At 41.2% G+C, this 266,947-nt stretch overlaps 2 protein-coding genes across 2 annotated transcripts; one reads left to right on the top strand and one right to left on the bottom strand.

Annotated features, from left to right (window-relative positions):
* Window positions 1-18,608: 18,608 nt before the first annotated feature.
* LOC120553763 (deoxyhypusine synthase-like) lies at window positions 18,609-37,408 on the top strand. The gene is made up of 10 exons (XM_039792459.1): window positions 18,609-18,680; window positions 30,041-30,232; window positions 30,599-30,754; window positions 30,961-31,082; window positions 31,679-31,764; window positions 32,512-32,564; window positions 32,654-32,759; window positions 32,829-32,932; window positions 35,975-36,100; window positions 37,124-37,408. The coding sequence occupies exons 1-10, from the start codon at window positions 18,609-18,611 to the stop codon at window positions 37,217-37,219; spliced, it is 1,113 nt and encodes a 370-aa protein (XP_039648393.1). The 3' UTR covers window positions 37,220-37,408.
* A 16,636-nt stretch (window positions 37,409-54,044) lies between these two features.
* Window positions 54,045-242,095, bottom strand: tmtc1 (transmembrane O-mannosyltransferase targeting cadherins 1). Its single transcript, XM_039791008.1, has 19 exons — window positions 241,641-242,095; window positions 202,809-202,986; window positions 184,806-184,879; window positions 179,360-179,536; window positions 133,991-134,072; window positions 132,242-132,345; window positions 124,728-124,917; window positions 105,125-105,246; window positions 96,746-96,913; window positions 93,853-93,966; window positions 91,860-92,003; window positions 81,209-81,317; window positions 80,778-80,880; window positions 79,620-79,755; window positions 76,266-76,410; window positions 75,838-75,975; window positions 72,225-72,347; window positions 59,712-59,789; window positions 54,045-56,488 (listed from the first exon to the last, which is right to left on the bottom strand). The coding sequence occupies exons 1-19, from the start codon at window positions 241,934-241,936 to the stop codon at window positions 56,363-56,365; spliced, it is 2,607 nt and encodes an 868-aa protein (XP_039646942.1). The 5' UTR covers window positions 241,937-242,095; the 3' UTR covers window positions 54,045-56,362.
* Between the last annotated feature and the right edge of the window lie 24,852 nt (window positions 242,096-266,947).

Consider the following 266,947-nt stretch of genomic DNA (forward strand, 5'->3'; position numbering starts at 1 on the left):
ATAGTGAAAGACATATCAAACCATTTTCCACCCTCAGTAAGAATGTACAAACATTCTCAGGTAAAACCATCCATGTTTCAACCCTGGTACATTTGCCAATGCACCAGATGTTATTATCAATGAGGAGTCCAGGGAGGTGGACATTTTGGAGGTAGGCTGCACCTTTGATTCCAGCATGGAGGAGACTTTGTATACCAACCAGTCCTAAACACCATCTTAGAGCTAGGCTATAGGTGAAGACTACTCATTTTCATATTTGGTAGCCTAGGACACACACACACACACACACACACACACACACACACACAGGTTGGTAGTAAGAGGGCTGCAACAACTTGGGATGGCCAAAAAAAGCACTAAACAGCTTGTAGAGTACTGTGCCATATCTGCTATTATTGGCAGCCGCCACATATGGCGGAGACGTTGCTACTTATACCCTTAACAACTTAGTATTGTGCTTATTAAGTGATATTGTGTAGACCTGCTCCATGCCACTGGTCCATGAGTTTGCATCTGTACTATCTGTGTCCCTGTACCATTTTAGTTAAAATGTGTAAGCGTGTGTGTGTGTGTGTGTGTGTGTGTGTGTGTGTGTGTGTGTGTGTGTGTGTGTGTGTGTGTGTGTGTGTGTGTTAGTTTGGGATGCTGCCTTGTTTTTAAAACCTTTTCCAGTGGTTCCAGTGGCAGGGTTCATATCTTAATGTGCATATGATAAGTTATTAACTTCTGGAGCTCCTATTTTTCCAAGATGGATTATTTTTCAATGTAATATTTTCCTCCTTTTCCTTTAACTTTCATGAAGTCATTATAGTCATGTATCAAGTTTTCTGATGTTTGTTTCAAAATCTTGCTTTATTTCATAGCCAGCGGTTATGAAGATTGTTAAAATATCAGACCCTCACATTCTCCAGGTTGTCTGTTTGACAAAAAAGCATTTCTCTGAGGCTATCGGTCTTTACTTTCTAAAGCTTTTGTAATATATTCAATTGTTCCTGACTTATTCTTTATGTAATGGTTTGTCATGTAGGTAATCATTGCATAATATGTGTTCCTTTAATTGTAAAGTGCACTGAGACCATGTTTAATCAATCAAAATTTGATTGATTGAACATATTGGCATGTCCATGTTTGCATTCCATGCATCCATTCTGAGTTCTAATTATTTCTCATTATTTCATTAATATCATCAATATAAAAACATGACATTTATGAATCTAGATTGAAAACCCACCTCTACTCCTTATACTACAGCCAACCATAACACACCCTCCTTTCTGCACCCTGCACAAACAGACTTTTTTACTTATTCTCTTATTTATTATTACTGCTTTAATGCTGTTCAATTGTTTTGTTGCTGTCTGTTATTTCTGTGTTCCTTGAATTGTAAAGGGCAGTTTAATGGTGATTTTACACTTAACATTCTATGTGATTGATTGATTAAACCTAAACTTCATTAAGTCATTTGAAAGTCGTTCTTTATCTCTCAAATCCAACTTGGAAAACATTACAGCCTATTCTCTTTGCAACGGTGACCTGGCCAAGAATAAAGCTTAAACGTGCAAGACAACATACATTCAATACAGTACAAAATACAATAGGCTACATAAAATACAGGTTAAGTAGGCATTACAAAGCCGGCGCAAAGTGAGGTATAAGTAAGTCGATGGATATGCGAAAGTGATAACACAATATACATGAATAGACAGTCCATATAAATGTTGGAATGTAGTAAAGAGTCAATATACAGTTAGTGCAAATAGCGGTCTAGTCAGTGAGGTAGATCAGTAGATGTGCAAAAATGTTATGACAACAATCAATTCCAAGTATTTCTTTTGGCTTGAAATTTTACATTTGCGTTTGCATGAATTGGGGTAGACGCTCTATATTCATGCTCCATCTTGAAATACGTTAGCCGGTAAGGGACATACAGGACATACTGCTCCGTCTTTCGCGTTTTCTCTGTCACATGATAAACTCATAGGTGTTGCTAATGCTGCTAATGGGTATTGTAGCTTCCTGGCCCCGGCAAGTTTGAAGAAGGAAATATGGAGGACCACAAGTATTCAAAATCCAAATTTCAGGAACAGGAACTTTTTCTTCTTCGCCCAGAAAAAGAAAAAGGATATTGAAAAGAGCAAGAGACCGGCGTCATCAGAAAAAAAGCATGAAGGCTACCGTAGCTATAATATGTACTTTGAACTGCGTGGCACGAGAGAGATGATGGCGATATACGATCTCAACACTAGATGGGAGAAATTCCTACACATTGGACCTTTAAGTGTCCAAACATCCCATCCCTGAGCCTCTCTCTTCTCTACAGAGCGCTTACTAATGTAATGGACGCATCGTAGCAACGTTAGCCTGCTGCTGTTATTAGCATAGTTGATAACATAGTGATACTGAGGTATATGGCCATCTTATTGTATATGCATATTCTATATGATTTGTATTTAAGCTTTGGGTAACAAAGAAACCCAGATGAACTTTAGCCTACTTTCAGAAGACACATCTGGAAAAAGTCTCTTAGACAGAGCCAGTTGGCATGAAGCCATTGGTCAAGTTATCGATCCCACCCCAATTCATGGAATATACACATGTGGCACACACACAAAGAACTTTAGAGTGACTTTTGAGAATCTGGGTAGCTGTCGCTCTCTGAGCTCTGCAGGGCTTGTAAATTGATGCTGATTTCTTCGATGTAAATAAACCTTTATAATCAAGAAACAGTGTTGGCAGATTCCTCTCTACACAGCAACGCACCATCGATACTAATTAAACAACATATCTGGCGACGAGAATGGGACGTGTTGCGGGCCGGTCTCAACGTTTCATCACGGGCACGGTCGACCTGATTTCCGCTCCATTGGCTGATAAGGTGAGCGTTTTCTCACAACTCTGGAGCGCTGGTCAGTGCATCTGTGTCTCTGTGTGTGTGCGTTGAGGAGGGGCTGCACCGTTTCGAACCCATGTGTGTTCTATGCTGTTCAGTGGCGGATCTAGACAATTTTACATGGGGGGGCAAAGGGGTAGCAAGAGATCTTGGTAGGGTGGCAGGGGAAGACGGTACATGGAAACCCTCATACATAAACTGATATGCCCTACTACGCCCCGCAACGCCCTGCTATGCCCTAAACTGCTACGCCCTAAACTGCTACAACTATTATTTCTATACATAGTTCCATTATCTTTTTTGTTACTATAATTACCATTATTATGAATCATAATTCTCTATATCTGTATCCATCTGTATGTAACCAGCGACCACCAAGACCCTGGATATGTCTGATGTTTCTGTTGCACCAAATGCTTGCTCTTGGGAGAATTGTTGGGTCATTGTAAGTTAAAGAGTGTGGTCTAGACTTACTCTATCTGTAAAGTGTCTTGAGAAGAGTGAACTGTTGTTGTATATGTAAATATTTACATATCTAACCCTATAACATATACAACAGAATGGAAATAGCCAAAAACTGAAAACACATCATGTCACAGGACATGTTATGTTACTGTACTGCAATTTATATGTAAGGAGAATATAAACCAACCATATGGTCCAGGGGTTACTGCAGCCTCCTCTTCCTCTCTGTCATCTTCATCCTCCTGATCACTCTCTGCCTCTGTCCCTCTCTCTGAACCTGCAGCCTCCTCTTCATCCCTCACAGTCAATTCTTCCTTTCCCTCTTCTCTTTCACTCATTTCTGCATCTCCTTCTGTGGTCTTCTCCTGCTCTGACCTGCCTGGTCTCTCCAGTTTACTGTCTTCTCCTTCTTCATTTCCCTCCTCCTCTTCCTCCTGTGCACTACTCAGGATTTTCTTGGCTGGCAATATCCCCACTTTTAGGCTTCAGCTAATATCTCCAGCTACTCTGGCCTGCAAAAGTCAAGATGTGAAAAGCTCTTGTTATTCTTGTATTACATTACACTGTATGGCCCTGTAGCTAATAAGTAGCCCCAAAAACATAACATCAGACGAGATTTATTACATGCACACATCAGTTATGTTTAGACTAGCCTTCTTAATCCCGTTGTATTTGTTGTTTTCCCAGTTTGACAGTAAAGGATGTTGCCTGGTTTAATTTGTGCACGCGGATTGCCGTGATATGTGAGAGGAAGTGGATTTTATAGTAGCCTACTCCTTAACTAATCATATACAAATGATCGGTCTCAGCGACCACTGTGTAGTGTGTTGTGCCACGCCACCGAAACGGCGACCCTCTGTAAACGTTATGAATTCAAACATGCCAGTTTGTAATATTCTGTATTATGCTCTTCTTGTCTTTACTGAAATCAAACTAATCAAACAGCAGAATGCGCTTACAACCACGAGGGAGCAATTTGACTTTTGGCTAACAGCGCGCTGTTGTTGATACTGACTCGCCTTTAGCAGACATTATAATTATTACAAATTTAACTTTAGATGAAACGTGTGTTTTAACTTCACCTGGGAAACAGACTTCACTTTGAGAGGCTCGGGGAGGGGGCAGCTCAGTCGCTCCAGTCTTTGCCGGGATGGCGGGGCCCCACCGCCAGCAGACTTCGCTGTGTGCGAGCCTGAATGTGCGAACGCGCTCTGCACGTTTGATGCAGGGACGTAGCTAAGTATTTGAGGGGCAGGGGGCTAAAATTACATCTACAATTATTATTTATTATGAATTAATATAAATTAATTGTTTGTTTCAATGTTTTAAGAAGCCTGTGCACATAGTGGCAGTTTGTTTTTACAAGCAAAGTTTTTTAAATGCCAAAGTTAGGGGGGCAGCTGGGGGGGCAAGGCCCTACAGTGGGGGGGGGCAGCTGCCCCCCCTTGCCCCCCTGTAGATCCGCCCCTGATGCTGTTTGCTGTGTGGTTGGGACTCTGTTTTAAATTTGGTAGGGACTAAGAGGTTCGGTTTTAAATTTGGTAGGGACTAAGAGAAGATAATACGAGATTCAGCTTTAAATTTGGTAGGGAATAAGAGAAGATAATAAGGGACATTTTAAATTTGGTAGGGACTAAGAGAAAATAAAAAAGGACACAAGAGAAAATAAAGGGGATGCAGGAAAGTTAGTGTAGGGATTTTTGAAGAATAAGGTAATGGGGATGATAACGCCGTTAAATTGATAATAAAGTCCTCGACGAGATCCTCTCGAGGCGATGTTAGGTGGGCCACAAAACCTGGATGATTACTAGGTTTCTAAGGTTCAGGTCAGCTCTGGGAGCTGGGGGTGTGGGTCAGACTCCAGTGTAGATTGCCAATCATTTCATGGGTTGATGAATTTATGTCCGAAGTAATCTCGCATTGGAGTCTATACCTCAAAGGTAGGGAATACAAAAAAAAAAAAGGAGGGAAACGGCGGAAATCTAGTGTAGCCAGGGATTTTATGGATAGGCCAAAATGCATTTTTTGTTGATTGGGTGTGTATGAGAGAGTGTGAGTGTGTGTATGTGAACAGCGGTACCTCTGCGGTATGTGATAAACTGTGTGTGCGTGGCTTAACAGGAGTTTTAGTTACGATATTCTGGTTATTACGGTTAAAACTATGAGTGTCTTTTGAGAACGTTTCCAAAGTTTGTTAAAGAGTTATGAGTCTTTTTTTGAGAGAACGTTTTTGAAAATCTGTTAAAACTATGAGTCCCCTTTCGAGGGAACGTTTTTGAATGTGTTAAAATATATGAGCCTTCTGGAAGGACGTTATGATCTTATAGACAAGATATGTTTTTAGTTAAAAAAAAAAAAGTATAGGTTGGCAGGTAAAATAAGTGAAGAAGAAAAAGAGAAAATAGACTATAGTCGAATTAAGAAGTTTCAAAGTAGGATTTGTGTTGTATGTTTTGTGTTGTTTGTGTTGGTTTGTGCATTTTGTGTTCCTGAGTTGGGAGTGCAATTTTAGAGAACTTGTCACTCTGAAGTTGCACTGGCAACTGAAACTGCGCATGTCTAGAATTTAAGGAATGTTAGGGTCCACAGACGTTTAAGCCACTCCCTGCCTGCACCGGGTGCTGCAGCCTGTGCTGCAAAGATGAGAAAGGGGGAGACTTTCAGACTTGAGGTGCAGTATTCTGTTTGTTAAAGTAGCAGTTGTTTGACTACGAAACTATTTGATTGAGATCCATTGAATCTATAAATGAGTTATGTTGACAGATATAAAGAAAGAAAAATAGAAAAATGTCATAAAACATCTAGAGAAATGGCATAATAATTTAAAATGTCCTTCTAATTAGGAAATCTTAACTATGCTTGCTTCTGAAGCATGAAAATAAAAATTGGGAGAAAGATTTGAGGATAAAAGTAGGCATGAACAAGGCTCAGGCCTGAAGAGAAAAAAAAGGGGGAAGGAAAGAAAAAGATTAACAGCTGGCATAGGTGATTTGCATCTGGAACCCAACACCAGTGATTGATCACCCTGGAATAAGAAAATTCCAGCCTCTATACCTCTATTGGAAGTAAGAGATGAGAGGACTGATTGATGGTTTCCAGGATTGTCACCTCTGCCATTCCAAAATGTTGGATCACTTGTTTTGAGTGGCGAGACATCTAAAATGATTTTACTTTGAATAAAATAATTCAAAATTTGATAATTTTATAAGGTTTTTGATTTTGATAAAGTTAACATTCCCTACTGTCACATGTGGTCATGTCATTGTGTCAAGGAAATGAGTGACATTTGTGAAGATGGTAAACTTGATTTGAATTGATTTCTGTGAAATTAATTCAATCCTAATGAAACATTAGAGTGTATTAGAAGTTCATATACTTTGTATATTAAAGGGGTAACAATTGTTACCAAAGATAGTCAGGAAAGGTGAGAGAAAATGGTAAGCGTATGTTGCAGAAAGGGAAAACAGAAAGGAAAAAGAAAGTTTTATGAGACAATGGGAAGAAAATAAGGTATGACTTTAAGGGAAAGTTAAGGGTACAAGAATGTACTAAGTTGGTTAAAGACAGAAAGAGAGTGTTGTGAAAGTGACAGAAAGACAAAGAAAGAGATGAATATACTTTTGAATTAGGAAAATGGGGTCCATATTAATATTGTTGGTATAGAGATAACTGCAGTATTTGGGCTACAATCTACAGGAGGGTAAACGTTTAGATGAGAATGGTAAAAAATTGTTATATAACAAGCACCAAAACCTAGGAAAAAGAGACAAATTAGGTAATTTTCAGGAATGACTAATGGTAATTTCCAAGACGAATTGCTTTTAGATATTATTGTGATCCGACATATCACAAATTAAAAAAAGATTTAGGATTTGTGTAGATGAAACATATGTTTATGAAATATGATGTTTTATTATTGTTGGACTGCCCAACAAATACGCCTACAAGTTTGGTTGAAATGATTAGCTGCTTAAATATTTAGTTGATTGATAGAACTACTGTGATCATTTCCAGTTTTAAAAATTTGGGGACTTTTTTGTGTTGTTACTTTTAGTACTTGAAGTACATATTTTATAATACTTCTCCTACTTAGGCAATATTTTTATAGCAACATTTTGAATCAATGGTGTCATAGGTTAGAATTAGAAAGAGAATCAAGAAAACTAAAATACACGTATGATTAAAGTAGAAGTAATGCCTCTTGGAGGAGTTGTGTTTTGTGTTTATTCAGTGTGCCTCGATGGATGTCAGAGCAGACCTATCTCACTCCCCCAACGAGCTACAGAACCGGTGACGGACAATACCAGACCCTGAACTACATGACCTCAATCCAACAGACACAGTATTCAGCGTTCAACTTTGTCCCCATCCCCCACACACTTGCATCGGAAACACATCTGGAGTTGGAGCAGCAGAGAAGGAGGGGTGACAGATTTGCAACTGCCCATGATTGAGTGGTTGAAGCGGACACCCAGATGGTTTTCAGGGCATGATCAGAGACTGACATTAAAGAAGCAATGTCATACATGTCCACAAAGTACTTTGTTGAACATTCACAGATGAACTGAAGTTTGAGGAGTTCATCCCAACTTCACCTGGACTCAGAAAATGTATGATGCTGAAATTGATAAAGATCTTTACAGATCAGTGCTGACAATAGAACAAAGTGAGGCAGTGATCACTCAGGAGGGTGATTATTGCATCAGAGATGAAGATGAACGAACAATAGAGAGAAGACAAGCAGAAACGACCATAAAGATGAATCCAAACTCCAAGAGTAAGAAGAAAACGACACGTCTGGAAACTAAGGGAAAAGTGAGGTTCAGAAAGATGGGATTTGAAGAGGATGATGAGGATGATCAGAGTGATTCAGAAGAGATCATGGGTAAATATGATCCTGTGATTAGAAGGAGGCTGGCCAGAGCGGAGAAAAGAGGTGATGAAAAATGGAGGAAACGAAAAGATACAAGAGATCACAGCTGAAAGTAAATATGAAGACAGTGATGAAGATTTGGAGAGTAAAGGAGCTATGGGATTTCATCCTGCAGCGTCTAGCATAGAAGAGATTGAAAGAGACATGGAGCGATTGGAAGAGCAATATGAGAAGCTGAAGATACAGAGAGACAAATTGCTGAAAAAAGGATCCCAAAAAGTGGAGAGAAAGTCAAGAAAAGGGAAGACAAGTAAGAAGATGCTTCCAGTGATAATTCGAGGACAGAATATGTCAGATATTCTTGATAAGTTACCTGTTCTTCAAAATGGAGCACATCCTTGGATCCTAAAGTTGGAAGAAATTACGGTGGGAACACAGTATGCCATGGGAGACATTAAGAGATTTTTGGCTAATCTCATTGGGATTCCAGCAATGGAAGAAATTCTTCAGAAAGCTAGACTTAATCGATATGTGGGAACTGCTGTACATGATCATGAGCTGTTGGCCGCAAGTAGAGGTCGACTGTGGAGAGCACTGAAAGATATGTTTCCAACAAATGTGCATCCGGACAATATTCTAATTGAGCCACTGAAACAAGAAGAAAAACCAAGAGCTTATGTGTCGAGAGCTTATCAGGTGTGGAGAAATATTACCGGAAATGATCCAGATGTGAGTCAGATGGAGCAGTCAATTTTGCGAGCCAAACTACAGAAGGGGCTGCCCGCACCAGTGAGGAGCAAACTGGAAGAGGTGGTTGGACTTGGAAGCATGGCAAAAAATGTCTATGCAGATCATGTAGCTCACCAAGTAGAGCTATATAGGAAAAAGGAACATGAGCAGAAAGAACAAGACCGAGAAACTCCCAGAAAATTCAATCAAATGCAGCTGGTGGAAGATAAGAAGGACAAGAAGCAGGCACTGGTTATGTCTTCACCAAATCAACAGTCACCATTAGTGATTCCAGTTATTATATACCCACAGCTAGCTTCTGGACAAATGCAGAACTGGAGAGGAAGAGGAAGAGGACGAGCTGGAAGATATGATCCATATTTTATATCTTCACAAGCGTGTTTCAATTGTGGACAGGATGGCCACTTTTCCCGTGATTGCAATATACCAGGATGGAATCCTAGAGGAAATTACAGAAGAGGATTCAGGGGCCAGTTAAGGCCAACTGGAGGACTGGTGAACCCTCATAGGAGTCTGGAGCCAGGATTCTAGAGGTGCCCAGAAGATCTGAAAGGAGGTGACATCAGGGCCGTAAAGAGATCCAACAATTGAGGACAAGGACAGTCACAAGTTGGTACAGATCCCCACAGATGAGCGTGGACATCAGCAGACTGACCAGAGAAGGAGAGGAGAGAACCGGATTTGCTCTGGCGCATCGACGCATCAACGCATAACGACGAATAGAAAGTAGGTAATGCACCGACAAGCACACATTTTGAAAATACATATACTCTAAATAAGTAATTATTTCTACTTTTAAAATAGAGCTACTCTTATGTGAACACATCTATATGAAGGGTTAAGATATGCCTCTAAATTAAGCAACTTGGTATGAAAATCTTACATTTTGTCAGTACCTGGTGATATACATTCTATTAAATTTGAAATGACCTGTGACAGCTTCTAACAAGATTAGTGACAAACATGTTATTTCAGTTGGTGTGTCAGGAAATGTTAAAAGAACATTTCATAGTTTTATTTTTGTGCTCCAATGACATAAGCAACTTTTGAATATACTTCTATTATTTGAGTGCTGCTCAGATAATTTATTGGGAAGTGATCTCGTGTATACATTTGAATTGGATTAATGTAAAGTTGTTAAAAACAGCAGATTGAGAGTGCTGTTCTTAAAATTTTGTTAAAAATAAGCTTAGAACAATTGTGTGACTATTAGTAAAAACAGCCTGACAACATCAGTAAACTATTCTTGGATGTAGTTTGTAAATGCACCTTTATCTTTAAACACAAAAAAGGGCAAGGTGTATCACGAGTGTCATTAGGACCATATGGAATACATGGAAATAGTAATAGTAATAATGTGAGACAAGATAAGACAACTTCCACTCACAGATATATCTTAGTCAAATGAAAAGTTTTTGCATTGGTTAATTTGTTGTTTATAGTGTACCAGTAATCTGTTCATATCATTCTCTCTAAGTACAGATTCACGAACGGAAATCAGTTATTACAGTCCAAAGATGGATCAACATTTTTTGTCATGTATATGGAGGTTTAGAAATCTGATTTGAATTTCACTATTCTGCATAAGTTGCAGTGGTGTTACTGAAGCCTGTAGGATTCTAGCCTGTAGGGTTAGAAGGTAAAATAACTTACAAAGACTCCAGAGTGAAGCTCTGCAATTCATTGAATTTTGATAGAGATTACAATTTTGGCTTATTAATTACAGAAACAATGTTAAGGGAGATGAACGATTGTTCTGCACATTACATTTGCGAGTATGAGGAGTTTAGGATAAGTTTCACAGTTTAAGATTTTACACTGATGTGTTGAGATGTTAGTTTAAGAATCAGTCTAAATTTCAATGATGGTTTGCATTGAGCAATGAGAATTCAGTATTGACTAATATATGCATGGTTATAATTTTATGATGTGGCAAGGTGTCTATGTTATTTTTCGGCCTCAGTCCAGTTTATACAGGAATGTCAAGTAGATGAGGTTGAAAGACGGGTTGTTTAACATAAGGAGATTTATTACACCCACTATCTGTTAAATAAACAGTGAAGAGAGAGTTGTGTGTGATACATTGTAGAAAGTGCGTAATTACATACTACAAAATGATTGGCTCTTAAAATAAATTTGGTCTTCTCTATCTAATTGGCTACATCCATACGTGTTAATAAAAAAATGGGGAGGTTTATGATTTGGTCAATTTGTTTGATTTAATTTGTTGAAGGTGTGATTGATACATTAGGATAAGAGTTATCTTTAAAATGACATAACTTTTGTTGCTGACTATCAATGGTCAGCAAAGAGGGAATTGGACATTTCATTTAAAATAAGGGTTTGGTTTAATTTTTAGTCTATGGTTTATGTTTTTACTGTGTGCTTTTTGCATTTAGGGATTTAGGAAGCATATGGGTTAGCTTGTGTTGCAAAAAGAGGAACGCACTTGCTACAATTCAATCTGATTCTAGTTCTGAAAGTAGAGTAAAGAGAGACAATACACACTTTTGTAGTCTTGAATCCTATCATTTGAGGATAAATCTAACATTATTGATGGAAAGTTTTCCATTTTTATCTGATTCTGCCATCATTTTCACATTTCTTTGAATATTGTTTAGTGTTTTTTATTTATCAAAGGGGGGAAATGGAATGTGATTCATATGTGATTCATATCATTCATATTATTTTTTATTCATTCATAGTAATTTTGATATTTTATTTGATGTTTTCTTTTACTATGTTGTTTTGCAAGGATACTGGTTTGTGTTTTCTTTTCTTCCAGCGCATATGGGGTAGATACTTGAATATGGACAATAAAATGGACTGGAGAACTCTGAACAAGGATACAGTGATGAAAGTTCAGATTCCATCAACACTACACTGAAAGTTCGACACTGCGAAGGAGCTGCAGTGGATACATTCTTATGTTTTCTCTGACATATATACATATACAGTGCCTTGCGAAAGTATTCGGCCCCCTTGAACGTTTCGACCTTTTGCCACATTTCAGGCCTCAAACATAAAGATATAAAACTGTAATTTTTTGTGAAGAATCAACAACAAGTCGGTCCCAATTATGAAGTGGAACGAAATTCATTGGCTATTTCAAACTTTTTTAACAAATAAAAAACTGGAACGTGGGTGCAAAATTATTCAGCCCCTTTACTTTCAGTGCAGCAAACTCTCTCCAGAAGTTCAGTGAGGATCTCTGAATGATCCAATGTTGACCTAAATGACTAATGATGATAAATAGAATCCAGCTGTGTGTAATCAAGTCTCCGTATAAATGCACCTGCTCTGTGATAGTCTCAGAGGTCCGTGTAAAGCGCAGAGAGCATCATGAAGAACAAGGAACACACCAGGCAGGTCCGAGATACTGTTGTGGAGAAGTTTAAAGCCGGATTTGGATACAAAAAGATTTCCCAAGCTTTAAACATCCCAAGGAGCACTGTGCAAGCGATAATATTGAAATGGAAGGAGTATCAGACCACTACAAATCTACGAAGACCCGGCCGTCCCTCTAAACTTTCAGCTCATACAATGAGAAGACTGATCAGAGATGCAGCCAAGAGGCCCATGATCACTCTGGATGAACTGCAGAGATCTACAGCTGAGGTGGGAGACTCTGTCCATAGGACAACAATCAGTCGTATACTGCACAAATCTGGCCTTCATGGAAGAGTGGCAAGAAGAAAGCCATTTCTTAAAGATATCCATAAAAAGTGTTGTTTAAAGTTTGCCAAAAGCCACCTGGGAGACACACCAAACATGTGGAAGAAGGTGCTGTGGTCAGATGAAACCAAAATCAAACTTTTTGGCAACAATGCAAAACGTTATGTTTGGCGTAAAAGCCACACAGCTCATCACCCTGAACACACCATCCCCACTGTCAAACATGGTGGTGGCAGCATCATGGTTTGGGCCTGCTTTTCTTCAGCAGGGACAGGGAAGATGGTTAAAATTGATGGGAAGATGGATGGAGCCAAATACAGGACCATTCTGGAAGAAAACCTGATGGAGTCTGCAAAAGACCTGAGACTGGGACGGAGATTTGTCTTCCAACAAGACAATGATCCAAAACATAAAGCAAAATCTACAATGGAATGGTTCACAAATAAACATATCCAGGTGTTAGAATGGCCAAGTCAAAGTCCAGACCTGAATCCAATCGGAATCTGTGGAAAGAACTGAAAACTGCTGTTCACAAACGCTCTCCATCCAACCTCACTGAGCTCGAGCTGTTTTGCAAGGAGGAATGGGCAAAATGTCAGTCTCTCGATGTGCAAAACTGATAGAGACATACCCCAAGCGACTTACAGCTGTAATCCGCAGCAAAAGGTGGCGCTACAAAGTATTAACTTAAGGGGCTGAATAATTTTGCACGCCCAATATTTCAGTTTTTTATTTGTTTAAAAGGTTTGAAATATCCAATAAATTTCGTTCCACTTCATGATTGTGTCCCACTTGTTGTTGATTCTTCACAAAAAATTACAGTTTTATATCTTTATGTTTGAGGCCTGAAATGTGGCAAAAGGTCGAAAAGTTCAAGGGGGCCGAATACTTTCGCAAGGCACTGTATTTGCATGACTATTATTTACTTTTTGTCATATTCTTTTGTATTAAACAGTTCAAAGAATAATGTTTTGTTGTGGGATACACATGGAGACCTCAGATGTTTTTTATGTTTTTCTTGATGCTTAGGGACAGCGGGGTCTAGGTAAGGCGAGGTCCTTTTACAGATCCGATGATTTGATCAGTCTGAATTTGGACATTGTTTTGATTTTATTTTGATTTCTGAGGCTGCCATATGTATTTGAGTACACCAAGATATTACATGAATTGATAAAAAGATTTCTAATTGATCTGGAGTGCTGAGGGGGTCGCCTGGGGCAGAGGGGCCGTGAGAGAATTTTCCTGTCTAGATTGATTGATGGATATTTGGAAAGAAGCTGCCAGACAGGTTTTTCGCTCTTACACTCCATAAAATGTTTGTTTACACTTCCTAGAAATTGTTCACACTGTATGGAAACTTGTGTTATTGCTAAGGTTATACTACAAGAAACATGATGTAATGGAGAGTGTTATTTTGTACCAATCTTACTCTTTTTGTTTCAAGACTTAATTAGTCTCGAAGGGGGGAAATATGAGGTATATGGCCATCTTATTGTATCTGCATATTCTATATGATTTGTATTTAAGCTTTGGGTAACAAAGAAACCCAGATGAACTTTAGCCTACTTTCAGAAGACACATCTGGAAAAAGCATTATCAATGGACTCTTAGACAGAGCCAGTTGGCATGAAGCCATTGGTCAAGTTATCGATCCCACCCCAATTCATGGAATATACACATGTGGCACACACACAAAGAACTTTAGAGTGACTTTTGAGAATCTGGGTAGCTGTCGCTCTCCAAGCTGTGCAGGGCTTGTACATGATGCTGATTTCTTTGATGTAAATAAACCTTTATAATCAAGAAACAGTGTCGGCAGATTCCTCTCTACACAGCAACGCACCATCGATACCATATAAACAACAATACGTTAATACAAGGCAAAGCTGCGCGATGTGATGTAAACGTTACAAGCTGAAGCTGCACTTTATTCAAAGCTCAAGTGGACATGTTGTTACTATTCACAGGACTTATATCATTACCTCCATAACTTCAAAAACTCACATGAAGTGCCAAAGATTCTCTTTAACTTCTAAACCGTCTCTGGCAGTGCTCCGTGTGTGACAATAGAAACAAAGTCACGTGACTGAGGCCAGAGGGCATCACTGACGTTATGGTGGCAAAATAAATTAACAGAAAATTGGATGATATGGAATTTAATTTGATTTAACTTGACTAATGATGGGCTTATCGTATTATTGCCGCCACAACAAGAAAAGAAAAGAAATGTTTATTTAGGCTCTTTCTCCAGAGGGGCAGCTGAGCCAATCAGGACAAACGGTCTGTCCTTGATAGTTTGGCTTTCCTAGGTAGTTAGGCTACAAGTACTGCATTTGCAATTGGCCAACATTTGTGGTCCAGAAAGTGCATATGTTGTTGTGGAGGAAAATTAGAACATGAACGGTTTATTGTGCGGAGACATCAGTTATAACATCTTCAAACTAATGTATCACTAGCTTATAATTTCAGCAAAATAAACAAGAACAATATCAATATTCCTGCAATTTCGACTTTCTCCCAGGCTTCATCGGGCTCATTGAGGTTTATATCCATCATACCTACATTTGAACCCATTTGTTATGCCCTCTAGCATGCGTGGGCATGAACTGTGGTTCTTTTGTGTTTTAGTCATCTCAAACACTTTTGAAAAGTAAAGATGAAAACATGATTTATAAAGTTAGAATAGAATATAGGCATATCCAGAACGAATTGACTTATGTAATCACTGATATTCTCACTTATATTATCTGAATTAGGGAGCTGATTCGTCAGGTGAGGTCAAAATAAGGGAGGAAAATAGTTCATAGGTCAAAAGGGAAAATCTCCATTAAAACAGGAAAGTGGACTTGATGACATGGTGCATTTCTTAATTTTAATAATAATAATAATAATAATAATAATAATAATAATAATACATTTTATTTGTAAAGCACTTTTCATAAAATAATCTCAAAGTGCTACAGAAACCACATTAAAACGCATTAAAAACAGAAAAAAAAAAATACAAGTGATAAAATACGTAAAATTCGCATAAAAAACAGCTAAAAGAGCAGTTCAGTGCAAAAAAAAAAATCTGCAAAGCCTAAGGACAACTTAAGAACGCCTGCCTGAACAAAACAGTTTTAAGCTCCTTTTAAAAGTGTCCACAGACTGGGGTTTTCTCAGATGTTCACGGAGGGAATTCCAGATGCGAGGGGCAGTGATGGAGAAGGCTCGATCTCCCATGGTGCGGAGTCTTGAGCGGGGCTGATAGAGGTTTTATGCTTTGGGACCGGAGGTTACGGATAGATGAGTGAGGGATAATGAGGTCTTTGAGGTATTGCGGGGCGTTGTTCTAGATGCAATGATGGGTGATAAGGGCAATCTTGTATTGAATTATTGAGGTTATGGGGAGCCGATGAAGGTTCTGAAGAATGGGAGTGATGTGGTCATATTTGCGAGTTTTCAACAGAGTTCGGGCAGCACAGTTCTGAATGAATTGAAGTTTCTGAAGGTTTTTATTTGGTATACCGATAAGCAGGCTGTTACAGTAATCAAGCCTGGAGGAGATTAATGCGTGGACGAGTTTTTCTGCGTCAGAAAAACTTAGGAAGGGGCGGAGTTTAGAAATGTTTTTGATATGAAAAAAGCCGGTTTTATACAGATGTTTGATGTGGTTTGCAAAGGTCAGTTGTGGGTCCAGCTTCACACCGAGGTTGATGACAGTAGTTGAGAGGGGGATGTCTTGACCGGAGAAAGAGATAGCGGTTATGAGTGATGACTGGACCTGATGAGGGGTGCCGATTTGTATGGTTTCAGTTTTAGAAGTGTTCAACTGGAGGAAATTATGACTCATCCAAGCCCTAATCTCTTCCAGGCAGTTAGAGAGGACAAAAGGTGATGGTGAAGAGGGAGCATCTGATGATGAGGGAGCCGATGATGCTGAAGGGACCGGGGTGAAGCATGAATCGGTTCGCAGGTATAACTGAGTGTCATCAGCATAACAATGAAAAGAAATGCCGTGTCGGCTAATGACACGACCCAGTGGCAACATGTATAGAATAAAAAGCAGGGGTCCCAGGATAGATCCTTGGGGGACACCACAAGTGACAGGGGCTGTTCGGGACCTAGCAGATCCCAAGCTGACATACTCTGTCCTGTCAGTGAGGTATGAGGTGAACCAGTCCAGTGCGGAGTGACGAAGACCAATGTCAGTGTGGAGGCGGCTTAGGAGGATATGGTGGTCGACGGTATCAAAGGCTGCTGAAATGTCGAGTAGGATGAGCACAGAGGGGGATCCAGAATCTGCAGAAATGAGAAGGTCATTGATAACCCTCAACAGTGCTGTCTCTGAACTATAGGCAGGACGAAAACCATATTGGAATGTTTCAAACAATGAATAACGTTGTAGATGTTCCTGTAGCTGTGCAGCAACAGCTTTTTCAAGCACCTTGGACAGGAATGGAAGATGTGAGATGGGCTGATAGTTGGAGAGGCATTCTGGGTCAAGGTTGGGTTTCTTCAGGAGAGGTTTGATTACGGCAGTTTTGAGTGGGGGTGGAACAAGACCAGAGTTTAACGACTGGTTTGTAATTTGTGTAATGAGAGGACTAATGGCCGACTGGTTTGATTTGATGAGTGCTGTAGGGAAAGGGTCCAGGGGAGAGGTGGAAGGCTTCATCTTTTTGATGAAACCCTCGACTTCGATCTGTGTGACTGTAGTGAAAGTGCTGAAAAAAGGAGGTTGTGAGCAGACAGATGGTAGAGACGGATCTGGGGAACCAGAAAGCTGAGACCGTATGGAGTTGATCTTATCTTTGAAAAAATAGAAGAAAACTGTTGCATTGTTCTGTTGTGGGTTCGGAGTGGGTTTGATTTTTGGGATTTAGGAGTTGATTTATGGTGGAAAAAAGCTGTTTGGAATTTCCAGGACTGTTATTGATAATGTTGGAGTAGTAGATGGACCGAGCTTGTCTTAGAGCCGCTGCATAGGCCTTCTGGTGATGTTTGTAGGCCAGCTTGTGTACCACCAGGCCTGATGATTTGACACGCCTCTCAATGGCATGGCCACCAGCCTTCATCTTGTGCAGTTCATCCGTGAACCAGGGACGAGAGAACGAGAGAACGAGAGAAAGACACGGTTCTTGTTTTGAGGGGGGCATGTGTATCCAGGAGGCAGTGAAGAGAAAGATTGTAGTGTTCAACTGATTCATTGACTGATGTATGGTTGACTGAGGCCAGCAGTTTGATATCAGAGTACAAAATGGCAGGGTTAATGTTTTTTATATTGCGAAAATGGATATCACGTTTTGGCTTAGGGAGGGGGGACGGGCAGGAGACGTCCATGGAGATGATGCTGTGATCGGAAACGCTCAGGTCATATACCAACAGATTTTTGATGGAAGGAGACTCAGAAATAACCAGATCTATAGTGCGCCCCCTGGTGTGAGTAGGAGCATCAACATGCTGTATGAGGTTGAGACAGTCCAATACATTTAGAAATTCAGCTGCCAACGGGGAGGAGGAATTTTCAATGTGAATGTTCATGTCGCCAAGTATAATATTATTGGAGGATAAAGAGCAGAAAGAGGTGAAGAGGTCATGAATCTCTGCGATAAAGGATGGATGAGGTTTGGGCGGCCGATAGATCAATACGGCGTTTATCTTGGAGGGGGGTTTTGATTTAAAAGCCAGATATTCAAAAGAGGACACATCATGTAGAGACAGAGGAGAAAGCTTGAGAGCGTCGCGGTAAATTACCGCCAGGCCACCACCTCGACCAGTGCAGCGCGCCCTGTGCAGGTAACTATATCCAGGGGGACAGGCTTCATTTAATGATGAAAAAACCTCAGGTTTGTGCCAGGTCTCAGTGAGGCACATCAGGTCAATATCTTTCTCAAGAATATGATCATGTATCAGACTAGATTTATTTGACAGGAACTGGACGTTAAAAAGTTCAGTTTTAATGTAAGATTTATGGTCAGTAGACCTCTGGATGGGGCGGAGCAGGCTGAGATCCACTCCACGCCTTCCATCTCCAGCTCTCAAGTGAGCTTTAAGTCGGGCAATCATACCGGCACGTTTCCCACGTCTTCTAGAACGCTTTCTCAGGGGTGGTGGGCACGATAGCCATCGTCGGTGTTCAGATCCGTAGGATCCATTTGATCCGTTTGAGCGAGACTTTTGGTCGCGGTCCCTCCGAGTATAGACTGTAGGCATATGGCGCAGGCGATCGGGGATATCCGCCAGCACCGGTGTTAGTTGGTTGAACAGTGGGCGATCAGATGGCAGCAGGGTCTCTGACCAAACCCTGAGGTCGAGGAGGGTTTGGCGATCATATGCCAGCAGAGCGGATACATATCGGAAGGCAAAAAAATAGTAAAAGCAAAACAGACTCAACAGCAAAGGAGTGAGGCCAACGGCTTGCCAAGACGGGCTCCATCTTAGCCCTGTCATAATGACATTATTACCAGTGAAATATTTCAGTATGCATAGAACACTACGGTAGGAGCAGAGCGCAGTCAAAGCCCATATCCCACAATGCAATGTGGTCATTCATATCAGAGAATCGGACAGCGATCAGACAGCTCTTTAATGCCAGTATTGCTTCAGTGGACCTATAAAAGAGTGATTTTGTCACCAGCAACCAAGTTGCTCAGTTTTTCCAGTAATTTATGTGCACCATGGTAATGTGTCCCCTACGCGCCGGGATTCAGGAAGGGACGTAAGAAAAATACATCATAGGCCTATATTGATGTATTTGTCACATGTTGTAGGTGAGGATTTATACAATAAAATAACAATGAAAAAATACTGTTTCCTGTTAAGCACTTTGATTTACAAGTTTCTGACATGTGCTAGTGTATATAAAAAAAACTTGCAGTCTAGTGTTTAGAATATGACAAATTTGCACTTTGTATATTTTTGTGCTTTTGTGAAAAACAAAAACTAAACTATCCTACTAAACTAGGAGCATTTTTTTTTTCTCATACATCATTATTTAAAGAAACCCAATGCTCGTGTTTCTAAAAGTTAATAGCTTCAGACACAAGGGAAAAATACATGAGCATATTTATTTGTGAAACTTTGTTTAATTTAACATCACACTGCATTATTAGTGTGTTTAAATAAATTACTTTTTTGAAATACCAATTTGGGATAACATTATATACAGAAGATGATCCTCACATCAATCACCGTGCATAGCTTGTAGCCAACTGTCAGGCTGGGCACACAGGGGACTCAGACACGCAGTAACAGTCAAACTAAATGTATTTATTGTACACACTGGTGCAAACAAAACAGGCGACAGTCTCCAAAAACAGTGGCAGGCATTAAACAAAAAATGTATCTGGCAACGGTATCCAAAAAACGCTACACTTCAGACGGGTCAAAAAACAGGCAGAAGATCAGAAACACTTAGAAGCTCACTGAAATAAGGATGGAACGCTAAACTCAAGGGTATAACTGGCAGAGAACAAAGAGCAAGGGAGTGAATCTATACACATGAGGGGGGAGCAGGGGCGTAGCACAAGATCCTGGGCCCTATGCATAGGCAGTCCTGATGGGCCCCCATGTTTCTCAAACCCCCCCCACCAAAAAAAAAGAAAATCAATCAGATCTTATCATCTTTCTCTATGAAGGATACATTTGATATTAACTTCTTATCCTAATTGTAACCTAATATAATAAAACACACTAAGATGTTAGTGTTACTTAACACCTTTCAGTCAAAATGGCTAAACATGTTTGCTTTAATTTTGATATAAGCTCACCTTGTGTGACAGTGACAGTTTCTGAAACTCTGTAATGTTGACATATGTACCAATGAGCTACCAAGCTACATATGACACTGATTAGCCTATTATTGCTAATTATAGACATTATAGCCTATTAATTATAAATTAGACATGTTTCAAATTAGGCTATTATAATGGTGTGTTGTGCACAAACAGCATTGTTAGTGTAGTTTATTTATTTAGCCTTTACCTCAGATTACATGTATAACCAAATTATCATTTGAAAGTGTATGTTCTGCTCTTTCAATGGGTTGTCTCAGTCCATTTTTAGCACCAACAGTCGCAGAGATATTCAAGCAGTTTAGCACCATGGATTTCATTTTCTAGTTGGTGCTCACCTTTCTTTGAAAAGAAGTCAGTTACCAATTGTTTCCCCTCCTTTCATCCTCCTCCTGTCTTTCCTTTCTTTTTGATAGCCTAATTTGGCTTTCTTTGAGAAAGACATTTCTACAGCAGAAGTTTGCGCTCCACCAGACGTTCAACTGATCTAACGTAAACAAAATGCATGCAGATGGACTAAACCATTTGGTGCATTAGCAAGGGGTGGGTGAGACCTTAGATAGTCTTTTTTGTATACAAAATGTAGTTAGTCAATCAACCAAGTTATTCAGCCAATACACTAACTTTACATTTTCTCTGACATGCATTATAAAATTTTATTAGGAAATGAAAATATCCAGGTAAAATATAATATATTACAGACTTTTCAAGGGCCCTCTCTCCCCTTGGGCCCTGGTAATAAGTCTTGGTTTTACCCCCAGTCCGACGCCCCTGGGGGGAGGAAGACAATTAGACACAGGTGGAGGACGTTAGGGCTGGGACGGTGATCACACAAGGCTGGAAAAACCGGAAGGAAAGTGACCTGTGACACAAACACACAGTGAGTATTAGGATAAAACAGGAAGTGAGCAAAGTAAGTGAAAGAAAACTGAAAACATGACCTATGATCATCCTAAACTTTGTACTGAGACTACATTTTCATAAGAAGTGACTCGTTTTAGGAAGCATTTTCTAAGTAATTAGAAGGACAAGTAGATTGTTGGGAAGGTTTTTGTTTTTATTTATTTAATTTTATTTAACCAGGTAGGCCGTTGAGAGCAGGTTCTCATTTGCAACGGCGACCTGGCCAAGAAAAGCAGTTTCACATTCAACATAGTACAAGAAAACAAAATACAATAGGCTACAAAGGTACAGATTAAGTAGGCAGTTCGAAGTCGGCACAAAGTGAGGTGTAAGGAAGTTGATGGATATGCGAAAGTGGTATGGTGATTGAAAATCTATAACACTGCTGAGATGTAGATTGTTCACAGGGTAAGATGTATAGCTTTGTATGTGTATATGTGTACATTAACAACATGTGTTTTGGTGTCATTTTGCATATTTTGTTGAAATAGAGACCTTTGCCATGCCAACAATCTCATTCAACCATTACAAAAACTGAGGAAATGGTCATGACATGGGTCAGAGCAGTGTTGCCACAGTTACTTTGAAAAAGTAACTTAGTTACTTTACAGATTACTTGATTATAAAAGTAATTTAGTTACTTTACAGATTACTTGATTTTAAAAGTAACGAAGTTAGATTACAAGTTACTTTATTAGTTACATTCAGCAACTGCCGACAACACCCCCACAGCCTCAACATAAAAATGACAACCGGTTTACTGTGAGGCAGCTCGGCGTTGCCAGTAGTAGGATCTGGTTTATTATGGCACGAAAGAGAGCGAGTCAACCGTGTTTAAGGGCAGCATTTCCTCTACAACATAGGCCTACTGCCCGACCAACTTCTTCAACTCTCCCCCACTTACTGGTTTTGCACCGAAGTCCAGCTTTTGTTGTTTGGGTGGTGGGGGGCCTCCTTCTCTCTGCTTCGCACCACCTGCTGGGACTTGCTCTGTAAGTTTGACTGCAGTGCTGCGACTCCAAATGTTTCTTCAAATTTGACGTAGTGTTTTTGTAGCTAGCCACCAGCACAGAGTGTACAACGGACCTAAATATTGCCGTCTTTAGCTGACACAAACTCAATATAGTGACTGTATTTCCAGCTAGAAAGCGTGCATCTCTCTCCTCCCTCCATTGATGTTTACGTTTGTGTCGCTGCGTGGTACACGTGACCTGTCCTCATGCTGAAAACGTGACCTGTCCTCATGCTGAAAATGTGACTTGAAGCATACGTGACTTCACTCCCCGAGACGCAAGAAAAAAGCAAAAATATATATTTTTACTAAGGAAAATGACAAAAATAGTAACGTACAGTGACTTGGATAAGTAACTTTAATCTGATTACTGGTTTGGAAATAGTAACGCGTTAGATTACTCGTTACTGAAAAAAGTGGTCAGATTAGAGCATAGCGTAGCATCACTAGGTCAGAGGGTATCAGAGGTCAGAAATGATGAACCATTCAATCACTTCTGCTCCTATATCTGCCTTGGTGTTCATTTGGACAACACCTTTGGCTGGAAGGCCGCGTTGAAAGTGTGTCTTATCATTTACAGCAGAGATTATACTATACGCATACTCAGGGTGAATCAAAGGGTTTGTGTCATACCAGGCTGCATTACAGAGCATGTTCAGGGAGGGGATTTCCGAAAGGAATATGACGATATTTTAAAACGTTTCACTTAAAGCTTGCTTGTCAGGTACATATTGTCATAAAGGTTATGGAGAGGAATGGAAACCAGTCTCTACAGGCAAGCAGAGAGAATATGGTCTGCTCTATCTTTATTCTCCATGCTATATGAGCTATTACCCTCTGGCAGAAGATGGGTACCCCAATGTAAACTCAACCTTTCTCTGTGTTTGTGAAAGATGTGCAATATATGTAAATTGTGGTGGTGAAAGGGCTTCAGTATGTTGCTTTGTTTATATGCTGTTTTTTGTTCTAACTACTATGTCAGCTGTATGTTTTTTTTTAGATCTAGCAAACAATGAAATGTTTAATTAAAGAACAGTTACAGGCTAACTAACTGTTGTTTTAGATAGCTAACAATAGTAATCGTATAAATCGTTAAAAAAATGTTCGATACGGTCCCGATACCAATACTGTGACAAAGAAATAACAACATTACACATTATGGCACAAATCTTTTTATTTATTTTTCAGCTCCTACCACGTGAGCCCGTCACTGTGCGTAACAGAGTTTTTCCTGCGTGTCTCTACGACGTGTAATGTTAGACAGCCAATCACAAACAATATTAGATCTTTGTAGAAGCATGTTGCATGCTTATTGGGTCACTGACTCTGATGAGATTTACTCCTAAGGTCTTGAAATTGGGTCTTGAATTGCGCAGCATTTTCCGATACTCTATACACTATATATTCCGATACTATAGAGGCAATTTGGTCGGTACCTAAAAAATATTGGATTCGGTACCCAGCCCTAGCTAGCAAACAATGAACTGTTTAATTAAAGAACAGCTACAGGCTAACTAACTGTTGTTTAGATAGTTAGCAAACAATAAACTTTTTAATTAAAGAACAGCTACAGGCTAACTAACTGTTGTTTAGATAGTTAGCAAACACTTCACTGTTTTGTTAAGGAATAGCTGCAGGCTAATTTACTAGTTTTTCAGCTAACTAGCAAACAATTGAATGTTTTACAGGCTAAAGCTGTAATCTCAAAGATTTTCATTCAAATAAAAGTCTGTTATGTCACTAGCCTATCTCTTCAATATGATTAAGCCTATGTTGAATGTACATTATTGCAATATGAACCTGGCATGAAATGGCGCAGCGTTGTGTATAGTGTGTGCTGTGCTGTGTGTGTTTGTATATATATATATATATATGTATATATATAACGCCATATTTGTATTTTTGTCTGTATTACCCTTTCACATTTGTTGTTGCTGTTTAAATCACACACTGAATATCATCCATGTAGCATACTCACAGTGTGTCTCTGATGTATTTTGGTAAGGCAAGCTGAAGCAAGCTTCGATTATTATATAGAAAAACAGACATCACTCTGCAGCAATGAGTTGTAACTTTCATTTCGGGATTGTGGCGGCAAAACAGTCCTGTTCTTTCAGTGTTGCTTCGCCTTTCATATTAGTAATCTGTTGATCTGAAATCAATTTTTTAATGTGATTACAGTGTCATCCTGTTGTTAATATTGTGATATACTAGTGACTGTGCAGACCATGCCTCACAGACACCCACAACCTCATCCTCTCATCTACTATCCACATACATTAGTATGCATAATCCCAATAAATTCTCCTTTCTTTTTGTGTTTCTGTTATTGTTCTTGGTTGTTTCAAATTATTTTAGCTGTTTGATCATGATCACTATGCCTGATTTGTATTTTCTTTTTATTCAAAATGATGACAAATGACAAAATGATCTTTAAATGTTATTCACTCCCGGGTGCCCAGATAGCTCAGTTGGTAGAGCAGGCGCCCATATATAGAGGTTTACTCCTCGACGCAGCGGGCCCGGGTTTGACTCCGCTGCATGTCATTCCCCCCTCTCTCCTCTTTCATTTATTTGGCTGTCCTGTCAAAAGGCTTAAAAATGCCCAAAAAAGAAAAACAAGTGGTATTCACTCCCATCACCCATTAAGGAAATGTAGCCCTTAAGGCAAGCAGGCACACTTGCTAGGGAAGACAGCATTACACTACATAAACATCACAACACCTACATGAGTATAATACAATCCAGCCAGAACCAAGTACATTATGATTACAAAACATTAACATTGAGCAATAAAATGGGATACAAAAAGCGATACCATTATAACAGTTTTTTCACCCCACCTGTGCATTACCTTAATTAATAATGTTCACAATGGCTGCATTTCATCCATGCACCTGTGCCCAGAGGGCTATTGCACAAAACCAGGATAAGGGATTAAGCCGGGATAATCCAGTTATCTTGGATGAATTAAACCTTGACTTGGTTGCACAAAAGCAGAGGCACCTAATTTACCATAGAGATGTATTCTGTACAGCTAGCCTGCTCCTGACCAGGCTAACAGCCAGGATTTATTAATCCTGGAGCCTTTTCTGTTCACTTAGCAGTGGGTTTACCTTATTATTGGCCTGCGTTAAAATACAGGTGCATGTTGCTGTTCAGTAAAGCACCATTATTATAAAAAAAAAGGGGGAGTTCTCTGCGCTTCTGCAGACCACAACAATCCGGTGCAACCAAGGCAGGACACAACAGAATAAATAGCAAAAAATTGCCGGTGCAACACGGATGTCTTCTACTTGATGATTTTATTTCTTAAGGTGCATAACAGTACTGTTATGCACCTTAAGAAATAAAATCATCAAGTAGAAGACATCCGTGTTGCACCGGCAATTTTTTGCTATTTATCACCATTATTATTAGTTGTGACAATTATTTTTTATAATTATTCATGTGACAGTTATTGTTACTGTTATATTGCTGTATGAAAACTGGTCGTTAGAAGTTTGGTGAAAATATTACGCCAGTTGTTGAGATTCTATTTCAATTCAATTTTATTTATAGTATAAATTCATAACAAGAGTTATCTCAAGACAATTTACAGATAGAGTAGGTCTAGACCACAAAGTCCCAACAATTCCAGTAAATCCCCCAAGAGCAAGCATTTAGTGTCAAGGAAAAACTTCCTTTTAGGGAGAAACCTCGGACAGACCCAGGCTCTTGGTAGGATGCAGCAGGGCGCGCAGCAGGACCACGGCGACAGGCTGCAACCATGATTTAGGGGCCACCCTAATCCAAGGAAACATGCTGGGCGAAAAGAATACATATGGACTCCGGGGAATAAGCTCCCCAGAGCTACGTTAGTAAGCATTTCCGGAACATGGAAACACACAGATGGAAAGAGAGAGGAGAGAGAAGCTCATTGTGTCAAAGGAAGTCCCCCGGCAGTCTAAAACTATAACAGCATAATTAAGAGAGACAGGGTAAGGAGAGGAGCCTGGTCGGGATAGAACTCTCTCCAACCAGATCGGGCTGTACTGGCCTGTCTCCCTCTACTTTTATTATATCATTGATTATATGGTAGATGAGTCTAACGACTATGAAGAGAAGCAGAGAAGAGAAGGGGTGCCGTATCTAAAGCTATACACCCTCCCCCGCCTGTCTAGACGAACGCTGCAACTCCTCCCCCTAACTATAAGCTTTATCGAAGAGGAGAGTTTTAAGTTTACTGTTAAATGTGGTGACGGTGTCTGCCCCCCGGACCCAGACTGGAAGCTGGTTTCACAGGAGAGGAGCCTGATAGCTAAAGGCTCTGGCTCTCATTCTACTTTTAGAGACTCTAGGAATCACAAGCAGCTCTGCATTCTGGGAGTGCAGTGCTCTAGTGGGACAATAAGGTACTAAGAGCTCTTCTAGATACGATGGTGCTAGACCATTTAGAGCTTTGTAGGTCAGGAGAAGGATTTTAAATTCAATCCTGTGTTTTACAGGAAGCCAATGCAGAGAAGCTAACACAGGAGAAATATGATCTCTTTTCTTAGTTATTGTCAGAACACGCGCTGCATCATTCTGGATCAGTTGGAGAGTCTTAAGGGTTTTATTTGAGCATCCTGATAGTAAGGAATTACAATAGTCCAGCCTGGAAGTAACAAATGCATGGACTAGTTTTTCAGCATCGTTTTGAGATAGGATGTTCCTAATTTTGGTAATGTTACGAAGGTGAAAAAAGGCTGTTCTTGAGGTTTGTTTTAAGTGGGCATTAAAGGATATATCCTGATCAAAAATAACTAGTAGTGCTGGAGGTCAGGGCAATACCAGCCAGAGTAACTATATCTTTGGATAATGAGTTTCGGAGGTGTTTAGGGCCCAGCACAGTCACTTCAGTTTTGTTTGAGTTTAACATCAGAAAATTGTAGGTCATCCATGCTTTTATATCTTTGATGCATGCTTGGAGTTTAGTTAACTGACTGGTTTCGTCTGGCTTAATTGATAGGTATAATTGGGTGTCATCCGCATGAAAACAATGAAAGTTAAATGAATGTTTCCTAATAATATTGCCTAGGGGAAGAATATACAAGGTGAATAGAATTGGTCGCCATGGCTAACTTTAGCGTACCTGGAGGATTTATCGTTAACATTAACAAATTAATATCGATCAGATAAATAGGACTTAAACCAGTTTAGGGCGATTACTTTAATGCCAACTAAGTGTTCCAGTCTCTGTAACAGGATGGTATGGTCAATAGTGTCAAATGCAGCACTAAGATCTAGTAAGACAAGTACGGAGACAAGTCCTTTGTCTGAAGCCGGCGTTAGTAATTTTCACCAGTGCCGTCTCTGTACTATGATGCATTCTAAATCCTGACTGAAAGTCCTCAAATAAGCTATTGCTATGTAGAAAATCATATAACTATGATTGGCGACTACCTTCTCAAGGATTTTGGAGAGGAAGGGGAGATTAGATATAGGTCTGTAGTTGGCTAAGACCTCAGGATCGAGGGTGGTTTTTTTCAGAAGTGGTTTTATTACAGCTACTTTAAATTACTGCGGTACATAACCTGTTAATGAAGACATATTGATCATATCTAGTAATAAAGTGTTAAACCACGGGTAGCGCTTCTTTAAGTAGCCTCGTTGGGATGGGGAATAGAGACCTTTAACAGTAGTTGTTGAAGGTTAGGGTAAAAGCAGTCTAAGTATATGTCAGGTCTTGCCGTTCTTTCTAGCAGTGCTGCGTTTAAAGGTGAACCGTTAGAAGTTGAGGGCAAAAGGTGATGAATTTTATCTCTAATTGTTATAATTTTATCATTAAAGAAGCTCATGAAGTTGTCACTACTCAGAGCTATAGGAATGGATGGCTCAGTATAGCTGTGACAATCTGTCAGCCTGGCTACAGTGCTGAAAAGAAACCTTGGGTTGTTCTTATTTTCTTCTATTAATGATGAGTAATAGTCTGATCTGGCTTTTCTGAGGGCCTTCCTATAGGTTTTCAAACTGTCTTGCCAATCTAAACAAGATTCTTCCAGTTTGGTGGAATGCCATTTACTTTCAAGTTTTCGCGAGATTTGTTTTAATTTGCGAGTTTGGGAGTTATACCAAGGTGCTAGTTTCCTTTGCTTCGTCGTCTTCTTTTTGAGGGGAGCAACAGAGTCTAAAGTCGTCCTTAGCGAGGACGTAGCACTGTCTACAAAATTATCAATTTGGGATGGACTAAAGTTAAATAAAGGTCCTCTGTTATATTAACGCATGACATTGAGTTAAATGCTGTTGGAATATCTTCTTTAAATTTTGCTATAGCACTGTCAGATAGGCATCTAGTGTAGAAGCTTTTATCAAATTTCGTATAGTCGGGTAGTAAAAATTCGAAAGTTATTAAGAAATGGTCTGATAATAAAGGATTCTGCGGAAATACTGTTAAATCTTCAATTTCAATACCATATGCCAGCAACAGGTCGAGGGTGTGGTTAAAACAGTGAGTGGCCTTATGCACACTGACTGAAACCAATTGAATCTAGTAGTGAGTTGAAAGCAATACTAAGGCTGTCGTTGTCAACGTCCACATGGATATAAAATATTTTTTTCATATACAGGTGAGTACAAATATATACAGATCTACAGATGAATATGATACAGATGAATAGGTCACAGTAGGAGGTGACACAGTGATAAATAAACAGACGTGTTACCAATTTGTAGACTTAGCCTATAGCAGCTGTGGAGTGCCTATAGCTGCTTAGCAGGATCAACAGGTCTTCACTTATAAATACTTTGGTTAGGATGTACTGACTGAGTAACATGCAAAGGACGGGACAACATCTGTAAGAGACCATCTGTCAGCAAACTGGACAGGTAACGTTACAACCTGCATGATTTGTATGTGATAGTGTAGTAAGTAGTTGTATTTATTACCACGTGGATTATTCTTTAAATGTATCTATATATAGCCTACTTTTGGCATATTTTCTATTTATTTTGTACTATATTGAGATATTGTAGTAAAGGATCTTCATGACAGCAATATTTGATGTTTGATGATCTGATTTTATTTTGAGGAAAAAGGAAAGTCAAAGTAGTGTAAATTAAAAATAAAAGTGAGGTTGTTTTCGCAGCAACTTTCTGGAGTCTATGTTGGTTGCCTGGCAACAACTGAGAACCAAGAAGTAGTCCTGCACATAACCATGAGTTATATAGAGAATTGCCATTTTTACACTTTGGGTTATTGTATGGATTAATCAAACAAAATGTAACATGTGAATTATGTTGCTTAAGATGCTGGTATGCAGATTTTGTAACCTTAGTTTGGCCAAATCAGGCTGTTTACCAGTTTCCAATGGCTTTGCTGAGTTAAAGAGGCAGCTAACTGTAGTTGAAATAGGACTGCTCTGGCATGCAGGGCCGTAGCACAAAGTTCTGGTCCCTGTACACACAGTAAGCCTTCTCTGTGTGCCCTACCCTGCATCCACAGCTATTCATTCTAGTACAGTATCTTTGTGGACCCTCCCATCTGGCTAAGCCTATGTATTCTCTAAATTGCATATATGTCTCTTTGCCTCATTCATGTGCTGTGCTGTACTGTAGGCTGCTTAATTTTCCTTAATGGATAATAGCTAATTTTTATTATCCATTGCCTACTGTAGATATTTTATACACACACTTCCAGGACTAATTAACGACAATGTATCTTTTTGTTCTTTCAGAAAATATGGCACACCATAACCACCCAATATGGGGATCTCAGGAAAACCGCCCTGATACCAGAGGATACACCAAAGGTCCAGGGCTACGACTTTAACCAGGGAGTGGACTACCGCGCCCTGATGAAGGCTTACCTTACCACAGGCTTGCAGGCCACTAAAGTTGGATTGGCTATCCAGAAGATCAACGCAATGGTGAGATAGGTGCTACGAAGGGACAACTTCAGTGAATGTTTCTTTTGTCTTCGTTAACTTTTATTTTTTAACTTTGATGCTATAAGAAGACATTGCCCTTCTTTATACCATGGTCTGGGTGAATACTCAATTCTGATTTACTGCTCATCATGCCAACTATATATCTGTATATCCGTGTCTCTGTGTTCCAAACAGCAGCGTCAGTTGGCCGCCCACCAAGAGCCTGGTTTTGTCTAAGGTTTCTGCCTGTTAGGCCCAGTTCAGCGCCAAGATTTGTGACGAGATGAAAGTTGCAAATCCTTGCAACACGCTGGTCTTCGTGTTGCAAGGATTTTTAATCCACTGTCTTTTCAATCCCCTGCACAGATCGAGAGGTGTCAGCAACTGGTGGAGGGAGGTGTTGATGAAGACCCATCAACCTGCCCCTGCCTGATGAGCTGCACCATCTTCCTCGGTTACACCTCAAACCTCATCAGCAGCGGACTCAGGGAGACTATCCGCTACCTCGCAGAACACAAAATGGTACAATCCTCCTCGACTACGAAGCATTAGCACCAGGTTTTCATAGTTTTCTAGATATTAAAATCAATCTCTTTGATATAGCCTATACAGTATTTTTACTATTTTATACACTACATGATTAATTCATTAGTTAAGAAAATGAATCAATAATGAAACTAATCGTTAGCTGCTGCCCCTGATACATATCTTGTATTCTTTCTCTGTAGGTGGATGTCTTAGTGACCACAGCTGGAGGTATAGAGGAGGATCTGATGAAGTGTTTCAGCCCAGCTTACATTGGAGACTTTACTATGTCTGGCAAGGATCTGTACGAAAAAGGCCATAACAGGTCAGAGAACATGTCAGATTAACAGGATATGACACCTTGAAAATGTGGCTGTAAACAGAACAGAGAAGACTTTCAAAGAAAGAAGTGAACTATCTAAATTCCTTTTCAGCCTTAGAACTGGAAAACCAAATATTAAAGGCACGGTTGGTGAAAAGCTTTGAAAGTAGCATCTCCTCGGGAGTAGTAGTAGACTTGCAGTACCTAACGACGATGATGTGCAATGAGCTCACCAGAGGGGTAGATTACTCGCAGCGAGAAGGAGACATGTCATTGGTTCTTTCCAAGTGGACAGCACAGGATTCCAGCAGCTACAGATGACAGATCTTTTTCGCTCCTTTTTTAGAGCCCATAAGTTATTTCCTGTTGCCGGGTTGTAAAGACCTTTCCAAATAATATATAAAAAAATGTATATTGGAAAAAGTTGCCAACACTGCTTTTGATTAAAAAGTGGATGGACAGAAAAATTAACAAACTTTTTTTGATCACAGTTTCTCAATTGCAGCTATTTGCTGTGATATTTAACTGAATAGTTGTTTTTGGACTCGTAGCATAATTTAGAGGAACATTCAATTCAGTGTCTGTCATTTTGGCTGCAGGGCTGGAAACACTCTCTATGTCAAGTTTCACAAATGGATGCCTCCGATCTTGAAGCAGATGCTGCTGGAGCAGAACACTCAGGTGTGTGGAGTCTATATTTAACATTTTATATGTTAACATATTTTTTTCCTACAATGTTCTAAAGTGCAGGGAGAATTGCTGCAAGTTAAGGTTGGGCGATAAAGACCATATATATATATATATATATATATATATATATATATATTGTAAAAATTATGTAAAAACGTCAATCGTATATTTTTCTATATCACTATGTTTCTATATTGTTATTGCAGTGTTGATAAACAGCTGAACTGCATTATTGCAATATTTAGGTCCTTACTACTTTATGTCATGATCCTTGCACATTACAAGTATGTTCATTTTGCACTAAAGTTCTTAATAAAATGATGAAAAAAAAACACTCAGTACTTTTCATTTGTAAAGTATTTAATTCAGACAGTAGTATACAAAATAGGCTTTACCATGTGGTTATTTTATATGGACTTTTTCAAATTAAATTACCAGAAAACATGCTATACCGTGATATAAATCGTTACCTACATATGAAATGATCTATATCGGGATAGAAGATTTTGGCCATATCGCCCAGCTCAGATATCTTTTTGATACCTAAATTTTTCCTAAAATAATTTAAACTTATCAAATCCCTCTTGCATTAGACTCTACAAGGCAGAGTCCTAAATTCTAACCATTATTGAACATTTTGAAAGAGGAATTTCTATCACTGTTCTACTATCAAAGTTAAGATTCTCACTCTAGCCCTGACATTAAGCTTACTGATTTTGTTTTTTACGTCAACTTCTGTTAGGGCTGGACAAGGAGATCAACAACCCTGAATCAGTTTACTACTGGGCCTACAAGGTGAGGTCTGGTATGCTAATGATCTGGGAACAACTGCAACTGTTGAGTGATTATGCAGTTACTGAGCAGTGATCTGATGTCTGTTTCAGAATAACATGCCGGTGTTCTGCCCTGCCCTGACAGACGGCGCTATAGGAGACGAGCTCTTTGTCTTCTCAGCTGAAAACCCGGGCTTAAAACTGGACATAGTTGAAGGTAAAAGAGTCTTCATCTCTGCTTACTTAATTTGTCTCTGTGGGTCTTACACAATGCATTTGATTCCAGATATTTCCAAGTTGAACAGCCTCCCAATTGCTGCCAACAGCACAGGGATGATCATCCTGGGAGGAGGTGTAGCCAAACACCAAGTATGTAATGCCAATTTCTGGGTAAGTATTCTGCATTTTTGACTTTGATGTGTTTTGTACTTGTGGATACTTTCTTTCAAAGGGGTGTGAGGAAATGCAGTTAATTTAAAGTCTTTCAGAGTAGTACACTGTTGTTTTGTGGGGTTGGTGGAGAGGCAGGGTAGCATTTTGGCATTAAGTATTTTGGCAGCCCATCCAGATCAACATATCGTCATACAACGGTTTGTTTTCATATCTTACGAAAAGTTATGCACACTTTTTCGGGCATTATCCATTCCTATAAATGTCCAGCAATATCAGCATTCAGTGCTAATGCGTAATCCCCTGCAGAACCTGTTTAGGCAACAAACTACCCTTTTAGGTTAAGGAAAAGTGCATCAGTTAAAGTGATGGTTCGGAGTAATTCACCCTAGGGTCCTTTGCACCATGACCTCGAGCCAAACACCCCCCCAGAAGCTTTTTTCACCTGGGTCTAACATTGGGCGAGTTAGCGTAGAGTAGCGTTAGCCGCTGAATAGCTTAGCGCGGGCTAATGGACCGACACGTCGTTCGTTCTTAAATGACCCCACTAATAATGCCCGAAATGATACCAAAGGTCTACACTAGATATATATAGGTTATGCACTCATAAAACGATGGATTGGAAAGTTTTAAGTACACCAGAAGTTTATGTAAATAACACTTGCCTGCTGGCTTCTGCTCTCTGCTGTTGTTGTTGCTGCTGTGAGACGAGTGCTTAGGGACATCTACAAATTACAACACCGAAAAGAGATGCAACAAAAATATTTTTTAATTTAACTTATTTTTTAAAGTAAGTGCTGTAATATAACTAGCAGGAGACAAGTAATAATTGAGGTAAGTTTGGAGACATTACCTTATTTAATCATTAAATTAATACATATTTTTGTTGTATCTCTTTTCGGTGTAGTAATTTATAGACGGCCCTAAGCACTCGTCTAACTGCAGGTAGCAGCAGCAGCAGCAACAGAGAGCAGAAGAGAGCAGGCAAGTGTTCATAAACTTCTGGTGTACTTTCAAACTTTCCAATCCATCGTTTTATGAGAGCATAACCTATATATACTAGTGTAGACCTTTGGTATCATTTCGGGCATTATTAGTGGGGTCATTTAAGAGATACAAACGTGGGTCCATTAGCCCCGCACTAAGCTACTCAGCGGCTAACGCTACTCTACGCTAACTCGCCCAGTGTTAGACCCAGGTGAAAAAAGCTTCTGGGGGGGTGTTTGGCTCGAGGTCATGGTGCAAAGGACCCTAGGGTAAATTACTCCGAACCATCACTTTAAGTGTGTAAGTTACCCAACTAAAGTTAGTTAAAATAGGTCAACGGACAGGGGTATCCTGCGTGGGTTTTCTCCGGGTTCTCCGGTTTCCCCCACCACTAAAAATATGTTCCCCTCCCTCCCCCTCCCTAACTAGCTGATGTGTGGTGAGCGTTCTGGCGTCTGGCGTCGTAAGGCGTTGTATGGCTGCCGTGCATCACCCATCACAGGTCGGTGCTACACATTAGTTGTGTTAGAGAGCAGTCCCCACCCCCCCTCCCCCCAAAAGCGCTTTGAGTGTCTATGATAAAGCGCTATATAAATGTAATAAATAATAAATATCCTGGGTAAAAGTCCTGTGTTTGTTTGACCCATCTTGAGTGGTAAAAACAAATGGTTACATTTTCCACCAAATCTGTATAACAAATGGCATCAACCCTGAAATTGCTGCAACAACTTATGATACATAATAGAGCATTGAAACCCATCATATAACTGTAATCATAATATTTTAAAGGTCCAATATGTAATATATTTACTGTAATAAATCCAAAAATGAGCCCAATGCATCATCAGATATTAAGAAAACATGCTAAATTGAAATACTATCTTTTCTGAAAACAATGCTATTGCCAAAATGTTCTCCTTTTGAAATTTCTGTTTTGTGATGGAATTTCTGTTTGTGTTTTGGCCTGTGCAACAATAACACATGTACTCATGTACTCACATTGAATTATACAGCTAGAGTACCCGAGTTGGTTAATTGCAAAAATAATTGAGACACAGCCAGTAAAGTGATCCCGACTGGTCCTGGCTAACGCCGCCATGCTAACCCTGCTAACCCTGCTAACCCTACCAGAGGACCATAGCCTGGTTGACACCAGACCCTTCTCAGTTGTAACTGAGAGGGAGTCTGGGAAAGGTTCATTGACAGTTCATTTCCAAAGGGGCACCGCTCAAATGCCTCTGGGTGCATTGGATAGAGTCCAACCAATCAGACCAACGATCCGGGTGACGCTGTGCTTTGGTAGCCGTCATGTTGAATGTAAACAAAAAAGTGCTCGCCGTTGCTGCGCTATTGTCGTCAACGGTTGTGATTGGTGTAAAGCCCGCCTCAGCGGTTGTGATTGGTGCCTTGATTTTGGGGACATTGGAAATGGGTTTGAACGGGTTCTTAGATGGGGCTCTCTCTTCAACAAAGGGTTGAAAACACACTGAATTGCCATTCCTTTAACCTTTTTCTTTGAACAGAGAGCGCCATCTAGTGAGCTCAGAAAATAAAGAAAATGGTTCATGAAGCTTCATTTGACCATCACTACCAGTCTCAACCTGGCAACCTCCGTGAACTTTGAGTCTGGGGAGGAGGGGGCGGGGGAGACGACTCTCTCCAATATTTTGAATTTGTACTGCAGTAACTATTTTAAACACTAGCTGACATTATTACATATTGCACCTTTAAGCTCTTGCACTCAACTTTCAACTTACTAAAACACGTTTATTACAGACTGCATCTCAAACTAATCTTCATGTTCCCAGCTTCCAGATGCCCCTAGACAAGTAATGATAGTATTACTGTAAGTTTCCCCAGGGTTGTGGTTAGGTCGTGACAATCTTTCAAAATGCTGTGAGGAAATGCAGTTGAAAGTGCACTATAAGCCAGTCAGTCTGCCTTCTACAGTGCCGCCACATTGTGAAATGTGAAATGAATGTGAAATTGTTACATTGTATTTGCATTGGTGCATTAGTAGCAGACTTAAACATACAAGGCTTTGTCTCCTTCCAGAGGAATGGAGCCGACTACGCAGTGTATGTGAACACGGCTCAGGAGTTTGATGGTTCTGACTCAGGGGGCAGTCCTGATGAGGCCATGTCCTGCGGAAAGATCAAAGTAGATGCTAAACCTGTGAAGGTATTTGATATTAAGTATTACATACTAATGTCAAAGTTATGTTCCAATTATTAATGTTAGAGAAACAGATATACACTTTTCTGGATTTGTTAAATAATCGTTGGCCCAATAGATCCTTTATCCTGGATAAACACAAATCAGTCCTTCCAGGAATTCGCAATGTCGCTATCGCAACAATTGACGCAAATTCAACCAATCCCCGTGAATTTGGTGCGACGCGTAATTCTAACCAATCACCGCAACTTTACCGCAAATTTGATCAATAACTGGACTTTCCTGCGACTTCAACCTATCACAGCAGTCCCACTTGCCATACTTAGAGTGAGAACTAGTTGACGTAACACACGTACGTCGCCAAATTAATTTCCTTGTTTCTGATATGAAGACGAGACGTGTGTGACTCAAACATCTCACATTTACCAACAAAACGTACAGCGAAAGACCGTACAAAACATTTCAGACAGTCCTGCCAACCTGTATACATTTTAACATATGTACGCTGTGAAGAAAAGTTGCTGAAAGCTGCTGCTGTTTCAATCCTGTCGGCGTTCTGCAGCGGGCGGGGCTGCTGCTTGGTAGGCCGGCAGGCACAAACGCAGATGAGATGTACAGGATGACCTAAAGTGAGGAGTGCAATGATTAGTTAAAGTCCAATAAGTACTTTATCAAACTGTATGAATGTGACACAGAGTAGTTTTATTCTCCCCAAAATACGAAATAAGAGTTACACCAAAAACAAATTTGCAACTTCATTGCAATAAAAAAACAAAAGACATCGCAACTTTTATCGCAATAGTTTGTTTGGGCCGCAACAATCTCAAAAAAAGGCTGCGAAATCCTGGAGGGACTGACAAATGCAATAGTGTATTATATTTCATTTTTAAATAATCACAATCTCTGTGTAGAGCAAAAGCAGAGATGATGTATTCCAAAGCTAATTTATTCTGTCATCACAATTTAAAAAAACATGGCTCATCTTGAAACTTTGCTTTAATACACAGCTTCTCATTTCTGTCTTTCCAGGTGTGTGCAGATGCTTCCATCGTTTTCCCCCTATTGGTGGCAGAGACCTTTGCAGTCCATGCTAATAAGAAGACAGCTGGCAAGGAAAACAAATAAACAAATTATCGGTCTGGAATACAAAGCTTCAGATGGAATCAGTCATATTCCACATTGTAAACCTTGAAAATTTATAAAAATAAATAATAATTTGAAATTCTGCTTTGTTTCCACCAGCAAAACAAATGATAATACCAGTAATACTGAGGGTCAAAGGATATAGGGTACTGTAAAACCCTTTATGACAAATTTGTGATTCTGGGCTGTATAAATAAAATTGACTCAATAATTTTGTACCAAAACTTTTTTTTCCATTGTATTTTTTACAATAAGTTCCCATTGCAAGTTGAAGTCACAATTGAATCGAAGCAAAGAATAAACAGTAAGTAGGCCAAGTAGGTAGGTAAGAAACTAGGACATTTTGCAAGAAATTTTGACAGTATGCCGACTACTTGGTTCACATCTCAATAACATTGGCTTAAGTGTGTGAGAGAGAAAATACAATGGTTGAGTAAAAGCCATTGTCACCACAGTAATATAGTTAATATAAGTAGTGCCACCTTAAATGTGTTTTTTATGTTTGTGGTGTCAAATATATTCGACACAGAACAGGTTATAAAAAGGGAACTGTCTGCGTCCTACCAGACACTTCTTTTCGTTTTTTCTATTGGTGCCAGTCGGCAGTTGGTATACACAGAGCCAAGAGTTTAAAGGTCAAATATATAATACTGACAGCTAGCGTTTAAAATAGTTACAGCAGTCCAAATTCAAAATACTGGAGAGAGTCGTCTCCCCCGGCCCCTCCTCCCCAGTCTCAAGGCTGAGACCGCAGCATCAATGTTTCTAGATGCTAGTCTCACATAGCCAGACATTACTCCACAGCACAGCGGAGTAGCTGATGTTAGATGCTGGCTATGTGGACAGTCATATTAGCCTGTGCTCATGCGGAGCTCTGTATCCGACTGACAACCACCCTATCTCGTCTTAAAATTATTGCAACAACCGCTAAAAACACCACTACCTCGCCATCCTCTCTACCTGACTGACAGTATGGGCTTAAAATTATGGAGACAGACGTTAAAAATACCACTACCCCACTATTCTCTCTACCTGACTGGAAGACACACTTTTTCGGCTTAAAATTATGACAACATCCGCTAAAAACACCACTACCTCACCGTCTTCTCTACCCAACAGCCTTGGCTTAAAATTACTCACTGTTTGTCGGCTTCGGCCACTGAACAGGCTACATGTTGTAAACAGCCATGGCCCGCTTGCCTGGTCCTCCAGTAACATTAGCAGTTATGGCGTGTTAGCATGGCGGCGTTAGCCAGGAACAGTCAGGTAACTTGACTGGCTGTGTCTCAATTATTTTGCGAGTAACTACTGTAATTGAGTTATATAACTTAATTTGAGTATACAAATGTTTAAATGACATAAAATTCCCGTCCCAAGTAGCCTTGATAAATAAGCCTAAAGTTTAATGCTTACACGTTCAGGAGGAAATTAGCTAACTCTGCATCCTTTTGGGCTCTAAGCTGTCTCCATCTTTCCAATACATGTACAATACTGTTGATCCTGTTGGTTTGTTTGCTGCTTCCATGGCTGTAGCGCGCTGGGTTTGCGTTTTATATCTGGCATCCCGGCCCGGCCGTCAAAATAGGCAGTTGATAACAACACACAGGCAAAAATACAAAGGAGAATATACTGGCTTTAGCATTGTTGTCAGAAAACATAGTATTTCAGCTTAGTATGCTTCCTTAATATCTGATGACATATTGTGGTAATTTTTGGATTTAATACGGTAAATATATGAAATATTGCACCTTTAAGTCCGGTGGATCACTTTACACGTCTGCGACAGGCACAAATCTCCCTACATTTTGACCTAAAATGATGTATGAAGAGTGAAAATTATGGGGGAGAGAGCAATTTTCTTTGAAAAATTACAGCACCTCTTGTCATCAGTTTAAACTTTTAATCATTTTTCTACGTTAAAGTATGGCGGATCGGTATGGGTTTTGGATAATTTTTTAGCAAATTTAATGAAAAACGCTAGGCAAATCTCTTTTGAAGTCATAGCACACCATTCCCAATCATTCTGCACGTTTTGATGTATTTTTTTGCACGTGTTGGCAACGCTGTGTGATTAGTAGCGGGGAAAAAATGTGGTGGAAGATAAAATAATTTTCAATTCAATTTTATTTATAGTATCAAATCATAACATAAGTTATCTCGAGACACTTTACAGATAGAGTAGGTCTAGACCACACTCTATAATTTACAAAGCTCCAACAATTCCAACAATTCCAGTAATTCCCTCAAGAGCAAGCAGTGCGACAGTGGCGAGGAAAAACTCCCTCTTGGGAAGAAACCTCGGACAGACCCAGGCTCTTGGTAGGCGCGTCTGACGAGCGCGGTTGGGGTGTGATGAACAGTGGCGATAGTAGTCACATTAATAATGGAACAGTGACTGGATGTAGCGGGAAGCTGCAGGGTTCAGCAGGACGCAGCATGACATTGCAGGGCATCGCTGAGCTCAGCAGGGAGTGCAGCAGGACCACGGCGACAGCTGCAACCAGGATCTTGGTGCCAACGTTCTCCAAGGAAATACGCTGGGGGAAAAAAGCATAAGGACTCCGGGGAGTAAACTCCCCAGAAGCTAGGATTAACAAGTAACAAGCATTTCTGGGACGGGCTGCACACAAATAGTAATAGTAATAGCAATAGTAACAGTAATAGAAAGGGAGAGGAGAGAGCAGCTCAGTGTGTCAAAGGAAGGAAGTCCCCGGCAGTCTAGAACTATAACAGCGTAACTATAACAGGTAACAAGAGAGACAGGTCATAAGGAGAGGTAGCTTTTTCGGGCTTAGAACTCTCCCCGGCCGGATCTCTGGCTGGGCTGCCTCCCCCTTACTTTGTTATGTATTATTAATCTAACAATTATGAAGAGAAGCAGTTGGGCCAGTTAGGTGAACACTGCAACTCCTCACTCCCTAACTATAAGCTTTATCAAATAGGAGAGTTTTAAGTTCATTCTTGAATGAGGTGACAGTTTCTGCCCCCCAACCCAGATCGGGAGCTGGTTCCATAGGAGAGGAGCCTGATAACTGAAGGCTCTAGCTCCCATTCTACTTTTAGAGACTCGAAGGTACCACCAGTAACTCTGCATTCTGGGGGGAGTGCGTGCTCTAGTGGGACAATAGGGTATTAGGAGCTCTTCTAGATATGATGGTGCTAGACCATTTAGAGCTTTGTAGGTCAAGAGAAGGACTTTAAACTCAATCCTGGATTCAACAGGAAGCGCAATGCAGAGAAGCTAATACAGGAGAAATATGATCTCTTTTCTTAGTTCTTGTGAGCACACGCTGCAGCATTCTGGATCAGCTGGAGAGTCTTAAGAGACTTATTTGAGCAACCTGACAGTAGGGAATTACAATAGTCCAGCCTGGAAGTAACAAATGCATGGACTAGTTTTTCAGCGTCGTTTTGAGACAGGATATTCCTAATTTTGGCAATATTACGATGAAAAAAGGCTGTTCTTGAGGTTTGTTTTAGATTGGCATTAAAGGATATATCATGATCAAAGATAACTCCTAAATTTCTAACAGTGGTGCTGGAGGCCAGGGCAACACCATCCAGAGTAGCTATATCTCTAGATAATGAAGTTCGGAGGTGTTTAGGGCCCAGCACAATAATATCCGTTTTGTTAGGGTTTAACATCAGAAAATTATAGGTCATCCAGGATTTTATATCCTTAATGCACGCTTGAAATTTAGCTAGCTGACTGGTTTCCTCTGGTTTGATTGACAAGTATAATTGGGTGTCATCCGCCATAACAGTGAAAGTTAAGTGAGTGTTTTCTAATAATATTGCCTAGAGGAAGCATATTTAAGGAGAATAGAATTGGTCCAAGCACTGAGCCTTGAGGAACCCCATGGCTAACTTTAGCGTACTTGGAGGATTTATCATTAACATTCACAAATTGAGATCGATCAGAGAAATAGGACCTAAACCAACTCAGAGCAATTCCTTTAATGCCAACCAAGTGTTCCAATCTCTGTAACAGGATTGAATGGTCAATTGTGTCAAATGCAGCACTAAGATCTAGTAAAACAAGAATGGAGACGAGACCTTTGTCTGCAGCAGTTAAAAGGTCGTTAGTAATTTTCACCAGTGCCGTCTCTGTGCTATGATTCTTTCTAAATTCTGATTGAAAGTCATCAAATAAACTATTGCTATGTAGAAAATCACATAACTGATTAGCAACCACCTTCTCAAGGATCTTGGATAGAAAGGGAAGGTTAGATATAGGTCTATAGTTTGCTAAGACCTCAGGATCCAGGGTGGGTTTTTTCAGAAGAGGTTTTATCACAGCTACTTTAAATGACTGTGGTACATAACCTGTTAATAGAGACATATTGATCATATCTAGTAATGAGGTGTTAACCACGGGTAATGCTTCTTTGAGTAGTCTCGTTGGGATGGGGTCCAAGAGACAGGTAGATGGCTTAGCTGAGGATATCTTTAACATTAATTGTTGAAGGTCTATAGGATAAAAGCAGTCTAAGTATATGTCGAGACTAGTCTTTATTTCCTACACTCTGCGTTTAAAGGTGAACCGTTAGAAGTTGAGTGTAAAAGGTGATTAATTTTATCTCTAATTGTTGTAATTTTATCATTGAAGAAGCTCATGAAGTCATCACTACTCAGAGCTAGAGGAATAGATGGCTCAGTAGAGCTGTGGCTATCTGTCAGCCTGGCGACAGTGCTGAAAAAGAAACCTTGGGTTGTTCTTGTTTTCTTCTATTAGTGATGAGTAATAGTCTGATCTGGCCTTTCTTAGGGCCTTCCTATAGGTTTTGAGACTTTCTTGCCAATCCAAACCCGAGATTCTTCCACCTTGGTGGGAGCACGCCTTACATCTCGAGGGTTTGAGATTTGTTTTAATTTGCGAGTTTGGGAGTTATACCAAGGTGCTAGTTTCCTTTGCTTCATCATCTTCTTTTTCAGGGGAGCGACGGAGTCTAAGGTCGTCCGTAGGCATGTCGTAACACCGTCTACAAATGCATCAATTTGAGAGGGACTGAGGTTAACATACAGGTCCTCTGTTATATATGTAATTGTATTATTATTATTATTAATAATAAGTACGATGGACTGATGTGACAGTTGGGGGCGGCGGTAGGATTCTTTATTTTTATTTGGTTTTTAATTCATATGTGTATGTATGTAGGTGTGTATGTATATGTTTATGTGTATGTATGTATGCCTATGTATATATATGTGTGTATATATATATGTATGTATGTGTATATATATATATATAGATATGTGTGTGTGTGTGTATGTATGTATGTGTATATTTTTTTCCTTTTTAATTTATTCATTTTTATTTTTTTATTTAATTTTAATTTTTTTCTCTTTTTTATTTTATTTTTAATTTTTATATATTCTTTCTGCTATTTTTTTATTTAATGTTATTTATTTATATATATTTTTTTATTTTCATTTTTTTTCTTCCTCTTCTCAGCTTTAACTTTTTGGGGTAAGGACAGTCGTGCGCTATCTGAAGTCATTTTGGTTTGGATGGTGGTTTATTTCCTTCCTGTTCTGATATTTCTGTGAACACAGAGAGCACTTGTATGTTGGTTATGTTCTATTTTGATAAAAATTAATACAATCTATTTAAAAATAATAATAATAATAATAATAAGTACGATGAATAATAGTCATTGTACCGATTGCTGCTATTGCAGCACATTGGCACACTGAATAAATACAATGGAATATAATAAAGGTAGATTTTTGAAAACATTTCTCTTCATGTAACTTCATAAATCCTTGAAGGAAAAAAGCAAATGGATATTCTTTAAGAAAAACAGCACAATAAGTGAATATAAAAATTCCATTAAAATCATAACATTTACAAGACGTCTTACAATTAAAATCCAAAATGACATCCTTAACCAAAATGCTTAAATGGTGTTTATAGATTTTATTTACTGGAAAAAAAAACATTCAAATATAAAACATTTTAGACATGTACTCAATATAATTAGAAAAAAGAGAGAATGATCTGCCTTCATCTGAACAAGAGATGAAAGAAAGATGTTATAACATTATTAGAAAAGAAGAACAAGGATAGGAAGTTTCTTATTAATTCACATACAGGCATATATTGATAGCTACCACAGTTATGTCCAGAGTTTAGTTAGTTAAATAGGAGCATTTATTGTTCCAGAGATTCATGTTGAAGTAGGGAAAATGATTAGTGATGAATTATCAGTTCACACAGGAGAAATGCTTGCAATATTGTTGGCAGTACAGTACAGTGAATAGAGGAAGATCGTTAAGAGCAATCATTTTTTCAGACTCCAATCCATGTAGTGGCAAGTGTAAACCAAACCACGGCAGTATTGTAAAGTGCTGTCTAGGAAATCAGCTGTGTCTTTATCTATATGACTGAGAAAAAATCTGTTCCTGTGTGTGTGTGTGTGTGTGTGTGTGTGTGTGTGTGTGTGTGTGTGTGTGTGTGTGTGTGTGTGTGTGTGTGTGTTGTGTAAGGTTTGTTTAAAGCACAATAAGCAATCCATGTTGTTTAGTTGAAAACAGTCTAAGGGGAATGTTAAATTCCCTACTGTCAGGTTGCTCAAATTAGTCCCTTAAGACTCTCCAGCTGATCCAGAATGCTGCAGCGCATGCTCCGACAAGAACTAAGAAAAGAGATCATATTTATCCTGTATTAGCTTCTCTGCATTGGCTTCCTGTAAAATCCAGGATTGAATTTAAAATCCTTCTCCTGACCTACAAGGCTCTAAATGGTCAAGCACCATCCTATCCAGAAGAGCTCTTAGTACCTTATTGTCCCACTAGAACACTGTGCTCCGAGAATGCAGAGTTACTTGTGGAACCTAGAGTCTCTAAAAGTAGAATGGGAGCCAGAGCCTTCAGCTATCAGGCTCCTCTCCTCTGGAACCAGCTCCCAATCTGGGTTAGGGGGGCAGAAACTGTCACCGCATTTAAGAATGAACTTAAAACTCTCCTCTTTGATAAAGCTTATAGTTAGGGTGTGAGGAGTTGCAGCATCCGCCTAGCCCAGCCCACATGCTTCTCGTCATAGTCATCAGATTAATAATGTAACAAAAGTAGAGGGAGGCAGGCCAGTACAGCCCGATCCGGCAGGGGAGAGTTCTAAGCCCGACCAGGCTCCTCTCCTTAAACTGCCTGTCTCTCTTAGTTACGCTGTTATAGTTCTAGACTGCCGGGGGACTTCCTTCCTTTGACACACTGAGCTGCTCTCTCCTCTCCCTTTCTATTACCATTTGTGTGCATTCCGTCCCAGAAATGCTTGCTACTAACCTAGCACTGGGAAGTTTACTCCCCGGAGTCCTTATGTTTTTTCCCCCAGCGTATTTCCTTGGAGTACGTTGGCACCGAGATCTTGGTTGCAGCTGTCGCCGTGGTCCTGCTGCACTCCCTGCTAAGCTCAGCAGTGCCCTGCGATGTCCTGCTGAACCCTGCTACATCCTGCTACGTCCATCCATGCTCTGCTGTGCCGCGCTACATCCTGTAACGCCCTGCAGCGTTCCATTATTAATGTGACCATTATTGCCACTGTTCATCACCCCCCCAACCGGCACCGTCAGACACCGCCTACCAAGAGTCTGGGTCTGCCGAGGTTTCTTCCTAATAGGGAGTTTTTCCTCGCCACTGTCGCACTGCTTGCTCTTGGGGGAATTATTAGAATTGTTGGGGCTTTGTAAATTATAGCGTGTGGTCTAGACCTACTCTATCTGTAAAGTGTCTCAAGATAACTCTTGTTATGATTTGATACTATAAATAAAATTGAATTGAATTGAATTAAATTATAGTGTGGTTAAAACTCACTATTTACATTATTTTCAGTACTTGATTTACAGCTGATATGTGAAAAGACCCTAGATGCAAACATCAAGTCAAGTTTAAGTTTGTTCACGTTCCTGTTTGTAAAACTGCAGCATATTGAACAGCAAATGTTCACAGTAAAGACAAACGTTTTTGGTTGTCATTCAAAGCCACTCCACTACAGTGTTTGGGGTGTGTGTATGTGTGTGTGTGTGTGTGTGTGTGTGTGTGTGTGTGTGTGTGTGTGTGTGTGTGTGTGTGTGTGTGTGTGTGTGTGTGTGTGTGTGTGTGTGTGTGTGTGTGTGTGTGTGTGTGTGTGTATATGCTGCACTTCTGCTAAAACCTGCACACAAATAGAATACATTCACTCCCAGTCTGTTTGTTTACCATGTGACTTTGCTTCAGTGGTGTGTCTTCCGTCTCCATGACCACTAGAGCTGTCTAAACTGTACACAGGAAGCATGTGCGTGATTGTGTGCTTGAGGTCAGTTTCCTGTCCATTTCAAGAGATCTGCCTGTGTGTCAGTGTTTCCCACAGGTTGAGAATTTACTTGTGGTGGTGGGTTGCGCAGGATGTGATGAATGGGTTCAGTAATAAACTAGTCAAACAAAGGTTTATTTATTTAAAAGAAATGACTACATAAGATAATTAAGAAAAATAAATAACTATGATACAGATTTTTGATGTGCTTTAAAATGGTTGGTTTATCTGCCCATTGCTCATACTATATTTGTTGCACATTCTGCATTCAATCCATTCTTTCTTTTTTGGGGGGCATGTCCAGGCCCCCGTTGACAGGACAGCTGAAGAAATGAAAGGGGAGAGAGAGGGGGAATGACATGCAGCAAAGGGCCACTGGTCGGAGTCAAACCCGGGCCTGCTGTGTCGAGGAGTAAACCTCCACGTATGGGCGTCTGCTCTACCAACTGAGCCATCCAGGTGCCCAAGCCTTTGTTCTTTTCTTGTTAAACAGCTATTTTGTTTGTTTCTATATTTATTGTTTATTTCATATTAAAGGGATGGTTTAGAGTAATTTCACCCTAGGGTCTTTTGCTCCCTGACCTCGAGCCAAACACCCCCCCAGAAGCTTTTTTCCACTACAAAGCCCCTTTTTTCTAACATTGGTTGACTTAGCGCTATCAGCCGAATGGCTAAGTGCAGGCGCTAATGGAACCAAAGGTGTATCTCGTAAATTACCCCACTAATAATACCCAGAATGATACCAAACTTCTACACTAGTACAAATAGGTTCTGTACTCATAAAACAAGACATTGGAAAGTTTATAAAAAAAGAAGAAAAAAAAAAGAAAAAGTTTGTAAGTACACCAGGAGTTTATTTAAATAACACTTGCCAGATGGCTTCTGCTCTCTGCTGCTACCGCTACCGCGGCCGGTGAACTTCGGTAAAGATGTGAACTTCCGGGATCAATTACTCTACAGCGAAATGTTATTAAATCACAAACCACGCATCTTTCCTACCGTAGTAAGGTTAACAACGAGCTACAAACAAATTTTCATCAAAACGAGCCGTCCTCCAACCTGGAGAAATAACATTATTGGTCTCTATGAGCAGCCGGCGGTGAGACGGCAGTAAGACGAGTGCTTAGGGACCGTCTACAAACTACAACACAGACACAAAAATATTTATTAATTTAATGATTAAATAAGGTAGTGTCTCCAAACTTACCTCAATTATAACTTGTCTCCTGCTAGTTGTACTACAGCACTTACTTTTAAAAAAGAAGTTTGGAGACACTACTCATAACTACATACATAAGGTAACTTTCTTTTAAAACCAAATATCATATATTTAGTCTTAGAGGCAGATATTTGGAAGCCCCAAGTGTTCCCCCATTCCTCTACAAAAACTAACACTTTTTAAAACAAACTCTACATTACGGCCTCTTTCCAGATGGCTCTGTCATCTGCAAACAAAGACAGACCAGATCCTCTTTCTAATGTACCAAAGATATCATTTATCATTACATTAAATAAAACTGGACTTATAACACTACCCTGTGGGTTTCCATTCTCTATTTCTGCAGTCTTCGAGCTGACACTACCAACCATTGTATTGTTCTTTTCGTTAAAAAATCATTAATCCAATTAAACATTCGTCCCCTAACTCCCAAGTCAAACATTTTGATCATTAATTCCTCCTTCCACAACGAATCATATGCCTTAAAGAAAAACTTCACCGATTAGCATTAAGCTTTGTATCAGTAGAAACCTGGTAGTATTTTTGAATGACCATGCTTCCCTCCCTCATGTCCCCCTGAGAGGGGAGATCTCTGTATTGTGGGTCTGGAAAAAAGCCTCAGATGACGCAAAATGACGATTTTTGCGTCATCTGAGGTTTTTTTACCCAGAGGCAAAAGACTACAGCCTGTACTAGGACCCACTTCCGCATAGCCCAAAGGGGGTTGGACTGTCGGCTTTTTCCGGAGATTGCCGAGGAAAAAACGAGTGTCAGCCATCTTGAATCCTCGCTTAGCTTCTCAGTAGGAGCAGAAACAGTTCATCCCGACAAAAATTTTAGAACAACAATTATGTGCATTCAAACTACCACACACGTGTACCACCAGGATACATTGGAACACATCGGAGAATATGCAGGGCACTTTATTACAGACGCAATACTCCACACACTACGCCAGCTTTGCCTGCACGGAGACCAGCGGTGGTGCTCGATTCCTGTGGCCGGTAAAGTGACCTTATCAGCGGGGAGCGTTGAACGAGTGTGCCGGTGGAAAGCTAACGCTAGCCGGCCATCTGTTCACCAATCTTGCTTGCAAGTGTTCGCTCATTAAACAAACTGGACTACATCCAACTTCAACGAAACTCCCAACGTGAGTTCAGAGACTGCTGTGCTGTGTTTTTGTTGCTGTGGAAATATGGCTGTGGACAGTCCAGCCTGCTGCTCTGTCACCGGGTAAGACTACTAGTGGAGGTGGGCTGTGTTACCCCGGACTGCCTGTTGCAGAAATGGGGTGATTTGTATCCAACTAACTGCTAACTGCTGGTGGAGTTTGTGACTGTAAAATGCAGACAATTCTAGCTACATCGCCCGCCACGCTGGTACGGTTATGTTTATACTCGATGTTTATACCACAGCCCACCAAGAGCTAATGCTAGTAGCTATGTGTTAGCCTTCTTTTATTACATGGCTTGGTTGAATTCTAATGTAGAATGCGGTCTGTTATTTCTTGATAACAGACTGTTGCTAAGGATAACACACCGTTGCCATGCATAGCACAGCATTACCATGGACACAGTTCTTTTCACTCTGGCGCTATCAATCAATCCGCTGAAAGAAGTCCGGATAATGTATCAGCTGTGGCCAAAAAAAAGCATGTTTTAAATGTGTAACACCACTTGAGCCACGGTGAAACGTTTTTTCGTGTATATGGTTGAAATGACAATAAAACACACTTGTTGAGTTGATCGTCTCACTGTCTTTCTGTAAAGGGTAGGCGTGGCTTGGTAGTGGCTTCATACAGCAGCAAAGCAAGTGCATTCTGGGATTTGGTGTCTTTCATCCATATGAGCCAAAAACACATTTTCTGGCTTATCTCGGCCTAGAAGGCACCAATTTCAATTTTCTTTTCACATTTCTACTACATTAGTGACCCAATTTAAAGATATATTCAGCTTTCCAGCGGTGAAATTTCCCTTTAATATCCAAGAATACATACACTACTGTTTCCTTATTTCTAAATGCCCTTTTAATATCCTGATCCAAAACTGCCACTGACTCCACAGTGGACCTTCCATCCCTAAAGCCATTGTGGACATCAACAAAGAGTCCTCTGGTTTCTAAAAAATAAACTGTTGGTTACAATCCGCTCCATAATTTTACAGAGCACAGTTGTGAGCGCTATAGGGCTTTAAGATAGGGAGCACAACTGTATGTTTCCATTCCTTTGTTTAAAGTGATGCTGGAAATGACTCCGTCATTTCCAGGTTTGGATCCAGGTTTTTATCTCGTAAGTTACCCCACTAATAATGCCCGAAATGATACCAAACTTCTACACTAATACAAATAAAAAAATTGGAAAGTTTGTAAGTACACCAGGAGTTTATTTTAAATAACCCTTGCCTGCTGGCTTCTGCTCTCTGCTGCTACCGGCAGTAAGACGAGTGCTTAGGAACGTCTACAAATTACAACACCGAAAAGAGAGACAACAAAAATATTTATTAATTTAATGATTAAATAAGGTAATGTCTCCAAACTTACCTCAATTACAACTTGTCTCCTGCTAGTTGTACTACAGCACTTTTAAAAAATAAGTTAAATTAATAAATATTTTTGTGAAAGAAAACCAGCAGAGAACCTCAACTGATCACCACTTTCTCAGCATGTCAGTAACAGGAAGTTAGGTATTGTGATCATTAATCAGGAAGTAAAATGACCATGCCTCTGAGAGCTGGGCTGAATCTCATCCCCTTTATTTGATAGCTCCTTGACTCCTCGGTCCTCGGCTGAACCAGATGTTGTTCTGCCCTTCCTCGGTGAAGGCCGCCTCAAAGCTCTTATTTCGTCCCCGAGGACCAAGCATCGAGAGGGATCATCGAGGAGCTATAGGCGAAGACACACGAGAGCAGCCTTCCCGGAAACCGTGCAGCTGAAAGGGTTGCTAACTATTGATGGTCAAATGAAGCTTCATGAACCACTGTCTTTACATTCAGAGCTCACTAGATGGCGCTCTCTGTTCAACAAAGGGTTGAAAACCCACTGAATTGCCATTCCTTTAACCTTTTTCTTTGAACAGAGAGCGCCATCTAGTGAGCTCTGAATGTAAAGACAGCTTCATTTGACCATCACTATTGCTAACTCCGTCCATACAGCTGACGAATTCATGTGGCGCTTTAGAGGAAAGGACGTCTCATCCCTCTAAAACACATTTGAATGAATGAATGAATTTATTGGTCGTAACCAAAGGGTAGGGTCAGAAGCTTCAGCTTATATAAGGCCCCCCTCAATTGGTCGTTGCCTCTCTCCTCCCATGATTTCCTCGCGTCTCTCCCGGGCCTCGTCGGTGGGAGGGACTAAGACGCGAGGAAGGGAGGCAAGTGGAGGAGACAAGGATGCAACCTCTGCTGTTTTATTGAATCAGAGTTAACATCTGCATACATGTCATGCCTTTGGTATAGCATATTGATTGTTTTATTTTTATCTACAATTGCAGAGCATTATATTTGGGAAAATGCTGCATTTTGTGACCTTTGATGCTCGAAATGTATCAAGTTATTATTGTTTATAATTACACTGTTTCTAGGCCATTGGAAGTTCATAAAAGAAGTGTTACAATGAATAAATGAACAGATAATTCATTAAAAGGTAAAATATGTCATATTACTTTTGAAGTTAAATCTACAATAAATAGGGTAACAGTAAAAAGGAAAACAACAGGATTGAATTCATGTAAAAGATTGAGTTAATAATTACACAGTGTATACAGTATCTGTACATGTTTAAAGCAAGCATAGTATTGATTATGCTTTTTGTATGTTTCAGTTTTATGCTTTCCTTAAAATAAACCTGTGGACAAGGGATCAACTGTCTTCAGAGTCATGATGTTAGGAACGCGTTTATCGGGCTGTCAAGTTATATCCAGCACATATACTGAGGGCAGCACAGTAGGTCCCTACACATGTAAACGGCTCAGTCGGAATATTGTCTTTTTTGGAAGATGGGCAAAAAACTGAATATAATGTGCATGTTAACGTAGTCAATGTCAATCTGAATCTCTTAAATTAATCTCCACGTCTGCTGTCTGGCCTGGGCTAAGTCAGCATCACACAAACACGCCCTCATGTGTCATATCAGCATTGACCCTGTCCGTCAGCTAACCACGCCTACTTCTCTAAAGACCCTAAACTGATATCATATCACCACAGTTACTTATGGTGCGTTCTTTTTGTCCACCGAAGTCGTTTTACGAGTTGTTTTCCGGAGTTACGACCCGGAAGTTGCAAAAAGAACGCCCCCGAGGTCGTATTTACGACTCGTCAAGTCGTTTGAACTCAGAGGACCCCGAGGTCACTTTCAAAGATGGCTACGTCGTGCATCACACGTAGTAAACATTGTGGTTTTCTACAGTTTTAAGCACTTTTGTCTTTGTTGTAACCAAATGAAGAAGTCGTACACATAGCACTGTATACTGCTACCTATAGGCATGTCGCTACAGTCTTATTAGGAGTTAAATACCGCCTGATTAGTTATTTTGTAGCTTGTGCAGCTGAGACGCTCGGTTGCTATATGACAACAACGGCTTTAAGCCGAGCCTTGAGCAGAAAGCAGAGCAGTAGCCTAACGTTAACGTTAATCAAAACGTAATTTTCATGCATCAAACTGTGAAATATAGTTGTGTAATATGTCAATAACTGGGTGAATAGAATCCTAAATGTTACTAAAAATGTTACAAAAATCCATCTTTTCTCCAACTCGTAGTATTATGTGACAAAAAGAACGCAACAACCCACGGTAACTCGTTTTCCGACATGGATGTGACGTCACACTCGAGCTACTAGTTGCGATTACAAGACAAAAAGAACGCACTATTACATCTTATAAAGCTCTAGAAATGTAATATGGGTCAGTTGGTTGGTTGGTTCACCACTTTGGTCCAGAAATTAAAACAATAAGATTTGGTACCTCCAAGAGGGAGGATTGTAATCACTTTGGCAATTCCTTTGGGATAGCAGTAACTCAGTCCATAGGGACTTGGGTTGGGAACCAGAGGGTCGCTGGTTCAAGTCCCAGTATGGACCAAAGTACAGAGTGTGGATTGGTAGCTGGAGAGATGCCAGTTCACCTCCAGGGCACTGCCAGGTTCTCTTGAGCAAGGCACCGTACCCCCCCAACCGCTCAGGGCACTGGTCCAGCACTGGCAGCCCACTCACTGACATCTCTCCATTTGTGCATGAATAGGTCCTGAGCATGTCTGTGTGTATTTCAGACCTGTGTGTAGTGATTTCTAAAAAACAGAGTGTAAATTGTAATTTCCCCACTGGGGATCAATAAACAGTATAAATTAACTTTACATTTAGCCTCAAAATCAGGTACAAATCCTTATAGTTTATGGCCACATATCTGCTAAACATTACTATCAGCTTCAGCTTTGTGTTTAGTGTTACTTTTAAAATGTTAGCATTCAAAGTAAGATGGTGAACATTTTTCCATGTTCATCAGCATGTTTACATTGGCATTGTGAGCAGGTAAGGAAGGGATCAGCAACCTATTCTATAACGTGTGTCAATTTACAAAGACGAAGATGACCGGGGAGCCAGTGGTATTTGTTAAAGCTGGGGTATTTTTGCCTAACACTGGCAGTGTTAGGCAAAAATTCAAGTCAAGTGGACTCTGGCACCTCCTCCTGGCTCTGTTTTCAGGCTTTAGAAAATCTAGCCTGTGAAAGGAGACTTTGGCCAATCACAGGCCATTTCAGAGAGTGGAGGAGAACATTCCTATTGGCTGTTCTCCAAATGGCGATGTGCATGGTGAAAGTTCTGCTAATTGTGGGCAAAGGCTCAGGGCTGCAGCTAAATGCTAAACTATTAGATAATATACTTTATTGTCTTCCATCTATATACAGTACATTGAGGAAAGTAATTTTGTAAAAATCTAGTCCTAGAGTGGGCATTTGCTGTAAAAACATTTGGGAGAGCTGGTCTGCTGGGGTTAGCCTTTAGCCTAACACGAATATCGGAATATGTTAATGTGACACTGAGTTTTAGTGTGTTTATTTGTTCTATGTATATGATCTAGATCATTATCTAGAGACATCTACATTTTCTAAACATTATAAAATATGCCAATGAATGCATGTTATTTATCGCCTATAATTTAAAACAAAACAGAAATAGAAAGAATGTAGAGTTGTCTGAAAACTGTGTGTAAAATGCAAATTGAGATCTACAAATTGAAGAATTGTTCAACCAAATAATATTGAGACAAATCTACCTCCATACTAATGTAACCTGGAGCCTCGCACCTGCAGCAGAGAAGAGAAGCGGGCTACAGAGGCTAAGAGGTAAGCTCACTTATTTCCAACTCCACACCTCCAGATTTTTTTACTTTTCAAACTTGTAGTCGGCTCCAACTGACTCAAGTGAAATGTAGGAAAACCTGCTACACATGGAACAATGTTGAGTCCAGTGGAGTGTTTTTGCTAGACATTTGCAATTTTTTTCTGTCCAAGGACATTGTTTTCTTTGATTTTGTCTGTTCTGTTTGGTTGCAGGTGGAACAGGGGTGCAGCTCTGCATACCTAATTGTTGTAAATGGCCCCTGCTCTGAGTACCTGAGTTTGAAAGTCCCTGCTTCACCCTGCAGTACTCTCTCAGCCAGCAGTCTCTCAACACCACTTTGCACTTTTTCTTTTCTTATAGAATTGTTTATCCATCTTCATTCCTTCCTCCTGTTTTTTTCCCTTGAGCCAGGGTCATAACAGTAATATTAATAGTAATTACAGGTGTCAGGATTTTTATTTTAAATAGAAAATTGATTGAAATAAGCTATTGAAGCAGGATAAGAAGCAACAGATACAGTGAAGCTTATCAGCTGTTAGCATGCAGCTAAAGACACAGCGTAACGTTAGCTTACTGGTAGCCTACAGCTGCTCTTTCCAGACATCATGGCCACTGCAGGTTTCGGAAATGACGGAGAAACAACAGAACTGGAAAATCCTTCTGCTTCCCTTAAGTCACCGATGTGGCAACATTTTGCCTTCCCGTGAGTGAGTTATGGAAATAAACAACGAAGAAAAAGCATGTGGGCTTTGACAGGAATTCATGGATCTCGGTAAACTTATGGTGCTTTCAATTGCACTTCGTTAATTTGAAAAACTCAAACTGTTAGGTAAAGTACCCTTCTGCCATCTATTGACTCTTATCGTGGCGTTGCCGTCACTGCTGACAAAAAAGGTTTCAATCGAATTGAATTGTGGATTTGGAGAATCGAGACACTCCTAATAGTAATAACTCCAAACAACATTTAATAAAACATATACTTTTATTCTTCTTGGTGCAAGTAAGCCATTGCACTAGTCACGTCATTTTCATTCCATTGTCATTCCACAACAAAATTCATTCACAATAAACATCACTGTCAACAAAACCACAACAAGCAACCAAACAGCCATCTTCAGAGGTTATGGTATTCATGAAGCCACAAGCTCAACTCCTCACACAGGAGTAGACACACTAGCTTATTATACTTGCAGAAGGCTCGCAACATCAGGTCTTAAGGGCTTTTCACAGGGGGAGCGGCTCTTTGCCTGCGTAGTCACGTGGATCCTCGGGGTCTCACTGCGCTCCTCATAGTACATGTCTATATACGCGTTGTTTTCAAGGATGGGATCGCCCCGCTTCCCGGCAACGCACGCTAGTGAGCTCGCCACCAGTTTCTCTTCACTGACCAATGACGAGCAAAGAAAACAGTCCACACCCTCCTACAATCGCGATGGCCGCAGCTGATCGGACGTCACGTGGGGCTGGCTGCTCCCGAATTTCCAAACCGACCATAATGTTGACTCATTTGGAATACAATCTCGTATTTTATGAAAATAGTTCATCGAAACGTGTTTCTGAAAACATTTCAAGCGAGAAACAAGCCGTGCAGTTGCTGAATCTGTCCTCATTTCAGATCGATTTTGAACGGTCAGTTTAAAAGATTTTGGTCAGCTTTTGAGAGGAGTAGAGCCGAGCCGGCCGCTCAACATTTGCATAAAGTTGGCTGGATTCAACTTTGAAAATGAGGAGCGGGCGACTCGACGCCCTGCTTATCCAAAGTCTCCGCGACGCTACCAGAATGTATTGCACGGCTTCTCCCATAGACATGAATGGGAAGTGGGGAAATGACGCCGACAATGGACACACATCTTCAGGTGAACATACAGGCGAACAACGCTCTGCGAGTAAACGCCCGCGGTGATCAATGTGTGACCATGGGGATTCTGTGCACTAGTGTATCCCTGTAGTACAACTGAATGAGATTAGCTGACTGTGTTATCATATATCCCTAATCACAGGTTGTATTATAACAAATAGTGGCAATCCTAGTCTTTTCTAACCACGGATTGTTATTGTAGGTAGCTAAAGTTAGCTAAATTAGCATATAGTCATAATAATGAATGTTACCTGATAAATCCAATCTTGTGCCGAAGCTCTGACAAGCAAAACGCCCGCTGTCTATGTCCTGATAATTTTTAGTTTAGTTTTATATTTTAGTGAACTCACTAGGGGAAAAGTTCAACAAAGTTCAACTTGCAGCGGACGAGCACGAACGCAACATTTTCAAGGGATTCCTGCCCGCACGCATCTCATTTCAAATGAATTACGAGGCGTGACAATTGCTCCCCGTGTGAAAAGGCCTTCACACTGTAGCCAGTTCTAGAAATGGTGGTCAGATGAACATAATATAGTTTTATATCTGAAGAGAAAGCACATGTTATGAATCTCATTACATTTCTCATATAATCTTTACAGATGTTTGCATTTGTAAGACTCTATACGCTGATATACTTCAAAAGAGAGTGGAGTTAATCTTGTGTCAAGCTATTCCCTTGTTTTGTAACAATCATTTCAATTCAATGGTCCACTTACTAGCTTTTCAGAGCTTTCAACCATATCTCTTCGAATGAATGGAGCCGTCTACTGACTCTTGGTCGATGACACGGTTTCTGTGTGTGTGACCGGGTGTCACCTGACTACATCTGAGCAAACTCCACTCACTGCAGAAGTCTTTGAGATGCGGTTGAAAGTTCGGAAAGCTACAAAGTGTACCGTTGAGCTGAGATAATTTTGTCACACACACTGTTTCCATGCTCATTCCCTTCATAATAATAAGTTTCCACACACTTTCACTGCACAAATGGAAATACATGAAAAGTTCTCACAGAGGACTGAATTACAATCTATGATTAAGTGCCATATAGATAATGTCTTCACATGAACCAAAAAAAGAAATCAATCAAACACAAATGTCTGAAGCACATGTGAATGTAAAGCCAATGCAGACAGGGTAACACATGGAGCTCCCAGTGGTCTTCAACCAGCCATTCTCCTCTCCTTACCTCAGGAAAGGCTTCTGGACTGTGGCTTGACTGGTCTCTTTGACTCCAGCACACTTGGTCCACCTGTGTTCACCCTCCTCCTCTGCTCTCAATCAGGCCGGTCATCCTGGTAACCAGGTCAAGTCGGTTTTATCCAGCAGCCTGGTGGCTGGTGTTTGGACTACAGAGAGATAGGGCTGTGCCCTGCTCCCCTGATCTGTGCCCAGGATGGTACAGTGTCTGGGGAACCGTGGTGGTCTATGCTCCCCCTGTCAGTCTCCTCTCCAGCCGGTCCAGCTTGGCCAGATTCTCCTTCAGAAGTTTGGAGCTGGGGCTCAGAAGCAGGGCTCGCTGGTAGTACATCCTGGCTGCTGCATAGTCTCCCTACACACACACACACACACACACACACACACACACACACACATTACAAACAATATACGTGTGCACATAACATATCGTTTTTGTATTATTCCGAAAAAATATAGATATTCCGACTAAGCTGTTTACAAGGCTAATGAAAGAGAATATTCCACTAAGTGGCGGACTTATTGGACCGTGCGAACACAACGTCCCTCTTTCATTCCTTCAACCAGCTTCTTGAAAAGGTCGCCGTAGCGATGTGTGCGCATAATCCAAAAACCTGTTATTCAAGTCTTTGATAATGTTTAAAAGTAGCTGAGTTTCTCCTTTTCGGGTCTGCAGCCTTGCAAACTGTTGGCTGGTTGGTTTGTGTACAGCAACCATGGCAACGCACAGATCGGACCATACTCTGGCATGCAAATATATGCTTTGGGAAAAATATGATCTATAAAACTCTTGAAGAGGCGCATGAAGACCTGGTAAAACATGATTTTTGACTAATAACAATATGGACGACAGTCAGTGAAATGATTTGATCTACTATTGAAACTTCTAGAATCTTTTACTGCGATAATTATGAACTATTTCTGTTGTATCCCTATTTATTCAAATACCAGCAAGAATACGGGGTAAATATTGGAAATATAATCAATGCAAGGTCTGGCAAGGCTAGAGTTACATGGAATATAGTCTATATCCTTGACGTTCCACTTCCGGGATTGCTCCGGTGGTTTAAAGAAATGGCAATAAACCAGAGCACGTTTTTCTCCCATCCCAGAATGCTGTGTGGACTAGCCAGACCCTCCTCCGCTCCGCAGCGTGTGGATGGTCTGGCAAAGCGAGACTACACGGATTATGGACAAGGGACGGGAAATGAGTCCTTATATTAAGTGTTGTTTATCCACTTATGGTGTATTTGTCAGTGTTATTTTTATGTTGTGTCATGGTAATGTCAGAGGAACAGAGTACATTGTTTAAAATGAGCAAAAGAATCACTTGTAAAATGAGTTATGTGAAAAATGGGACTGCCTATTGAGACTATATCATGAAATGTCAATAAAATATCACACAAAGTTAAACGTTTTAAAATACTTTCACATTTGTAATGTTCGGCATGTGGTATTGCTATAATACAAAAATCCCATTTAATGAAGATGAATCCTTCAAATGAAAACAGAGGGTTTTTTTCTGGCTACGGTAATAGTGCCTCAAGAGATTTTGATTGCAAAAACTACCCAATTAAACTGCTAAAAGTAATTTCTCACAAAGAAGGGAGATAAAAGAATTGCAGCAGCTCAGCCCAGTGTTGACCGGTCCTAAGGGTCATAATTCATATTCTAGGATTAACTATTTATTATTGGCTACACAGATGGTGGGAAATGTGATACATTCTAAAATCCACAATATAGTTCTATCAACCCATTCCCCTATCTCTGAAGTAAATCAAACCAAACAATTGACACTAAATAACTCACTCCTGTGAGATGAAAAATGTCACTTTAAATATGGAGTCAGTATTATCAATTCCTATGGTATAGAAAACATCTAAGGCCACATGTAGGGGATGGATAATTAGTTAGCTAACAGCTAAAAGAAGGAGAAGAATTGGACAAAAAAACTTGGTAAAAGAAGATCTTAACAAGCTGGAAAAGAGATGTGAGAGAACCAGTTAATCACATATTAAGGGACTCTGTTACCTTGCAGAGCACAATTGCAAGGAACAATTCATCAAGAAACCACATTTGCATTGTTTATACTTAAAAGAAAAAAAAATTGGCAATGAGGTTAAAACAAATAGAATCCAGATATGTAATATTCCACTATTAATCCAAATATGACAATATTCAGAATTTGATACAGGTCATGTAAACAGGGACGCTGTGTTTGAAAAAAAATTTGTCTTTGAAAATTTTGTATTTTTGCACGGCTACATGTAAACGGGAATATTAGTGGACCATTCATTTTCATTAGCCATGTAAAAAGCGGAATATTATGTGCATGTTGAAAATTTCTTTATTTGGAGTAACCCCTGGAGGTGCATGGAAACATAGTCATGTAATGGACCAACTATACAAGATCGAAAACAATTTTTTTTTTAAATGTTTTAAAACTTACTTACATAAGAAATGACATGAATCATAGAGTCATTTTAATTTTAATGAACCTCACAACTTTTTTTGTGGTAAATGCTTAGATGGGGACAAAAATAAACTGGAGGAATATATATTACAGATACAGAGGTAAAAACCGTAAAGACACGGTAGGACATCTGGAGAACATGGATCGGAGTATGGAGTTCTATAATGTGTTTTCAGGATGTTTTAACTCCTTTTCTTACAATGTATATATATATATATATATATATATATATATATATATATTGTTCTTTGCAATTGTGCTCTGCAAAGTAACACAGAGTCCCTTAATATGTGATTATCTGGTTCTCTCTCTCTCTCTCTCTCTCTCTCTCTCTCTCTATATATATATATATATATATATATATATATATATATATATATATATATATGTGTGTATCAAGCAATGCCTGTCAGCATTCAAACAGCTGTAACCTCAACAATACCAAAGCCTGGCAAAGATTATATGCACATGAGTCATTTTAGGCCTCTCAGTCTGCTTAATAATAGTCTCGCATTTCCAGACCTTCCTCCACAGCGCTTTGGAGGAGGGTCTGGCTAGTCTACACAGCATTCCAGGATGGAAGAAAAATGTGCTCTGGTTTATTGGCATTTCTTTAAAACAATCAGTATCGTCTTGGGCAGTGCTAAGCGCTGGACAGAACCACGGTGCCTCTGCTAAATAGTCTCAGGAAGGAACTTGTTTTGGTGGAACATGTGTACGTTCAAAAGTAGTTTTAGTCGTGCAACAGAAAACTCCGATTGGACAGATAGTCTAGCTAGCTGTCTGGATTTACCCTGCAGAGATCTGAGGAGCAGTTGACCATAGTCCTCACAAATCCACCGGAGGTTAGAACACCAACACAAAGGAAGAGGAAGGGGACGGACATCCGGACGAAATGAGGGACATTCGGCGGAATTTCCGGCAGCACCGGAACAATCCCGGAAGTGGAATGGATTGCAATGATATCCTAAGAAAGTATATTTATATATTTTATTCTATAACCTCTGACGTAGCACACATACCAACGTGTCCTTGTATTGTGTGTTTTCTTCTTTGTAATTCAAATGTAAATAAAAAAGAAAAGAAGTGAACTGACGTTTGCTACCTTAATGTGCTGAATCCCTCCCATGTTCATCCAGGCCTGGGACTGGTCAGGTTTGAGTTCGACAGCCAGCTTGTAGCTCTAGCGGGGAGAGAACAAAAAGAGACTGGTCAGTGTCATATTGGATCACATCCTTCCACTCAAGGAACAGCAGCAGGTTGGAAGTGTCTGAAGATAGATCTAGGCCCAGTTCAGGAGTGAAATTCAAATCTCTCACATGTGGTCGGATTCGAAATGAGAAGGTAAGATGAGAGCAAGGTTATTATAGTTTGGCATTTTTCATAAGTTTTTATTTCGTTTTCAACTTTTGTTTTCAAATTCAGTTTAGTTTGAATTAGTTTTTAAAGCGGGTTTGCTAGTTTAGTTCATTTTTTTGAAAAAGCTTAGTTTTAGTTTAGTTTTTATTAGTTTTAGTGTTAGTTTTAGTCTTTTTTTGTCATATGGGTTATTTGTCAGAGGCAAAATTCAAAAAGGTCAGAAAAAGTATTAAAAACTCAACAAAAACATCATACAATTTTAGAAATATGTATTGACAATGTATTCAAGACCAGTACATATAATGTACATTAGAACTGGGCAATATATTGATATTATATCAATATCGTGATATGAGACTAGATATTGTCTTAGATTTTGGATATCGTAATATGACATAAGTCTTGTCTTTTCCTGGTTTTAAAGGCTACATTACAGTAATGTATGTAGTAATGTTATTTTCTGAACTTACCAGACTGTTGTAGCTGTTCTATTATTTGCCTTTACCCACTTAGTCACTATATCCACATTACTGATGATTATTTATCAAAAATCTCATTGTGTAAATATTTTGTGAAAGCACCAATAGTCAACACTACAATATCGTATTATTGATGTATTTGGTCAAAAATATCGTGATATTTGATTTTCTCCTTATCGCCCAGCCCTAATTTATGACATATGGTCATAAATATGTAAACAGTCTACACAAGACGCCGCCGTAAGTACAAAATGTGTAAGTGTGCCAGGAAAAAACTTATAGCATATAGCAATAGACTAAAGAGCAGCTATCTCACGGCGAGAGTAGGGCTGAACGATGAATCATTTTCAAATTGATATCGAGATTTAAAAGAATGTGATTAGCTAATCGTGAAGACCACGATTAATCAAACAAAATGTAGTTGAATGTTTGGTGTAACATTTGGTTTAACATTTTTTATTCCTCTTTTTATTAATATATTTACTCTTCAAATCCTGTGACCTCACTGCAGCACAAATATTCTAATAGCCCAGGTTTTCCTGAAAAAAATGATGTTCATAGATTGACTATGGACAACAGGGTTGTTTTTTAGAAAATAAAACCAGACAGACCAGAGGTTGTGAAATTTGATTGGTCCAGAGTATCACTTGGCTGCCTGTACCTACTTTCCCAGCCCTTGTCACATGACCAATTAATGTTCCCATGGTGACTATCCAAAATTCTGATACCATGGAATTATATATTTCTTTAAGTTGCAGACTGAGCCTATAGAAAATGCGTATTGAATTCAGATATACAATGTGTTTAAATAAAAACAAGTGAAACTAATAATTAATGTGAGCAGAATTACATTATGTTCTATCCTATCCAATATTTCCTGTATTTCAAAGCCGATTTTCTATGCTTTATTCTGATAAAAATGACCACCCCCACCACCCGGAGCTTTTGCACAATGTCACAGCAGATGATTTTGGTAAAGTAATGAGCATGCAATGATAGAGAAATAATCTGCATTATTGTCAATGCTTGTAACAGTAACTCCCACCCCTGAATCAACAGAGAGTATAGTATTAATTTACATATTAATCACATTATTGACTTAATTATTATTCATGTTATTAGCTACAGCTGTGTTTACATGGCTGTAACACAGTGAGACCACAATGGAAAAGATGAGAGCTTTTTACAATTTCATACTATAGGGAGCTGAACTTGGAGTGCACTGGAATGATTCTGGCACAGCAGGAAAGCACAGGTGTAATTAATATGATTATTGATAGCTGCATACCATTGAGATATGCCATTCCAAAGCATACCAGTACTGTGCATGATGGCTCATTGGTACAGCTTACTGTGTACAATGCATCTCTCCTTGTTTTTATACAAGGTTAATGTTTAAATGTGCCGTGTCCCTGTATAAATAAAATGACATTACATAACTGATGGAACCATGGTCTCATTAATGAGAATTCCTGCTATGACAAGTCAAAATGTCGATTAAGACATTAGAAAAATTGTAAGACTTCCTGGAAAGTTCACTGTGGTGTGAAAAATGGTGCAGCATGCTATGTCAAGGTGAAATCCATTCGTTCAAAAAGCTACGAAAAGTTAAGCACTGTAATTCGTAAGCATTCCACATTTTTTTTGCTGTATGCACCACAGTGACAGCCGATGTATTAGAACGCGGCTGACAGCTGGTTAAAACACAGGACTTCAAGCCAGGGAGCGGAGTTCGCTTACTAGGGGAAACTGGACTTTCACCCAGGAAATGCATGTTCCTTATCATACGGACCCGTTCATGAGAATGCGTTGGAAATCCAATACATTCATGGTGAAAGCCCAGCAGAGCAGTGATAACACACCAAGGATTACAGTGTGCATCATTAACCTTTATTTTCAACCATTGCTTTTAGTGTTCTCTGGAAATGATTCTGAGACAGAGGAAACACACCACTGAGAAACACACCGCTGAATTCATTCACAGTAGTGCGGTGCGGTTACAAACATGCTTGTTTGGAATTGGGAAGAGGAATTGGGAATTGGAATTTGGATTACTTGGCCTCCTGTATTGCTGATTGTATCTTTCTCCAGAACCATTGTAGGCCTACTGCGAAAATAACTCACGGGGAGACCCCAAAGCACTAAATATGCAACTAACTGTATACTACTGCCTTACTGTGTTCAGAGGGAAACATTGTACTACTACATTTACCTGACAGAGAGCGTTGCAGATTAAGATTCTACTCACAAAATATCACAAATGAAATATGATGCAATATTATTTATTAAACTATCCAGCACGCTGAGAATGCCTCTCATTTTGCTTTACCTAAACATTTGCAGCAGAACTTGTACTCTGCGGTCACAGGTGGTTTTACTATACAGCTAGTGAATGTGTGTTTTTTTTGTAATATGTTTTTTATAAAACTCCACCCACATGTTGCAGCGTGGTTCAATCAGGCGCTGTTCGTATGCGGCTCGTGTAGAGATAAAAACTGCCCGAGAAATGTGCACAACCACTGATAACAATACAACTGGAGAGCACAACAGGAACATGCAGCCAGCGAAGAGCCATGAAGCGTAGATTTGTGCCCTATCAGGCGCCTGGCTGCGTGTGCGTCCCTCTGTCTGTCCTCCAGTCTGTCTCTGTGTACCTGATGATCCCATGTCTCACTCTAGACACAGCTGAGAAGTCAAGTGTTTTATTTTGAAATTTGTTTTATTTTGTAAAGTATCTGGCGGTGCTGTGGCCTTCCTGTAAGTGATTATCTACCTGACTTGACACATTCCCCCGCGGCTTGCGGAGATGCTGAAATGATTGCTACAGCGTGTGCCGCCGGCAACAAAACAACGTGCTGCAGAGGCCAAGAGCCTGGGCGTTCAGCTTACATGTGTTTGTGTTCCCTATTTCATCATGTGCATCAGTTTTAGACGGGTGATCAGTTTTGGGCATGACACTAGTAGCCGGTGAACCGCCGTCAATTAGTCTTGTAGCGATATAGCAACTCTTCGCCCCAGCTGCTGTAGCCTACTGCGCATGTGTGGGGACACAGAGATTTCCCGATTTATATTGAAATATGTTCCTCCTTAATGTCAAGGGGTCAACAGAGTAGGGGTGGGGCTGTGTCAACAAATTATTATAAACACGCATGTTGGTCTATAGCAGGGCTGCCCAATTTGGGGCCCGCGGCCAACTTTGGCCTGCACACAGTTTTTTTTGGCCCGCGCTCTGGTCAGAATTTCATTCTGTCTCAACGTTCTATTAACTCAAAGACTGGCTGCAGTTCACTATCTGGCTACAGTTTAACATTGGTTTAGATTGGGCAATAGAGGGGCGAAAACCAAAAGCGGACTAAACAAGCGTACCGAGACCTGCTTGAAGAAGTGGTCTCGGTACGCTTTCAATCCAACTCTGGAGCGGTTCGTTTGTGGTGAGAACGTGATGCGTACTCGAACCGCACCAACTACTATACACACTCCTCCAGTCTGAGCTAGTGTCTCCTGTAGTCAGGTGTGTTTAGCAGTCTGAGCTGATGTCTCCTGTAGTCAGGTGTGTTTAGCAGTCTGAGCTGATGTCTCCTGTAGTCAGGTGTGTTTAGCAGTCTGAGCTGATGTCTCCTGTAGTCAGGTGTGTTTAGCAGTCTGAGCTGATGTCTCCTGTAGTCAGGTGTGTTTAGCAGTCTGAGCTGATGTCTCCTGTAGTCTGCGATGAAGCAGAGCAGCAAACTGTAGCAGCTTGCAGTGTATCTATCACAGAAATAGACAGCGGTCAAGCTGCCGTCCGTCACTCGTATCTCCGTGGTAACACCAGCCGCCGCTAAAGTTGGAGACAGCCGCCGGCGGAGCAGAGCGAAGTCTCGGTGAGCAGAGCAGATGTAGTAATGTCTCTCGTGAAACAATGTCTGATCATTTTAATGAAATGTGCTGGTTTGACCATGGAGATGCAAGAAATATGCATTAGTCCAGAACACAGGACCTTCTTTTTGTTTACTTTCTTGCTCCCACCCCCAGCCACATCCGACCAATAAGAGGAGTTGACGTTCCTGTGGGATTTGTAATGGTGCATTTTGGTACACTTGGATTTTTCCAGGTGTGAAACCAAACCAAACCAAACCGACCGAGGGCAAATCGCTCCGAGTTTACTATCTCCAACTGATTAGGACCAAAGCTAACGAACTACAGGTGTGAAAACTCTCACTTCGATGACATTCTCACTCTGTCAGTAAGTTGGCTGGAACCTGATATTGAGGGACTTTTGAAAAGCAAAGACAGGCTTCATGTCTCCCACTGATATTCCAACTGATAAACAGTTGTAATGTATGTCGAGGGGCATGTTCTGCCCTGAATTGTTGTAATGATTAATCAAATCTATTTGTATTAATAAATAGTGTTTATTTATTACTTATGAATATGTATTGTGTTATTCCTTAATATGTGTTCAACTTTATGATTTATGATATGCAAATATGCAAAACATTTCAATTTAAAGGCCCACAACTTGAACGTTTAGTTTTGGCCCGCGGCCCTCCAGCCTGATTCATTTTTGGCCCTTGAAGGGGAAGAATTTGGGCACCCCTGGTCTATAGGTTAATTTGCATAGAAATTCACACTCCGCTAATGACTTCGCTAGCTAGCAGTCTTAGGTAAAAGGTGCTGAATTTTAGAGGAGCGGCTTGTCTAAAATGAGCTGGTCCACCTTGAAGGTTAGTCTACTGTGAGCCTGTGCCTGAGTTGTTGCTCGCTTCGGGTATACCCCCTTCACTTCAATCAGATGGCAAGCAAGACACAGAAAACTTGAGGAGTTGTAGCATTTACACCGACTAAAAACGCTAACACTACACAGCTATAGCGTGTACACACACACACACACACACACACACACACACACACACACACACACGCTCGCTCTCTTTCGCTTTCTCTCGCTAATGTTACAAGTTGTTTCTTAAAAGAGTTCGTTACTTCTGAAAAATAAAATAAAAATGTGCCAAAAAATGATACTAAAAATTCTGACTGCCAGACAGATTTCACAAAGAAAAGCTAACGTTACATGCCAACTGCATGTGTTGTCATTTTGTTTTTTCATAGAAATTAACTGGTTAGATATTGGGTGTCATACTTTTGAAAGCAAAATAAACCCAGTTTAAAGGGCAACTATCATTTAGCATTTCAGGATTATATTTGTATTTTGTGTTTGTACTAGAACATGTTTAGCTACAATAGTTAGCAGTTGACACTAATATAATATAGCAGCCCTTTCTACAGTCAAAAATCCCAGATAAAGGCTTTTAATAATGTTTCAAGAGTAATGTGACCCATAATTGGGGAGAATGTAACAACACTGGCAGCCTAGATTACATTTTACTGCTGTTAGCATGTAGCATGTGACTGTGGTCCTGGAGACACCTAGTGTAGCAGAGAAACAGGTTTTGAGTACTTTGCCAGGTGTTAATATTTCTGTACAGTTGACATCAAAATGAAGGCTGAGTTTTAAGATGGACAAGCAAGAAGCAGAAGTAGGGGGGTAGGAAATAGGAAAGGGCCCATTGGCCCCTCCCAATTAACACCCCCCGTGTGATCCCATCACAAGTTGGTCTCAGTTTTCTTTGATTTCTGCTTTCTTGTGGATTTTCGTTCTTTCATCACACCTCTTTAAATCGAGTCTGAATGCTGAAATTCTATTTTCAAGGCCATAATATGACTAAGAAGCAACATAAAATGTTTATCAAAATAAAGCAATGCATACATTTTGCAGTAAATAAAACCCTCACTATTTGCGCCTCCTTTATTTATGCTTCTTGTCTGCAGGGATTAGGGCAGGGCTGGGAATGTTTGAATAAGAAGCCAGACTTTCTGCTCTGACACACTTGAGACAAAAACCAGACAGACAAGACCTAAAATAAGCAGTTTAAAACTGCACTTCAAACAGTTTCTCAGGCTGCTCGCCTTGTGTTTCTTTTGCTCCTTCAGAGACTGTGATAATGCCAGAGAACACATCACACCATTATCTGTCTCAACTAATGAAGCAGTTTCCCCTGCACAAACCCTGCTCTCTTTAAAGCTGCAGTGACCTGAGGTGGCCTCCTTGGCTCTCGCTATCTTGTTTCCACTACATCAGTGTTTGCTCAGTCGCCTCTCTTTGGTTTGTTTGCTTTCTCTCCTCTCAATCAAAACTTCCTGTGCAGACAGTTGCCTTCACATAACTTCCTTCACAGATTTAGAAAAGTTATTCAGAGTGTACAATCAGATCTGTTTGAATGGTAACTCACTAAGTGAAAGTAAAGGACGACAGGCTGAGGCATTCCTGCCTAATGGTCGCGGTAATGATCTGGATCTGCTATATGGTTGCTACCTTGTTAGACCTGTGTTAGCAGCCATTTTTTTTCTTTTCATTCTTCTCAGTCAATTTATATTTTCAGTTTCATTTACACACTTCAAAATGCACTCTAAAGTTTCTATAAATATTTATAAGTTACTTTTTGAAATTCACCTAACCACTCTCTCCATCGACATGAATTAGATCCACCGCAGAGCACTTAACCCTTGTGTTGTCTTCCTGTCAACCTTGAAAAAAAACTTTTTGAAGCATTTTTTTCACAGTTTGTTTTTGCTTTTTCCAACGTTTTAAATTGTTAAATTTTTCTTCTACACATTTTCAGTGCTTATTTCTACATCCCATATTTTCTGATATAAAACAAAAATTGAAAATGGGTCAATTTGACCCAAAGTCAACACAAGCGTTAAAAAAAACAATGTAGCATTTACAAGGCTATGTTTAAAAGCTATAGTGCGTATTTTTTGTCGCCTACATGAGGAATTCTACGTAATAACAACAATTCTGTCTTGCATCTACATGATACAAGCTTTCCGTGATCATGCTTCACCCCCAGTCTTAATTAGCTTTGTAGCAACTCATTTGGCAATGGCTTGAATGTAACGGATGTTCAATAATATAAAAAAGTTACGCACTAAAGCTTTAAACGGAGTCTTGCGCAGTGCTCACTCCACATAAAACGCTACATTACTTCACTTCCAGCAAACTTCACGGAGACTACCACACTACTATAGTGTAAAAAAAATAAAAAGATTATTAAGATCAGATTAATAAATTGCCAATATATACCATAAATTCATATATATTTCACAACTTTCAGACTGAGGAAGAATAATATTATTTTAAGTTTAATTTAATATAGCACCTTATACAGAAGCAGAAGTGCTAATAAGAGATATTGTTAATAATAAGAGTAAAATTGTTAAAAAAAAGAAGAAAAAAAACAGTAAAAATAACACACAATTAAGAAGAAAAAGAAAACCAGTAAAATAAAAACAGTAAAACAAAACTTAAATAAATAGGCGAGTCTTCAGCTGCTTTTAAAAGCATCAACAGAGACCACAGCATGTATGACAATAGGAAGAGCGTTCCACAGAGTCGGAGCCACCTATAGTTTTGAGTCGAGCGTTAGGGACAACTAGTAAGCCCTGGTTTAGAAAGACTCATAATAAATGGACTGCAATGGATGTCTTCCTTTGTGCACTGACATGTTACTTAATCAAATAATCAGTGAATGATTACTTAACCTTACTTTATTTCCTGAGCTTAAAGGGTAACTACCGTTTTTTTCAACATGGACCCTATTTTCCTGTTTTTGTGTCTAAGTGACTGATGGGAACAACAATCTTTGACATTGGTCCACTATAAAGGGAGATCGCTGCAGTCGGCAGAGTGGAAACAAGTTCCAATGTAAGTTAATAGGGCAATTGTCCAGCTTGTATTTACGTTCACAAAAGTGCTTGTTTTGCCACTGACAGACTCAGATTAATATTCTAAGTGTCTGATAACATTATGGAAAGGATTTCTAAGGAGGGCGACCTTTCTGTTAAAGAGTAAGATCCTTTTGGGCGCCTTGGTAGCTCACCTGGTAGAGTAGTTGCCAATATATAGAGGTTTACTCTTCGATGCTGCATGTCATTTCCCCTCTCTCTCCCCTTTCATGTCTCAATATGTCCTATAAAAATAAAGACCAGAAATGCCCAAAAATAATCTTAAAAAAAAGAGTAAGATCCTTTTTTTTAAACATAAAAAATCCACGAAATTGCATTCTCTAAACCCACCAGACTCCATGTAAAAATTAGTCATTTTAGCATCGTAAAATACACTTCATTCAAAGTCGACAGAAACAAAATAAAACTATGAAAAGCTGTTTTGGGTCGTCTTTCCACCATCACAACTGTAGTTTTGGTTGAAATAAACACATAGTTTACCGATGGCTCTATACACACACAAGTATTACTTTTTTAAATGGAGTCTGGTGGGTTTAAAGATATAGCTACTCTGGATGGTATTGCCTGGCCTCCAGCACTACTGTCAGAAATCTAGAAGTTATTTTTGATCAGGATATATCCTTTAACGCCCACTTAAAACAAACCTCAAGAACAGCCTTTTTTCACCTTCGTAACATTACCAAAATTAGGCACATCCTGTCTCAAAACGATGCTGAAAAACTAGTCCATGCATTCGTTACTTCCAGGCTGGACTATTGTAATTCCCTACTGTCAGGTTGCTCAAATAAGTCCCTTAAGACTCTCCAGCTGATCCAGAAAGCTGCAGCGCTTCTTCTGACAAGAACTAAGAAAAGAGATCATATTTCTCCTGTATTAGCTTCTCTAGATCTGCATTGGTTTCCTGTAAAATCCAGGATTGCTACCAGGCTCCACTCCAGTGGAACCTGGTCCCAGTCTGAGTTTGGGAGGCAGACACTGGCCCTCATTTATGAAACATGCGTACGACCTAAAACAGGCGTAGGACGGGCGTACACCGATTCCTATGCAAAGCTCGGCATTTATTAATTTGAATGTGAGCGTAGGCTGCGATCAAATCTCACGTCTGGTCTGAACTCGTGTACGCAAGTTTTGGAGTCAGTGTGGACTTGCGGTGCAGCATATACTCAGTTTAACAGGAGAAGGAAAAGTCATCAGTTGATCACTTATCAGCAATGGCACATCTGGCTCTTTTAGAAGACCTCTATGTACCGGTACAACAGTGCACACGTACGTGCAAGGGCCACGGTGGAGCGCTCCATCGCATTGATTAAGGCCAGATGGCTCTGTCTTGCATCAGCGGGGGGGGGGACCCTACTATACAGAAAAAGTCTGCAACATTGTTTTAGCGTGTGGGGTTCTGCACAACATCTCGCAGGAAAACAGGGACACGCACTCTCCCTCAGCTGTTGCCTGGTTCTGACTCATGAAAAAAACATGAGTAAAATAAAAGACACTGCATAAACTCCGCTACCGTGTGTTTATTTAAATATAGGTAGGCCTACACCATGTAGGCCTAAGAGATTGCAATATAAGCCTGTATTACTATTAGGACTATAGCATATATGTCAAGGGTGTATAAATTAAATAAACGTCAGCTGGAGTCCGATTTACTGCGGCAACACTGTTGACCGCATCAGTGATCTCTTTCCATTCCGCATTCTTTCTCCAGCCTTTAATACCAGTTTTCAGGCTGACAAATAGTACACACGTTAGTGCAAATGAACCTGAGATATCAGGATTTCAATCTCCACCTCTGAAAAGTTCCGCTTCTCAGCCGGATTACGTCTCGCCATGTCGTAAATTGTAGGGGCGAGGCCTCAAAACCGAGAATATATTGGGGCGTGATATTTAAATTACGATCGTTTCCAGCCGCTGCATTTATCCATGTACGACCATTCTTACGCTCTGATTGGTGTGATACGAACGTTTCATGAATCACACGTGAAGCCTGTCGTAAGATGATTTCTGCGCTCATATCTGCGCTGGTTTCTACGTTAGGTTGATAAATGAGGGCCACTGTCACCACATTTAAGAGTAAACTTAAAACTCTTTGATAAAGCTTATAGTTAGGGAGTGAAGAGTTGCAACGTTCGCCTAGACCTGCGGGGGAGGGTGTATAGGTTTGCATTTAACCAGCTCTTAGTTATGCTGTTATAGTTTTAGACTGCCAGGGGATTTCCTTTTACACACTGAGCTCCTCTCTCTTTCCACCTGTGTGCATCCATGTCCCAGCAATGCTTGTTACTAACTTAGCTCAGGGGAGCCTATTACCCAGAGTCCTTATGTTTTTTTGCCCAGCAGTTTTCCTTGGATTAGGCTGGCACCTAAATCATGGTTGCAGCTGTCGCTGTGGTCCTGCTCCGCGCCCTGCTACGCTCTGCAGTGCCCTGCTACGTCCTGCTACGTCCTGCTACGCCCGGCTACGTCCTGCTATGCCCGGCTACGTCCTGCTATGCCATGCTATACCCTGCTACGTCCTGCTATGCCCTGCAGTGCCCTGCTATGCCCTGCTACGTCCTGCTACGTCCTGCTATGCCCTGCAGTGCTCTGCTACGTCCTGCTATGCCCTGCTAAGTCCTGTTACACGCTGTAATGTTCTGCAGTGCCCTGCTATGCCATGAACTACTATAACTACTATTTCTAGTCATAGTTCCATTATCTTATTGTGACTATTATTGCCACTGTTCATCACACCCCCAACCGGCACCGTCAGACACCGCCTACCAAGAGCCTGGATCTGTCCCAGGTTTCTCCCTAAAAGGAAGTTTTCCTCACCACCCGACGTTTCTCCCTAAAAGGGAGTTTCTCCTCGACACTAAATGCTTGCTCTTGGGGGAAATACTGGAATTGTTGGGTCTTTGTAAATTATTTAGTGTGGTCTAGACCTACTCTATCTGTTAAGGGTCTTGAGATAACTCTTGTTATGATTTGATACTATAAATAAAATTGAATTGAATTGAAATTTCACACTAGGTACTTCAGAGCTGTTTCTGGTTAAACAGAAAGGTCTTAAAGAGGTTTTAAAGGTCTATCTCTGAAGGGATCCTTTCCATAATGTTGTCAGACACTGTTTTGCCGCTGTAGACTGCAGCCATCTTGGTTAATACTGGACGAATGTCAAAGATTGTTGTTCCCATCAGTCACTTAGACACAAAAACATAGGGAAATAGGGACAAGGTTGAAAAAAACGGTAGTTACCCTTCAAAGGGCAGTTCTGTTGTTACAATTAATGGATTTGCAAGGATGCAATTAGTAGACTGTAATGTTCCTCAAATTATTCCTCAATTTTCAACATTGTTTTTCACCATTTGAAGTTTGACTGGTGCTCTCGTCATCTCGTTGTAGCGCATCACAAGCTGTTTATCTCCATGAACCAACTCCTGATAATTGCATTCAGAAGTGGATATAAACTTAAAAAAAATGCTACATTAGGATGGAGACCTGGCTGCACACGCGCGCGAGCACGCAGATGCGCGCGTGCACGCGTACACACACACACAATATACTGTATAGATGATGCATATAAATATATCTTAATGTTGTTATTGTATTGTTAATGGTCATGTTATTGTTTATTGTGTTCTGTCCGAATATTTGGACAAATGATGCACCGCCTGCGGGCTAGTTCAGGCAGTCAACTCGAGCTGCACTGCTGCACACACACGTGACATACTTCACCCCCCGTATCTCATGTAAACATATCTGCAGGGAGTGATGAGGTCGGTGTCTGGGGTTCTACCATTATTATAAACATTTCAAACGTGAGTTGTCTGACTGAAATTGTATTTTGATGCTGTGACAAAATTGCAATTGAAACTTGTATGCCAATAAAGCCCCTTGAATTGAATTGAGAGAGAAAGAAGAAGAAGAAGAAGAAGAAGAAGAAGAAGAAGAAGAAGAAGAAGAAGAAGAAGAAGAAGAAGAAGAAGAAGAAGAAGAAGAAGAGAGAGCAGTACCTCGAAGGCTCGGTCCAGCTGGTTCATCTCTCTGAGCTGGTTTCCTTTGGAGAAGTACAGCTCTGCTCTCACTGTCAGATCACTGGGACTCTGCTGCAGGGCCCTGTCCAGAGCATCGAGTGCCTGGCACCGACACACACAGTCAAATACAAACAAACACACGCATAAATTAACATACCCACAAAAAAATTCCCCCTCTCTTAGAGTTGAGCGTATTGCCGTTTGAGCGTACTTCCTGGTGCGATTGTCGAGAGTCGCTGCAGGTGATGAGCAGTAATCACAGCAGGCCCTACAAAAAGCTAATTTGAACCATTAAGGCCTCTGAAGGAGACAGGGATGGAGGGAAGACAAGTAGAAGCAGATGACGCAGAGAAGAGGAAGTCTAAACTGATTTACAGCAGAGCTAGCCAGACAGAAAGGGGAGGAGATGAAGAGTATGATAATTTTTTTCCTGTCTCTCCGAGAGAGCGCAGCATCAGCTTTATCACCGCCTCTCACTGACAGTGAGAAGAGAGAGAGAATTAAAGGATTTGATTTGTGCTTTTTATTTGGTGGGACTCTGGCAGACTCCATGTTTCGATTGTACTCTTGGCTGCAGGTACTCTCCCGAGGGAGAACATTTCAAACATGACACATTGTGTACACTGATGTACAAATGGTGTCTGTTTCCAGGTGAATACAAGTTCAAGTACTATTGAACTATTATAAAGGAGAAGATTGAACAGAGCAAGTGAGTTGCAGGAATAGTTTTGGAAAGTTTGATTATATTGCCATGAGTGATACCGATATCTCATATCTGAGTGCAACACATTGTAATGAACGGGTTCAAATGATATTGTACGGAAACCTATGCATTACAATTCGTAGATATTCTACCAAATTTGAGGGTCGGCTGGTCATGTGACGACTGGTAACATGACAGTTAAGTGTAGTAGTCTTTACAGCAGGGGCGTTTCTAGGACTTGAGGAGACCTGGGCTTAGCCCAGACCCATTGAAACAAACTGAATGTAATGCACACAAAGCAGATAAAAAAAAAACAGTGTTTGGCTTGCCGGGCTTGTTAATAGCCAGTGTATGTTAATTTTAGATGCCCAGTTTGTAGATGTTAGTTAGAAGGCACGAACATATGGTCCTGCCCCAGAAAATTTTGAGCATTAAACACTTAATTTCCTGCATTCTGGTGAAGTTTTCTGCACCTATTTTTCCCTTTTTCTGCATCAATTTATGCTGGAAATATCTTTATTTATGTAAAGGGAAACATAGGCGCGACTCAAAATATAAAATCATAATGGAAAATAATGCAGGAAGGCTCTCAGGCATAATATTTCTTTTCAAATATTTTTTTGTCCTGTAGATCAATTTTGCAGCGCAGCGCAAAGCCCGATGCCAGTGTCTTTGCTAGTCTAAGACTGACGCAGTTGTCAATTTCTCGTCCAGCGCCCACGTTGTTTAAATAGCAAATGCACCTGACCCATCTGGTGTAACAGGGAGATGTGTTCAGGTGCATTCTGGGCGTGTTGCTATCTTGAGGCAGCGGAAAGTGATCACGTCAATGACCAACAAAAACCTGGTCTAAAGTCAATAACGCAGCATTTCATTGTTATTTTAACAGCGCATTAGTAAAATGCTCCTAGGCTCGTGCACAGTGTGCGCACACTATGCTTGTTACACACACACAGGGACGCGCAGCAGCACACACACATGCAAAAGATTAAAAATAAAAAATATAACAATGTGAAATAGTATTATGATATGATCTGCTCGGCGCTTCCACTTCATACACAAGCAGCTCAGTGTCTTCTCCTGAAAAGCTCTCCTTCCTGCTTAGAAAATCCTCCATCATAATAGCAATGCTCCAAGATCCAAACGCGCCTGGCTTTTAAAGGGAAAGGGAGATGATCTCTGATTGGTTGATTGCATGTTACGCCCAAAACACACCTCTGATTAATGAAGACACTAAGTACAACCCTTTAGAACCAGGCGCCCGGTGCACAGACCCTTTTTTCCTGCCGTCAAACTAGCAAAAGTGAATTCGTACACGCTCTAGACGCACCTGCGCCAGGCGCTTCACGCCGTGTGCTTAGATCGTTAAAATAAGGCCCTTAATGTTATCTCTGCTGAGTCAACACACGTATATGCAAAATCTACTCCTCTCTCCTCGTTTGTGTCTTTTGTAAGTGGTAAGGTAAGCGGCTGAACATGGCTTCACATCGGAGGTGGAAAACTGAAACTACGGCACAAATACACAGAGCCCAAAAGCGACACATCTGCCGCAGCATGTCCACAGCAGAGCGCGTCCATTATGATTACCTGAAGCTGCATTATTTTAACAGAGAGAGCGGACACAAAGCGACACACAGGTCTGCTTCAGAGCTCTGTGTCTTTAAGACCTGAAACCTAGACTGTAAACGTCACGTCATACGAACTTCAAACAAATAATATTGCGCACCTAAACTTTGTGTTGCCTACATTTAAAATTACATTCTGGGATACCATCAAAACTTTGGGGGCTGAAGCCCTGCTAAAATGACCTGGCGACGCCGATGCTCTACAGTTAAATTTACGTACAGTGTTGGATACATGTCTCGCAGCCAATTTGAACGATTTTTGTTCACATGAGAGACCAGTGAATGGGAAAATAGGGTTCAGGTTCAAAAAACCCGACATGACCCTTTAACATAAGAAACACATGATCACTTTGTAAAATATAATGTACTGTTATAGATACATCAATCCAGATGTTTATAAAGTACCTCAAACAGTACAATAAACAGTTACACTGACAGGGCCATTTTTATAATTACAGTACTACAGTATTACTTTTGAATACTTGCTTGTAAGTATTTTTTAAGTATTGTATTTCTACATGCACCTGAATGCTTCTTCCACCCACTGGTCACAGTAATGACATTACACTTCTTGTGATCAGATCCGAGTGAATACACACATATACTGTACACACACGGCTCTGTGTTGCATTGCATCTTATTGTTCTTGTTATATCTTGGACTCTCATTTGTACACTTATATACTGTATTAATATCAGTTTTAGTTGAACCTAAAATGTTGCATTTTTGAGTGCAATTTCTTTACTTTCTTTCCAGTTGTAAGTAGCTCCTCCCTTTCTGCGATTAAAGGATTATGGGACAAATGTGACAATAATGTCCACCAATACCACACTGGCAATGGTATTAGTATGTGTGTTTGCATTTCATCGTACTGTAGACTTCTAGTGTGAACACTCTGCATACTTAAAAACACAGAATTCATATTAACTGTGAGACAGTGAAAGTGTCAGACAGGCAAGCCCAAGTGCTGATGGTGGTGATAGAACAGATTGGGAGGAAAAGTGGCTGCTGGTCTGATGTGCAGCACAGGTGATTAGTTTCCACGGTAACTGTTGGAGCGGAAAGCATCTCCTGCTGAGAGTTTATCATCCCCAACAGTGTGTTATCTTACCTCTGAGCACCAGACAGAGGCCAAGGCCATGAGACACAGACATGCACACACACACACACACACACACACACACACACACACACACACACACACACACACACACACACACACACACACACACACACACACACACACACACACACACAGACACACCTCTGTGTAGTTGCCATGCTTGCTGTAGATGGCAGACAGGAGGCGGTAACATTCGATACAGCTGCCTTCTCTGGATATGATGTCCAGGGTCATCGTCTCTGCCTCTTTGGTACGACCGGCCATGGCTAACACCTGAGCCTGAGACAGAAATAGCATGTGTGAATTTGTGTGTGTGTGTGTGTGTGTGTGTGTGTGTACGTGTGTGTGAGTGGTGTATGGTGTGTGTTTTTTCAGGTTTTGGCATGTTCAAGGCCAGACAGATGTTGTTTTGGTGAATATCCAGAAAGTGGCAGCTTTCCCAAACCACACACATACACACACAGATGTCCTGGCATTCCATGATTCAATGAGTGTGTGTGTGTGTGTGTGTGTGTGTGTGTGTGTGTGTGTGTGCGTGCATGCACATGTGTGTGTGTGTGTGTGTTCACCAGAGCCAGCCAGATGTCGGTGCTGTCTGGCTGCAGGGCAGCAGCCTCTTTGTACACCTGCAGGGCCTCCTCGTACCGGCCCGTGTTGTAGTACAGAGCTCCGAGCGGAGTCAGGATGTCCACCTTCCTCGTCACCTGCAGCGCCCTGCAGGAAAAAGGCAAAGGTCACACAGGATGGCTTTCAACAACTGTTCTCTTTAAAACAAGTGTTTTAGCTGCCACATACAGTGATAAAACATCAAAATGTGTATGATATGATTAGTAGACTATATTTCCCATAAACCCTGTTCTTGTTGCACCTTGCTGTGAGCAGTCCAGTGGCCTTCTGACCTCCTGACCTGTTGGCTCACAGTGGAAAATGTACTGTACTTAATATTTAAAAAATGTGGACAGATCATAGACTAAGAAAAATGGACGTAGCACCAGTGACGTCACCCATTGGTTTGTGGACTACTGTTTTAAAGACTTGAGTTTGGCAATTTGGCAGTCGCCATCTTGGTTTTTTTAAACCTAATGTAACGATTTTTGACGAGAGGGTTGAGTTGGGTAGGATGATGCGGCCAAGCAAGTGTTGTTATGGTTTCGATGCTGTGCTAAGCTAAAGGCTAAAGAGGGAATGGTGCAGTTTTTCAACCCTTCTGAAGTGAGTCATCCAGCGGAGTTTTACCGGACGATAAACACAGACCTCTGGGTACTGGAGACATTAATGAAGTTACCAGCTAACGCTAGTGCTAGCTAGCTTTGTTGGTAGAATGCTGAACAAGAAATTTGTTGTCGACCAAAATGTTCCAATGAACTTTCATGAAGTGAAAACACACAGGCCCTCATTTATGAAACGTGCGTACGACCTAAAACAGGTGTAGGACGGGCGTACGCCGATTCCTACGCAAAGCTCGGCATTTATCAATTTGAATGTGAGCGTAGGCTGCGAAAAAATCTCACGTCTGGTCTGAACTCGTGTACGCAAGTTTTGGAGTAAGTGTGAACTTGCGGTGCAGCATATAATCAGTTTAACAGGAGAAGTCATCAGTTGATCACGTATCAGCAATGGCAGATCTGGCTCTTTTAGAAGACCTCTATGCGCCAGTACAACAATGCACACGTACGCCCACGTGCGACGGTGGAGCGCTCCATCGGATTGTTTAAGGGCAGATGGCTTGAACACGGCAGAAAAAGTCTGCAACATTGTTATAGCCTGTGGGGTTCTGCACAACATCACGCATCGATATTTAAATTACGATCGTTTCCAGCCGCTGCATTTATCAATGTACAACCATTCTTACGCTCTGATTGGTGTGATACGAACGTTTCATGAATCACACGTGAAGCCTGTCGTAAGATGATTTCTGTGCTCTTTGACCAAAGTTCATCTTCCAGAAGGAATTATATCTTATTTTCAAAATTCTACAGAGACAGATCAGTGGCACCAGTAAATTATAAGGGCTCCTGAGTTGCCTGTTCTACCCAGCTAGGGTGAAAGTGCATTTTTCAAGCAGGCATGAAAAATCCAATACATCTCAATGGTTAATTTCACACTTAAAATGAGAAAACTTTATTTGGTGACAAAGTGACCGCTGCAGAATATAAATTAAAACAGTTATGAGCCTGGCTCACAACAGAACATAAGTACAGACAAGAGACTGTGTCCAAAAGCACTACACATTACTATCTAGTACACTATATTCACCCTTCGCCGTTTTATTTCAGTATCAGAGTTCAGAGCAATTTTCGGTGCCGTTAAACATTCCAACAAGGCAACACAACATGGCCACTGGACACTGCTTTCTGCTAATTATTCCACATTGCAAAGCATTACATTTTATAGATGTGAACATTACTGTGCACATGCCACTGATGACGCATCACTGCAAAGGAAACTACTGAGTGTGTATTTTGTAGGTGGTAGTAAATACATGAATGAGGGAGTCTAGTCTCTGTTTGTGGTCATTATACCTATATACCTATATATACTATTTTCTTGTCAGGAGTTAAATGAAAAGATCAATTTCAATGACATCTCTGTGCGTTCAGTACAGAAGTAAGTTATAGACAAATGGAAACAGTATTTGAAAAGCAATAAAAAAGAGCGAGTTATTAGTAGGGCTGGGTACTGAATTCAATACTTTTTAGGCACAGAACGAATTGCCTCTAAAGTATTGCGTAGCGAAAAATGCCTCGTCATTCAATACCCAATTTCAAGGAGCAAATCTCATCAGCGTCAGCGAGCTAATCAGCATGCAGAATGCTTCTACCAAGATCTAATAATGGCCCAATCCCAAAGTCCGGACTCACAGACTCACAGACTTTGATGCGCGTTCTTGCAAAATTCGTAAGGGCTTAGGGTTGTCCCAATGTGGAATTTCAAAGGGCGTGAGGGTTTGAGTACACACTTACTGAGCCCTTTCCGTGAGTCTGCATCGATGCAGGCTTCACCAAAGGGAATTACCCACAGTTCAAAGCGTTGTGACGTTTACAAAGGTAAACAACAGCACGACACACGACCACGGAACAGACCAACCTGGTGTCCAGCTTGTAAAACAAGAGCTTGAAATAATGTGGAATCAGGCAGCCGTCTCCTGGGCCTTGGCCGTGTGGAAAGCAACAACTTAAAATGAAAATTCCCAAACCGGCAAGTGTCAGCAACATCTTTGTTATTAAACGTCGCCAAGGTAACATGTGATCTCGTGAAGTGCTGTCCCAATCCCATTAATACCTATCTGAGCCCATGTGGCCTCACACACTCACTCACTTAGCACCTGAGATCAATTAAGTCTGTGAGTCTTTAGTCCTTAGTCCTCAGGGCTCACTTTGGGATTGGGCCAGTGTCTGTGATTGGCTGTCTAACGTTACACGTCGTAGAGACACGCAGGAAAAACTTTACATTACACAGAGACGGCTCACGTAGTAGCAAAAAAATTAAAAAGTGTGCTGTAATGTAATTTCTTTTTGTCAATTTTATAAAATTGGTATCGCAAAAAGGTATCTGTTAAGAACCGGTGTCAAAGTCACAGTATTGGTATCGGTACCGATATTGAATATTTTTGAAAGATACCCAGCCTTAGTTATAATATGCTATATTCTGATTGACTAATTTCATTCATTGACGTAATGGATTTTTTTCTGTCGATCATTTCTCCTTCGACGTTGAATGTTGTGAATTAGCCATCTACCCATTTTTTTGAATTTGGTTTGGATTAAATAAAAACTTGTAATAACTGTTCTTCTGGGAGGTCAAAGGTCACGGTCAACTACACAGCAGTATAAAGTATAGTAGCCTTGCAGCTGATAAATATTTGTGCTCCAGGCCTCAGTGAGTAGAAATACGATGCTGCTGAAATATCATATTTTACTCACCTTTTGTACCAAGACTCAGCTTTTGTATTCTCATTGGATGATCGGAGCAGGCGGCCCAGGTTCACCATGGCAACATAGTGGGCTGGTTTGAGTCTAACAGCCTGCTGGTAGTGAGCGGCTGCCAGCTCCCCCTCTCCTGGGGAACACGAGAGCAAGGAGGAAGGAAAGGAAGTGGGAGGATGGAGGAAAGAAATGAAGGATTAACAGTATAAGGCAGGAATTAAGAAGAAATAAGGAAAGAAATAAGAAACATGCAGTCGGGAAAGAGAAGGATAGAGTAAGGGCAAGAAAAAACAAAGGATGTGAGCGAAGTGAGACAGGAGAAAGATAAAAGGAATATCTATCAAATGTACTGTATGTGACCAGATTTTTACAAATCTGGTCACATACAGTGACCAGATTTTGAAAACCTGCTCCTGTTCATTTATATTCTACAGAGTTGTAAAACATTCAAAATATTCAGTGTTTATGATGATAACAATAACACAACCATTCATACGCGGCATTTGGTAAAAATGTCCCATTATAATAAGTTCTGGTAAAGTGCTTCTCATACTGTACCTACATCTGTATTGCACTGATAAAAATAACACAAAACAAACTTTATTCTTAGGCTATGTTCACACTTGGCGTCTTTTTTGAAGCTGCCAACATCTGTTTTACATTCTAATCCTGTATGGAGTAAACCGTGTTTTCACACGCCACTGCCGACTTTTTTTTTCTGCAGCTATATAGGCATCTTAAAAGTAAACTGGCAAAATTGTACAACACTTGTTTTAAATTGTACAGGTGCCAACAAGTGACCACTGAAAGTGACACAGTTCTTTTTATCATGACAAGAACTTACAGACTGTTTACACTGATGGGTAAGATCTCCGCAGCAAGACATAATTCTCACGCTGCACGTCAAGTTTTATAATTGGCTAAAAGGAACTGAAATCTATGGCTGAAATCTATGGCTAAGCTTAGGTTGTTAATGGGCCAAATCAAAATTCATCAGGATAAACCCTCATCTGTCAAAACCTGCAAAGCCCTTTAAAAAGCCAGTTTAAACTTAACATGTAGGCAGTGGTTCAATCCTTTTGCTAAGGTAAACCGTATGTCTATCTGTGTTTACCCAGCAGCCCCAGGGCCAGCGAGCCACTAGGTTCAACTCACCCGTATCCACCAGAAACACTCCATAGTTATTATGCAGGTCGGAGCTGTCCGGACAGTTCTCTATACCTTTCAGATACACTTCATTGGCTTCAGCAAAGCGTTTCTGTGGGAGAATGCAGATGAAATGAATACAGGATTAAAACAGGAATAAACTAGACCAAGGTTACAGGAAGCTGGAGTCTGTACAACTTAACAGGCTTCTCTAATGCTGCTTTATTGCTGCATACAGAGAGATTAATTATCTACAGCTAAAGCTAATTTGATTCAGGAGTTATTAAGTAGTGATGAGTTACAACACTCCCCCGGGCAGCAAAGTCAAGTCAGGTACATACTGTATGTGCGTGAGTGTGAGAGAGAGAGAGAGAGAGAGAGAGAGAGAAGAGAGAGAGAGAGAGAGAGAGGGTCCCCTTTGTGTTTTCTGGATGTTTCACCTGCTCAGCATAGAAGGATGCCAGACTGGAGTAGGCATCAGCAAAATGTGGGCCGAAGTGTATGGAGTCCTTCAGCAGAGTCTCAGCCTCTTTGTCCTTCCCCTGAGACCTGGAACACAGCATCATCATCAGCAATGTTATCATCAATCTCATCATCATCATTATCATCATTATCATCATCATCCAGCGTTCCATCTAGGATTTTTTTCAGTAGGGTGGGAGGACATAGGGTTAACAAAAGGTGTGTCTTTATACACAACGTTCCATTTCCGGGATTGCTCAGGTGCTGCCGAAAATGCCGCCGAATGTCCCTCATTTAGGTCAGATGTCCGGTACTTTACCTTGTAAATCCAGACAGCTAGCTAGACTATCTGTCCAATCTGAGTTTTCTGTGTCACGACTAAAATAATTAGGGTATTTTACAGCGGCACCGTTGCTCTGTACGGCACTCAGTGATGCCCAAGACGATTGTGATTGGTTTAAAGAAATGCCAATAGACCAGCATGCTTGTACCAAGATCTAATATTGCTGCTGATTGGCTGTCTATTCAATTCAATTAAATGTTATTGTCATTGACACAATGTGCAGGCACATATGTCTGTCAACGCTACACGTCGTAGAGGCATACAAGAAAGCTCTATGTTATGCACAGTGACGGACTCACATAGTAGGAGCTGAAAAATAAATAAAACGATTTGTGCCTTAATGTGTAATGTTGTAATTTATTTTTGTTTTATAAAATTGGAATAGAAAAAACTATGATTTAGGAACCGGTATGGAGAGACGGTATTGGCAGCCTAGGGCTGTGCAATTAATTGAATTTCAATTTCAATTTCGATTTTGGCTCCCAACGATCACCAAAATAGTATAATCGAGAAAAAAAGATTATTTTGCCATGTTCTGTTTTGCAAGAACACTGTTATTTTGTCTTGTGTTCTGAATGACACGCGCACGCGCCCCTCCGCCCCTCCCGAAGCCAGTCAGGGAGGCAAGTCGTGCGCATATCATCCGCTGGAATTTAAAAAACTCAGCGCGAGTAAAGATGGCAGCAGCGTTTGGTGAGCAAAAAAATGCAAAACCAACTCTGTTGTCTGGGAACAGCTAACGTTAGCTAACCCTGCGGTCCCTCTGCCTTTAGCTGCCATGCAAAGTAAGGAATGCCCTGCCTCTCTGCCAGACAAGCAAACTCTCTGTTGCTGCCGTTACACAGGTTAGACCTGGCTTAGTCTATATCGACCAAGATTCATTTAGGGGATTGCTCCGTTGCCGGATGTCGCTCATTTCCTGCCGGATGTCCGTCCCCTTCCTCTTCCTTTGTGTTGGGGTTCTAACCTCCGGTGGATTTGTGAGGACTATGGTTAACTGCTCCTCAGATCTCTGCAGGGTAAATCCAGACAGCTAGCTAGACTATCTGTCCAATCGGAGTTTTCTGTTGCACGACTAAAACTACTTTTGAACGTACACATGTTCCACCAAAACAAGTTCCTTCCTGAGACTATTTATGATTTATTTGTGTCCCAGAGACAAGCACACACACAGTGCGCGGGAACATATTTTGATCAGGGGGGGCTGCCATGTGACCAGCTTATAGGGCCATGGTGACCTGACGTCCCTGTTATTGGTGGCCTGCGTTAATAACACATAACATTGCTATTTTGAGTAAAGCGTCAGAAAAAACCTGGGTAACAGAGTTGACGTCTCTATCGCGTCATGCTCTTTTTTTATGTGATCGCCCCACAGACAAACATATGTGAGATCACTTCACTGTCCCATTTAATTGTAGGAATTCTGCTTTGTGCTGCTCTGCAGGGTTTGGTAAAACTGTAGGCCTACTAGAGCAGCTTTTATAAACATCTTTGTCTTTCCATTTTCTTTAGTACTGTATTCAATATTAGGGCTACATATGGTTTTACATTAGTCACTTTTTCATAAAATGTAAGTTGGCCTAACGTACTGAGGTTTAATAATTTAATCCAAAAATAATAGTTAGGCTAGTACCCAATTTTACCAGTATGTCTGCACATCAGTTTATTGCAGCACAACCACAGTTACAATGGTCAAATTACATTAAACTGGAATTGTCTCCCTGTTTTCTTTAATAGTCAAGAACATCGGATAGGCCTATTTTAATGATCTTGGTTGCTAAACTCAAATTGCCCCCGGGTTTCATTTGAGAAATGGTCACCTTATTATATAACGTTAGGCTACTATAACGTTACGTGCATGAGCTTAAACCCTCTGAGACCGAGCCTGTCATATACGATAACAAAATGTACAGTTTATTGATGATTTAATAACTTCGGTAAACGCTGGCTCCTTGCCGTCTCCTTCCTCTGAAAGCTAACAGCTGTGGCTTTCCGATGCTGTCCATGTCCCCGGGGAGATTGTAGCCCGTACAAAATATTTTCTATCCAGTCTGGAACTTCTGCTTCTTTTCGGGGACTTAGGTACAATAAATCCAGACTCTTAGATCAAGTATTGATAGTCTTGTTGTCCATATTTTATCCATTATTGATCATCCATTAACGTTTACTGTCGTTAGCTGTGTTGCTAAACAAAAACAAAAACCTCCACAGCTGTATAAAGAGCTTGTCAGATTACAGCGGCGGTGCCAGGAGTCGGGGTAATTGAGGCTACGGTTCAACATATCTGTTTGTGTCCTCATTGACACACCATAACTCCAAGGTTCTGCATCATTAGTCTTCATTCATTTCATTTATTATACAGGAAAATTTAAAAGCAACAATTAAGGTACAAGATAAATGGGCCTGACTCAGCAGGTTCCTTTTCTGCAGCAACATAGAACATTGAACATAATTTTGGGACATGGGAACAAAAACATTTACACAGGACATTATCATGGACTAGACAGATACGATAAAACATTAAATACGGACAAACAAAACTAGAACAATACATGAACAATCAATGTGTGCAAGTGTGACTATCAAGAAGAAACAGTTTGTATGACTTTTTAGAATATGTGATGGATGATAGTGTTCGAATATGATGGGGAATTTCATTCCAAATTTTGGTGTAAGTATAAAAAAAGGATTTCTGACCATAGTTGTTTTTGTATGGGGAAACTGAATGAGTGCCTGTGAGACTGACCTAGTGAGGCGTACTGGTCTCATATTGTGTGTCGGGAGAAGAGCAGTAAGTGCTGGTGAAGAGCTATTTTGAATCTGAAAATAAAATGCAATAGCATGGCTGTTTATGTAGTTCCAATGAATTATTAGTGCAATGAATTATGGTCATTAAAGTTTAATAATGGTTTGTTATTTGAAATCTATGTGGGTGACAAGCTCCAGTTTAATCACAGACCTGAAAGCTATCCACAATAAAAACATACTTTGTTGTGTTTCAACCCCAGGATTAATATTATTCGGGAGACACTGGCATTTACAGGTTTTCTCTTTTATTCCCATGCATTGATACCAACTGTGTTCTAAGACTGCGAATGCGGTGATGCAGTGATCACAACTTAAAAGGCATTCATGTAACTTGTAATGAATTCTAGGGAGTGGAAGAGCTGAGACAAAGTCCTAAACGAGTGATTACATGGCATTCCCCAAATTTAAAGAGACACCCAAGAAGGAGAGAGTATGAAATGTAGCTCTGTAACTTCAATGTAAGAGTTTCTTTAAGTGTTATACTGGAAAATGTAAGGGTCCATCATATTGTACTGCAGCAGTTCAGAAGAGCTTATTATTATTATTAAGCCAATGCAAGAATAATAATGGTCTATCTTCCAACATATTCGCCATTCCTCATACTTCCTGTGGTGAATAGGTAGAGGTCTGCAAGTTGAATCGATTCAGGTCAGGCCATTCTCATTTAACTTCTCTCTTTTTTTGCACGTATACGCCTCTGCCCTGCAGTCTGGAAATGAGACTCCCAAGTGTCTCCACATCAAGGGATGCTGTGCAAATTTATGCACAAGGCACAGCAGCCTGACTTCATTGATTATTAAAATCTCCGGACGTGCCTAGAATAAATTGACCTCTTAGCATTGGCGATTTTAGAGCCTTTATAGGGGGGCTCAAGCCATTTCTGACAGTAGTGCTGGAGGCCAGGGCAATGCCATCCAGAGTAGCTATATCTTTAAACCCACCAGACTCCATTTAATAAAGCAATACTTTTAGCGTGTATAGAGCTAACATATTTTCACATGTAAATCAGTAAACTATGTGTTTATTTCAACCAAAACTAGGGTTGAGATGGTTGGAAAAGTGGAAAGACGACCCAAAACAGCTTTTCATAGTTTTATTTTGTTTCTGTCGAAATTACTGTTTATTTACATGGAGTCTGGTGGTTTTAGCGAACGTGATTTCGCGGATGTTTTTATGTTTAAAAAAGGATCTTGCTCTTTAACAGAAAGCTTGACATCCTTAGAAATCCTTTCCATAATGTTGTCAGACATTTAGAATATTAATCTGAGGGGTGCGGACTTTTTCCTCCACAGACGCACGTCGGTAAAATAGGGAATATATTTGCGCTCCCTGGGGCAGTTCAGCGAAAAGAGGAGGCGTGTTCCGGCACAAAAGTTCCCTGAAGCTATTTTGCAGTTTCAGAAAACAATTCCGCCACTGACCAGGAAAAACCTGGTCTAAAGTCAGTGGCGCTAGTCTAAAGTCAGTTGTGCGTTATTCAGATGCTATTTTAGGGCCGCATGCTTGGCCATAATGTAGCGTGAAAAAGAAAAATATTACTGAAAATGCGCTTTAGGTCTTTGGATAGATCAGGAGGAACTTTACAATACAGTCCTCAAAAAGTCCCAGCATTCTTTGTGGCTTGTTGTTTCACACAACATTTCCATGAATCATGGATGTGTTAATGACATAAATGAGGAAATATTAGAGGAATTAAGGAGATGTAATGTTGTACTACGGTGGGATTAGACACTCGATGCGCTCCTGGTGGAGCGGATGGACGGAGATGGAGTGGGGGGAGGAGGAAGGGGCACAACAGGTGCAGGTGGTGCGTTTGGAGGCCCACGCTCCATGGCTGCAGCAATCCTCTCCAGACTTGAGGAGATGCGCCCGAGAGGCCGCAGCAACATCGCCACCCGGCCAAGACGGGCATTTATTACTTTGCCGCGTCCCGGACAGCTCCCGCTGGCGTGCGCCAGGCAAATCCGCCGTCATAATAGCAATCCGCCATGGAACAAGCGCCTGCTCTTAAAGGGAATGTGAGATGACGCTCTGATTGGTTATTTCCACGTTATGCCCAAACCACACCTAGCTACTCCAGACAAAAAAAAAGTAAATTAAGATTTCGGTCGACCTGTCAAATAAAATGATATCCCCCCCGCTGAATCTCTTAATACTGGACCAATGTCAAAGATTGTTGTTCCCATCAGTCACTTAGACACAAAAACATAGTAAAATAGAGTCCAGGTTAAAAAAAAACGATAGTTACCCTTTAAAGTTATTGGTATTGATTCAGGTCGGGCTGAACATTTGCAGACAAGAGGCCCGTTACAGAAAGCAGGTTTAGTGAAAACTCTGAGTTTGTTAACCCTGAGAGGGAAACTCTGGGTTTTCCGTTTCAGAAAGAGAGGTAACTTAACCTCAGAGTCAGTTACTATGGTAACTTCACCTCAGAGTCAGTTACTATGGTAACTGAACCTGTGAACCTAACCTGGTCGTGAGCAGGCTTTCTTCAAGAAACCTCGAGTTTCTCCCTCTGAGAGGGAGGAGACTGAGAGAAACTGAGAAAAAAAAACGAGAGTTTCTCTCAGTCAGTCTGTATCAGTTTGTTATCTGCATGAATAAAAAAAAACATATTGGTTTATGTTAGGCATACTATAAATATGTCATGTCCTTTTGTCGACGATCCCGTTGATGAAAAAGCTGTATTAATTCACAGAGAGTTTACGTCGGGAGATGATATTGAGTCCCGACTATAGATGTATTTTCATTTCCACATAACCAATTTGAGAGGTATTTTTTATCACAGTCCATTAGATATGTAGATACCTTATCCGTCCTCATATCACTAACATCAGCCATCGCGGACAGGCTTTAACATCCCAGCAGATTCTTTGTGTCGCATTACATTTTTTGCAAACGGCAGTTTTCTTTATAACAGTGTAGCGGATCATACTGTAATAGTAAAGCCACTGTATGCAGAGCCGTCAGAAAAGTGTGACTCGCTCTGAAACGTTTTTTTAAACGTTTTTGTAGTGTTCCCTGGACACAAACCAGTGAGAGCCATTAAAAAGAAATAAATGATTATACATTATAGTTCTGTTAATGATCATGGTGCTGCAGCCTCAGAATGGGATTAGTAGCCTGTAGTTTACTTTTTAGCCCGCAGGATTGCACCTAAATGAAATTATAGGTGTAATACAATTCCAGTTTTCACCAGTAATATTATATGTTAAAGAAATTGATACACTGTTAATGCGTACGCATTGACTCAAGCAGCAATTTTCTCCCACACCAATTCTCTCTCTTTTGCAGCAGCAGCCGCTGTCTTGCTTTTTTTTAACGAAATGCATGTTCAAACGGTTCAAACTCGCTGTATGTGCGCATAAGTATTTCCGCCGACCCGTTTGTTTGTGGTTGTTACCATGGTGAATCGTAGAATCATGGCTCCATTCATACTGCCTTTTTATAGTGGTTGTGCACGCGCGTAACCCTGAGTGAACCTATTCCGAGTTGATTGAACCAACTCAAATCAGCTGTTCTGGAACCGAAAACTAAGAGTTTCCCATCTCAGGGTAAATCAACTCAGACATCAGGATTAGACTCAGAGTTTGTTAAACCTCCTACCTGGAACGGACCCCAAAGCCGAGCAGGGGCTGTGTCTCTGTGTAAACACATAGCCAGCTTAACGCTGTGAAAACAGCGCTGAAATTGTCCTTGTTATAGATAAAGAACGGCAAACGACAAATGATTCAAAGACTGTCGGTAGACGATGAACACTAAAATAACCCTAACCGGGAGAAGTTGACTGCAATGACGCCGATGGTGGAGAAGACAACAACTCCCATGATCCCATGCTACCTCACACGTCATCAAACCGTCCATCCATCCATCTTCTTCCACTTATCCGGTGTCGGGTCGCGGGGGGAGCAGCTCCAGCAGGGGACCCCAAACTTCCCTTTCCCGAGCCACATTAACCAGCTCTGACTGGGGGATCCCGAGGCGTTCCCAGGCCAGGTTGGAGATATAATCCCTCCACCTAGTCCTGGGTCTTCCCCGAGGCCTCCTCCCAGCTGGACGTGCCTGGAACACCTCCCTAGGGAGGCGCCCAGGGGGCATCCTTACCAGATGCCCGAACCACCTCAACTGGCTCCTTTCGATGCAAAGGAGCAGCGGCTCTACTCCGAGCCCCTCATGGATGACTGAGCTTCTCACCCTATCTCTAAGGGAGAAGCCAGCCACTCTCCTGAGGAAACCCATTTCGGCCACTTTTACCCTGGATCTCGTTCTTTCGGTCATGACCCAGCCTTCATGACCATAGGTGAGGGTAGGAACGAAAGCTGACCGGTAGATCGAGAGCTTTGCCTTCTGGCTTAGCTCTCTTTTCGTCACAACGGTGCAATAGACTGAATGTAATACCGCACCCGCTGCGCCGATTCTCCAACCAATCTCCCGCTCCATTGTCCCCTCACTCGCGAACAAAACCACAAGGTACTTGAACTCCTTCACTTGGGGTAAGGACTCATTCCCTACCTGGAGAAGGCATTCGATCGGTTTCCTGCTGAGAACCATGTCCACAGATTTAGAGGTGCTGATCCTCATCCCAGCCGCTTCACACTCGGCTGCGAACCGATCCAGTGAGTGCTGAAGGTCACAGGCCGATGATGCCATCAGGACCACATCATCTGCAAAGAGCAGCGATGAGATCCCCAGCCCACCGAACTGCAACCCCTCCCCACCCCGACTACGCCTTGATATCCTGTCCATAAATATTACAAACAGGATTGGTGACAAAACGCAGCCCTGGCGGAGGCCAACCCTCACCTGAAACGAGTCCGACTTACTGCTGAGAACCTGGACACAGCTCTCACTTTGGTCGTACAGAGATTGGATGGCCCTGAGAAGAGACCCCCTCACCCCATACTCCCACAGCACCTCCCACAGTATCTCCCGGGGGACCCGGTCATATGCCTTCTCTAGATCCACAAAACACATGTAGACTGGTTGGGCATACTCCCAGGCTCCCTCCAGGATCCTTGCGAGAGTAAAGAGCTGGTCCGTTGTTCCACGACCAGGACGGAATCCGCATTGTTCCTCTTCAACCCGAGGTTCGAATATCTGGCGAACCCTCCTTTCCAGCACCTTGGAGTAGACTTTACCAGGGAGGCTGAGAAGTGTGATACCCCTGTAATTGGCACACACCCTCTGGTCCCCCTTTTTAAAAAGGGGAACCACCACCCCAGTCTGCCACTCCTTTGGCACTGTCCCAGACTTCCACGCAATGTTGAAGAGACGTGTCAACCAGGACAGCCCCTCCACACCCAGAGCCTTGAGCATTTCTGGACGGATCTCATCAATCCCAGGGGCTTTGCCACTGTGGAGTTGTTTTACTACATCAGTGACTTCTGCCTGGGAAATTGACAACGATCCCCCATCATCCTCCAGCTCTGCCTCTAACATAGAGGGCATATTAGTCAGATTCAGGACTTCCTCAAAGTGCTCCTTCCACCGCCCTATTACCTCCTCAGTTGAGGTCAACAGTGTCCCCTCCTTACTGTACACAGCTTGGATGGTTCCCCGCTTCCCCCTCCTGAGGTGGCGAACAGTTTTCCAGAAGCACTTTGGTGCCGACTGAAAGTCCTTCTCCATGTCTTCTCCAAACTTCTCCCACACCCGCTGCTTTGCCTCTTTCACGGCAGAGGCTGCAGCCCTTCGGGCCCTTCGGTACCCTGCAACTGCCTCCGGAGTCCTCTGGGATAACATATCCCGGAAGGACTCCTTCAGTCTTATGGCTTCCCTGACCACCGGTGTCCACCATGGTGTTCGTGGGTTACCGCCCCTTGAGGCACCTAAAACCCTAAGACCACAGCTCCTCGCCGCAGCTTCAGCAATGGAAACTTTGAACATTGTCCACTTGGGTTCAATACCCCCAGCCTCCACAGGGATGCACGAAAAGCTCCGCCGGAGGTGTGAGTTGAAAGTCTGTCGTACAGGGGCCTCCTCCAGACGTTCCCAATTTACCCGCACTACCTGTTTGGGCTTACCAAGTCTGTCCAGAGTCTTCCCCCACCCCCTGACCCAACTCACCACCAGATGGTGATCGGTGGACAGCTCTTCATAGTCCCATTAGATGAAGCATTTGTGTTCTGTGATCAAAAGCGGTTGCTGAATTTTGAGTATTTCACAAAGCGTTTTAGTGCTAAAATCACAAACAATCCTAAAATAATGGCTGCTGGCAATCTACCTCGTAATCGCCTCAACATTTTAGCAACCTCTAATGATACTGAGCTTTGAAAAAGGTATTGCAAGGCTTTTGCAGTTATCCAGACTCCAAATAGTACTTTATTAATGTCCTTCCTTTCATGCACAAGTTGGGCAAGAAGAAAAAGCTGTGCTTGCATCCAGTTTGGCTTTGCTTGCGTTTGAATCTCTCACTATCAGCCACAGTTCTTGTACTGTGATAATTATGAGGCTTTTTACATGGATCCCGTCGGTCCAAAAAGTGCCTCGGAACACTGAAGCGACTTGAGCGTACCTTCTGCGTGTACGCGAGATGTAATACGTCTCCATAACAGCTAATCTGTATTGTCGCCCAAAAAAATCAAAACCGGAAATGTCACGGGTCTGGCTTCTCCCGAATTTCAAAGGCGATCATAATGGCGGCTCGTTCGGAATACGATCTTTTATTTTATGAAAATAGTTCACCGAAACGTGTTTCTGAAAACATTTTAAGCGAGAAATAGGCCATGCAGTTGCTGAATCTGTCTGTTTTTTTGATCGACAAAGGTCACTTTGAAAGATTTTCGTCAGATTTTGAGAGATGTTTGTCACGCTCATCAAGTGTTTTAACATAAGTGCACTGATAGTCAAGGGCTAGCACTCCACCAATCAGATTGGTCATTGAGTCTGACTGCCCACTGGCCGATTCAACAAGTCAAATCGGCCCAAATTAAAGCCGACGGCTCCTCCGACTGATGACGGCACGGAACACACCGAACAGACTCGGGTCACCGACCTCGGCAGCCTTAAGAGGCTGACAATTAGTTGCACATAGTGTATACTTGACTAGTCAGAAGTCTATATTATTTTCTGTTTCATGTTAAATCAGTGACACTGAATGTAGTCAGCCTACATTTTATTTTAAAATCTTTATTTTGATACGGCAACATACCTCTAACCCTATTTCTATCACATATTGACTGACGGACCCAAAACAGCCCAAGACCCTGGACAGCACAATCACATGGTTCACGAAACATCACATCATCCATAGCAGCGGGGTCAACCCCGCCCTTTCTATTAGCTTAAAAACAATCTTTCAATCCTCAGTCAAAGTTGGTCTCAACAGCTTAGTGAATGGGATTTAAGAGGACACTCTTAGCTAGGAACTTTTGTTAAGAAGTCCTCCTGTTGGTAAGATTAATTGTTTTGTGAATAAAGGCCTTGTTCTCCAATAGCCTTTTAGTTAGTGTGTCAGAGAGTGTGTGTGTGTGTCTTACTTAAGGAGGTTTCCCAGATTAAACAGAGCTCGGTTATGCTGAGGGTTGGTGTCCAGTGCCTTCCTGTAGTAGCGCTCAGCCTCCTCTGGGTTGCGGGTCAGAGTGCCAAGATTGTTCATGGCGCTGGCATGGCGGGGGTATAACCTGAGAGGAGGGGAGGAAAGAAAAGACAGCAGAGGGGAGGGGGGGAAAAGAGGAGGAGACAGGACAGCAGAGGAAAGAGTCAAATGTAATCTATTGAGAACATTTTGGCCACTTTGGAAAACAACTTTGCCATATTATCATCTTTTCAGTTGATGTGGTGAACTTGTTGGCATACGGTAGATAAGCTACACATCCAGCAGGTATGGGGCAACATTAGCATTCATTAGGAGTCATGTTTGTGTCCAATATTCTCTCTTTTTAGTTTTTGGTCTCTACCTTTTGGTCTCTTTAGCTGCTATATGCTCCATTATGTTCATCAGCTTGTTTCTAAAGGCGCCAATATACTTGCTTTTAGCTTACGTAAAATGGTTGCCATGCGTATGCTGCGTTCCTTTGGAGTGTAGGTTGTGCACGTCTTCAGAAATGAATGCTACGTGTCTGCAAGATTCAATTCAGCACGTGAACGTGGGGGCAGTATATCATGCTGAACTGTGTTTGTTGTGGTGTGGAGTCAGCGGGCTGATCTGACGTCATCGATATCTATCATTGGCATAACAAGAGAAACATACTCGCCATTGTCACGACGTGCTCGGTTTAAAGGCCTAACATACCATCTACGATGGCACCGCTGACGCTTTTTCTGCCCTTTCAAAACTTCCTCAAGTTTCGCCACATTTGTTTTTGTTTGTTTACGTTGTGCAAACTCAGAAGTTGTCAAGGAATGTCTTCCGGTTTCGGCCAGGGATGATGTGGCCCTGATCTGGCCCCTAGTTGATATACGTTTAATCCTCCAGGTACAAACAAAGTACGCAGGCAAGTATGTGAACAATGCCGTTTGCGTCGCCACCGCTTGTCCACACGTACGCAATGTTAAAAAGCAAGTATATCGGTGCCTTTACTGTGTCTGTCTGCTGTTTGCTGCTGAGCAGGGATGGAACAGTGGCTTTATACAGCTGTTATTCTCTAAAAAACAGCAGCCTGCTGTAGCCAAAGATGATGCAATAAGAGCGCTGAAAGTGAACCAAAACAGTAAAGTTGTGGAGTAAGAGTGAACTAATCATACTACTAATCATGAAACGTGCGCTGACAGCCACATCTTTTCTTACCCACCCTAGTATGTTGATGAATCGTGTTTTTGTTTTTAAATTGGATTTTACTGACTTTTATCAATGTGCATAAAAGCTTGCCATGTGCCACCTGCCTTTCAGTATATTGATAGTGCGCTGCACCACTGAGCGAGCGCACGTCACAAAGCCACCCATCTCCATCAGCACCTAGATCCAAGCGCATACCCATCGAACTGTGTTGCAGCACGGAAGAGTCGAACAGGTGTGTGTGTGTGTGTGTGTGTGTGTGTGTGTGTGTGTGTGTGTGTGTGCGTATGTGTGTGTGTGTGTGTGTGTGTGTGTGCGTGCGTGTGTGTGGTCGTAGTTGTCAAAGTTTCTTGTCATTTAGGCTTCCACCTAATCATCTTGTATAAACTTTTAAAATGATTAAATGATTAAATAATTGTAGGAGAATATGATGCCCACGTACTGTGTGACTGACCCCCATTTTCTTTTGTTCCGCCCCCCGCCATGCGCCATACCACACCGGGAGCGTCTCAGTAGCGGAGCGTCTTGCTGCCCGACTCCCAGATATTGTCTCTACACCTACTTTACAGAACAATCAGGTAATTCACACGGTTCTGGGAAGCGCCGTGGTGCAGCTGGTGTATTATCAAGCATTGACTTGAATGGCAGCGATTGCTCGTGGCGGTCACGGCGCCTCCGGAACGCAGCACAAACGCGCTCGGTGGAAAATAGGAGTTAGAATGTGTTGGATCAGTACTGTGAGTTCAGAGTCAGACCTGAGGGCAGTGGTGTAGTGGTGAATGGCCTCCTGGTGCCGGCCGCTGTCTTTCAGGAAGTTGGCGTAGTTGTAGTGGACTTTGGCATTGTGTGGAAGAGTCTGGATACCAGAGCTGAAACAAAGAGGAAGAGGAGGGAGAAGGAGGAGGAGGCATGAAGTCAGTCCGTAGAAAGAAATGAGGTCGGAGCAACATCACTGTGAGAACCAACAAAGTAAATGGTCCTCCTGTGATTTAAATTCCTTTCCAGAATGACGTCCTTGTATATCAAAGTGGATCTTCTACTTTTTTATTTTCTTTCATCAGCTAAATGTGAAATGTGTCTTTTGTGTGTAAATTGAGTCAAAAATAATGTTTAATAATGTTTTTCCAGTGTTTTTAACCGTGTGTACCTCCTTATGAACACACATTAACAATAAATAGGGGCACCCCATACTGTATACTCAGTAAGGCTCAGTGGCCCATGTTTGAGTCCAACCCGTGGTCCTTTGCCATATGTCCCCCCTGCGGCACTGTAGTTTATATTTTTTATTTTTCAAATGAGCTTACAGCTTGGCATGGACAGGGAACAGGGCATCGTATGATCATATCCAGAGTGATCATATCTATATGCTACCTACTCTTTGTCTGGGATGAGCCGAGGTATCATAGACGAGCAAGTCATTTTAGCTTGCATACAGTATAAAGCACCATACCAGGTTGCTAGTGCCATGGACTGTAACATATCAAAGTGATAACCTGTAGAACAAATTGATGTTGTTGTACGCAGCATGGATCTGAATTCTGAATTCAGGAATAGTTGTTGTGATGATGATGATGATGATGATGATGATGATGATGATGATGATGATGATGGGGATTGCATGCTTTCAAGTTTTGGTCAGAATAACTGATGTAGATTGAATGGATGCATATTGTTGTGAACTGAGAGCAGTCAGCTCATGGTGTGATATAGCGTTCATCTGTGCGACACATATTTTTGCTTTTTCAATCTTGACGAAATTTGTAGTGCAGAACTTGCAGAAGTTGTGTTGTGTGTAGATATGTTATAAATTAGGGAATTAAATCAAAATATTAGCAAAAGGCATAGCCACACATTTTCCCAGTGAACTTCAACACGTAGCCTATGGTAGGCCAGACCTATTTTCCTTTCGTAGCTCCTCTCTCTGAGTCTGACAGTGTCAACATGGTACAACATGGATACATGAAGCAGAACATAGTGGGTCATATGTCTAATGCTTTTTGAAAACTTAAGGCTTTCTTCTTCATAAAAAGTGTCGGACATCATCACATTTTTGTATACATTTTTATTCATTTACATTAGTAAGCTACAGGACAGCGTCTTTCAAAACATGACCTGCGCTAAAGAGAAAAAAAAATGAATGCGTCATTGTAGCCATCAGATTTCAAACCAAACTGATGCCCATGCACAAACACACACACACACACACACACACACACACACACACACACACACACACACACAACACACACACACACACACACACACATACATTTGTGTTGCTGCATGTATCAATTACAAATCAACACAGAATGACCTCAGTCTGGAGACAGTTATTATCACAAACAAAAACAAACATTACTGGCAGCTTCCCAGCATTTTACACAGAGCATGTTTGATATAATATTCCACATATAATAATTTGCACTGTACCAGTGCAGGGGTTAGGCTATGCCAGTATAGGGAGCGCCTTTATTGGATGATTTCAAAGCGGATTTATGGACGTTTATTCACAATGGACATCCAAAATGTTTAATGTGTGGGTCTTTTTTGTTGTTCTTGTGCACGTGCACATTCATGCACCAGCGATGCAATACACATTACTGCCAATGGTGTCAAACTATTTCACTGGACAACAGGTGGCGGTAATTAGTGATGTCCAAATGAAGCTTCATGAACCATTAGTTGTATTTGTTGATCCCACTAGATGGCACTCTTGGTTTAAAAGTAAAAGGCTCAAGGAATGCACTTCAGGGGGCTTCCAACCCTTTGTTGAACAGAGAGTACCATCTAGTGGGCTCAGAAAATGAAGAAAATGGTTCATGAAGCTTCATTAGGCCTTCAATAGCAGTAATACTTCAAGAAACAGCAATGCACTAAAAAAAAAAAAAAAGAAAAAGGGAGAAGAAGAAGAAGACTGCAAGCTAGTGAACATGGACGTAATCAATGGTGGATTTAAGGGCAATTTTAAGGAACGTTAACTGCCTCCATAAACTGCATGTCCCTGTTGCTGCTAATGTTGACTGTGTTGAGGAGCGGCCAAATCAATGGGCCAAATTACAATAACTAACTTCCTGTTGTTCTAAACACTGGCATTCTCCTGTTCCTCTCACCTCACACAATATCTCTGCCTCACATTTCTTACTTTTCTACAACCCTTTCAACTCTCCCATGCCCCACAGTGGAGGGGTGCCTCACAGGGGTAACTGAGTGATTTGGAAATTTACCCCTAATGTCTCTTTTCTGTACAGCACAATCTTACAGGGTACAAAAAGTCTGTAGTCATTAAAATTGGCCAAAAGGCCCAGCAGTATTTGCCTCTGTTTGAAGTCATTATTATTAATATTTCTCATTTGAAAGTTAAAGGGCTCAGTAAAATGTTTTATTCTGATCCTGAGCCTGAACTGAATGTCTGCTGAGCGCAAATCTCAGTGAATAGTTCTCATTAGAGTACAGGGACATGCTGTACAATTATACACTGGGGACAGTTAAAAGCACTTCTTGTGTGCTGATTTGCCAGATTTTATAGGGAAATTTGCTGGACTGTGTTGGTGTGAGGGCCAAAACATATGTTATAGATGTTCTCACACACACACACACAAACACACACACACACACACACACACACACACAAACACAAACACTTTTTACCGGAAGAGGGCCTCCCTGGAGAGCCAGACGTGGTTCTGCTGGACGGTCTTCCAGGAGAAGAGCAGGAGCAGCAGCAGCATGGACACACTGAGGACTGTTGTGCCCCAACGGCCCACCACCGAATACAGCCGACCCATGCCATGAGCCACCAGGATACAGTAACCCATACTAGAAAAGGAAAGGGGAGGAGGATACATATAGAAAAAAATAAATAAATAAATAAAGAAATGGTTATGTTCTTAGGTCAAAAACAAGTGTGTAAAGGATCAATATCACCAGGCTATAGGCTACATCATGGCAGTTACTGGATTATGAACCTCTGGAGTCTTCAGGTCAAGGGAGTCAACATAATGTAGCAGGTACAAATAGTTGCTGGCCCTTTAAGAGTTGAGCTGAGGTGAACGCGCAGGAGGGGGGTGCTCGAGCAGAGTCAATAGCTATGTTTCCATCGACCCGTTTTTATCCAAATTAAGTGATCTCGAATGAAAAATGCCTTATGGAAACAGTAAAATCCGACTGAATTTCATGAATATCGACTCAAATGAAATACGTTCAGTCTCATCGGATTTTCTCTTGATCGATATACGGCTTATGCGATAAACGCTGATGGAAACGTTATTTGCCGAATAAATAATGAATTGCGATTAAGTTTTAGGTCATTTTATGGTTGCAACCTGCAATAAAACGAAGAAGAAGAAGTTTCAGTTCATTTCCGCCCAGTATTTCCGCTCTGTTTGCAAAACAAAAACAGATGTAAGTGGACAAACGAGGAGACAAGATACTTTTTTAATTAAATTTACCAGAAAAATATAACAGCTATTTTAGATAGCAAAAATCTAAGAAACTCCATCATTTATCAAGAGCTCGCGAAGGAAATGACCAACAGTTACGACAGGGACATTAAACGCTTAACTTGAAAAAGCTTAAAGTGATGGTTCGGAGTAATTTACCCTAGGGTCCTTTGCACCATGACCTCGAGCCAAACACCCCCCCAGAAGCTTTTTTCACCTGGGTCTAACATTGGGCGAGTTAGCGTAGAGTAGCGTTAGCCGCTGAATAGCTTAGCGCGGGCCTAATGGACCCACGTTTTATCTCGTAAATGACCCCACTAATAATGCCGGAGAATTATACCAAGTGCTACATTAGCAATATAAGTAGCACTCATAACGATGGATTGGAAAGTTGTGTAAGTACACCAGAAGTTTATGTAAATAACACTTGCCTGCTGGCTTCTGCTCTCTGCTGTTGTTGCGCGTTGCGCGGAGACGAGTGCTTAGGGACCGTCTACAAATTACAACACCGAAAAGTGATGCAACAAAAATATTTTTTAATTTAACTTATTTTTTAAAGTAAGTGCTGTAATATAACTAGCAGGAGACAAGTAATAATTGAGGTAAGTTTGGAGACATTACCTTATTTAATCATTAAATTAATACATATTTTTGTTGTATCTCTTTTCGGTGTAGTAATTTGTAGACAGCCCTAAGCACTCGTCTAACTGCAGGTAGCAGCAGCAGCAGCAACAGAGAGCTGAAGAGAGCAGGCAAGTGTTCATAAACTTCTGGTGTACTTACAACTTTCCAATCCATCGTTTTATGAGAGCATAACCTATATATACTAGTGTAGACCTTTGGTATCATTTCGGGCATTATTAGTAGGGTCATTTACGAGATACAAACGTGGGTCCATTAGCCCCTGCGCTAAGCTATTCAGCGGCTAACGCTACTCTACGCTAACTCGCCCAATGTTCGACCCAGGTGAAAAAAGCTTCTGGGGAGGTGTTTGGCTCGAGGTCATGGTGCAAAGGACCCTAGGGTGAATTACTCCGAACCATCACTTTAACGTGGTTTAATGTATCTAAACAACGATGATCATCACCAGATTTATCATGGTTATATCTTGTCATGAACACTTAAGCCTGTCAAAAAAACTAAATCGAAATCCAACGATTATAGAAGTTATCTCACGTTAATATTTTCTTCATCAGTGGCCGTATTAATATGGCGAGGAAAAAGCTTAACGTGGTTTAATGTACCTAAACAACGATCAATCATCACCAAATTTGTCTCTCATATTACCCATCACAACCACGGAAAACTGTCAAATAATCTAACCCAAAGTCCAATTATTATGGACGTTATCTGACATAAAGCGTTTATGCTTCAGGGCAGTGGAGCAGCTGGGGGTTGACTCTCCACGGTTCTCATTGGCTTTATAAGTCCTAATGTGAAAAAGCTTAACATGGTTTAATGTACCTAAACAACGATCAATCATCACCATATATTGCTCATCATAACCACTTAAAACGGTCAAATCTAACCCAATGTCCAAATATTATGGATGTTATCTGACACTATAATGAAGAAAACATTAACATGAGATAACTTATAATCGTTGGATTTCGATTTAGTTTTTTGACAGGCTTAAGTGTTCATGACAAGATATGACCATGATAAATCTGGTGATGATTGATCGTTGTTTAGATACATTAAACCACATTAAGCTTTTTCACGTTAAGCGTTTTAGAATGTCCCTTACGACAAGCCGTGGGACGTCCTGCGGAGTAAATGGAAGGCGCTCAAACAGCGATACACGGCTCAAAAAAAGAGAGTTGTCTCGCAGCGGTGCCGGAGGGAAAATATAAGGCAAGTTCCACCTTTTTGATGAGCTGGATCATATCCTCAGCCAAAGGTCCATCGGAGCTTAGGCTATAGCTTGGCTTATAATATTAACAACTACTTTTGTCTAGCAAAACTTTGTTCGCAAAAGTTCGCTTGAATCTTGTGCGATTCAGTTAAAAAATGAATGGAAACACCATAAAATGTCTCAAATCAATTCGATATACCAATTTAATCGCAAAAGAGCATGTGACGTCATTACGCACAGGTTTTTATTCGCTTTAAAGCTGTTGGATGGAAACACACTTTCACCAGCTTTATTCGCATGAGTTTTTTTACCGAACTTCAGATAATTCGATTGACAAGTGGATGGAAACTTAGCTAATGTGTGTGTGACGGACGAGCGGCTAGGGCGGAAGAGTAATGGTGTGGAGCTACACTGCGGCGCCTAAAGTCGTACTTAAAAAAGTCGTACTTAAAAAGTCACAGAGTGGTTATATAACGTGTCCTAAAGTCCGTAAAGCGGCTACGTTTTGGTTTCCCGTTTCCTTCGACCGTGTGAGCGACGAAACCAAGCTTCAGTGAACAAAAGTGAGTGTTAGCTTTAGCTTCTAACGATGTAAATGTAAATGGACTGTTTTTATATAGCGCTTTTCTAGTCTTAACGACTACTCAAAGCGCTTTAACATAGTACAGGAACCATTCACCATTCACACACATTCATACACTGTGGCCGAGGCTGCCGTACAAGGTGCCACCTGCTCATCAGGTAAACATTCACACACATTTACACTCCGATGGCGCAGCATCGGGGGCAACTCAGGGTTCAGTGTCTTGCCCAAGGACACTTCGGCATGGAACTGCAGGGCCAGGGATCGAGCCACCAACCTTCCGATTGGCAGGCGACCTCTCTACCACTTAGCCACAGCCGCCCCGATGTGCAGACACAGACTAGCTACACGGAGGAAGACGGCTGGAAGAGCATTCAAGTGTGAGTCTAGTGCTGGCGTTCATATCGTTTAGGTTGCTAGAAGTGCTAAAGTTAGCCTTACAAGAGTTTTGTTTAGTAAGAACTAGTTTGAACTTCGTGGAGATCGAGGAGTGCCGGGCTGGAACGTTACCACCACCCCTTCCCCGCTCCGTGTGTGAACTGCGTGGGAAGACGCAATTTCGAGTTTGTAGCTGTGGGCCATCCTGCATGCAGAGGGAAACGGCAGCTTTTCCTCCGCTGGTGCGACTACTTCCTTAGGAAGTTTACCCTGCCAGCCATCAGACAACCTTCAGGTGCGATCTCTGCTGTTCGTGGGTAATATCTGCACCACACTTTGCTATACACACTGACAACACAAGATACTGTGCGCAGTCGGCGAAGAACTGTGAACTGGACTAACTGACGCTGCGCTTGTGCACTCACAAATACACCACGCCAGCGCCTAGTGAACTGAACTGAACTGAACTGGACTGTACAATGTCGCTGGTACTAACACTGGAGCATATACACAACATATACACACGCCCTCATATTGCTGAAGATTAAGAAAAAAAGACAGAAACTGTCAGCTCATTCATACTGACAACACCCACACTGGAAAGGAACGTTTTTTTGTGTTTAACCACTGTTGAATTTAACAATGACAATGTTTCATGTTATATGCCTGTCCTGAGGTAATCATATTTTTGAGGAGAGTTTTGGCCTGTGTAAAAGGTTAACTTTGTGGTCTTAAGTAGTCTGAACATAGTCACTGAACACAACAGCATGCTTGTTTCGTATGATGTATGTTATCTTTACATGAAAAGTGTTGTGTTCATTAATGGTTGTTAACCGTGAACCCATACAGTAAACAAAGGTGTTTATTTCTAAGGGAATACGAGGTATTTTATTTCATGTTTCATCACCCTATATTCATATATATATATATATATATATATAGGGGTCTGCGTATCGATGGAGCCGTATCTGATTCATATTGGTGAATCTTTACACCCCTAAATAAAAGGTATATTTGTTTTTAAAATGAAAACAGTTGTACAGTGTTTAAAATAGTTGACTCCCGTCCTGGTCTTAGCATCGGGGGATTTATTTTTTAAATCACTCAAGAAGATAGAGAGAACCCGTGTGTGATGGTGAGTATGAAATTAGCAGCTAACAGGGCTACAATGCTAGCGGAGCTAACAGCTAACAGAGCTAATAGAGCTTACAGTTAACAAAGCTAACAGAGCTAACAGAACTAAAAGCTAACAGAGCGAACAGCTAACAGAGCTAAAATAGCTTACAGATAACGGAGCTAATAGAGCTAACAGCTAACTGAGCGAAACACAGTAGGACAGAGTTTCTGTTCAAAGGAACATGAAGCGTTAAACAGTGAACTGCAGTTTAATGTGACAACACAACAAGGTTACAGTAAATAAATGTAACAAAGTACTTCAGCTGAGTACAGTTTGGAGGTAAAAGTACTTTAAGTTTGGAGGTACAGACATTTTACATCAGTGTTTACATTTTACCTCTGGTTTGGATTGGATTGGTTCTTGCGGAGAGTAATTGTAAAGATTTACTAAATGTATGTTTGACGTAACAACATTTACTATCTAACTGGGACGTTTTGGGACCAATTGGTGGGATTGCTATGGACGAACAAAACGCTACAGAGGGCGATACACTGGTAAGAGCAAATTACATTTAAACCATGTATCCAGCTAATTTAAATAGCCCAAACTAAACTAAACAGTTAATTTAATATTGTATGTGGCGTTTTCTTTTGCGGGGTGCAAATGTTCCACAAAACAGCAACAGTTTTAAAGGACTCACGTGCACTGACATGCACTAACATGCACACATGGCCGACCTGGCTATCTAAACGAAAAGAACAGACAACTCAGATTACGACACACAGAGGGAGTGCAACTTCACTCTCTGCTCAGGATGCCGATACTCCACTATATCTGTACAAAGCAAATATTTGTTGCTATTTGTTGCTATATTGATGTTCTGAATGTCGTATATAGCACCTTTAACCCCTAGGCCACCATGGCCCCATTTTTACAGTATTTTGTTATAATCAACTGGAGATAGAAATGCAAGGCAGATTCTGGGCGATGTGGAGAAAATTAGAAATCACAATATTCTTGACCAAATACATCAATATCGATAATGCGACAATATTGCAGGGTTGACAATTGGTGCTTTCACAAAATATTGTTTACAATGAGATTTAGATAAATAATCATCAAAAATGTGGTGAAAGTGAAATTATAGAGAAAAAAAAAGAAATTCCCAGCTATATGCTGACTATGTTTACATGCATGTCAAAACAAATCTGCAATTCTTTAAATGATATTCCCTTAAAATGTTTCACAACGGATTTTCTGAGAAAACTGAGTAAGTGTCCGCTTGTTATTAGCAATTTAGACAACGTAATTGTATATCACAATATCTCAATATATGATTTCATCACGACATGATTCCATTTAAAGACAATAAATGATCATATTGAATTATTGCCCAGCCCTATGTAGTGCTTAATTTTTTCATGAAATTGAAGTGCATTAATGGAGCTTTAGTCAGGAAGCAGCAGAAGCGTCTGCTGACAGTTACACTGCAATTAGCCATGCAGCAGGTGAAGTGAGCACTGAGGGAGATCCAGTCAGAGGGTTTCTGAGCTTATGTGCTTCCAGCTAAAGCCTCCTGCTCGGAAAGAGGATTCACTGTAAGTGTGAATGTGTATGTGTGGACCCCATGGGCCCTCTAAGTCTAATCATGGTAACCGACGGCCCCTAAGGATCTCATGATTCATAGGGAACATTTACACACTTAATGCAGCACAAAACCTAAAGGATAAACTGCATATGGAATCCAAAATCGAGAGAGAAAAAACAGAGCTCTGACAGACTGCAATTTAGTCTGGAGTAGAAGACTTGCGGGGCAATGAAGATGGAAAGAAACAGATGCAGAGAATGAGATAAAGATGGAGGGATAAGGGGAAGAGGAGAGGTCGGGAGATGGGAAGAAAACCAAAGTCTAAAAGCAAGGAATTATGGACAGATTAACTGACAGAGAAAAAGAGGACAGAGTGACTGAGAGCAGAAAAGGAGAGACTCTCCAATGACAGTGGAGAGGCTCTTGACTTGAGAGTGAAGTGCAGTGCAGATGTTAGATGTTTTATTACACAAAGTGAATGAAACCTATTATCAAAATAGTCATACATTCTGTCATAGTGTTACTTAAAGATGGAATTATAGTGGAAATTAATTCACTGGGGACCCCACTTTAAAAACCACTAATCTTGACCACTTAATTTCGAGTGCAAACTGAAAGTGAGCATATCTTGAATGTCAGTAATCAATCCGTTATTGCACAGGAAAACTATGAGCACTGCTACAGTAAGTGCACTAGGTTCAAATTGAAGCAGGACGTGGGTTGTCAACTATGATGGATGTTCACAACAGACAGTTTGTAAAATAATTTGACTATTTGCCTTTGTTTTCTCTCCCAAAGACATTTGGCAAATGTGGAGGTTGGTTTACTGATGTCCGATCATCTGACTCTTCTTCATCTTCTATTTCATAGTACGCACAAAAACCGCCCGCCCGCTGAAGCGGTTTACTGCGCCAGAAATCAGCTGTTCTTATAATATTCCATGTGTATGAGAGTGTGCTCCTAGCGTACTTTTATCATAACACAATGACCAGATCATGAAAATATTTTACTGAAGCGTAATGTAAGAGAGAGAGAGAGAGAGAGAGAGAGAGAGAGAGAGAGAGAGAGAGAGGTGGATGCGCTCAGAGCAGACAGCCTGTACAGAGATATGACTAACCTGATTTCTCTGTGTGCCAGGTAAACATCATATCCCCAATATGATCAAAAACAGGCTAAGCCTCATAACCGCAATATTCAGGTCCATGTTAACACACATGATTCAAACAACATTCTAGCTACATCCGTGGGTTTAGTGACAGTCAGCGTCCAGCGACCAGTTTATCTACAGATCGAGTCATAAATATGAACATTGTGATTTATAGCGGATGGCTTGTGAAATTATGTAGAATTAATGAGAAAAATATTATTGTGAACAGAGCAGAGAGCAGAACAGAGCTGCTGTCGGTTGCTGCTCCTGTGCGCATTTACGCAGTGTTAGCATTAGGGCCCTATCTTGCACTCAGCGCAATTGCCTTTGTACACCGACGCATGTATCATTCCTATTTTGCACCCGACGCACAGCGCACTTTTCCCTCCACAGACGCACGTCGGTAAATCAGGGAATGTATTTGCTCTCCTGGGGGCGGTTCAGCGAAAAGAGGAGGCGTGTTCAGGTGCAAACGTTCCCTGGTGCTATTTTGCAGTTTCAGAAAACAATTCCGCCACTGACCAGGTAAAAAACTGGTCTAAAGTCAGTGGCGCTAGTCTAAAGTCAGTAGCGCGTTATTCAGATGCTATTTTAGGGGCGCACGCTTGGCCATAATGTAGCGTGTGCATAACGCGCATACACTTCTCTCATCTACACGGACGCAGCATTTCCCATTTTTGCAAACCATACATAATTACAAGGAAAAATATTACTAAAAATGCGCTTCAGGTGTTTGGATAGGTCAGGAGGCACTTTTCACGTTTCAGATTTGTTGAAACTTTCATTACCAAATTAAGACCATGTTTTTCGCAAGAAATTACATTTACTCACTCTCTATAGAGCGGGAGTACAAATCATACAAAATAAACATTAATGCAGGTAGGCCCCACACACACACACACACACACACAATGACTCACCTTGGCATGTAGAGAACCCTCTCGGCCACGACAAACCCCACCCTGAAGAAGAGGTTACTGGCTGGAATGAAGGGAAACACCAGAAACAACAATCCCACCAACACCTCCCTGCTCCTCGGGCTCTGCAGAGAGAGAGAGAGAGAGAGAGAGAGAGAACAAACATTACATTTTCAAATAAACCAAGTCGAAAAGCTCCAAGTGTAACCGCTTAAACAGCATGGCTGAAAAGCACATCCATTGTGAATGGTAATATCTGCTATTCCCACTCTGCCAGCACACACGCACGCACGCACGCACGCACGCACGCACACACGTTCAAACATCTGTGACCAATCTGTCTAATATATTAATAATCATCTGTGCAGCAGAGAAGCAATTAAGGCGATCAATTTACAGTTAATTCCTTTTTCTATTGAGCCCATATCTCAGGCCATTCATTTTTCATAAAGCCCACAGCCTCTGCCTTTTCTCCCTCCATGTTAACCTACTATGGCTGTTTATTTGAACAAACAGGCCTCTAATAGGCTGAGTCGGCAGCCCCATGCTGGGTTCAGTGGAGTGGCTCATTATCAGTAATGAGAGCAAGAGAAGTGTGAAGTATTGCTCCAATCAGAGGCTTGTTCTGCTGTGGGAGGGCTCCTCGTTAGCTACTGAGACCATCCCTGACTGGAGGGGACCTACAGTGATATTACAGACGCACAATAAACAAACACTAAGCTACTGACTCAGGGGCAGCGCGGCAACGAAAGGCGTGTATCATGTGTTGTTGTCGTTACTTAGAATTCCTCATGGGGGCGACAGAAACCACGTACTATAGCTTTAACAGAACTAAGTAAATGTGTTGCCTAAACCTAACCAAGTAGTTTTTGTGCCAGAACCTGACGAAACTACAAATACAATAACCCTTAGAGAGACATTTGTGTCTCTTTTAGGGGGAGATAGCACTTCAGTATACAGTAACAGCATATGCCACATAGAATATGGTACATCATCTGAAAGCTGGAGATTTTAGATGCAATTTTGCACTGTGTGTCACGTTTTTACTAGTTATACATCTCTAATAAACATTGTTTATGTTTTGTTTAGGAACATATTTAAATGTTAAGTGTATAAGGGCATAAAACATTATGACGATAGTATATGATGGAAAACATCATTCTCAATCATGTCTCATAACTTGTTGCAGCAATTTGTTACATAGATTTGGTTCTAAATGTAAGCATTCTTGACCACTCAAGAATTGATAAAAAATGGTCAGAAATCCCTCCAAAATACCACATTAAGACATCAAGGAACACAATCCATGCTGTGATTTGGTATCAAAATGTTTTGACATTTGGAGATTTCTTTAAGAATTGCATTTTTCAGCGATTCAGCACTTCGTTCTGAGAACTGCTCAGAAGGTGCACTAGGTCTCTAGTTTATGGTTGTGAAGTTTTATGAGGATGTGATTCTCCTAGCGGTCACAATAGGTCGTTTTATACAGTGACGTCAAGTTTCAAAAAATGGTCTCACTGAAATGAGATGGCTAATACGGGGAATAACATCATCACACATGAATAACATTGGCCTCATTGAATTCACAAGAGTCAGACCCAATGTATCCAATTCCAAGACTGTTTAGGGACCCCAGAATGCAAAAAAATATTCCAGTACACCATTTTAGAATAGGCGAAAATAACACATTTGTACTGCATGAGAAAAACTGCATGGTTTTAGCCCCAAACTGCATGGGATTAGCATAAAGTGGGTCTAAAGGGGACTACTGTAAGTAAGTAAATACAATTAATCATGGAGTGCTTATCACAGATAAAAATACCAGTGCTTCACATAAATCATACAACATGATAATACACAGTTTAAATTACAAAGTAATAAATAATAAATAATAAAAAAAAGGTGCAGACAGGTCAACCAAACGGCTGTTTAAAAAGGTAGGTCTTTATCTGATTTTGAGTCCACAGTAACAGCAGACCGTGAGGGTGGAGCCTGACCGTGAAATCTGTCTAATGTCTGTTTAAGAGTGAGAATTTTAAACTGAATCCTATGTGGAACAGGGAGCCAGGGAAGAGACTTAGGAACATGGGTAATGTGAGATCGTCTAGCATTCTGGATTAACTGAAGGCGATCAAGAGCAGACATACTAAGCGCATTACAGTAGTCAATGTGAGAGGAGATAAATGCATGTATAAGCATCTCAAATTTAGCAGTTGAAATGACAGATCTCAGAAACAGATATCTTGAGTTGAGAGGTCAAGGGAGCCCTTTAATAATGACCAATAAATGCCAGTGTTTCCCTAGTCCCCAAACTTTAGTCTAACTTGGGATCATTATTTAGCCCACACTCTGACAAGCTAGCATGTCATGGTTGGATTGTTTATTTTCATATGATACTTACTCTAGCTTTAAGACAGAACCTGCTGAGATCAAAAATATTTTGCACTGCCCCCAGGCTACACTCGCAGAAGCCCAGGAAGAAGATGTGATTGAGGAAGAAAGAGACATATAGGTAGATTAAAAAGACAAGATGATGAATTTTAAGATGAAAGGGGGAGCTGGGGGGTCCACAATTTAAAAATAATCTATCCTGTACAAGCTGACGTGACCAAATGTGCCAAACTCAGCAACTTGTTGACTATTTAAACAAGCGGCAAAGGTTGATGACGATGGGGCAGGTATGCTAGCTATGGCTATCGGGCAGGTATGCTAGCTATGGCTACAGTGCCAAAATGTCAGGCGTGTAAAAATATAATGTATAACGTTGCTTTCAAATGTATACATTTTCGAGACATTGTCAAAGGGACGTTAGATTTATTTTTATTTATTTATGTAAGAGGACAATGCACATTAATCAGCACTATGCTTGCTCTTGGGGGAATTAGTAGAATTGTTGGGACTTTATAAATTATAGAGTGTGGTCTAGACCTACTCTATCTGTAAAGTGTCTCGAGATAACTCTTGTTATGATTTGATACTATATATAAAATTCAATTGAATTGAATTAATCAGTATTTCTGCCAGTTGGCTAATTTTAAACTGTAATCCTTGTAACCTAGAATGCATGTCTTTACGGTGGGAGGAAACCACAATTGTACACAATTTGGTAGGCACTTGTAAGATCTGGAGACAGATGAAAAAGCCTCTTTTTGCCATGCCCTAAACCTAACAGGAGTTGCTTTTGAATTTAGTGTGCTATGTTATTGCATTACTTGCCATTTACAAGCCCTTTTGTTGCCATATCGAGCCCAACAACTTTCATGTTTTGGGATGAAACAGGAAGTTGTTGTAATTGTCCAATTTGCCCCACATTTTTACATGCTCAATAAGAGTCCAGGCCTGAGGACATCCTTGTGCCAATGCAGAGTCCTAGTCATAGTGCCACCCACTGGAAATATGTACAATAAGTTATATTTAAGTCATTCATGCTGTATCCAAATAAATATCAAAATTGGAAAGGAATCGTGTTATCTGCATCCAGCTTAATGGGCAGTGCTCCAAGTGTAAGGAGGCTGTGCGTCAGTCCCAGGAGAGGACTACAGTCTACAAAATCCTCATTTCAAACAGGTCCACAGAGCTGTCCCATTTCAAAGGCTCATTCAACCATGGCAGAAAAATGCTGTCTGTTTTGCTCAAATTTGGGGATGACACAACCAGTGTATCCTAACTATGCCATCATTTGTTTAGTTTTAGTTTAGGGGGAGAACTTGCAATGATAGTATTGGGAGTCTTCTGTAGATCTTCTAATTTGGAAAGGAGACACTTTTTCAGCCTACTGGCCTTCTGTGCTCACTGAATGGCTCTATTCATTATGAGTTCTAATTTCACACAGACAAAACTTTAACTCACTAAGCTCACAGACATTTAGGAATTATATCTAAACTGTGTTTAGGCAATGGAAATTCCTTACTTTTGGTGCCATCTGGTGGAAATATCAAAAAGAAGAAGAAAAATGACTTAATGCCTCAGTATTGTTCCATTTCCTCTCCTGCCTTATCCCCTGTTTGTCTGTGTGTGTGTGTGTGTGTGTGTGTGTGTGTGTGTGTGTGTGTGTGTGTGTGTGTGTGTGTGTGTGTGTGTGTGTGTGTGTGTGTGTGTGTGTGTGTGAGAGTGTGTGTGTCCCACACACCATCTCAGAGCTAGGCTATAGGTGCCGACTATTTGTTTTCATATTTGGCAGCTTAGGACACACACAGGGTGGTCGTAAGAGCACTTAGTCAGCTTGGGATGCCCAAAAAGAGAGCTGAACGGCTAGCAAAGTACTGTGCTGCTATCAAAGGCAGCCGCCATATATGGCGAAGACGCCATTACTTATACCCATGAGAACAAAGGGATATGCTTAATATTATGAAGACCTGCTGTATGCCAATGGCCCATGATTTTGTATATGTATTTAACTGCACCTATAATATTTATGTCCCTGAAACTTATTCCCTTCAAGTGGACTTAAATAATAAGTTAAATGTGTGTGTGTGTGTGTGTGTGTGTGTGTGTGTGTGTGTGTGTGTGTGTGTGTGTGTGTGTGGGTGTGTGCGTGCGTGTGCATACGTGTGTGTCATTTCTGTCCTGCCTCTCACTCTCCTGGCTCCTGGATTCCTGTTCACCTTTGAACCGGCGATCAGTCAGCCCATCACCTCTCCCAGTCTGCTCACCTGGCTCTCATCAGATCCTGAGCCTCGGCTCTTCACACATCCGGTGCCAGATCGTTGCTTCAGTCACCGCGGTAGACTAGAGACATGCTTCAGCCCTCTCTGGTTAATAATCTCTTCTTTGTACTTTATTCCCGGAGTGTACTGACTATCTTTTCCTTATGCTGAGGAGCATCCATCGTCTGCCTGCCAGTGTTGGGCAGTAATGCATTACTTATTAGTAATATATTACTGTAATATTATTACTTTCCACAGTAACGAGTAGTGTAAGGGATTACTATTCCCAAACCAGTAATTACTAGCCAGAAAGGTTTATCGCGAGATTAACATTCTTTTTGGCCCAGCAAACTAGTTTTTTTTCACATGCTGTTGCAACAACTAGTAACATTAGAAAAACTACACCACCACCCCCTCATCAAAGCCAGGCATCAAAAGCACAAAGCAAGCCAATCCACTTTTCCATGTTGATTAGAGCATTTAAATGAGAATAAATAATGGGACAAATTGGAATTAGTTGCGAGTTAACTATGACATTAATGCCATCAATCGCGATTAAATATTTTAATCGTTGGACAGCACTACTTTTAAGAGCTGGAAGTATTGTCATTATATAAAGGCTTTGATACGAGTGGGAACATCGCTGATATCCAGCATTTCACTGTGAGCAGAGCAGAGCAGCATCCCTCTCCTCTCACAGCATGCGCACACAGGCACAGCGAGTTACTATGGTGATGGGAATCTGCATTACCCAGGTCCTTTTCATAATGTAAGCCTCGACAAAAAACTTAATGGGCCTATGTAAATGTTCGATAGTCTTGGTAACACAGTAACAGCCAGAATGCAGAATGTTTGCAGTTCTGCAGTTTGATGATTGTTGACTTCTCCTGTAAGTTAATTAAGATAAGAAAAACATATATAATGTGGTGATTGCAGTGGGGATGCAATCACCACATTATATATGTTTTTCCTTGCAAATGGCACTCTGTAGCGTCGACCTGATGGCAATAACTAACTAACTATATAAACTGCTCATTAAAGGTCCTATGACATTCTGCTTTTTGGATGCTTTTATATAGACCTTAGTGGTCCCCTAATACTGTATCTGAAGTCCCTTTTATATAGACCTTAGTGGTCCCCTAATACTGTATCTGAAGTCCCTTTTATATAGACCTTAGTGGTCCCCTAATACTGTATCTGAAGTCCCTTTTATATAGACCTTAGTGGTCCCCTAATACTGTATCTGAAGTCTCTTTTATATAGGCCTTAGTGGTCCCCTAATACTGTATCTGAAGTCCCTTTTATATAGACCTTAGTGGTCCCCTAATACTGTATCTGAAGTCTCTTTTATATAGACCTTAGTGGTCCCCTAATACTGTATCTGAAGTCTCTTTTATATAGACCTTAGTGGTCCCCTAATACTGTATCTGAAGTCTCTTATATAGACCTTAGTGGTCCCCTAATACTGTATCTGAAGTCTCTTTCCCGAAATTCAGCCTTGGTGCAGAATTACAGCCGCTAGAGCCAGTCACAGCTTTAAATGCTATTGAGGAGGAAAGGGGGGGGGGGACAAGGTGGAGGATGGGGGTGTGGCCTTGACCAACTTTGCTCATTTGAAAGCCATGATGTCTCTCTCTCATGGGTGGGCCAAATTCTCTGGGCGGGCAAAGCAGAGAAAGGGGAGGTAACCTTTCCCCTTATGACCTCATAAGAAGAAGATTCCTGATTGGTCCATCTGAGCTTTCATTTTCTCAAAGGCAGAGCAGGATACCCAGGGCTCGGTTTACACCTATCACCATTTCTAGCCACTGGGGGACCATAGGCAGGCTGGGGGAACTCATATTAATGTTAAAAAACCTCATAAAGTGAAATGTTCATGCCATGGGACCTTTAAATTAATGAAGTATACATTATTATGAATAAAATAACCAGACAGGAATGTCTGTATATAATATGAAAATCTAATACTAACTGTCATACACAATGATTTACAAGATAGCCTACAATGGTCTTCTACACACACAGGCCCTCATTTATGAAACGTGCGTACGACCTAAAACAGGCGTACGACGGGCGTACGCCAATTCCTACACAAAGCTCGGCATTTATCAATTTGGACGTGAGCGTAGGCTGCGATCAAATCTCACGTCTGGTCTGAACTTATGTACGCAAGTTTTCGATTCAGTGCGAAGGCCCTATTGAAACTGAAGGAATTATTTTCTGCAAAGTATTTGCCTTTTTGAGGGGCTTAATATATTCAAAAACTCACCAAATTTGGCGGTCGCATCAAGTCTGGTGAAAAATTTTGTATTTTAAGGGTTTTGCGATTAGGCGCACAAAAGTGGCTCGCTAGCGCCCCCTAGAAAGTTAGAGAAATTGAGCCCCTGCAGTGCGTTTAACGTAGACTCATGAAACTTGGTACACATATGTAACATGTCAAGATGTACAAAACACTTCATTAGAGCCAAACCCTAAACCCAACAGGAAGTCCGCCATTTTGATTTCAAAGTTCGAAATTAGTGCGATTTTGGCCATTTCCACATGTCATACTTTAACGAACTCCTCCTAGAGATTTCATCCGATCAACTTCAAACTCGGTCTGTGCCATCTTAAGACGTTAAAGATGAAAAGTTGTTAAAAGAAAAAAATTTCGTCATAGGGCGTGGCCGTGGCGGGGCGGCCATTTTGTGCATTTCGCCGCCGAAACAGGAAGTGGGTGTAACTCGAGTGTACGTTGTCCAACTGGCTCGAAACTTTTCAGGATTCATAAGAGTCCGACCCTGAGGACAAATAAAGGCCGATATTTACTTAAAGTCATAGCGCCACCTAGTGGCAACAGGAAGTAGGCCTAATAGTCAAGGTGCTATACTTTAACGAACTCCTCCTACAGATTTCATCTGATAGACTTCAAACTTGGTCTGTACCATCCCAACACCTTAAAGATGAAAAGTTATTAAAAGAAAAACTTTTCGTCAGACGGTGTGGGCGTGGCGTGGCGGCCATTTTGAGTGTTTAGCAATGAACAAAGAAGTTGTTGTAACTTGAGTGTACGTTGTCGTATCTGCCCGAAATTTCTCACGATTGTCAAGGGTCCAGGCCTGAGGACACCTACAGGCCAAAATTTACATAGCGTCATAGCGCGGGGGGCGCTATGACCAAAAGTCAATTTTGGCAACAGGAAATGCGCCTTATATGACAAACATCATCCGATTTACATGAAACTTGAATGTGTGGTCTACATGTGATACTGAGCGCGCCTATAATATGACATTAATGTTAACTCGCCACAATAACAACCCCTTGGGGGTTTTTTCCCCCCCACCCAAAATTTTTTTTTTTTTGGTTTTTTTTTTTTTTTTTTTTTTTTTTTTTTTTTTTTTTTTGTTCTCTTTTTTTGTTCCCTTAAGCCCCCTTTCTTAAAATTTTAACCATTTAAGATAGACCCTTGTGTGAGGTATCAATGAACTCAGCAGAGACTTCCTTCTTCATTGGTGATGGTTTGGCCCGCCCCCTATGTTGAAGCCACGCCCCCTTTTAATAAATGCTGACCCATCTAAGGTAGAGTCTTGTGTGAGGTATCATTGAGTTCAGCAGAGACTTCCTTCTTCATTGGTGATGGTTTGACCCGCCCACTATGCATTAGCCACGCCCCTTTTCACAGCTAATGAACCGTATGACGTAGAGTCTTGTGTGAGGTATCGTTGAACTTCCCTTTTCATTGGTGACAATTTGCGGCGTCTGAGTGCTGAGCAAATGTACGGTCGCAAGGAGCGGAGTCCACCGGTAACCCCGACGCGCGCCGAGGCGCGAGGGCCTGTCCATCGCTGCTCGCAGCTTTAATTTCGGCTTGTTTTTCCAGCCCCTCTGCTGTCAGGAGACAGGGTCGAGGTGGTGGTCCAGCACGGGGGGTGGAGGACACGCGCTCTCCCTCAGCTGTTGCCTCGTTCTGACTCATGAAAAAAAACAGGAGTGAAATAAAAGACACTGCATAAACTCCGCTACCGTGTGTTTATTTAATTATAGGTACACCTACATGTAGGCCTAATAGATTGCAATAGAAGCCTGTATATTACTATTAGGACTATAGAAAAATGTGTCAAGGATGTATAAATTAAATAGGCTAAACTTCAGCTGGAGTCCGATTTACTACGGCAACACTGTTGACCGCATCAGTGAACTCCTTCCATTCCGCATTCTTTCTCCAGCCTTTAATACCAGTTTTCAGGCTGACAAATAGTACACACGTTAGTGCAAATGAACCTGAGATATCATGGTTTCAATCTCCACCTCTGAAAAGTTCCGCTTCTCAGCCGGATTACGTCTCGCCATGTCGTAAATTGTAGGGGCGAGGCCTCAAAACCGAGAATATATTGGGTGATATTTAAATGACGATCGTTTCCAGCCGCCGCATTTATCAATGTACGACCATTCTTACGCTCTGATTGGTGTGATACGAACTTTTCATGAATCCCACGTGAAGCCTGTCGTAAGATGATTTCTGCACTCATATCTGCGCTGGTTTCTACGTTAGGTTGATAAATGAGGGCCAGTAACTTTTAAGTGCAAAAGTTGTTTAGGAAAGAGCTTAAACACAGTTGGCTGTCATTATATTCCAATCAATAAAATAATACTACAGGGATAATTTGTTTGTACCAAAAGACAAATCGAGAGGACCCAATAAACCATCCATGAAAATAAGACACTGAAACTAAAACTGAATTAAGACCTGCCACCCACACTGGAGAGGCCAAAGACAACCACAGCACAACCACAGATGCCTGCATCACACACACAAACCCCCCCCCCCCCAAAAAAAAAAACCAACACACACACACAACATCATCACACACACACACACAGGCCCAGAAAACTGGAGCATGCTGTAGCCATACAATCCTTGACAACTTTGTGGACGTTACTGCCAAATTCATCCAGTGCACTTTTCCATTGCCAGTTTTCAAACATAATTCTATGTGTGCATATTATGGCTGGAGCGATATACTTTTGTCCCGATTTGATTCTTTCTAGGGCTGTCCCAAACGATTATTTTTTAAACGATTAATCTAGCGATTATTTTTTCGATTAGTCGACTAATCTAACGATTCATTTTTCTATTAATCTTACTTAATTTTTCAATGAGCAATTATTTTCCCATTGCTCAATTATTAACAATTTACACAAAACAAATTTCAATAAGGTTCAAATCTCTATTTATTAAAATAGTTAAACACTGCACTGTTCAAGTTAAATTTAATTTTTAGCGCAACCTGAAGCCAGATGTAGGCTATCAATCCAACCACAAAATAAAGTCACTTTCAGGAGGAATACAAAAATAAAAACTTAAAGTAAACAGAGCAACTGGAAAAAGAGATGGCTGGATTTGTTGGTCAAATAATGAATAAGCTCTTGTTTAACATCCAAGCTCTTCTCGCTTTTAATCTTACAGTAAAAACGTGCAATTTAAACCCGACAATTATTTTATACGTGGACCGTTATAACTGACGTTATACAGATATCTGAAATAATCTGGCCTGGTTGCTCCAGATGGGGGAGACAGGATTTTAGCCCAGTTTACCTCCCACTCCAGTCAGTGCAGGACATCTACCCAGAGCTACGGGAGAAGCTGGAGACGCATAGCTTTCTCCCCACCCAATTAGGCTAATAAAGTAATGATTAAAAAAACACAAATGCTTGATCATGGGCCCAGTCCGGCCCGGCCCGAGGATAGTGGCGGGACATATCGGCCCGACCTGGCCAGTGGGCCAAGTTCAGGCTCGGGCAGAGAATGTAAACTCTACTTGGGAGGGAAAGGGAGCAGAGCAAAAAGGTGAGCAGAACTTAGGGTGTTCTCCTGACTCAGGGATCATTTTACAAAGTCTACAGACGTTGTTGTTGTTGGCATTAAGAGGAAAATACTCCCACACTTTAGAAGACCGTGGGCGAGCCTTTTTCTCAACGTGTTGTTGAACTCGCGAGGAATCCATACTTGTGCTGTTGCTGGAGGCATCCATGTTATTTTTAGATTTCTACGAGTGACACGTCGACGCAAATTATTTGTGTCGACACATTTACGTAATTGATTACGTCGACTACGAATGGGAACATTTCCATGTTATATTTTCAGTAAATAATGTGGCCTAATTTGACCCTTTTTTTCTACGATTTCTCATTTGGACTCAGTCTTGACTTGGACTCAAACTTTTTTGGACTCGTTCTTGACTTGGACTTAAACCTCTTTGGAGTTGACTCGGTCTCGACTAGTCCTGGTCTTGGACTTGTCTTGGGCTCGACAGAGGTGGACTACAGCCCTGTCTCATTCACACACACACACACACACACACACACACACACACACACACACACACACACACACACACACACACACACACACACACACACACACACACACATATGCAACATTAACAATATCAGCAGTGCTGACAGCCCTGACAGAAACACAACTAACATTTAAACACAAACCATCACAAACTCTTCTCCCTTCATACAGCTCTCATACAGTCATAAAAGACTAAACATCTTTCTATAGGCTGCTAAAACCCCAGGAGCCGAGGAGCATTATTAAAACAATTCATTAAAATAACATTATAAGCCTTCTTTGAGCGGTCTGCTTTTGATGGTAGGGGAGTGAACATTCTGGTCTCACGATTCAATTTGATTATCCTGTCAATGATTCAAATCAATTCAATATCACGACGCATCTCGTTGCCTCACCTCCTCAATATTATTATATATATTGCTACACATGGTTGTCATCAACTAATTCAAGCAGTCAGATATATATGAACTCCCATTTTTATTGTATGTGCTCTTATAAAAAGACCCTGAACACAGCAAGCAACAGACAAAAGGCAGAAACAAAAAAAGCAGCGACCGGAAAATCAACAAGCAACATCAGTAGGCAATAATCAATTATGGTCTGTTACTGCATCGATGCAGAATCATCCAGGTCAGCATCGCGAGGCATCGATGCAATGATTAATTTTAACGCCCCTATTTGACGATACATTGTGATTAAAACTGTGATACACTTGCAAAGGTGCACATGCAGCACTCCCTTACCAATAAGACGGATTGGCCTAAAAGTGGGCAAAACAATTAAAGGTCAGATTCTACCGCCTACGCTGTGAGTCCAACTGGCTCCACCATTCCAGCTGTCATTAATAATTACCCTGCCTGACCTGATGCAGTGTTGCACATCATTCTTGTACTTACCACATAAGCACTGTGGTCCTGGAAATGGCACAATCCTAGCTTTAGTCCACACTGTTTTACTATGCATGGTCCAATTTTAGCTGTTGAAAACATGTCTGTCTCTTCCAAAAGACTTAACATTTTATGTACTGCAGAAAACAGGAGTCTCAGGAGTTTGAGTGGCTGAATCCAAGTAGCAATGCTATACTGTAAAACTATAACATTACAAGTAAAGGGGTCCTGCATTCAACATTTCCCTTAAGTAAAAATACATAAAGTATTATCAACAGAATGTACTTTAAGTATTGAAAGTAAAATAACTCATTATGTAGAATGTTCCCTGTCCGTGTCATATATCATTGGTGCACTGTATTAATATGTGAGTGCTACTTTAATGTTGTGGTTGGTCGAGGTGGAACTTTTGGAATTTAATACTTATTTCACTATTAAATCTATAATGATGAATCATACTATATAAACTGATCACATTTTTTGTATGTCAAATCTTAGTCTATATCCTCGACGTTCCAACTTCCGGGATTGCTCCGGTGCCGCAGGAAACTATGGTTAACTGCTCCTCAGATCTCTGCAGGGTAAATCCAGACAGCTAGCTAGACTATCTGTCCAATCAGAGTTTTCTCTCGCACGAATAAAACTACTTTTGAACGTACACATGTTCCACCAAAACAAGTTCCTTCCTGAGACTATTTAGCTTTGCAGAGTTTAGGGCCGCCCATGACGATTGTGATTGGTTTAAAGAAATGGCAATAAACCAGAGCATGTTTTTCTCCTATCCAGGAATGCTGTGAGGACTAGCCAGACCTTCCTCCGCAGCGCTGTGGAGGAAGGTCTGACAAAGCGAGACTAGTAAAATCTTAATCTGGAATGTAACTAGTAACAAAGCTGTTAAATAGATGTAGTGGAGTAAAAAGTACAATACTTCCCTCTGAAATACTAGTGTGGATAATTTTGAAAATGCTAAATGCTGTTTCCCCAAACTTTCTTGTTACTAAAATGTAATATCAAAAATGTGACACTGATCTTACAACTCTGACAAAATGTGGTGGTTCATTTTTTGTGGGTGACATGTTTTAGTCATTTCCAACTGCCGAGCAAAGACAGAAGAAAACTGTAAAGTCAACAGTTCATGGCAGTGTGCCACTGCAGAATTATATTAAGGAAACACAATGGATATTTGGCATTATTTTTTTATATTAAAATGTTTTTTTTTTCAGGCCTGGCAGTGGTTCCCATTGGCCTGGCAGCCCACCAGTCCTGTACTATTATAGGGGAAACACTGCTTCTCAGAGTGCAAGGCTCACAAGTTTGACATGAGTCGTGACTTTTTCAGTGCAGAGAACAAGTTACCAAATATGAATACAGATTTCTAGAATAAACCGCCTGAGGAGAAAGTAGCAGCAACACCTGGCAGCATTTAGTGTAACTAAATGATTTCTTTCTGCCAAGAAAACAAATCTGCAGCACAGTTCAATAAAGACTCCTTGAACCAACTGTCATCTGAAATATAAGACAGACATAAGCAGAGAGGCATTGTGGGGAAAAAGAAATAAGAAAAGCGGCTAAGGGAGGACAGAAGGTAATATAAAAAGCTGGAGCTGATTAAGAGAGAGAAAACATTCCCTTGGAAAATACACACTGTACATTATATATACACAAACACACACTTTCAAGCTCTGTCTCCACAGTAACAGGAGGTGTGGGAGATGAGCCTGGCTTTAACATGTAAAGTAATAGGAAGGAAGGATGAGTATATAATCTGTGTGTTTGTTTCCCATACACCAAAACCTTGGTGACTAGATGAAAACATAGTATATGTGTGAGTGTGTGTTTGAAGTGTGTGCACAGCCCAGTGGAATATTTAGCTTTTTTTAGTAGTCTCGCATTCCACACAGCATTCCAGGATGGGAGAAAAATGTGCTCTGGTTTATTGGCATTTCTTTAAACGGAGTGTCTATTTGCACCCCCGGTACGAATAGCCTCGGCCACACAGCTGAGCTATTCACACCCTGTGAAGTAACAACAAAAAAACGTTGCTCGCGTGCACCGAAATCATGGCGGACGGTCATCTTCCATGACCGCAAAAACTGGCAAAGTTTTGTCTTTAAAGTTTATAACAATTGAATTTCTAGCGGAAAATGGATACTACAGTTGCGCTTTCTGTCTTCAGTGAAAGCATACAACCGTTAGTTTGTTAGCTAGTACCTATTTTTTGTACAGTACCGTTACCTAGCAACCGAGACTTGAAGAAACCAAGTGGTAAACAGTTATACAACATTCTGTAAGAACTGCTAGGTGAGTGGTTAGTATTCTTACCTTTGGTATGGGAGTTTGGCGTTCGATTCCCCTGTGAGGTGATTTTATTTTTTCAATTTTGGATTGGATAATTTGCATGCAATTGCGCAAGTCAGGGCCCGCGAACGCGAACATGTTTTTTGCAGGGTGGTAGGGGAAGACTCATGAATATGCCTGCTCTGGTTGGGTTGGTTAGGTTTAGGCAACAGGTTATGGTTAGGGTTAGAATGTCAGGGTGATAATATTCCAAAAAGGTGTAATACATGAGTAGTATGGATAACTGTGTGTAACTATATGCCAAGGTACTGTAAATGCACAGGGGTGCAAATAGCATACATTGATATTTGTACCAGACGGGGTATTAATAGAACACATTGCTGTGTGCACCGGCAGGGTACGAATAGCATTCATTTCTAATTTCACCAGGGTACGAATAGCACTTCTAATCGCACCAGGGTACAAATAGCATACACTGCTAATTGTACCAGGGGTGCAAATAGCCTCACCCTTCTTTAAACCAATCACAATCGTCTTGGACGGAGCTAAGCGCCGGACAGAACCACGGTGCCTCTGCTAAATAGTCTCAGGAAGGAACTTGTTTTGGTGGAACATGTGGACGTTCAAAAGTAGTTTTAGTCGTGCAACAGAAAACTCAGATTGGACAGATAGTCTAGTTAGCTGTCTGGATTTACCCTGCAGAGATCTGAGGAGCAGTTAACCATAGTCCTCACAAATCCACCAGAGGTTAGAACGCCAACACAAAGGAAGAGGAAGGGGACGGACATCCGGCGGCACGGAACAATCCCGTAAATGAAACTTCGTATTGTAGACTTTTCAGTAACCGGTGAATTCATTGTACCCTCAAAAAACATCCAAGATGGTGGTGTGTGCAGATGCGGCGGCCAGTCCTCAAACTTGGTTACAGTTTGTTTGTTCTTTGTTATTTTTTTCACCTTTATAACCGAAGCAAAATCCATTGATGTCAGTTGGTCAGTTAACAGGTAGCTCTTAAAGCTTTAGTGCGTAACTTTTTGATATCAATGAACGTCCGTTACATTCAAGCCATCGCCAAATGAGTTGCTACAAAGCTAATTAAGACTATCAGCTCCACACAACTCTCTCTGGATTTCTCAGTATGACTATGTTCAGAAGATTGTGGCGTCCGGTGACTTTCCCGCGCAGAAACTCAAGTTAAGATAATGACCTCTTCTGAAGAGTCCATCATGTTTTTGGCTACAAGCAACTGTGTGGAGGAGGGGAGGGGATGGTGCGCGATCACGGAAGGCTTCTATCATGTGGACGCACCGACAGAATTGTCATTACTTAGAATTCCTCATGGGGGAGACAGAAACTACGCACTATAGTTTTGATTGAATCACTGTCAGGGACCAAATAATTGGTTTTGTTGAAATTTCAGACTGATGGTTGTGCCAGACAAAAGGTTAGAAATATCTAATTTCATGGCAATTTGTCCAGTAGCTGAGGGGATATCTTACCCTGGACTTAAAGGGTAAGTTCATTATTTGTTTACCTGGATCCTATTTCCCCATGCATTTGTGTCTAAGTGACTAATGGTCCAGTATAGGGATGTAAACAGTTAATCGACTATCGATTAATAGTCGATAAGAATTTACTCAATTAAATTAAATAAATTGCAATCTAAGACCGTTTTCCACAGGACGTAGGCCTAATTGAACGTGACACGAGATTCTCGCGGGCGGCGAGAGACCCGACAAAGCATGAGGCGGTCAAAACGGAGTGGAGTGTGTCAACCAGGCTGTGGAGTCATGGGGACTCACTGGGCGTGTAATAGCCTGTGTGCACGACAACGCTTGTACTGTCACCTTCCTCAGGGATGATTTAAGTTGTGTTCAGTTCTATATTTGAAGTTTTCAGGGCTGGTAATCTTTAGGGCTAGACCCGAATATTCGAATATTCATTCGGGGGGTTGGTATTCGATCGAATATTCGTTTTTTTTTTTTTATTACTTTATTTTGGTTTATTTATTTTCTGCATTTAGCTCTCGTTCACACTCCAGTCCAGTTGGTGGCGGTAATGCACATTTAAGTTGGTTTGCCAACCGCCAATTAACTGCAAAGAATAAGAAGAAGAAGATACTGTCGGTACACGATGACGCCCACTTCGAGCATCTATGGTGTGTTCTTTTTGTCTTGTAATCGCGACTAGTAGCTCGAGTGTGACGTCACATCCATGTCGAAAAACGAATAACCGTGGGTTGTTGCGTTCTTTTTGTCACATAATACTACGAGTTGGAGAAAAGATGGATTTTTGTAAAATTTTTAGTAACATTTAGGATTCTATTCACCCAGTTATTGACATATTAACATACACACATATATTTCACAGTTTGATACATGAAAATTACGTTTTGATTAACGTTAACGTTAGGCTACTGCTCTGCTTTCTGCTCAAGACTAGGCTTAAAGCCATTGTTGTCATATAGCAACCGAGCGTCTCTAGCCAATTTCAGCTGCACAAGCTACAAAATAACTAATCAGGCGGTATTTAACTCCTAATAAGACTGTAGCGACATGCCTATAGGTAGCAGTATACAGCGCTATGTTTACCACTTCTTCATTTGGTTACAACAATGACAATAGTGCTTAAAATTGTAGAAAACCACAATGTTTACTACGTGTGATGCACGACGTAGCCATCTTTGAAAGTGAACTCGGGGTCCTCTGAGTTCAGACTACTTGACGAGTCGTATATACGACCTCAGTGGCGTTCTTTTTGCAACTTCCGGTTCGTAACTCCGGAAAACGACTAGTAGATCGACTTCGGTGGACAAAAAGAACGCACCATTAGCAAGCTGGGCAGAGAAGCTAGCGGCGATAACAAGTGCGGAAATGGAAAACTGTTTTGTTTTTCCGTTGTGATTCAGTCAGAAACTTCAACATTGTGAGGCGAAGAGATCGTTTTGGAATATAAAGCTTGGATATTACATTTCCTTGGACTCTTGGGGATTTATGAAAATCAAGTTTTGGTCAAAATACCACTTTGTTGCTGAAAGGACAACGAAAACAGGTATGCATGCACTCTCGGCTGCGCAGATTACGGCTGAATTGTTTTATTTTCTGTTACTTTGTAACAGTTGTGTACATGGCTGTATATTTTGAAGATTTAATGCTTTAAAGTTATAAAAATGCTCATGTGTGGAAGTTTTATCGTTGATGGGACGGTGATCCGAGGTTAAAAGTTTATTAATTCTGAACGCGTCTGGCCTGTCTATCTATATTGCACCAAATACGACACTGCACTCCCTTGTGAAGTTGTTTGGATGAAAGGTTCTCAAAATCAAAATGCAAACAAACAGACAGACACATAGAGATTCCTGCCTTTATTAGACATAATAATATGTTCAGCCCCCTCTCTCCGAAGCTTCGAATATTCGATGCTCATTACTACCGAAGCTTCGAAGCTCAAAATTTTTTATTCGGACTAGCCCTAGTAATCTTACTGTTACCTTTCTCAGACCAAGGGGGATTATAAGTGTTGCTGCTAATGTTTCCAGATAGTTTACCAGATTATTATATGTAGGCTTAATATAGTGTAGGCTAAGCCTACCCATATTGTTTAGATTTCTATTTAAAATGTATTTTATGTTGCTTAATGTTTCACATGCAACAGGTGAGCCAGTGCACAATTATTTTTTATGTATTTTAATTTTCTGTGCATAATTTATTTTGTTAAACTACATAAATGCCATTATCTGTACCGTATCCCAACTGGTACAATAAAACATCAACTGAGCAATATAACATGCATTTTTATTCAGTATATAAGCAATATTTTGCTTTTTATGTTAAAGACACTATTGATACCGTGAGAAATTTACATTCTCAGAAAAAAAGCCGCTTATCAGTTAATCGTTAATCGATCGATAAAGTCAATCAACTAATGATTAATGAATTAATCGATAATTTGCATCTCTAGTCCAGTATTAAGCAAGGACCAACCGCAGCGAACCGGGCTGCAATGTAACTCTATGGGGCAATTGTGCATCCTCAGTTTTTGTCCCACTATAAGTGATTGTTTTTGGCACTGATGCTCAGATTGTTACTAAAAGTGTCTTTTTTTGATCTAACAAGGGGACTTCTTGTCTGAAGACAGCGGTTTGGAGTGTGGAACATGAGTCAGCTGAACAGCGCTCCGGGAGTTTTTGGTTTGGAAGTACAGAAATGAGGTAGGGTTACATTGCAGCCCTGTTCACGGTGGCCAGTTACTGCGATCTCGCTCAATACTGGACCAATTTCAAAGATTTTTTTTTAGTCACTTAGACACAAATGCATGGGAAAATAGGGTCCAGGTTAAAACAAAACAAAATTAGCCTTTAAGTGTGCAAGGATGATAATTAAAGAATCTAGCCCATTTCAAATAAAATTAGAAGCTATTTCCAAAGTCATTCATACCTATTCTATTCACTATACTGCCTAATTGTAGGGTATTTGCAATGAAAGTATAGTTGCTGATGACATTTAATGGAAAGTGCTCAATTTCAGAAGCTTTTAACTGCCACTGTACCTTTCATGTAACCATAATGTTTCTACTAGAACCTTCTTAAAGTGCCCATATTATGAAAAAATCACTTTTTCTGGGATTTGGGGTGTTCTTTTGTGTCTCTGGTGCTTCCACACACATACAAACTTTGAAAAAAATCCATCCATGCTGTTTTGAGTGAGATACGGTTTCTGAATGTGTCCTGCTTTCAGTCTCCTAGTGAGCTGTTCAAAATCGGCCTCGGACTGTGACGTCACAGTCCGAAATGAGCTGGCTAACCACAACCGTTAGCTCGTTAGCATGCTAACGCTAATGCTAACGCTAGCATGCTACGTCGTTCTCAATAGCAAAGCACTGCTACAACACACACAAGTTCACCATAATCTACAAAAGAACTACTTACATGTGCGCCCTCATTTAGAAGTCTCCCAGCTAATCCTGCCTTGTAACTGACCAAAGTTGGAGAAACAGCCTTTCTTTTACTGTCTCTAGAGTTAGCTAGCTGACATGCTCTACATCTAAGCTACTGAGCATGTGCGAGTGCAATCAAAGATAGTACAGAAGAAGAAGATGAAAAGAGGTCTCACTCTGTAGCTAAAACAGAAACCAGGTGAAAAGAGGATCTGCAGCAGTGAGAGAGAGCTGTGCAGTACAACAAAAATATGGTGTTTTTTTAAAATTAAACCATGTAAACCTATTCTGGTACAATCTTAAAATACAGTTATGAACCTGAAAATGAGCATAATATGGGCGCTTTAACTGCAGGCTTTTTCCAGTTCTTATATATCTTCCCACTCTTCAAATGATGTAGTTGCATGATGGAATGAGGACCGACAAGCGTCAGGAGGCAACAGAGTTCATGGGAAATTCAGCCTTTGGCACTTTTCAGCTACTTATCCCTTTCTTGCTCTTACCTGCAGTGAGAAGACGCAGCGCAGACAGAGAAGCAGCATCACCACGGCCAGCAGCGCGGTGGCCAGGTGGCGCAGGTCACCCAGCGACTCCACCAGGGGAATGCTGCCCACCTGCCAGTCGTAACACAGCACGATGGGGGCCAGCAGCAGCCAGGCATTGAAAGACAGCAGGTAGGAGTAGGTCAAAATCCTGAAGAGAGGGGGTGGGGAGAGACGGAGGGTGTGGGGAAGATGGGAAAGAAGAAGAAATAAAAAGAGAAAAATTAGAATCACACAGCAATGCTATCAAACCTAATGACCCTAACCCAATCATAAGCAGTGGTTAAAGTGGGCCGGAATGATCTTGAACGGCATTCCAGCACCTTCGATTAACGTGTAAATTAATCTAATTGGCAGTTTCATACATCAGTGGTTCCTGTTTGTTTAAAATAATGCCAAATATCCATTCCAGTGTGTCCGCTGAGAGAGAGTCTGTGGTGAGTTCACATGTCTGTAATAAAAGCAGGACAGTCGCAGACTATCTGGTAAAGTCAGCTGAACAGGTGAAGATCACGTTGTCGGTAGCCCACCAGTTACAAACAGGCTTGGTAGTGAGCGTAAAATAAACTGTAGCGACATGCTAACGTGCTGCAGAGCTGGTGTTTTTTAGCCAACCCGTTCTCATTCCGAACTCGTAAAATAAGTACGTTTGGTCATTGGCCTTCATCGTCTGATGCGACAAAAAAGGCACCCTTCGGCGTATTTGTGTAACGTACTGGGGAGAGCCGCAGTTGGATGAGATTTAGCGAGTATGTAAGGGGAAATTGCTGCGTAACACCAGACTTTCGCTTCCCGCGTGTGGCGTTTTTGTTTCCCCGTCTCCGGCGTGCGTTTCCCGGCGTGTGAGGCGTCCTCCCCCGCTTGGCAATAGTGGCGACCAAGCACGTTTACATGAGACGCTAAAGGAGACTTTTAACGTCAATAAGAACGAGAAAGGCTCCTAACCGAACGTCCTTATTTTACGAGTTGGGTGTGAGAATGTGTTGTTTTAGCTGAGCTAGACAGAATATTCGGTTAAAACTGATCGGTGATGCTGTTCTGCCCTCATTGTTCTCCGTGAAGCTAGCTGGAGGTGAATGTAGCCGCGGTATGTTTAATGTGGACTGACTGCGTCGGACTCCGTTTGGTAACTTAGGAGGTAATTGTGCCTTGTGTGCTCTTATTCATTTGTCATTCAGTTAACACACCAGTCATAATTTTGTTTTAATGAAAACTCAACTCCTGGCTGTTTTGGAAGAAGGAAATAACGAGAGTAACAGGTGAACTATAGCTGTAAAAGTGAGTTTTCTTTAAGCTTTAAGTGCTGTGTAGTGGATAGAAACTGTGTCAAGGCACTCAGTGTACTGAATGATAAAAGTGTTGCTGTTGTGTTGCAGCTGGATTTACTTCTGATGTGTTTGCTTTGCTGTGGTTGTCTTTTTCTTCTCCCTTTCTCTACTTTTCTCTCAGTGGGTTCATGTCCTGTATGGCTGTCTGGAGTATTGATGTGTCCACAGTGTGGCAGCTATCTGCTTCAGTGGAAACAGCCGGGGTAGGGGTCGGACAGAGCGGGACTTGTTCTGAGGAAGGAGGAGGGATTAGGATAGTGCAGAAAGAGATAGAGCATGGGCAATGTGGAGTGCTTCAGAATGCCCAACGGCAGAATTTTCTTGTGAGTCTTGTGACTGATCACATTTATGCTAGCCCCGAGCACACACTACACTAACCCCACAGAAGAAGCACAGAGTGCCAGAGACTACTAGCATTATTAAACTTTAAACTTATGTTCAGGCACTCACAGTTCTTGGTTAAGGCTAGGGATAGATCCTGGTCTGGTTAAATACAGAAACCCTCTTCCACACCAAAGATTCTCTCCATCTCTCATTCTCATCCATTTTGAGTCTAAGAGAGAACAAAACAATGAAGTGTAGGTGTGGCACGAGTCACATCCCTGAAACCCATGGCTGGCGATGCCTGAGCACAAAATTCCCTCGAAGAAAATAAATAAAAAAAGACTTAACCGAAGTGCTTTTGGTGCCTAAACCTAACCCCAGACTAGGGGGGCAAGATATATCGACTCAATATCGTTATTGCAATATCACGTTGCGCAATATTATATCTAGGGGTGCAAGATATATCGACTCAATATCGTTATCGCAATATATTAAAAGTGTCGCAATATGTATGCAATATTTAGTTTATTTTGTGGAGCGCTGCGTCCCATCCGTTGGCTGTGTGGCTTAGTTGTGTTTTATTTAGAGCCCTCTTGAAACGCTGTAATGATCATGTTTCATTGGCCAGTTACCGTGCCACTTGTAGCCTATATGTTAGTGCACGTCAGCGCAAGGGGCCACTACATGACAAACCCTATGGAGCGTACTGCACTCTGTATGCCCCCCACCCCCCCATCCGTCCTGATTATAAATGTAGAGCTTCATTCACTCAAAGATTTTCATAACATTGCCAAAATTAGGAATATCCTGTCTCAAAACGATGCTGAAAAACTAGTCCATGCATTCGTTACTTCCAGGCTGGACTATTGTAATTGCCTACTGTCAGGATGCTCAAATAAGTCTCTTAAGACTCTCCAGCTGATCCAGAATGCTGCAGCGCGTGTTCTCACGAGAATTAAGAAAAGAGATCATATTTCTCCTGTATTAGCTTCTCTGCATTGGCTTCCTGTAAAATCCAGGATTGAATTTAAAATCCTTCTCCTGACCTACAAAGCTCTAAATGGTCTAGCACCATCATATCTAGAAGAGCTCCTAATACCCTATTGTCCCACTAGAACACTGCGCTCCCAGAATGCAGAGTTACTTGTGGTACCTAGAGTCTCTAAAAGTAGAATGGGAGCCAGAGCCTTCAGCTATCAGGCTCCTCTCCTCTGGAACCAGCTCCTAATCGTGGTTCGGGGGGCAGAAACTGTCACCACATTTAAGAATGAACTTAAAACTCTCCTATTTGATAAAGCTTATAGTTAGGGAGTGAGGAGTTGCAGCGTCCGCCTAACCAGGCCCACATGCTTCTCTTCATAGTCGTGAGATTAATAATATAACAAAAGTAGAGGGAGGCAGGCCAGCACAGCCCGATCCGGCAGGGGGAGTTTCAAGCCCGAACAGGCTACCTCTCCTTATGACCTGTCTCTCTTAGTTACGCTGTTATAGTTCTAGACTGCCGGGGGACTTCCTTCCTTTGACACACTGAGCTGCACTCTCCTCTCCCTTTCTATTACCATTTGTGTGCATCCCGTTCCAGAAATGCTTGTTATTAATCCTAGCTTCTGGGGAGTTTACTCCCCGGAGTCCTTATGTTTTTTCACCCAGCATATTTCCTTGGAGAACGTTGGCACCAAGATCCTGGTTGCAGCTGTCGCCGTGGTCCTGCTGCACTCCCTGCTAAGCTCAGCGGTGCCCTGCAATGTCATGCTGCGTCCTGCTGAACCCTGCTGCTTCCTGCTACGTCCATCCATGCTCTGCTGGGCCACGCTACATCCTGTAACGCCCTGCAGCGCCCTGATATGACATGAACTACTACGACTACCATTTAAAGTCACTGTTCCATTATTAATTTGACTATTATCGCCACTGTTCATCATATCCCCAACCGGCCCATCAGACACCGCCTACCAAGAGCCTGGGTCTGCCGAGGTTTCTTCCCAAGAGGGAGTTTTTCCTCGCCACTGTCGCACTGCTTGCTCCACTGTAATTGTTGGGGCTTTGTAAATTATAGTGTGGTCTAGACCTACTTTATCTGTAAAGTGTCTCAAGATAACTCGTGTTATGATTTGATACTATAAATAAAATTGAATTGAATTGAAAGAAAACGTTGCTTTTGACCATAATCCAACCAGTTTTTCATCACAATGTAAATGGAAAAACAATTAAGTACCAGGGGCGGGTCTAGATGGGGGGCCCGGGGTGGTTTAGAAGTAGAAACATATTCAACTCACTGTAGAGCACTTGTTGCTGTAAGAAATAAAGTGTGTATCGCACTATATTTCTGTTCTGTTTCCTGTCATCTGAAAACTGTGTACCGCAAGGTTTCTCTGTTGAAGTTTGAGCTTTATTTTTATACGCTTCTGTGAAAAAAAATGACAATGATGACTATCCGAATGTTTACCTTAAGAGCGCATAAAAAATGGTTATTGTATTTGCATACACAATTTGTTGAACATGAAAAGTGATAAAAAGTTAAATTAATAATGAATGTGTTTTATTTAGCAAAATTAAATTGCGTTGTTCTATCCTATCCAATATTTCCTATATTTCTAAGCACATTTTCTGTTTCTGTTACTCTTAAGTACCCTATAAACATCATTTCAGGAGACACGGCTGCAAATGAGGGCATAGAAGAAGGTGTACTAATATTAGACAGGCTTGACCATCTTGTTTTAATTTTTACAGAGTCATTCTTTCATCTGCCTTTATTATTCCTCTCCCACAACTGACTTCCAGCAAATCAGAGCAACCACTTGAAGTCGATTCTCCCCTCTGACTCCAGTAAAATGAGGTAACAACACAAAAGACGCTGAACTAAAGTCCTCATCGATTCTGACAGAGCTCGTGTTGGACTGCATTCTAAATAGTCCGACCGCAGGTTAGGTATTGATTTCCTCCAGGACGATCTAAGGGAAGAGTCTGAAGCTCAACGTAGCTGTGCAGCCACCTGCTGACGGGCCGTGGTGCGTGTGTGTGTTTGTGTGTGTGTGACACAGGCTGAATCCCCTCTGAACATGACAATTAAAACATGTCAGGAAGACGAAAGGAGCTAGTGCTGCTCCTCCCTCTTCCCAAGCCCTCTGCTGTCGCCCTTTGTTCCCCCGAGTGCTGTTCAGATTGGCTATTAGAGAGATTGACGGCTAGGGAGAGACATGGGAGACAAAGTCTGAAATAAACACAGAACCGAGTCAATGGGCATACAAAGACTTGAAGAGGACTTTCAGAGGTTGTCTTGAGTACACACACACACACACACACACACACACAGACACACACACCAAGGTAGTGCTGACAGGCCGTTTAGCATGCAGCAGAATGTTCTCCACCTGCCGTCATCTGATGGGTCTGGGCCATAAATTCAATTCCCTTTTCCAGACTTTGCAAGCCCCTCTAACCACAAATTATCACACACACACACACACACACACACACACACACACACACACACACACACACACACACACACACACACACACACACACACACACACACAGGCGCCCGCATACACACTCTCCTATTGACAGAAGCTCGCAGACAGGACAAGAAACAGAAATTAGAAGGATAAAAGTGGTTAGGGGTTGGGGTGCAGAAAGAGAAAACGAGTCATTTGTCAGGTGGCCCTTGTGCGTTCTGCTCTCCTGAGGTAAAAGCAACGCACTCAGCTGTTCTTTACCTGCTCACAAACACACACACACACACACACACACACACACACACACACACACACACGCTTGCATATACAACAAAGCAATGTCAATGAGTAAAATGGCTCGGAGGAAAAATTCAGCGATCTCAAAGTTCTGTAGTGTTCTGTTTCATTTTGTCAGCTTCTCTTGGATTTTGTCTTATTTCTCATCCTAATGTCAAAAGTTGAGGTGAGTTTTAGTCATATTTAGTCAAATTCAGTCAGTCGGGGGGGGGGCAGAGGATTTAATCAGAATACAGCATAGAAAATCTACAACATAATGTAATTTTGCTAAATAAAACATCTCATTCATTATTAATTTCCCTCATCTTATACAATACACATTTTCTATGGGCTGATTTAGGTTTTTGCCTTGGTGTGTCTGATGAATCATTAAAACACTGGGATCGTCTTTATAGCTCTGGAATCAAACTGAACAACAACTTTCAGTATTTGCTATTTGTTGCCAAACAAGTTATTGCTGTCTTCTCTTTATTTAATTGAAAACCAACTTCGGCATCCATCTGGCGACTTGTTCGAAGTACTGGCTCAGTGGGGATCCTACTCATTTGGTTAGAGCATAGACGAAGCATATACATGTCTACATTTCTACCTGCATGCTGTCAATGTTGAATGGCCACGAGTAGGGCATGATGGATGGAACGAGGACACACTGACAGACAGACAGTCACACATATAGGTGATAAAGGAATACTGGAGGCTCAGCCAGACATCAGGGAGCAGAAATAATGACAGAAGAAAATGAAGGTGAGCAGGAAGGACAGAGCGAGGGATATGAGAATCCGCTATAAATTTCCCAGGTGGCCGAGGGAGAGGAGAGCTATTTTTCACCGCTGCTGTTCTAATCGCTCACCGACGACGTCAAACACTGACACTGCTGAGAGGACCATCAGACCTCACTACAGTCTGCTGGCACCTGCAATCCCTAATGCTAACTTACTAGGATCTCCTTAGTCTCGCATTGCCAGACCTTCCTCCACAGCGCTGCGGAGGAATGTCTGGCAAGTCCACACAGCATTCTGGGATGGGAGAAAAACGTGCTCTGGTTTATTATTTTAAACCAATCACCACTGTCTTGGACGGAGCCACGGTTCCTCTGCAAAATAGTCTCAGGAAGGAACTTGATTTGGTGGAACATGTGTACGCTCAAATTAGTTTTAGATTGGACAGATAGTCTAGCTAGCTGTCTAGATTTACCCTGCAGAGATCTGAGGAGCAGTTAACCATAGTCTTCACAAATCCACCGGAGGTTAGAACGCCAACACAGAGGAACCCGGCCGAAAAGAGGGACATCTGGCGGAATTTCCAGCGGCACCGGAACAATCCCAGAAGTGTCTCATGGATATTGATTAGGATCTCATTAATAACTCCCACCTAACTCCATTTTCTGTCAACAATTTAACAGTTCACACATGAGTGCAAGATTAGTTGGTCAGTGATGTCTGTTGTGTCTAAAGCCGGGTTTAGCGTGTCACGAAAGTGGCTCTCTTTTCACCTGGCTAGATTGCTGAGGTAAAGTATGCTGCAGGACTAACCTGGTCCGGAGCAGTTGTTGTTTCAAGTTTTGTCTTGATATCGGCTAAAAAGCTCCTTTCACTTATCAAATCCTTTGTAAACAGGTCACTCTATAGTCAACAATCAATCTATGAGCGACATAGATTCTCAGCTGAGGGAATAGATTATGGATGCAAACTTGTTGAGCCGTAACGTTACATTAGTTATGGTACTGAACGCAGCCGTGCAGTTGCAGTTGCGCTTACTGTATCTATCACGTTGTGTTTTTTTTTGACACGGGAATCTAGTTGTGCAGATATTCTGGCGGAGGCATCGCCCATTAATACCTGACAATGGACAGCTGGTCCTTTTCATCTGTTGCTTTGTGTCTGTTTGTGTGTGTGTGTGTGTGTGTGGGGGTGTGTCTGTGTGCGTGTATGTGTGGGTGTGAATGTGTGTGTGTGTGTGTGTGTGTGTGTGTGTGTGTGTGTGTGTGTGTGTGTGTGTGTGTGTGTGTGTGTGTGTGTGTGTGTGCGTGTGTGCGTGCATGTGTGTGTATGTGTGTGTGTGACACTGACCTGGTAAGCAGGTGTGGTGAGAAGGAGGCAGGGTTGTCCTGTTCAGAGAAGAGAGGCATGGACCCTCCCATCAGCCACAGCCTGACCGACATGATGATCACCACCTGGAGGAAGGGGGGGGAAACAGTCACAATCCACCAACAGCTACCTGTTTATGGAACATTTATAGTGGACAATTCCAATACACACTTCAAAATGTAAGGCCAGTATTGAAGGAAGTAATACTGTACATCAGGAGAACAGGGCAGGACAAAACTCCTTTGTAAAAATTAGCAAACGTTTTCCAAAAGAGTCATTTTCAGCTGTATTAACAATAATGCAACTCCCAAAAATGATGAATACATTTACTGTGATATAGGCCCTTTGCAAGTTGAATTTCATTGCATATTGAAATGAAACCAATGGCTCCCTGGAAGACAGGAAAACGATATACCATTATGTATCAGTCTTAAAGGTATAATATGCATTGTTATCCTAAATAAAACAATGGCTAGACTAATACAAAAGTAAACCCTCTTAATCATCACTTTCGATCCACTAGAAGTGTTTGGTGGTGTCTGTGTCTGTAGAGACCCTGCCCTCTGTCTGGACTTTCTCTTTTCTTCATATTTTTATGAGTGTTGGACGTCAGCAAAGAGCCTTTGGGCTCCATGTGTGCAGGCACGTGCACACATAGACAACAAACGGGGCTTGCCTTTTTCTGGGGAGCATTTTTTTTGTTAAGTGCTCATATTATGCTTTTTGGCTTTTCCCCTTTCCTTTATTGTGTTATATATCTTTTTGTGACACTTTATAGGTTTAAGTGAAAAAGCCCAAAGTCCCCCCCAAAGGGACTTCCCATCTCCAACAGAAAACACTGTTCACAGACTGCTCCAAACAGCTCTATTGTAGTCCAGCCTTTACTTCAGAGACAAATGTGGTCACTTTGGAACACACGTTATAATGCTCACCTAGCTGCTAGCATGGGTGAAAAGAGGAGCTGCAGCAATGTGCAGTACAACAAATATCGAGATATATTTATATATATATATATATATATATATATATATATATATATATTCCTGTTTGCTCACAACTTTCCTGTCAAACAAATTTATTTATTGAATAGAAAATCTAAATATCCAGTCGGGGGATTAGACTTTGTTGAGTCCCGATTAAAATAAATCGGTAAGGAAGTCAGAGTTGTGTCAGTATAGTTAACGTTTAAAAAAACTAACTTTTTTAGCCCCTGCCCCCCCAAAATGTCTGTGCACGTCCCTGCATGTGTGTGTGTGTAACCCCCTAGCCAATAACGGCTTTCTCCTTCCCAACCGCCGCTTTGCCCTCCGGCATCTCATACTGACGCACAAGTGGACCTCACACAGACACACAAACTGCAGAGGTTTGTGTGTGTGTTTATCTGTCATTTAGAACGCAACCGCCGTGAAAGGAAATAATCAGAAAATAGCATGTTTTTTCGCTGATTCCTGCTTTGTTCGGCACTTGCTTTCTTTATTAAATCTCTAGCTCGCTCACCCACTGCTGCGTTCTCTCTCTCTCTCTCTCTCTCTCTCTCCAACTTTAGGGGCCAACTTTAAACACTGTGTGTTTACAAGCAGTAGGCGATACTTCCTACATATTACACCTTTAAAATTTGTGTTTTACTTTGGAAAATGGCCATTAGTAATATTAAGTATTTACAATTAGTAGGCAATTGACTAAAGCATGCAGAACCACCAGTATGGCACTAAAATCTAAATAAATACTCACATAGCCAGAGACGAGGCAGGCTCGCTTGATGAAGGGGCTGCAGATGTGTTGGAGGTCCCTGAATCTGGAGCCAGACAGGTGACTGAGGGACAGAGACATACAGCAGTTCAGTCTCACCTCATACAGCCTTAAGTCTTACTGGGGTTTTTGGCTGTTAAAGTGGTCATCTCCTTCACTGTGACTGTGAATTCTATCTTAACTGGTGCATACCAGACCCCTTACAGCGTGTTCCCAGAGCCTGTCTTACATTAAGGAGATAGTTAGATTTGAATTAATTTGACTTTTTTCCAAGTAACACAAAGTGAGATGAACAGAAAGGACATTGTGAATTGTAAAAACAAAATCAACATCATCAAAAAAGTCAATCAACCCCTCAGTAAAGAACAACGCCGACTTACGCATTGATAAACAAATAGCACTACACCTTGTAGAAGACAACGTAGTTCTGTCCAATTGCGTTTTCTGTCAGAGCCTCCCAGGATTGGAACAACTTGCCAAGAAACTGTGACAACGGTGAGCTAGTTATCATAGTCTCTGGACATAATATTCACACCTAACCAGGCCCAATATTGTTGTCATGCCTCTGTGTGTCATAAGAGCTCTTCTATATGTAGTGTAGGCTCTGTTAATAATATATTTTTATATTTTTATTACTTTTAACTATTACCTGCCCAGGGACTACAGATGGAATATCGCCTTTCTGGCTAACTCAGGCATATTTTCAATGTTATTATTATGCACTGTCCCTGTGAAATAAAGTTCAATTTAAAAAAAATAAAAAACACTGTTGTACTTGGTGACAAATTCTTTCATCACGATGAACAAACACACACACACTGTAGTGTACTCACAAATACTCACTAGGACACCAAATAAGGATTAATCCGCCGCTAAAAATAGTCCCCAAGAAGTAAAGATTCCCTCCTGTTTGTGCAACATTTGTTACTGTTTTGTTTGACAACCCGACCCTTTTAAAGTACCTGGCTACACACCAACTCATCTGTACTCACAAGTCTGTCTTCTCCATCAAAACTCTCTCATGTTGACAAATCAGGCGCTACACTTTACTTCCATATTAAGGACATTTTGCGACCTCTCAGTAGTTTTTTTCATTAAAAAGTTTCCAATTTAACAACATGTATGTATGTGTCTGCATTCCTGCAATGTTTGTAACAAAGTCACCACACACTTGTATTGATCCAGCCATTCAGCAAGCAGCCCCCAGACCACACAGTCCTATAGATTTAACTGCAGAAAAAAGGCAGCAGGAGAATAAGATGAGAGGGAGGGGATCATACAGATACTAAGTAGTGAAAGGAAAGCACGGAGAATCCATTCAACACCACGCCACTTTGAGATGCTTCCCTTGTGCAGAGCTTTCAAAGCATTCTAGAGACGGTGAGAGAAGAGATCTCACAGGAATTCTACACACAGTCTGTCTGTCTCACACTCTGTCTCGCCTGTTTCATCTCTGCCTCTGTCTCCCTTTGCTCTCAACTCCCTTTACTCTATATTTGTCTTTGCTCTGTCTGTTCTGCTGAGATTTGCGGAGCCAAGAGACAGAATGAGAAAGAGTCAGACTCTGCAGACGCTGCATTCGCAAGACGTACCGTGAAAGAGTTTGGTCCAAAAACAAAAAGAATGCCAGGCTGTTTTCCCTGCTGAACACCATTGAACTTGTTTCTACAGAGGTGTGGTGCACTTGTTACTTTTAATGGGCTTAAAACTCACATGCTCTCAATAAAAATCTCTGAAGCTAAAAATGTTAACAATGTGCACTTTGGAGAGAATCCAGGTCAAAGCAATGCTACCTTAATTACTTGGTGTATTCAACCCATAGCAGTCATGAGGCAGAACATATAAATAGTATGAATATAAATATCAGGACATTAAAGAGTAAAAGAAGGACGCATGAGTTTTGAGATGATTGAGACATGGCATCTGAAACTCAGGATCAGGAATAAATCCCTTCTATTTTGTATTTTCATTGTTATTAGAATCAGAATATGGTTTATTGCCAAGTAGGTTTACACTTACAAGAAATTTGCCTTGGTGTTTGGTGCATACAATAAACATACAGGCAAAGTAAAAAAAAATATAATTTTATAATAGAAAAATTACACAATAAATGAAAAAGACACTATAAAAATCCTATATCAAATATGTACAATATAACTGTTTTAGAATGTAGGATTGATTAGGTGATGTGCAAAGGTTCACAGTAAAGAGATATGTGCAGTTTAAGATGTACGTTATTGTAATGCAAATGGTCGGCCACCCTGTCTGAGACAAACCAGGGTTTGTCGTTGTTGTAGTCTATATCGACGACGTTTCATTTACAGGATTGTTCAGGATGTCCCCATCTTCCTCTGTCTCTGTGTTGGCGTTCTAACCTCAAAATCCACAAATCTATTATTACATTTATGCTGAATTGTCTATTTGACGTTATTGAATAGGGGTTGACGTTAGATGGTGATGGCATGTGGCTATGAGTCCCTCATCAGGGTCAGGACTCGGGAAATCAACTTCCCAGTCTCCTGCCGACTCTGCTAACCTCCTGCTAACCCTGCTAGCCTCGGCTAGCTAGCCAGCTGGGCGATCAAGTTTTCAAATGTAAACATCAGAGTAAACATCCCCGAAAAGGTGGAGAAGATGAGCGTAGATAGCAAGACTATCTACGTGGCCATCTCATGACTATAGTCTTTGGCTTACTTCGCTAGCCTGGCTGGTCAAAGTAAACAAAGAGCAAAAGGCGAAGATGGCTATCAGCTACGACCTATGGCTACGAGCCCGACTATGGGCCTGATTTACTAACACTAGCGCAGTTTGCGCTGCGTCTGTTTATGCGAGTTCGGTAATAGCGCACGCTATGCTTCCACATTTTGCGTAGTATTTATCAACCCTGACACCCATCAGGCAATCAGCGTCTTTCTCCGCCCACTAGACCGTAGATTGCGCTGTAGCAAAGCAGTACTGGTGCTATGATACGGCTGAGTGCAGACTGCGATATTCCCACTGCTGATGCTATGACTCTTTGAAATGATCCTGATGCCGATATTTGTAATTTAGCGAGGAGTTTAACAACTGCTGGAATGGGATGTGAACGCTGAGTGGGAGATTCAATTTCATCTTTGATTTCTTCCAGTAACTCTAATATTGCTATGTTATATTATTATTATTATTATTATTATTATTATATTATGGCTGCTTGATCTGTAACGCTAAATGATGTTGTGTTCACTGCCAAAGTGTGATTCTTGTGTTAAAGATATTTTCAGCCTCGCCTATGTCTTCGTCTTGCTCAAATTACTGTTGCCATTTCACCAGCGGCATAAAGGTCTACGAGGAAACTCGACTGCGGCTGGTTTAGACCTGCTTTAAAGAGGCGGAGAATTTCCCCCGCAGAATAGAGGCGCTCTTACTGACAGTCTTTGTAAATACCACGGAATATATAATTAGGTGCACTTCGCGCTTATCCTCCCACCTTTTTGGGTGGAACTCCCACTTTCCCCACGACCCTCCCACGAACGCATATTGAAAGCGCAGCTCGTCTCTTCTCGCTCATGTGGCGACAATCTGCCATTTTACCCGAGTGCGCCCTGTTTGTAAATAGCCCGCATCGGTTACGTCCGTCTTTGCGATCAATTAGCGCCTGGAAACAGGCGCAAACGGCTTGATAAATCTAGCCCTATGTGTCAAGCAAGACCATCTCTGCGTCCATCTCCATCTCTGCATCAGAGGGGGGCACCGAGGCAATCGCGGAGGAATTAAACACCGACTGTGACTTCCTGGTATCCTGTGTGCAGGCGTCGGACAGTGAGCTGGTGGCCTTCGTGCCTGCGACGGTTCCCAGTGGGATGCCGGGAGCTGTGGTGTCCTTTCCCCGAGACTTGGCTGGATCATGGTGTGCACGCACCATTCAACCGGGGGACTCTTTTTCTGTGTGCCAAGATGAAGGCCACATTCTGCTTTATGATGAATCATGCACAAGTTGAAGAAATTGATGGGATTACATTTCACTGGAATTCTACCTCGTACAATTGTGTGTGACAAATAAAAATGGATTGATTGACTTACGAATCAGGACTCCATAGTTTAACAATGGCAAATCGAAAATGTAACCTAATCGTGACCTTAAAATGGAAAGTCAAATTGAATCATGGATTTAGAGGATTGTGACAACCCTAATAGGGTTAAGCTGTTTCACAACACAATATGGTGTTGAGCTGTCGATATAGACTAGGCCTTTGGTGGTTCCCACCCCTCCATAATACATATGCACTATAGCAATGACTCCCACACTTTTTAAAACCATGGCAAGGATTTTTGTTCCATGGCATCTACATGCACGTGCAACCTATTAACTGAAGATGACACTGGACATCCTTTATAAAAATTTGAATGAACTGAGATCTAACATGTATGAACATTAAATATATAGACCTATCATACATTTACAGCATTCTGAACAGATGACCCTTTTAAATGACAGTTACAAAGCTGCTCTAACAGGTACAGTATATTGCTTAATAAGGTGTTGAAAAACCATGTGCAGCCTGACAAAGGTTGTAACATGAAGGCATCTTTTCTGGTTGGCTAAATAAAAAATAATCAACCTCCCTGAGGCTGAGGGCTGTCTCCACGGCTGGAAATGCAAAGCAACACTTGCACAGCAATGCTGAGAAGATTGGTTTCACGCTGGAAAGTGAAGGAATGAGATGACAACCCCCCCCCCCCCCAGATAGAGAGAGAGAGAGAGAGAGATTTTATTCTATTCTTTTTTTTTTAATAATAACAATTTTGTTTCAACATACCCTTTGAGGGACATGCACATAATTTGTTAATTATCTGCAATGATATCATAATTATCCTGTTTACTGGTATTATTATACCAGATGTATTTACTCCTTGTTGTTTATATGTATGTTTGTTCCTATGCTTTGGCAACACATGGCAATAAAGCAAACTGAAATTGAAAATTTTTAAAAAGAATTGAGAGAAAGAGAGATAGAGAGAGAGATAGAGAGAGGGGGGGGGTGATGGTGAGAAAGAGGGGGAGAGAGCTGGGTGAGGGTGAAAGAGAGAGGAACAGACAGATGTTGTTAGTGTCTTCCGACCCGGGCCTCAACTTTTCCCATAGGATCATGGGAAAGACGATTCGCTGTATCAGCATGACAGGATGCTAATTTACCATGACAACTGTTACCGTGGCAACAGTGAAGGATGAATGGAGGGGAGGAGGTGTGTGTTTGTGGGGAGGTGTTGTGGGAGGTAGGAAGGGAGACAGAATAGAGTGTGGCTGAATGTTTGGAAGAAAGGTCGGGGTCAGCTCCTTCACACACATGAAAAGGAGACGGCAAAGGACTCGTGGATTAACTCCATTAATTCTGGCTGCTCAGCTTCTCCCTTTCTAAACTGTAGCTCGGTTCAAGCCCTCGATACTCGACTCACAGCTGAAAATCTTTATAATTCCTCCTCCTCCTCCTCTTCTTCCTCACTATGTACCACAGTTATTTAAACTTACCCAGCCACCGAAAAATGACAGGGCCACCGCACAACACTCCAGGCTAAGACTGAGTCACTGAATGCGTGCAGTGGAAGCTCTGTAGAAGCCTCTCTCCACACACAGCGAAGGCTGCATGCTATCAGCAGTTGTACATCATGATAATGATGAGATAAACAATGGAAACATTTCCAAATGGCAATTTAATAAATGTAAATTAATACACTTCTGATAAACATGGACAGTTATGGGTGTTCCCTAACATTTAATAACCTCTATAATGTTTTATAATTTCGTTTTAAGAATAGCAATTCTCAGAATATGTGTCAGAGCTTTATGCAGGACAGACATCAATAAAACCTATTTGTCCTCCCTTTAATTTTCATCAGATAGCAGTCCTGACTCTCCATTGGCAATTTCTCACTCACTGTCACACCATCTTACCTAACAAATTCATAAATATACATACACTGTACACACACAAATGCATAGAAACATTTCTTGAGTGCTCTGCTTGTTTGGTTTCACATTTGCATCAGGATTCAATATATCTGCTATGTGTGTGTGCTTTTTCTTTCTATCTCTCATCTCTCTCTCTCTGTCTGTCACTGTGTGATGTTATGCCATGCAATGTCTTATGATGTGTCATGTAGTGTGAAGGGCTGCTCTGGGGCAGTCACAGAGCTGAAATGCTTCACAGCTCTCTGACACTGACAGAACCGACACTCTGCCTGCATGCTATCTGTGTGTGTGTGTGTGTGTGTGTGTGTGTGTGTGTGTGTGTGTGTGTGTGTGTGTGTGTGTGTGTGTGTGTGTGTGTGTGTGTGTGCGCGTGCGTGTGTGCGTGTGTGTAAGGCTCAAGGTGCCCTTTTTTGTCATTTAACTGAACTAAAGTGTGAAAAGCCTCAGCTCATCTTATGTGCGCCCACCTTCCTACACCCACCACATAATGCTCCATCTAAAAGTGGACACTTCAGTCCTGGAAGTGCTTTCACTCTGCTAGCAAAACTATCACCAAGATTGCAGTTTCAGCATTTAATGTCATAGTAAACTAAATCAATTAATTTTAAAAGTCAAAGGCAGAGTGGAGGCCAGTGCAATTGTATGACTCACAGGAAATCCACTGACACAACGGTAAGCTAGTAAGAGTTTAATTAAAGGTGCAGTAGGTAAGCCTTCTAAAACTAACTTTCTGTCATATTAGCTGAAACTGACCCTATGTTCCAGTAGAACTACATGAAGCAGGTCCTTTAAAAACAAATCTGGCACCACCTACAGACTGTAGTGTGATTTGCAAAAATCCACCGCTCCCTGTTCAGATGCACCAATCAGGGCCAGGGGGGGGGTGTCTAACTGCGTGTCAATCACTGCTCATGCACACGCATTCATTCTCCCTTGTGGGGGGAGGGGCTTAGGAGACAGTTTTGGGCTTTAGGGGAAAGGGGGGAGGGACTGAGAAGTTGTCGATGTTCAATTTTTTGGCTAAGTCCTGGATCTTCACAATCCTACCTACAGCACCTTTAAAGGATTTTTTTAAGACTGTCGATCATTGTGGAATGTTTAAAAAATATGTCTTCCATTCAAGGCAGGAGAACTCTTGTGGTGCTTGCAGATATTAACTATCCTCTCTCGGAAGCAAAGACAGGTGAGCTGTTATGTTGTTGTACCCCTGCAACACGTTGTAGGCAGCAGGTCTGGATTGATAGTTGAGCATATAAAGCATCTGACATCGGCACTATAGACCACTATGTGGTTTGCATCATGTCTCCTACCAACAGTCAGCATTGAGTTACTTTAACCATATAGACAATATTCTCTTAACCAAGTTGTTGTAGTGGCCTAAATGTAGCCGCAACATAAGAATGTGTAATGTGTAGGGGTGTGTCACAATTCTCCAAATCCACGATTTGATTCAATTTAAAAAGAAATGTCAGCACTGTTGGCAATTCCAATAGCAGCCAATAGAGGGCAGGGGGCTACTTTACAACAACAGTTTGAGTTTCTCAGAGTTTATGAGAGGTACCTGAAAGCACCATGAAGTCCTGTCAGGGCCCATGCTTTAACTTTGTCCAGGGGTGTAGTGCTATTTATTTAAATACTGGCTCATCTCAAAGGTTTGGGTTTTCTGTGAGCTTCTTCTGCAAATAAATCATTTTTTATTATAAAAACAAGCATCTATTTGTTTCTGATGCTGTTTAGAGTTGTAAGCAGTGTAAAACTAAAAGGCATGAAACAAATGCTGAAAAATCAATTCTAGCATTTATATCCTCTTCTGGATAAGTCCAGTGACTGCTGTGAAAGGGCAGCTGACAACATGGAAAAGTCTGTGTGACAGCTTGGAGAGACAGCTGACGAAGAAGGAACAGACCCTAATGGGGCTGTCATGGGCTAGCTACCCATGGCAGCAGTCCCCAATGCTAGTTCAGTTAGTGGGAGACACCCGCTAAATGCTACAAAAGGTCGACAAAGGAAAATACCCCTAGAGCCTGCGAGAGCGGGGGCACAAGATGGCTCACTGATTGATAGCTGATTGGGTAGCATGGAAACGACATGGATAAGGGTAGCAAAGCACATGAGAAATCGTTATCAGCGGAATGTGTACATGTGGGTTGGAGAAAATAACATCAGCAAATGGGTTGAGGATCCACCAAGGGAGGAGGTTTTAATCCAGGCTGAAAATGTTGTGCTGTTGCTATGGCTTGAAATGCTTTTATAAAACCTCCTCAATCCCCCTCCCCCTCCAGTTGACCATATTTTGCGCCATGATCAGGGTTGTATGCATTAGAGCGTACACACAGCATCCAAAGAAATCACACTCATCTGCCTGCCAGATTAGGTCCAATCTGCATTGCATAAAACCCAGGAGAGGATTACTCTCAGGCATCGTTACAGGGTCACAACCTCAGAGCTTTCCCCGAGAAAAGGCTCCAACACTGCTCATCATTTTCCCAGGGAGAGCTTTGCTCTGTGCATGTGTGTGTGTTTTTCACTGTAAAATACAGCCTGAAGTGCCCAAAGAACCTGTTCATTAATCAAAGAGACACAGCAGAGATGTTCTCTCACACAGAACACACACACACACACACTCTCTCTCTCTCACCCTATCTCTCCTGTGAGATCTCAGGAGCCGTTCCTCAGAGTTAGAAAGAGCACTGTCTTCATATTGAAGCCATCCATCTTCACTATAACGTCTGATTTTATTGAGGGTCTTTATGGAGAAACATGTTTCTTTTCTGTTTGCAATCTCCTCAGTCCAGAACAGGAGAGGCAGTCCAGCTGCAGGGAGTGTTTTGTACCGACAGGGAGACTCATAGACATCACACGCGCTCATACAAATACTCACAGAAAGTAAAAAATATCATCTATATTCAAAACTGTGCAACAGCTGATTGAGTTAAATTAACTCTAAAATGTTAAAAGACCATAAAAATAAATGACCACGGAGAAGATAGATGTTGAATTTCATAGGCCTCCATGAGATAGGGATAATGCTGCTGGGCCAGTAGGAAGTTATTTCTCTTCCTAAGGACAGGGACACACTGACCGCGAAGCGTCACAAAGCGCCACAAAGCGCTGGGAAGCGTAGATGTGGGCCGGATTGGGCGTCTGGCTGAAGAGCATTTCTCTGTGCCGGTGACAAAGCGATCCTGCTCCTCTCCACTCTATAGAACTGATTTTTTTCATCATGGGTAAGTATATAATCTCATGAAATTGTAATGTAATCTGTTCATGAAAACTACAGATGCATTTTTACACACGTGGCTGGCTACAGTAATGGCTGCAGTCTGTCTGATCACTTGTCTCGCTCTAGGCACAGCTGAGAAGTCAAAATCATCCTAAACCTGGGTATTTTATTTGAAATTTGTTTTATTTTGTCCAGTATCCAGCTGCACTGTGGCCTTCCTGTATGTGATTACCTCCCTGCCATGACACATTCACTCACGGAAGAAAGAGAGGAGACGCCGAAATGATCGCTGCAGCGCGCTAGCCGGCGCAGCCACTCCGCTCCTGATCACAGTCAGTATGAACTGACAGATTGCAAAACATGGGCGCCGAAATGAAAATGGCTCCGCTTCACCGCACTTTTGCGGCCAGTGTCTATTAAAGAAAGACAATGCCTACTATGTATGCCCCATTTTCACATTTCTAGCTATCACTATTTTTGAGTACCAAATCTGTTATTACAGGTGGAGTCAAAGAATGCCACAATGCAAAGTGGAGCCATCGTACATGACTTTCCTAAAAGAGGACACCTCATTGTGCATTATTGTTAATGTTGCTAATGTAGTGATTTGTACAGTCCCATTGCCCCCTGCCCTGACTTTCTAGGGAAACAGGTAAAGCCACCCAAAATATCTCATTTTGTAAGATCTCCAACTTGTCCAACTCCAAATGTTTCTGTTACATGTTTCTGCTATGAGATACTGCTACTGCAGATCACTCAAGATCCATGGTGTACTAAAAAGGTATCGCTGAGCATGGAAGTAGATGTACAAAGGAAACTAAGTGTTTTTCAGTGTCATCACTTAATGAGTAATGTGAACAATTTGCCAAAACTTGGCGTGTTCCTTTCAGATGAATAGTTTCTTTGATAGAGAGTGGGAGAGCAGAGAGTGTGAGTGGGTGAGAGAAGTATTATAACTTCAGTGGAGCTTCCACACCGCACACTTTTGAGTGAGTGGGCTGCTTTGAGGTTTTTCTGAGCACCAGCCAAATGTGGTTCAGTGTGTGTCTGTACTCAGAAACACATAAGCAGACTGGAGAAGACACTTACAGCACGAGGACCCAGTATCAAATAATTTGATTCTTAACATTGCTTTGAAGTGTGGACAGTTTGGCCTGTCTACCCTCCTTTACATCCTAGTAACTACAATCATGTATACTTTACTGTCAACCAGTTTACAACACATACCATAAGTTTTTGGATTGATTTTCCAACTTACCAGATGGCAAGATAGTTTCAGTTTTGGTTCACTATGAGGATGAACAAGCGAAGACTGGAACATCAGTACTGATGCCGATCCAGGTATATTGTAATGGTTAGCCGGTATCGGCTAAAATCAAGCCGATCAAATCCTTTCTATACTGCACTTTGCTGTTTTGTCCACCTCGGCCAGCTAGTGTTGCAGTGGTGCTCTCCTGTACAACAGCCTACAGTGCAAGCACAATTAGAGTGTGTGAATAAAAAAAAAATTGGGGGCACACTGGTGTGACTGACTGAAATCTGACGTCCAGTATGGCAAAACACGCAGATTCACTAAAATGAAGCAATGACGTTAACTCTCTCTTTGTCGGCAGTGACGTCACTTTCACAGATTAAAATGACAAACATGGCTGACATAGCATCTGTTTCTAATGACCATGATTTTTGTGAGTGACTTAATGGCAGGCCAAAATGACACTTGTCTGTCTGAGTAAAATGCTCTCTGCAGGCTGCGTCCTGTATTCAGCTAAATATCCTTTCTGAGGGAAGAAACTCTACTGATTCTTATGTTCCAACACAGACGCCAAGTATCGATCTTTTATGATATATGTTTGTCTGCTTGACAATCCCATTTTGCAGCAACAAAATTGAAGTGAGATGAACAGACAGAGAAATGTATCTTTTTAGATAAAACAGATGTTGACAAAATTTTCCTTTGGGACATCATTTTGAAAAATTTGAAGTTGGAAAAAAGGTAATACATTGCAATATATCGCAGAATATTGCAATATGATTAAAATCGCAATAATATTGTATCGTGACATAAGTATCGTGATGATATAGTATCGTGAGGCTTTTGGTGATTCCCACCCCTAGTTTGACTATTCTGGCATTGCCAGACCTATCGCCACTGCACTGTGGAGTAAGTCTGGCAGATGCATTCTGGGATAGGAGAAAAAAACACTCTGGGTTGTTTGCATTTCTTTAAACCAATCACAATCGTCTTGGGCGGTGCTAAGCTCCTGATGTAGCGGCGGTGGCTCTGATAAATAGTCTCAGGAAGGAACTTGGTGCAACATTTGCACCCCGCAAAAGAAAACACCACATACTGTTCACACAATACAGAAACGTGAGCTATTAAATTTACCTCATTGGCTCTTAGCAGTGTATCTCTGTGTGTACTTCGTCCACAGCAATCCCACCAATCAGTCCCAAAACCTCCCAGTTAGAGAGGAAATAACCTAAACATATTCTTTGTAAATCTTTACTATCATTCACCTAAAGAAACAAGCGGGACTGCCTTGTTGCACGATCCAAATTTTCTTTAAAAATTGCGTGTAGCTTACTAGCTTGAAGCTTGTTGTTGTTTCCCGAAGCGGAGGGGTTTTGAGAACGCCAACACACAGAGAGCGGATGGTGAGGGACATCCGGCGCATGACAGGCAATTATCCTGGAAATGTACTTCCGTTGATCCAGGCTAGTGTGAGAGGGACAGACTTAATGAGAGACTAAAAAGACAAGTGTTTTGGGTAGCATTAGGCTGAGTAATGCATAGCCATTACAGCACAGAAAATGTATGAGAAGAGAATAAAGACATTACTTAGGGAATGCTGGGAAAAGATCAAGAGATGGATGTGGTCGGAGAAGGATTCTAATGAAAGCAGAGACAGAGAGAGGAGAAGGAGATGGAGGGGCTCTCTAAGTCTCTGTTCTCTTCAGAATCAGCTTTACTGTCGTAGTTATTATAGTAGGTGTTCACGTACAAGCACTTTGCCTTGGTGTTTTGGTACATAACAAACAGAAATAAAAATACAAGCAAGAAAACTTGAAAAAATACTATAGGAAAATGTAAAATCTATCCGTTTTAAAATGAAAGAGCTGTACAGTTTTGTGCAGGAATGTGCAATATTCCAGAGATAACCGTCCACAAGATGTGTGCAAGTGTGACACATAGAGACAGATGTGAGGATGTTAATGTGTAGTGTCTCTTTACACCTTTACAAACACCTCTAACATCTCCCTGATGTCCTCATTATTGCCCGTCTGCTCCAGAGCCAACAGGAAATCTCCTCACATTTCAGGGAAACGTAAAGTTAGGTGTCACGCATGTCAGAGAGGTGAAGAGGGAAGGAAAGGAATGAGGCAAATAAAGTGGAAGGAATGCAGGGGGGAGAGACTGCTGCACTTTGCATGTTGGAGAGAGAAAACATGGCAGAGAGACAGAAAGAAAGATGGGAAGTTAAGCAAAAAAAACTACAAAGTGGAGAGACTTTATCAGGTCAAAAAGGCCTTTGTTCCTGCTGTTCCTTCCTCCTCCAGAATCAAGTTTCATTATTTTCACCTGTTCCCAATCCCAATCCCTGCTGTCATCTCAAGTGTTATTCAATAACTCTGAAAACTCAAGTGCACTCAAAAGCTCAGATCAACTTTCAGAGATCGACCTTTCCAGAGGGTTAGTCAATGCAGACTCGATGTCTGCAGCTTGCCCAGAATTAGGGATGCAACTATTATAGATTATAGATAGATAGATAGTCTGAAAAATAATCACGGTTTCACGATTATTATGCAATAATTAATTCCAATGCTAATGTATGAAATTACATGAACACTAGATTTTAATGTGTGATGTATTGTTGCCTTTTGAAACAGAAATAACACAGTAACAGTTTTTTTGTTTTAAAATTGATTTTAAAAATGATTATATGATCAATCATCAACCTTTTCATTTAAATTCATTTAAATTCATTCTCATCGAGACTAGAGGTGAATCAGTCACACCACAAACAAAAGCCACGTTGGCAACAACAGTTGTCCTTCTTAAGAAAAAGTTGGCCCTTTTTGGGCCCTGCTAGCTGGTGTTTCAGAAACACCAGCTAGCAGGGTCCAACTTTTAGAAACTTTCTAAAAGTTGGAGGAGCTGCTAGACAAGAGGCACCTGTCACAGGGAGATGCACAGCATGTTGCCAAGGAATAAATGCGATGAAGAGATCTCTTTGCAGCCTTATGTCCCACAGGGGATGAAGAGGAGTTAGTAAGTAACGTTAAGTGGTAATGTCAGTGACATGTTTGAGCTGAACGTACGAACGTTAACGCTATTGTCAGCTTGCTCACTGTAAATGCAAATGTCCGTTTCTGACTTATTAGCTTTTAACTGTAATGGTACCGTTAACATTAAACAGGCTAACGGTAGCTAACTGGTAACGTTAACAAGCTAACACACACTTTAAGGTCCCATGGCATGAAAATTTCACTTTATGAGGTTTTTTTAACATTAATATGAGTTCCTCCAGCCTGGTTAACCGCTGCATCCCTACCCAGAATACATTGTTATTGTTCGTCATTAATTGCACCATGAGACCAGGGCCATCCTCTCATGATGAGATCAGTCCAGAGACAAAGTGTGGGGTACTTCAATGCCACCTAACAGGTAGCAGGAAAGTGTTTGTTTACCATCTGCCTAAACATAAACCATTGAGCCCCGTCTGACTGCTGCCTTTCCACCATGAAAGCCTTCCTGCCAAGATCTGGCTATGATTAAGGTGGTGCTACAGTGAAACAGCAAAGATTCCATGAGAGGAATCCTTCTGACTGGCTATTTGGCTTCAGTGAATTAGTGCACGAGAAGTGAACTGAGAACAACTGAAGCTAAAAGGGCACACACAGAAGGTTCTTCTGATTTTTCATCTTCATCTTCACCTGATCTGATCAATCCAATACAAGATAGGGCTGTCAAAACTGGCCTAAAATAACGTTACAGTGTACCTTCTAAAAAAACACATAGGTTCAAACTATTGGAATATCTATTTTAGCACATTATGTCCATAAAAGGGGCAAACATACAACAATATACATAACTACTTGTATAGGTATATTCTTTTCAACATAAACATGTCTTTTAAAAGATCTACATAGCTACACATAAATAAACTAATGTCTATACCGTAGAACTTAATTTAAAGACCGTAGACCTCTCTTCCTCTCCTTTTTTTTTCTTTTTTTTTTTTTTTTTTTTTTTCTCTCTCTCTCTCTCTCTCTCTCTCTCTCTCTCTCTGCACAGTGGTTGGTGCTGGACTGAGAACTTAGCCCCCTAGCAAGCAAGCAAGCTAGCTACCTAGCCAGTAGTTAATAATGGCTTATTCTTCTGTCAGGAGTACATAGAGTACAAAAAAAATGTCAATGTCATCATGCTTACTAAAAGCTTTGATTACTGAAGGGTTTGGCTCCACGACATTATACAATAACTTTATATGAAGGAGAATCCATGAAACAGTTACAGAATCTAAACTATTTTTATTGTGCAAACTGCAAAGTAGGAAAATAAACGTAATTAAATAAATACACATACCAACAACTTTAACAATGCTTCCTTTTCAAAACAAAATAGTTGTAAGATAGTTGTAAAAACACTACCTTGGCCCCAGGTAACGTTAGGTTGTTGTAGAAAAGTGGGCGACTGAACGTTGCTCCACTTTTCCGTTGCTTCGGTGTTGTTTGAATCATTAGCATGACCAAGTAACGTTAACACGACCGCGTAACATTAACACGACCGAGTAACATTAGCACGACCGAGTAACATTAGCACGACCGAGTAACATTAACACGACCGAGTATCGTTAGCACGACCGAGTATAGTTAGCACGACCGAGTATCGTTAACACGACCGAGTAACGTTAGCACGACCGAGTAACGTTAGCATTGACCGAGTAACGTTAGCACGACCGAGTAACGTTAACACGACCAAAAATTAGCGCGACCGCCAACAACAGTGGCTAAATTATATCAGATTTTTTTAAATCAAAAAACTTTGGAACTAATTAAGTAAATGTTAAAGAATATGTTCTAAAGAAGGCCTTTATAATTAAGAATCTGAGGTAGAGAGGAATCAAGCTGTAGCAGCAGAGCAGTATTTCAGTGAGTATGTACAGTAAGTGCAGCCAGAGTGAGACAGTCTGAGTAAAGAGTCTATCTGACAGGGAGAAGTACGTAGATGAATCCTCAATAGCAACAGTATGTACACTCTGCCTCCCCTGTCGCTAATTAGCCACGTCTGGGAGGAACATGCAGCAGATGCTCCACTAAGATGAGAATACAAATACCGTCCTGATGATCACACACTCAGCACACAGTATTACACAAATACACAAATATTCACACACACAAACACCAAACATTAATACACACAGTAGGTAACTGCAGACAGCACTGCGTAGGGAATTTAGGGAGCACAGGTTCAGTTATTAGCAATTATCAAAAGGTATAGATAGATATATTGATAACTTTCTCAAATTGAACAAATAGTAAACGGAGCACCACCCTGGACTCAGAGACCAACAACGGAACTGTGAATAGTGTCAAAAGGGGTGTTTGCTGAAAAATGCAAATATTAATTGGTTTAATTAATCTCTTATTTAAAAAGTGAAGAACGAGATATTGATAAAACCATACCTGCAAATTCAGAAGGGCTGAAAAAGGTGACACATCCCCAATATATAATATTGTGTTTTCCCCAATAAAAGGGAAAACACAACATTTTCCTGGTGCTAAAACAATATTTATATATATATATATATATATATATATATTTAAAAAAAGAGCACCTTGTTCAATTGTATTTGTCTGTTCTGTATGGTCAAAAATATAAAAAAGGAGCCCAAAACGACAGTCGGCTACATTAAAGAACAGCTTGTGTATTGCTAAGGCCACAGGGTCAAAATTAAATGATTTATTAAAAATGTAATAATAACTTATAACAATAACTTATTTCACCAGTAAATTCCTGTTAAAAGACAAAAACAAGCACTGGATGGGAAAAGGATATTTTACAACAACTGTGAATGCAGCACGAGGCTGGCGAGGCGAATTTCAAGTGAACGCAACATCTGTGCAAAACGGCGATTTTCCCCGAAAAGTGACTAGTTTGCAGGGGTCCGATTCACATGAATACAGTAATGATAACTGTAATGACAACTATAATTCAGTCAGACAACTCACGTTTGAAATGTGTATTATGACAGCAGAACATTGTGTTTGGCGGCCAGACTCCGACCTCATCACTCCCCGCAGTTTGGGTTTAATGAGATATTGGGGAGTGATGATAAAGTAGCTTCCCCCGGGCCGGAGCCTGCAGGTGGATGCTGGGGTGGTGGTGTGGCTAACAGCGGGCAGCGATACAGGTGCAGGGCAGCAGCAGCATTGACAAAGCAGCGATGGAGAAATTGTGCAGCTTAAATAGACCTTTTTCACGGCAGACATGTTGACATGTCATAGTAGGAAAAGCACAGGTGTATTCAAACCCATTAATGATGGCTGCATTCCACTTAGGAGAGGTCCTGGTATTAAACCATTACTGATGGCTGCATTCCACTTAGGAGAGGTCCTGGTATTAAACCATTACTGATGGCTGCATTCCACTTAGGAGAGGCCCTGGTATTAAACCATTAATGATGGCTGCATTCCACTTAGGAGAGGCCCTGGTATTAAACCATTACTGATGGCTGCATTCCACTTAGCTAGAGGTCCTGGTATTAAACCATTAATGATGGCTGCATTCCACTTAGAGAGACCCTGGTATTAAACCATTACTGATGGCTGCATTCCACTTATGGAGAGGCCCTGGTATTAAACCATTACTGATGGCTGCATTCCACTTAAGGAGAGGTCCTGGTAATAAACCATTACTGATGGCTGCATTCCACTTAGGAGAGGTCCTGGTATTAAACCATTAATGATGGCTGCATTCCACTTAGGAGAGGCCCTGGTATTAAACCATTAATGATGGCTGCATTCCACTTAGGAGAGGCCCTGGTATTAAACCATTACTGATGGCTGCATTCCACTTAGGAGAGGTCCTGGTATTAAACCATTACTGATGGCTGCATTCCACTTAGGAGAGGTCCTGGTATTAAACCATTAATGATGGCTGCATTCCACTTAGGAGAGACCCTGGTATTAAACCATTACTGATGGCTGCATTCCACTTAGGAGAGACCCTGGTATTAAACCATTACTGATGGCTGCATTCCACTTAGGAGAGGTCCTGGTATTAAACCATTAATGATGGCTGCATTCTAGGGGTGTGACGAGACACTCGCTCACGAGACAAGACGAGACACGAGATTGGGGTCACGAGAGCGAGACGCGATTTTAACACTAATTTAAAGAAAACTTCAGTTAAGAAATATGACTGGGAAAAATAGTCTTTACTCAGAGAACCAAGGTTACAAGCTAGGGGTGTGCGAGCGGCGCACTCCACGAGGCAAAACACATCGCGAGTTGGGTTCATGAGAACGAGACGAGATTTCTCGTCGCGGTGAAAAGTTTGTTCGTGAGGCAATGTGATGTCAGCGTGATGGAGCGTGGAATTACTATTGAAAATCCCCTGCCACTTTTAAATCATTTGTGTGGCAACATTTTGGTTTTCCTGCGCGGAAAATAATAAGGCGGAAAGAGTGACAGACAAGACGAACACAATATGTAAACATTGTAAGAAAAAAACGCCGTATACGCGGCTAACACGACACTATGCAAAAACACTTACAGCACCACCACAGCTCTCTACTATACTGCACCCGCACTGGCGGTGCGGTAGTGAATGTAACGGCTTCTTTCTTACAATGTTTACATATTGTGTTCGTCTTGTCTGTCACTCTTTCACTCTTTTCACCTCGACGAGAAATCTCGTCACGCGAGATCTCGCGAGATCTCGTAAAACGAGATCTCGTCACACCCTTACTGCATTCCACTTAGGAGAGACCCTGGTATTAAACCATTACTGATGGCTGCATTCCACTTAGGAGAGGTCCTGGTATTAAACCATTACTGATGGCTGCATTCCACTTAGGAGAGGTCCTGGTATTAAACCATTACTGATGGCTGCATTCCACTTAGGAGAGGTCCTGGTATTAAACCATTACTGATGGCTGCATTCCACTTAGGAGAGGTCCTGGTATTAAACCATTACTGATGGCTGCATTCCACTTAGGAGAGGTCCTGGTATTAAACCATTACTGATGGCTGCATTCCACTTAGGAGAGGTCCTGGTATTAAACCATTACTGATGGCTGCATTCCACTTAGGAGAGGTCCTGGTATTAAACCATTAATGATGGCTGCATTCCACTTAGGAGAGGTCCTGGTATTAAACCATTACTGATGGCTGCATTCCACTTAGGAGAGGTCCTGGTATTGGGCATGCTGACTCACTGAAATATCTTACTGGGACACTTGATGGAACTGAGCCATCGTTAAGGTTATCAATTTCAGCTGAGCTTTTCCTACTGTGACAAGTCAACCTGTCTGCTGTGAAAAAGGGCCATTGACCGCCAAATTGAGGGGGTGTGTTTGGTAAATGATACGGGGAGTGAGGCATGTCACGTGTGTGTGCAGCAGTGCGGCTCGAGTTGGCTGCCTGAACTAGCTCGCAGGCGGCGCACCATCTATAACAATGTGAGTATCCACACTGCTGAGCGATAACGTTGTGCAAACAGCGACGTCAAGAACGCACTGCATGCTCCAGCTGATCATAATACATACAGCAGACGTTGCAACATACGATTATATTTGTGAATTTGGGTACATTTTATGAACGAAAAAAGTCTGACCGGCGGCCCCAGGGCGCCGACACCGCTGCCTTCCCCAGGAAACAGCAGGCGCACATAGCTCCATAGAGCCGGGGAAGAGAACGTGCGGGCGGTGTCAGAGCTGTACAGTATGATAATCACATCTAAAACAAAAGATTCACTCTCAGTGGTTTCTGTGACACGAGAAATACTTTTAATGAGGAAAATAAGAAAATCCTACATGGGATTCATGAAATGTGAGCTGACAGCAACATCTTTTCTTACCCACCGTAGTATCTTTATGAATCGTGTTTGACCTTAAATTGGATGCGTGTGCCAGGCAATTTAGAATTAGCATAGAGAAACACCCCAGTAAACCCATTTAAGGGCAGCAGACTTACAAACCACAAACCCACAAACCACTGACATTTGACAGGCAACATTATAATAAAAAATAATGGGAATGCCTACTAATAAGAAATAAAAAAAATCTTCTGCAGAGATAGAAACTTTACTAAATAAAGAAGAAAGAAGGGTCTCTTCAGCATATGTCATCCATTTTCTCCCAAATTATCATTTTCATCCACTGCTCCCCTGTCCTCCGTAGTCTTAGTGACACTGACTATGTTTACATGCACCTAATATTCCGTGTTTTGCCCTTATTCTGAAAAAGACGATATTCCGACTAAGCTGTTTACATGGCTAATGAAAGTGAATAATCCACTGATATTCCTGTTTACATGCAGCCGTGCAAAAAAGGATTTTCCCAGCGGTGGCGGATTTATTGGACCGTGCGAACAGAGCGTCCCTCTTTCATTCCTTCAACCAGCTTCTTCAAAAGGTCGCCGTAGCGATGTGTGCGCATAATCCAAAAGTCTGTTATCCAAGTCTTTGATTGTGTTTAAAAGTAGCTGAGTTTCTCCTTCTTATCGGGTCTGCAGCCCTGCAAACTGTTGGCTGGTTGGTTTGTGTACAGTAGCCAAAGCAACGCACAGAGCGGACCATAAGCCTGCGGTAAAACTCCAATTAAGACGCATATTGTGAATGAGCTGTATACATGTCCAAAGAATGCCTCTAAAACCTGAATAATACCGGAATATCAATATGTCTTAATCAGAAAAATGCTATATTCGGAAAAAGGCCTTTTATATCAAATTTGGAATATTGTCATATTTGGAATAATAAACATACTCATTGATGAACTGACAAGGGGATAAAGAAAGTGGACTAGTATCTGTGGAGAACGGCTGACGAGGGAATGTGCTCCATACCAGCGCAAAGTCACAGTTTCTGGGTTACTGGACTACCAAATGCAGAGGCCCTGATGGAGCTCCACGGCCTGCAGCTAGCCGCGATCTTTACCCATAGGATTGAATGGACACTAGCAGCTAACAAAACCCCTCATATTCACAAAAATGCATTAAATTGAAATCGGACACAAGCATTAGCTTTGTAAGACCTTAGGGTAGCTGTTATATAAGTGGCGTGACGAAATTCAAACTGTAAATATACTATAGTTATGCCGGCAGTCGGACAGCTCCCCAGAGCCCCGAGCCCCAGTTGTCCAGTAACCCAGAAACGGTGACTTTCTCCTCGGTATGGATCGCAGCAGGGCTGCCGCTGTCTCATCAGACTGTGTGGATCTCCTAAAGTCCGACACGTTTTACCAAATTTGCAGTTAGCCATCAATTTTCCTAAAACAGCCAATATTTGAGCTTTATATAGTTGATTTCTTGCATAAAAAAGTCTCAGAAGTTAATTTAGTAACGAAACATTGCAGTGTCTGAAATATGAGACCTGCTGTCTCGTCTCCAATGTATGTGTATGTCAACCGATCAGCGCGCAGCTCATCTAAATATTCATGAGCATACCATATTTGGAAGAAAAGCTCTCATTCCAAATAGGGCCAAAACACAGGGATGCATAAAGGCCCATGTAGGGATACCCAACCCTACAGCGCTGTAGATTGGTCTGGCAATGCGAGACTAGTAACAAAATAACCCTGAGAGGACTCCACCATTCATATTGTAAATGGACTGCATTTATATAGTGCTTTTCTAGTCTTAGCGACTACTCAAAAGCGCTACACAGCAGCCCAGGGACCATTCACACACTGGTGGAACAGCCATTGGGAGCAATTTGGGGTTCAGTATCATCAACTTCGACATGTAGAATGCAGATCGATCTATCAACCTTCCGATTGGTAGATGACCCCTATACCCCATGAGCCACAGCTGCCCACAGTGTGTTTACTGGCATCATATTTTAACATGGTTACACTGTGGCCTGTTTGTGACATGCTGTGGACAGTTTTGGTAAGTTTGCTGGTGAGATTGTTGCTTTGCCTTTTGACTGCAGGGCATTCAGTGTTAACATCCTTCATGTTACATGTTGATGGATAAGTGAGGCTACAGTATGCATACTAGTATGATGTCTGAGCAAGCAATCCAAGGTAACTGGATTTGTATTTAACCATGCAAGCATTTAAATCCAACTGGGAAATGGGATTTTTGTGTATTTGCAGCTGGAGGAGACATTTGATGTTTGTTCTTTGTTTCACACAGCATTGGTAGTAATTTATCCTTTTCTGCTTGCACAATATAGGCTGAGGCTTTTAGTGTTGCCATGGTTTGTTTATGCTCATGGCACTTAATCCTTAATCAGCTTGTGAATGAGTCAAATATTTGCCTGTGTCCAGTGCCATGTCTATGTCTTTGCAGCAGCTGACCTCAATTTTAGTGAAAATCTCAGAAGATCAATGCACACAAGCAGCATCATAATCACCATAACAACAATCACCTCTAACAGTCCTTTATTTATAGAGAAAAAGTACCATTCACATCAACATGTCTTTTATATGTCAGAAGTAGGGTTGGGTACCAAAACCTGGTGCCAATATGGCACCCTATTGTTCCTATTAAAAACGGTTAAAATGCCTAAAGCTAGTCTGGTCTAAAGTGTGGCTGTATTTCACAGGAAAGAATTCTAACACCGATACATGCAACAGTCTTCAACGGCTCTTGTCAAGACACCATGGTCACTGCCAGAGTCAACAGACAGGACTTGATGTTGCATTCAGGCGCACCTCGTAAACTCATGGTGCTTTCAGGTGCACCTCGAGAAACTGAAGCTGCTGTTTTTGCCATCTAGTGGTTCTTGTTTTTGTCGTTTAACAGCACTTGACTGGCAAAATGTGTTAATGTTATAACATTTCACAAGTTCATATTTGCAACCAGTTATAGGTGATATCTTAATTTTAGACTTTTAACTTTGATATTTAAGACTTTTTGTGTATGGTGACTGCTCTTTGGAGGATTATGTGTGAATGTTGCTGCTGCCTTGTATTACAGCAGAGGCTTGGACAAACTCAGAAAAGATGTTGAATCTAATTTTATTGGTACATTTGATAGGTAGAGTCATGTTATTTTCCTTTATTTTATTTTTTTTTTACAAAGTTGTGCTGATACAGACACCAGCTTAAAAAGGGACTGTTCAGCCAGCTAGCGATTCATGACGTGCTTTGATCTTCTTTTCAACTTCATTTGTTCACTCCATACTTCTTTCCATACTACATGCTTCTTCATACTATCTCTGAACTGCAGTTTATTTATTGACTGCAGCAATGTTAAAACCGTACGCTCCCATGGAATGCCAATCCCAATGCAGCTTCACACTGTTGGATTTTCAGAGGTTTCTGTCTGAACAAACACGACTCTTCAAAGTATTTTGATCTCACACAGCTTACACCCCTCTAAAGACATTTCTGCAACATTCAGAAACACACACACACACACACACACACACACACACTTCAGAGGCTGTCTTTGATGCTTTTTGCCTCGTTTTCACTTTCTGTCATCTTCATCACTATTATAATCACATTTTTCCTCTGCAGTTTCCCCCATTGAGAGAAAACAAAAACACTGTAACCCTTCAACCAGGCTTTACCAGAGATCATAACATCACACAATAGGAGGTGTGTGTGTGTGTGTGTGTGTGTGTGTGTGTGTGTGTGTGTGTGTGTGTGTGTGTGCGCGTGCGCGCGGGTTTCACTGACAATTAGGGCTTATTTTGGTGGAGCAAGCCGTGCAGGGCAGACAGCACAGCTTGTTAAAGCAGTCAAGCAGAACTCCCCTGGGCATCTTTGGTCCAACTTTAAAGAAATGAAGTTCTGGTAAATGAATACAAACCAGCAGTCAATCAATAGTTTACACTCGGTTCTGTGTGGGCTGACATTATTGGGCTGTCAGACATCGGACTTAACTGAATAAAGCTTTTCTGGCAGGAAATTTCAAATGTTTGAAAGGTATTACATGTGTCTGCGTGGATTTAAAAGTTCATTTAAGACTAATTCTGTGGCCTCTCCTAACTGTGATGTAATAGGCAAGACTCTGAGGTATATTTTGTATAGATTGTGGATTTCCTTGGATTGTGGTGGCACCTGGATTGTGGATACAGCTGCTGCCATAGTCCTGCTCAACATCCTGCACTGCTACTACTGCTATTAGTCAGAGTTTTAATATCTTTACAGTTACTATAATTTGTATTACATTATACCGTATAATTATCAGGAGTCATATCTCTCTCTCTCTCTCTCTCTCTCTCTCTCTCTCTCTCTCTCTCTCTCTCCCTCTCTCTCTCTCTCCTACCAGTCGAGGCAGATGGCCGCCCACCAAGTCAGCTTCTGTCTGTGGGTTTCTGCCTGTTAAAAGGAAGTTTGTCCTCCGCGCTGTTGCACCAAATGCCGGCTCTTATGGTATTTGTGGGGTCTGATCGAGACCTACTCTATCTGTGAGTGTTCTGAGATAACGGCTGTTGATTCAACACTATAAATAAAATTGTTTTGAAAACAAGTGGGAACTTCAGAGTAAAAAAGATTGGAGTTGGTCTCTGTATTTGCACTTTTAAAGGTTATGAATAAATATGTGTGCTCCAAGGCTTTTTACCTTCTGAAGTTTGTATTTATAGATTTTATAAGTTGAACAGAAAATGGGGGGCTTAATAGTGGCCCACACTTTATGCCCTGGGCTCAGCTAGCTGGTTAATCAGACCAGAGTCAATTGATGGCATGATAAAGGGAGTGTACATGTACATGAAGCTTTGTCATCCTTGAGGAACTCTGAGTAGAGCCACTGCTCCTTTGCGTCGAAAGGAGCCAGCTAGGGTGGTTCGGGTCAATAGTAAGGATGGCCCATGGGTGCCTCCCTACCGAGGTCTTCCAGGCACTTCCAGCTGGGAGAAGGCCTTTGGGAAGAACCAGGACTAGGTGGAGAGATTATATCTCCACCCTGGCCTGGGAACGCCTCGGGATCCCCCAGTCAGAGCTGGCTAAAGTGGCTTGAGAAAGGGACGTTTGAGGTCCCCTGCTGGAGCTGCTGCCCCCGCCACCCAACCCCGGATAAGCGGATAACGATGGATGGATGGACATGTAATACAGCAAACAGTTAATTTGGTGTTATGTTACTCTTTTAACATCCTGCACATGCAAATTAGGCTTGAATACCATGAGTATAGAATTCTCACCAAAACCTACTCCCTCTTCCCAGGAAGAAATACCACCAAGAAACTGGATTTGACACATGTGCGTGCTTCTGTTCATGCACTGAAGACACTTATATCAACTGAAACCAGGATACATTCTCCAAACCTTGTTAAAGCTAGTTAAATACTAAAGTTTGACTTTGTGACCCTGTTATTCCAATAATACAACTGGATCAACTGTTCAGCTACAGCCATTTCTTTAAAGCATGTTTCATGCTAAGGAACAGCTTACGGTTCAGCTGTGTGGATTTTATTTTTTTATATGTATAAATGCAGTGAAGTGCAAAATCTGTAAACATAACTACATACATGGAACAAACAATATGAATCCCTTTGTTATATGTGACATACTGAGGGAAGAAGCCTGTACACATCTTTGACGGACCACTATAGCTCATACCTGTCAAGTATCCTGTTTTGGCCGGAAAAGTCCCGTATTTTACCCTTCTTTCCCGCCGTCCTCCCGTATTAGTATTTTCCCGTAAATGTCCCGTATTTTAACCTGCGTTATTAAAAAATAATAATACCCCGGGCCCGAGCGGAGTAAAAAAAAGAAAAAAAAACATTCCCAATCTGAGCTTTGTCACTAGCCTCTAAAGTCTAAAGAATGCAAAGTCTGCAACAAATCTGTACAATAACTCACTAAAGAAAAGTTATGTGAAATTAAAAGAAAAACTGTAAAAGAAAAGCAATATGAAATGAAAAGAATGTGTGGAATGAAAATAAAATGTAAATGTAAAGACAAGCAATGTTATAAATTGTAAATGTTTTCAGCATTCTGTATCAAGTGGTGATTTTAGCTTTCTTGTACACCTGTCTTAAAATGTAAGGGATACTGGAGCTTGGTTGGGGTGGTGGGACTGCTCGAGGTGGGCACCGGAAAATTTCCCTTATTTTCAAATCCAAAACTTGACAGGTATGCTATAGCTGCAAAGATTAATTGATTAGTTTTCAACTTTTAAATTAATCGCCAAGTATTTTAATAATCGATTAGTCGATTTGAGTAAAAATTATTTGATTCCAGCTTGTTAAATGTGAATATGTTCTAGTTTCTTCTCTCCTCTGTGACAGTAAACTGAATATCTTTGAGTTGTGGACAAAACAAGACATTTGAGGACGTCATCTTGGGCGTTTGGGAAACACTGATCCACATTTTTCACCATTTTCTGACATTTTGTAGACCAAACAACTAATCGACTAACTGAGAAAATAATCAACAGATTAATCGACTATGAAAATAATCGTTAGTAGCAGCCCTACGAACCACTACTATCTCTAAGCCATCCGTAAACACACCACACGCAAACAGAGTAGGAAGAGGTCAAAGCCCAGGCTCATACAGCCCTGCCGATTGGTAGATTCCCCCTGATCACTGAGGAAAAGTAAACACCACTTTAGGGCCTGAAAGCGGCCAACATCAAAGCATTGATGTTTTACACAGAACATACACAAAATCTGGATTTTTCACTCAGAATGTTGTTCCTGCAGGCTCTCACACGTTGTTTACAGACAGATAACTGCTCCAATGTTAGTCTTTACTTAACAGTTGTTAATGAATTTACATGCAGTCCCAGCCCATTTCTCTCATCTTTCTTTTTGACTCTTTTCACTTCCAGAGCTCTTTATCTCTGAGATATCTAAACTCTCTTCCTGTCTATCAACCAGTTAGCCTTTTTAGAGGATCTACTGGCAGCTGCGGAGGTTTAATTAAGGCTTACATTAAATCAGCAGCACTTTAATCTCCTCTGGATTCTGGAGCTAGGGACTGGGAAGGCTGTCAGTGACGCTGGCAACATCCCATAATGCCTCCTTGTAGCAAATCCCAAAACAGCATTGCAGCATAAGACTGCATTACTAACCTCCCTTACACTGGCAAATTCAACTTTGCTCTCATTCTTAAACTCATTTACATTGTATTTGTTCTGGTAGAATGCAAAAACATGTTAGTCTGTCTTAAAGCAGGTTTTTGGAGCTGCAGGAAGAAGGGAAGACATTCACTCCTCCCCAAGGGCGTAACTTTGGGTTCAACATTGTAAAGAAAAAGTTGAGAACTCCAAAAAATTTATATTTATCTTCAGCCATTTGATAGTCATACTAGTATTTATCCATCCATCCATCCATCCATCCATCTTCGTCCGCTTATCCGGTGTCGGGTCGCGGGGGGAGCAGCTCCAGCAGGGGACCCCAAACTTCCCTTTCCCGAGCCACATTAACCAGCTCTGACTGGGGGATCCCAAGGCGTTCCCAGGCTAGGTTAGATATATAATCCCTCCACCTAGTCCTGGGTCTTCCCCGAGGCCTCCTCTCAGCTGGACGTGCCTGGAACACCTCCCTAGGGAGGCGCCCAGGGGGCATCCTTACCAGATGCCCGAACCACCTCAACTGGCTCCTTTCGACGCGAAGGAGCAGCGGCTCTACTCCGAGCTCCTCACGGATGACTGAGCTTCTCACCCTATCTCTAAGGGAGAAGCCAGCCACCCTCCTGAGGAAACCCATTTCGGCCGCTTGTACCCTGGATCTCGTTCTTTCGGTCATGACCCAGCCTTCATGACCATAGGTGAGGGTAGGAACGAAAACTGACCGGTAGATCGAGAGCTTTGCCTTCTGGCTCAGCTCTCTTTTCGTCACAACGGTGCGATAGATGGAATGTAATACCGCACCTGCTGCGCCGATTCTCCGACCAATCTTCCGCTCCATTGTCCCCTCACTCGCAAACAAGACCCCAAGGTATTTGAACTCGTTCACTTGGGGTAAGGACTCATTCCCTACCTGAAGTAGGCACTCCATCGGTTTCCTGCTGAGAACCATGGCCTCAGATTTAGAGGTGCTGATCCTCATCCCAACCGCTTCACACTCGGCTGCGAACCGATCCAGTGAGTGCTGAAGGTCACAGGCCGATGATGCCATCAGGACCACATGATCTGCAAAGAGCTGCGATGAGATCCCCAGCCCACCGAACTGCAACCCCTCCCCACCCCAACTACACCTTGATATCCTGTCCATAAATATTACAAACAGGATTGGTGACAAAGCGCAGCCCTGGGGGAGGCCAACCCTCACCTGAAACGAGTCCGACTTACTGCCGAGAACCCGGACACAGCTCTCACTTTGGTCGTACAGAGATTGGATGGCCCTGAGAAGAGACCCCCTCACCCCATACTCCCGCAGTACCTCCCACAGCATACGCCTTCTCCAAATCCACGAAACACACATAGACCGGATGAGCATACTCCCAGGCTCCCTCCAGGATCCTTGCGAGAGTAAAGAGCTGGTCCGTTGTTCCACGACCAGGACGGAATCCACATTGTTCCTCTTCAATCTGAGGTTCGACTATCGGCCGAACCCTCCTTTCCGGCACCTTGGAGTAGACTTTACCAGGGAGGCTGAGAAGTGTGATACCCCTGTAATTGGCATACACCCTCTGGTCCCCCTTTTTGAAAAAAGGGAACCACCACCCCGGTCTGCCACTCCTTTGGCACTGTCCCAGACTTCCACGCAATGTTGAAGAGGCGTGTCAACCAGTAATTTGGTCAAATACTGTACTGGTAGGTGTGTGTATTTTTCCGACTTTATTTCACGGGTCCTGAAAGCAACTCATCTGATAGGTTAAAAGCATCATGGGAAAGCAAAAACTGCTTTAGCATCACAGCTAACTACAGTATTTTATATTCATCATTATGATAAGATTTCTTTAAATCTTCTTAAAATTACGCCTATGTTCCTTCCTTTTTTTCTGGTGCAAATGCCTTCATATCCAACAACAGCAACCACAAGCATTCACACAATGTCATACCATATCATCCTGGGCCTCATAGTGAATAATGCACTCTCAAAGGAATACTGGAACTTGCAATGTTTCTGAGGGAAAGAGGAAATAGGATCCATAGTATGTCCTTTGAACAACTAGGTTCAGGTCATACTTTGATAAAAGATTGACTTGCTTCCCACTAATCCCATGTGGTAGTATTCTCACTGTCAATAATTCTCATTCATACATATAGAGCTGAAATGATTAATCCATTACTTGATAGGGCTGGGTACCGAACGTCGATACTTTTATGGTATCGAAAAATACCATAAATCCTATGAGTATCGAAAAATTCTTAATCTTTCGGTGCCAAATTTCCAAAAGCGTCTGAGCGCGTAAGTGCAAGCTTATCTGTCCTCTCTGCATATTGACACAGAGCGGAGCTCCGACCGACACACACACGCACACGGAGAGGTGTGGACAGAGTAAACTGTCTGCAGTTTTGTTGAAGTCACAGAGAGTCACGGTTGGTTTCAAGTGTGGTTACAGTTTTTTAAAACTTCACGCAGACAGCGTTTGCTTCGTTATATTAATGGCGAGCCGAAAGCGGTCGCGGTGCTGTTGACGTTACACTTCCTCTTACAAGCAGCCACAACGGTGGTTTCTCTGCCCTGATGACTGACTGACAGGCTGAGCTTGCAAGGCAAGGCACTTTTATTAATGTTACTCTGAGTGAGCAGTTTTACCAGAATTTTTTAATTTTGACAACTGTTTTGATTCACAATTAAGATGGAAAATAAAAGCTTTGTGTTTAATGTCTTTTTGTTGATGTCGAAATGGATTTTAAAACATATGGTATCGAAAAAAGTATCTGTCTTGATGACTGACCATTCGTTTCAGTCAGTTTTTCAAACAAAACAGCCTAACATGCTCTAGTTCCAGCTTCTCAAATGTGAGGATTTGCTGCTTTTTGTTGACATATATCACTGTCAACTGAATATCGTTTTGGACTTTTGGTCGGACAAAACAAGTGATTATTGGACGTCACCTTGGGAGTTTGGCTGCATTACAAGAGTCTGTAATTAGAAACCTGCCAAAGAGTTAGTGTGTGGGGTCATGGGTTAATCTGGCTGTAATCAAAGTATTGGCTTGCATGTAAACAGATATAAAGACACAGAGAGAATAGCCTCTGGCAGGATTACCCAGAATCCACTGTGGTGCAGAAAGAAAGACAACAGGTTCATCAGAGACCAAAACCAACCCAGCCACAAACCGGTCAGATGTATAGAGGGAGTCGCCTCTTGGCTGCCTCCTGGGCTTCATCTGTTTAAATGACAGGGTTACCCAGCATTCACTTTACTATACTGTACACACACTCACCTTGGGCCCTGAGAAATAAGCATTTTCTTCACTCTTTTTTGACATTTCAAAAATCTTTCCAGTTATAGCTGTGATTCCTTTTGATGTCCAATAAAGTAAAATTTTAATAAATCCATTAATTCCTTCCATTAACCGTTAGCTCTTGCCTCATAATCAGCAAATTTAGCCTTTTCTTCACTATGAAAAGTAATCCATGATTATTGTGTGCCCAGCGCAAACAGGAAGTGCTAGAAGCTAATTAAGCAAATTGCAGATTTGCCAAAATGTACACAAATATAGGGACTATGCATTTGACGCCAGTATAATAATTTATTGGTCTTCCTCCAACAAAGGAGTGAAAGCCGCTAACAAACAGCTGCTCCACAGGCAGCCGGCACAGCAGAGAGAGACAGCGGGGGGGCGAGTGGGGGGGACAGCGTGTAGAGCCGGCATATTTTCACATCTTACTCTGTAAATTAAGGATTTATTTCGACCAAACCAAGAGTTGGTGGTTGGAACAGTAGAAAGACAGATTTAGACTGACTTGAATTCAGAACGGTTGTATTTTGCTGTTTAGGTGTAAGAATACTTCCTTTCTTGATATATTGTTAGTTTATTTTGTTTGTTTATTAGATTAAAAATGCTAAGGGAGCTTGTGTAACGTAGCCCACTCGCACACAATGCATGTATGTACAGTTGGAAAAGGGCTCTGCAAGCAGGAGAAATCAGCTTTCGCGGTCAATATAGCACAAGCTAGGGAATTTATTTCCTTTAATTGACCACATTTACCATCAACACTGATTGGAAATCCACAGTTAAAGGAGAACTACGGGCAATTTTTACGTTAATCTTGATCGCTATATGTGTAGGAGTACTGTCGATAGCAAAAAAAACGAGCCGAATCGGTGCTAGCAACACGGAGCTGCTGCAGCTAATGCCGAGAGCTCCCACTCAGCTAAAACGGCAGTTATGGGGGCATAAGATAAAGAGTGTCTTTGTGCCTCTTAACAGACACAAAATGCAATTAAAATGTCTGTGCAACATGAACAGGGCCCTTACATGACAACAAGATGCGTTTAGCAACTTAGCCATTGTTTAAATTCACCTACCCTCTTAGCTGCTAGCTGCCGTCTGGCATAAATTACCTATTTATGAGGGGGGAATAAACTTCAAAATTTCGCCGTGAAAGCATGAACTGTCCTCTGGAGGACATCCACCAGACCAGTGTGGATTGTTGTCGGCAGCGGCAGGCAAGGGAGGCGGGGAGGAAGTAGAAGGATGCCCGGTAGGGGCTGCTAGCCTGGCTAAGGAAACTACCACGCAATTCGCCACTGCAGAGACTCATATTCACCAACAACAGCACACAAAATGGATATATATGCTACAAATACACATGGAACTGCTGCGTGATGATTATTACCGGAGCCTGGCTGAACACACTCACTCATCCCAGACGGCAGCTAGCAGCTAAGAGGTATAGGTGAATTTAAACAATGGCTAAGTTGCTAAACGCATCTTGTTGTCATGTAAGGGCCCTGTTCATGTTGCACAGACATTTTAATTGCATTTTATGTCTGTTAAGAGGCACAAAGACACTCTTTATCTTATGCCCCCATAACTGCCGTTTTAGCTGAGTGGGAGCTCTCGGCATTAGCTGCAGCAGCTCCGTGTTGCTAGCACCGATTTGGCTCGTTTTTTTTTGCTATCGACAGTACTCATATACATATAGCGATCAAGATTAACGTAAAAATTGCCCGGAGTTCTCCTTTAAGGTGGCAAATTCCTCCTTTAAACTTCTGAGTGTCTGTATTTTGGCTACACAATTTATTTCAAGACTTACTTAGCTGAGGTTAAACTTCCAAAATTTAAAAAGGAAAATGCCATATGCAGGTTTTATAGCACTTACTAGACTATAATGTTAGTTGTCACTTCGCCACGGTCCTGTTCGCTGACTACGGTCTGTGTGTGTGGAGCGCAGACATCAACGTTCAGAATACAGTCCATCTTCGAAAATCCAAACCTTGTCTTTGAATGAATTGTGCTTGAACCTGCATTGCATTTTCTCTGGTTTTCCATGGGCGTATTCTAGGGTGACTTAGATCCTCCCACAATACTGAAAGTAATCAGCACGTGAATGGAGATGCAAATATGAGTTTGCGCTGTTCCTGTGGAATGTACCCTGCTATGAAATGTGTAAAGTTTTATGTTTGATCTAATCTAATATCTAATATCTTAACAATCACATATTATTTGGCAGTGGACACATTGGAAAGTGTAAATTGTAAGGTTTCTGTCAATATTTTGCCATGCCAACTCGTGAAGCTATTAATCTAAATACATGACATATTTATTTTAATCCCATAGGGTTAACACAGCCAAAACGATCGAAAAATGAAAAAGCCAAGGGTTGAATAGAACATTTGAGCTGTCAGTTTTAAACACATTTCTCTGTAATCCATCCTGACATATTAGGCATAACTGCAATATTTTGGACCTTCGCTAAATGTTTAATTGTCTTCTTCTGCAGCTCTGAGCAGAGGTTGGCTGCATTACAAAAGTCTGTAATTAGGAAACTGCCAACAAGTGAGTGTGTGGGGTTAAAGAGGTTAATCTGGCTGTAATCAAATTATTATGTTGTATGTAAACAGATATAAAGACAGAGAGAATAGCCTCTGGCAGGGTTACCCAGAATCCACTGTGGTGCAGTGGTGCAGAAAGAAAGACAACAGGTTCATCAGAGAGCCAAACCACACCAGCCACAAACTGGCCCACAAACCACAAACCCCCAGGCTCATTACTGTGTCTCTTTCTTCACACCACACTGGTACACTTTACCTTTTTTTAACCTTTATATATCCAGATAAGTCGATTGAGAACAATTTTTCATTTGCAACAACGCCCTGATCACATTCATACCTGGAAGCTGCCCGGTACAACCACAGTCTGATCTGCTGGCCACTGAGCAGCTCCCCTGGAGCCGTTGGGGTTAAGAGCCTTGCTTCAGGGCACCCCAGTGGTGGTAATGAGGAAGGGAATACTGCCCTTTCACTTTCCCCACCCAGATTTCTTTTTTCTGTCGGTCTAGGGATTGAACCGACGACCTTTAATTAAATCCCCTTTCATTACCATGGATATAGAGCCATTCGGCCAGCCATACCAAAAAACTTATGCACTTCAACATTTAATGGAAAATAATCTCAAAATGAGACAGCACCACGTGTTGTCAACATAAAACACAGTGCTTTCAAGCACAGTTTATTAAATAGATAGATAATAAAGACAGTAGCGTTCATGTTTACATACGGCCGCCATCTGGGGCGACCTCTAGCTCACCCAGTAAGAGCGTTCGCCCCATGTTGGCTGAGTCATGTAGCGGTGTGGGTTTGAATCCGACCTGCTGCCCTTTGCTGCGTGTCATCCCCCATCTCTCTCCCCCTTTCATGTCTATCCACTGTTTCTACTACTAATAAAGGAAAAAGCCCCCCCCACCAAAAAGTCAAGTCATGAGCAGTTGAACGACGAACGCTATGCAAACAGTAACCAGTAACATAGCTCAAACACAGCGTTCGTGATTCGACTGCTCATGACTATTTTCAAAGATGGCGACTGCATGTAAACATGAACGGTACTGTCTTTCTATTCTATCTTTTTAATAAACTGTCTGCACACTTACAAAGTTCTCAATGCTTCAGTTTACATGTAGGGACCCTCATTATGCTACCGTGGAAGTGTGGTGCTATTTTGAGCCTTGCTTAAATCTATTAAACCTAAGGCAGACCCTTGGCTAAATGACACTACAAGGGCCCTTAGGCAACACTGCAGACAAGCTGAACGAAGATGGAAGAAGGACAATTTACATGTATCACTGGGTTTATTAAGGGACAGTCTAGCCACATACCAGAAGGCTGTGAAGGTGGCAAAGATGCAGCATCTCTCCTCTGTCATAGCCGGTAGTTGCCATGAACCCAGAGTGTTATTTAATGTAATAAACTCTGTTGTGAATCCACGCACCTCTGCTCTGACAGATATTTCAATCATGACATGTGAGAAATTTCTTTGTTATTTTATTGACAAAATAGCATCTGTCAGAAAAAACGCCAGTGCTAATTTTAAATTGTTTTTATCTCCTTCTCCTGCACACTCAGCTATGTTCGAGGAATTTAAGACAGTTTCTCTGACGTTACTTAGTGAGGTGGTACAACACATGAAACCTACCAACTGTCCCTTAGACATTGTTCCCGCCAGAATTGTGGAGGTTTTTAATAGCACCATTGGGTCGAGTCTTCTTACTTTTTTAATTCTTGCCTTAGTTTAGGCTCTGTCCCAGCTGCCTTTAAACATGCTGTGGTCAGGCCCCTACTTAATAAGCCTAATCTTGACCCCACAGTGTTGTCCAATTTTAGACCAGTCTCTCATCTGCCTTTTCTGTCAAAGGTTTTGGAAAAAGTTGTTTTTATACAGTTACAAGCCTTTTTACAGCAGAACTCTGTGTTTGAAAAATTTCAATCTGGTTTTAGATCATGTCACAGTACTGAGTCTGCACTGTTGAGAGTACATAATGATATTGCCTTGTCAGTAGATGCCGGGAATCCTACTGTTTTAGTGCTTTTAGACCTCACAGAAGCTTTTGACACAGTGGACCATGCAGTCCTCCTCTCTCGCTTTGAACATTGTGTAGGCATCAGGGGCTCGGCACTTAAATGGTTTAGCTCCTATTTGGCAAATAGGAGCTTTTCTGTCATGATTGGTGACCTCTCCTCGTCAGCTGCTCCTCTTTCTTGTGGGGTACCCCAGGGCTCAATTCTTGGCCCCATTCTGTTTTCTTTATACATGTTGCCTTTAGGGGCTATTATAGGAAAGCATAACCTGTCATTTCATTGTTACGCAGATGATTTGCAAATCTATTTGCCTATGAAAGCTAATGACAGTGTTGCACTAAATTCCCTGCTTAGTTGTATCGCTGATATTAAGTTGTGGCTTTCAGAAAACTTTCTTAAATTGAATGAAGATAAAACGTAGTGTATTATTTTCAGTGCTTCAGGCACGCAAGATGGTCCAGCTTTGAATCTGGGAGCTCTGTCATCCTACACTAGGTCATCTGTCAAAAACTTGGGTGTTACTTTTGATTGCAGCATGAAATTTGACAAGCAGATCAGCACAGATGGGAAGTAACGAAGTACAAATACTTCGTTACTGTACTTAAGTAGATTTTTTGGATATTTCTACTTTACTTTACTATTTATTTTTGTGGCGACTTTTTACTTTTACTCCTTACATTTTAACACAAATATCGGTACTTTCTACTCCTTACATTTAAAAAATTGGCTCGTTACTTTAGTTTTGTACAAGAGGTCGTAATGTCGGAGAATAGAAAGAGAGACTGCTGTCCGGAGGATAATCAGTTGAGATTGTGTGTGTGCGTCCTTGAGAACTGTAAGTCGTATAACTTATGTTGTCAGTTCATTAAAGCCTGTTGTTGTATTGGTCTATAGTTCCTGCACAGCTAAAGTAGGTTAGCTAGTGATTTAGTTGTTTGTGTTCTTCACCTGTTAGCTAGGTTTCACGTTGCTTGTAAAGCATCAAAAGAGAGAAGTTGTCTCTGTCCGTGTTTTACAGACACACCCACGCGGAGGTTTGAAACCAGCATCAGCTTTAAATACAGTCCTAATCTAGTCCTCACTAGCAAGTTTCAAATAATTTCACTGGAGTTACCATTATTATTTTTCACGTGATCAATACCGAATTCAATCTAATTGGATGGGAATATACTGTAGGCTACGTTGCATGTAACGCACCACTACAAGACAACTCGACAGATTCGGCCTTATTCTGCATTCATTTGCAGCAAATAATTGCAGCTTGATGGTGGTAACGTTAGCACTAGTAGTATGGACGGCGACATGATTGAAAATGAAGAAAACAGAGATCCCAGAGATTAGGCAGACAAGCAGCAAGACATTCCCAATCATCCCTGGTCTTATCTGAGAGAGATGTTTGAGATAGGCTAGAGGCATCAAGTATGACTCCTGGCCAGTGCTGTGTAACTCTTAAAGTATGGGGAACTTCTTAATTAATCTATGTTTAGTAATTCATATTGTATCCTTTATTTTCTTTCTATATTTGAGCACACACACATACATGTAGATTCCTTTAAATTTTAAGGGGAAGATTAAAAAAAGAGAAACTGGATCTGTGAATTCTCACAGAATCACAATTGAATTCATATCTTGCTACTCAGTCAGAATCTTATTAAGCTGGAGTCCCAGTCTCTGTCACAATAATCATATATGTGATGTTTGGCAGACATCCATTTAAAATGTAGACAATGGCATATAAAGAGCCTGGTTTTTATGTCCACTGAAGTTTCTCAGCTTGCACTCTAGTAACATTTGTGTGGTCCAGGTAGCTTTGCATAAAAAGTGGTTGTCATTCGCAAGGCTACTTTTACTTTTATACTTTAAGTACATTTCAAAGCCTGTACTTTGTTACTTTTACTTAAGTAAAGAAGTTAAATCAGTACTTCTACTTTTACCAGAGTATTTTTTAACACAAGTATCTGTACTTCTACTTAAGTACGGGAAGTGAGTACTTTTGCCATCTCTGCAGATCAGTAATGTTGTTAGAATGAGCTTTTTCCAGCTTCGTCTCCTGGCTAAAGTTAAGCCTTTCCTGAACAGGCATGATCTAGAAAAGGTGATCCATGCTCTTATCAGTTCAAGATTGGATTACTGTAATGCTCTTTATATTGGTCTGAATCAGACCTCCATCTCACGTCTTCAACTTGTACAAAATGCTGCTGCTCGCTTTTTAACAAATACATCTAGACGTGCACATATTACTCCCGTTCTCTACACTCTACATTGGCTCCCTGTGCGTTTTAGAATAGATTTTAAGATTTTGTTGTTGCTTTTAAGGCCTTAAATGGTCTGGCCCCGGAGTATTTGTCTGAAATTTTAACTTTGCGGGAGCACAACCGGTCATTGCGTTCTTCAAATCAGCGAGTTTTAGAAGTGCCTAGGTCAAGGTATAAACGTTGGGGTGATCAGGCTTTTGCAGTTGCTGCCCCGAGACTCTGGAACAAGTTACCCCCTGATATTCGCACTATCACAGATGTAGCTCTTTTTAGGTCCAAACTCAAAACATATCTGTTCCGTCTGGCCTTTAATACGTAGCAGTGGTGTGACAATTTCATTCTTTTGTTTCTGTGTAACCTTTTCTGATTTTACTGTTTTCTATGTTCATTCTTTCTATTGTATGACATGTGTTTCTGATGTTAAGCACTTTGGATACCTGCTGGTTTTTGTAAAGTGCTATATAAATAAATTTTGATTGATTGATTGATTGTTAGTGGTATGAAATAGCGATTTACCCTCTGCCCCGAAAGCTAGCGTTAACAGCTAACCACCGGTTTGCGGTAGCTTGTTTAAAGCTAGAGACACATTCAATTAGCATGAAAACAGATCGCAGAGAACTTTTCGACTCGGTACACGTTATTAACCCCTAGGTTCATTTTGCACTGAAATTGTCCTTTAAGACCTGTTTTAAATTATTTAAGACCTAGAACACAATACTTAAGTGAATTTAAGACTTTTTAAGGCCTAAAATATTTTATTTAAAATTTTTATGATCTTGCTGAAACCCTAATATATACAGTATAATGTTCAAAAGTTTGCAATATCCTGCCACAAAGCATGATGGTCACCAAAAAACCAACACCCTGTGGAAATTATTATTTATTCTTATTTATCTATCAGAAATTTGTCATAAGTCCGGAAAGAACCGTCACTTGGTCTAGTTCAGGAATGCCGTTTGGTGATGCTCGTTCTATGGCTTATGAGAAATGTTGTTTGTTAAAGGCCACTTAAAACAGAAATAATGAATAATCAACTATACTAGATTTTTTTATCACATCCCTCTCTAGACAACATACTGTTGAGTGTGTGTGTGTGTGTGTGTGTGTGTGTGTGTGTGTGTGTGTGTGTGTGTGTGTGTGTGTGTGTGCACGTTAATGCGTTAAGTGCTTCAACCTTTTTCAACTCATAAAAGTGCTTTGTAGCATTTAAAGGATGAAAATGTTTTATGTGCCGTCTCAAATGTCTGTCCTGTCTCTAAAAAGATGCTGATGCTTTGAACGTGTGTGTGTGCGTGTGTGTGTGTGAGTGTGTGTGTGTGTGTGTGTGTGTTTGTGTTGTCTCTCCAGAAGCAGACCACCTTGGCGCTGAGTGAAACCAGGGTCCAAAGACAATCTGAACGCTACAGTAAAGCCGCTCCCCAGCTGGCTGCGCTTGTAATTTGGGCTGAGGCAGGAACAAAGTCAACACCGTGTGTTTACCAGGACTTCAGATCTGAGTCGGAGAGAGAAAAAGAGACACCAAAAGATGTGAATCCTGGAGAGAGACATCTGTATCCCTCCACCCTCATGTCGGCTGCCAGCATTATCGCAGAGCAGCAGCCTTCTGCGAGTTTTACACCACTACTTTTGCTATTACACAGGCTTATGCTGGCTCACACACACACACAAACACACACACACACACACACAGATCACTGGTCATTACATTATTCAATCAATATTGAGATCAGGATTATTTATTTATTTTAGGGACATCATATTTTTATTACACTTTATCACATTTAAATAAACAGATATCTTCTTTCGCTTCCATGTTGTGCTACATTCCTGCTAATGTTCAAATCTTTGCATCAATATAAGACTGGTCCTTATTCACAGTGTATCTCTTCGAAGCAAAATATAAATATTGCACCAAAACCTTTTACCCAGAATTCAATCAACAGAGCACTGTCACTCACTGCTTGTTTGCGTGTGCTTTACTAGAAGCACCATGATGTAGCAGGTTCAAGCAATGAAAAAAACGGTAAACCCTGCAAACTGTACCTCAGAAAAATACTGAAAATACTGAAAAATACTACTGCTGGAGCAGGGACTTTTCGGGGACCATGATGTATGGCACAGGAACTAAAAATGGAACGAATAATTAAATTCCTAAAAAGATTCCTGGGTTCCTAGAAAAAAACTATACGTCCTTAAATACCGCATAGTAACAAATGAGTGTGAGAATCCTTTACATTTTCCCTTTGTTTCAACATAATATTACCACAAATTAGTTATAGAAATTCAATCACATACATACATACTGTAAAATTATGTCACTCAAAAAAATTATCTAAAGTGTCAATCAATGAAACAAAAACGCATGCAAGGAGATGCCCACTCATACTCAAACACATACACACACACACACACACACACACACACACACACACACACACACACACACACACACACACACACACACAAATCCCCAAGCACGCAGTGTTTCAGTGTGTTATCAGCTCAACCAGCCCAGTGCAGCAGGCTAATTCCAGTACATTCCAGGCCAGTTTACACAGCAGGGAGGCTCCCAAAACATCTGGACCTGGTTTCGACATGGTCAGACTCACACATAAGGGCATGCACACAGACTTATGCAAACAGGGAGAAACACACAAATGCTTTTATACACACACACACACACACAGACCAGGACTCAACGCTAACTTTTTAAAGCAGTTTCCGGCTTGGCAACCACGCATCAGCTTTTGGTTGCCGAAATTGCTGCCTATATTTGGAGCAATTCATTTCTAAACTATACCACACATTTTAATAACAAAACAATGAAAAGAATGGCTTGCAATATAATTTCCCATCCCTCTCAAATAGGGGTGCAACGGATCACAAAACTCATCGATCGGATCCCTTTTTTGAGTCACGGATTGGATCCATTTTAGGATCAGCACAAAAAAGGGGTGAATTTAAATTCCCTCGCGCCTCTGCACATGTCGGGGTTACTGGCGGAAAAGGTTTTCGTCAAGACCAAATTTAAAGTCCATCAGATGAAATCTCTAGGAGGAGTTCGTTAAAGTATAGCACCTTGACTTTTAGGCCTACTTCCTGTTGCCACTAGGGGGCGCTATGACTTTAAGTAAATATCAGCCTGTAGAGGTCGTCAGGGTTGGACTGTTATGAATCCTGAAAAGTTTCGAGCCAACTGGACAATGTACACTCAAGTTACACCCACTTCCTGTTTCGATGGCAAAATGCACAAAATGGCCGCCCCGCCACGGCCACGCTAATACCTTTTCATCTTTAACGTCTTAAAATGGTACAGACCAAATCTGAAGTTGATCGGATGAAATCTCTAGGAGGAGTTCGTTACAAGTACGACATGTGGAAATGGCCAAAATCGCACTAATTTGGAACTTTCAATTCAAAATGGCGGACTTCCTGTTGGGTTTAGGGTATGGCTCTAATGAAGGTTTTTGTACAGCTTGACGTGTTACATATGTGTACCAAGTTTCGTGAGTCTACGTTAAACGCACTGCAGGGGCTCAATATTTTTAATTTTGTAGGGTGCGCTAGCGAGCCATTTTTGTGCGCCTATCCCCGAAATCCATAAAATACGAAAATTTTCACCAGACTTGATGCGACTGCCAATTTTGGTGAGTTTTTGAATATGTTAAGCCCCTCAAAAAGCCAATTCATTTGCCGGACGAAGGAAGAATAATAATTCCTTCAGTTCCAATAGGGCCTTCGCTGCTGTCGGCGCTCGGACCCTAATAATTACTTCTTTTACCAGTAAATTGCTGTTAAAAGACAAAAATAGATGAGAAAAGGGTACAACAGCAGTGACCATAGAGCTAGTTTGTGTCTTTTAGCTCATATCTTTAGCGGCAGACTGTTGGACATCCCGCTGTTGGAATCCTCTCCAGTGAAATACAGACACACTTTACACCGTTTAACTGTCAGCATTTAAACCGTGTTTAATTCAGTTACTACTGTAGCTAACGGAAGGCTAACGTTACCTGCTATGTAACGTGTTATTAGTGTTTACTAGCGTGACATGCAGCGATGCTTCTGTTGCCTCTAACATCTGTTTTTCAGAGCATCAGAGAGCAGCGCAGACATTTAAGTGGCACCGTAATGAGGCACCGAAACCGAGTTCAACTTGCGCCGTTAACGTGAACAGAAAATTGTGTTGCCTGTATCTTTTCACAGCAAATGCGCATGTGTGGAAAGCGGTCACACAACAGCTAATATGTTGTGTAGCACACAAACGTTGTGTTTAAACAGTACAGAGACAACTAGAGGTGTTGAAATTAATCAAATAAAAGATGCATTGCATCGCGGACATGGACGAATCAATCAGGAAATGAGCTACCTAGACCGCGCACCAGGCTACTGAACAAGACCGAATGTAACCGTGCAACCGGCCGGCCCGCTCGAGAATAATGTAATCAAGCGGTGTCTTGGTTCTCGGCAAGTTTGAGTTATTAACCAAGCCTTGTTTCTGGTGCATCTTAGAGGATTGTGTTCATGGCAATTCACACATTATCGATGGGGAAGTACAGTACATCACATACAAATACACATGTCATGTTATTTTGGTAGTCATGTTAAGTTAAATGTTAGAGAAGTGAATGTTGCTACGTGGTAGCTAGGCTAGGCTGTCACAAGGAGACCGCGCACCAGGCTACTGAACGAGACCGTAAGGACCGTAACCGAGGGTACTGCATGAGTCTATATTCAAGCGGGTGTCTAGGTTCTCGGAAAGCTTGAGTTATCAACCGATCCCAGAAGCCTTTATTTCTAGTGCATCTTAGATGATTGTGTACATACAAATTCATAGACTACATTATCGATGGATATAACATACAAATGCACGTCATGTTATCTTAGTAGTTATGTTAAGTTAAATTTTTGTTACGTGATTGGTAGGCTGTCACCAGGAGACCGTGCACCAGGCTACTGAACAAGACCGTAACCGTGCCTAATGCATGAGTCATGTAATCAAACGGGTGTCTAGGTTCTCGGCAAGTTTGAGTTATCAACCGATAGCAGAAGCTATGAAAATGTCTCGTGCATTTAGAATTGTGTTCATGGAAATTCATAGGCTACATTACCAAGGGGAAAGTATTAAATATCACATACAAATACACGTAATGTTATCTTGATAGTTATGTTAAGTTAAATGTTAGAAGTGAATGTTGCTACATGGTAGTTAGACTGTCATGAGGAGACCGCCCACCAGGCTACCGAATGTAACCGTGGCCAGTGCGTGAGTCTAGTGTCGGTCAGTATGAGTGTGTAAATAGTATGTCGAGCCCGAATGTAACCGCAACCGCTCGATTCTTCCGCGGTGTCTTGGTTCCTGGCAGGGGAACACGATCACCCCCCCCTCCGCCGAGGGCACGCAAACCGGTGACCGAATCTATTAACTCGGTAGGCCAACCAACGACCGTCCGGTTGAACCGACTCACGTAAAAGAGTCGGTTGTCCCATCACTAATCACAAATCCTCTTCAGAGAAGAGGAAAAGAAAACACTGAGAAACATGGAGAGACACTAGAATAGTTAGCTTGGAAATCTAAGTGGAATAATGAAGCTGAAGAGGTGTAGCTACACTACGGCACTTTTCCTGTCTAACAGCAGTGGTTTAGAACAAACGTGCTAGTGTGCCTGCTAAAGTTGGAGCTAACGGACTAGCGTGGTAACACAGTGGTTTAACAGGGTTTGAGTAAGTTTTACATTGAAACTGCTGTAAGAAGGAATCATTTTGTGTAGCTGGAGTGTTTTAAGTGGAAAATGATAGAGAAATGGGTAAAGGGGTAGCTAGTTGTGTGTAATATCATATTGCAGTTAGCATATTTGAAGGGTGTGATTTGTGTTATGTCTTTTTTTTGTTATTCAATCGAACGGCTAAATATTATTTTTTTATATTAAGTTATTGTTCAGTAAACAATACCTTTTTTGTTAAAGAGTTGTCTGGGGTCAGTTATTCCAATACAGCACACTAGATTTGCAGGTTAAAAGTAGGGTGGTATATGACGAAATAGGTAAACCTTCGTTGTAGCAACTTTAAGAAATTAATCCAAACACTTCATCATTCCAGTCTGAAGTTACATATTGCAGCTTGGGCATTGCACTTGACAGTGCAAGTTTGTCAAGTCAAATATCCTATATGGCTTTAATAGAAAAATTTATTTTGAAGCATCGTGATGCATCGAGATATCAAATCGATTCGCTGACCTGATAATCGTAATCGAATCGGGAGATCAGTGAAGATTCACACCTCTAGAGACAACCAAATAAAATATTGACTTCTTTAAACAAGATTTTCCAGTTTTGTAAGTTGTTGATTTGTTTTTATTAGTGCTGTCAAACGATTAAAATATTTAATCGCGATTAATCGCATTAATGTCATAGTTAATTAATCACACATTTTTATCTATTTTAAATGTCCCTTGATTTCTTATTGTCCCATTATTTTTTCTCATTTTAATGCTCTTATCAACATGATACGATACTTTTAAAACGGTGCCTGAACCGAAAGATATATATATTTAAAAAAGGAGCACCTTGTTCAATTGTATTTGTCTGTTCTGTATGTTCAAAGATATAAAACAATAAAAAGTTGATCTAAAAAAAAAAGGAGCACAAAACGGTGAAAACAACCACTGGATGGGAAAAGGGTATTTTACAATTACAGTGAATGCACCACGAGGTTGGCGAGGCGAGTAACATAACATCATGTTTTTCAGACAACGGCAGCTACAGTCCGGTGATGAAGTCCTTTCCAGTGAAATACAGACACACTTTACACTGTTTAGCTGTAAACATTTTAACCGTGTTTAATCCAGCTGCTAGCTAACGGTAGGCTAATGTTACCTGCTGCTAAGTGTAGTGTTGACTGGCCTCCTGTGCGGCGATGTTTCAGTTCCCTCTAACGTCCGTTTTCGGGGTATCAGAAAGAAGCGCAGGCATCTAAGTGGCACCTAAATAAGGCACCGAAATCCGCATTATTATTTGGTCCGGTAGATAACGGTCTCGGACCCCATTCAAAACGGCGATTTTCGTCGAAAAGCGACTAGTTTGCAGGTATGTACTACTCTTTGGCCGGCTCGCAAGCAAGTGCAAACAAGTGTGTGCAGCGTGCATGTTGTTTTGTTTCCGGTCTAGCTAGATCCGGTGTGGTGTTGTAGTTTTTCTAACGTTACTAGTTGTTGCAACAGCATGTGAAAAAACTACAAAGTTTGCTAGGCCAAAAAGAACATTAATCTCGCGATAAAAAATTGACGCCGTTAAAATGGGTTTGCGTTAACGCCGTTAATAACGCGTTTAAATGACAGCACTAGTTTTTATATATAAAAACAAAAACAAAGGTGGTTGCCAAAGGGGGCAACCAGAGGCCACGAAACGGTCACTCACTCACTCACTCACTCACTCACTCACTGAAGAACACAGCTTTTAGTTTTGGCTGTAAATTGTGAAATTGTTATACTGGCTTCAAGCCCAAGGATAGTGCCCCTTTCACCCGCTTTTCACACACACACACACACACACACACACACACACACACACACACACACACACACACACACAAACACACTGCCATTCCCACTCCTCAGTCCCCACTCCCCACTGCGACTCTGCAGACAGGGGGAAGCTATTTATCATCCTTAGAGCAACATGTGGACACAATGATATGGCTAACACTGAAACATTCCGGATGAATATGGAGAGTTCCATTTGTTTAGACTGTGAAGAGTGCAGCATTAAAGACCCATATTGATGTGTGTTTTTGCTTATTTACATAGATGTCTATACATCACCGCTGACCATTTTCCAAAGCCTACCTCTTTTTTGATTGATGAATGTAAGTTTCCTTCCTTGAAGGCAGCAATTGCTTTCCAAAATGTCAGGACTTAGTGAACATCATCTGACAGAGAACTGACATCACATTTACTTGCCTCTAGGTTTTATCAATTAATTTTTTGAACATGTTAAGATGGCGCAGATATGCAAAAGCAGAATGGGATAAAACAATTAAGCTACTCAAGCAATTGGCATTTACATTGACATATAATTGTAATACTCCTAATGCACACATTTTCTTTTTCAATTTCACAGCATACAAGATGCTTTTCAGTTTGATAGCCTGTTCTGACCTGTTGCTGTGTGTGTGTGTGTGTGTGTGTGTGTGTGTGTGTGTGTGTGTGTGTGTGTGTGTGTGTGTGTGTGTGTGTGTGTGCAGCGTGCTGTGGCGTGCGTGTGTGTGTGTGTATGTTAGATCTCAGCCCAGTCACAGAGCAGGGGCGAGCTGCAGCGTGATGATAAATACTACAGTTTTTGCCCCGGGGCCCATTTAATACCGTGTTTCGGTACCCATCACTAAATACAATGATTTTCGTAATTCATGATTTACAGAGAGCTATCAAAGCCACTAAGAGACAAAACAGGGACAAACTGGATAGTCTGTCCAACTCACGGCGCGTGTGAGAGGGACTGCAGCCAAATACGGACTAGAAATCTAAGACCAACTTGGTAACAAACACCTCTGCCTCTCTCACAGACAAACTTAACAGTTGTTATGCCTCATTTGAATGCACACAACTGTGTACTGTGTACCCCAAACTCAAGTGTAAAACTGGATACCACATGGATGAAAATACAACTCCACATATACAATAAAAAGGACAGAGTCCTCTTATCTCAGCTACTGTATTTGTGAAAACAGTTTCAGAAACAAATTATCTTTGGTGGCAGTGGGCAGCTCCCAGGTATAAACTAGTTATATAAATATAAAGCCAAGCGTTTCTTAAAAACTGTGCTCGCTCAGTGAACCATTGCCAAATAAATCAAGATAAGAGAAAACAAAGCTAAAAACCCTGTGTGCTTACTGGATGAGAGGCTTGTGGCACAGCACCAGGGCGTCGTAGAGCATGCACACTCCAAACACGGTGATGCCCGTCTCCTTGACCAGCATGGCGCAGGTGCCCAGCAACAAACTGACGAGCAGACACCCTGCCGACACCGTGGAGGGCAGAGAGTCCTCAGAGACACACACACCCACACTCCTGAAACAGAGAGACAGAGACAGACGGTGATTTATAATGACAGATGATAACAGGCCTCAGTCCAGTCACAGAGAGAGGATGGCAGGAGGACAAGACACTTACGGTTCATTAGTATAATTGCCATGTTGTAGGATGATAAAATAAGTCAAATGAATTGCTTCATTAAGTTAATTAAGATCAGGGTCTAGGCTACAATTAAGAAATGTCACATTGAAATGTTCATATTCAGGGATCAGACAAAGTAACATAGGTGCAATACAAGAAACCTAATCACAGATACAAGCACTGCTACAAAGGTAGTCATATTAGGTCGAATGCCAATTAGCAGCAATTGTCAGAAATAAAAGAGGTCTGAGAGCTTGTTGATTACATGACTGCAGCTGTAACTTCTATTAAAACTATGAATTAACCTCATCAGTCCAACTACAATGTTGTCGTTCCAATTTACTGAAGACAATTTGCAGAAATCCGAACTTTTACATCCGCTTGACATTTAACCAGACAGGACAGATCAGAAGAACTATTGGGTTTTATGGGGAGATATAACAGGGTATCACCAGTGTAACAATGAAATGCAACACCATGTCTACGTATGATGTGACCAAGGGGAAATAAGACTGGTCCTAAAATTGCAGCCTGGGGCACTCCAAATGTTACTGGTGCCAAAGAGAAGACTGTAGAAACAAAAAAACAACGGTCTGACAAACATGCTGAAAACCACTGCAAGGCTGTATCAGATCACGTTGTCCCCATTACTGTTCATACATATACATACGGAAAGTTACTCACTGTAAAGGCCAATTTATGCTTCTGCATTAAATCAAAGCTGTGGGTATGTATGTTGGTAGTTGGAGATACAGGCCCTATGCCGTACACTACGCCGTACACTAACTACACGTCGCAGTGACGCAGACTGCAACAACTGTGATTACATCCTGCTGCATCCTGCCGCGTCCTGCTGCATCCGCCGCATCCACCCATGCTCTGCAGCGCCACGTTACATCCCGCAACGCCCTGCTGTGATGTTCCTATGCACAGAGTAGTCTGGATCCAGTATAGGAGACTGCACTACTCAGTATGACACGATGTGCCCTGCTATGACATGAACTACCACGATGACCTTCGAAGTCACTGTTCCATTATCTTTAATGTGACTATTATTGCCACTGTTCATCACACCCCAACCGGCCCCGTCAGACACCGCCTACCAAGAGTCTGGGTCTGCCGAGGTTTCTTCCTAAAAGGGAGTTTTTCCTCGCCACTGTAGCAATAGCCACTGCTAATGCTTGCTCTTGAGGGAATTACTGGAATTGTTGGGGTTTTGGAATTTATAGAGTGTGGTCTAAACCTACTCTATCTGTAAAGTGTCTCGAGATAACTCTTGTTATGATTTGATACTATAAATAAAATTGAACTGAATTGAATTGATTGGTCTGCTTGGCCGTGGCTTGGTAGCACTGAATTTCCCCCGACTCATTTCCGGGTTCTCCTTCTCCATAAACAACATGAAATCAAGGAGAGGTCACTCTCTCACTCCCTCTACCACACCCTTCCCATCCACACACAAACGCCAGCCAAGCTATTCTCTTAAAGAGATCAACGCACACAACAACGCATAAGTATAAACTTCAGTCCACTTACGTAGGCTACGGCGAAAGCTCTGCATAGAGAGAGACATCATGGCTTTCAAACGAGCAAAGTGGCAGTTGGTCAAGGCCACACCCCTACCCTCCACCTTGCCCCCCCCCCCTCTCCTCCTCAATAGCTACAGACACAGAAATGGCACATACTAAGGAAAGCTCATTGTGGGACTGGCTCTAGTGGCTGTAATTCTGCACCAAAGCTGAATTTCGGGAAAGAGACTTCAGATACAGTATTAGGGGACCACTAAGGTCTATATAAAAGAGACTTCAGATACAGTATTAGGGGACCACTAAGGTCTATATAAAAGAGACTTCAGATACAGTATTAGGGGACCACTAAGGTCTATATAAAAGAGACTTCAGATACAGTATTAGGGGACCATTAAGGTCTATATAAAAGAGACTTCAGATACAGTATTAGGGGACCACTAAGGTCTATATAAAAGAGACTTCAGATACAGTATTAGGGGACCACTAAGTTCTATATAAAAGAGACTTCAGATACAGTATTAGGGGACCACTAAGGTCTATATAAAAGAGACTTCAGATACAGTATTAGGGGACCACTAAGGTCTATATAAAAGAGACTTCAGATACAGTATTAGGGGACCACTAAGGTCTATATAAAAGAGACTTCAGATACAGTATTAGGGGACCACTAAGGTCTATATAAAAGAGACTTCAGATACAGTATTAGGGGACCACTAAGGTCTATATAAAAGAGACTTCAGATACAGTATTAGGGGACCACTAAGGTCTATATAAAAGAGACTTCAGATACAGTATTAGGGGACCACTAAGGTCTATATAGAAGCATCAAAAGAGCACCATGTCATGGGACCTTTAACTCCCAACCTGGAAACTGTTGCTAATGTAAAAGCCAAATTTAGAAATAATAAATGTCTTTCACCCTGGCTCAATGAAAACATCAGCAAGCTTAAGAGGTTGTTGACATCACATATTAAGCTTGTTAAGAATGTGCGAGAAAAATATCTTTCAGATTTAATTACTGCCAACAAGCACTGTCCCAGAACTATTTTTAGTATTGCTGATTGTTCTTTATAACCCAATAACTTTCAATCTAGTGATGAGTTTTGTAACTTTTTAAGCCCTTTTTACTGACAAAATTGAGGGTATCAGGTCCAAGATTTCTACTCCTGTTACCATCATAGACAGTTCCTGCCCCAATCGTCCTATGTTCACCCATTTCACCCCAATTTTTGTTAACAAATTAGTCGACATTTCGCTTAATTGAAACCCTCTTCTGGTCCTGTTGATATCAGAGAGCTCAACACACAGGGTGAAAAGAGGAGCTGCAGCAATGTGCAGTACAACAAAAATATGGTGTTTTTTGAAAATTAAACCACATACAACCTCTAAATACAATAATGACCCTGAAAATGAGCATTATATGAGCACTTTAAGCCAGACTCAGTGGTGAGTGAAACCGAAGCAGAGAGACAGACACAGAGCTGTAGCCGAGCCAGAGTAGACCACTTTTTAATTCATTAACCTGATCGGATATCAGGCAAATAAAAAGCCGATACAGATAATCTGCAAACTGCCAAACAGCCCGATAATCCACCAGGGACGATAATCGGTCTATCCCTAGTCAAAATCCCCACTGAAATCCATGCCAATGGATTTCTGATTGTCGAATCTTTGTATTGAACAGTCAAATCCTATTTGAATCTTAAAAATCCAATTTGGGTACAGCCCTTCACTATATTAAAACAATTAACACTGTAGTATTACACAAAAAATTCATTGTACAACAACAACAAGATTTCACAACATTAAGACACATGAAGTGTGAAGTTGGTACATTTAATTATGACTCGATTAGCAGAATTGCGGTTAATAAATGTTCTATTGCTTGAGTAATTATTAGACTAATTGATTGAGCAGCGTATACGTATTACTAGGGTTGCACATTATGAGGAAAATATGCAAAATGCGATAATGTTGTTGAATATCGTGATAACGATATTACTTGCAATAAATAAACAGATACTAAAGTGTGTTCAGATCTGCATTTCTGCTGCTTTCAGTATTCTGCTTTAGTACAACAATTTGCTTTAAAACAAATGAAAGGAAATCAGTTCCAACATATTTTTATTAGACAAATTGAACAATGAATTGAACATAAAAGGCAGCACTAAAACAAGAACAGTTCCATTTTAAAGTGCAGTTTTCTAATGATATTTTCTTTCAACTAACACACAAAATATCTTACTGTCTTTCACGATATGTCGCAGCCTTTTGCGATATCTATTTTGCGATATCTATTTTGCGACAAATTATATAGCGATGACGATAAAAACAAAATGATATATTGTGAAGCCCTAATTATTACAATACATGATAATCTGTTATTTTTGTCGTCTTTTTAAACAACTTGGGTTTTTATTTTCGTAGTTTTGTCCATCATTTCTACCATTGATGAGATTGTGGCAGGGAACACTGCATCATAAAATAAAGTCCAATGAGGCAAGAAACACAAAAAGTCAAATAATCAGACCAAACCACTTAACCAGGAGGAAAAACTAAAAGTGAGCACACCTGACATTAATACTTCCTCATTTCACAGGAAAACTGTGTACACAACTACGGGAATTCAGAGTTGGGGCAGGAAGTGGATCTGTAAACCACAGTTTGGGTTGTAATTTCAACCATTAACCTTCATTTTTTCTGTTGGTTTGTTTAAAACATGTCTCATCATGTGACTGCTTGTGTTTATTGATCCGTCAAATGTATTGTTATTTTAACAATGTCACCGTGCTCCCAGATCTCACTTATTACTTTGTTGAGTCTAATGTTCATCCTGTTCATGATGGAGTTTATCCACCGATCCGATTTTATCCGTAATTTATCCCTGAAGAATGTCTACTTTAAAAAAAAGTTTGTTCTTTTTCCATTATGACTGACATCAAAATGGATAATAAAACAAAGTTATATGGCATTCATTGTTTATGTTTATTCATGTTTCACAAAGAGTTTAACCTGAGCCAGGCCATCCAACAATGAAAGAAATCATATAAAATCCATACAGGAATAGTAGTATACATTTGTTAAAACATAGTAAAATATATGACACACTGGTATCGGATCGGTACTCGGTATTGGCCGATACGCAAGTTCAGGTATCAGAATCGTTATCGTTACCTTTACTTTTCTGTTTGATTTTGCCTTACATTTCCACTATTTAGAATGTATTACTGTATTGTACATATTACTTATCTTTTTAACTGTATATATAACTTATCTTTCTTTATCTTATTTGTATATATTTCTTATGTCTTTTTTTATATTATACTTGTTGTACGTGTCCTTATTGCACTGTGGGTCAGAGAGAAATGTATTTTCAATTTCTCTGTATGTCTGGCACATATTGCAGAATTGTCAATAAAGTTTACTTGACTTGAAGCAAACAACAGTATCAGACCATCTCTAGTTGCTGTACCTAGCACCTAATCTTATATGACCACCCTTTGTGGTTAAAGCTGTGTTCATAAAAAGTCTATTGATGTGTGTGTGCGTGTGTGTGTGTGTGTGTGTGTGTGTGTGTGTGTGTGTGTGCGTGCGTGCGTGCGTGCGTGCGTGCATGTGGTACAGAGTCATATTACCTGATGTAGGAGAGGAACGTCAGCAAGAACAGCAGACAGGCCAAGACATCAGCCCTGCCCACGATACCAGACACCTGAAACACACACACACACACACACACACACACACACACACACACACAGATCTTAGAGATTACTCATGGGTCGGACAGCCCTGTTGAGGAAACAGTGCTGGATGTATCAAAACCTGATAGCAGAATTACTGTGATCATGGCCCAGACAGGTGCCCATTATAACAGCCAAGAATCAGTATTTAAGCTTTTCTATGATGAATGTCCATGCATGTGAACTGTTTGGGTTGAAGTTGAAGTATGCATAACAATTGAAACTGGGAAAGAACATATGTAGATATCGGTTTACAGAGATTAGGTCAAATGCTGCTTGGCTCTGGCTGCCTGCTATGTGGGTCTGCTCTACCAGCCACCTTAGCAGCTGGGACATATTAGGATGTATTGCAGACTGTTGGGGAAAGTGGACAAAACTGTTAGCTTCCTGTCTGGTGAGTAATATACAGTATGTGTTGTATATCTTCTTTAATGCTGTGGTGTTTCTCCATAAAGTTGATCTACAGTAAGAGCCACAGGTCCAGTCAGTGTTTTTTGTGTATGGTGGCGCAGCAGTCAGCCAAAGCCTGGCAGGGGAGCAGTAAACATGTCGAGCAGACACTGATAAAGAGCAGGCTGGGAGGGGCATGAGGATGGAGGGCAGTGAACAGGAGACGAACATGGTAAGGAGAGAGGGAGGAGCAGATACCTCATTTAAAAACCAAAACAAAGGAACCTCAGCAGCTCGCACACACACACACACACACACACACACACACACACACACACACACACACACACACACACACCGCGGCCCAAGGAGGGGGAAACAAAAGAACAGGCAAGACATATTAAACCAAAACAGGATCAAATTAGGCCTGGCTAGAATACTCAAAAGCCTTCATTGCCAAGGTATTTAATGCCAAAATCTGTTGAATGTGTAATTGGACATAACGTATTATGCATATGCTGAGCAGCTTCCACTTTATTCAATGAAACTAGCTACACCGGCTTGGCTGTCCTGCCGCCTGCTTGGCCGCCTGTACTGGCGTGCAGCGGTAAGCTTGTGACACATCACAGAAGACACACCGATTTGTTGTGTTAGTTGAAAGAATCAGTAGAAAACTTCAAAATGAATCAGTCATTCTTCTTTTAGTGGTGCCTTTTATATTCAATTTCATGTTCAATTTGTTCCATAAAAGAATGCCTGCAAGTTATAAGTAGTACCGTTAGTTTGTCTGCTGTTAACAGCGCTAGCATTAGCTGTGCAGTAGTCTCGCATTGCCAGACCTTCCTCCACAGCGCTGAAGAGGAAGGTCTAGCGAGTCCACACAGAATTCTGGGATGGGAGAAAAATGTGCTCTGGTTTATTGCCATTTCTTTAAACCAATCACAATCCTCTTGGGCGGCGCTAAGTGCAGGACAGAGCCACAGTGCCTCTGCTAAATAGCCTCAGGAAGGAACTTCTTTTGGTGGAACGTGTACGTTCAAAAGTAGTTTTAGTCGTGCAACAGAAAACTCAGATTGGACAGATAGTCTAGCTAGCTGTCTGGATTTTATTTTTTTGCTACCTCTACAAACATTTGAGATGCTTTCTTGGCAGGAGTTTACATTCAATAGGTTGCTTTTAAGTAGTTATAGGTTGTTTACAAAATCAAAAGAAATTTAGCTAAAACTGGCTACTTGTTTGCACTTGTTGATTTTGCAGACACAAAAAAGAAAAACGTAATTGTAAGATGACTCTGTATGAGGAAAACAGTGCTACTGTAAGTAGTTGCTCTGTTGACCAGTGGGGCATCTCATAATGTGAATTTGTAATGTGAGATCTCAACAAAAACATTGTGCTGAATGTGCTGCATGTTTTTATTTTTATTTTATATGTTAATAAACTGTATTCTAGAGTGTAGTCAGGCTTCAGTCAGGACGCACTTTGATTGGGCAGTATCAGCAAAAAAATTATATTGTGATAAATATTGATATCGATCAAAATGGGAAAATATATCGTGATTATATTTTTTTGCCATATCGCCCCATCCTAGTTGAATATTGGGTTGTAGATGCCGCAATATGAGGCTGATCAACATGCCATATTTCGAGGTGGACTGTAATTTATATATATATATATATATATATATATATATATATATACATATATACACACACATACCAGTATCATGTCCTACCACACGTTTGTGTATGTATGCATGTACAGTATCTCACAAAAGTGTGTACACCCCTCACATTTTAGTAAATATTTCATTATACCTTTTAATGGGACAACACTGAAGAAATTACACGTTGCTACAATGTAAAGTATTAAGTGTACAACTTGTATAACAGTGTAAATGTACTGTCTCCTCAAAATAACTCAACATACAGCCATTAATGTCTAAACCGCTGGCAACAAAAGTCAGTACACCCCTATGTTAAATTCCCATAGAGGCAGGCAGATGTTTATTTTTAAAGGCCAGTTATTTCATGGATCCAGGATACTATGCATCCTGATAAAGTTCCCTTGGCCTTTGGAATTAAAATAGCCCCCCCCCCCCATCATCACATGCCCTTCACCATACCTAGAGATTGGCGTGGTTTTATGTCGGTTAGCCTAATAGCTGGTTTGATTTGCATTGAGAGATGATTTTATGGAAAGTACCCCATGCCAATCTCTAGGTATTGTGTGTGTGTGTGTGTGTGTGTGTGTGTGTGTGTGTGTGTGTGTGTGTGTGTGTGTGTGTGTGTGTGTGTGTGTGTGTAAGTATGTGTGTTGCAAAACATACAAAAGGAGGGTGGTCTTGAGATGGAAGGGACGAGAAAGACAAACACGAGCTGAAGGATGAAGATTAAGTAGGTGGAGGAAGGGGGGAGAATGAGAAGGGAGAGACTTGTCTTTTGCTGCATGAATAAAATATCGGTGTGCGAAGACTCTCTCTTGATACACACACACGCACACACGCACACACACACACACACACACACACACACACACACACACACACACACACACACACACTAATAAAGAATAATAACTAACATGTTTGAAAAGTAAGCAGCAGTAAACAGATTACTTTGCCTAAAGCTGAGGAAGAAGAGCAGCAGTAAGAGTTGCTCTGTCCATTTAGATACTGCACACTACGGGTATAAATCTTGTGGAATCTCACAATTCAACACAATTTCTTGGGGTCACAATTCGATTCAAAATCGATTCTCGATTCAGTACATAGGGGTGCTAATTTCAGGATCTACTGCAGTCCGCTGTGCGTTAATAAAGGCGGTGTGGCAAAGAAATGATGGCATGAAAGCAGAGTTAAGTGAGTATAAGTGAGTATACAATTATGGAGTTTTTAAATTTGAAAAGGTTAAGACTAAAGGTAAGGAGGAGGTGGTCTGGCCAATCTGACTGCATCGTAGTTGCACTGTGTATCCACATGAAATATCCAGATAAGGATCACACGTCACAATGCAGGGTTGCTAACTATTTCCAAAATACACTTTTTTATAGATAATATGAAATTGTCTTTACACCCTGACAGCAATAAACAACTTATGGGCTCTGAAAAAGGAGTGAAAAAGATCTGTCATCTGTAGCTGCTGTAATCCTGTAAAAACGCCCACCAGTCACTGCCTTGCGGTCCGCTTGGAAAAGAACCAATGAAATGCCTCCTTGCCCCGCTCTGTGTACTCCACCCCCTCCAGTGCACAAGCCTGAGCTCATTGCACATTGTCGCTGCATAGCTTACAGTAGTCTTGTTTGTTTTAAACATTGGGAATAATAACATTAGAGGTTTGCTAGTCTATATCCACAACGTTCCACTTCGGGGATTGCTCTCGTTCTGCCGGAAATTCCGCTGGAAGTCACTCTTGTCTGTTTTCGGATGTCCGTTACCTTCCTCTTTCTTTGTGTTGGCGTTCTAACCTCCGGTGGATTTGTGAAGACTATGGTTAACTGCTCCTCAGATCTCTGCAGGGTAAATCCAGACAGCTAGCTAAACTATCTGTCCAAGAACAAAGAGTTTTCTGTTGCACAACTAAAACTACTTTTGAACGTACACGTTCCACCAAAAGAAGTTCCTTCCGAATGCGTTTGGTTTAAAGAAATGCCAATAAACCAGAGCACGTTATTCTCCCATCCAGGAATGCTGTGTGGACTTGCCAGACCTTCCTTCGCAACGCTGTAGAGGAAGGTTCCGGCAATGCGAGACTAGGGGTTTGCTTACCGGTGAATGAGGGCAGGGGGAGGGGTTAGACGGAGCCCTGAGGAGATGCTGCTTTCAAATCTTGCTAGCTTTTCAACATTACTAACTAGGGCTGGGCGATAAATCGATTTTATCGATTAACTTGAATGTGTAGTTAACGTGGATTTGTTTAAATGAAAAATCGATTTTCTCCTTAACATCCGCCGATGCTCCCCTCTGGGTTCCCGTAGCTCCGAACGGGCTCATCCCTCCCCCCGCGCGTTTGCCATAGAGATACACAAACAACATGGTAGAGACAGGGACTAACATTAATGATTTTCTTAACCAGTCGTTTCATTACTTACTTATCTGTAATCTCCGCCGAAATGACCGGCCGCTCGCGGTGCACTGTCCCCGGCTGAGAGTCACCTATTCTCGGATAACTGAACCACCAGCTAGAGCTGACCTGAAGGAGCACCATGCGGGGCACCAGAGGCGGTGTTGAGGAACTCTTTTGCGCCTCAACAGATCTACTAAATGCCGCTGATACAACCGAGCTGTGACGGAGATCTGTAAAAACCCCACACCCACCCACTTAAACAACTTGCAATCGCAGCTGTGTAGCACAGAGCTCCGCTTCGACGTTTGTTTTTATCGCTATGAAGGAGCTTGCTACAGGTACGCTACATTCAAGAGACCACGGGATGTTAACGTACGTTACTAAGCAACAGGTGAAAATACGGGCAAGGTTGCGCAATAACGTTAAAATGATTTGAACTTTTAGCGAGGAACGAGAAGTGAATTACCTGTATGGGCCCTATCTTGCACTCAGCGCAATTGCCTTTGTACACCGACGCATGTATCATTCCTATTTTGCACCCGACACACAGCGGACTTTTCCCTCCACAGATGCACGCTGGTAAATTAGGGAATGTGTTTGCGCTCCAGGGGGCGGTTCAGCGAAAAGAGGAGGCGTGTTCCGGCGCAAACGTTCCCTGGTGCTATTTTGCAGTTTCAGAAAACAATTCCGCCAATGACCAGGAAAAACCTGGTCTAAAGTCAGTGGCGCTAGTCTAAAGTCAGTAGCGCGCTATTCAGATGCTATTTTAGGGACGAATGCTTGGCCATAATATAGCGTGTGCACAACGCGCATACACTTCTCTCATCTAGAGCAGTTCCCATTTTTGAAAACCATACATAATTACAAAGAAAAATATTACTGAAAATGCGCTTCAGGTGTTTGGATAGATCAGGAGGCATTTTACAGTACAGTCCTCAAAAAGTCACAGCATTCTTTGTGGCTTGTTGTGTTTTACACAACATTTCCATGAATCATGGATGTGTTTATGACATAAATGAGGAAATATTAGAGGAATTAAGGAGACGTGATGTTGAACTACGGTGAGATTGGACACTCCGGCGGAATCTGGTCCGGGAGTGGCATAATACGCGATGCGCTCCTGCTGGAGCGGGTGGACGGAGATGGAGTGGGGGGAGGAGGAAGGGGCACAACAGGTGCAGGTGGTGCGTTTGAGAGGCCGCGCCGCTCCATGGCTGCAGCAATCCTCTCCAGACTTGAGGAGATGCGCCCGAGGCGCCGCAACAACATCGCCACCCGAAGACGGGCATTTATTATACTTACGCATCCCGGACAGCTCCGCTGGCGTCGCGCAGGCAAATCCGCCGTCATAATAGCAATCCGCATGGAACAAGCGCGCCTGCTCTTAAAGGGAATGAAAGATGACGCTCTGATTGGTTATTTTCACGTTACGCCCAAACCACACCTAGCTACTTCAGACCAACCCATTTAAGATTTGCGTCGGGCACAAGACTCATTTATCCCGCCGGTATCATAGCAACAGCGCCTGAGATCCGCCCACAAAGCTACTTGCGTTTGGCGTTTCATACTTGCGTTTCAGATCGTTAAAATAGGGCCCTATGTGTGAAAACAGCTTTATCTCACGCATCCGTTTTGTTGAATATATAGCCATAACCTATATTTAGGCCATATCGCCCAGCCCTATTACCAACCCTGCCTCTAATACAAACAGTTGTGATGGGATAAGATGTCCTGTTTGCGGCTGCACAGTCACCAATCAGAAAGAATGATTCTCTGACATCAGCACCACGCTAAATCCCAGCCACATGGTTTTTCTCTGCCAAGCATTCTTCTAACCGGCATCAGTTTTCAACGTTATTTCAGGAATTGTAATGTCCTTTGTTTCACAGAAACTTGGCTAAATCGACAGCGCCACTCTACTAGGTGACCTTTTTCTATATACCAATTTGATAGAACAGATGACTCTGGCAAGAAAAAAGGAGGAGGTGTGTGTTTTATAGGGAGGGAATCGATACAGCATAGTATCGCAATATTTTCCCGTGGCAATACTGTATCAACGCCAAGTATCGATCTTTTATGATATATGTGTTGGTCAGGTTGTCTGTGTGACAATCCCATTTTGCAGCAATAAAAGCAAAGTGAGATGAACAAACAGAGAAATGTATCTTTTCAGATAAAACAGATGTTGATAGTATAGTTACTGATCATTTGAAATTGGGAAAAATTTGAAGTTGGAAAAAAGGTAATACATTTCAATATATCGCAGAATATTGCAATATGTTTAACATCTCAATAATATCGTATCATGACATGAGTTTCGTGATGATATCGTATGGTGAGGCCTCCAGCCCGTAGTGTTTTATGGTGAATAAGAATTGATGTGACAGTGGGAATATTAAAAGTGGCTATGAGGAACTTTCAGTTGGTGTTGATTCCAGCGGCCCCCTTGGACTGAAGTGGTATTGTTTTTACCACACCTGCTGTCGTAAAGATCTTTTCTAGCGCGTGCCGGCTGGTGCCGTAATGTAATGTCCATGGGAGGAAAGCATGTATTAGCCACTGTATAGTACTGAGTTGGCGTTACCGGGAGGTCATATAGACGGGATGAATGATTTGTTCAGCCAGAAAATCATTCATTTACAATAAGAGAATACGTTACAGACGCATCTTTGCATTTCAAGTGTAGCATACGGTAACTTAGCCTACTTTGGATGTCTTGTGAGATAAACTGGGTAACGACGTTATCACTGTCACTCTGTCACGATCCAAAGCATTAAGAGTTTGTTGTAGCAACCAACGTAATAATAACTTAGATTAATATAGCGCATTTCATTAAACTCAAGAACGCTTTACACAAGTAACGTAACAGGGGGACAAAAAGAAAATAGTAGGCCAACACAAACACGGTCTGAAAAGAAATAAAAACTGGGCACTAATTGGAAGGGGGGGCGTAATTTCATTGGCTACTGACTTACAACCCCGTCTTGCATTGTAAAGTTATTTCATACATGAAATAGACATATTACACATTATATAACTGAGGGCCAATTCAGGGTCGGTTTTGAATCACTTACAATCCCATAATTGTCTCCATGAAAGCTTGACCCAAGAAATGGTCAAGCCAATCAGAGGCCACCCTACAGTCTGCATTACAAGACGCACGCAGTATGGAACACGTTCCAGGACACCACTGTTGACGTCATGACATCAATGGATTCACTGAGTCTGTGGTAAATTAATAAAATTTTCAAGTCAATTTTATTTATAGTATCAAATCATAACAAGAGTTATCTCGAGACACTTTACAGATAGAGTAGGTCTCACAACAATTCCAGTAATTCCCCCAAGAGCAAGCATTTAGTTTAAATTGTCAAACAACAGCAACAACAACTGTACCCAAAACTACCGTTTAATCACTCCACAACCAGAAACCATGGATTACAAGAACCATACGGGATGCCATAAACACACACACTGCAGCCTACATGTGCATTCTGGAAACATGGACAGGTATACAATGTGAGAAGAGCAGTGAAAAGTGGATCTGCAATTGCAGGAGTGCAACCCCTGAGGCATGCTGCAAGGTCTAAGCACTATGACAGATTACATGCCCACCCCCGCTTGTACCAAAACTGTATTTACTCGGAGCATGGGTTGCCTTTCTCAAACTAGGCATCATTACACTCTGGAACGTGGGAGGGTCTGATGAAAATATCATTCAATCAATTTATTTGTTACGTAAAATCATAAATGTCTGTCTCTTTCAGCTAAGGAGTCCTTGCACAAACAAATGTTGAAGACCCCTGGTCTACAGTCATCAAGGTCAACCCACCATTATGTATGCATTAAAACAGTGTAATAATAATAATGATATGTGCATGATGGGGGTACACCAGGGGATACACCAGGCCAGCAGTCCTTCTTCCCGACCTCAACAGAGAGAAAAAGCTGTTACCAGGTGTTTTGGATCTTTAATGATTCTCCAGTGCTGTTGGGAGCACAATGGGAAATGTAGAATCAACTGTTTTTCACACTTGACTCATACTAGGGACTAAAAGTCAGGATATCTCTGCTTTTGCTGCATAGATTTGGACCATTGTTCTTTTATCTATGCTCTTATTCTTGTATCATTATCATTATTCATAATGTGTACAGCTTATTTTTGCGATATTATCATTCTCACGTCAATGTCATTTGTGATCGTGCCGTGTGCAGCTTATTTTTGCATTTACGTGTTAAACAAGTAGAATGTGTACGGCTTAGCCTTGCATTTTTAAAATGTCACTGTATTTATTGTACTACTCTACATGCCTCTGCAAATTGGATTGCACTTTCCCAGCTTTATAGAAGTGCAATACAATGTTCAATGGAATACCCCTTTAATTGTATTCAGCTGCTTGTTTCATTATTAGCAGAATAAATGGCTCCATATGGATGCAGGCAGTGTGACAACGAGAGGAGGAGGAGAGAAACATACCTATTTGTCTAACCCCTCTCGGTCACTCTCTCTCTCTCTCTCTCTCTCTCTCTCTCTCTCTCTCTCTCTCTCTCTCTCTCTCTAATTTGGGTCTATTACATAATTATTCAGGAATCTGAGCTCAGCTGCAGCTGCGTCTCTGCACCCAAACCCCAGCACAGGCGGAGAGGAAGTGTAAAAGTACAGCCCGCTTAAACACACCCAACACAAATACCGAGTGAGCGTGACTTTTTGCAAACAGACTGTCAGAGTTGTGCATCTCCTGTCCCTTTGTTTCATCCCAAGACAGCTTTGAGAGTGTGTGTGTGTGTGTGTGTGTGTGTGTGTGTGTGTGTGTGTGTGTGTGTGTGTGTGTGTGTGTGTGTGTGTGTGTGTGTGTGTGTGTGTGTGTGTGTGTGTGTGCAGCACACATATGGCTGATGGTGTCCACACATGGTCAGCATGCTATCAGCAGAGAGAGGAGAGGATATGGATGAATGGAGGCTTTTCAGCTCGGAAAAAAGGAGCCCCATTGACTGACTGCCAGACCGGCCATTCTGGACACAAGAAAACAGTGGTGACTGTCTGAAACCAGAGACACACTGATCCAGGTTCTATTTGCAACATAATGATAAACGAAGGGAAAAAGATGACATCTGTGATGCTGAATAACTTTCTTTTTGATGCTGCCTTTCTTTAAATAATTGTTAATTTCTGTTACCGCACTGTAACATTTATTCTTGTATTATATACGTTTTTATATTTTGAACTGTTTTTAACTGCTCTTCAATGTTTAATGCAGAGCACTTTGAATTGCCTTGTTGCTGAAATGTTCTATACAAATTAGGAATCGACCAATGATCGGCCTGGCTGATTATCGGGGACGATATTTGGCAATTTTTACTAAGCAATTGCTTAGAGCAACTTTTGTGTTGGAGTTTGTTACATTCCAAATTGTTAATTTTGACTAAAATATTTTCTTTATGTAAATGCATATCGGTTCCAAATATCGGTTTCATTAACTACTAATAATGAAAAAGCAGTATCGGTCGACCCCTAATACCGATAAAGCTGCCTTGCCTTGCCTTGTGCTACAAACAGCCCCAGGGGTCTTTGGGAGAAGAAGAGAAGAAGAAAAACGTTCCCTTGGGAAACTTCCAATCCAAAACCCAAAGATATTCAGTTTACTATGATATTACAACCAGTAAAAGGTGAGAGGCATTTGAGAGGCTGAAGCCATCGACTGTTTAGCATTTTCAGTTGGTAAATTACTTAAACCATAAATCGATAAATGGTTGCGGATTAATTTATTGTCAAAAGACCTATCGATTCATAAATAATCGTTGCGTCTCTACTCGGAATATTAGTTTCTGCTTTCTCTAAGAGGGAACAAACATGCTTCTCTGGGCTGCAAGTCAAACATGTGTGGCTGCCTGAGGTGTGTGTGTGGCTCCTTTTATACATGTTCTGAGCATCCCACCAGAAAGTTACACATGTTACAGGTTCCATTTGACGCGCTTACTGCTACTAAAATGCGTTTACCCTGTGACGGTAGGCGGGGGATTAATGGTGGGCTGACATTGATGACTGTAGACCAGGGGTCTTCAACATTTGTTTGTGCAAGGACTCCTTAGCTGAAAGAGACAGAGCAGGGTCCCCCTACCACATACAAGCCCAATTCCAATGAAGTTGGGACGTCTTGTAAAACGTAAATAAAAACAGAATACAGTGATTTACAAATCTTTTTCAACCTATATTCAATTGAATACACTACAAATACAAGATATTTAATGATTTAATGTTCAAACTGATTAAACTTTATTGTTTTTTTGCAAATATTCACTAATTTTTATGCCTGCAAACATTCCAAAAAAGCTGGGACAGGGGCATGAGTTTGAGTTTGAGTTTAGTTTATTTATAAAAGGGGACAGCGCAAATTAATAAAACACATGATTTCCCATGGGTTAAAAAAGTCAGAATTAGCCAAAAGGCTACTTTTCATCTGTAGTCCCCTGCCTTCGATGTTAAAAAAGCCTTTTTAAAATACTAAGAAAAAACAAACAAAAAAGGTTTACCACTGTGTTACATCACCTCTCCTTTTAACAATAATCATTTAGGAACCGAGGACACAAATTGTTGAAGCTTTGTAGGTGGAATTATTTCCCGTTCTTGGTTGATGTACGTCTTCAGTTGCTCAACAGTCCAGGGTCTCCGTTGTCATATTTTGCGCTTCATAATGTGCCCCACATTTTCAATGGGAGACAGGTCTGGACTATAGACAGGCCAGTCTAGTACCTTTACCATATATATATATATATATACTATCTGGACTGTAGACAGGCCAGTCTAGTACCTATACCATATATATATATATATATATATATATATATATATATATATATATATATTATATATATATATATACTATCTGGACTGTAGACAGGCCAGTCTAGTACCTATACTATATATATATTATCTGGAGTGTAGACAGGCCAGTCTAGTACCTATAAATATATATATATTATCTGGAGTGTAGACAGCAGTCTAGTACCTATACTATATATATATATATATATATATATATATATATATATATATATATATATATATATTACACTATCTGGACTGTAGACAGGCCAGTCTAGCTATACTATATATATATACTGTGCTGGAGTGTAGACAGGCCAGTCTAGTACCTATACTATATATATATATATATATATATATATATATATATATATATATATATATATATATATATATATAACTATCTGGACTGTAGACGGCCAGTCTAGTATACCTATACTATATATATACTATCTGGAGTGTAGACAGGCCAGTCTAGTACCTATACATATATATATATATATATATATATATATATATATATATATATATATATATATATATATATATACACACTATCTGGACTGTAGACAGGCCAGTCTAGTACCTATACTATATATATACTATCTGGAGTGTAGACAGGCCAGTCTAGTACCTATACTATATATATATACAGTGCCTTGCGAAAGTATTCGGCCCCCTTGAACTTTTCGACCTTTTGCCACATTTCAGGCCTCAAACATAAAGATATAAAACTGTAATTTTTTGTGAAGAATCAACAACAAGTGGGACACAATCATGAAGTGGAACGAAATTTATTGGATATGTCAAACCTTTTAAACAAATAAAAAACTGAAATATTGGGGTGCCAAATTATTACCAGCCCCTTAAGTTAATACTTTGTAGCGCCACCTTTTGCTGCGATTACAGCTGTAAAGTCCGCGCGGGTATGTCTCTATCAGTTTTGCACATCGAGAGACTGACATTTTTGCCCATTCCTCCTTGCAAAACAGCTAGAGCTCAGTGAGGTTGGATGGAGAGCGTTTGTGAACAGCAGTTTTCAGTTCTTTCCACAGTTCGATTGGATTCAGGTCTGGACTTTGACTTGGCCATTCTAACACCTGGATATGTTTATTTGTGAACCATTCCATTGTAGATTTTGCTTTATGTTTTGGATCATTGTCTTGTTGGAAGACAAATCTCCGTCCCAGTCTCAGGTCTTTTGCAGACTCCATCAGGTTTTCTTCCAGAATGGTCCTGTATTTGGCTCCATCCATCTTCCCATCAATTTTAACCATCTTCCCTGTCCCTGCTGAAGAAAAGCAGGCCCAAACCATGATGCTGCCACCACCATGTTTGACAGTGGGGATGGTGTGTTCAGGGTGATGAGCTGTGTTGCTTTTACGCCAAACATAACGTTTTGCATTGTTGCCAAAAAGTTCGATTTTGGTTTCATCTGACCACAGCACCTTCTTCCACATGTTTGGTGTGTCTCCCAGGTGGCTTTTGGCAAACTTTAAACGACACTTTTTATGGATATCTTTAAGAAATGGCTTTCTTCTTGCCACTCTTCCATAAAGGCCAGGTTTGTGCAGTATACGACTGATTGTTGTCCTATGGACAGAGTCTCCCACCTCAGCTGTAGATCTCTGCAGTTCATCCAGAGTGATCATGGGCCTCTTGGCTGCATCTCTGATCAGTCTTCTCATTGTATGAGCTGAAAGTTTAGAGGGACGGCCCGGTCTCGTAGATTTGTAGTGGTCTGATACTCCTTCCATTTCAATATTATCGCTTGCACAGTGCTCCTTGGGATGTTTAAAGCTTGGGAAATCTTTTTGTATCCAAATCCGGCCTTAAACTTCTCCACAACAGTATCTCCGGACCTGCCTGGTGTGTTCCTTGTTCTTCATGATGCTCTCTGGGCTTTTACGGACCTCTGAGACTATCACAGAGCAGGTGCATTTATAACGAAGCCTTGATTACACACAGCTGGATTCTATTTATCATCATTAGTCATTTAGGTCAACATTGGATCATTCAGAGATCCTCACTGAACTTCTGGAGAGAGTTTGCTGCACTGAAAGTAAAGGGGCTGAATAATTTTTGCACTTGCCTTTCACTTTTTATTTTGTTAAAAAAGTTTGAAATAGCCAATGAATTTCGTTCCACTTCATAATTGGGACCGACCCATGTTGTTGATTCTTTACAAAAAATTACAGTTTTATATCTTTATGTTTGAGGCCTGAAATGTGGCAAAGGTCAAACGTTCAAAGGGGCCGAATACTTTCGCAAGGCACTGTATATATATATATATATATATATATATATATATATATATATACTATCTGGACTGTAGACAGGCCAGTCTAGTAACTATACTATATATATACTATCTGGACTGTAGACAGGCCAGTCTAGTATCTATACTATATATATACTAGCTGGACTGTAGACAGGCCAGTCTAATATTATACTATACTATATATATATATATATATATATATATATATATACACTATCTGGACTGTAGACAGGCCAGTCTAGTACCTATACTATATATATATATATATACTATCTGGACTGCAGGCAGGCCAGTCTAGTACCTATGCTATATATATATATATATATATATATATATATATATATATATATATATATATATATATATATATACTATCTGGACTGCAGGCAGGCCAGTCTAGTACCCTGCAGAGATCTGAGGAGCAGGCCAAAAAGAGTGACATCCGGGGGAATTTCTGGCAGCACCGGAGCAATCCCGGAAGTGGAACATTGTGGATATAGACTAAGAAATGTATAACCGAGACAAAAATGCTAAAAACCATGTGTAAATAGACTTGAATTTCATAAATGGATTAATAAAATGCTTATAAACAGAAAGTAAACGTGACTCGTTTGAGGGTGCGTGCACAGAGCCAGTAGCCAGCTCTCCCTCCTCTCTCCCAGTCCCATCCAGTCCCAAGTGTTTCTGCCTGTATTCTGGCAGTTTGATTGGCATGCTGGGAGATGAGCAGGGAAATCAAATTCTCTCCTACACCAGCCTGGAGACTTTGAGACCTTATTTCTGCCTCCTTCACGCTTCCTGCTCTCACTTCTTTTTCTGTCTCGTTGTCTTGCTTCCCTCACTCCCAGCTCGCTCTCTCTCCCTCTCCTCTGAACCTTCCCTTTGCTCTCTCCTCTCCTCCTCTTTGTGCCTTGGCGTCTCTCTGTGCAGGGAGTCAGTGGAGCGCCCTGGCAGGAGACCTGTCCTGCTACAACCCCTGCTGCTATCCATTCATCTCTTCCTCACTCGCTCCCTTTCTTCCTCCCTCTCCGCCTGCCCCTCGTTTCCTTTCATCACCCTTCACCATATCTCATGCATCTCTCTTTATGCACTCAACTCTTTCTCCATGCTGCACACACTCCTCTGCTCCATTCATCTCCAGCGCCTCCCCCTTGAGCACATTCCCATTCCAATTTCTGTACAGCGCTCGAGTAGTGAACATCTGAGCCTTGTATTGTCACCTTACCTGTTGGAGCAGGGGAGAGGAATAATGATCTATCTGCCACTGATGCCACAACTTGCACAACTTGACTCACCACCTTTCGGAGTCAGCTAACGGGAAACTTGGAAAGAGGTGTGTGAGAGCTAAATTACCTGACATATGGGAACACAGAGTAGTCACCCAGTGGTGGTATTTAACTAAGTACATTTACTCCAGTACTGTAATTAAGTCCAAATGTTGAGGTACTTGTACTTTACTTGAGTCTTTTCTCTTCATGCCTCTTCTTCTTCTACTTCTACTCCGCTACATTTCAGAGAGAAATATTGTACTTTTTACTCCACTACATTCATCTGTTACAGCTTTAGTTACTAGTTACTTTAGTACTCCACTACATTCATCTGTTACAGCTTTAGTTACTAGTTACTTTAGTTACTCCACTACATTCATCTGTTACAGCTTTAGTTACTAGTTACTTTAGTTACTCCACTACATTCATCTGTTACAGCTTTAGTTACTAGTTACTTTAGTTACTCCACTACATTCATCTGTTACAGCTTTAGGTACTAGTTACTTTAGTTACTCCACTACATTCATCTGTTACAGCTTTAGTTACTAGTTACTTTAGTTACTCCACTACATTCATCTGTTACAGCTTTAGTTACTAGTTACTTTAGTACTCCACTACATTCATCTGTTACAGCTTTAGTTACTAGTTACTGTGGTTACTCCACTACATTCATCTGTTACAGCTTTAGTTACTACTTACTTTAGTTACTCCGCTACATTCATCTGTTCCAGCTTTAGTTACTAGTTACTTTAGTTACTCCACTACATTCATCTGTTACAGCTTTAGTTACTAGTTACTTTACACATTCAGATTTCTGCACACAAAACACATGTAGTTTATAAAATCTGATGTTTGATTGTAAATTAATCTTCCCAACAATATAACTGCCAAGAAGTCCAGCTGAAATGATTAGCTGATAAAAACACAGAACCGTTTGGATTGTTTCCAGTTTCCCAAATGTGAGAATTTTTCACTTTTTTAGGGACACCCTGCAGCCAATCAGAATTGAGGATTCCCCAAGACCATGGTATAAATCATTGTAAACTGAATGTCTTTAAATTTTTGGATTGTTGGTTGGACAAAACAAGAACTTTGAAGACGACACCTTGGGCTTCAGAAAATTGTAATAGGCCATTACTTCACTTTTTTTATAGATCACATTTTGGCTGGTCAATGGTCTATGATTGGCTTGATAAAGAAACTAGTCTGCATTGTAATGGTTAGTGAGACTAATCATTATTTGCATCTATAGTGGATATGTTTTCCAAGCACGTGAGACTAAACTCAGAATAACTAACAGGGCACTGATAAATACACAGTTTGGTCACGATTAGTTAGGGAGGTACTTTTCCTTTTTTAATTTTGCTAGAACTCACAGTCACAGAAAAGAACTGCTGAATAGGTATGAGGTGGTCATGTTTTCCCAATAGGAAGATACAGCACAAGATACTTAACCGGGACAGAACAAGCAGACCCCAAGGGGAATGTCGTCTGTTTTTAGGCTCTGAATAAATTCTGAATCAGCTTGAGCATAAATTCTGCCCCTGACTCTGCTTCCCATTTGGCTGTCTTGCAGGAGGCTGCATTTTAAATAGAACAAATGATAAATAACTATAATGTATTACATAATAAAAATGGAAATGTAATTCATAAACAAATCAGCAAGAGCATTTCCATGGCCAATCAATTTGCTCAAACATTATTCCACAATTCTTTCAACCAATCAGCCAACCACATAAGCTACAGGATACATTACTGAATGTAATTATGCTCTAGTGAATTACAAAAGGTTTTCTATTGGTTTCCACTGACTCCAGCTGACATGTTGACTTGTCATAGTAAGAAAAGCAATAGCGATAGCTTAGTTTCAATAAAGCTACAGTGCATAGTTTCTTTCTCTCCCATGAGGAATTCTAAGTAATGACAACAACACTGTGTGATCGCCCCTCCACCACGCAGTTGCTAGTAACCAAGGAGGACACGGAGGATTAAAAAAACATGATGGATTCTTCAGAAGAGGTCATTATCTTCACTCGAGCTTCTGCGCAGGAAAGTCCCCGGACGCCACAATTTTCTGAACATAGTCATACTGAGAAATCCAGAGAGAGTTGTGTGGAGCTGATAGTCTTAATTAGCTTTGTAGCAACTCATTTGGTAACGGCTTGAATGTAACGGACGTTCGTTAATATAACATAAAAGGGTATTGTTTTAGTACTGGTATCAGAAAAAAACCAAATGATACCCAACTCTGGACATGACTGTTTCGACGCAGTAGGCTTCATTAAGAATATAAAGAACAAGTAACAAGTAAACACCAAGTTATTTGAAGGATAAACTAAATAACACAATATACTGACTTCATTAGAAATTGCGGAGCTCCCGTCTGCAGACCTAATCAACATGATGGACTGATGTGTGGTTTAATGTAGCTAAGGTTAGCCCAGCTGGACGGATGTCCAGGGGACAAACAATACTGTTGCTCTCTCCATTTACTGCAACCGCAAAAATACATTTATACACAGAGAAATTGAGCGTCGTTAATACAGTTCATCAATCATTGACGTATTACTTGGCATAAAGACTGGAAACAGGAAAGAGCTGTCCCACCTCACTTTGAAGGTAACAAAATCCACCTACCATCACGTCTTGTTTCACAAGTTAGTAATTAACATAAGCAGTTTGCGGTTCAACTGGGGGTTGTGTGCCAGACTATTTTTTGGCTGGGACCAGTTCCCAGGAAAAAGGGAAGAGACTCCAGGAAGTTACTGGTCCCAGCCAAAATATAGTCCGCCGTATAACTATTTCCCAAAACGTTGAAGTATTCCTTTGAAGTGCTCCTCAGGACCCAAGGTTACTGGATGAGGGATTAGAGCTTGCAAAATGGCTGGCAGTGCTGGTAAAGGTCAATGCTCTTATAGTAGCTATTTCAATGAAATGGGACATTGTGTGAAAGGTCAAAGTTTCAAATTAGATTGAGAAAATGTAAACCAATTTGTATTGTGTTCAAGATGTCAAGGTAGAACCCCGAGGGTTCAACTCTTGCATGAACTGAAAGTCTGTGTGTCGTGTACTCACGGCCTCGGTGTGGACGGGGTGCACAGCAAACAGCAGTGCTGTGACAAAGGCCAGGCGCCAGTCTTCAAACACGCAGCGCTCACACGTGTGCATGAGCAGGCAGGTTACCGCGCAGTGCAAACACACGTTGACGATGTGGAAATAGAGAGGTGTCATGCCGCCCAGCAGGATGTTCAACCTGACAGACAAAGAGAGAAATATTCAGCACTGTGAGATGAGATGGGAGCTGCACTTGCATTATCTCTGGCTGTGTGAAAGTTCATGCGTAAAAGATATCGGATATGATTAGAACAAAAACAAAAAATCAGATACAGAGTGATTGATAAATAAGGACGGTCAATGCCGTTCATTTTTCCATAAACCCTAACCATATACAGACAAAAAAAAAAGAGTCAACCTTATCTAAAAATCGCTCAGCTTTATACCGCTGTGGGATTATGGAGGGTATCTCCAAGGTAAATTAGCTTTTACATTTCCTGGACGAAGTGATTGTCTTATTATCCTGAACAGAATCTCAATCCATTTTCTGCACTGCCATGAATTTCAAATAAAAGCATTGCTTTGAGAAAGACTGTCGGAATTCCGACACCAAATCACACCCTGCTTAAGAACTTCCAGCAGTTAATCCATCAGTGAAGAATAACTGTGAAATGCAATTTTCACTTGGTTTATCATAATTGGTATTAGACTGTGACAATTCCCTTTCCACCCAACAGAATATCAACAACCTGATAAAAGCAAACTCTGAAAGCACTGCAGCGGTTTAGGTTACACCTGCCATTCCATGATATTCGATTTCATTTTCTATCATATTCAGCATTTTATTTGATCAGTGAAGTAGGAGACATTTAAACTTCAGAAACAATATCTATGTGCATATTCATAGATTGCTGATTTTCAAAGAGGGACAAGGAGTAGATAGATTTTAAGAATATTTACCGAGGTAATTGAAGGAGCAACATTTTTTGTTCAAACCCACAGCTTTATTTTAAACCCTAGTAGTGATCCCAAAGATTTAAATCAGCCAAAATAAACATCAAGTCTTGGGTTAGAACATCACACAGCTTCAATGAGGAGTTAGAACAAGATTAGTCTATATCGACGACGTTTCATTTACGGGATGGTTCCGTACGGGATGGTTCCGATGGTCCCGTACGGGATGGTTCCGGAGGTTCTGCAGGATGTCCCTTATTAACGGCCGGATGTCCGTCACTAGGGATGGGTATCGGTAAGATTTTAACGGTATTACTACTCTTACCGAATACGGTACTTTAACTCTTTTCTTATCGGTACTTTTTTTTAAAGGTGCCCTGCCACACAAAAACATTTTTACTTGTATTTTTTAAATATGTTCGGTCCATATGTGTTTGAGTTATGTTATGAATGTGAAAATGAACTGCTACCTCCTCTGTCAGCTCTAGCCACTGAACAGAAATAAGCAGAGAAATCAGACCAATCACAAAAGCTGGTCAGTCTGACATCCTGTTGCCTGAGCTCATTACTATTCATGATCTCGCCCAGTTGCGCTGGGTAAAGGATGCTGATAGCCAGGCTCTCATTGGCTAGCTGTTAGCCAATCAGAGTCAAGCAGCTTAGCTCGTTGAATATTAATAAGAACTGGCACAAATCAAGCTGAGTCTCCCTGCAGGCTTTTTATACCACGCTAGAATGGCTTGAAACAAGGTAACCAAGGCATTTTTTCCACATAAGATGTTACAGAGTCCATGGTAGAACTTCAGACATTACCACAAAGTTATGAAATAAGTGTGGCAGGGCACCTTTAAGGACAAAAGAAACAAATTAACAACAGAATTGACGCTGCTTTATTTTCTCATATGTACTGCATATCAATTAACATTTTTGAGTAGCAAATTACAAACACATTGTTTTGAGAAGATTATAGAAAAATAAATAAAATAAACATTTTTACAGCAAAGGAAACAGCATTTTTTTAAACAAATCGTTATTTGGCTCGGGTGAGACATGCAGATAGCCTGCTAAAGGCCTAACAGTTCTTAGCTGTTCTTCTGGAGAAAAAATCAACATGTTTGCCTTCTCTGGCTGAAGGCGGGACCTCTCCTGTCTTATCGCCACCATTAAACTTTCTGACCATTTCAGATTTAATTTATGAACGCGCCCACAAAAATCAGCTGGCTAATAGTTACTTGTAATCATTAACTCATGTTCGTATAATTGACTTAACTCCATGTTTCCGCCCTTACATCCAAAATACTTGGTGCACTTGTGGCAACGAGCGATATTTGTCAGCATTAATTATAGTAAAGTGTAACCACACTTCTGAATGTTTAGTTCGCTCCACGCCATCGCCAAAACAGGTTTTCTTGTGTGTATATCTGCACGCGCAGCACCGTGTGGAAGTGAGAGCTCAGCTGCCCCGCCCCTCGCACACAGGTTCTGAGAGAGGGAGAGGTCTTTCTTTTGGATTGGGAATAGCAAACATGCATTATAGATGAACGTCGTAAACCTAAACGAAATTGGAGTTGTGAGGAAATTATTATTGCTTTTATGTAGCAACAAAAACATATATTTTACAAATACAAATACCTATAGCAAAACCGATAGCGTCGGAGCTTAATGATGCTCCGGTCTTTCATAATTTATTCAATATTCGGTTCGATACCTATCCCTAACCTTCCTCTTTCTTTGTGTTGGTGTTCTAACCTCCAGTGGATTTGTGAGGACTATGGTTAACTGCTCCTCAGATCTCTGCAGGGTAAATCCAGACAGCTAGCTAGACTATCTGTCCAAGAACAAAGAATTTTCTGTTGCACGACTAAAACTACTTTTGAACGTACACATGTTCCACCAAAACAAGTTCCTTCCCGAGGCTATTTTGCAGAGGCACCGTGGCTCCACTCAGAACTTAGCACCGCCCAAGACGAATGCATTTGGTTTAAAGAAATGCCAATAAACCAGAGCACGTTTTTCTCCCATCCCGGAATGCTGTGTGGACTAGCCAGACCTTCCTCCGCAGTGCTGTGGAGGAAGGTCTGGCAATGCGAGATTAGAACAAGACTGAGTGGAATATGATTTTACCTACGCTACTGACAAGGGAAAAGGGCGAGCTGAACAGAGTAGGGCTTCACATCTCAACTCCTTATTTCTGATTGCAATCAGTTCTAATGGGGTCCACTGTGAGCCCTCGTCCAGTGTATTATGTGATGAAGGAGACTCTGGCCTCCACTATCCCTCTTTTATTCATAATTCAATGAGGACGATATAAAAAGCTGCTTGAGCTTGCAGAGAGCACATTAACCCTCACCATTATCTCACCCTGACCTTAGCTGATGCTGATCAGCTCTAATGCTGATGCTGAGATGAGTGTGGAGCAAGTGAAGGGCTCGGAGATAAATTTCCCAGAGGGCCGGCCAGGGTCTTCGACCCATACGCGATGTGAAGGCTTCAGAGGAATTCAAATTTCTCATTTGAGGCATTTAGCTGATGTGCTTATCCAAAGAGAGTTACAATAAGGGCGCAGGTCAGGGTCCAGTGTCCCGCTCAAGGACATTTTGACTGGCTGCTGGAGGGATCCAATCTGTGTCCTTTTAGTGACGGGCCTGTATAACCACTACTCTCAAAAATGAATAACAATGAGCCTGACTGGGCCTTTATGATGATAATACACCTATCATTAGGTAGGGATTGTTCGGTTCATTTTAGCCTCACAGATTTCAGTCAAAAAGGTTTATATACATATATATATATATATATATATATATATATATACACACACACACACACACACACACACACACACACACACACACACACACACATATATATATATATATATATATATATATATATAAATCACGATAGATACGATTTTGGATTTTTTTCCCCACCCTTAAAAAATTGGTTATTAAATATTCTGGAGAGCATTACATCAGCAGTTATCACATCCCTGCAATTTCAAATAAGCTGAATAAAACACAAAGGGGGCAAAGGGGGCAAACAACTGAGGGTAAAATTACTTAGATAGGCTTTGAATATGGGATAAACAAAGTCCATTTTCTGAAATAAAGGTTGGCACAGTATATTTAAAGGTCCTGGCTGACCGAATGACACCATGTCCCTAACTGGATCCTTGAACTTTAGGTAATAACTTTATTTCTTCTGAAAGATATTAACAGCTTTTGGGAAATTAAGCTCTCGCATCATCTGAATCAGCTTCTCTCGGACTCTAACAGCACCGTCCATCACTTCCCTAACCTTCTTCTTTGTCATTTTCTTTGTCATTTCTTATTTTTCACTCTTCATCTCCTACTCTTGTCTCTTTCTATTATCTGCTGTGTCCCTCTCCTCTTCCTCCTTCTCCTCCTCCTCCTCTTCTCATTTATCAGAAGAGCATCCGTCACTTCTTCCTTCCCTGTCTTGTGTCATCTGTCCTTGTGATCCAATTTAATCACATGGCCTCTTGCTATCTCTATCTCTCGCCATTTATTTATTTCTCTCTCCCTATCTCCCTTGTTTTCTCACCACAATCACTGCTCAGTTCAGGGCTCAGCTAGAAAAAAGTGCCTTGAGGCTCTGTGTGTGTGTGTGTGTGTGTGTGTGTGTGTGTGTGTGTGTGTGTGTGTGTGTGTGTGTGTGTGTGTGTGTGTGTGTGTGTGTGTGTGTGTGTGTGTGTGTGTGTGTATATTTAGAAATGATGTGTGTCCTTCACCTTCATACAATCCCAAAAGCCCTGCAGTGTTCACTGGCGCAGAAAAGGCAATCCTGGCTACTCATTGGGTTCAGTTTGGTTCAGTAGGGATGACCACGCCTTTACTGTTTAAATGTTTTTAAATGTGCTTTATAAATAAATTTGACATGACATTCCCCATAGGTTTACCGCAGTAACATTTTATTTTCATTTATGACTCCTCGCTGCTTCGGTTTGCTGCTGCCTGGTGATAACCTGACTCCACCAGATGGATCGCTTCGCATTTGCTCGGCATATCCATCTGGGAACTTTTGGGAAGGGGCGAAAATACTGGTTAGCTGATTGGATAAACCATCTGTCTATGTTGGTGATAGACGGGCCAAATCAACCAATCAGATCAACGAAGCATATGAAAATACAACCACAAGCCCCTGCTGCTGCAGGCAAAGCATAGCTCGTTAGCTCAGCAAGCGAGCAACATGTCGGTAAAGGATATTTGCCGTTTGTGTAATGAGAATTTACGAATAAAAGGCACCCTTTCAGGTTCCCGGTCCATATTCCAAAAGAAGGATCCAAGAGAAAAAAGCATTAGCGAGCGGCTAAAAGAATTAGGGCTACCGCTGTCTGAAAATACTGGTTAGCTGATTGGATAAACCATCTGTCTATCACCACCTAAACCCGCCTCAAAACCAACGCTGATTGGTCGGTCGTTTGGCGAACGGCTCCAAATTTTCTCTCTCAAGATGCCAGACTGATCTGCGAGTGGAAAACTGGAGCTCGCCAGATCAGGACGCTCTCACCAGGCTAGCCTGGGGGTGGTTAGTTACTAAAAGGAGAAAGGCTGGTCCACCTTAAAGATCTGTCTACCTTAAGTAAGCTTGGGCCAAAGTTAGGCGCTATATTTGGGGCTAACCCTCTTACTTTTTCGTTTTTTTAAAGATTTTTTTGTTGGCTTTTTTAGGCCTGTTGTATTGACAGGACAACCCAGAGCTGAAGGGGGAGAGAGAGGGGAAATCCCATGCAGCAAAGGGCTGCAGGTCGGAAGCAAACCCGCGGCGGCTGCGGCGAGTACTGAGCCTCTATACCTGGGCTCCACCAGGTGAGCTGCCCGGGTACCCTAACCCCCTAACGTCAATTAGCAGGTGGAACTTGGCTTGGGTCTTGGAGTTGAAGGATTTATTTTTTTTGGAAAAATAGTCTAAACTGTACACACACTGCACTGCTACGCTCACAGCTGAAAGGTTCACAGCCTACTGTTAACTTCCTCACCTCACATCTCTCTCCCTCTCTCTCCCTCTCTCTCTCTCTCTCTCTCCCTATCCCTCTCTCTCCCTCTCTCTCTCTCTCTCACGTTACACACAGCCTACGCACTGGCTTAGGCCGGCTTCAGACTGGATGTGTGGCGTGAGCGTGTCAGCTGCGTGGCGTGTCCGTTTTTTTTTGGCTCCCATGTCATTTTTCAGTTTTTCAAGAATCTGTTTAGGAATCTGAATCGTTTTAAAAGTACCGGTTCGGCATCGGAATCGTAAAAACGGTACCCAACCCTAATTTTAACGCTGACAATTTTTTTATCGCGCGATTAACGTATAGACAGTTAAAGAAGGATTAACGTTCTCTACCAAAATTACGATTCCCAGTATGGCCTCGCCAAGACCCGCCCTGCGAATCAGCTCGATTGGTTGGAGTTAGGCATTTCACCTCGAGTGGTTAGGATAGCGGATTTGTCAGGGGATAGGACCTGAACAAATGGGGTTACGTTACCTTGGACGCCTGGCCAATAGTAGTGATAGAAGGGCGGGTCTTGGCGTGGCCATAGTGGGATTCGTAATTTCACAGACCGGAAACAAAAAAGACACACGCTGGGGTCGCACACACTTGTTTGGGCTTGCAAGCCGCGTAGCTAGTAGGCTCGTCACGGCGATTAGCTTCGGAGTGAGTAGTGACTACAGTCAGTGAGAGAAACAAAGAGTCTCCTCTGTTCTTTCTGACCACAGTGGGAAACCTGGAGCAGGAAAAGTTAACCCTCTCCTTGATTTTAAGTTGGTTATGGAGAACGAGAACCAGGAAATGAGTTGGGGGAAACCATAGTCGCTATGACGACCAGCCACGCTCGTCTCAGGAATGAGGCAGTACTATCTGCAGTGGAAAATGGAGGTAACAGTGTTACATTATGTGACAGATTATTAGTTCCCAGTGAGAATGTTAGTGTGAAATTGAACAATATGCCAATGTTGTTTTCAATAAAAAAAAACATTTGCACAAAGCAAGCCGATACACTTTTCCATGTTGATAAGAGCATTAAAACGAAAAAATATAATGGGACAAAAAGAAATCAAGGGACATTTAGAATAGATAAAAATGTGTGATTAATTGCGATTAATCGTGAGTTAACTTTGATATGAATGCAATTAATCGCGATTAAATATTTTAATATATATATATATATATATATATATATATATATATATATATATATATATATATATATATCATGTTGTATGAAGTATACTAGTGCTTGAGTGCAGTAAATCAATGGGAAACATACATGTGTCCAGACAAGGCTAGCAGCAGCAGCGCCGTGTCACACACCTTTCTGGTGTGTAAAGACATAGAAAAATCCACGCAACAGAAACGCCACGCCCACGCATCCAGTCTGTCGTGGGCCTTATTCTTCCTTAAAAGAGTTTGCTACTTGTATGAGAAATTTTTTGTTCAAAACATTTTTAAAATGCATTTAAAAAATGTCCTGATGGCCCGCTGTGGTTTCGACTTAGGCCCAGTTTGCAATACACTGGTGGCAACCCTGCTTCACATGCTGTATACACACAGAGACAGACCTGCTTAATGTCAGGCCAATGAAAAAGTTTTGTGGCACGTTTTTGGAGCCCTGAAATTCCTGGAATCATTGTGTTCTATTTGCGTTTAACACAAGGCTTTTCATACTGTGAGGCACACCTCCCCAAGGGGCTGTGCAGGAGAGTTGAAGGGGAAGGGGCAGAGGGACAGACATGAGGACACTGTTTACTCTTCTGTCTGCATCCGTTTTGAAGTACATCAGAGCCTTATGTGATTAAGTTAGGCACTGAGCCTTTCTCAGTAGGTCTACTGATCTGACTCCAGTCTGTGATACAAAGCCAACAATCTTCTTTATTTCCTCACATCCTTCTCACGCCCCCTTCCAGCTCCTTCCCTCGGGGAGGCACTACAGGTCACCATCCACTAAAACCAAACAAGCAATTGTCTTCCCTTAGCCAATCAGGACTGTGAACTCTTTCCTGTAGCCCCCTCCCCACATAACACTGATGCATTCCCCTGATCGTCTGATGTTGTTCATACATGTATCTTGCTTATAGACTGTAAAGATGGTGGCGGTAGCAGCCATGACGTCACCCATGGGTTTGTGGACTACTGTTTTTAAGACTCAAGTTTGGCGATTTGGCTATCGCCATCTTGGTTTCTTGAAACCAGACATGACGATTTTTAGACGAGAGGATGGAACTGGGGAGGATGACGTGCCTAAGCCAGTGGCGCTGCGCTAAGCTAAACACTAAAGAGGGAGAGTTGTTTATTTTTAAGCAGATGAAGCGAGACACATGGCAGAGTTTTACCGGTGGGCAAACGCAGACCTCTGGGTACTGCCGCCATTCATCTTCATGTATGGCACTACACAGAAAATGTTGCTAATAAAACTATCTATACAAATAATAAACTATCTATCTATCATTTGCTGTCATTTCTAAAAGTAATCATACATCATGCTGAAACAGCTGCAGCATAGGAAATGCCTGTGAGGGGATTTTTGCTGAAACTTGGTATTCAAAAAGCAAAACGTGTCCTTACTGACAGATGCAAAATATTACACATTAGCAAAACCATGTTGTCTGTCTTCAAAATGGCCTGGCCTTATAAATTATTTTCATATTTTCCATTTAATAAGCGATATCTCTTAATACTTTCAATATGCAAAGTTGTTGTTGATAGCAGTTAGAGTTGAACTAGTCTATATTCACGACGTTCCACTTCCAGGATTGCTTCGTTGCCGACGGAAATTCTGCTGGATTTTAGGCCAGATATACGTTGCCTTGGGCTTTCTTTGTGTTTTCTGAGGACTATGGTTAACTGCTCCTCAGATCTCTGCAGGGTAAATCCAGACAGCTAGCTAGACTATCTGTCCAATCTGAGTTTTCTCTTGCACGACTAAAACTACTTTTGAACGTACACATGTTCCACCAAAACAAGTTCCTTCCTGAGACTATTTAGCAGAGACACCGTGGCTCCATCCGGAGCTTAACAGCCCGAGCCGATTGTGATTGGTTTAAAGGGGTGATAGAATGCAAAACCGATTTTACCCTGTCATAGTTGAATAATGACAGTTCAGTGGGTAATTTAGGACAGACATAGAAGCTCAAAATCCCATATGAGATTTTCATAGTAAAGGGGTGTCCTTTACTATGAAAATCTCATATTTTGAAACTGCCGCTGAAAACGGTTGACGTCAGCCTCCCAAGATCTGTAACTTTGTCACGCCCATGGGTGTATTAAGAGAACAGTCACGCCCCAACATTTACATAGGCTACACAACTGACCTGAGATCAGGTAGTCTTCTGAATCTAGGTCACGCAGATCTCTGCTATTCCATTACAAAATTCACTTCTGAAACTTTTTTATGCGAGAAATCAACTATGTAAAGCTAAATAATGGGCCGTTTTACGAAAATGGATGGCTAATTGCAAATTTTGTCCGACTATGTGTCGGAGTTCAGCGGCCGGTGCTGCCTGGGTTGCTACATCGCTGCTCTGCCTGTCCTCCGTCACAGACCCCAGCCTGCTGTGAGCTCGATTTAGCTCGGCCGGCGGCCCGGTGCTCAATACCCGCGCAAACTCACCCTTTTCTGGGTGACTGGACTACTACACACCGCTGCCCTGACAGAGCTCCAGGGCCTGCAACTCGCTGTTCTCCCTCCCCTCTTCCTGCTACCAGCCAGCCGGTGAGTGACTGAAAGCGCAGTCAGCGAGCTTGTTACGCCCGCAATCTCTTACCGCAGCCCGCGGGTTCCAGTTAATCTTCTAATGGATATGTGTGTTGAGTTATTTAAACAAACAATCGGGGAAATAAACGCCTCTTGTCGGCGAGTCTCATTGATAGAGCCCGCGCTGAGCTGGAGTCCATCAATGAGAGCTAGCTAGCCTCCTCCTTACGAGACCTCTGACATTCAAAAAAATGCATTCAATTGAAATCCGAAATCGGACAAGTGTTAGCTAAGCTTTGGGCCTTGGGGAACCTGTAATATTCATGCCGTGACGAAATTCACTGTAAATATACTATAGTTATGCCGAAAGTGTAGCTAGCTAGCCGCAATCATTTCCCATTGTATTCAATGGGACACATAGCTAGCTTGCTGCTCCTCCTAATAAGACCCATCAGTTCATAAAAATACCTTAAAGTGCCCAGATTTGGGGTGTTCTTTTGTGTCTCTGGTGCTTCCACACACATACAAACTTTGAAAAAAATCCATCCATGCTGTTTTGAGTGAGATACGGTTTCTGAATGTGTCCTGCTTTCAGTCTCCTAGTGAGCTGTTCAAAATCGGCTCGGACTGTGACGTCACAGTCCGAAATGAGCTGGCTAACCACAACCGTTAGCTCGTAGCGTTAGCATTAGCCGGCTAATGCTAGCGTTAGCCGGCTAATGCTAACGCTAGCATGCTATGTCGTTCTCAATAGCAAAGCACTGCTACAACACACACAAGTTCACCATAATAATCTACAAAAGAACTACTTACATGTGCGCCCTCATTTAGAAGTCTCCCAGCTAATCCTGCCTTGTAACTGACCAAAGTTGGAGAAACAGGCTCTCTTTTACTGTCTCTAGAGTTAGCTAGCTGACATGCTCTACATCTGAGCTACTGCGCATGTGCGAGTGCAATCAAAGATAGTACAGAAGAAGAAGATGAAAAGAGGTCTCACTCTGTAGCTAAAACAGAAACCAGGTGAAAAGAGGATCTGCAGCAGTGAGAGAGAGCTGTGCAGTACAACAAAAATATGGTGTTTTTTGAAAATTAAACCATGTAAACCTATTCTGGTACAACCTTAAAATACAGTTATGAACCTGAAAATGAGCATAATATGGGCGCTTTAAATTCAAATCGGACACAACGGTTAGCTTTGTAAGACCTTGGGGTAGCTGTGATATAAGTGCCGTGACAAAATTCAAACTGTAAATATATTATAGTTATGCCGAAAGTGTAGCTAGCTAGCTGCGATATTTCCCCATTGTATTGAATGGGACACATAGCTAGCAGCTGCTCGTCCTAACAAGACGCCTCGCATTCATAAAAATGCCTTAAAATCAAATCGGACACAACGGTTAGCTTTATAAGACATTGGGGTAGATGTTATATAAGTGGCGTGACGAAATTCAAACTGTAAATATACTATAGTAATGCCGAAAGTGTAGCTAGCCAACTGCAATCGTTTCCCATTGTTTTGAATGGGACATATAGCTAGCTAGCTGTTCGTCCTAACAAGACGCTTTGCATTCATAAAAATGCCTTAAAATCAAATCGGACACAATGGTTAGCTTTATAAGACAGGTAGATGTTATATAAGTGGCGTGCGAAATTCAAACCGTAAATATATTATAGTTCTGCCAGCAGCCCCGTAGTGCAGTATCCACAAAGGGTGACTTTGCCCTGGGTATGGAGCCCAGCAGGCTGCCGCTTTCTCGTCAGACTGTGTGGAGCTCCTAAAGTCCGACACGTCTTACCAAATTTGCAATTAGCCATCAATTTTTGTAAAACGGCCCATATTTGAGCTTTATATAGTTGATTTCTCACATAAAAAAGTCTCAGAAGTGAATTTGGTAACGAAACATTGCAATGTCTGGAATATGAGATTCTGTCGCGTCTCTAATGTGTGTGTATTGGGGAGTCGCTCAACCAATCAGCGTGCGTCTCTAATGTGTGCGTATGGCAATTCGCTCAACCAATCAGCGCGCAGCTCATCTAAATATTCATGAGCATACCATATTTGGAAGAAAAGCTCTTGTTACAAATAGGGCCAAAACACAGGGATGCATAAGGGCCAATAAAATATCAACCAGGCCATTTTCAGCCCAACCAATGTTACATACCCCATTAGGAGACCATAAGGAACAGTGTGAAATACCCTATATAATCATTCTATCACCCCTTTAAAGAAATGCCAATAAACCAGAGCACGTTTTTCTCCCATCCCGGAATGCTGTGTGGACTAGCCAGACCCTCCTCGGCAGCACTGTGGAGGAAGGTCTGGCAATGCGAGACTAGAGTTGAACCAATGCTGGTAAATTTCCACAAGGAGAGAAAGAGTGGATAAAAAGGGCCTGGCATTCCCTGTGACCCGAATCACCCTTTCATCATTTCTTCACAGATCAAAGTGGGAATGCCTTTTCTCAGCTACACGGCAGCTGTGGCAGGTGAGAGTAAAGGATTGAAGGCTAAAGGCTAAAGGCTATCTCACCAGATGAGGAAAACAGTGTAGCTACACATCCATCCCCCAGGAGGGTCTGCCATGTGAACCAGCATCCTTCACATGACAAACTAACAAAGATAAAGTGGAGAAGCTGACTGCCAATAAGCCCTGGAAGCTATAACCCCGAATGAGCAATAGGGATGGACCGATTATGGGCCCTGGCCAATTATCTGTATCAGCGTTTTATTTACCTGATAACCGATAAAGTTAATGAATTAAAAAGTGGTCTACTTTGGCTCGGCTACAGCTCTGTGTCTTTCCCTCTGCTCCGGTTTGACTCACCACTGAGTCTGACTTAATGTCCCCCCCCCCCCCACAACACTATCTGACTCTCTGTTACTGGGTGTTATGTTGAAAAATTCTCATTCATTAAATAATTGCTCAAAGCATCTAAACAAAGTTTTGTGTTGGAGTTTGTAACATTCCAAAATCTTAATTTTAAATAAAAGATGTTTATTTTCACTGTATATGCAGTAGGGCTGCACAGTATATAGTTTTTTTTTATTATTGTCATCGCGATATCAACTGCCGCAATAAACACATCACCAACACACATTTTTGTCGATTTTTGTGTTGGTTGAAAGAAAATATCAGCAGAAAACTGCACTTTAAAATGGAACTTTTATATTCAATTAAATCTTTAATAAAAGAATGTTGGAAATTATATTTAATTTGTTTTAAATTCAACAAGCAGTTTGTTGTATTTTAGCAGAATACTGAAAGCAGCAGAGCTGAGTAACTTTAAGTACACTGTTTATGTATCGCAAGTAATTGTTATTGCGACATTCAAAAACCTTATCGCATATTTTCCTCATATCGTGCAGCCCTAATATGCATATCGGTTCCAAATATTGGTTATCGGTTATAATCTGTATCGGTATCCGCCTTGAAAAACCAGTACCGGTCGATCCTTAACGAGCAATGAGGAAACACCTGTCACTCCTAAAAGATCATCTTCCCCTCCATTGTATCTGGCTAATACTGTAGCTTAGGGCTGGGCAATAATTCAATATGATAATTTATCGTCTTTAATGGAATCCTATCATTAACAAATCATATACCGAGATATCGTGACATACAGTTACGTTGTCTAAATTGATAATAACAAGCACCTAACTCAATTTTCTCAGAACATCGGTTGTGAAACATTTTGAGGGAATATCATCATTTGCAGATTTTTTTGACCTCACACTATTTTTGTGCATGCATGTAAACATAGTCAGTATAGCCTATAGCTGGGAAAAAATATGATTTTTTTGTCTATAATTTCACTTGAAACTGTTTCCCACATTATTAATGATTATTTATCTAAAATCTCACTGTAATCATGTTTTTTTGGGAAACCACCAATTGTCAACCCTGCAATATCGTCGCAAAATCGACAAAGATGTATTTGGTCAAGAATATCGTGATATCTGATCCCTCACTCATGGTTTACTTCTGTTTATGTGTTTCTGAGAGCAGATGCTCCTGCAAAGCTGCAAGACCCACCGCCTGCTCTCAGGAGAAGCATTAAGGCGCCAAGATCTCCTTCAACCACTGCCAGACGGAGGACTGGCTAGCAGCTGCTTGAGGGGTTTTACGCTGTTGGGTAATTACACTGACTATCATCAAACAGTGAAACCATCCTGCTGCCTGACCACACAAACACCAGGGTACCCACACTCCTAGTCACACACTCGCAGTTTTGGTTGTCTTAAGTGCAGAGTGTGCTGATAGAGCTCCGCGTGGGGACACATTACAAGGGCAACCATTCACATTCCACAACACTCTTCTAGGTCTCCCCCAAATTAATTCCCCTGAAAACTATTCCCAGAGCCAAAGTTGACAGAGCTGCAGGGTCTGGTTGTCGTTTTCTTAATATTAAAAAGGAACAGTTCCAATCTGTAATAGATTCACTGTATTAAATCAAAAAATGACCAAAACAGGGCATCAGATATTAAGCAAACGCTGCTTAGTTGAAAATACTGTCTTTTCTGACAACAACGCTAAAGCCAGTATTTTTTACTCATTTGAAATTTCCATTCCGTGACGGAATATCTGTTTGTTAGGGCCTGTGTGTTGTTGTTAGGGATGTCACAATACCAAAAATCTAGTAGTCTGTACCGATGCCACCAGAAGTACACAATACTCGATACCAAAGTGGAAAAAAAAAGTAATTGATTACACTACCAGTGAAATTTCATGATTATTGATATCCAACTGGATACCACTGTAAACATTTTTTTATTATTATTTAGAGTGTTTTCCATACTGCTGTACTGCTTAGTAGATAAAATCCAGAATTAAACTTTTTTTTTTTTTCAATCAGCAATGTATTTTATAGTGCACACAGACCAGATTTTAGTGCAAGAACATTTCTAGACAAGACATCAGGACATCCTAATTTCCACACATTTTTCGTGAGGCATTATTGGAATATATTTATTGCTGGACTACTTTCATTTAAAGGTCCTTACAGTTAAAAACAGACTTGGTGGAATGGTGCACACTGACATTGACAAATTGCTCAAACAGCAAATGATAAAAGAGCTAAGCCAATTTAATTTAATTTTGATATTTTATTGAATCAGTTATTTGATGGGTCAGTTATTCGTGGGAGGAAACCGGAGCACCCGGGGTAAACCCAAACATACCGCCAAGGTAGACAATACACAAACTCAGAAAGGCTCAGGCTCGATCACCGAACCCTCGCCTTCTAGCTGTGAGCTCACGCTGTTGACCACTGAGGTGGCCCTGGTTCGGGCTCGGGTCCTGCCCCTCATCCAGGTGGCCTCCTGCTCCACTGGTCTCTGTGCCTTTTAAGGACAGGGGCCGCTGGAGGAGATGGTAACCTGGATGTGAGGCAGGACTGGAGCCCTTTACTGCTATTGTTGTTATTTTATATTTACTGAATATGGGAGAAACACTCGGAGCACCCGGAGAAAACCCTACCGTAGCAGAGACACTACGTTTCACTTAAATACAACCAAACCTGGTTCTACATCCGCAGATGTTGGAGATGGCTTTGCCCACAGACGAGAAGAACCTGGAGACGGTGCTAAACTTTTTTGGTGGTGTCATCAGGTGATCTTTGACTAAGGAGGCAATGCAGTTGGGTCATTCTACAGATTTGGTGACATTTCAGTTGTGTCGGTGTCCCAAGATGTACTACTGTTATCAAACTACACTTAAATTACAACGTTTCAAAGTGTTACATGTTGTTAATATGGAGTAGAGAATATGATTTTAAACAGAGATGAATTTCAGTTTGCTTTTCTTAAGAGTATTAAGAATTTCGCCTGTCCCCATTGACCATCATGTAAATGGCGTGACTCATTTTGAGTACGCAGTGTTAAATAATAATGGTTTTCTTTGTTAAATTAAATGTATATACCCCCTTTTCATGCATAATGCATTTTCTCAGCAAAAGACATTTTATTGTCAGAGAAATTTAGGCTTTTACCCCTGTCCTTGTATTTCTTTCAACCCCGTAACGCAACAATTCCCCCACTCACAATGAAATAATGGTTTTTATCCTTGGGACAAAATTTATGAGGAAGTCACATCATAAAAGTCTTCAGAGAAGCCTGGTGTGACAAGTGGTAAGCTGCTCTCTCACCTTTTATAAATATTTCATGTTTTTTAAGCACATATGGGCCTTGTCAATCTCAGGTATTCAACTCTGTTGGGCGGGAAATTCATAGTTAAGAAGATTTTACCAAAAATAGTTTTTATAGCTATGAAGTATAACAATGTCTGAATTGAATAAGGCCATGTGGCACACTGGTAGCTGCTAGCATCCCGAATTAGCAACAGATTAGCACGAAATCTTCAACCCTATCACATTCAACCCCATCACATTTTTCAATGTTACAGGGTTGAATGGCTGTTACAGGGTTGAATAGCTGTTAAATCTTAGCAATATTTAATGTATATTGCTTAATACCAATCATATTTTCTTGTTGATGTGAATGTTTGTTGTTTACGGTTTTACAGTATTAACTAAAAGTACAAGGAATTATTGAAAATAATAAGTTAAAAATGGTAAGTAAAAATGGTAGGGCTGCTCCCTCTTGGTCGATTAGTCGACTAATCGGTCTTTTTGGTCTTGGTCAACTTAGATTTCTTTAGTCGATTAGTCATGTTTTATGCTTTTTTCATGCTGAATGACTTATTTACAAGAAATGTACGAGCACATCTCTGGTAAACACAAGAATTAAAGTGGTGCTTTAACATGATTCTTAGTGGAGAAACTCCGATTTACAGATCTGTCGATTAAATCAACTAATGGATTAGTCGATACAATTGAATGAGTGTTAGTCGACTAAGAATTTCTTCAATCGAGCACAGCCCTAGAAAATGGTGAACTGAGGTGGTTGTTTTTGGAGCTAAAGAGGAACGATTAAAAGTCAGCGCTCAGCTTCAAACGACAATGTTAAAAACAACAGACAAATCCAGAAATCTTGGTGTAGTCATGGACTCAGACCTGAATTTTAAAAGCCACATTAAGACAATTACAAAATCAGCCTATTATCACATTAAAAATATATCAAGGGTTAAAGGACTTATGTCTCAGCAGGATTTGGAAAAACTTGTCCATGCTTTTGTCTTCAGTAGACTTGACTACTGTAACGGTGTCCTTACAGGTCTCCCTAAAAAATCAATCAGACAACTGCAGCTGATTCAGAACGCTGCTGCCCGAGTCCTCACTAAAACCAGGAAAGTGGATCACATCACTCCAGTACTGAAGTCTCTACACTGGCTTCCAGTGCCTCAAAGAATTGATTTCAAAATACTTTTGCTGGTTTATAAATCACTAAACGGTTTAGGGCCAAAATACATTTCTGATCTGCTACTACACTATGAGCCACCCAGACCTCTCAGGTTGTCTGGGACAGGTCTACTTGTTGTCCCCAGAGTAAGAACTAAACAGGGGGAAGCAGCATTCAGTTTTTATGCTCCACATACCTGGAACAAACTCCCAGAAAACTGCAGGTCCGCTTCAACTCTCAGTTCTTTTAAATCAAGGCTGAAGACCTATCTTTTTGATCTTGCCTTTCTTTAAATAACCTATTTTATCTGCTTTTAAAAGTTTAACTGTTTTAATGTTTTACCTAACAGTAACTTAAATTCTTATACTGCACTGTAAATTTTATTCTTGACTTTGAATGTTTTTAAATTGTTTTTAATGGTTTTCTGAATGCCCTTTCATGTTTTATGTAAAGCACTTTGAATTGCCCTGTTGCTGAAATGTGCTATATAAATAAAGCTGCCTTGCCTTGCCTATAATGTTAAGATGTTTGCTCAATGTTCAAGGAGACATTCCTGCCATTACTCTGGATATTTCTATGAAATCAATTAAATGTTGTAACTGTTGTTAGTTTATTAATGTGTTTTAATCTGTCTAGATTTCATCTAGATTTATATATGTTGACAGTAAGTTTAAAAATGTTTAGAAAATGGCAACATGTAAGTGATCTCACAAAAGAAGGATAAAACATATCACATGTGATGCTTTTCACTCAACCCTGTTACATGATTTTCAACCCGGTTCATTCATCCCTGTTACGAGATTATTTTTTTTACATTTTTGTATTAAATACACAAAATATAAAATCAATAGTGTTTTTATTGTGTGTATTAAATCAGGGTAAATAATTCTATTTAAATTTTGTCAGGAATTACGCAGCATTCTTGCACATTTCTAGCAAAAATGTGGAGTTGGATTAGAAATTTCTTCATCGTAAACTGGAAAGGATGGTGCTGGCCAGTTTTCCTTGATTTTCTCTTTAATTACAATATGCCATTATTTACAAGGGACATCTAAACTGTGAGATTATGCCAGAAGCTGATCTCAAGCTTATTGGAAAAATTAATAGTTGAATAACAAAATGACTGTGACGGGGTTGAATTAAATTGGGACTCGTTTGAGAAAATAATGCAGAATAATAAGTTAATACTCTACGTTGAGATGGGAAAAGGTATTTTCTGTCAAGTACACAAATTACTTTGTCACATCAAATAAAAACAAGCTTAAGATTTTAATGTTCATTGTTTCATCCTCCTCAATCACAAATGGCACCGAATCTGTAGAATGACCCAGTTGATCAGTGCTGGTTCCTCTAGCTGCATGGAGACCAGCACCTGGTCTGTACAGCCCCACTTCTTATACAAGTCCTGGAGAATGGCCTTGTCAAGGTTTTGAAAGGTTTTCCAGCTGGTACCAAAATCTAGTAATCTGTTGTAGGTCAAGAGAAGGATTTTAAATTCAATCCTGGATTTTACAGGAAGCCAATGCAGAGAAGCTAATACAGGTGAAATATGATCTCTTTTCTTAGTTCTTGTGAGAACACGCGCTGCAGCATTCTGGATCAGCTGGAGAGTCTTAAGGGACTTATTTGAGCAACCTGACAGTAGGGAATTACAATAGTCCAGCCTGGACGTAACAAATGCATGGACTAGTTTTTCAGCATTGTTTTGAGACAGGATATTCCTAATTTTGGCAATGTTACGAAGATGAAAAAAGGCTGTTCTTGAGGTTTGTTTTAGATGGGCATTAAAGGATATATCCTGATCAAAAATAACCCCTAGATTTCTGGCAGTAGTGCTGGAGGCCAGGGCAATACCATCCAGAGTAGCTATGTCTTTAGATAACGAGGTTCTGAGGTGTTTAGGGCCCAGGACAATAACTTCAGTTTTGTTAGAGTTTAACATCAGAAAATTATAGTTTATCCAGGATTTTATATCTTTAATGCACGCTTGAAGTTTAGCTAGCTGAGTGGTTTCATCTGGTTTGATTGACAAGTATAATTGTGTGTCATCCGCATAACAGTGAAAGTTAATTGAGTGTTTCCTAATGATATTACCAAGAGGAAGCATATATAAGGAGAATAGAATTGGTCCAAGCACTGAGCCTTGTGGAACGCCATGGCTAACTTTAGTGTACTTGGAGGATTTATCATTAACATTAACAAATTGAGATCGATCAGAGAAATAGGACTTAAACCAGCTTAGAGCAATTCCTTTAACGCCAACTAAGTGTTCCAATCTCTGTAACAGGATGGTATGGTCAATAGTGTCAAATGCAGCACTAAGTTCTAGTAAAACAAGGATGGAGACAAGTCCTTTGTCTGCAGCAGTTAAAAGGTCGTTAGTAATTTTCACCAGTGCCGTCTCTGTGCTATGATGCTTTCTAAATCCTGATTGAAAGTCATCAAATAAACTATTGCTATGTAGAAAATCACATAACTGATTAGCAACTACCTTCTCAAGGATCTTGGATAGAAAGGGAAGGTTAGATATAGGTCTATAGTTTGCTAAGACCTCAGGATCGAGGGTGGGTTTTTTCAGAAGAGGTTTTATCACAGCTATTTTAAATGACTGCGGTACATAACCTGTTAATAAGGACATATTGATCATATCTAGTAATGAAGTGTAAACCACGGGTAACGCTTCTTTGAGTAGTCTCGGGATGGGGTCTAAGAGACAGGTAGATGGCTTAGCTGAGGATATCTTTAACATTAATTGTTGAAGGTCTATAGGATAAAAGCAGTCTAAGTATATGTCGAGACTAGTCGTTATTTCTAGCGACCCTGCGTTTAAAGGTGAACCGTTAGAATTTGAGGGCAAAAGGTGATGAATTTTATCTCTAATTGTTGTAATTTTATCATTAAAGAAGCGCATGAAGTAATCACTACTCAGAGCTAGAGGAATAGATGGCTCAGTAGAGCTGTGACTATCTGTCAGCCTGGCTACAGTGCTGAAAAGAAACCTTGGGTTGTTCTTATTTTCTTCTATTAGTGATGAGTAATAGTCCGATCTGGCCTTTCTTAGGGCCTTCCTATAGGTTTTGAGACTTTCTTGCCAATCCAAACGGGATTCTTCCACTTTTGTGGAACGCCACTTACTTTCGAGGTTTCGCGAGATTTGTTTTAATTTGCGAGTTTGGGAGTTATACCAAGGTGCTAGTTTCCTTTGCTTCATCATCTTCTTTTTCAGGGGAGCAACAGAGTCTAAAGTCGTCCGTAGGCAGGTCGTAGCACCGTCTACAAATGTATCAATTTGAGAGGGACTGAGGTTAACATAAAGGTCCTCTGTTATGTTAAGGCATGACAAAGAGTCAAATGCAGTTGGAATATCTTCCTTAAATTTAGCTATAGCACTGTCAGATAGGCATCTAGTGTAGAAGATTTTATCTAATTTAGTATAGTCGGGTAGTAAGAATTCGAAAGTAATTAAAGAATGATCTGATAATACCGAATTCTGCGGAAATATTATTAAATCCTCAATTTCAATACCATATGCCAACACAAGGTCGAGGGTGTGGTTAAAACAGTGCGTCGCCTTGTGCACACTCTGACTGAAACCAATTGAATCTAGTAGTGAGTTGAAAGCAGTACTAAGGCTATCAATGTCAACGTCCACATGGATATTAAAATCACCTACAATAAGTACTTTGTCTGATTTAAGGACTAAACATGATAGAAACTCAGAGAATTCAGATAAAAATTCAGAATACGGACCTGGAGCCCTGTAAATAACAACGAATATAATTGGCTGTAATGTTTTCCATTTTGGATGTTGAAGATTAAGAACAAGACTTTCAAACGAGTTATAATTTAATTTAGGTTTAGGAGTAATTAACAGGCTTGAATCAAAGATGGCTGACACATATGACCGTAGGTACTGTAGCCGCTGGGGCCGCCGGCTTCACATGTCGCAGTATATAACTCCCAATAACCAGAGTTGGCTTCTCAGCGGGGCTATCACTGAGTAGGGAGAAACTGTTAGAGAGGCGAAGACGCTCCGGTTTAGAGCGACCGTCATCATGTGCACTCCCTGATTTAGATCTAACGCTACGCCTCCCTCGGACAGTCACCCACTCGCCCGGCTGCTCGGGGTCTGTCGGGGGACAGCTAGCAGAAGCTACAGAAGCTACAGTATGGTGGCCCGTATTAACTACATGGCGCTGGCTAGCTACGGAAGCATATGATTCTGATTCCATGGTGCGGAGCCGTGCCTCAAATTCACTAAGCCTTGCCTCCAGAGCAGCAAATATACTACATTTATTACATGTATCATTATCACTAAAGGAGGCAGAGGAATAGCTAAACATTTGACACACAGAGCAAGAAAGAGCAGGAGAGGGAGAGGAATTAGCCATTGCTAATGGCTAAGCTAAAGTAGCTAACAGCGTTTTAGCAATTGTAAATTCAGCGAGTCAGTCGCTGTAAGTGAAGCTAAGTATAAGTGCTTGAGTAGAACAACTGTAATTCAAATGCAATCCAGGCAAATAGCCGCTAATTTAAACAGTAAAGCAGAGTTGAGTAAGTTTTTGCTGGAGCAGCAAACTAGCGTTTGTAACACGGGAACACCGGAAGTGACACAATACGCTCACCTCACACGTCAGCACGTCAGCCACACACCAGCAGCAGAAAGCAGTTCTGTTTTCACGGGCTCCTTGACGACATGGACCTCTGGTAACTGTGGGGTTGCCAGGGACAGATTTTTTAATATGGTGTTCAACACCTTTTCACCGTGGCCGTCGATCTGGGTGTTCAGCCACCACCCCATCAGTCCCAGGAAATTCCACACTTTGCTCTTTATGTCAGTGTACATGTCAGCATGTGAAAGAGGAACAATCGCGTTACTGCATGACCTCCTTCTGGTTCTGGGATCATCGCGGGTGCCATCCCATGGATGAGGTCCTTGTAGAGGATATCGGTAAGTGTCCAGCCTCTTACTGAGGGACACGTTCTTGAACTTGGGAATCACATTAAGCACATCTCCAACTTGTGGTTTTTTACGGTCCATTGTCTGAAGCAGAGCGTCAAAGCTCTCTATGGCTTCCTGCATTGAGTGCTGGCTTTCAATATTGGAGTCCTTGTTGAATTGGGTCCTCAGATCCTCCAATATACGATGAAACCATGTTTTGGCCAAGCGCATTGCAAAAAAGGTATTGATCTTGCTCTCTATTGCTTTTATGAACTCTTTGAGCTTCTTTTGACATGGTGTCCCACCCAAACTCTTAATTTGGGTAATTGACCGAGAAATGTCTTCTGCAACATTTTCGATATCTCGAGTGCATTCACGTTGCAGCAGCTCATATTTAGAGTCTGGCACTTGATCCAAAAGAGGATTAATGGTGGTAGTCACCTCCTCCATGATTATTTCTTCCACAGCTGTTAATGTTGACATCTCAATAACACTGTCCTCTGATGAGATGTCCCCTGGGATTCCTGCTTCCACACTTGTGACTGGTGAGTGAGTGCAGTCATCAGTTTCTTCTGTCTCATGTTTTCTCTGATCTTCAGTGTCTTCCGGCTCCATATGTCCTGTCAGTTCTTCCTGGCAGGGGGTCTGACCTGTTGTCTGCCTACGTCTGGTTTGACTTGTTGTCCGCTTACGTGTTTGAGTAAAGCACACAATTTTCACCTTTGCTGGGAAAGCTTTTAATATTTTGAATACATGACGAAGCATAGCATTAAGTCTGCGAGGGCGAGTGACGCGCTGAATAACTACAGGCTCTCTAGTGGCCATAGTAGTAGTAGTAGTAGAGAGCTGACACACTCTACTTGGTCCTCAGCGTTCAGAGCTCCTGCAAAACTCCGATAAAGGACGCCGCCCAGACAGGAAAGAACACGCTCCTCAGAAACAAAACACTCCTCAGACGCTAAAACATTTTCGCTTCTAAGAGTCTTCAACCAGACTTTTGACAAAGCTGTTATGATGTCCAAAAGCAGGTCAGCCATCAGGATTTTAGTGGCATCATCGGGGGTGCAGGATTTCAACAATTCCCACTGTTCTGCTGTTATCCTTTTGAAAAAGGATTTGATTAGTGGGCGAACGTTATCTTCTGAAACCTCCAGTATATCTTCTGGCTGTGATACGGTATCTTCTGAAACCTCCGGTATATCTTCTGTCTGTGATACGGTATCTTCTGAAACCTCCGGTATATCTTCTGTCTGTGATACAGTATCGTCTGTGATACAGTATCGTCTGAATATTTCTTCTGTCTGTGATACATCATCGTCTGAATATTTCTTCTGTCTGTGATACGGTATATTCTAAAACCTTCGACATTTCTTCTGTCTGTGATACGGTATATTCTAAAACCTTCGACATTTCTCCTGTCTGTGATACGGTATCTTCTGAACCCTCCAGTATATCTTCTGTCTGTGATACGGTATATTCTAAAACCTCCTGCATTTCTTCGTCTGTGATACAGTATCGTCTGAATATTTCTTCTGCCTGTGATACGGTGTCTTCTGAAACCTCCTGCATTTCTTCTTCATTTCGTCTGTGATATTTCTGTTGTAGACATGATATTTGTAAAATCCAACTGTGTTGGTCTTAGTTCCGTTACTTTTAATGTCCCAGCACTGTGTGTAAAAATAGTATGCTATATTTTGCAGTGTTATCGAAAGAGGTATTGAAAAGCCTCCAGCTGATAAAACTATCCCAGCGATTGTTGGGATTGTCATTTTAGACACAAAAGTCAATTAAAATGAGGCTTTCTTTTGGCTTACTATGTCTAAGTTCAAAGTTTTAAAATAAATTACCACAAAAAGTATTTTTAAAAAAACAATAAAGGCATAACGGCATTATAATGTCATCACAAGTTACTCCAAGTGGTCACTGGGTGCCCCAAGCAAAGCAATCAAATTCCTGAGGCACAAAACAAAACTTTTTTAAACAAACTTTACTCTTAGTCGTCACATAAAACCACCACCATTCCGTTTTTTTATTATTATTGCCGTTTCTGCTTGTTTTACACAAGGGGGTAAGCTTCACTTCAGAACTCGAACCTCCTATGGCGCCATTTTGATGCTACAAAGCGATCACCTCCCGTTAGTATTCCATTGACTCCCATTCATTTTGACATCACTTTGACAGCGAATAACTTTACATCTGAAGCGTTTAAAGACTCTATTTGTCCATTGTTTATTTCTAAAGAAACACGACAATGTATAAATGGCTCCATTACCTTGTACCTCACGTTATGGCTAATCTGTAAGATTAGGAATGATTGAGATTTCTCTCGGCACAGCTACCAGAATACTTTCAGACAGGTTGCTCACGTCACATCTACGTCTTCAAGCTCAGTTGGAGGCTGCTCAGTAACGCGCTCACTGGAAAAGTGCTTCTAATAGCCTTCACTGGTCTCCGTCCAGAGACACGGGGTCTGTTGGTCCATTCTTATATACTGTCTATGGTTTTACATTGTCATTGTATTCGCCCATATACTCTGATACTGTAAGTTGTGCCTAAAAACACAATAAAAAGTTGATCACAAAATGAATGTTTAAGCAGTAGCTCCTGACAGACCGTGGTGTGTTGTGATTGCATCATGGCAAAGGAGCATTGTTTGGCCCGACGCGATATAACGGTCATGGGCTTAAAGTGAAAAACATTCCTGAGCCTGAAACTTTTTTTGAACGGGAAGGAGGGCGGGGGGGATGATTTCACAGTGTAATATTTCAATATGCACTCATTAAAAGTTAATTTGACTGGCAAAACAGCTAAAGTCCTTCTTACATTACATCCATCCATCCATCCATCTTCGTCCGCTTATCCGGTGACGGGTCACGGGGGGAGCAGCTCCAGCAGGGGACCCCAAACTTCCCTTTCCCGAGCCACATTAACCAGCTCTGACTGGGGGATCCCGAGGCGTTCCCAGGCCAGGTTGGAGATATAATCCCTCCACCTAGTCCTGGGTCTTGCCCGAGGCCTCCTCCCAGCTGGACGTGCCTGGAACACCCCCCTAGGGAGGCGCCCAGGGGGCATCCTTACCAGATGCCCGAACCACCTCAGCTGGCTCCTTTCGACGCGAAGGAGCAGCGGCTCTACTCCGAGCTCCTCACGGATGACTGAGCTTCTCACCCTATCTCTAAGGGAGACGCCAGCCACCCTCCTGAGGAAACCCATTTCAGCCACTTGTACCCTGGATCTCGTTCTTTCGGTCATGATCCAGCCTTCATGATCATAGGTGAGGGTAGGAACAAAAACTGACTGGTAGATTGAGAGCTTTGCCTTCTGGCTCAGCTCTCTTTTCGTCACAACGGTGCAATAAATTGAATGTAATACCGCACCCGCTACGGCGATACTCCGACCAATCTCCCGCTCCATTGTCCCCTCACTCGCGAACAAAACCCCAAGGTACTTGAATTCCTTCACTTGGGGTACATTACACAATAATAAAAGTCATAATTTTTAAGAAGTAAAAGGTTTTGGATTAATTTTTACTTCTTCCAACCATATGTCAAATTAAGAGTCAATGTAGATTTACATACTGCAATAATATCATAATCCTACAATGAATCATTGTGAAAAAAACTTATGTTGCGTATACTTTGGCCAGGTCATCATCATGAAAAAGGTAAATTAGTACATTCATGATTTTGTCCATGTTGACATTAGTTGCTTCATGTACATTTATTAAAAACTTTGCATTGTATAACTTTTCATATAGCTAGATGTCTAAACTCTGGGACAAGGCCGTTATGTTTAAACACCTGCCAAGCTGATTCCAAACAGACAGCTTTGTCAAGGCAAGGTTTGGGCTTCAGATAGCTTTTACACAGTGGCCATCGTTAATGACAAATCGTGTTCTGCTATGAACGTGCACACACAGTCTGTCAGTGAAGGAACAGTCGCAGCGGTAGCGGTAGCCGGTAACGTACTCGTATGACAGAATGCATGGTAGTAAGTAAGAAGACATCTGTGTTGCACCAGCAATTTTTTGTTATTTTGCACGGACCGAAGCTTTGTGACTAGCAAGCCCTTTCTTACCGCTGCTGCCGTACAGTATCTTCCTTGAACATGCGCTGCAGAAGCAAGCACCCGGCTCCTTCAATTTGAGGCACCAACTGCTAAACTACTTTCTCAACTAAAGCTGTATCTACATGCTCCAAGTTTGATAAACTTCGCCTCCATTTTTTTAAGCCATGTTACCACGGAGACCACACTGCACTCTCGCTTTTCGGCAAAGACCCGCCCTACTTTGCATCTGATTGGCTGGAACTCGTTTCATTGGTAGGTGGAAGTTCGATGATTGGCTAAATCTAGCGCATCAAAAACAAATCCCATGTGGATTTTTTAATTTATTTACTTTTTCTAAAATAGTCATACGCCAGAATTCGGGCACCAGGCCCGAGTGCTTAAGCCCTGCGTTAGTTAGAGCTGCGTTCCTCTCATATGATTGGTAGGTGAAACCAATTGACTCGAAAATAATAAACCGCATGCAAGTTCCCAATTTTATTTTATTTTTTCCTCACGGCCGCACACCGGAGATCCGGCATGGTGCCGGAATACTTTAAGCCCTGCGGTCAAGTATGGCAATATGAAAGCCAGTGTTTCCCATAGGTTCTACTTGGGCGCCTCCGCATCCATGCCCGTACCCAGTAACTGTATTATGGATCTGAGCCTGAATAAAAGCCTTTTTTTATTAAGTTGGCTGTTATTATAAAAGTTTTAAACTACAATCCAGAGTTGTTTGAATGACAGAAATCTGTTCAGATGATGTAATGAGTGCAACATGAACACATGCATAGCACAAAACCAAAAATAAAAAAGTGTTTATTAAGATCCTAATACATTTAAAAAGAACAATGATCTAAAATAAAATAAACAAGAATTAACTTTGGATAGCCTTAGTCTAAAATGATTTAACAGTAGGATCATAGTATAGGTTTAAGGTTAAGTTGTATATAACATTTGGGCTCGGGTAATCAGATATTATATCTGCTAAACTATAACGTTTATTTGACAAACCAACCACATTTAACTGACAAATAACATCATACACTCCATCTGTATCATCTTCTAGTCTAGTTTGTTTAATATGTAAATAGTTATTACTTTTTAAAAGTATTTGTTAATGTTATGTAGTAATTGTTTTCAATGAATAGCTAATAAACCTTAGTTAGTACTTTATAACTGAACCCAACCATCACCCGATGCGCCGTCACATCCTGTGCCACCCACCGCCACAAGTAAATTCTCAACCTGTGGGAAACACTGATAATATCTAGAAGAACATGCTCTACAAATGCAAAGAAAAGAAAATGTCCAGACAGCATTATTTTTCTTAATTGATTACCGAAAATATAAATAATTCTAAGTTTCTGTTTAGCACAATTGATTAACTGGTTAATCATTTTAGACCAATGAGAAATGTAATGAATTTGCCTCATTCTTAAAAATTTACAATATTAGGAATAATAATGTGGCTTCCTCTGCTGGTGGGTGTAACAATTCTTCCTCCACTCACTGCCATGTTGCTAGTACTCTCTCCAACTTCACCCTTATAGAACACAGCGAGCTACAAGAAGTGATGCAGCAGTTGTTTTCAAAACAGTAGAACATTCTTCTATAAAAAGAAGGAAAAAAAGCATTTTTCCTAACAATAGCGTGGGTTGTCCCAGGTACCGGGAATTGCAATTGCATGCAAAAAGCACAAAGAGATCCTCAAGTTTAAATAAACAATACAGATGGCCAAAAGACACAGAGCTACCTATAATTCAGACGTCACGGACAAAATGAGTACGTAGTTCCACTTATAGTCCATGAGCCAGGGCCCCAAATTTGGGCCATCGGTATCATCTGGGGGGACAAAGGCTCATAGTGATTTTTGGCAAGGTATACACCCCTAGTACTAGAAAAATCACAATAGCAGTGCAGGGGTGGTAGCGAATCACTTTTTTTCAGCTCATGAAGTTACTAACCCCCTAAGATAAATTTGTTTTTGAAATCAGGTGTGTATCTGGTTTAGGCTCATGGCAGGGATATTGTCAATATGCTATAATATGGTGCTTGGTATCGGTGGAAAGGGGACCTTTTAGGCTTTCATGTAAGCCCAGTACTGAATCTGTCTGACAAACACAGAGGTCACATGACTTCTTTAAACCAGAAATAACACACATTTTCTCCCAATTTCCGCCTAAACTGTATGCTTTCTTTTATCCCTGGGGCATGAAAGAACACCAGGGACACAAAACTCTTCAATTTCAATACTCAAGGCACTCTGATGATTCAGAAAATGTACAATATACCCATACTATTTATATGTGAGAGCCTTAAATTAGACTAAAAGGTCCCCTTTCCAACGATACCAAGCACCATATTATAGCATATTGACAATATCCCTACCGTGAGCCTAAACCAGATACACACCCGATTTCAAAAACGGAATTTATCTGAGGGGGTTTATTTATCTGAGTGATTCGCTACCACCCCTGCACTGCTATAGTGATTTTTCTAGTACTAGGGGTGTATACCTTGCCAAAAATCACTATGAGCCTTTGTCCCCCCGATGATACCGATCAACCCCCCTGGCTCATGGACTATTACAGTTGAGTAGGTGTTCCCTAATGTGGCCCAGGACCCATTCACCTACACACTGCTATAAGAATGTGGCCATATGCTTCCCAGACCACCTCTGAATGTGGTCTGAGCGATCAGATATCAGTGTGTCTTAATGTGCCCTGGGTGCGTTCACACTAGGGCTGCACAATATGAGGAAAATATGCGATATGCGTTGCTGAATATCATGACAACGATAATAATGTGATAAATAAACAGAAGTGTACTAATTTCTGCTGCTTTCAGTATTAATAATGATTATTAATAATTATTATTAGTATAGCTCTGAATTAATTAATAATGTCAATAATGTTACTTTCACATTCATCAAGTGAAAAAAGAAAAAGCGCTGCCTACAGTTTGTGTGCCGACCATAGACTATAGCCTACAGTATATATAAAAGGGTGCCGACATAACGAGATCTACTGACGAACAGCGGGACCTGTGCAGGTGAGTAAGATGTTTTTAAAAGTCTCTGTGTGTTCAGCTCTCAATACATTTGTAGCTTCTAACGTAATCTCTGTGGTTTGAAATTTAGTTTATATTATAACTGCTTCATTTTACTGTTCACTGCTGATGAAGCCCCAACATTTCCTGATTTTGCTGCTTCATAATAGAAGCATTTGAATACCAAAATAACAGACTGTTATTGTGAAGAACTAGGAAATGAAATGCTTTGACCATGCATTTCACCGTCAACTCCAGACAGCGCTGTAGCTCTGGTAATGCGAGACTAATAAATAACAGAAGGAGATGACATAAGAGCAGTAGTAGCCTAATGTCCTACTACATTGGTGAATTTAGGGACGTTTTATGAAACTAAAATTAACATTATTTTCAAGGCAAGAGCAGTGTAGAGAGCTCTAAACAGCTGTGGATATAGGAGCAGGCAGCATGCAGGAACAAAAGAACACACTACTAATAGAATGTGATAATAACATCTAAAACACACGATTCACTCAGTGTTTTTTGTGATATGTGAAATACTTTGAATGAATAGGCTAGCCTATGTATTTCTGCTCACAGCTGAGTCTGCTAATGTGGACACATTCCTGTTCTCACCGCTATGCAGCTCAAAGCACATCCAAATGCGTTTTTATGATCCAATCTCGATGCGTCCTGAGAGTGTTTTCACCTGTACTAAGAGCTGTCCACTTGTGATCCGATCACACAGGACAGATCTTTATTCCAGGTGTAAACGGAGCCTTAATCAAAGCAATGCTTTGATATAATAATAATAATAATAATAATAATAATAATAATAATAATAATAATAATAATAATAATAATAATAATTGACAGTGTTTCCGCCAGGTTGATAATTTACTGGTAGTGTTGGGTGACGCAGGATGTGACAGGAAGTGCGTAATGGCTGGGTATAGTAATAATGGGTTCAGTTCTAAACAAGTCAAACAAAGGTGAAAACAATGACTACACAACATTATCAGATCATTTAGAAAGAAAAAACTATTTACATATTAAACAGATTAGACTAAAAGATGATACAGTTGAAAATATTGCGACACTATGCGGCATCTGACACAATTTCAGGGTAGTTATTAGGGCTGCACGATATGAGGAAAATATGTGATATACCCTAACGTTGTTGAATATCGCGATTATGATATAACTTGTGATAGATATTACAATGTAGCCTACTCAGTTCTGCATTTCTTTAATTAATGGATACAGGCACGGAGAACTGACGGCTCGGTTAGCAATCATTAGCTCTGAGTAGCGGTTAGCTCCAGTCAGAGACGGTTTAACTCCGGTTAGCTAGCTAGCTAGACTGCCGCGGAGAGGGGTAACAACCAGGTCTGATAAATGACGTTCAGGGAGCTTCCACGGTTGTTTCTACGGTTTTATTAGTACAGTTAATCCCAGTGCAAGACCACCAGCAGCATTCTACTACTAACGTAACGATAGCCTCTCTGAGCAAGTGCAACGTTGACGCTGTCATGCATGCGGCACGCAACTTCACGAGGGGGAGAGGCTGGAGGCAGCTGGTCTGTGCGCACTGTAAAAAAAATACACTGTTGTTTGGAAAGAAAATTGAATTTGGATTGTATCTATCTGGGCGTGTCTCAATTTACCTGGGCGGTGTGCCCAAGTAGAACCTATGTATGGGAAACACTGATTTATACTTTATTAATCCCGCAAGGGATTAATAAAGGGATGTTTTCACTCTGTTGTTATTATACACATTACACACAGGCTTGAATTACAGGACCTATACATGAACTAATGGAGAGATGTCAGAGTGAGGGGGCTGCAGCTGTCAATGGACAGGCCAAGCAGTTGGGGTTCTGTGCCTTGCTCAAGAGCACCTTGGCAGTGCCCAGGAGGTGAACTGACACCTCTCCAGCTACCAGTCCACCACCATAGTTTGGTCTGTGTGGGGACTGGGACCAGCGACCCACTGGTTCCCAACCCAACTCCCTACAGATTGAGCTATTACCACCCTCAAATCAAGGGGAGATCAATGCAAACGTCAGCATGCTAGCAATGATAATGATGGTATGTTGTTGACGTTTAGCAGGTGTGACATTATAATTTGATCTGATCAAAGAATGGGTAAAAAAGATTACAAATCTGACCACACTTTTGCTGCCAGCTTATGGTCCTCAACACTGAGTACTACGGACCCAGAAGTATTCAGGTGTGATGCACAGCCCTACTCATTGTTAGCTACTGTATGTCTTTACGTACACTGTTAAAAAACCCCGTAAATTTAGGGGTCCCTTTACCGTGGATTTGCTACGGATTCACTCCGTTTTGCGAAATACGGAAAGTTTGCTGTTGCGCAAGGCAGTATGGGTAGAATTTTCTCCCCCAGCCAGAATTTTCCGACGCCATTACACTCAGTGCGGTTAGTGCCAGCCTGAAGTTCTGCGAGTCACATGGAAAGTTGGAAACAGGTTGGTTGAGTGTAATGAAAATAGGAATGGAGTACAACCTCTCAAACAATATATATTAAGTAAAACATGTTAAACACATGATAAGCACGTTTTCTGTTCATTTACGTCTGCATGGCGGGCGTTCTGTTCTGGCACCCCTCGTTAGACAGTCGCCTTTCCCCCATGAAATGTAGGGCAAATTATTAGTTGGTTAATTTTGTCTCGAAGGTTTCTAGGTTTTTAGCAGCATTCCAACCGGAGCTATACAGGGTAGTGTGGCTCGCAGCTGAGCACGGGACCTTTGCTGCTAGCTGCGTTAGCATTGGCATTTCGGCTGCGCTTCCTAAGTACCAGGTACGTCAAAAGCCCATTTTTTGTTCCCCCTCGTACATTAAATTGGTCTCGATAGGCAGTTGGTAGTCGTGTGTGTTTCATGTCGACATCTGAATGTGTGCGTTTCGCGTAATTTTGAAGCGTGAGTGGACGTTTGCTGCTAGCTGCGCTAGCATTAGCACGCCGCCTGCGCTTCATAAGTACGTCAAAAGCCATTTTTTTTTCCTCCTCGTACATGAAATTTGGTCTCGATAGTCAGTTGGTAGCCGTGTGTGTTTCATGGTAACATTTGAATGTGTGCATTTTGCGTTATTTTGAAGCGTTGGTGGACGACGGCCCGTTTGCCCAGCTAAAGTTAGCCCATAAGTTTATTTGTTTTTTTTTAGTTAGTCCATAAGTTGGTCGTGCGCGCGTGTGTGTGTAAATTAGCCACGTGTGTGTGTATTGTTATAGCTCGCTGTGTTACGTTACCATCCAATCATTGAGGGGACTGTGTAGAGAAGACCTGCTGTCTAAACGAGATGACTTGAAACGTGCCTTTCAAACCCGGGATCTTCAGGTGGGTCTGCAATCATCCATTATTTTCTTGTGTTGTAAGGACACGTGAAATTGTAGGACACATTGTGAAATTGTAGATCGTCTGACATCACTACGCCTAGTTCGTTATTGAAATTGATACCCTGTTTTATTATTTTAATTGGTTAGTTTGACTAACTGTTCGACTGTTTGACTAACTGCCTCATATCTTTAGGAGTCATCTGTTCGAAAATTGATGACTGAAACATATCCCATTCAGCGTGAAATCCTCAACAATGCTGATACCCCTATTGGCGTTGTAAAGGACGAGTGGCCGTTCCTGTTTGAAGTTCCTCACCTGTTTGATCATGCATCTAAACTTCTTGGCTTCTCTGTACAAAACAAACTGGCACAGGTGTGTTGTTACTGTTATTATTATGATTGTGCTGTGCTGCTCCATATGGAGAGAATTTTGTCTTTATTAATCAATCAAAAAAAGATTTGCAACCAAAAAGAGAGTTGAGACCAAAAAAGATAAACTGGCAACTAATCAAATATAATAAATTTGATGAACAATCAAATAGAATAGATTTGAGACCAAAAATCAGGAAGTGGCAACCAAAAAAGCAGAACATTTGAGATCAAAACAGAACAAGTTGCAAATGAAAATGAAATAATTCGAATTTTGTTTTTTTCAAAATTCTCTCCATAGCTGCATTTTTTGGAGGCCAAACGAAAATGAGTGTTCGTCTTATGTACCTGTACAAAATTAACACCTTGAACCTTGAACAGGAACTTTCCAAAAAAGAAAAGGGGATCAATGACTTCCATGACTCCAAAGGGATGAAGACGGGCGAAGGTCCAATACAGCTCATCTGTGGCATTGCAAAATACTTCAAGGAAGACTCTTATAAACTCTTCGACAAAAAAGAGGTAGATGTTGTAAATTTTAAACTGTGTGCAAGATAATTATTTGCATCCAGTGGTGAACCAAGTAACCAATCATAGTATGAAGTAAAGATTCCCCTAATTGTGCTGCTGATATTCTCTATAAACTCTCTCTCTATAAACTATTTACATTAATGTCTGTGCTTAATGGCTACCTCTGTCTGATGAAGACACTAGCAGATAGTCAATTTAACAGCAGGTTTGTGTGCACTGGAAACATTAATTCATTTGTCATGTCTGTCACCAAAACAGATCTCTGCAGATCCTGAAGTCGAACTCCCAGTGACCCCATGCATCCTAGTCAGAGGTTTGTAGTTAAATATTTTTTGTATCTCAGCGAGCTGTTTTATAAGCTGTTGTTTTGTCGTATTTATTAAAGAAATGTTTTGCTTGCCTTAAAATATAGGATTATTTTTTTTTGTACATGGTGCTCAGAATTGTTATTTTTTTTCTTTATCTTTTTTTTATATGTGTTTAAGGTGACCAGCAATTCAAGATTGCTCTTGATGGGTTACTTGTCAATGACCACATCACCTCTCCCATTGTGGCCTTGAGCTACGTCTTCTCCATGTTTTATGTCTGCAACATCCAATACCCACCGGAGATGGCTTTTACTCTCGAATTCATGCAAAGGTAAGCACTCATTGTTTGGAAATACTTTGTAAATGTGACTTTGCCGTGCCTTTCTGCACCCGACCTGCTTTTTGTCAATCTACACCAAACCCCTTTGTCTGAGATGTACAAGCTCAAAACGTGTCGCCACATGCTGTGAGCTTTTAGATCAGCTGTTATTGGCTTATGATCCCCCTGAATATGGATTTGTTTGTAGATTTCGTAGCTCCCTGTTGAAGACTATTGTTGGAATAAATGTGTCATATTTTTTAAAATGGCAGGTAACATGCTTTTTGCTTTACATAGTGTCCCAAGTCAATCAAAAACAAAACAAACATAACATGATTCTAGTTGGGAAATGGAGCAAAAACATATTTTTCTTAGAATGGTTTCTTGACACAAAATTCGTTTGAGCTATCTCTTTAAAACCATTAGCACGTGAGACCAGGTTATGTCAGTGGTGGTCAAACCTTTTCATGTCAAAGACACACAAACTGAAATGTATTTGGCTGCAGACTCCAACCTCAAAATATGTTGTTCCAGGGACCCCCTCCAGAAGCAAAGACTAAACATATTCATTTAAAAAATAATACATGCTGGATTCATGCCCAAATGTTAATACTTTGATGTGTAACATGCACTGAATGTCACAGTTGCTCCACTCCACGTTTGAGTAACCCCCAGGACAGTCCGTGTTCAAATGTGCTGTTACACCTTTTGATAGGACGATGTCAACTGTGTTTTCTATCCCCTTCTGTGTTCTGTGCATTTATAATATCCCTGCACACATGTTGAGGATGCATGCTGTCATGTGTTGGTGATAAGCAGACTTCTCGCCCTTGCAAACATTTCTGTATATGCGCAGTGTGAATGCATGTGTCTTGAAAAGACAAAGGAAGAGATAAGCTTAGCCACTGGCACCAGCACCACAACAACATTGGGTACTAGACAGATGGTCAACTAGAATGATAGAGAGGTTCACACATAGGGGCATATTGAAGAAAACAAATGTATGATTTTATTGAACTGCTCCACTCCTGTCAAGCCACACTACACGTGCAAACTTTGTCTGCATCTCACTATTATTTTTTTCTCAGAGTTTTCTTTGGGATCAATCCTGAGCGAGGCTCCAAGGCAGAGAAGAAGGGGAAGAAACGGCACTTCATTCCTCCACAGGTGTGCAAGCTGGTTTCTCAGCTGAAGGAATTTGAATGCAAGCAGAAGGAATCTGAGTGGGCCATTTGAGCTGTTCTCAAAGCTCAGAAAATACCTTTTTGGACTGAATGTACACACACACACACACACACACACACACACACACACACACACACACACACACACACACACACACACACACACACACACACACACACACACACACACACACACACACAAAAACATGGGGCTTGGGAGTAGAAATACTGATTTTTACAGTATTATGTGAGTTCAGATGTTTTAACTAAATGCCCACAACACACATGCTGCAGTTTCAAATCCCCCATGTTAAGGGGGAGGGAAGGTGGGTGATATTTGTCATTCCAAGTAGAGCTTTGCCTGTCAATGTGGAGTTGGAGGTGTAAGTTTTAAGTTTTATTTTTTGCAGAAATCTCTTTATGGCATGTTGCACAGAGTCATCCTTCTAACGTCATGGTTGTTATTGCTGCACTGATGTTTTATAGAAAAGTTGTATAATGTAATACTTCTAATGTTCTATTTGTTTTTTGTAGAAAGGTCAGACACTGGTTGCAGAGCTCTGCCTGTCGGTGTGATATGTGGAGTTGGAGGTGTAGGTTTCTGCATCCTCCTGGAGGGGGCTCCTCATTTTGCACTGACAGGTGAGACAGCAACAGCAATGCTGGCAGTTTTATTGTCTTATTTTGTCAATGTCTTTAACAAATACAATTGTTATTAATGCCTGTCAGGCTGTGGGTGCTAAAACGTTGCTAGATTTGGCAGCTCCCAGTTAAAGGACATGGCTGTAGTTCTTTGAGAGAACAGCTGGTTTATGTATGTAAAATTGCTCTGAATGTGAAGGTGATGTTCTGAATGTTTTAATGGTTGTAATGTAAATATTGCAATTCATTCACCACAAAAAGTGCAATCACTTTAAAGCATTGGCAGCTGTTAAAGGAAATAAATAATTGTTGTGATTCTACATTTGTGCTTTATTGATGATAAATGGTATAGAGAACTGTACGGAATTTAACATTTTAGGATGACTGAAGTGTCTGTAAATGGTACGGATTGAGTACTTTAATAATACGGAATATTCCATTTTAGGTTTGATGGAAGCGTCCGTAATTGGTAAAGAAAAAGTCAGGTAAATCTACGGAAATATCTGTTATAGGGTTTACGGAATTGTCCGTGCAATACCGCAAACATTTACGGAAAATACGGAATTTTCCATTTTAGGTTTGACGGAAGTGTCCGTCAATGGTACAGAAAAACTCTGGTAAATCTACGGAAATATCCGTTTTAAGGTTTACGGAAGTGCCCGTCCAATAATTAATACAGTAATTAATTACCAGCACTTTTTCCGTTTTTTAACGGAACTTTTTTTAACAGTGTAGGGCCATTCATTTGGACACCAAGCCCATGTTACTGGTAACAAGATGCAGTTCAATAAGGAGGAGAGTAAACGGTCTTTATTATATTCTGGAATACAAACCAGGGTTTTTCCTGCATAGAGAAAGTTTTGGCGCCCCCCAAAGAGGTTTTTAGCCAGTGCCAAAGGAAAATAACAGGCGCCAAAGCGTCTGATTTTCAGCAGCCAGCCTCCCTCTCAGCCAGTATTATACACATGCGGCTGGCGCTAATAAGCCAGCAAAGCTGCATTGTTTTAACTGGACCTGAACACTCCGCTGGGAAGTTAGCACTAATGGATCTCCGTTTGCAGACTCAGGCTGTACCGGACTCTCCCGATGACCATGGTGCCCTGGGGACCGGCGGCGCAGCAAGAAGCCGCTGCTGACGGGCACGGAGCTTTCTGCCGGAGCTCCGACTGCTCTCTGTGCGCACGGCGGGCTGCGCTGCCGTCTGATGGCATCAGTATTTAATTGAGACGGTTTCATAACCAGTTAAAAACGTCTCGTAGCCGCGTTATATAGTAGTCCAGTTCCGTGTTTTAGTACAGTTGGTTTTTACACCTGATGCAAACCATAAGAGAGTACACATGAAAAACACATTTGCGCCCGCTTTATCGCCATCGCCCTGACTCCCAGAACAAGCTGCGGCGGCGGCGGCGGCGGCGGCGGCGGCGGCCCGCTGCTGCGCCTCGTTCATGTAGGCTAACGGCGGCAGTTAAACTACAATATGATCCGCGGTTCCCATGCATGCCGAACCGTGGGGGTCCGTCACACTACTGTATATTTGACATCACTATTTATTGATCGGTAGAATGTATTTCAAAATAGAAAACATAAAACTTTATAACGTTTTATATTTCTTACACTATTGTAGCCTATTATTGTAATTAGCTACAACGGTAATAGCAGTTAGGCTACCTTATCCTAACATTTTCAATTTAGGAGCAAAACGTGCTCCTTGGATAATAAAAAGTTACCATCAAGCTTTGTTCATATAATTAAACAAACTGGACTTTGGACCTGGATACAGAGCCCTCTTACTGCATCATATTCCATTATATTTCTATATTTTGAATTGTTACATGGCATCACAATTTTGTGATGCCCTTAACGTCAATAAAGACGTTTTCAACATAAATGTATGCCTAAAAATGTATCACAATGCTGGACGTTTTCTGGGGGAGGACACCCAGACCCCACACTTAATATGTGTCCCCCCCAAAGTCCCATTGTGAGCCAGGAAAAACCCTGTAAACACACCGCTTTTCATTTTTTTATTATACAAATTAAATTAAAAAGGAAAGCTGACAATCTGTGTTTTGAATCTGTTTCAATGGTCTCTTGCATCAGCAAAGGCTCAGTCTGGCTCATTTCCCCTCATTTAGGAACACGGTGTGGGCTGCCCTCTTTTTCTCATGCAATCAGTGCAACACAATATCATTTATAACACAATCCCACCCTGTTCTGGACGCTCGCCTGGTTCCTCCGACAGAATTCCAGCGCCAAGCTGAGTGCAACCGACCCGCCCTCCTGGAGCACAGCACAGACCGTGTTTTCCCATCCTCAGCCGCTGTTTCAGAACTTTTACATAACCTTCTTACATCCTTATCCACACTGCATCTCAAACTCCACTACCGTCAAAGTGAAAGTCCTAAATTGCTGCGCAACAAGTTCCACATCAACTCTTCCTCTGTATTTTTGGCTCAGTGTCATCTGAATGCCATTAATCCTTAAATCTGAAGTCACATTAATCCAGTGTTGTTGGCAGGAGGGCTGGGATGTGCTGGGACAAGTTAAATGTGAAGCTGGCCAGTCGAGCTACTCTCTCTGCTCTAACTCATAATATAAATATTTAGAATGGGAGCAGAGGTTTGAAGGATGGATAATATTTAGGCTATATCATTCCCTTAAGAAAGCTAAAAAGTCCTATAGGATTCCATAAGGAATTCCCTACTTGATTTTGAAAACACTCCTTTAGGATATAGTCCTTTTGGACTCCTATTGGACTTTATCCTATATGATATCTATATATGATTACCGCTACATAAATCGTATACATTTTTCCTATCGGATTAGGTCTTATAAAATCCAATGCCTAACTTGCTAGAATTGTAGGAAGTTTCAGCGCGTCTGTATTGGGTTCCTATCCACCATCTTATATGAAGCCACTACAGAAAAGTGTTCAAGTTGAGCTTGTATTCTAAAGTTAACTATGAGGCTGCAACAGCTTCTTTCCATTATGGGACAGTTCTGTGACGTCAGCTTTAATAACATGTTTATATAGCTTTCATCCGCTAGTTAGCAAAATGATTCACCCCTCGGGTTACTACCAATACCACTGTTAAACTAGCATACAGTGTTTGTTCTAAGAGCTCCAGGTGAGGGGGAAACAGCGGAGTTGGAGAGCCGGGAGAACTTACTTGAAGGTGAGGATGCATAGCGGTCTGTAGGACTTGTGGCTCGTGTTGTCCGCCATCCTCTTGCCCCAGAAGTCGTTGCTGAAGATGTTTCTGAGGCTGGAGCCCGGTCGGACGTCCGGGTTGTTAATGATAGCCCACACATCGTCGTGTACCAACTCCCCGTGGAGAGAGTTGCCGTAGCACAGGACGCACAGAGCGGCCAGCACTGCGTAGCGACCCGCAGCCCACACCGCCTCGGGCCGGACGGTCAACCGCCGCTGCTGGCGGGCTTTCTTCTCCCGTCCCGGCGCTGTCATGTCGGGCCTGGCTTCTCCCGCGGCTTCGCTGCGCTGAGGATGAAGCGGGGAGCGCCGGAGGATACTTCCATTCCGCCTTGCAGGTAGCGGCTGTGTGTGCTGTGGAGTGCGGAGACAGTGGTTGTGTTGTGCCGCCTTCAGGTGCAGTCGGTGAACGTCATACTCACTCACTCCACTTGGCTTGTCAGCTTTCTCAGATGGAAGAGCCGGTGGCTTTCTTTGGGGGGGAGGGGGGGAAGAAAATATTCAGGAAAAAAAGTTCTGGGGAAAAAAACAGTAGGATATGATTGGATGGAATAGAAAGGGTGATTTCTTTCTTCTCAACCTAATGGAATGTGGCTAGGTTACACAGGACAGGCACAGCACAGAGGCATGCAAAACAAAAGAACAGCATAAATGAAAGACAATTAGGGACAATTAAGTTTGTGAGCCTGCATGGACTTGTATTTCTTTTTGTGGGTGTCAGCAGACAGGTGGGACGTAAACTGTTTCTTAACAGCAGTGACATAGCTTAATGACATAAAAACTACCTATAGAGTAAGAATAAATAGCTGTAAAAACATTCTTCTGAAGAAGGAAAATACAACTGAATAGCTCCAATTATGTTGTCTGTGAGTAGACACTTGACATAAAAAGCATAATGAAACTCCCACTTACGATTGGCGCACATTTAAATACACTGGTATATAGGCTATGACTGGAAAATGTCTAATTATTTTAAGACAAGCCCCTTGGAGTTTATGCGGGAATAATAAAAGAAAGGGAGGGGCGAATGTTTGTAGCAGGCTGTTTAGTAATATTTTAAATAGTATTATTAAGTATGAATAGTGGACAAAAGGCACGGCTGAGCCATCAGTCTTGAATGTACGAGCTTATGTGGAGTTAAAGAACGCATCAGCACCGAGAGCCCGCCTCTGGACGCATGCGCATGAGGACGTTGCCTCGCAGACAGATCCATCAGCTGCAGAAAAATCAATGAAGCTCAGCGGAAACTGCACGAGCGCATGATTGCAATGGCACACGTTTCTCTCCGCAGTCCGCGCACCCCCAGTCGGTGTTTAACTAACGGGTCCGACAAGAGGATGGGGGGGCGGTGATAGTGACCGCAGAGCAAGGAGACCCATTACAGGATGCGAATATTAGAAATCAGAATCTGAAAATCAGTGCTTTATTAGGGTTTATTGCCACAATAAGTTACACTTATGTGGAATTTGCCTTGGTGCATACATTAACAAACAAAGATATTAAACATTAATATGAAATAAACAATAAATACAGAAACTAATTTATATATATATATAAAACTGTTACAGGGAAAAAGAGGCTGAATGGGTTAGGCCTAATCCTATAAATATGTAATAAGAATGGTCATATCCAGGGTGCGATTTGTGGGAAAAAAAAGAGGGGGGGGAGGGGGTTGATTATGCACAACAAAACAAAACATGCAATTATATCCCCTTTCAATGCCATGGATATAGAGCCACTCGGCCAGCCATGCCAAAACACTTATTTATGACCTTCAATATCCAATGGAATATAATGTCACTATAAAACAGCGCTTTCAAGTCGAAGAGTTCACTCCGCGGCGAAAACAAAATATTTGTATCCAGGAAATGCTTGTTCGTTCCTTGGGAGTGTTTTAATCCAAACCACAATCTTTTTCCCAAACTTAACTAGTCGTTTTGGTGCCTAAACTTAACTGTCATCGACTGTTCACGTAACAGCGCTTTACTTACTTTACATTTTCTCCCCACCGGGGGATAAAAATAATTCAGCAGATGCAGGGATATGTAGACCAGAAAGGGGGAAATCCCACGTACATGTACACAGACACGTTTATCTCGTTTCTTTCGTGGTGGTCAGCATACGGAGGTTGGGTTTAGGAAAAGAACAACGGGGAAAGTTAACGTCACACGCCAGGACATGTGGTCTCTGGAGGACTGAACTTATCAAGATATAATTATTAGGTCGGGAAATAAACGTGTTAAAGGAATATTTCACCGCTGGAAAGCTGAATATATCTTTAAATTGGGTCACTTATGTAGTAGAAATGTGAAAAAAAAATTTAAATTGGTGACTTCTAGGCCGAGAAAAGCCAGAAAATGTGTTTTGGTCTTATATGGATGAAAAACACCAAATCCCAGAATGCACCTGCTTCGTTGCTTTGAGTCCACTCCCAAGCCACGCCTACCGCTTCACAGACAGACCGAGGCATTCAACTCAACTCAAGCGTGTTTTATTTCAACCATATACATGAAACAACGTTTCATCGTGACTCAACGACATTATATAAAAACGACTACAAACCGGCTACATTTAGTACACACACTTTATAGGCTCCGTAAAGTTCAGCTAACACATACTAGCATTAGCGCTTGGTGGACTGTAAACACCGAGCATAAACACAGCCGTGAATTAGCGTGCAATGTAGAATGGTCGGCATTTAACAGTCACAAACTCCACCAGCAGTTAGCAGTTAAATGGATACAAATCACCACATTTCTGCGCCACTCGGTGTAAACACAGCCCACCTCTATTACCTGGCGACAGAGCATCTCTAGCTCGGAGGGCTAGCAGGCCTGGTAGCTGGACAGTCCGGTACACTATTCAGGCATGTTTCCACAACAACAAAACACGGCAGTCTCTGAACTCACGTTGGGAGTTTCGTTGAAGTTGGATGTAGTCCAGTTTGTGGTCTAAATGAGAGGACACTTGCAAGCAGGATCCGTAAAGTTCAGCTAACGCATACTAGCATTGGTGTAGCTAAACACGGAGTATAAACACAGGCGTGAATTAGCGTGGAATGTCGAATGGTCGGCATTTAACAGTCACAAGCTCCACCAGCAGTTAGCAGTAGCTAGTTGGATTTTATTTCTACACCAGTCCGTTTAACACAGCCCACCTCCACGGGCCGGCGAGAGCAGCCTGGTAGCTGGATAGTCCCGGTTCCGGTACACTGTTGTTCAGGCATGTTTCCACAACAACAAAAACACAGCAGGATTTTCATTGAAGGAGGATGTAGTCCAGCTTGTTGTTTAATGAGCAGACACTTGCAAGCAGGATGACTGGGACAGGTGGACAGCTAGCGTTAGCTTTCCACCTAGCCGATGAGGATGTCCCCTAGCCGGCTAGCGGCATTGAGCGACACCGCTGGTCTCCGTGCAGGCGAAGCTCACGTAGTGTGCCGAGTATTGCGTCTGTAATAACGTTTCTTCCATATTCTCCGATCTGTACCGATGTATCCCGGTGGTACACACGTCCGGTAGTTTGAATGCACATAATTGTTGTAAATGTTTTCTGCTGAAAACCGAGAGCCTGTTTAGCGAAGATTCAAGATGGCTGACAGTCGTTTTCATTCGGAATACCTCGGCCAGACTCGGCAGTCCAACCCCTTGTGGGCGTGTTGAAAACATGCGGAAGTAGATCCTACTACTGGCTGTAGTCCTTGCCTCTGGCCCAAAAATCTTCCGATGACGCAAAAATCGTCATTTTACGTCATCGGAAGATTTTTTCCAGGCCCCAAATGCAGAGATCTCTCGTCTCAGGGGGACATGAGGGAGGGAAGCACGGTCATTCAGAAATACTATCGGGTTTCTACTGATACAAAGCTGAATGCTAAATCGGTGAAGTATCCCTTTAATAACGAGTTAATGCAAATTCAACACTCATTTCTTTGACGTGCGCGACGCGCATTCTGTGATTCGGGCCTCGGACCGTTCCATAGTTTGGGAAGTCAGAAAGCGACGCAGCAGTAACGTTGTGGATGGCTAGCAGGAAAACGTGAAGAGCTCCGTGATAACATCCAGAGGATCACTAAACCCGCTGTGTGGCTCGCCGCGGTGGAGTGAAGCGCATCTCCGGTCTGATCTAGGAGACAGACACCCGCGGTATGCTGAAGGTGTTCCTGGAGAATGTGATCCGCGATGCCGTCACCTAACACCCAGCACGCCAAGAGGAAGGCGGTGAGCGCCATGGATGTGGTGTACACTGGGCCGCACCCTGTACGGCTTCAGAGGTTAAATCTGATCCTGAATCACAGATAAAAGGCTCTTTTAAGAGCCACGCACTTCATATAAAGAGACTACCCGCTCTGAGTAACAGGATTTTTAACTAAATCAATGATCATTAAAAAGCAGCTCAAGACCCCCCAAAAAAGAGAGAGACTTAAAGGGATAAAGAAAAGGGTCTTTTGAATGGCAAGTTTGGACACACCTTCTCATTCAATGTGTTTCTTTATTTTCATGGCTATTTACATTGTAGATTCTCACTGAAGGCATCAAAACTATGAATGAACACATATGGAATTATGTACTTAACAAAAAAGTGTGAAATAACTGAAAACATGTCTTATATTTTAGATTCCTCAAAGTAGCCCCCCTTTGCTTTTTTTGATAGCTCTGCAAACCCTTGGTGTTCTCTCAATGAGCTTCATGAGGTAGTCACCTGAAATGGTTTTACCTTCACAGGTGTGCTTTGTCAGGGTTCATTAGTGGAAGTTTTTCCCTTATTAATAAAACAGCAAAGGGTGGCTACTTTGAAGAATCTAAAATATAAGACATGTTTTCAGTTATTTCACATTTTGTTGTTAAGTACATAATTACATATGTGTTCATTCATAGTTTTGATGCCAACTAGTGAGAATCTACATAAATAGTCATGAAAATAAAAGAAACGTTTTTGAATGAGGTGTGTCCAAACTTTCAGCCTGTACTATATATATATATATTTTTTTTTTTTTTTTTTTTTTATTTCTAAAGAAAAAAAGAGAACCACTCTCAGGGCTTCCGTACTTCTGCCTAATTAAAAAATAGTAATATAAACTAGTTTGTATGTAAATATTTAAAAAGAAGATGTCTTCTGCTTTGGGGAAAAGTCCATTCTGTGCAGTGGAGATTTCAAGTTTCCTCACACCTGTAAGTTGCATACTGGATCTTGATTAGCTCCAAACTAGATTTAAAGGTGAGCACAGAGAAACTCTCCCCCCCTCAGCAGATGAATGGGAAATCAGCCCTCTGCAGGCCCACATACATCACTGTGAACAATGACGCTAGAAGCAAAACATTATTTTGCCACCAGGAACTATAGCAGAAGAACTGTCATGCCATTTGAAATTATTTTAAAATTGATGCTTTTTAACACTATTAATTATATAAAAGTGGTCTTATTTGTCTTACAATTAAATGGTCAGTGTTTAGGTTTGTTTGGTGAATTTGGAAGCGATACTGTACTACCACTTGCAGTGGCAGACACTTGATGTTTCAACCATTTATACAATTTACATTTATGACTTTTATCTATTACTATCACTATTAGACATGTCCAAAGGTTTTTACCGTAACTTACTGTATTACTTACATACAGTACTTACTTACAGAACTGTATATTGCTTTTACAGTAACTAAGTGTTACTGTAATTTATATTACAGCAACTGTAACAACTTTAGTGTTACTGTATTACAGTAACATCACTGTACAAAACTAGGTTAACTGTACAATACTGTAATTTATTAAATTATTATTAAATTTCAGATTTTATAAAATGTTTGTTTAACTTATTTCATACATAAGTACTGCTATTAAATCCGGATGGACACAATTATTGCAAAATATCAAATAATTTATTTATAACATTGCAAATGTTAAAATACAGACATATCTACTTAATTGTTTAGAAAAAAAAAATCTCTTTCCACGACTCCTAATGCAGTTTGTTTTCCTGGGAATTGCAATTATTTTAAGATCACAAAGCAAAACAAGGTTTAAGAGACAGACGTAGAGAAAAAGTGTGTGTGTGTGTGTGTGTGTGTGTGTGTGTGTGTGTGTGTGTGTGTGTGTGTGTGTGTGTGTGTGTGTGTGTGTGTGTGTGTGTGTGTGTGTGTGTGTGTATGAGAGAGAGAGAGAGAGAGAGACAGCCTGAGGGCAGACAGCAGAGATTCAGTCAACAACATGCTGAACATCTGGTGTGTCCCCTTGCAGCCTGACCAACTCATTGCAATTCCTGTTGCGTGGTGGCCAGCTGGTCATTGAGCAGTCGGCCTCCTGCTCTGAAACAGAGCGCGTTTGGCACTACAGCACACTGCAACAGGTGCTCACACTGAAAACAAACTGACCTTCTTTTTTTTTTTACAGCGGACCGACAGATGAAAGTGAGGCCAGTCTGTCATGGTGCATGTTAACACAGCTCCCAATTACCTGCATCTCTGACTGTGTGACTATGACTAGCCCTATATTGTAGAACTTCTTTGCCTCTTTTACACTAACTTAACACTGACACTGAATTGACCACCAATGCAACTAAAGACTGTGGTCAGGCTAACTGTATGGTATCTCCCATCTCCATGGCCAAACCAGCTCATTTTATTTAAATACTTTTTAATGCGTGGCATTACTGTACGTACACACCGCTGCCGACTTGAGCTTCAAAGTTACAGGAAGTCATTCATTTTCAATGGAAGCCGGCTTCTCTCAGCTGCAAGAAGCGGCAAATCCATCGGCATCACGTTTTGGGCGTGTTGAGCGACCAGAGCATCAAGCAGAAAGTTGAAGTTTGGTCAACTTTATGGTAATGACAGAATGTATAAGTGGAATGTTTGTTAAATCGTATGCTTTAATAAAAAGACGTTTGAGAACTTTATGGTAATGAGCTATGACGCGGTTCAGCAGCAAACGACCAGCAACCAATCGGAATATAGACGTCCTTTGCGCTGGCTAATCCAAGAGAAACATACGATGTAAACTTTTGTTCCTACCAAAACATTAGTTCCAAGAAAATGGAGGAAAAGCTCTTCATCGCTGTTACTATACTATAATTTATGATATGACTTTGTTTGCGTATAGGGAACATTTAAAAAAAACGAGGCATGGGATAGGATAGTTGGTGTCTCCGGTGAGTTGGTGAAGTGCGTGATGTTTTTATTATTTAAAGTGATGGTTCGGAGTAATTTACCCTAGGGTCCTTTGCACCATGACCTCGAGCCAAACACCCCCCCAGAAGCTTTTTTCACCTGGGTCTAACATTGGGCGAGTTAGCGTAGAGTAGCGTTAGCCGCTGAATAACTTAGCGCGGGGCTAATGGACCCACGTTTGTATCTCTTTGTAGGATTCCCTTAGGGTACAGATTTGATCATTGGCAAATTATCAAAGATGTTTTATCAATATTAATAAAGTTATGAATATGGTTATTAATAACTTTATCAAATCGACAAACAATCAAAACGGGGCACCACCCTGCTAGTCAGGGACCAATAATCAAACTGTGGATCAGTCTCATTTCTGTGTAAATCCTTTCAAAAGGAACTAAAGGAAGGGGTGAATCCAAGCACGGACCTGATTGACCAGCAATTATTACAACAAGTACACAAATAATCACAAGCAACTGCTAATTAAGTATAATAAGGTTTATTAACTTCACAATTATCAGTAGCTAAACAATAATTTTTCAACAATAAACTCATATACCTTTTTATAATATCACAACCAAAAACAAAGCAAAAACAAAGCAGCATGTGTCATGGACACGTCTGTGTCTGTGTGTGTGTGTGAGTGTGTGTGAGAGAGAGTGAGTGACAAAGGAGGGGGGCGGTGTCGGAGTGTAGTTCTAAACACCAAAACAACTCCAAAGATTGAGAGGGCTGAAGCCGGGGGGGTTGCTAGGCAACGAGAACGCTTAGCCGATCTGGTAGCTAGTTCCTGTTTTAGCTCTGTACGAACGTAGGGAGATCCCGTGTGTGAAGCTACAGCGTTAGCTTGGTAATTGCGCGGCTAGCCTGTGTCGTGTGTGTGTGTGTGTGTGTGTGTGTTAGTAAAGGAAGAAAGAGAAGGAGAGTAAAGAAAAGAGGCACTATGATCTCAGTTATCGATAATGACCCAGTTCCCCTCAGCTACTCAGGTCTGGGCTAACGTTTAGTTAGGACAGACTGAGACTTCTGGTTTTGCTGAGGAAAACGTCACTATACCCACTCCAGTAGCTCACAGCTGATTTTCGCGATTCTATCGCAGACAGTAATTAAAACTCCTGAAAGGAGTTAGCAGATAGCAATTACGGTTTTAACCCAGCTACTTAACACGACATAAATCAACGAGTATAATGATCAATTTATACATTCACAGAACAGATTAATAATCACATATGGACCAGTACATGATTAAATCAGATCACATTAATGGCAACAAGTGGTAGCGAACCCTTTGCTCATTAATAAACACACTACTTATCTCTGCCCAGACGTAAGCCTTCTTCCGGTGTGTTCAGTCCGTTTATTCCTGTCCATCGATTCCCCAGAGAGGAAACAAAACGGGTCTCGGGCGCTCGTCAGCAACCACTGAGAAACTTCCCTCCAAAAAAGGCAGCGAGGGGGGGAAAGTTTGGTCGACTTTGAGAAGAAAAACGTTGTTTCCTTCTCACTGCAGTTATGAAAAACATTGGTGCGTTTTTCAAGGATCCACCGAAATAAACTCCACTTTCTCCAGAAAATGGAAGTTGAGCACAAACGCTTGCATGCTACCCTCAGCAACGGGAGTTGCAATGGAAGACGAGGGATTTTGGATGATCAGGCTAATTTATAGATCAGGACCCCCTGCTGTGTTTATGGTCCCGCTGAACCAATCGGAAGATTCGAAACTCTTGAAAGGGTGAAAAACTACACCGTTGTAGTCCTTTGACTTCCTGCCAGTTGTGAGGAGTTTCCCTTCTGGCTGGCACTTCGCATAGAGGTGTGAATTACCCCCGCTTTGGAGTTTACATGCAGGCCAAGATTCCTTTGTCTTGGTGACATGTTCCTTTGTCTCTGAGCATATGTGTGTCCTGTATCCAGAGGTCAGTTTAATATGAGGCCTTTTGGTTAAAATCAGATTTAACCAAGCTCTTGGTCCCCAACATCTTAAATGACCCCACTAATAATGCCCGAAATGATACCAAAGGTCTACACTAGTATATATAGGTTATGCACTCATAAAACGATGGATTGTAAAGTTTGTAAGTACACCAGAAGTTTATGTAAATAACACTTGCCTGCTGGCTTCTGCTCTCTGCTGTTGTTGTTGCTGCTGTGGGACGAGTGCTTAGGGACGTCTACAAATTACAACACGGAAAACAGATGCAACAAAAATATTTTTTAATTTAACTTATTTTTTAAAGTAAGTGCTGTAATATAACTAGCAGGAGACAAGTAATAATTGAGGTAAGTTTGGAGACATTACCTTATTTAATCATTAAATTAATACATATTTTTGTTGTATCTCTTTTCGGTGTAGTAATTTGTAGACGGCCCTAAGCACTCGTCTAACTGCAGGTAGCAGCAGCAGCAGCAACAGCAGAGAGCAGAAGAGAGCAGGCAAGTGTTCATAAACTTCTGGTGTACTTACAAACTTTCCAATCCATCGTTTTATGAGTGCATAACCTATATATACTAGTGTAGACCTTTGGTATCATTTCGGGCATTATTAGTGGGGTCATTTACGAGATACAAACGTGGGTCCATTAGCCCCTGCGCTAAGCTTTTCAGCGGCTAACGCTACTCTAGCTAACTCTCCCAATGTTAGACCCAGGTGAAAAAAGCTTCTGGGGGGGTGTTTGGCTCGAGGTCATGGTGCAAAGGACCCTAGGGTGAATTACTCCGAACCATCACTTTAAGTACATATGCTAGTCTTTCTTGCTTGATGTGAATGCCCTGCCATGTCAGAGCGGCCAAAGCGTCAAAAGCTTCCCCTTACTTTTTTGACAAGCGTCCTTTACAGGGCGGCGGTGTGTACGTACAGTTACTATGTCTGCTCTGCTCCCTGACACTTCCCTCTGTTCTGCTGGTCCTGGATTCTACACAAGATATAGCCTATTGTTAACATTATGTAGCTAAACATCGCTAAAGTAGAAACGTAACCATAGCTGTTTTTAAAGTGGAAGTAGACAACTTATCAACTAGCTAGCTAATGCTGTCTGTTATCAACTCCTTGAACAGATTATAGTAACGTTTACCACTGCTCATTTTAGAAAGGCCACCGCAAGAAAATATGTAGATTATCAAAAAGACATTGGATCATAGATGTTTGTTTCTGACTGCCAGTAAGAACGGCAGTAAATGGTGTTAGCTAGCGTAGATAACGATCCTTTTTCCAGAATTGTGTCTGATCGCAGACAAAATTGCTAAATGAAATGCAATCCAACAGCACATTATACCATGTAAACAAAGACACGTTTTCTTGCGGCATCCTTTTATGAAAATGAGCAGTGGTGTAAGTTACGACATCATGTTATGAACAAGGAGTTGATGAGCAGCGTAGCAAGCTAGCTAGCGTGTTGGCTAGTTAAAATACACAAACTTAACGATTGAATCACGGCAGTGGGTGCAGTTCATGGGTCAAATGTGCCTAGGACTTGAAGTGTGTATATATATATATATATATATATATATATATATCTTTGGTTTTTTTTCTCTTTTGAGAGGTGATCTAAACACTTGTGGGATGTAAAATTTGCTCTATGGAATTCCAAGTGTGTTTTGCCCTCCAGTCTCTGCGACAGTCACCTGACTAAAAAATAAGAATTGCTGAAAGCATCTCTGAATGAAGCTCATCTGACCCAACCACCCCCAGGACACATGGGCCTTAATAAGAGGTTACATATTGAAATTAATGATATATGTACATTCATCCTTTTGCCCATCCATCTTAGACACGACATGGCACACTGATTTTCATGTAGCACACAATTCTATGTAATTGACTGCTGCTACTTCAGATTCCTAGTTGACCTTCAGACATCAAACTCTACTTCAAGTTGACCCAGAGTTATATATTTGAAAAATTGTGATGTTGGCTGCACAATATTGTAAAAACAAAATTCAAATTAGGTGGGGCACTCTTCTGGGTAATCTTCTGCATCTTCTACCAGCTACTGATGGTGTATTCCGTCCGGTGGAGCCTTGGAAAGATCTCCATGCAAGTTGGACTCTTAATACTCCACAGGTTTTTCATAATGGGTTAAAGTAGAAGACAAAAATTGTTAATTTTCATTACAGGAGGATGACGAGGACACGTCAGCTGCCACAGTGAGGGAGCACACAGAGAGTCTATTGAGGTTTACACCTTAAAAATAACATCCAACAGTTGATGATAGTGGTGTACCATAGTAACATGTGCACCTTCTTTTTCTCTAACAGAGCAATGCTGGAAATTAAGAGTACATTAAACATAGGAAGAGTACATTAAACATTTCATCCAGCTCCACAGCACAAGTACCTCAGTAAAATGTTGTTCAGCATTGGCCCATGAATTACAGTGAAACTAATGTTACAAGGCTAAGCTAACCTGGGCTCGTAGAAGAACCAAACAAAGGTTGACCTAGCTTGTAACATTAATTATATTGTCTCCTCTCCCTGCGTTTGTGCTTTTAACGTGAGATTGAGACCTAAACTGGCCTGGATGAGTGTATACTATCCTACTTAAGAGGGGTTGTGCTGTGTTAAACTGACTCACCCAGCCACTGTTTGGATTTGCGTTCCGGTGCCAGGCCTGTAGGGACTGTAGGGAGCGACCTCTGCTCCGGGTCCGCTTTCCAGCATTGTCGGTCGGCGTCGGGACTCTGCAAGCTCGCTCTCCGTGTTGAAGTTTAGGTTTTAAAAGGTGTTTTTACAAAAAGTGGTGTGTTAAACAAATAGTCTCTTTCTTTCAGCGTGTGGTTTGCAGCTCTTGTGTGCCTCCAGCTTCTCCTTTTTTTCCTTCCTAAATGAATCCCCAATGAATCTCTCCCACCTGCCACTTGGGCCGGTTTAAATCATACAAACATGACCCCTCTTGTGTCATATTTAATATCAGTTTTGACCCTTATCAAAAGGCTAACCATACTTACTCCCATAAAAGATCTAGACTGATATCATATCACTAAGTAGACCTGCCTGTGTGTGTGTGTGTGTGTGTGTGTGTGTGTGTGTGTGTGTGTGTGTGTGTGTGTGTGTGTGTGTGTGTGTGTGTGTGTGTGTGTGTGTGTGGAGTCCCCCTGTGGATTAAAGTAACTCTTCTTTTTCTTCAAACAAATGTACCAACTGTACAGGCCTTAGTTGCAGCTATTAGAACTACAACTGAGCCTTAGGATAAGCACAGTCTTGGGTAAAGTTAAAATATTTGCAACTTGCACAGAAGCGTATTTGCCTCAATTTGTGCTCAGTTGTTTCTTTCCAATGACTTTCAATACAATCGTGATGCTGGTAAAATGGCCTCTTGTTCAATGAAAATACATTTCTGGAAAAGGTCAACACAAGTTATTTTAAGTGTTTAAACAAATGACAGAGGCTGTCATTTTTCTCATCTGGACAGGTCCAAAGCTGGATAGGGGCTTAATCAAAGTCTTATCTTAAAATGGATGTTACAAGTAATGGAGCTATGTAGTTAGGTACCTGGTCTTAGGTAAGGTAGGGTTAGGCTAGGCTAGGGCTAGGCCTACCCTATCAGGGTAGGTAGGGTTAGGTAGGCTAGTAGTAGGTGTACAAGGAAGGAGAGAGGAAGAAAATGAGGGGGGGAAGTCAGACAGAATGCTCAGATGGTAGAGCTGGAGACAGAGACTGGGTGGAGGAAGAGATGAAAGTGCAGACCAAAAGCCTTCAACACTCTTCTCCCCTCCTTTCATCTCCTTACACTTCCCCCATCTGGCTTGTTGCACTCCTCCCAGCTTTCCTCATCAGCATTATCATTAGAGAACCCCTGCTTCTGTTTGGCACTGCTTCCTCCCAGGGTTGGTCAGCCTTGCATTTCCCTTCAGCTGGCGGAGAGATACACCTGTAGCCAGGTAGCCCCGCGAGTCTGTACTCACAGCCTCTGTAATCACCACATCAGCTATTCAACGCTCTGTATGAATCATCAGAGGATAATAAAACACCTGCTTCCTCCATCTCCACCTCTCTCCTCACAGCTTCCTGCTGATCTACAAGGGAAACTGCCAGGAGGAATTATTTACCATAAGCTGTTTGAAATATGGATGTCCCGCCGGAGTTGATTCCTACATTTGTTGAGAGAGTTTGTGCTTTGAATATCCCGTGTGCTGTTTGTTATAGCAGCTCAACACTGACAGAAACTGGAAGAACACTCTCTGAAACTGTTTTCTGAAAGATGACAATATTGTTAACAAATGCCTCATTTGTAAAAGTTATTGTACTCGACATTTTGAACATTAATATAGCGGCAAACAAATATTTGCTATGTACAGATATAGGATTCTCTGTTATTTGTTTTCATAGCCGGTCAGGCTTGGCGTGCATTTTAGTGCATGTGAGTGCACAGAAGATGCCGAGGGCCATGACAAAAATGTCGTCAAAAGTTGAGGAATGGTTTGTGAGAGCCGTGTGGAGGCAATTCCAGCCTTTTTTTCTAGTATTTTGAGTACAGCTCCTTCAAGTTCTTTAAACTCTTTTTTTCCTCACGAACCATTCGTACATAAAGCTACGAAAAGTAATGCACTGTAATTCATAAGCATCCCACATATTTTTTGCTGTATGCACCACATTGACAGCTGCTGTATTGGAACTCTGTGGACCGCGTAGGGAGAAGGTCAGGTTGGATGGGTCATAAAACACCAGAGGTGGAAAAAGTACTAAAATATTGTACTCAAGTAAAAGTACAAATACTTTGACGAAATATTACTCAAGTACAAGTGAAATTGCCAATCTGAAATTACTCAAGTAAAAGTAATAAGTAGTAAATTAAAATTTAAAATGTACTTTAAACCTACATTGTGTCACTTTTTGAGTTGATTCTTAGTAAAACCCCCTTTGTTCTTTTCACAAATTTCACAGACTTCAACCAACTAATCAAAGTATTCTCGTAGAAGTAGAATCAGACATTCAGAATCATTCAAAATACATATGGGCAAGTCGCTCGAATGACGACCGCCATGTAGCGACTCCATCATTAAAATACATTAGCCAAAGAGGGACATTCTCTTAATACATCCATGGACATACCTCCACCTTTCGCCCTCTTACACTCAGTGGCCCCGTGACGAATGCCAGGGGGAGATTACTTGCCAGGGAAGCGAAAAAGAGAATTAAAACGACAATCCGACAGGCAAAGCAACAGGACCTAATATTGGAGTGCAACAGCTGCATGTAAACGATGGAGATACTAAAAGCTAATTTCGGGTTTGGCCACCTTAGCAGTTAAAACGCGATCGGAATGGGAAGGGCTAGAAAGTAATATTCAGTTGGTTGTCATATACAATTTCACCGCTAGATGGGAGAAATTCTTACACAATGGAGCTTTAAGTAAAAGTTACTTATGGCGTTTTTCTATGACATGGTACCTGCTTGACTCTACTCTGCTCGGCTCGGCCCGACTCGGCCGCGGTCCCCCATCCTCCATTTTCCATTGCAGATTTAGTATGGCCTCATGCCTGAGGCGAGCGTGGCTGGTCGTCATAACAACGCCGCAGGAAACTGCCGTGGCCTAACGCGACACACACACACACACACACACACACAGAACGTAGAAGGTGTGTTGTTTTTGACTCTCGGCATGTGGCTGTTGCCACAGCCAGAAGACAAATTTAGTTTCAAAAGAAGCTGGAGGCAGCAAAAAAACACCGCTGGCTAAACTATTTAATAATGGCGGGTTTGTTCAGGACACTCCCCGGTCTGTCGCTAGCAATGATGACGCAGTGATTAGTGACGATTCTCTCTGACCAATCAGTCGTCTGCAGGTTTTCACGTCACCTTTTGGTATCGCCACAGCTCACTTGGAACCTCGACGGAGGTAATACTAAAAAAAGTACCTGTTAGCAGGTACCAGGGACTTTTTTTCATAATGGGAAAACAAAAAAGGTGAGTAGAGTTGAGGCGAGTCGAGCAGGTACCATGTGATGGAAAAACACCATTAGTTACATAAAAAAAACTAATTGGCAATTTGCTATTAGTCATGAAAACTTAGTTTGAAGTACCAATGCACAAATACTTACCAAAACATGCTTATTGGATGCTGCCAGTTCAGTCACCTTTGGCAGGCACATCTGGCATTGCATGATGATACTATTGGCCCTCTTGAATTTAAATGAAAAACAGTCTTTCAAATGGGGCCAAGGATTTTCGTCGTTTTGGGCAGCAGAATTCAATGTTTCAGCTGGCATTTCTACTGAAACAGTCTCTGAACCTTGCCTGATCCACCTCCATCTCGTTCTCAATCTCCTACAGAAAGACTTGGAGCCTGGTAGGCAGCCTAGATGCTGATCAGTCCTCACTGTAGTGGTTCCAGGTGCGATTTTTTTTCTTCCTTTCGGTTGTCGTTGGTCGAAAAAAAATTTTTAACTCAATAACGGAAGGGATTTGAAAAACAATATTTCACTCAAAACGTAATCAAGTACATTTTAAATTACCGATTTTAAAAACTACTTGAAAAATACACAACAATACTACAAAACAAGAAAACTTCTCAATACAGTAACGTGAGTAAATGTATTTCGTTACTTTCCACCTCTGTAAAACACTGCACTTTTTAAACCGGGGAGCGTAATTCGCTTTCCGGGGAAAACAAAATACTTTCACACAGGATACGGGTGTTCGTTCCTCGGGAGTGTTTTAATCCAAACCACGATCTTTTTCCTAAACTTAACTAATGGTTCTGGTGCCTAAACTTAACTGTAGTCACTGCATGATGCTCACTTTTTGTGGGCTAAACTCAACTGTAATGTCTGATGCGAGCGACAGCTCACAGAGCTCTGTAGCCGGCGTCACATGACCAGCCGGCGCTTAATTTTGTAGGATATCATATGAATAGGTGTCCATAAATATTCATACGATATCATACGAACCCGTTCATGATTGATCATATGCACAACAACTTCAGTGAATTAGTTGTTGGCAATGGAGTTCTTTGTTCTCAGGCTCCCTCCAACAATGCTTATACATCATATGTATGAAAAAGGAAATCACAAAAGCAAAAATGACCAACCAACCCATAAAGATGCAGAAGTTACAATTTTGTAATAATATAGACTATATATAAAATATAATAAAATTATATAAAACACACACACACACAAACATGCCCCCCCTCATGTCGTATTGTAACGTGTCAGTATTTAATCAGCTAACTACTCAAAAGACACTAAACTGATATCCTAACATCATATACATACTATTCTGGTTAATAGTAAAATAAAAAGTATTTATGTGTACAGGTATACGGAATTAAATAAAAGCAGTATAAAGGTATAATGTACCAGTTAATGTGCATGTGTGATCTGATCAGCTCTGCTGGTGGTTGCTATGGACGCTAGGCTACTATCGCTGAAAGCATGTTGCTATAGCATGTTGTTTGAATCATGTGTGTTTACATGGACATGAATATGAAAACTGGTTCCCAACATCATCAGGGGTAAAACAGGGTGATGCTTTGTCCCCCACATTATTTGCAATTTCTGTAAAGGATTTTTTATTTATTTTTTACAAAGGGTGCGAATATACCTGTATGGCTCTCCTGTTGGGGCAGGGAGGGTGTGTTTTCTCTCTTTTTATGAAAATCCTGTATTGTACATGTACTATTAAAATAAAAAAAATAAAAAGAGGTTCAGATGTTCCATTAAAGAATACAGAACAAGAAAAAAAAAGAAAACTCTTAACTTAACTACTCGCGGTATCTATGAGTTTAAAATTGGATCACACAAGCTGAACTTTGCAGACTCATATAAATTATGTAGGTTTTTATATTGATGAACATATGAATTTTAGAAAAGGTGTTCTTGCTGATTCAGCACATAGAGCTTTGGGAGGAATCATTGGTAAAAGCAAGAATCTGAAAGATATGACTTTCCAAACCTATTCTAAACTGTTCCAGGCTTGTGTGTGCCCTAGACTTGATTATATTGTGGGGTTTAGAGGACTTACAAATATATCTAATTGTGAATTAGTGCAAAATAGTGACATAAGATATTTTCTGGGTGTGCACAAATATGCACCAACATTGGCTATAGTGGGAGACATGGGATGGGAATCATGTGAGGCTCGTTGGAAGATATGTATGGCCCAGTTATGGAATCGTATATGGACGCAAATAGGTTGACAAGGAAAACATTTCTCTGGGATAAACATATTTTTGGTTCTTGGTCTAAAGATATATGCTAATTGTGTATATGTATATGTAATGAGTTTGGTGAGTTGTTTCTTAATAATGAAAAGCAGAATTTTGGTTTGTTTAAAGAATCTGTGTTTGCTAAAGACATAGAGCAGTGGGCCGACGATATATGGGCTAAGCCAAAATTACATATTTTTGCACATATTTTGTGAAAATTATGTTGTCTAAAAGCTAAAGATCTCTATGTGCTCAGTTGAGATCTGGTGTTTTACCTTTGACTGTTGAAACAGGACGATATGTTAATGTGGAAGAGGAAAAACAGATCTGTCCCATGTGTTGTTTAAATGATATAGAAAATGAGTTCCATTTTGTTATCTACTGTCCTTTTTATTGTGAACAGTGTGACTGTTTGTTTAGTAAGATAAAAGCAGATATTGATTTGGTAAATATGGATGATGCTCAAAGACTGAGACGGCTGTTCACATGTGAAACATAAATTAGCCAATTATCTTGAGAAAAAAGCTCTTGATGATCCATAGATGACAACTGGTTGTTTGTATATACTATGTTGGTGTTTTGTGTGCTGTGTGTATGTATATGTATATGTATATATGTGTATATGTATGTATATGTGTGTTTATATACAATATGTATATTTATACTTTTATTCATGTATTTCTCCGAATGATTTGTATATGCGACCGGAAGACGTTTGCTAAATAAGTTTGTGGTGTCTTATAATCCCATGTGGGATGGGCCAAATGTTTGGCATGACACAGAAATTAAACTAAACTAAACTAAATATTCTGCTTGGTTTATGACCATATTCTGGATATGATGTTAACATGACATACAGAGAAATCAGGTTATTCATGTCTCCTTACACACTCACTGACAGCTGTCTGCTCTGAGCGCATCCATCTCTCTCTTGTCTACAACAAACTTATAATTATCCGTCCAATTATTATTGTTGTACATTCGGCAAACATAACATTTTCAGACAGTTCTCTGCTGAGATGCCGCACAACACGCCATTATCACTGACAGTTTGGGAAACACTGCTCTACCCTATAGCTTCTATTTTCATGCAGTTATTTTGAATAAAACAGCTTTTATGGACAGAATATATTGGTATAATTAGTAACTACAGATGTGTCTCCTTCAGCCGTCTCGCTACTTCCTTCTCCATAAGCATAAAAACAATAATCTGTAGCCTAACAGGTTTTTACAAAATAATTCCACACAATATTTTCATGACCTGATCATCATGATATTATAAAAGTATGCTCTGTAGCACACTCTCTCACACATTAAATATGATAAGAAGAGCTGAATATTGTTTTGGCAGATTTCTCTAGTAAACTGCTTCATCATACAGTAATCACTGCTCCCCTTGGTTGGAGAAATACAATGGTTTGTTACATAACACACAGCTAAAGCTATAGTGTGTACTTTCTGTCTCCTCCATGAGGAATTGTAAGTAATGACGACAACACTGTTGTTGCATCCACATGATACAAGCCTTCCGTGATGGCGGATTGGGGTGTTTTATTCAATGTTATATAGCATTTGAAAAAAAAACTGTGAAATTGTTTCAAAACAGTATCCTGACTAAACTTTGACATAAGCCGGTGATTATCCACTCGACATCCTCTGATCTTAACTATTTGTAAACACTCAAGATTTAGATATAATTTCATACCATGCATTTCAAAAATAAGTGTAAAACTAGTGGTAATAAGTTGGTGTTAGTGGAGTATATACTGCCAAAAACGTTGAAAGAAAAATTTAATTTTTAAATTTGACAAGTTGCATAGTCAACGGTAAGACAACACAAGGGTTAAAAAGATTATTTGACTTGAAATTAATAGGTACTAATGTATTGTCCTAAATGTGTCCAACTCCGGAGCAGTACTCGGTGTACTCGGTGTAACATCTACTGAAATCTGTTACCTCCTGCACCGGTCAGTCTCTCCAATAAACACTCAGATGTTATTGCTTTTCCTTAACTCATTGCCCGTAGACGTATTTTGTTACACTGGAAAAGCCGCAATACAAAAAACTAAATAACAAAAGCACTGGAACCTACCGTTTATCTGTACTATGTATTTATATTTGTGCATCTCTGGTTTCCAATAAATACATATATACATATATAAAAAAAAAACTGAAAGCTGGCATCTAATGTCTGGTGAGATTTGTAATCGTCTTCACTAATATATATTTCTAGTTCAAATATACACTTTGGAATCCAAATTTTTTCAAACAGTACCCAGTCCTAATTCACTGAATTCCAATATTACAGTGCAGCACTGCCTCAAGAGGGTCTTTCACTGCTAATGGGAAGGTACAGTACCACTAATCTTTGTACATTTAGAGGCATCTGCATGGGGTGTAATAGATGCCCTCTGCTCCACTGATATTCCTCTGTCACAGTTAAATGGGACTCAAGGATGGATACAACTTTCAAGGACTCCACATATCACCCAGACCAATGTGTGTAGAGCGGCTGGCAGCGGAGCTGCAAATCAACCCAACCCTAGTTTATATGACGTTATGCTCCGTTGCCGACGGAAATTCTGCCAAATGTCACTCTATTCGCAGATGTCCGTCCCCTTCCTCTGTCTCTGTGTTGGCGCTCTAACCTCCGGTGGATTTGTGAGGACTATGGTTAACTGCTCCTCAGATCTCTGCAGGGTAAATCCAGACAGCTAGCTAGACCATCTGTCCAATCGGAGTTTTCTGTTGCACGACTAAAACAACTTTTGAATGTACACATGTTCCACCAAAACAAGTTCCTTCCTGAGACTATTTTGCAGCGGCACCATGGCTCCGTATGGAGCTTAGCGCTGCCCAAGACGATTGTGATTGGTTTAAAGAAATGCCAATAAACCAGAGCATGTTTTCCTTCGCAGCGCTGTGGAGGAAGGTCTGCCCCAACCCCTACAGTGGTAATTTTTCCCTGCTCTTTACTTTCCCCTCTGCAACTCTTTTCTTGATAACAGCTCCTGTGTTTCTCCCTCCAGTTGTCTTCTCCTGGTATGGGAATGCTTGTTACCGCTGCAGCAGCATCCTCGGTTGGCCTAGATACGTCAGCCAGAAAACCTCTTCCACCAGCCGCACTGTCATTCGCATGCAGGACAAATTATTTTTAAGAGAGTGAGAGAGAGAGATGGGGAGGCAGCGATGGATTCTACACATTAATAGAACACTGATTTGTACGGTTGTACTCTCCAAACGACTGAACAGTTTGTAGTGTTCTCTGTTATTAACATATGAATTCTTGAGTTAAAGGGTAACTACCGTTTTTTTCAACCCCTATTTCCCTATGTTTTGTATCTAAGTGACTGATGGGAACAACAATCTTTGACAGTCCAGTATTAAGAGAGATCGCTGCAGTCGGCAGAGGTGAAACAAATTTAATTCATTTTAACTTATACTGTTTATTGATCCCCAGTGGGGAAATTACAATTTACACTCTGTTTGTTAGAAATCACTACACACAGGTCTGAAATACACACAGACATGCTCAGGACCTATTCATGCACAAATGGAGAGATGTCAGAGTGAGTGGGCTGCCAGTGCTGGACCAGCGCCCTGAGCGGTTGGGGGGGTACGGTGCCTTGCTCAAGAGCACCTGGCAGTGCCCAGGAGGTGAACGGGCATCTCTCCAGCTACCAATCCACACTCTGTACTTTGGTCCATACTGGGACTTGAACCAGCGACCCTCCGGTTCCCAACCCAAGTCCCTATGGACTGAGTTACTGCCACCCCCCAATATAACACAAGCTTCAATATAAGTTAATAGGTCAATTGTCCAGCTTGTATTTACCTTCTCAAAAGTGCTCGTTTTACCACTGACAGGCTCAGATTAATATTCTATGTGTCTGATAACATTATGGAAAGGATTTCTAAGGAGGTCGACCTTTCTGAGTAAGATCCTTTTTTTAAACGTTCTTTAAACCCACCAGACTCCATGTAAATAAACAGTCATTTTAGCATCGTAAAATACACTTCATTCAAAGTCGACAGAAACAAAACTACGAAAAGCCGTTTTGGGTCGTCTTTCCACTTATCCAAACATCACAACTCTAGTTATGGTTGACATAAACACATAGTTTACTGATTTACATGTGAAAATATGTTGGCTCTAAACGCTAAAAGTACTGTTTTTTTAAATGGAGTCTGGTTGGTTTAGCGCTAGCGACTTCAATGTTATCAGACACATAGAATATTAATCTGAGTCTGTCAGTGGCAAAATGAGCACTTTTGTGAAGGTAAAAACAAGCTGGACAGTTGCCCTATAACATTGGAGCTTGTTTCTCTGACTGCAGCGATCTCTCTTAATACTGGACCAATGTCAAAGATTGTTGTTCCTATCAGTCACTTAGATACAAAGATAGGGTTGAAAAATAGGGTTGAAAAAAAAAACAATAGTTACCCTTTAAGGCCAAAATTGTTTTGGGAGGTCCGAGTGATATTGACCTATGACCACCTAAATCTAATCAGTTCATCCAAATTGTGCCAAATTTGAAGAAATTCCCTCAAGGTGTTCCTGAGATATTGCATTCACGAGAATGGGATGGACGGACTGACCATAGACTATATATAAAGATGGACGTCACATCTTCACTTCCTCCCACTTTACAAAAATAAAGAAAAGAAAATGGCAGATACGGGCGCCGCCATCTTGCGCAGGTGGCATCATTTGGAGCCAGAGTCTGCGTAGTAACGATTGGAGTTGGAGCCGGGGTAACGAAGACCCGCCCCTACACCCGCTGGACTAAATCGCCTGTCAATCATGATGTGACACGCTTTTTATAGCACCAAACGTATGAGAAAAACGTACACTTGAAAATACATCAGTGGGATAAGAACTACTTAAAATGACAGAACCGTCTTGGGGGAGAATGTATTTGGGATTTTCTGTTTGAGAGTAATATAGTACAGGAATTAGGTAAGATCCTCTCACTAAAGGTTACCAAAGATCTACTGGAGGCCTCTTCATACTAAGCTTGCCTTCCAAAACATTGTCCCTGAGTAAATCTGACTATGAGACAAACCCCTACTCCTGACTAGGAGATGTATTGTTAAAGGTTAAAACAACAATGTGCACCCATATAGCTCAATTGGTAGAGCGGGCGCACATATATATAGAGGTTTAGTCCTCAACGCAGCGGTGTGGGGTTTGACTCCGATCTCTGCCCTTTGCTTAGGGTGACCAGATTTCCCGGAGCTAAAACCAGGACACTTTGCGCGTGACCGTAGTGTTCGTGCACGCACACACTTTTTAACATGAACATGTGCCAGCCCAGGTCAGACATAGACACAGACAGTTACTTCATTAATTGATCGTAGGCTCCTCATATAATAATAACAGTGTTTTTTCCTGTAAAATTAACAAAATTGCAGCAACAGCCTTTTTCAGTTTAGTGTGAGATTTATGTTATTTTTTCTAAAAAAAGATTCTTTGAAGTGTTATTTATTCCAATAACACCAAAAGAATTAAAATGATTTATTGAAAATTTTTCCTGCATTCTGGTGAATTTTTATGCACATATTTCTACCTTTTTCTGAATCAATGTATTCTGCAACCTGCAAATATCTGTAGCCTAGGCATCATTTACTCCTGCCTCCTGTTTGGAGTCTTTTGGTGAGGAAGTAACCTCCTTAAATGTGCATATGACAATTATTCCCCTCAATGATACATTAATTCATTTTAATTTATAATAGACCCCTGGACTGTAATATTTCAGATGTTTGAGCAAGATTTCTGTTCATGTCCAAAACTTTGTGCACATTCAAAATACAGTATATCTGTGTTCTCTGTGATTTGGAGGATTCGTGATATTTTCAGAAAAATAAAGTTAGGTTAGTAGGCTATTACAAGAATAAAGTCACTATATTTCAGAAACTAATCTATACCTGCACCATAGTCTGCTGTGCATTACGTGATTGCTCTGCTGATACGGTAGATCTCAGACCGTCTGACAGACTCTGAGCCCTGGTTGGGTCTCTGAATGAGACAAAGAGTTTAGCTAGGGAAGTGGCTGTACGCTGCTCTACATCGGAGGTGGAAACCCAAAACTACTGCAGAAATACACGGAGCACAAGCGCAACACATCTGCCGCAGCATGTCCACAGCTGAGCGCATCCACTATAACCTGAAGCTGCACAGCTGTTTACAGTGAGAGTGGACACTAAGAGACCCACAGGTCTGCTTCAGAGCTCCGTGTGTCGGAGTCTGAACCGTAGACTGGAAAAGTCACCTCACAGGAACTTCAAACTAAATCTTTAGTATTGCACTCCTAAACTTTGTGTTGATGGCAGAAATGTATTAGACTGATTTGACTAGGATTCCTCCGAAAACTTCACCTGGCTTTCACAGCTTTCCTCACGTAGAGACGGTTGCTAGGTGATAGCAACAAATACAGCATGGTCGGACCCCGCCTAGAAAAAATAAACCAGATAAAGTTACAATCGGGGCTGAAGCCCCGGCAAAATCTGCTCACGCCGCTCCTGGTGTAAACTGGGACATTTTAGCGTCCCGACAGGCTTTTGTCAGGACTCAGGATAAACAATTCAAAATTGGGACTGTCCCGGTCAAACCGGGACGTCTGGTCACCCTACCTTTGCTGCATGTAATCCCCCCCCCCACCCCCCCTCTCCCCTTTCATGTCTTCTTCTGTCCTGTTAAATAAAGGCCTAAAATGCCCTCCCAAAAAAACAATGTATAGACTAATACAAAAGTAATCCCTCTCAATCATCACTTATGACTCAAAAGAAGTGTGTGGTGGTGTCTGTATCAGCAGAAACCCTGCCCTCCGCCTGGACTTTCTCTTTTCTTATTTTCTGTGTGCGGGACGTTTCTGGGCGTCAGCAAAGAGCCTTTGGGCTCCACATAGGCGTGGAACCCCCAGCTAATACCAGCGGGCAGGATTTGCAGCTCGTTCTTTTCTTTTTCTTGAGGTGAGGGTAAAAGAAGAATGACAGGAGTAACTCTACTTCTGGTAAAGTAGGTGGCGCTTTGCACAATGCACAACTGGGATTTTTTATCCGGTTGACCTTTGTCAAAATTACAACAACGGACAACTAAATTAGTAAAACGTACCAACTTAATGTTTTCATTTACACACTCTCGTCACAGCGTAGGAAAGCACCGTGCTCTCTCCGGACGACTGACAGCTTGTTGGGCTCATTTGATCTGTAACAAGTGGAATAAGAACGCTAACTTCATTAGCTAACATTAACCAGCAGCTGCAGTGGGGGGGCTGCTCTGTCACTCCACTTTTGTTGCAGACACAGCGTCGACAGCCCCGGAGATGGACAATCTGATTAGCCGACGTCCGCTAAGTCATGTAATAGTGATGGACCGTAGGCTCTTTGCTGCCGTTGGCCCGCTGATTCGGGCAAGGCAGTTTTGTTGTATGGTATCTTAGCAACGACTACAATTCACAGCACTGACGGATTATTTTTGGTTCAAAAACCACTTCAGCGGAGTGGGGAGGGGCAGTTGGAGCAGGCGCAGACGCTTCACCCGACCACAGGGTTTACATGGCGTTTGAGAAATCGGGGTAATGCCTTAACCTCAATCTAATCGTTTTTTTTAAACGTGGCAGGATTTGGGGATTTAGCCAAAAATGTGAGCTGACAGTCATGGGCTATGCAAGATTATTTTAGCATACATGGTGTTTTTCATTGTTTAATCTGTGTGAGTGTAAAGGGCACGGTGTTGTTTAATTCCAAATGTAATGGTAAAAATTGACATTGTAAAAAGAAAAACCAGACTGGAGAGTCTACAGCCACACTAGTTGCTCTGTGAGACTGTACTTCGGCACAGCGCTCCTTGGAGCTAAATGCTAACATTCTCATGCTAACATTCTCACAATGAAATGCTAATGTTGGGCAGGTACATCTGGTAACATTTGCCTGTAAGCATCAACACAGAGAAAAGACGTTCAGTTA

Source organism: Perca fluviatilis, chromosome 23, assembly GCF_010015445.1.
Source record: "Perca fluviatilis chromosome 23, GENO_Pfluv_1.0, whole genome shotgun sequence".
Lineage (NCBI taxonomy): Eukaryota > Metazoa > Chordata > Actinopteri > Perciformes > Percidae > Perca > Perca fluviatilis.

Bases quoted from the DNA above. Each gene is read 5' to 3' on its own strand.
- tmtc1 (XM_039791008.1), bottom strand. From the start codon at position 241,936: ATGACAGCGCCGGGACGGGAGAAGAAAGCCCGCCAGCAGCGGCGGTTG. The intron at 81,318-91,859 runs GTAAGACACACA...GCTGTGTTCCAG, and splicing joins AATCTGGGAAACCTCCTTAA to GTCTCAGGGGAAGGACAAAG. The intron at 79,756-80,777 runs GTGAGTTGAACC...CGTGTTCCCCAG, and splicing joins AGTGTTTCTGGTGGATACGG to GAGAGGGGGAGCTGGCAGCC.
- LOC120553763 (XM_039792459.1), top strand. From the start codon at position 18,609: ATGGTCAGTAGACCTCTGGATGGGGCGGAGCAGGCTGAGATCCACTCC. The intron at 32,760-32,828 runs GTAAAAGAGTCT...ATTTGATTCCAG, and splicing joins AAAACTGGACATAGTTGAAG to ATATTTCCAAGTTGAACAGC. The intron at 36,101-37,123 runs GTATTTGATATT...CTGTCTTTCCAG, and splicing joins TAGATGCTAAACCTGTGAAG to GTGTGTGCAGATGCTTCCAT.